The 220777-nt window shown below is 38.1% G+C and overlaps 8 protein-coding genes and 3 long non-coding RNA genes across 20 annotated transcripts; 6 read left to right on the forward strand and 5 right to left on the reverse strand.

Annotated features, from left to right (window-relative positions):
• The first annotated feature begins 11820 nt into the window (after window positions 1-11820).
• Pkg21D (Protein kinase, cGMP-dependent at 21D) lies at window positions 11821-130920 on the forward strand. Of its 2 annotated transcripts, XM_087358752.1 has the most exons (14): window positions 11822-11934; window positions 42038-42083; window positions 77318-78589; window positions 109257-109462; window positions 110629-110771; window positions 113462-113599; window positions 113813-113982; window positions 116542-116902; window positions 117261-117477; window positions 119386-119617; window positions 120026-120189; window positions 124098-124283; window positions 124404-124470; window positions 126413-130920. In XM_087358752.1, exons 3-14 carry the CDS (start codon window positions 77339-77341, stop codon window positions 126506-126508), a joined length of 3231 nt encoding a protein of 1076 aa, XP_087214878.1. In that variant the 5' UTR covers window positions 11822-11934; window positions 42038-42083; window positions 77318-77338; the 3' UTR covers window positions 126509-130920. The 2 variants fall into 2 exon arrangements, with proteins under 2 accessions (XP_087214879.1, XP_087214878.1); XM_087358753.1 differs by lacking the exons at window positions 124098-124283; window positions 124404-124470; window positions 126413-130920 and adding an exon at window positions 122974-123096 and having other exon boundaries at window positions 11821-11934.
• LOC110837260 (uncharacterized) lies at window positions 113977-132689 on the reverse strand. Of its 3 annotated transcripts, XM_022079181.2 has the most exons (4): window positions 132329-132535; window positions 125037-125231; window positions 123456-123523; window positions 113977-114107 (listed from the first exon to the last, which is right to left on the reverse strand). In XM_022079181.2, exons 1-4 carry the CDS (start codon window positions 132478-132480, stop codon window positions 114082-114084), a joined length of 441 nt encoding a protein of 146 aa, XP_021934873.2. In that variant the 5' UTR covers window positions 132481-132535; the 3' UTR covers window positions 113977-114081. The 3 variants fall into 3 exon arrangements, with proteins under 3 accessions (XP_021934873.2, XP_087214882.1, XP_087214881.1); XM_087358756.1 differs by lacking the exon at window positions 125037-125231 and having other exon boundaries at window positions 132329-132689; XM_087358755.1 differs by lacking the exon at window positions 113977-114107 and having other exon boundaries at window positions 120516-123523.
• A 165-nt stretch (window positions 132690-132854) lies between these two features.
• On the forward strand, window positions 132855-140240 carry LOC147872189 (HIG1 domain family member 1A, mitochondrial-like). Of its 3 annotated transcripts, none has more exons than XM_087358757.1 (3): window positions 132855-133000; window positions 134746-134867; window positions 136930-140240. In XM_087358757.1, the coding sequence occupies exons 2-3, from the start codon at window positions 134771-134773 to the stop codon at window positions 137124-137126; spliced, it is 294 nt and encodes a 97-aa protein (XP_087214883.1). In that variant the 5' UTR covers window positions 132855-133000; window positions 134746-134770; the 3' UTR covers window positions 137127-140240. The 3 variants fall into 3 exon arrangements, with proteins under 3 accessions (XP_087214883.1, XP_087214885.1, XP_087214884.1); XM_087358759.1 differs by lacking the exon at window positions 132855-133000 and adding an exon at window positions 133062-133193; XM_087358758.1 differs by lacking the exon at window positions 132855-133000 and adding an exon at window positions 133148-133287.
• Window positions 139315-141539, reverse strand: LOC110837262 (uncharacterized). Its single transcript, XR_002545631.2, has 2 exons — window positions 141244-141539; window positions 139315-140765 (listed from the first exon to the last, which is right to left on the reverse strand). It is a non-coding gene; the product is annotated as an uncharacterized LOC110837262 (long non-coding RNA).
• A 64-nt stretch (window positions 141540-141603) lies between these two features.
• On the forward strand, window positions 141604-142649 carry Chchd3 (Coiled-coil-helix-coiled-coil-helix domain containing 3). Its single transcript, XM_022079178.2, has 2 exons — window positions 141604-141822; window positions 141922-142649. Exons 1-2 carry the CDS (start codon window positions 141679-141681, stop codon window positions 142228-142230), a joined length of 453 nt encoding a protein of 150 aa, XP_021934870.1. The 5' UTR covers window positions 141604-141678; the 3' UTR covers window positions 142231-142649.
• An 8814-nt stretch (window positions 142650-151463) lies between these two features.
• On the forward strand, window positions 151464-180099 carry LManII (Lysosomal alpha-mannosidase II). Of its 2 annotated transcripts, none has more exons than XM_022079177.2 (16): window positions 151464-151730; window positions 160550-160652; window positions 161135-161216; window positions 163406-163591; window positions 163925-164130; window positions 164612-164748; window positions 164918-165051; window positions 167645-167864; window positions 169446-169645; window positions 172492-172915; window positions 174180-174396; window positions 174648-174768; window positions 175590-175860; window positions 177087-177329; window positions 179087-179236; window positions 179456-180099. In XM_022079177.2, exons 1-16 carry the CDS (start codon window positions 151575-151577, stop codon window positions 179678-179680), a joined length of 3075 nt encoding a protein of 1024 aa, XP_021934869.2. In that variant the 5' UTR covers window positions 151464-151574; the 3' UTR covers window positions 179681-180099. The 2 variants fall into 2 exon arrangements, with proteins under 2 accessions (XP_021934869.2, XP_021934868.2); XM_022079176.2 differs by lacking the exon at window positions 164918-165051 and adding an exon at window positions 166067-166200.
• Window positions 161631-162639, reverse strand: LOC147872190 (uncharacterized). 2 transcript variants are annotated; one of them, XR_015537851.1, is made up of 3 exons: window positions 162403-162620; window positions 161995-162298; window positions 161631-161847 (listed from the first exon to the last, which is right to left on the reverse strand). It is a non-coding gene; the product is annotated as an uncharacterized LOC147872190 (long non-coding RNA). The 2 variants fall into 2 exon arrangements; XR_015537850.1 differs by lacking the exon at window positions 161631-161847 and having other exon boundaries at window positions 161900-162298; window positions 162403-162639.
• Window positions 169681-175304, reverse strand: LOC110837261 (uncharacterized). The gene is made up of 2 exons (XR_002545630.2): window positions 174983-175304; window positions 169681-172985 (listed from the first exon to the last, which is right to left on the reverse strand). It is a non-coding gene; the product is annotated as an uncharacterized LOC110837261 (long non-coding RNA).
• Window positions 180100-182610: 2511 nt separating the features above from the next.
• On the reverse strand, window positions 182611-183969 carry Alg14 (ALG14, UDP-N-acetylglucosaminyltransferase subunit). Its single transcript, XM_022079168.2, has one exon. The coding sequence runs from the start codon at window positions 183349-183351 to the stop codon at window positions 182701-182703; it is 651 nt and encodes a 216-aa protein (XP_021934860.1). The 5' UTR covers window positions 183352-183969; the 3' UTR covers window positions 182611-182700.
• A 385-nt stretch (window positions 183970-184354) lies between these two features.
• LOC110837253 (uncharacterized) lies at window positions 184355-199177 on the forward strand. Of its 3 annotated transcripts, XM_022079165.2 has the most exons (9): window positions 184355-184397; window positions 185348-185406; window positions 185602-185698; window positions 186531-186672; window positions 189050-189298; window positions 191884-192027; window positions 192806-193042; window positions 193886-194033; window positions 195917-199177. In XM_022079165.2, exons 3-9 carry the CDS (start codon window positions 185618-185620, stop codon window positions 196143-196145), a joined length of 1230 nt encoding a protein of 409 aa, XP_021934857.1. In that variant the 5' UTR covers window positions 184355-184397; window positions 185348-185406; window positions 185602-185617; the 3' UTR covers window positions 196146-199177. The 3 variants fall into 3 exon arrangements, with proteins under 3 accessions (XP_021934857.1, XP_087214880.1, XP_021934856.1); XM_087358754.1 differs by lacking the exons at window positions 184355-184397; window positions 185348-185406 and adding an exon at window positions 184420-184583; XM_022079164.2 differs by lacking the exon at window positions 184355-184397 and having other exon boundaries at window positions 185245-185406.
• A 1289-nt stretch (window positions 199178-200466) lies between these two features.
• On the forward strand, window positions 200467-213737 carry Ercc1 (DNA excision repair protein Ercc1). The gene is made up of 6 exons (XM_022079163.2): window positions 200467-200768; window positions 201017-201159; window positions 202343-202537; window positions 203408-203593; window positions 204559-204757; window positions 212050-213737. The coding sequence occupies exons 1-6, from the start codon at window positions 200684-200686 to the stop codon at window positions 212178-212180; spliced, it is 939 nt and encodes a 312-aa protein (XP_021934855.2). The 5' UTR covers window positions 200467-200683; the 3' UTR covers window positions 212181-213737.
• The last annotated feature ends 7040 nt before the right edge of the window (window positions 213738-220777 follow it).

Consider the following 220777-nt stretch of genomic DNA (forward strand, 5'->3'; position numbering starts at 1 on the left):
TATCGGAGCGCAAATATTCACGTCAACTCTAATCCCGCGATTTCTTCTACACCTCTCCCCGCGTCTTTCAACCACCTTCGTCACATCACATGTTGCATCTGACCCGTGGTCTGTGTCTCGCTTCCGCTGTTAGCGAGAGGGAGTTCTTTGATGATTAAATGTCGCTGGACGTTTGTAACTCGACTCAACGCGACTCTGTACTAACCTTTGCATTCCTCTCTTTGTAAATGAGCGCACTTTTATATTGTTCCAAATTTTACGTGACAGAATCAATAACACATTTAGTTTTTTTATGTTCTTTTTCATAAACGTACTCCATATTATATCTTTGAGTAGTTGTCTGGGGATAAGTCATAATATGGCGCTGTTGGAAATTTTCCGGCTGTGGACTATTTTGATGGCAGAACAGGTGTAGGGAACAGGCCAGACTATCCATCAACGTCGCCAAGTTCAGAACTTCTGAACTGCAAGATTCAAGTTTTTAAGTGTTTATAGCAAAGTCAATAGAAGAAACAAATATGTTTTTCTCTCCAAAGGACTGACAATTGTTTTCTCTGCCTTCATTCGTATTTTCAGCTTGTTTTCCTTCTGTCTCTCTTAGTTCTATTCCTGTAGTTAACTTTCCCTTTCGATTTATTTATTAACTTCACGATTTGTACGTGTCACAGAGCATTATCAATGCCACGAAATCAAAAAAGTTTAGAAGTTATGAGCAGGTAGTTCAGATTAGGTAGTAATTTTGGGGGAGAAGCTTCCAGAAAAGAAAATGATGGAGTTATATATGGAGAAGTTATATAAAAATGAGACCGGCACTGAATCTGAAGGCATCCCATCAGGCAGGCATTAGATTTTAGAAGTTTTTTGATGCACTGCATATCACCACACCGACATCAAACTTTCTAGAATAACCAATACACTACCGTTCTTGATAGACACTCCCCACTTCGACGCCCACCTCTGCGACTTTCCTAAAGCATCCTCACATCCAGGTACCTTCCGGAGGTTCTGTACAGACATGATCACACACATTATGCAGATCACGACAAGCTGTGCACTTATTTTAAATGGAAATACTATGGTTCAGCTTTTAAGGTTAGGGTCCTTGCACGCTTGAATGCCCTTGAGACTGTGGAAAACCTTTCTCCAGGAAAGTTGTTACTATGCACAGACACTCTGAGCGCAGTCCAAAGCCTACAGTTCCCAGACCTAACTCAGAACATTTTTTTTTTTTAGATTCTCCGTTGCCCACAAGTTGACGTCTTGTAAATACTGTCTCTTCAGAATATCACATAAATTTAAGGATGTCCACAATATAAATTAGCACCTAATAAGATTATACCGTAAAGGGAGACGTTTGCCCCTTGTCTGCAATCCTTGTTCTGGTTGTAAATGAAAAGGACACAACTGATAATTACGCAGAGTACGTCATACTGCACTATGATAAGGTCATCCAGTTGAAGAATAAATGTGCAGAGTGTTATCGTGAAACATATCCAGATCATCCTCTACATACCACCCACTGCGTCTTGCAACATGGACAGCGTCTGTTTCTTTGAGATTACGATGCACCGTTTGAAATAGACGTCGGTAAGGTTGTCTGTGTTCCCAGTATAGACGCTCTAATCCCTCAATGTAGAGAGAGAATTTCCTTCTCACATAACAAACACGAAATGCACATCTGCATAATTCTGGTAAATCTTGCCTCTCTTTTGTTTCCTCTGAACTTGTGACGGATACCACCGCCCGAGTCTGATACCTGCGCTTCAACTATCCGTTCTTCCCACATATTCTTTGCGCTGATCCGCTGTTAGACGATCACAATAATTCAAAGCGACGTCAAAGTGAAATCGCCATCAAACGAGAACGGTGGCTAAAAATTATCTCCTCAGCAACCTCCTTAAGCCTTGCACCAGAACTTTGAATCATTCTGTATTTATTTTATTTAGTGTTCTGTCAGACGACAGGTCCATATGAACAGGATCCTTCCATCCTTTTCTCGGACTGGGACCTGTTCATATACGTTCTTGGCAGATGATCCAGAAGTGGTTTGCCATTGCCTTCTTCTGTGTGTGAATGGAGTAATTGTTAGGATATCACGGAGAAACCGGGGAAGCCCCCGGAGGAAAACTCCGTGTTGCCTAGACCACGGCCTTACCCAACACAAGTTATAAATTCGGGCACCGCCGGGAATCGAACCCGAGACCCCAGGATTACAAGGCCAGATTTCTAACCACTAGACCACCGTGGCGGGCACATCCTGTATACGAATACATAAAATTATATTGTTAATATATTCCTTTAATTATGACTGATTAGTCCTTGTTATAGCGGTTTGTAAATAGACTATTTCGTAACTAAGTACTAATCATACAAAGTAACAAACTGTCTTACCATTTAACTGACGTACCAAGTAACTTATTAACAAACTCACTGTCAGCCTGACTGAAGAACAGATGTAACTCAGTGAACGCATCAGAAGCATTCAGAAATTAGCCATCTGAACGTCGCGTCTACGTCATAGAATCACAGCCTTGTACAGCAATATGATGTTACATTGAACGTTTCTGCGCTGACCAGACACTTCACTGGAGGACCGCCTGACCTCGAAGAACTGTCCTAGGTATATTTGTACGACATGGTCACCTTACTGATTGCAATATTATGCAACTTCGAGGATGAGTAAACTGAAGAGCATCGAAGAAGCGACCGTGGCATGTTTACCTAACGGAAGGACGTCGAAACAAGCACTTCATTTGTTTCCGATAAAAATTTTCGCGCAGTTTTCCGTCTCTTATTGTATTGGGCGAAATATCTAGCGATGGTTGAAGTTCATGAAGATGGCTGTCGTCTGAGATGGAACACCGTGTAGTCCAGTAGACGTTTACCGACTTCTGAAACGTAAACTTTTACCAGACAGCACGGTGTCACAACCCAGAATCCCGGAAGACAGCCACCACCGTGAGAATATCAAATTCTGTGTATTTTACCTGTGGAATTTCGGCTGAACTGTGTGATAAAGCTCTCAAGAATCGCGTATCAAAATCCTTATAAAATAACAGGTAATTTTAAACTGTTCTGCATTTTCTTGGTTTCTTAACAAGTTAGAGAGAACGTGTTGAAAAGAAAGGTCATTGATTTGTTCCAGCTATCTTATGCGAAACTCCAAATAACTTTTTTGGCTTGAGGTAGCGCGAGTAGTGGGCACCTAAATGCGCGATGTGTAAGCCGAGAGAGGGGAGTAAAGTAGTAGTTGATGTCGCACAGCCTCAGATTCTGTGACGCACCGATCTAAACACAGCTAGAGCTACAAACCAACTGAAGCTGACACCCCTCTACCGCGTGTTTCGGACGGGTCCATCGCATACGACCAAAATTAGTCCTTTGCGCAGGTGCCAGCACTTCTCGCCCGGCCTCTAACATCCAGAGGGTTAAACATGTTAAAAATTTATTCCAAATTTCAACTGATCGTTTTCATTGCTTATTGGTAACATTTGTTTCAGCAACTGTACCTGAAATCACAATGATACTAACATTACGCACTTATTGTTCATAAAAATTAAGTTCACTAAAATTACCTCGTTAAATCAAATGACATCACAAGGGTGTATCACGCAAGAAACGGGGATCTGGGGCTACTGCCCCCCATCCACAACGTCTCGAGTGTATTCTTTACTTCGCTTACTATGTATTCGACAGGTAACAGTCAGTTTTCTATTGTAGTTTACAAAGCGTCAACTATAAACTTAGAAAGAGACAAATATGTGTCGTGACCTAGGAACATTTAGCGTTAAAGAAACCGAGTACTACTTGAATATTGCGGCAAGGTAAATGTTCGATTTGTTTCCGTTCTAAAGAAAGCAACAAGTGGACGAATCAATTGTTTTCTGGCCTTGACCTTCTTAGAAAACGCACAGCAAACGTTATGTGAATAATTGAATATTTAGCTGTGAATTGTTGGCACGCTTAAAAATAACGCAACAAATAATAGCATTAAGATCTATTTAAGATTTGAGGTTTCCACAGCGGTGAGTATGAAGATTTCTGTCTTCTGGGTTGTTGCGCTGTGTAGTCTGGTCGATGTTAACCAACGTTTCAGAGGTCATACTGCCTCCGTCATCAGGGCGGTGAGTATGAAGATTTCTGTCTTCTGGGTTGTTGCGCTGTGTAGTCTGGTCGATGTTTACCAACGTTTCAGAGGTCATACTGCCTCCATCATCAGGGCGATGAGTATGAAGATTTCTGTCTTCGACCATCCTACACAGCACAACAACCCAGAGGACAGAAATCTTGTAGCTCTATTCTTTGTTTCTCACATTTCTTACACATCAATAAATACCTTACCGACTTTGCTTCTGCGATGTTAGTACGACGTCACTATTTGTTTATGTTTCGGTAGACTTGAAATTGCCCTAAACATTTGACACGTTTACCGTAATTATTTGTAAATTGCCAGTTTTCAATGAAAAATTTCATGCTCGATCTTGTAAGTAATGTTAAACTTATACCATAACCACAAACTTTATTCGTATTGATCAAGCCCCGTGAAGTTTAATAACCTTATCTGGAAAAATTTCCCACTGAAAATAACCAAAAATAGTTCTCGAAGCATGTAACGGATTTTAAGTAGGAACAATACCTGCTCCAGTACCCCTCCCCCAAGCGCCTCGATGGCGTTATCGGAACAGCTTTAGACGAGCCTACCGCTGTCTGACAGTGAGAAGACCCATCCTCCTGAGTGCAATATGTTACACAATTATCGACAACATTAGAATAATTGTTGGCCTGCTTATAAACTAACCAATATGTTCGAAGTTTGAAGGTTTCTGACGATACTTCGTTTTTCTTTCTTTTTGTACATCGTCTGAATTATAAAATTATAAAACTACAACGTCTCGGAAGTTCGATTTTCCATCCGTCTTCACACTTGGAATAGGTCTGGGGTCAGCTGATCCAGAGGGCCCTACAAAATAGGATTTCTGTCCTCTTTTATTCTGCCTGAAGACGGAATCAAAATCAAGCTTCCGAAATGTACGCGTATTATCATTTAGATAATGGACAAAGTCCAAAGAACATTTTTACAAATTACAGTTAATATGTCAGTCATTAAATTAAAGAATAAATAATTTACGGCTCCGATAATCGAACGACCATACAGAGTAGTAAAAATGTAATGGAAATACTGTACTATTATGCAAAAAGGGATAGAATAGGTAACAGTGCCGCATATCAGTAAAATAAATTGCAATCTGATCTGTCTATAGCGCATTATCGATCCCATATTAGATTCAATATTTTAACTGGTTTCATAATACGTCTTACCGGACTATAATTTAAAACTCTTAACTGCACATTTTTGTGATCTAAGGTTTATGAAGACTGTTGCAAACTGAAATGATAAGTATTAATTTGAGTCTATTAGTGAGTTTAGCGGCCACATATATAATTATTTTTTTGTCATTTGCATAAAAACATTTATTTATGCAGATGACCAAGTACTTATAACTAAATCAGAAGATGAATTTAAAATTGCAGCGTATCGATTAAATAACATCGACAAGAAATGTAATTTGAGAATATACGCCTCAAAAACAAAATCTATATAAATGTGTGGCAATTAAAATTCGAAAACTGAAAATAATAATAGAAGGAAAAATTATTGAACAAGTCACAGAATTTAACTATTTAGGGAATAAGATCTGAGATTATAAGAAAGACATGGAATAGAATTAAAAAACATATAACAGAATCAATGGATTATAAAAAGAAATGTTGTAAACAAATGACTGTCAAAACTAATAATACAGATAGCATTCAAATACGGAAATGAGACATGGATATTAAATAAAAGAGATAAACAACGTTTGGAAGCGGCGCAGAAGAGATTATTGAGGCCATTACTAGGATGTACGAATTAGACCGCCAAAGAGGTGTTGATATAAGGGAAAGATTGGAAGTAGAAACCATAGTAGAAGAAATTTAAATATGCCAGAAGAATTGGAACGAACACGTCGAAAGGATGCAGGATGAGTGGCTACCAAAATTGGCACTTAATTAGCAACCAGTGGAAGAACGGAATTGAAGTCGTCCAATGAAAAGATGGAAAGACCATGAAGTTTCTGTCTTCTGGGTTGTTGCGCTGTGTAGTCTCGTCGATGTTTGTTCGATAAATCAGGGCGACTGGCACATTCATCGCCCTGATGACGGAGGCAGTATGACCTCTAAACCGTTGGTAAACATCTACCAGACTAAACAGCGCAACATCCCAGAAGACAGAAATCTTCATACTCTGATGACGGAGGCAGTATGACCTCTGAAACGTTGGTTAACATCGACCAGACTACACAGCGCAACAACCCAGAAGACAGAAATCTTTATACTCTGATGACGGAGGCAGTATGACCTCTGAAACGTTGGTTAACATCGACCAGACTACACAGCACAACAACCCAGAAGGCAGAAATCTTCATACTCTGATGACGGAGGCAGTATGTCCTCTGAAATGTTGGTTAACATTTACCAGACTACACAGCGGAACAATCCAGAAGGCAGAAATCTTCATACTCTGATGACGGAGGCAGTATGACTTCTGAAACGCTGGTTAACATCTACCATACTACACGGCGTAACAACCCAGAAGACAGAAACCTTCATACTCATCGCCCTGATGACGGAGGCAGTATGACCTCTGAACCGTTGGTTAACATCGACCAGACTACACAGCGGAACAATCCAGAAGACAGAAATCTTCATACTCATCGCCCTGATGACGGAGGCAGTATGACCTCTGAAACGCTGGTTAACATCTACCATACTACACGGCGTAACAACCCAGAAGACAGAAATCTTCATACTCATCGCCCTGATGACGGAGGCAGTATGACCTCTGAACCGTTGGTTAACATCGACCATACTACACAGCGGAACAATCCAGAAGACAGAAATCTTCATACTCATCGCCCTGATGACGGAGGCAGTATGGCCTCTGAAACGCTGGTTAACATCGACCAGACTACACAGCGCAACAACCCAGAAGACAGAAGTCTTCATACTCATCGCCCTGATGACGGAGGCAGTATGGCCTCTGAAACGCTGGTTAACATCGACCAGACTACACAGCGGAACAATCCAGAAGACAGAAATCTTCATACTCATCGCCCTGATGACGGAGGCAGTATGACCTCTGAAACGCTGGTTAACATCTACCATACTACACGGCGTAACAACCCAGAAGACAGAAATCTTCATACTCATCGCCCTGATGACGGAGGCAGTATGACCTCTGAACCGTTGGTTAACATCGACCATACTACACAGCGGAATAATCCAGAAGACAGAAATCTTCATACTCATCGCCCTGATGACGGAGGCAGTATGGCCTCTGAAACGCTGGTTAACATCGACCAGACTACACAGCGCAACAACCCAGAAGACAGAAGTCTTCATACTCACCGCTGTGAAAACCTCAAATCATTCATGGAAAGACCAGTTCTTGTTGAAGAATCTCAGGCTTAATAAGCCTGATTAATATCAGTTCAAGAAGAATAAAAATATTATAGCCTTCGAATAACAATGCCCCTTGTTGTGTTATGAAACTTTTAATGAGTGTCAGCACAACGTTAATTTGGAAATAAATTTATAAGTTGGGGAAATCAGGGAACACGTTCTTGTTTACGATAAAACTGTTACGTCATGTAAGAGAGTTTGGTTCGGGGTGTTTGATGGACGTGTTGTGCTTCAAAGCCTCACTGTTACTTTTATATCGCTTTTACATTCACGTCATGCTCGTAGGTTTGACAAACACATATCTGGGGACAAAGACATGGCCTCGTGAAAAGCAGATTTCAAGTATCCATGGTTTTCTCTTTACTATAGCAGAATTTGGTTTCACGTATCCGTGGATGTTAACTTGCGTACACACGGATCAAATCAGCGTCTTCCATACCAAGAGACAAACGTCTTCAGAGTTCGGGCTGTGATGACAAAGACTAATTTTCTGCCTTCGACATTATCACTGCTACACGTCTTCACAACACAATTTCTTGCTTTATATCTAACCTGCATGGTTTGGTCAGGATTGGAGCATTCTCGTTAGCCATGTTAATTCGGCTAACACTTTAAAAAACGACTAATAAGTAGTCTTATTTTCGCGGTTTAATGGCATTCCATACACTGAAACAAAACAAAATCAAGTAGGATTTGAGGTTTTCAAGGCGGTGGGTCATCAGGGCGATGATGTTGGAGGCAGCAAGGGCCTCTGAAACGTTCGTAAACGTCTACCAGACTGCACGGCGCTACGACCCAGAAGACAGCCATCTTTAAAGCACAATCAATTAGAAAAAAATGCATAATTAACCAGCTCAACAAGCCTATGTTAACCGCCTTGTTCAGGTTAACGTTCCCCGTCTGTTTACGCAGGCGCTGTTGGAAGAGACACGATTTAGTGTAGACTTGAGGTGAGGGGGAATGCATGACATTCCAAGTTAAGATGTCAGGAAACATCGACTGCAAACACGCTAGAGGCCAAGCGAGAAGTGCTGACACTTGCGCAAAGGACTGATTTTGGTAGTATGAGATGGACCCGTCCGAATCACGCGCTACAGGGGTGTCAGCTTCAGTTGGTTTGTACTGTCCACAGACCAGGAGAAAAGCCCTGCGGGGAGAAGTCATTTCTGGGGCGGTGCAAGGGGAATGTTTACTATCAAGTGGACTATAGGGCTGCTATTGGTGGGAAGTGTGACACGTCAGAGTTTTACACTACTGTACACAGACTGAAAACATCAAGCAGTTAAGAGTAGCGTGTAGTGAGTGCACCTCTAATGTGTTCTGCGGGTGTTGCGATAATATTTTAGATTAAATCACTGTGCCACTGTGAGGTAATCTTAAAGCTGTGCCCATTAGAACACATGAAAGCCTGTTATCTGTTGTTCGTTCAGTGGTTGTGGAACGTATGCTTTTAGGATGGGTCGTCACTCTCCGCGAAATCTTGCGCATGGTCGTATATCGAATTCCTAGCAGGGCTTTTCTCCTGGTCTGTGGACTGTAGCTCTAACTGTGTTTAGATCGGTGCGTCACCGCAGGTGAGGCTGTGCGACCCCCACTACTACTAAACTCCCCTCTCTCGGTTTACACGTCGCGCATTTAGGGGCCACCACTACTCGTGCTACCTCTACTTGCTTGTGTCCTGGTTTTTGACATAGCGCGCTGTAACACAGTTCTCACGATTTAAACTGCGTAATCCTACAGAGGTGTCGATTAAAGATATCTTACCTGAACAGCTGACTTAGGTCAGGGGCTCACTTCGACGTCACTGTGACGCGTGTGTTCAAGCGGATGGAGGGCAATTCGAGCATCTGTTGTGATCATGTTGAATCAGTCTGTATACTAATTGCAGTTTCCAAATGATGAACAGTGTAGTCATGGACAGTTGTTATCCGAACATCCCCTGTCTCATTTTGTGAGAGAAGTCAGTGTGTATGAACTTCCTACTTGCTAATGTAAACTGGAGATTTGTTGAAATATAACCTAGTAATTTATGATGATGACGTCACTATGCGTTTCTTCCAGGTTCCTGAATGCGGGGTTTATTCTAGCCATTACATTAGCAAATGTTGAGAGGTGAGAACTCGATCCTTTGATCTTCCGGATACGTAGCAGGAATTTTTCCACGTTCCATCACACATATGTTCTGTTTAGACGATCTAGGACCTATTTTCTCAGCCGACCAGTTTTCTGAACTCTGATCTTTCGTTGTTAAGTCTTTGTATTACAGAATTATTCGGTCTTCAGTGGTGACAAGATCGTCTGGAGGGCGCAAAACTATAATGAATTTAATATTTTAAGATGGTAAAGTGTGTTATTAAAAATGGAATAAAAATCTGAAAAAGAACATCGTTTGATATCTGGTAAAAATCTAATAAAAAATGCACGCTAGCATAATGTATGAAAATTGTATTTGAATTATTTATCGTTTTGAAGCTTTATATAATTATATACACCTGAGGATGGTTCTTTTAGGAACTGAAACATGTCGTGAAACATGAAAAATGATGGTCTAATGTAAATCGAATATTTCGATAAAGAACATCATTTAATATTTTAAATATTTTAAATATTTTAAATGTTAATTATTGTAATATTTTAATATTTAATAAGAATTTATTGTGATTAGACGGACAAGATTTAATATATACTTAATATTTTAAATAAAAATTTTAGTTTGTAAATATACATTCATAGATTTGTAGAACTTTAATTAATAAATAATAATCTCTCATTTCAATTATTACCCTATTTATCGAAATTACAATCGGTCTTACTGTGTTTCAGATGTAATTTTATACCGCGATGATTTGACCTTCAGGGCTACGTTTGTAAAATCTTAAGTATAAAGTCATGTCGGTATAAAAGAACTGGCGTGTCTGATGACCACCAAACATCCTCCTCGCTGTCACAATCCTTTGCAACAGAGATTTCCGCCGTGCAGAAATACAGGACTAAGAATTACGTGAAGTGATTCCTGGAAATGAGCGAGCCCGGGAAATCTAGGAAAACGCTCGAAGATGAAAGTATTTCTCATAGTCTAATGCTTCTAAACATAACAATAATACTGATATATTTATGTTAGACGGTTTCTGCATAACCTCCGCGGATGATGCAACGCCATTAAATAACTTACCAGTCAATTAATCATTAAGGTTGTAGAACATTTCACAATTTTGTTGGCCGTCTGGGTTGCAGCGCCGTGTAGTCTGGTAGAAGTTTACCGACGTTTCGGAGGTCTCTGCTGTCTCCATCATCAGGGCTATAAGTCATCGATGAGTAATCTTCTATCAGACTACACGGCGCTACAACCCAGAAGACAGCCATCTTTGGACGCACCACCGTCAAAACCTCAAATCCTGTTTCACAATTTTAATGGTGTAGTGGTCAAGGTAGCGATGTTTTTTCGTGGTCAAAACGACTTTGATGTGTTGCACATTGAGATTAAAACGACGAAATCAGTACTTCACTAGAGGCTGCACCATCGTGATTTATTTCTTTAAGGATAATCTAAGAGAGAACGCAGACTTGTGGGATAAGAAATCTCTTTCCACTGAAATGAAACGAGACATGTGAGATTCGAGGTTATCACGGCCTTGAAGACGTCCATTTTGGTCTTATGTGTTGTAACTCCATGTGGACTTATAGGCAGACATCAGCGTTTCCCAGGAACGTACGTCCTCCATCTTCGAAGCTGAAGTTGAATGCAATATGTTCTTCCGAAATGTTGGTACCTGCCCGAAACTCCACACAGCGTTAAAAACCCAGAAAACCAACATAAATAAGTATTTCTTGCTTTTTGCTTCGCTCAAATTTCGGGATGGAATAAAAAAATCATTCGTATTTTCAATAGAATTTGAATGTAAATATATGTTATGTGTTTCCCTGAGCAGTATTTGTCGGAGAAATTTTTTTACTAGTGCGGTTAATTTTCGTTACAGTGGCCGACCTGTAATTGTACCCACATCTGAGATATTTCAGTTCATTTCACATCATAATAAGTGACGTATTGTATTTTCGTGAGGTTTTGAAACAAAAACATTCTGTTGCATGCTTTTGTCATAAGTTAAATTAAGTCAAGGAGCTTGTTGTATCTCAGATCATAGACTCATTGTATCTTTGAAAATACGCGCTGCTGCGTTCACATGTTTTTGCGAGTGAAGTAGCAAGTCCCGTCCCGTCACATACTACGTGATTCATATCGGCCACAAAAACTGTTTGTATTGGCCTGCATTGAGTGCCTCCCCTCCCGACGATCTCGTGGTTTAGAGGAGCGGAGGAGGGGGGGCAGTGTTGTGGTTTCCACGCTGCCGTACTTCCAGTTTGCGCCAATGTAGCGTGCGGGACAGAAGTGGAGCTAGTTGTGGATCTGCAGTCGCCGTACCCAGCAAAAAGGTACGATCGAGTTCTTTGTTACAGTTGTCAGAGATTGTCAACACCGTTGTTACTCCAACAAATGTTTCCGTTGTCTATGACTATTAGTGAGATCATATCAGGTCTTACGCGTGTTGAGCCCGTGTTAAGGGGGGGTTTACGCGTAGCCTTTAGTTCCGAAATGTGTGATTCACTGTGAGTGTTTGACAAAATTTGATTAGAGAATCAGGATGCGTTACGAGAGCGCCGATATTTATGTGCGCGTCATAGCTTTTTTGTACGTCTTTCGTGATTACAATTGCAAAACATGTCCCCACGCTAGGAACATGACAGCGTCTGTGTTTTGACATATAATAATGACTCCTGTTCACTGATTAGTTCGAAATGGAAATCATTTTGTTCCTCGGTAAATTTGTTGGCTGGACTAAGTTGTAAAACTACCGCTTTTGAAGAATACCTAAACACTTTTTAACATGTTTTAATACGTGTTGGATGGGTCTGGCTAGTTCTTTGCCAGATCAGTGGAGTTGGAGTAACATGAAAGAAATGTTTTACTATATGACACAACAGTGGAATATTGTTGTTATTGTCATTGATGTTGCTATTACTGTTATTATTATTGTTGTTATTATTATTATACATTAGTGTGATTGTGCTCTTGTTGGAGAGATTTAATAGTACTGCATTTCTGCACGTCCAGACTTGTAGAACAGGATTCGACACTGACTGTGTTTGAAACCGTTTGTCATAGATTTTGTGGTTTGTAATGACACCATTTATATTGTGTAGGCCTACATAAATCGTCTTATATTCGATAATCGATTATTGACGTTGCTTACATCAATATACAGAGGCCTATACGAAACGTGTGTTTTCTGTACTCTGTCCACTCACCTACTTCTTGCCATATTTTATTTTTAATGGTATATGTGTAGAATATTTGTTTAAATGCTAAAATATAATTGATTTCTTGATCAGTCTAGATACGACTCTGAAATACTGTTTTTGCTAGTCATGTAACAAAAATGTTTAATATCTGCCCGTCACATAACCTATATTGCCTTTTCATCATTAGTCTTGTTAATTCCTTGTGTTGCCGTAGGTATGTTCTGAGTTTGTTTGTTTGTTCGTTCGTTTGCTTTTTGCACTGCGTTTAGTTTCGTAGGAGATTTTACTGTCACTGTGTCTGTGTTGTGTTACATGCGGAAGTTTCGATTAAATTTGGTGTCGGGGAATTTTTCTTTAAACTTGTTGAAATTTCTAGATCTGTACTGGTCAGTTAATTTGCAAAGATTGTGGAAAATGAATGAGATAAGCGTGTTAGGAGATTTATTAAAACAAAAAAATTATATAGAGAGGAACAATTGGTTAATAAAATATAACAAGAGTTATAAGGAATTTGTATGGGGTTGTTTGGAAAAAATCAGGCGAGAACAATAAAAATATATTTGAGGAAAGTAAGTAAATGGTGTGTTTTATAAGGAGAGACAGCATGTGGTAACAAGTGTGAGAGTGAAATTACCACAGGTGTTCTACACTGAATTGAATAGTAACTGGAAGAAGGAAGTATGTATTTGGAGACTAACAAGTGTTATATCTCAGTAAATTTTAAGATAAATTTAAAAGATTAGTTAAGAAATATTAGGTGGAAAGAGCCACAAATTAGGGGGTACCAAAGATGAGAGAATGGTCTGTAAGTGGAAATATAAATGGAAAAGAGAGTGTGAAAAGGCAAGGCTTAAAAATAGGCAGACGTAGGATGATGACACTAGGGAGTTATGTCCGATACTGAAAACTGTAAATACCAATAGACTAAAAAAAAGTCAATTTCATTATCATTGTCATTATACTGGCCAATTACGGATTTCTTATATTTTGTGTGTCGAATAGAATGCTTCGGACATCTCCAGACTAATAAAATTAATATTTTATGTCTGAGGATATGATTCACGTGCTATGAGTAGTTGGAGATCGTTTGAGACTCTTTGTTTCATCATCCTCCCCCCCCCCCTCGCTTTAAATCGTACAAAAATCTTACAATAGAAGAATCCACAAAACAAAAAACACATTTCATGGGGGTAATGGAAATGAAAATAAATGTTACATTGTAGATTAAATTATCTGTTTATTTGTTTTGACACATCCGTTCTCACACCCACTTCAGCAGTTCGCTCACTAACACGCGCCTTTTACCATTGTAAAACCCAGTGGTAACTACAGCAGCCGTCACCAAGTTGTATGCTTCAAGGCCACGGAATGACTTCCCACAGACACACACACGCTTACGGGGCGCTCCAAGTCATCAGTACAGCTGTACTAGCTTTGCTGTGACCTTGAGCAAGAACTTTGGTGACGGCTGTTGTATTTATGATCACCTGGTTTGGTAATTTTTGCCTGTAGTTGGCTCACAGAATGTACTCAAGTGTTAGGTATGAATTTTGGTAGTAGACAGCGTTTATTTTCTAAAAGGGGTTAATCAGTTGATCTTTGTAACGGAGACGTGTTGTTGTTTTATTTGCTTAAATTTGAAATACTTAGACGAGCTTTAAAGTTTAAATGTTTAGACGAACTTCGGTTTCGTAGAGTTAGCAATGACACGTTCAGTGCTTGAAGGAGTTTGAGCGCTTTTGATGTTATGAACGTCTGTCTCAGTGCTGTAACCCTACTGGAAGTGGAGGGGGAGTGAAAGTGACCTATTTAATTGTCCTGCAGTGGAGTGCTCGCAGGGAATGAGCTCTGCCAGTTCGAGGCTACCACCGGATGCAATATAGGCCTGGCCTGTGTTATTACAGGCTCTATATTTGTTCTCTTACACACCATCATACCGCTCTTATCAGTCTTGGAAAATTCCTGCCTTCACTTTCTGTTTCCCCTCCTATTCCTCTCTTGTCTTTCCAGTTTTATCGATATTATTATTAATTCTTTACTGCTTTATTCTTGCTTGTATAGTCTTTTTGTCGATTTTTATCTTTCGTGTTTCATATTTATATTTTATCCATCTTCCAGTTTGTAATTTTTTGATTCTACCTTTTCGCCTTCCGTATTTGTCAATATATGGTCGTGTCAACTGAAGTCTTATTCCGATATGGTAATAGTGAATGTTCCCGTCTTCGCAGGTTTACTTCAACACTTTTACCATAGTCTTCCATTTTAATTTCGTACCAGTAATGGACGTGGGACGTAATTAGGATCGCCACATTCGGTACCAGGCGGTAACGAAGTCAGTAAAATTATATCCGAGCAAATACGTACCGTTATCTTCCTGGAGCTACGTCTGTGAAGATTCTGGAGTAGCATGGAGTGTTGAGACGTGTAATAACATCGCCGTGGTATGTTCTGTAAGGACTTTGGAACTGTTTGTATGTCTTCTCGGAAAGGGAACCTACCATTACGTGGCTGAAACGAACAAACTCAGTTAACATAACACAGATCAGCCAACCTAACCCAAGAAAAGCATCCAGAAATAATATAATCTAACCCAGTGGTATTCAACTTTTTTTGTTCGCGTACCCCCAGATATAATTTCTCTTTAACTTTGTACCCCCAAAGTTGTTGGTGTATAATTCAAGTTATACATAGTATATAATCTACATCTAAAGTAAATTAAATAAATTACATTACTGATTATTAAGTGTTTATCATTTTTTTTTTAAATTTCACGCACCCCCTAAGATGTCTTCGCGTACCCCAGGTTGAATACCACTGATCTAACCCAATATCAAGAAGACTCGAACATTTGTTAGTGTTATGTAGGTAGTATGATACAAAACATTTCTACCTTACAATTATTTTAGTACCGTCTCCAAGAATACGCGCCCTAATATCCTACTCAGTTCAAATCCTCAAAGCCTAATTCCGTAGATCCTCTTTAATCCTATTTTCCTATCTTCGTTTCGTTGTTAAGTGATGTTTTCTCTTTAAAATTGCCTAGCCAGTGGGATACAATTCCAGAACTATATCAGTAATGAAATTCCTCGTGTACTCTCGTCTTCCACTTAATTCGTTTGTCTTTTGGCCATATATTTTCCTTTATACTTTTTTTGTATAGTATTTAATTGTGTAACTGCACAGAAGCCAATGTTTTATTCGTGAACAGAATTAATTGAACTAACGCCACGCGTCGTTTGCATTACCTTGAATATATAAATATAATTTCTGAAATATGTTCTTGTTACCTGCAGTTAGATACTGTATTTATTGTATCTCGTTAAATGTTTATCATATAAAAGCAACAAACAATATGTTATTTTACGTGCAGTCTTTCGTTCTAATTCTTTTCGCTAAGAGTACTGTTTGTGTTAAACAAAATTCAATTCACTTGACAACGTTTAGCGTCGATTCCCAGTCTCAACTAACTAACTAAATCAAGGATATTCCTTCTTGAGAAGCTGATAGTATGATTAACTAGTCAAGAAATTGCCGGCTTTTATGGAACGCGAAGGTTCATTGTCATGTTGATAAGAACCAGCCACAGGCCCCTCTCCTAGGCCAAATGAATCCAATCCATACACTCAAAACCTATTTCCTTAAGATGCACATTAATATTATCCTCTCATCTATGCCTAGTTCTTCCGAGTGGCGTCTTCACTTCAGGGTTTCCAACCAAAATTTTGGATGTCATATATTTTATTCAGCGATCTGTTTTCAAACAGCCCCGATCTGTGTTCTCGTAATTTAAGAGACCAGTTTTCATGACGATGCAAAACATCAGGTGAAATTGTACTTTTGTATATTTTAATCTTTACGTTTATTAAATAGACGAAAAAGAATTCTCTCCCCAGCAAAGGTACACGCTCAGTGTTTTTAGCAAAGAACACGCACAAATTGGAGATATTGTCCAAAGTTTGTGTGTTGTATCACTTTTGATGGCCTAGAGCAGAGTTGGGCAACCTTTCTACACTCGCGGCACACCAAATATTGTCGAAGAGTCATGGCGGCACACCAACCCCATTTTGTATATTGTGGGGGGTAAATGGTTTATGACATTTATTGGCCGCGACAACTTCTTACACATTGACCCCAACCGAAAAATGTTCTATTTCATGTTCATAATTATCCATCTTTATTATTATTATTATTATTATTATTATTGTAATCCTGGGGTCTCGGGTTCGATTCCCGGCGGTGCCCGAATTTATAACTTGTGTTGGGCAAGGCCATGGTCTAGGCAACACGGAGGTTTCCTCCGGGGGCTTCCCCGGTTTCTCCGTGACATCCTAACAATTACTCCATTCACACACAGAAGAAGGCAATGGCAAACCACTTCTGGATCATCTGCCAAGAACGTATATGAACAGGTCCCAGTCCGAGAAAAGGATGGAAGGATCCTGTTCATATGGACCTGTCGTCAGACAGAACACTAAATAATAATAAAATTATTATTATGTAATTTGCTTTTATTATATTTATTATTTGAAATAAATTAAAACATATTTATACATATCGTTTAATCCAAAATTTATTAACTATGTATAATTATTGAAACTTAAAGATGCTGATTAATATTTTATATGTAATTATTTCACAGTATCCAAATCAGTTTCCCGCGAGCCAAAGATTCTACTGCATATGGAATATGACCGTCATTCACAAACAGTGGATGTGAGCAGAGAAAATATTATATATTTAAAATAAAACTAGATATCAATATTATCTAATTATGAAAATGTATAATCCATTTAATAGCTATGTATTTCCCATTTACTGTCGGCTCTGTTTGCACAAAAATACATAGAGTAGCAATAAAAGTAAAAGTTGAGGTATTTTACGTTTTTTACAAAGAGGTTGTGTTATTTTCCAATTCCATTCTGTAGATCTTGTCTGCCCGACCCTAATGAAGAAAATAAACAGAGACAGAGTAGAAAACAAGTCAAAAATTATTTATATCATTATGGTTATAATTGAAATATGAGATTAAAATTTCGTGGCACACTGTTTGTGCATCACTGGCCTAGGGGAGTACACCCACCTGTTGTGGAGGAAGCCAGGTTTTTGCTCACGTTTATAGTGGCATTATCTCATTTCAGGTATTTTATGGCGCTGCTAGGAAAAACATAAAGTAATGAATCAAGATAAGGGTGATGGTGTCGAGGCTTTCGAAAATATGTATTTACGTCAGAATCGTGACGGTGTTTCGCAGGATCTTATTTGTTGAAGTCTTGAAACTCTTAAAACATTAAAAAAATGTTGCTTTTTTACTTTACATATTCTATTGGATCCGGTCGACCGAACTGCTCCCGATCTATGGACGGATCCGACATAATAAGCGTCTCCCCTTCTTAACTGAAGACGAAGGAAGATCCATTCTTCTATACGTAGTGCTTTTTAAGGCGTAAAAAACATACAATGGATAAGTCGAAAACAAAGAAAGGAAATATTTTCTCCAAATACCTCGTACATTACCGGGAACCTATTCTGTTACAGTCCATACAGCGGCCTTCAATTGCTTTCAGACTGTCGCTAACTGGAACAATTGATTTCTGAGACAGTCATTATGACCGGTAGCTCGCTGCAAGCCATTTGCCGTACATCCAGAGTATAAACGGAAACGAGCTTTCCCCATTTCATATCATGCCCGATGCATTTCTCTTGCTAGTTTTTACTCTGTGTATCCTGCTACGCCAACGGAGTGTGACGACCGTGTCATGGCGACATAACATTACGTTGTTTACAAGATGCGACACTACCAAGATTTAGATTAAGCTGAAGTTAAGATTTTAAATTGCGTTTAACTCTATTTAATTTTCTTATATTCACGATTGACTCCTAGCCACGGTGGTATAGCGGTTAGAACGCTGGCCTTGTAATCCTGGGGGTCTCGGGTTCGATTCCCGGCGGTGCCCGAATTTATAACTTGTGTTGGGCAAGACCGTGGTCTAGGCAACACGGAGTTTTCCTCCGGGGGCTTCCCCGGTTTCTCCGTGGCATCCCAACAATTACTCCATTCACACACAGAAGAAGGCAATGGCAAACCACTTCTGGATCATCTGCCAAGAACGTATATGAACAGGTCCCAGTCCGAGAAAAGCATGGAAGGATCCTGTTTATATGGACCTGTCGTCAGACAGAACACTAAATAATAATAATTCACGATTAATCTGTTTAGTTCTATGGACTTTGGTCTTTTCAACGAGTCATTTGTATTGAGTCAGTCTTCTGCATGAGTATGGAATGTTTTCTCACACTTAATCTTGTCTGAGATGTCTGTTTGTGCTTTACGCCAAACGAAACTACCAGTTTATAGTGCGACACTTTTTCCGAGAGTTTTGTATTAGATAAACCCCTAGGAAATTGACCCTACAAGAAATTATCCAACTTTCTGTGGCAATGACTGAAATTCACTTCTGTATTGAGTCGAAATTTAAAATAATTCCATGTAAGTTCTCAATATTAAAAATGGCGGAAAGTCAATTTCAAATCGTGCACCCCAGTACAGGATAATTTCTTCTGTGCGATAATAACAAGGAAACAAGAGGATTATTTACGAAAAGTATTACCTCAGGTGTGTTATTTCAATACAAACACGGTTTTTTACCACGCCTTAACGTTCCACTTGCTATCAACCTGTTGCGCCATGCTCTTCAGTAAAAATTTGCTCACTCGGGCTGTAGCTTCCTCTCATTCTTCGTAACAGCTGCAACGAAGTCGCTTTTTAACGGAATGTATCATTTGAAACGGAACCTAACAACAGTCTCGTTCTAAGATACAATAGTACAATCAGAAGTAGTTCTAATCCCTTGTAATAGACTCCTCGAAACACGAAACTCTCCTGTGATACTGGATTCAAGGTCACCCTTATTACTAGGCCGCTGCTCACGTCAACACGTGCAGATGAGAGCGTTGTATTGCCTGTTCACCAGCGGAACGTCTATTCATTCTCGAACATTACCAAAGTCGTCTGCTATTCGTGAATCATTTAGCAATGCTCGTCCCGACAAGAAGTATCGGTCACTGACTTGTAACAAATTTTCGGGACGTGGCATGTGTTTGTGACAAGTGCTTATCGATCAACAAAAGACAGCATCAGCTGCAGCAGCGCCATGCTCTTGTAAGAATTCATTATTGTCGTTAGTTTCATTGTTTTGTGAGTGAAAAGAGTTCATGTGTAGTAGTAACACTCTTTGAATTGTCCTGTATATTCCTCCCTGGCAAAATATTCAAAAGGACTGAGATGGAGTGAATGGGGAGCCAAGAATTAGGTCCCTTTTTATCCATCCAGTTATTCGGCAGCCGAGCGAAAATTTACTGATTGCCAAACAACTTCATCAGATGTCATCGTACTGGAAGTTATTAGCATGTCATTCAAGTGTTACAGAAATCTGATTTTTCCAGCATCTCCTAACACACATCACTGTTCATCGTTGGACTGACTAAATCAATTGTTTTTTATTATTATTATTATCATTATCATCGAAAAATTATACACTTTCAGGATGTAAACTGTCACGATTATACATGGTGTATAACCTTTATTTTTACAACTTCATTCGAAAGTAAAACCTTTATGAAAAGGCAAAGATATTCTGTTTGAGCGTCACCTGCGATAGAAACTCTCAAAAGTTTCACCGATTTCCCGGAAGATGGTAGCACCCGTTGTTTCCCTCTGCACTGCATCCGCCTTTGTGAATCAGGTCAGTCGCCATGAACCCACAGAAGTTACAGTGGGTGGAGTGGTTTGTAGAAACGAAATCAGACACACAGGTCCAAAGACGTTTCAGAACAACCTATCACAAGACTATCGATACGTACCTGGTACTAACAGTTGCAAAATGTATGCATCTGGGGTTCATAACAACCTAACGCTACACTGGAGCACATTAGAGACAGTCCTGAAGGTAATGTGTGGTGTGGTCTGTTGCACGATCATTTCTCTTTGTCGAAGCGACTGTGACAAACAGCAATTAGTCCTTGCTGTCTTGGAAAACCTTATCTATCCTCATTTACAAGAACCGCAGCCTGCCGTGTCCTTCCAGCCGGTAAGATCACCGGATATCACACCGTGATTTTCTTCCTATGCGAATACGCAAAAGGCTGACTGTAGCGAACTGCAGTGGCTGACATAAACGATTTGAAGGACAGAATTACAGCTGTTATTGCAACAGTTGGCGTTGACATGCGCAGTGGACTGACCTTCAACATCGTTTGGGCCTGTACGTGTGACAAGTAGGGCCCGTGTTGAATGCGTGCAATGTTCAGAACGAATTTTGAGAGTTATCTTGCAAATGATTCTATGTATTTTCATAAAGGTTTTATTCACGAGTAAGTTTATAAAGATAATTTATATACACCCGGAAATGACGACACTCAGTAAATAACACATGGTAAAACTAGATTTATGCACTCCTTGTAGACATATGCGGACTGGTAACTGGTAAATTTCTTCTCTACACATAAGACCGTTCCCTTAACAAAGAACAACTATTATTTGTACAGCTTTTCCTTATTATGCTTAATACTCATCAAGAATTTAACTTGATCAGTTGTAGGTCTGTCGAAGCAACAAGTTCAGAGCTTTCTCAAGGCGGTGAAGATGTCGAGTGTGAAATTTGGTTGTGACGCCGTGCAGTCTCGTAGTTACCAACAGGACTACCGTTTCGGAGAAGCGTATCTTTCCATCTTTATGGTTGAACAGTGAGGAGTTATGATCCTCAGAAAAAATAGAGTAACCGCCTTCAAGACTACATAGTGCCACAACCGAGAACACCACAATCGATTTCTCTGTACACGTTCGTTTCCACAGCTTCCGCCATTGGGGGCTTTAAGTTTTATTACTACCGTCTGTCCGCTTGACACATGCATACGTCCTCTTCTTACCAGATTTCTCTTCTTGGATTGGGCGTTAGCAAGCTAAAACTTTGTAGATCCCTAGTAGTTGGGTATTATTCTTGATGCTGATAATTTATGAGGCTTCATAAGTGAATGCTTAGCTAATTCCTTTGGTTTGGAATATGGTTGTGGTGTAATCTGAAATGCTGATGGTTAGTAATTTATCATTTTAACTCTTTGTAATTATTGGAAGGGGAATAATTTTGTTTCACCTCCCTCTTTCTCGTACTTGAAAAGTAAATGATTTTCCCTGTACATTTGCCTATCATTATTCGCTGTAGATTACAGGTAACTCTCGGTTTACGAAACAAGTTCTGTTCCAACACGTTCGTTATGTGTACCTTGCATTCCTGAGCTTTTACGATAGCAGCCATTTTAAAGCATTAAAATCATGTACTAAACATTGAATGGTCTATACCAGTGGTATTCAACCTGGGGTACGCGAAAACATCTTAGGGGGTACGTGAAATTTAAAAAATATATATAATATTTTATGATAAACACTGAATAATCAGTAATGTAATTTATTTTAGATGTAGATTATATACTATGTATAACTTGAATTATACACCAACAACTTTGGGAGTACAAAGTTGAAGAGAAATTATATCTGGGGGTACGCGAACAAAAAAATGTTGAATACAACTGGTCTATACAATACGTTTTATTATAATATGTCTATGCGTTATGGTTTATCGTATACGATACGTAACGTAAAATAAGAAAAAGAATAATAAAACAAGATTTCGTATTTATTAATTTTAATTATTATAATTAATTATGATACTTATTGTAATAAATACATTTTTCAAAAGTTTATTTATTTAAATCTTACAATTGTGTTCACTATACGTTTGGCATTTCGTCTAATAAGGAACTCTATCTATTGGCGACTTTAAGAAATTTTGAATGAATTGTGACTTTCGTAAACCGAGAGTTGCCTGCGTAATAAACCATGACAATTTCTCAATGACTTATTATGATCCCTGCAACACTTTTGTCCAATTGGAAAAACAGGTAATCCATATGTGTTCAGCTGCGTACCAATAGACTACATTATTCATCCATTCAGTAATTTACGTTATTTTAGAAAGCGATAAATTATCTGTGACATCCGTGTTAATATGTTACTGAAAACGTATAATTTAAAAATTATAATAATGTTGTGAGATTTTTGGTTCTCCCCTGATAATTGAGGCAGCAAGCACATCTGAAACGTCTGCGATCTTCTGCCAGACTACACGGCGCAACATCCCAGAAGACAGTTATCTTAATAGAATAGTTTCTGTACAGCGGAAGGTTTTATATGGTGTCAGACTGATGTCTGGGAAAAGAATGTCAAAAGAATTCTCGTCCAGTTTTACACTTGAGTGACTTTTAAGCTTACTGTCGCTGATTCCAGTATAACGGTTAACCATTGTTTAGTTAATCTTCGATCTCGGTGACTGGTCCATTGTTTCTCAGGACATTGAAAAGCTACTCTGCTATCTGTCCTGTGTGAAGGTCAATTTGGTATTTGCTTGCTTGTGCTCGCAGAGGAAATATTTAAATTGGCACGGACCCTGGAGCGAACTTTGAAATTAAGTAAATTGTTTTTATTCCTTGATAGAGTGGTTTAAGTGATACCTATAAAATTTTGGAAGTGTATACAGAGTTAAGTTTTTAATTTTGAGTGTACTGTCATGTCTGAACTGTAGCAGAAAATACAGAGATCCGGAGAAATGATGACAGGAGATGTACGAAAAAGCTAACGAAATTAAAGATGATAAGAAAGAAATCATTCCCCGTTGAACTTCAACAGACTTTTTACTGTTATTTGTTTTAAATTCTTCTGAAACTGGGAACTCAATGATCTCCAGGCGATAAGTATCTCCGAAACGTTGGTAATCGCCTACAATACTGCACGGAATCATAAATGAGATCACAGACCGAATAAGTTACGCCACGGTCCGTTGGTAGAACCAAGATTTTGTGAATTCAGAATGCTTCCTGAAAAAGCCGGACACCTGCAGCTTCGAAAGAAGTAATCTGCAAACATTTTGCTAAGCCGCCGACAGAACGAGGCATCCATAATATTCTGTTCGTTATTATACACAACTTCTATTATCGGGAATGATCATCGTCTAATTTCGAATATAATCCAATGTTCTGACAAACATTTAATTTCTTATCTTCAGTGCGAGTATGTAATGGTAACTTCCGAACGGTGGTCTAGCGGTTAGAACGCTGGCCTTGTAATCCTGGGGGTCTCGGGTTCAATTCCCGGCGGTGCCCGAATTTATAACTTGTGTTGGGCAAGGCCGTGGTCTAGGCAACACGGAGTTTTCCTCCGGGGGCTTCCCCGGTTTCTCCGTGGCATCCCAACAATTACTCCATTCACACACAGAAGAAGGCAATGGCAAACCACTTCTGGATCATCTGCCAAGAACGTATATGAACAGGTCCCAGTCCGAGAAAAGGATGGAAGGATCCTGTTCATATGGACCTGTCGTCAGACAGAACACTAAATAATAATAATAATTAACACCTGTTCTTTAAAAACTATTTTAGCTAGGATAATTGAGAATATATAATTTGCTTAGAATGGATGTGTATATTTCGGTACGTGTTACATATTCCCAGTCTTGTTATCAGTGGATTCCCTCGACTTCTGGCTTTGTCGTTGGTATGGGGCTGTATCTCCAGAAACTGCGCTTCACCAACCGAGTGCTGCAATTTGCAGTTTACACACAGTCAACACGCACGTTTAGCTGTTTGTAGTGATAACGCTGTAGTTGATAATCGGTTGTCCTGGAAACAAAGGCTGGACTACCTCCAACAGTTGCAGTGGATTTACGTATCTCACATTTGAATTGTACCTTCGTGCGATTTACGTTTTACCACGTTCGTTTTGATGTTCATTTATTGAAAACACCCCAAGAAAAGTAGTTCTCCAAATCTGATTAACATTGCATCGTAAATCCCTTTAAAAACAACAAACATTGTAGATATTGAAGATGACTGTCTTCTGGAAGCAGTTTACCGACCCATATATCAACAGGTTCTTCGCATGCATCTTACTCGTCGACCTGATGATGGATGAAACAAGCACCTCCGAAACGTTGGTGAACTGCTTCCAGATTACACAGCGCAACATCACAGAAGACATTCATCTTAGGACTTTCCGCTGTGAGAACCTAAAACTTTTATGTTGCATCGTCATTATTTATTAATTTATTCTCGTAAATATGCACCACATAAAAAAGTGTTTAACGTAAATGCCGTATGTCTTCAAGATGTCTATAGTTTATGTTAACGTTCGGTTTAAAAGCGATGATCCAAATATTCGTTATGTGTTCTGTAAAACAGTGCGTATGTCGGACCGGTACGAATCAAAACGAAATTCTTTAGACAATTTTGAATGTATGATCACAATATCAAATTACCCGTTGAGTACTTTCACTAGTGAAATTTTCGCACAAATACGATATACAACTTATTACGCATTTTATAAAAAATACCACGAAAATATAGAAGAAAAACATGGCATATCCTTTAGTTGATTTTTGGTTATTTTACGAAGTTTTATCAACTATTGAGACTCTTTAGCATGGAATTAAATGTGATAGGATGAATGTGAAGGACTATTAGACAGTGTCATCTTACAAAACGGTCATGTATTGTTTAAAGCATTCATACAGTACTATCGCGGAAGTAGCCTTGAGGGACTAAGGAAATTGCAGTTAACACCCTGTTATGACAGCGTGTCGCCGATTGGGATTCGAAGCAAGTACCTCTCAAATGGTAGTGAGACTCGTTAAACATTGTTTCATCTTGGTCGCTGAGACAGAGGGCCAAAGGAGACAGACAGAAAATTTTTGAAAAAGTTTCGTAACAGGAATTTACGTCCTACTAGAAGAATAGGATTCAATGACAGGCTCTTGGTATGAAGATGATGAATCTCAGGTTCCGTATAACAAAATTTCGTGGTCAAACTGTAAAGTGTACAGTGTATTTGTCTGTAGATTAAGACTTCAGTAGACCGGAGACAGGTTCACCAAAATGCGATATAAATCCTGCACTGCATACAGGGCCTTCCCGTGAAAAACGAAAAAGAAACTCTGTATGGTAGAAGGGGTGAGGTGAAGTTGGTATGTCGCGCTCGTTTGTTTTTCGATGTGTGTCATAACCTTGAAGCGTTCTGTAAAGTGGATATCCGGGCTGGGAAGTCGACAGTGCTGACAGTAAACTTTCTTGGTAGTGATGTATTTGTAGTCATAAGTTATCTTCCGAGATAAAAACAGTTTTTGTAGTTGTAATCTGCTAAACTGGTTGCTTCGATCCGATTTCCAGTAAAGTCGATGTAAGTCCAGTTAAAATGTTCCTGATACTAAATATTGTTTACATGGAATATTTTAGAGGCTATAGTTAGGCGAATGAAAATGTGTTTAAACGAAACCTTTAGTTAGGTCGACATAGGTAAACATTTGTTTTGACATGTATCCATTCAAAATGGTGTAAAACAAGGAGATGCTTTGTCGCCATCGCTTTTTAACGTTGCTTTACAATATGCAGTTAGGAAGGTCCACGAAAACCAGGCGGGACTGGAATTGAATGGGACGTATCAGCTTCTGGTCTATACTGATGATGTGAATCTAAAGAAAAATACAGTACATGTAAGATTTGAGGTTTTCACAGCGGTGAGTATTAAGATTTCTGTCTTCTGGGTTGTTGCGCTGTGTAGTCTGGTCGATGTTTACCAACGTTTCAGAGGTCATACTGTCTCCGTCATCAGGGCGATGAGTATGAAGATTTCTGTCTTCTGGGTTGTTGCGCTGTGTAGTCTGGTCGATGTTTACCAACGTTTCAAAGGTCATACTGCCTCCGTCATCAGGGCGATGAGTATGAAGATTTCTGTCTTCTGGGTTGTTGCGCTGTGTAGTCTGGTCGATGTTAACCAACGTTTCAGAGGTCATACTGCCTCCGTCATCAGGGCGATGAGTATGAAGATTTATGTCGTCTGGGTTGTTGCGCTGTGTAGTCTGGTAGATGTTTACCAACGATTCAGAAGACAGAAATCTCCAAAAATACAGAAGCTTTAATTGGTGCTAAAGGAGGTTGGTCTAGAAGTATCCACAGAGGAAACTAAATATGTATGTTGATGTCTCGTCACCAGAATGCAGGTCAAAATCGTATCATAAAGATAACTAATGGATTCTTCGAAAAAGTGACAAAGTTCAGATATTAGGGAGCTACAGTAACAAATCAAAACTTGGTTCATCAGGAAATTAAGGGCTGATTAAATTAGGGTAATGCTTGCTACAATTCAGTTCAGAACCGTTTGTCTTTTTATCTGCTGTCTAAAAACATAAAGATTAAAATAAACAAAACTGTAATTTTGCCTATAGTTTTGTATGGGTGTGAAACTTGGTCTCTGACACTAAAGAAGGAACGTAGATTCGGGGTATTTGAGAACAGGGTGTTGAGTAGAATATTTGGATCTAAGATGGATGAATTTTGTAGGAGGTTGAAGGAAGTTACATAATGAGGACCATCGTAATTTGTACTCATCACCAAATAAAATTATACAGATCAAGTCAAGGATGATGAGATGGGCAAGGCATCTAGCCCGCATGAGAGAGAAGTGGAAAGCATACAGGGTTCTCGTGTGCAATCTAGAAGGAAAGAGACCACTGGTAAGACCTGGACGTAGGTGGGAGGGTAATATTGAAATGGATCTTAGAGAAATGCGATGGGGTTGTATGGAATGGATTCATGTGGCTCAGGATTCGGACCAGTGGCGGACTCTTGTTAACACTGTGATGAACTTTCGGGTTGCATAAAATGTTGGGAATTTTTTGGGTGGCTGAGCGACACGGCTTTATGGTGTAAGTAAGTAAGAATTGAGTATTACCTACATAGAAAGGTTTATTCATCTGTATTTGCTGCCTCTTTTTGGTGTATATAAGCATAACCAGTTACAGGTGATAAGAAATAGTTTTATCCGAGTTGGTACTCTTTTATCTGAGGGAAGTCTTCAGACGGCAACCTGCTAAACCTTGTGTGCGTGTAGGCAATTTATGGGCTATAAAACGCCAATTGAAAATTGTACCATGATGATAACTCGATAAACGATTAGCAATTGTTTCTTACATTCAGGCCAACTGGGCCTGTTTCGAAGTGACCGTGGGTCCTTGAGCCTCATGATGAGAATTCTGTTACTGCAATTGTGTTAAGTAGGTGTATCAATTATTCACACCGACTGATTGATCACAGACGTTTAGTTTGGTGACGGCTGCTTTGGCGTACATAATAATTGTAATAATAATAATAATTAGGCCTAATTAGGGTACGATAAAGCTACTGAGTTCGGATAGCTGCACTCATGATGTTAAGGGAAGTATTAAACCGAGCTGTAGAAGGCGTTAGTAGACTTTCTAATACTCAGTTTTTGGAATAATGTTTGTTAAAATGAATGTCTCGCCATTTCTCAATATCAGGACACCGCACAGAGACGTTATGCTGTTATTCTGCTTAGAACCGTTTCTCCGTGAGAGGTAAGAATCTGTTTTCTGCCTCTGGAGTATAGACTATTTTTGTAGTCTTGCTATTAAATCTTTAAATGTTGAATAACACAGACTACCAAAGTTTATAATGAATTGAAGGTCAAATTATTTTGATAAGAACAGTGTATGATGTAACTTTTATCCAAGCAGTTCTGCGTTGGAGATATTGGTTTCCTGGTTTAATACCACAGCCCAAAAGCAGACGCAATGTTTATTACACCGATAGTTCTATCTGATTAGAAGAAAAACGAATTAAAGTATACAAATCAATAATTTTGCCTGTTGTTTTATATGGGTGCGAAACATGGTCTCTGACTCAGAGGGAGGAACACAGATTGCAGGTGTTTGAGAACAGGGTGTTGAGGAGGATATTTGGGCCTAAGAGGGAAGACGATGGGGCGTGGAGAAAACTGCATAATGATGAGCTTAAAAATCTGTAATCCTCCCCCAGTATTGTCAGGGTGATTAAGTCGAGAAGAATGAGATGGGCGGGGCATGTAGCGCGCATGGATGGGACAAGAGGTGTGCACCGGGTGTTGGTTGGGAAGCCTCAGGGGAAGAGACCGCTGGGGAGACCTAGACGTAGATGGGAGGATAATGTCAGGCGGGATCTATGGGAGATAGGAGTTGAAGGAGACTGGATTTTGTTGGCCCAGGACAGCATCCGGTGGAGGGCTTTGGTTAATTCGGTCATGAATCTTCGGGTTCGGTAGGCCATTTAGTTAGTTAGTTAGTTAGCCTTTTGTTTAGCTGTGGAAAGTTTAAGCAAGGAAGATTTCAGGAGGCTAAAGGAAACGTCAAGTTGCCTATTTACCATTGCAGTGGTCACAAATATATGCAGACATCGTAAAATACTGAAACTTGTCATAACCCACAGGAATTTTCTGTTTCCTTCACTTTATTTTATTGATAATTTTAGGTGCAACTGGTTGAATTTGATAACCTGTTTTCAGTTAGCTGATGATGCATTTATGTAGTTTAGCCTGCTCTAAGGAACAGTCTCAAATTTGGTTGGAAGATTAAAAATATAATTAGTGCTGAAATAGAATGGGAAGTGACTAATTCATTCCGAGAGTTAGACGTTCAATAGTTAAGAGGTGCTTGTAGGCAAAAATTGGGTTTTATGATTCTGTAACAGCCTTCAACTTCGAAATATAGAACTCTGCAGGTTAGCTTTCGCACCGGGGTTTAACAACGCCCAGTTTCAGATGTGGTTCCCAAATTTGAAAAACATTTCTACCTCATACGATCTCACAATTAACAAATTCGAAATGTATATTTTTTCAGACAAGGGCCCAAAGGTGGTTGTTGTTCTAGACAGAAAGAAGGTAATGTAAAAGTAACTCCTGCACACAGGGGAAAATAGTGACTGCAGTTTGTGCTGTTGGTTACTAGATTACACCCGCCTTAATATCTTCTCGTGAGCAAATGAAATAAATTATTCATGAATCCACCAGTAAGAACTCTGCCCCGTGTTTTAAGACCTGGCTACATAACTGCAGAAAACTCTTTCCTGGTTAAAGCATTTCGTTCAACACATGAAACCTGTGGGGCTCAACCCATCTCACTGCTCCCTTCCTCCTGTGCTCTTTTACGGGTAAAATTGCGTAGAATCCATCGTTCATTTCTAAAATGCAGGTGGCGGGATAGCTCAAAAGTCGTAGATTCTGCGTGCGTCATGATTTAGAAACGTCTGAAACAGAAGAGATGAAAATACAAAGAGCTTAGAAAAAGAAAGCGGGTGGGTAGACTGCAGCTTAACTCTTCTTAACCATCTGCATTGGAGGAAGATTCTTCCTCGTAGCCCTGATGATGGAGGCAGCAGAGATCTCTGATTGCCAGCTTTAGAAACGAAATTACAAAATGTTTTCAAACATTGTAGTAAATTTAGATGAATAATAAACGAAACGAAAGCAACTTTTGAATCAGTGTGTGTAAGTGGAGCACGATTTGCTCTTCGCTTGTTTTATGATAGGCGATTACCGATGTTATTCTTCCCAGAAAGTTTTCGCTTCGAATGGCACGACAGCTGTTGCTGCCACACGATCGTATTAGTGATTCACCATAATTCACGTGCTGATGTTTGTTTAGATATACGTAATTTTTGACGTAAATACGTCTATATTTTAGGGTCAGTGTCATTCGGCAAAAAGTGGAACGAAAAAGTGTAACTGCATTGTTATGTTACCTAGGAAACGTCATCTGTTTACTCGGCATTGTTGTTACCTATAAAACATTTCATTACTTTACCTTACATTACCTTACTTTACCTTACCTTACCTTACATTACTTTACATTACATTCATCTACCACAGACCCATCTTAAGCGTAACTAATTGAAGTTGAATAAGCAAAGTCTTAATCAAACTTTACTCAATTGTAAAGCATGTATAAAGGAAATATTTAGAATAAAGCCAATATATAAACTTCCTTTCCGTATAGACGTATTTACGTCAAATTCTCCGGAACCGTGGTTCCACTGACAACTTTTTCTCGGCCTATTGAGTGAGTCGGAAGTTTCACACTCTTTCAGGCCTGTAAGATGGTCTCTTAATTCTGAGCGTCTCCAAGAGCGATCTCTTGGAAGCAGTAAGTATAATCCTGTCCATATACTTAAAATGCCTGTCATTTTAAATTTTAACTAATACTTTAATACGGAGAGTGAAAACGCATGGAAGAGTGATGTACAGTAGGAACCAGATTACTTGCTAGTTGTACTCCCTAGTGCTGTGGATAGTTGCACTCGGCACGGCCTGGTCGGTACTCGGAACGGCCGGTTAGAAAAAGCGCGGAGGTGCGCGCGCAGTGCTTATCACCCCCCTCGAAGAACTCGCAAGTAATCTGATCCTTACTATAGGTTACAAGAGTCTTAAACCTCGGCACTCATAAAAGTGGTCAGCTTGACTCTTCGATCGATTTGAGCATGAGGAAGAACCTGGCGGCATGCTGAATACGAGTTGTCGAGGCCTTAGAGTTGTCTTGCTGTGGAAAACAATCTCTTTTACTATCGAGAATCGAAACCCGATCTTCCAGCCCGTACCGAATCACTATACCAGGCCTATATTATTCTGAAGGGTTGTACGGATGATGCGTTATATTTCAATATTGCTGTTTTCTGGATCCCATCTGTAGTTCAGTGTACCAAAACAAAACCACTGTCCCTGGATTGGGTTTATCCATTCTGTCGGACCCAAAATAACAGGTATTTTCACCTGAAGATGGGAACAGATCCAGCTTCCGAAACGTAGTGATCTCAAGATGGCTGTCTTCTGGATTGTTGCGCCGGTTAGTCTGGTGGGACTTAACAAACGTTTCAGAGGCCCTTGCTGATTCTATAACCAGGGCAATAAATGATGGAGGCAGCAAGGACCTCAGAAACGTCGGTAGACGTCTACCAGACAGAAGACAGCCATCTTCAGACGTACCGTCGTGAAAACCTCAAATCTTACGTAGTGATCTCGTTTTAGAATACTGAACGATGAACGAAGTCCAGAGCTATGCAGGCTCGTAAAGGAAAATTGTCGTTCGCTTTCTTGTCTCAGAATCAGCCTGTTGGTACTTGGAGGGGCTGCGTCAGGATTTGTGAAAACGTTCCAAATTGTCCCCTGCATGACATGTGTCATTTGTAAAATTGTGAGCTACATGACATAATGAGAACAACATAGCAACTTTGAGATGAAGGTGCTGTTTTTTTGTCCATGTTATGACATGCAACATCGGATGGGATTGTGGCAGGACACTGAGTATTGAATCCAGAGATTGTGAGAGGATGTGGCCATAGCGTGATACGTGTTCTTAGACATTTTCATTCGCCTGTTAATTTAATAATATTAAAGACACGGCATATCAAGCATACAACGTACTAAATTTGGTCAATATAAGAGAGATCTAAATAAAGTTAACCCATTTTATTTATTAGGACGGAAATAGAGTCACCTTCCGTAACGTCGTGTGTTTTTACATTTAAATTAATAAACAAAGGAAAATTTCCAAGAATTTGCATTAGTTTAATGACACACATCGTCAGAAATCTTTAGACAAAATTAATAGTATTTTATTGCTAGAAGGTTAGGAGTAAGAACGCTTATTTTCGGAAAGAATTTCACCGATTAGCCACCTTTTAGTATTTATCTTGAACACTTCGACAGGTATTTCTCAAATAAAACATCATCCATACCCAGCAGTTGTAGCATACTCAGTAACGTGTCTGTATTCAGGACGTAAGCCTTCATTCCTGTCCTCACGAAGTATTTTTTCTGGTGTTCCTCAGTTGCTGCTGTTGAATATCGATATGGCGCCTTGAAATACCTACGAGTTACCTATTCACCGCGGTCGGTCGTTCTGCTATATCAGACGATTGGATCAACCGAACGTCGCGTGCTGGGGCTGTCACTCCTGGTTCGTGTTAGAGGAGTCCCGCGTTCAAATCTTTATCCGGAGACTGGATATCCTGATTGAGTTTTTTAATAGTTATCCTCGGTTCCTTCTGGCTAGAAGGATTGTTCTGTAAATTACTAAACGATCGCTACCTTTCATATTACATCCCATTTATTATTAATTACATATCCTATCATTTTGAGCTCCTGAAAGTATAGTAAGATTTGAGGTTCTCTTAGTGGCTAGTGAATGGCTGTCTTCTGGATTCTAGGGCCCTGTAATCTGGTAGAAGTTTACCGACGTTGTAGAGGTATTTGTTGTCTTTTAGACGTAAATACGTCTATATTTTCGGGTCAGTGTCATTCGGCAAAAAGTGAAACTGCATTGTTATGTTACCTTGGAAACGTCAATTGTTTACTCGGCATTATTGTTACCTAGGAAACTTCATCTGTTTATCAACAAATCGACAATAATGGTTACCTAGGAAACGTTACATTACTCGGCAATTTTGTTACCTAGGAAACGTCATCTGTTTACTCGACATTATTGTTACCTATAAAACATTACATTACAGCGGTTAGAACGCTGGCCTTGTAATCCTGGGGTCTCGGGTTCGATTACCGGCGGTGCCCGAATTTATAACTTGTGTTGGGCAAGGCCGTGGTCTAGGCAACACGGAGGTTTCCTCCGGGGGGTTCCCCGGTTTGTCCGTGGCATCCCAACAATTACTCCACTCACACACAGAAGAAGGCAATGGCAAACCACTTCTGGATCATCTGCCAAGAACGTATATGAACAGGTCCCAGTCCGAGAAAAGGATGGAAGGATCCTGTTCATATGGACCTGTCGTCACACAGAACACTACAAATTAAAAAAACCTTACAATACATTACATTGTTGTTACCTAGGAAACGTCAATTGTTTACTCGGCATTATTGTTACCTATAAAACATTTCATTACATTACCTTACCTTACCTTACATTACAATACATTTCATTACATTACAATACATTACTTTACATTACATTCATCTACCACAGACCCATCTTAAGCGTAACTAATTCAAGTTGATTAAGCAAAGTCTTAATCAAACTTTACTCAATTGTAAAGCATGTATTAAATAAATATTTAGAATAAAGCCAATATATAAACTTCATTTCCGTATAGACGTATTTACGTCAAATTCTCCGGAACCGTGGTTCCACTGACAACTTTTTCTCAGGGTGATGTGTAAGACGCATGGTCGGTTTGGGTAAGAGAACAAGTCCTGTGAAGTTTCTGCTTAAACCACAAGTAATTCGATTCGACATAACTAAATAAACTGGGTATGAAACTCATAAAATTGGTACAAGCAAATAAATATTGGGTTGCCAACGAGATAAGCCATGTGGATGTACAGAGTGATCGAAAAGACGCGAAAAACGTGGTAAATATAGTGGCCTCGTTAAAGTGGTCTTATGTTAACTTTAAATTTACCATTTCAGCGCCATTTCATCGTGTCGTACACGTTTCCCGCATTAATTACGTGAATTATTGATTTTTTTTATGGAACCAAAATCTAACAAAATTCGAAAAGTGTGCTATTTGAAATATTCCAGAGGTGTTCTTCACGCCAAATTCTGTAGAAATTTTTTTGTAGTAATGTAATCCGAGTTCACTATTGCGTCATAGGTCACTTGGATAACAGTACAAGTGACCTAAGACACATTGCTGCAGTGCATATTTGCGTCTTAGTTTAGTTTTACACTGATTTTATACCAATCCACGATTTCGTAACAGTGGTTTCAATAATTGGACCTACGATCACATTGTTGCTAAAAACTCGACAGACCTACATGTAGAACCTCAAGAACTATCCTACATGCAACCTGGCGGTCTGCATGAGACATGCTTGAAACGTAATGTTGAACATTGAACACGGATCTTTGTTTCTGCAGTGTTTGGGACAGTTTGTAGACGAAACACACAACACAACACTTTCCGTGTTTAATGTACATCCAGTGCAGGTGACGGTCGTTATACAGGGGGTTTAAGCCAGAATTATTTGTTGCTAAGTTTATCATGTACATCACATTTCGTGATGAGTGTGGAGAAGGTTCTGTTCCGATAAGAGATTTAAAATTTGGCCGTTGATGTTGATACTGATACTGAAATAAAACCGCGGATAGCGAAAACGCGTACAGAGAGACCCATCTGTATTGCCTTTCGTATGCATTGTTTTCCTCTGAGAAAAGTAGATACATGATATGGTCTGTGTTAATACTGGATGTTTAAGAACGCACGTAGTTCAAGTCCTGATACATCACAACCGTCTTACAATAAAACCATAGGAGTTTAAAATTCTGTGGAAAAGTGTGTAGGAGGTTGAGGGATTGATTGACGTAGAAGTGCCAGATAGGAAATGTGGTTTGCTGCAAGAAATTGGCTTGCTCATGTGATCGATGCTTGTCGGAAAGTGGTTGGGAATTAATCAGCTGCGCTATTTACTGTCCCACGTAACGGGCTACCTGCAGCGACGTCTTGCGTCCTTGTAGCTGCTGCAAAACTGAGTAATAACAGCCATCTGGAAAACATTTTTTGTTCGCTGCAGCTTTTATATCAAACATTTCTTGAAGTACTTTCCACCAACTGCAATACAATATACCAATATACCAATGTTGAGTAATACGCCCAGTAACTCTTAATTTTTTGTTTATAAATTTCGTATGGATTCTCACTGTAAAGATGGATTGTTTCGTAGAACAGCATTAACAAGATCATGTTTGTAGTGGTAAATATTTGTTTTCTTTGCTTTTCGAACTGAATTCTTAAATATTATTTAAGCGAACTTCGGCTTAGAAGGATTAAAGGGTATATTTGAACAACATTCATATAAAATAAGAGTTCTCATTCATGCCTACACCTGGATCCACATTCACTCGTTCTTATCGACTTGCGCTCCGCTATTTATTGAGACGGTGTAATGAAAATTTAATAAAAATTTTACTAAATTATACCTACTATTACAAACAAGTTCACATTACTGTTTTACTTAACAAAATCATTTATTAGTCTAAGATTTGGCATCCCTGTTTCTTGGGTAATTTTTAGATGTCAGGTTTAATTTATCTGTTACTATTTGTATGATTCCGCCAAATCGTTCATGAGTAAGCTGATTTTTAATTATTAATTTGACGTTTTTTAATCTGAACAATTGTCAGCTATCGTTACTACGAATTAATTACGACATTAACAAAGCGCTTTTGTGACATCAGGTAATTATTTGTTATCATACAGAGTGACACAGTATTACCAAACAAAACATATCGGCCGACTACTGATTGAAGATCCCTAAATGTGAAGTGTCGATTTATATTTTCCAGTTCGTATCGAAATTATACAGAGTGTAACATTTAAAACGCAAATTAAATTACTGTTGTAATTCCTTTCACCTCAAAAGGTTACATGGCATCGTTTAAGTCTGAAAGGTCTGGCGTGAGTTGTCTCCTTGACATGGCCTTCTTACCAGGTTTCATGGAAATTAGAAACGATATTTCTTTGTCTATTTTTAAAGTGACAGTACATACAGACTATTTACTGCTATCTTAATCAGTGTTTCACTGTGTCATTTATGTCTGTGGTACGTCTGCGTCATGCACCTCGTTGCCACGTGTCTCTACGTAATATTAATTTTGCTGTCTTTTGGTTGTCCAGATGAGAAACGCCAACGAGATTCTATTTCCGGAGCAGTTGGCGAAGTGTGACGAAATGACTGCAGACCGTGACTTGTCCCAGTCACTCTCCTCTTTTATTTTCATCCCGTACGTTACTAGACCTAACACAGCCACGGGCATTACAACGTGAATACGCGCGGTTCGATCTGTAACAACGGCCAAAGTTTTGTTCCCACGATGAAAAACTGAACTGTACGGATTCTTCTTTGTTTCTAGTGGTCGTTAGCAGTCGACAGTCACTTAAGGTATTATTATAAACGTTTATCGATAATTATATCGATTCTCAAGCTTTATTCTGTTTGTCAAATCGTGAAACTCTGGTCGGAGTTCGATTATGTATAAGGAGAGCGAGAGATTTTTTTGAATAGTTTTGAGTATGCTAACATATTACTGCTCTCTTTGGTTTGAAAGTATCCATTGTCTACGTCTTAAACAATCTTAAAACTTTAAAAACATACAAGAGTTTTAAACAAGTTTGGTCCGCTGCATGTTTTATGTGCGTTTTGTAATAATCTGTTAGCTTCGTGTCCGTACGCTAGTAACAGCAACTAAATTACTGGATCGATTTTGTTCAAATTCTGCCTGGTTGACCTAAACAAAATTGTGATTTTTTTTATTTTTATTTAGTTTCTTCGACTCTGTAAGGGTCGTTGTACTTCGGGAAATTAAGAGAATTTTACATAGGGATTTACTTTTCTCACAAATTTTGATGAAATTGGTAAACAGAATTTCTGTAATGGAGCATTTTAGTGTAATTTTCATACACATGATTTTCTTATAAGGCCCAGTTTACTTGAGAGCCTTATTAAACTTTTGAATATGGACCTGTTATCGAATAATTTGACAGGTTTTTTGTGTGAAACTTTAAATACAGCTTTTTTTATTAAATATGTAATGTATGTACGTATTTTATTCACTTTAATTCATTTTAAGGACCATTTATTTTCGGGTCAAATTAACTTTTACTCTTATCTCCTGAGCACTTTTGATACATTTCGATAATACTCGATATACGCCTTGGTATACAGCTTCAGCAGGTTAAATTATACAATGCCCGTGTGTGAATTTTTGTAAAGAACGTTCATATCTGTACGTGCTACAAACGTGCGTTTTCATTCTTGTTATGTAATTTTTCATGTTTCATGTTCTTCACTTCTTCACTCACAAGTTCTGCTTCAAGGCCGGATACCGTGTAGAGAGAACAAACATTTCGCAGGTTGCTTATTAGTCTGTGTTATCTTTAGAACCCGTTCTTGACTTCCTTAACTTACGAACGCGCATTTCATGGCCAGGATTGAATTTCGTGGTCGAGTGTTTAGCACTCCTGCTTCGTATTCGGGAAGTCCCGGGTTGAATTCTCGCCCTGGAGACCGGCTATCCTGACTCTGTTCTCTAAGCAAATGCCGGGATCGTATCTTAGATTAGGTTACGACCGCTTCCTTCCACATCCTTCACAATTCATCATTTAACTATCGTCCTCTCATTCGATGCTAAAGTGTCTGAGCCACTGAAAAAGTTGTTGAATAAACAATAAATGAACAAATAAATAAATTCATGGTCAGGCTACTTCACTTGTAATTTGCTTTTTGTATTAATTTCCATTTCAGTTGAGAAGATTTGCTGTACACACATATTTTCCTCAAAGAAAATTAATGGTTTTGGCAAACAACCTCAGAATTCTAGGAAATTTATAGTGATTATATTAGTAATTCAAAACACATTTGACTTAAGGAACTGAACCATTTGAATAAAAAATATAACCTTTGTTAATAACGTGAAATCTTCAAATACAAACAGAGCTTTCATGTAACTGATACCACGGACTCAAGTTGTATTCATAACCTAAACCTCAGATAAATGTTTTCAGCATGGCGTGTACAAGACTTCTCCCGCGACTGTTGCATACTCGCCGCCATATTGTCTCCCTACAAATTGACTAGTCGACGCTTCTTATAAAACGTCAAGCAGGAAGATGTTGCTCTGGGTTTCGACGCCATGTCGTCTCAGTGATGCTCCGAAACCTTGGCATCCACCTATGAGTCGTCACGGCGTCAATACTCAGGTCTCACATGCATGCTTAATTGAAGGTTAGGGCGGTTTAATTCTGAAAGTATGTTGATGAGATAGAGCAGAGATTGGCAAAAACAAATGAGTTTTAGGATAGTGACTAGCTACGGGCTGGACGACCGGGGTTCGATCCCCGACGGGGGCAGAGGATTTTTCCTCTAGCCTCTGCGTCCAGACCGGCTCTGGGGCCCACCCAGCCTCCTCTACAATGGGTACCGGGGTCCTCTTCCGGGGGTATAGCCGGCTGGGGCGTGATGCTGACCACTCACCCCCATCTAGTGCCGAGGTAAAGGAAGAGAGGAGCTATACCTCCTCTCACCCCAAACGCCTACATGGCGTATAGTGGGACAAACTTTACTTTACTGTAGATGTTGATCGACGTTTCAAAGGAGTTTACTGCCAACATATATCAGTAGGTCAGGTTTATTATTTTATTTAGTGTTCTGTCTGACGACAGGTCCATATGAATAGGATCCTTCCATCCTTTTCTCGGACTGGGACCTGTTCATATACGTTCTTGGCAGATGATCCAGAAGTGGTTTGCCATTGCCTTCTTCTGTGTGTGAATGGAGTAATTGTTGGGATGCCACGGAGGAAAACTCCGTGTTGCCTAGACCACGGCCTTGCCCAGTATCACTAAATGAGTTTTGGTTGTAAAACCTAATTGGACATAAACTTTGGAGATACTAAAACATATGTTAGAGAAATAGTTTGTATTTAAGCTGAATTTGATTGTTTGTTTCTTAGATTGTTTAAAGATTCCATTTCTGATTTGTAAGCTATGTGACGTCGAATAAAATAATCATTGATGATGACGAGGTAAGGAGGTGAAAGGAAACGTTGAGGGCATCTTTCAGAGTAGTTATTATTATTTAGTGTTCTGTCTGACAACAGGTCCCTTGTTCTGCCCAAAAAGAGTTCTCAGCTTCTCGTTTTAACTCCTGAAACTTCATCTTCTTTCTTTCCTTGTTTAAGATCGTCAGTTAGCTTTCAGAGTAGTATCATAACATTTTACTGGACAGATCTTAGCCAGAATACTCTGTAGGCTTTTCAGAAATCGAACCGAATTCTTTTTGAAAACGTGTCCAGAAATTTACAGCTGTATCACCTCGTCAAGAACTGAGCTGGCTTACTGAAGATAGTGGCCAATGATCGGAATTTGTATTTAAGTTAGATATAAGCCATAGTTTAATGGAGTAGGGTTTTTAAGAAGTTGAGCTGGCCAAGAAATTCTGCGTCTTCGTGCAACCAGAATTTTTCTGAGGCTCTGTATGACATATATTGCAACATGCGATGGAATTTTTGGCCCCTGCCAATATCTAAGCCGTAGGACCACCCATTGTCATATTCTCAACTATCTTCCATATGTGGGACCTGCGATTACATAACCAGAAGGAATTAAGCAGTTCGATTTATATCGACTGTTATAAACAATATTTACAGTAACGCGTAATTGTGTTAACGAACTTGCTATAACAAATGGAACACAAACCACAGAAATAGATTAATCTGAATGCTGAGCTTGGGCGGCCACAGAACATATGCGCCTCGTGTAGGTGCAGAACACAAGTCTTACCACATCTTGTTCAAATATTGATTTAAAAAATGAAGCTTAAGGTTTGCATAACCTCACACTGGTAGAGTGAGACAAAGTGACTTAGACATGCAAGTTATAATTGTTGGTACGACTGCGTTAAAATTCAGTGCCAGGCGTGAGATTTTGATATTTTGTAATGTTTATCTGGGATTATTATAAAATTAGTTCGATATATCTGATCAGGATACAGACACGTGGATGTATTCATGTAAGAAATTATAATATTAAAAGGAATTTAAACAAATAAGTAGTTGGGATGTGAACTGAATTGAACTCTCGCTCTTATGATGAAGATGATAGAGATAATGGGTATCATAATGACAGATTTTCTCGAACAGATGAAAACTTTCAACGACTGAAACAAGATTCTGTTGTAGGGATGGCTGGTTTGTTGGTTGGTCGATCGGTTCATTGTTTGGTTGACTAGTCGGCAGTGGTACCGCATTTGGATTTTAATCGAAAAAACAATAATATTTTCTGTGATTTCTCTCTTACCTTAAAATTGGCCACGACGACAGCATTAGAAGGAATATATAAGGATCTGGAATTAGGAGCTGCTAAAGTAGGGTTACATGTTAATGAAAGGAAGATTAAATGGATGATACAAAGTAGAGATAGACAAAGAATAACGATCCAGCCTAACATACATTGGAGATATTCCAAGAAATACAAGAATTTAAATATCTTGGAACAATCCTGACAAGTAATAATGATGAGTTGACTGAAGTACAAAGTAGAATAACAGCAGCAAATAAAATATATTTTGCGTTAAAAGGGATTATGAAATCTAATTGTGTACATAAAAACAGTAAAATAAGGATATATAAGACCATCATCAGGAGCATCCTCTGCTATGCAAGTGAGCTCTGGACACTGACAAAGAAAACAGAAATGATGCTGGGCGCACTTGAAAGGAAGATTTTGAGAAGAATCTTTGGACCAGTACAGGAGAACTCAAAGTGGAGGATACGCTACAATCATGAGCTATATAGACTATATAAAAGTGATGGTATTGTAACTCACATTAAACTGAGAAGGTTGGAATGGGCTGGACATGTCTACAGGATGGAAGAGTATAGGGTACCCAAAAAATATTGGAAGGAACAATATATGGGAGAAGGCCAGTGGGAAGACCTAAAGGTAGATGGCTGGATGCAGTGACGACTGACTCCAGAAATCTCCTTGGAACAGCAGCTTGGAGAAGGATAGCGTTGGTTAGAGAGAATTGGAGGAAGAAGATAGAGGAGGCTAGGGCTCGATTTTGGGCTGTTACGCCCCATAGTAGTAGTAGTAGTAGTAGACTTATTATTTCTTGTCATTGAACCATCATTAAATTTCTAACATTTATTTCTCTGCTCAGCTAAGTAGATAATACACCGAAGTTAAATAATAATACACTAATGGAACGAGGAATTGGAGCCGTATTCAGAAGTCCTTGGTTCGAGAGGCACGCTATACTCAGGTTTATTGTCATTAGCTTCAGTTTTTCAGGGCTAGTTACAGATTGTTAATTATTTCACATTTATATCTTATATCTTAATTGCGTCATGCTTGTGTTCTTCAATACAATAATTTTATTCACCGTCTTTACACAAGCTTATAGATTGTTAAAATCACATAAAATTATAACATTTCAACATTTGATATTGTTACATTTTAAAATGACGACATGTTTCGATGTTCACTCCATCATCGTCAGGTCTATCAATCAAAATTAAAAACTGTTGCATCTGCTGCCCTGCGTATACTGATTTTGTTCTACCCGTTAGATTTTATTTGTTTAACCTCCAGGCTTCAAATCAAATGTTGAAATGTTATAATTTTATGTGATTTTAACAATCTATAAGCTTGTGTAAAGACGGTGAATAAAATTATTGTATTTCACATTTGTTTTTTTTTTGCGACGTAATTTATCAACTGTATTCTTTAGTTACCTACGAATTAATAAACGTTAATTTGCAGGGTTGGTAAAATGTAGTAACTCAAATTTTTGTTCCAGGGAATGACGGACAGAGTTCTGGAAACCCATCCTCACATCTAAACAAGTGAGTAATGATTTTATGAGTATGCAACCCCTAATACCTTAATGACACGAGACTTAAATCACAAATATCCCTTTATTCTTCATATTTCAGTTCCCACTACAATTATTCGTCCATGTGCGTGTTATAACTTTTAAAGCACGTGATTTTCATGAAACACGGTATTAATGTCATGTCATGGGAGGCCATTTTACTGTCTAACCTTTAAAATGGCTGTCTGCAGCATCGATTGTTTACCTTTCCGTTTCACAGTTTCAACAAATGAATCTTAGCGGCTAAGAATGCAAAATTAGCAACTGAAGCGAATCGTTTACATGGCTACAAATGTTAATAATTTTTGTATGTTAACTAGCAGAGTGCCCGCGTTGTTACTCGGGGAAATTCGACAAATACATTTCTTACGAGTTTTTATTTCTTTTAAGCTTGTCATAGGCCTGGCCATTTAATATTTATAGTTGAATATCATTAGAAATTATTATTCCCAAACCCAACATTTTCACCGAGACTCGAACCCAGGACAATTTTCGTGTTTATGACCTTACTTTTTGTAATGTACTTCCCAAAACAAACAGTTTTATTCTTTGCGCCTTCGTGCTTAGTTTCTGAGGTACAGAAAACATCTTCAACGGAATTCGAACCCAGGACAGTTTTCTTTATTTCTGTAGCCATTGTTCATGTAATCTCCTCGACGAAGGAATCAAGTTTGGACTTAGTGTCGTTTTTTATCGTATTTAGTTTCCAAGATACAGAAACCACTCTCACGGGGTTTCGAACTCAGGACCTGTTTTTCCGGAGTTTTGGCCTTTTTAAATTCTTTTGCTGATCTCAAGGAATAAGCATGTCAAGTTTGGTGTAAATTGGTTTTACCGTTGTCGAACTACAAAATAACACAGTTTTAATGTTATGTATAAGACAACAAATATGCGAAATTTTTAAATTATGTCAAAAAACCTTCAGATAATGAGATATTCTATGTTTATTAACGGAAATGATTCATAAAAATTAGTAAATGAGTTGTACTGTTATTCTTATTTGTTCTCTGCACTAGCCTCTGAGGGATAGCTCAGTCAGTATAGTGACTAGCTACGGGCTGGACGACCGGGGTTCGATCCCCGACGGGGGCAGAGGATTTTTCCTCTAGCCTCTGCGTCCAGACCGGCTCTGGGGCCCACCCAGCCTCCTCTACAATGGGTACCGGGGTCCTTTCCCGGGGGTAAAGCCGGCCGGGGCGTGATGCTGACCACTCACCCCCCAAATGCCTACATGGCGTATAGTGGGACAAACTTTACTTTTACTAGCCTCTGAGCAGATCAAAGAAGTATTAAGAAGTTGTCAGGGAAATTTTTCTTTTGGTGTGTTGAAAATGACCTGCGGAATTACTACACTAATCTGTTATATTACAGCTTTAAAGTGAACGCAAAGTGTGGCTGCACTGTCCCAATATACTTCGTAAAATGTCTGTGTTCGGAATATGTTTCGAACATAATGCGTAGACTTCAGACGAACTTACACTAAACTTGAAACTTCTGCCCACCGTTATCAAAGAAGTCCTCTCTAGCTGAAGCCATTTTATTAGTAAATAACACTCACACGGTTCAAAATCTTTCATTTATAATTAAACTATTTGCCCCCCCCCCCCCCCAAGTATAGATACAAAAATGGTCTTTTTATGTGTGAATGTGTGTTTTATCCATAATTCCACTTTTTTCGTAAACCTTTATCTTGTTTGTTTGTTTGTTTTTGTATTTTATTTAACTACGTTGTTAGTAACTCGAATTATACAGGATAAATGTTTAGCGCCCTCGATTCTTCCGCTGTTTAGTCATGCATAACAACCGGCATACACTTTTACATGAAAACATCGATCTTTATTTCTTATTACATCATATGTTCTTTCTTTCTTCATCCTATGAATTTTTCCATGCCTTCATTTCTGAACGTGACTGTATTCCATTACAGTGGGTTTACACAGGCAAAGTCACGCAACCCATATTACAATTTTATTGATGTCTGAAATTCGTAACAATTCGACTAGACTATACAAGAGCTCACACAGGGCACGTTATGTTGTAACCTGCTCGCGTCAGTACGTCAGATGTCTTCAAACAGTGAAGTGTCTTTCACAGGTGTAACAACTGTTCATTGTAGAGAACTGCCTGGCACCTCGTTTCTATTTAACTTGCCAGAAAGAGTTCTGGAATACATTTCCCGACTCCACTGTGCGAAACAAATCGACGGTATCTCGTCTGGTAAACCCTTTCCGTAACACGGGAAGCGGACAGGGGGAGTAAACGTTCTGGTCGACCGTCAATGTTAATGCACGCATCGCTGAACGCGGTGGACATTCCAACACTTGATACAACATTGTTTTATATTTGACGATTTCAGTTTAATCAATTTTTTGACAAATAGATTGTGTCAGGAATTGGTTGTGTGACTTTTCGATCACTCCGTACAATAAAATCAGCGAGTGGCTCTTTGTCGGTTAGTTCACAGTATACACTGTAGTGGCGCTGTATTTCCATACCAAGCTCTTGAAAGAAAACCAGTATAAGACCTAATATGTTATTCAATTCATTTATTTAAGTGTTTGCCAACATCAAGAAGCCAATAACAGGCAAACACTGATAATACATACGATAATAATGAAGTAATAATGAAAAATATTACACAAACAGATTAACTAAACATACAGAGTGATTCAAAAGGTTAGGGCCAAACTGAAGGAGCGTATTGAAGGACTCAGAGAGAACAACTTTTGGATAGGAACCCATGTCCTCCAAAGTTATCCTGAGTCAGTCGAGGCCATTGAAGGTAGGGAAGTCTGACAACATACCGCTGAAATAATCTTACTTTGCTATTCTCCTACTAGCTTAATTTTATTTTTTATTAATGTACAAGGATTGAATTAGCAAAGTACGATTATTTCAGCGGTATGTTATCAGACTTCCCTACCTTCAATGGCCTCGACTGACTCAGGATAACTTCGGAGGGCATGGATTCCTATTCGAAAGTTGTTCTCTCTGAGTCCTTCAATACGCTCCTTCGGTTTGGCCCTAACCTTTTGAATCACTCTGTACACAAGTACAGTATTAAATATAACAGCCAAATACAGGCAAACCCGAAATAGAAACAATATTATACACAAAGAAAAATAAATGAAGAAATATAAATAAAATCAACTGCATAATAAAAAATTCGAAAGTGCTGAACGTTCACACTGAAAACCGTTAGGATGATTAATTAATAGCTATTTGGAAAGGATATGGAAGGAAGCGGTCGTGTCCTAATTTGAGGCACTTGTCTGGAATGACTGAGGAAAAATTACCGGTCTCCAGAAGAAATTTGAACTCGGGACCTCCCATGAAACAGGCGTGCTAACCTCATAAAAGGCCTTATCATGGAACAGCATGTACTTCAGAAAAAGAACTTTATTGAACACTGACATGGTTTGTAACTCTAGAAGACTACAAAGGCTTTTCTGGATTTAGGTCGAGCTGATATAACTTGAATTTGCATTGAAGGGCAAACAGTTGCGTGTGTGGCAACACTGCTAATATGATGCAAGGCGTCTCATAGTCGCAGGTGACAGCTGTATTCATGATCTGTTTGTTCGTCACTTGTCTTTAAATAGATCTCATTTGTATATTCGCTAAACTGTTTAGAAAGCTAATGAAAATTATTATCTTCGTCGAATTGTGCTAATATAGCGATCTGTGAGACAGAGCAAGTCCATGGTGACGTACCAGTGTCTCTGTTCTGCATTAACGAATTCAATTTTAATTTGGACAGAATTAGCGTTAAGTTGACTAACCAATGAACTAACCAGCTCTATGCAACAGAATTGTCTTCTTCATTCGATAGTTAAGTAGCTAGACAAGACATGTCTTAGCTCCGTCGGGTAGAGTCCTAGTTAAGAGGCTGATGGTCGCTCGTCTAAAGTTCCCCAACTTTTATGGAACTGGGCAGTTCATTACTGTGAACACAAGAGCTCGCCATCCTGTGCCACATGAATTCAATCTACCAACGTGTTTTCGTAATATTCATTGTAATATTTTATAATGTCCTCCCGTCTGCGTCTTTCGAATATCATTCCAAGTCGGTAAAGAACTTGTAGATATATCAAGCTATTTTGTTCTAGTAGGATTTGTGGTTTTCACGGCGGTGAGTCTGAAGATTGCTGTCTGCTGGATTGTAGCGTCGTGAAGTCTGACAGAAGTTTTCCAACGTTTCAGAGGTCCTTGCTGCCTCCATCATCAGGGCGTTGAATCAAATCATGATTAATTTATCAGCAAGGACCTCTGGAAATTTGAAATTCTATCAGAAGAAGACATCCATATTCTGTTTTGTTTAGTTTAATTTGTTTATGGACTTTGTTTAAAGGCTTAAATTATATTTTATAAGTTTTTTTTGTAGTGTTCTGTCTGACGACAGGTCCATATGAACAGGATCCTTCCATCCTTTTCTCGGACTGGGACCTGTTCATATACGTTCTTGGCAGATGATCCAGAAGTGGTTTGCCATTGCCTTCTTCTGTGTGTGAATGGAGTAATTGTTGGGATGCCACGGAGAAACCGGGGAAGCTCCCGGAGGAAAACTCCGTGTTGCCTAGACCACGGCCTTGCCCAACACAACTTATAAATTCGGGCACCGCCGGGAATCGAACCCGAGACCCCAGGATTACAAGGCCAGTGTTCTAACCGCTAGACCACCCTGGCTCCTTTATAAGTATTACTAATTATAAATTCCATTCATTTGAATTAATGTTTATTATTCTGTTTTAGTTTCCCTCTCTTAAATTTAGTTAGAAACCACTTGACTTTAGGGCAAAATCCGTTTGAGAATTTTGTCATTGTGTTTATATTTATGGATCAGGGGAGTAAAATTGAATATTTTTGTTACTCGCCAAGGAATTCCGTTAAAGTTTTTTTATTATTTTGAACACACTGGCGAAAACAAATACGTTTGTGTCTTTCATTTTACGAAATGTACAAGTCTCAATGATTTAGATTTTTCCTAATATCCTGAGTTTCGGATATTATTAAAATTACATTCAAATACGTGACAGACAGGCGGACGGACTGTCATTTCTGGATGACACACAATTTTTATTTTCTTTATTGCAGACGCGTTTACTGCTATGGGAGTTCCTACCTCTAAATTAATGCAAAAAGTAGGATTGGAAACCTCTAACCCCCTGTATCATTTTTAATCATGGACCATATCGACAGTTACATTTTCATCATTCTATCTCTTTTACATTGCATTTATTTTATTTATTTTTTCCATCTTTCCTTTCTATATCATTTATTCTCTTTTCTGTCTTGTTTTTCTTTCTTCCTTTTCTCTCAAATTTCACATTCTTACCGGAAAATTACTATCCCTTCCGGGTGATTTAATGCATCATAGAAATTCTAGCACCAAAGTTACACATCGTTTACGTTAAACAAACAAAGACTTTTCTTGTCCGCTTAAATACTCGCCTGAGGTAAGTTTTTCTCCGTAGCGCGGCGCTGTGATGGTAATTTGCGAATAATTAACGTCGGCTGTTTTTATTTACACCTCGACAACGGGATCTCACTAGCCATTATCTCGGATTTTGGTGAGACTTTTATTTACTTCAGCACAATTTCGTGTCATTGGAGATGGAGTGTTCTTTACTGAAGGCAAATATCTGGCAAGCAGAATTTTTGAATTGTCGGTTCTTTAACTGCGCTCTCACAATTGCAGAGGTTACATGGCGACGATTTAAGAGCGGTGGAAGCCTAAGTTTGTCTCGGCATTCCTCTTAGGGCAAAAACTAAGGAACTTGAGCAAGAGAGCCAGTTCTCGACCCCAGATTAGAAATAGGTAAGCCTGCCTCTTTAATCCAGGGCATCTAGGACATCGCTTGTACTTACCTGGTCGGTAAGTAGAGTTAGAAGATGGCTGTCTTTTCAATTGTTTCGCCCTGTGTTCTGGTAGAAGTTTGTCGACGTTACAGTGATGCTTGCTGCCTCCATTATCGCATCGCCCTAATACAGACAGCAATAACCTCTGAAACGTCTGTAAACTTCTACCAGACTACACGGCGCAACGATCCTGAAGACAGAAATCTTTCTCGCTTCAGATGTCTAAACTTTAGTTGGTGGGTAATATTAAATTCTATTTTAGAAAAATACGTAGGTTGTGAATATCTTAACTGGAGTATACTAATTCATGCTAGGATCCCTTGGCGTACTATTATCATCACAGCTATGTTTCGTCATGTTCAATTACAATTTTGTATTTTGATAACAACCGAGATCTTGTATGTAAGATTTGAGGTTTACACAGCGGTGAGTCTGAAGATTTCTGTCTTCTGGGTTGTTGCGCCGTGTAGTCTGGTAGAAGTTAACCGACGTTTTAGAGGTCCTTGCTGTTTCTGATACGTCAGTAAACTTTTATCAGACTACATGTCGCAACAAACCAGAAGACATCAATTTTTAAGATCTTGTATACTGAAATTATTTAGACATTTCAGCAATATTTATCACTATTACAACAGATTGGATTGCCGGGGTTCGATCCCTAGTAGAGGCAAAGGTATTTTTATAATTTCTGCGTCCCTACCAGCTCTGGGGCCCACCCAGCCTCCTGGTGATGGTTACTCCTTGGAGTAAAGCGCGGCCGGGGCATGACGCTGATTACTCACCCTTATCTAGTGCCGCACCACCTCTCCCCCCAAGCGCCTCCATGGCTTGTAGTGGGACATCTTTACTTTACTTAGTTACACCTTAAGTAATAGCTGCTATACGGGATGACGCCGTTGGTAATGAGATTCTATTTTAAAAACTGATGCAAAATTACGTATAATAAACGGAAACTTCGTAGCAGAATCTGAAATTAAAATATAAAAATATTATAAATTTAGCTGGAAAGAGTCTGAACTTTTATTTCTGTTTTTCTGTTTCATCCCAACTGTATTAAACGAAATATACCCTAGAAGGAATCATTGTATCATAAATTTCAAAGATTTGAGTTGGAGAGTCGACATTATAATTGCACATACAACTTTTTAATAGACGGTCAGTAAAAGTAAAATGCAGAGAACAGCGGAAGAAAGCGAAAACCTGTACTCCACATAATACTGCAGTGTACATATATAATGTCAGTATCTGACTTTAGAATTAATTATAACTCCCCGGAATATGTACTGTGCCTCTTGGTATTGTGTGTGAACGCGTATGAATTGAAATATGTTCAGATGTATTTAAATTCCGTTATAATGGGATCTAGCTATGTTCCATTCCGTGGAAATTAGAGTATTACACGGATTTTCAGTAGCCATTACTTTGTCGTGCTCGTAGCACTAATTTACACAGAACATCCGAGATAAAGGATTTAATGCACTTTGTATATGAAATATGTTAAGAAGAATTTTATCGTATTCGGTACAGATAATAAAGGCAGATTGACAAACATGGATCAAACGTTCCATTATGCCTTAACTTCATGTACTGCGTGGAAATTACACATAATAATAATAATAATAATAATAATAATAATGTGAATAGATGGGATAATAATAATAATAAATCATCCGAAAGACGCTTTCATAAAATAAAATTAAATAATACATGTGGCACTTGCTAAAAACAATATGTATCCCGGAAATAGCTGCTGCCCTATGTACCTTAGGGACAAGGTCTGTCTCGGGTACATGGAAGTACATAGTGAATAGGTGGGATAACAATAATAATAATAATTCAATTCAATACATTTATTTAAGTGCCAGACAACAGCCAGGTAAGGCCAATAACAGTCAAGCACTGAACAACAGTACAGGATGAAATATAATAAATAATTAAATTAATTTTAATAATAATAAAAGTAAAACATTACAAATACGAAAACAAACAAACACATGAAACTAAATATATAAACGTACCATATTGAACAATATTTCACAAGTAAATGGGCTAAATACGAAACCTAAGTAATATAATTCAATTCAATAATTCTAAATAAAAACACTAAACAATAAAAAAACAGAATAATAATAATGATTCAATGCATTTATTGAATAATATTTCACAAGTAAATGGGCTAAATACGAAACCTAAGTAATATAATTCAATTCAATAATTCTAAATAAAAACACTAAACAATAAAAAACAGAATAATAATAATGATTCAATGCATTTATTGAATAATATTTCACAAGTAAATGGGCTAAATACGATACCTGAGTAATGTAATTCAATTAATGATACTAAATAAAAACATTGAACAATAAAAAACAGAAGAAACTTACAAAATTAAATACCACAAAATAAGATGCAGTCAGCACAGCAAGAAAATAAATAAACGAGGTCTAAATAATAATAATAATAATTTCATTTAGAATAATAATAATAATAATGTGTTTAATGCATGCAACACGTATTAAAAACAAAGTGTATTTCAGAAATAGCTGCTGCACTGTGTACCTCAGGGGCAAGGTTTGTCTCGGGTACATAGAAGTAAATGCCCTATAAAATGGTGAATAGATGGAATGATAATAATCCATGAAAGCAAAAGTTCCTTAGTCTGGTTGCCCTAAAGAACGAATCTTGTCCGGAAGAGTTAATGGATAAACGTCAGCGTTTATCTGCCCCCACCGCCTCCTTCAGCCTGACCTATTAATGCTTATAGTTGTTAGTCTCGTGGACAGTAATGTCTGCTTGGTCGTAGGTGTTTTATATTCCGTGAGCAATACTTTTCCACTTCTTTTGGCGTTACTTAATGTCATTGGTCGTCTTGTTAACCTCAGATTCTTTATACCCTCAATTTGTCGTCTGTCTCTGAATGATACTCCGTTCAAGCCACATAAAAGTCTCATTTGGATTCAAAGGCGTGTCATTGAGAGACAGACGACAAAGTGTAATGTCTCTTCAATATCCCATTAATTCTAGTAGGGTAATATTTTATTGTATTCTCTTGTGAATTATTACCTACTTGAAATGTGAAACCCCGAATATTTACAATAAAGTATTTAAGCTTTTGTACGATTTGCTGGTGATGAACTACAGCGTTGTTACGTTTGTCAGCCTGTATTTCGTCACCTATACCTTACCACACCTGTAATTTCATCCTTAAATTTATTTTTAATAGTGTAGTAATAATCTTTGTAGTATTTCATAAAATCGATTTTGATCTATCGTCTTTCCATAGAAAGAGATGGGTGTGTTTCATAAATATAGAATCACTAGATAAAATTATGTTCTTTTATTGTCTTTTTGACAGAATATGATACTGTGTATTTACTACTCTTATAAAACACAATTTTTAATTCGTTCTATCCACATTATTAAAAGTAGCATTTTTGTTCGAAATTTGTTACACATTTCTTGGGTTGGCGTAGTTTTTGCACCGATGTCTTTGTATTTATGGTAGCTTGCCTGTTTTTGTTTTGGTGTTGGTCTGACCTTGAATACCGGTAGGCGAAGATTCTACCTTGATGTTTTCGTCATCAGAGTCCGTGTTGATTGACGGAGACCTAAAGAAAAGTATTAGTTGTGACCATACCCAGTCGGAGATTCAAACCGGGTACCTCAGAGTACAAACTAGTCACGCTTCCGCCGTTCAGCCATTAATGTTGGGGATCCCACTCTGGCAGCCTGAGAATACAAATTGGTCGCCGCTTCAGTCCTCTGTCGGGTGGTGGGGGCAAAGTGCCACTGTATTGAGCGCATCCCGTAAAGTATCAATTACCAGACTCATAAAAACTGGGCTGCCACAACGCCCACGGCTGTCTTTTATAACATCTTGCGTCATTGCTGCCCTTTGTTCCATCACCGTCAACTGATGGACCAGCAGGGAATTATTATAACATCATGGCAGGCGGCCTTGTTGGAAGTGACTTAAAATTCTTCAGTTGGCACCATTTCTCCTGGACCTCAAGTTCCATCTCCGTTATCACAAACGTCTGTGCTGACCAAACCCATACTTTATTCTTGTAAGATTTGAGGTTTTCACGGCGGTGAGTCTGAAGACGGCGATGATGGAGGCACCAAGGACCTCTGGAACGTCGGTAATCTTCTACCAGACTACACGGCGCAACAACCCAGGAGACAGCCATCTTGTTCTCCCAGAATCTATTTAATATGATGCTACCATTTTCGTGTTGGTTTCCATAATGATTTATTTCCATTACGTTTCCCAGTAAAATTTTTGAATGTATTTCTTAAGTCCGTGTTAAATTTCGGGCTAAGTTTATCTTTATTTCGTAACGATAGCGACATTAACTGGACGTCACGGTCGACTGGTTAGCACTCACGTCTCGACTCGGCGCTTCGTGTTTTTCCTCAGTCCTTCTATGAAAATTTCGAGATTGTATCTTAAAGTAGGCCATGACCGCTTCCTTCTACATCCTTTCCGATTTATTGTCCATTAATAATTTTATCATTCAGTTATATTTTATATTCTGAGCTCCTGATAGCGTCCTTAAATCACAAATTAAATAAACAGATAGGACACCAACTCTTTGTCCAGTGCCTTACATGAGTAGTTGTTGGCTGTTCAGATGTTCAAGATATGTCATTTTAGTGATATTACATACCGTCAAATACAACTGAATATTTTTATTGATCAGACTTCTTGATAAGCTGATAATCGCTCATCTGGACAAGACATTTCTCCACTTTTATGGAACCTCAAGTTTTATTAAAAATCCATTTATGATTATTTCAGTTACCCCATAAGGCTTTCAAGTTGTCTCTTTCCTCCAGGTTTACCTTTTGAAAGGTTCGTGCATTTCTAATCTCTATGAACGCCACACGACCTAAATATCACCCCAATCATGTATCGTGAAGTCGTTACTTGTGTTGCTGAATCGACTGCTTCTGTTATTTGGAAGTCATCATTTTACATATCCTATTTTCTAAATAACAGGTGTGCGACAGGCTGGACCAGCCAGCACGACGGTATAACCTCGGTTCCCTTTGGATTAGGGTCACAATGCCTTAGTCCCACTTGTCCGTGCTATGAGTGAGGAACGCGAGTGTAAAAATGACGAGTTTGTTGGTCACGCGACACAATCGATAAGAAGTGCGAGAGTTTGACTTCCGTTGTATGATCGTCGTTTGTTTCGTGAATAATTGAAACCATTAGATCAGTGGCGGACGAATTCGGGTCAACGTCCTTAGAGTTACGCAATTCTCTTTGTCTGTGTGTGGTATGTGGGTGACTGTTACGCAGTTCGGTTGGGGGAGGTAAGTCGTTTGAAAGGTCTCGTGTTTACTCGCAAAGATGAATTGTTCAAAAGTTCACGCTTCGCAGCTTTCGTGATTAACCAAAGATAAGCAATAATTTTAATATTATATGATTCTTTCTTACTCTTTTCAATAAAATGCTATTTAAAGTGTTTGAATACTGCTACTGTTCTTGACGGACAGTTTTATACTTCACAAATATTATCAAATAAGACCCAAAATGGTTACCTGTAAGATATTAACCTCGGGAATTTGTGATGCAACAATTTTAGAATTCTTTTCAAAGAGTAACTTCAAGAAAAGGCTGTTTCTGTTGGGGGTTAGGAATTTTTTAATTTGTTGACGTAAATACGTCTATATTTTAGGGTCAGTGTCATTCGGCAAAAAGTGAAACAAAAATGTGGAACGAGAAAGTATAACTGCATTGTTATGTTCCCTAGGAAACTTCAATTGTTTACTAGGCATTATTGTTAAAAAGCAAACGTCAATTGTTTACTCAGCATTATTGTTACCTAGGAAACGTCATCTGTTTACTCGGCATTGTTGTTACCTATAAAACATTTCATTACATTACATTACATTACCTTACCTTACCTTACCTTACCTTACCTTACCTTACCTTACCTTACCTTACCTTACCTTACCTTACCTTACCTTACCTTACCTTACCTTACCTTACCTTACCTTACCTTACCTTACCTTACCTTACCTTACCTTACCTTACCTTACCTTACCTTACCTTACCTTACCTTACCTTACCTTACCTTACCTTACCTTACCTTACCTTACCTTACCTTACCTTACCTTACCTTACCTTACCTTACCATACCTTACCTTACATTACATTACCTTACCTTATCTTACATTTCATTACATTACATTTATCTACCACAGACCCATCTTAAGCGTAACTAATTCAAGTTGATTAAGCAATGTCTTAATCAAACTTATCTCAATTGTAAAGCATGTAATATATAAACTTTCTTTCCGTATAGACGTATTTACGTCAAATTCTCCGGAACCGTGGTTCCACTGTCAACTTTTTATTAGTAGAAAGGCCGTGCGGGACATTTTGTCGTAAACACATTGTGAATTCAGATATTTATTGCATCCGTAAACGATGCTGAAACTCCAGTTCACATAAATACATGAACTTTTATCTCTCCTCCTTAGAAGTATGCAACAACGAAACTTCAACATTTTGCATCAATTTTTTTAAAAAGTTATGAAGGATTGTATGAGTTAGCTGTTTATCTTGAAGCAATGAGTAAAACATTCGCTTTTACTGGTAAAATGTGCTCTCTAACCAACGTATTTCCGCACTTAAGAGCCACGTTGTTGACCGTCCGCCAAGTGATACAGTAGCGTAATTGTCCTATTCTTTGTTATTGTAAGCCCCATACACTAAAAATAGGTCTACGTCTCAAAACGCTGCCAAGAATCACAGCTTAACACATGTGAATCTATGGAATGATTTGTCTGGGAGAGACACGGGGCTAATTTCAAGCCCAGTGCAAACAACGTAAAAAATAGTGACAAAGTTACGTACCTGTAACGATAGTAAGGCAGTATCTGGACGTAAATCATTTTGTTGAACGGCTGAGAACGCTAACGAAACGATGTAAGTAAAGATATGCTACACATTTTATGGTTAATACTAGAGCAGAACGCTCCATTCGGAGCTCCTTTCTTATATCAGTTTCTGTTGATATTTAATACTTCGTTTTTCAGCGTGTTATAATTTTATCCCTTAGAGCGGCCATCTGTTTACTCGGCATACAATGAAAGGAAGGGGGTTAAAACACTTGACCAACCCCCCTTCAGGGGGGTTGGTCAAGTTTTTAAAATCTTGAGTAAGAAACTAAATTAACCCCCAGAAGGGGGGGTTAAAACACTTGACCAACGACCCCTTCGGGGGGTTGTTTGCGTTTTAAAATCTTGAGTAAGACACTATACTAACTCCCCTTTGAGGGGGTCGGTTAAAACACTTGACCAACGACCCCTTCGGGGGGTTGTTTGCGTTTTAAAATCTTGAGTAAGAAACTAAACTAACCCCCCGAAGGGGGGGTTAAAACACTTGACCAACGACCCCTCCGGGGGGTTGTTTGCGTTTTAAAATCTTGAGTAAGACACTATACTAACCCCCCTTTGAGGGGGTCGGTTAAATCACTTGACCAACCACTTGGTCTTGATAACGTCTTCCTTCACTTTTCATTTCGTAAATAGTTCTGATGTTTTAGTTCTTTACGTCGCTGTTCGGAGGCCAACTGTTAGTCAAATCTTCATTTTCAAGAATGCGATGTGCTGCTTCTGGAGCAGTGATATTGCGACTTCTTGGTACTTGTTGTTCTCGTCGTAGTGAAGCGTCATTTGTTTACTCGGAATTGTTATTTTGGTATACCAACACAACAATGCCGAGTAAACAAATGACGTAATATTGTTTGATGACGTCATTTTGATAGAAGACAAATCACAAATTTTTATAGTAGATTAGTGTTTTTAGGTGTTCTTCACGCTCTAGCGTCAGTTTTGTACATGAATAACTAAGATGAGACAAGGACCTTTACAAGAGTGACGCAGCAGTGACGTGGGATGACATTAGTTCAAAAATGTCCTACTACGCAACAGTGGCCTCCCATCACATCAGTGCAACAGCGATCTACGTTATGTGGCGTGATGAACGCCTTTGGAATGTCGCTCTAATCCGAATATCAAATGATTATTTGCGGTAGTTCTGTGAGCATTCGCTAGCTTGTCAAGAAATGTAGTACGCAGAATTGTAGTTTTATATTTCGTTCACGTTTGGTTTGACATTATTTTCGAAACACGACCGTCAAATAATAAAATAGTCTTTAAGGCACTTCATAGTAAAATTTAACCGTTACATTTTTATTATCTATATTACCACCTGTGAAGTGCGTGGTTGGACATTGCTCTGTGAAGTGCTCATAAATTTAATGGCGAATGTAATTGTTCCCATACTGGAAACAGGAGAATCTTGAAGTTAACCACTCGCCACCCACCAGTGTCGAGTTTAGGAATGCGTGAAGTCCATCTCCGGTGACCCAGATTTTTCGTAGCGCAGTGTTTAATCATAGGTTTGTCATGCATTAAATAACAAATTAGAATGTGATTTTTATACGTGGGCCTGAAATGTTACTTTTCTGCCATATTTTTCCCTCCGCAACTTATTGTTTTTATTATTTCACATTGTGCATTTAAAATTTTGTCTCTATCCAAAACCTTTCAAAATTTCACTGTACATAAATCTTTCCTTGCTACGTTAATTCATCTTTATTAAATTATAATGATATTTTTGGTATTGTTGATGGGAGTTTTTTAAATTGTTAATATTTCTGGAAAGAGAATTATTGTAGTTCATTTTTATCAAGGAATTTTATAGGATAAAACTTTATTTACAAGGACAGAAATGAAGCCAATACTAAAATAAAGTTACATAACAAAACTTGTTTGATGTAAAAAAATGTTATTTATCTTATTTTAATAAAATTATTAAACATTTTTGTAACTGTGTTTCTGGCTATTGTAAACTATAGACCAACATTTTTGGATTTTGTAGGATTTGAGGTTCTCACGGCGGTGAGTACGAAGATAGCTGTCTTCTGGGTTGTAGACAGGGCCTATGAAACACTGACAAACTTCTGCTAGACTGCACGTCGTTTTCACAAACATTCTTTTTCTTTTGATAGTCTCGATTCTGTAGTTGGAAACCAACATCTGGAGAATGTGGAGCATTTCAAGTACTTGGGAAGCTTAATCACGACGGACGCTCTATGCACCAAGGAGGTAAAAGCAAGGATAGCCATGGCCAAGGCAGCTTTCGTCAAGAAGACGATACTTCTCACTAGCAAGTTGGGCTTGGAGATGAAGAAGAAACTAGTGAAGTCTCACGTATGGAGTGTCGCGCTGTATGGAGCAGAGACTTGGACACTCAGGAAGAAGGAACAGAAATACCTGGAGAGTTTTGAAATGTGGTGTTGGAGAAGAATAGAGAAGATCAGGTGGACGGATCGAGTGATCAACGAAGAAGTATTGAGGAGAGTCAACGAGCAAAGAAGCATTCTGCAGGCGATTACACGAAGGAAAGCTAACTGGCTGGGACATATTATGAGAAGGAATGGATTAATGAGTGATATCACCGAAGGCCAGGTTGAAGGAAAGAGAGGACTAGGAAGAAGATTGATACAGCTAACCGACGACCTTAAACAAGGAAAGAAGATGACGTTCCAGGAATTAAAGCGAGAAGCCGAGAATAGGGAAAACTGGAGAGCTCTTTTTGGGCAGAATAATGGACCTGTCGTCATATAGAACACTAAATAAAATAATAGTCTCGATTCCTACAGGAAAAAATACTGGTATGCCCCTTTTGACCGAACAAGTTTTAGTAAAATGGTAATGATCATTATGACTTTCTGGCCTGTACGAAATAAATGATGGTCATTTGAGTTAAATCCATCTCCCATTTTAAGTTCTTGTAGATGTTCGAAGCCGTCCTAACTCTCGCGTAGTGTCTCATTCCACGGTCTGTGTACGAACACGTGAGGGACAGAGCCCACTCTCGGGCGTTCATCGTCCTGAACGTTTGTCTTTTCAGATAAATAGACTGTAGCTCGGTGTTAGCTGATTGAAGGTTTTCATGGCAGGTTCGAACCAAACTAATTCTGATTTTTTTCTGGAATAACGTCGCCATTTTGATTTTTTGGAACCTCAGGACACAACAAGTTTTCTGCCACTTATTAACATCTTTCTGCACCTGGACCTAAAATGGGTCTGGTCTAGAGCTGGGGGGGGGGGTTTCCTAATGCATCGAATACTCCCATTGATTTGTAAATACATTTACAAGCACATTGCATGTGTATAAATGTATGAATCGTGTATGCATGTGTGGGATGTGTGTGTTTTATGGGTGGAGACAGATGGTTGAAAATAGTGTGGAATTATTGTATCATTATGGCCCAGGGTAACGGAAAGATCAGAATGTAGCAAAAGACGATTTTGAGGCCGATAAAGCCACTAAAATGTCTGATTATAGAACAAAGAAAAGTTACTGAGTACGTGTGTTCATTTGGCAGAAAACGTTTTATTGACATGTTTAAACGGCGCTGTGTCCACTGCATATGTGGTGAATGGTTGTATACGGTTGGTTGAGAGATACCTTAAAATAAATTAATTTCGGGATCTCCGTAACTTGCTTTCTGCAATAATTTTACAGAACTGGAAAAAGTGGAGAGGCGTATGTATGACACCCGCTCCATAAGAAATCGCGTTTGTGTCTGTCATTCGGGAGGAAATGTTCGCACTTGTTCACAGGCGTCGTCTGCTGGCCTGAATTGAACTTATACTGAACACGGGGACAAGCTGCGAAGTTAAGTGTTTCTGCTTCTTGTGGCTGAAGGCTGTGGGGCTGGGAGCAGGGTCAACGGTGGCGACGTCTGTGGTTTTAACGAGAACTAATTCAATGCTGTTACAATTGATAAAGTGCAAAGTTCCAAGGGCTGGCGCTGTCATCAGGGGGAGATCATGTCTGAAGAGAAGTTTGCCCCTCATCGTCTCTGCCCATATTTTGTTTGATGGTATCCGTTTATGTATTTCTGGCCACTTGAAGGTATTCTTTACTTTTTAAGCTCTTAATCCGATTCTGTCTTAAACCTGTCCAGTCCACATTGACATTGTTACACTTATTTTTCTGAGATAAATTTCATTATATCATCCCCCCAAGTACGGCCAGGTTTGTGCCTTGTCCGAGCAACAATTTGTTCCAGCAATTACATCTATTTCCTTCCTTCGAATTCTAAGAATGGGGCCACTGTTTCCATTGTCCACTGGTCATGCGCAGTATTTTTTGGCCGGTGGAATTTTCAAGGGGAAGGCTAGGAGCGAGTCTCTTTCGCGATAGTATAATGCTGACTGCACCGAGGAGCTTGTGTGACTGAACGCCCAAACAAAAGAACTACACTGACCGTGCCACCTCAGGTACACAGACTAGGCCCGTCCGCCAGCTTCTCCACCCGCCAAAAACTAGTGCGCCGACTATAGTAAAATTCCATCGATAGACAGACATGAATGTGTCCATAAGATGTTATATACTCACGCTAGTCTGAAAAGCAGCTTTAGCGAAAAGACTATAATCTACAAATTTATAAATGTACCTTTTGCTCTCAGTAGGTATGAATATTTGTTTCCCACACTGAGGGAAGACAACGTATTAAGAATGTTTGCGAACAGCATGAGGAAGAAGGAGCTTAGAAAGATTAAGAAACAGGAGGATGGACAAATATTGCAAAATAAGTACAACCATAACTGTTTAAATTTAAGCTTCCTGGTGTGAGTTTTGTTTCAACAATTTGTCAATAAATCCTTTCAAAACAACAAATGTTTAGTAATATTATTGTAGACGGATTTTTTCTTCAGATTGTTGATTATTCTTTGCGTGTTTCACCAAGTATTATTAGAATTATTAAATTATGTAATGAAGTGGACGGAGCATATAGCATGCATGGGTTAGATGAATGTTTCAGAACTTTATCAGGAAAGCCTGAAGTGAGCAGATCACGTGGAAAGCAAAGGTGTAGATGGATCTGAAGATAAATAGGACATGACAGTGTGGGATGGATTGAACCGGCTCAAGATAATGTCAGATGGTAGGCTTTTGTGTGCACGGTGATAAAACTTTTGTTTCCACGAAAGATGGGGGATTTCTCGATCAACTAAACGGCTGTTAGAATCGTGATTGTTAGTAATTGGTCATCCGCCATTAAAGTAATTATCGATATAACTCTTGTATCATGACGCAGATCTCGTGGTTCCACGGAACAAGGATTAACGCCTATTCGTTGTACCAACAGCTAGTATAGTAGCACCATCTCTCGGCTGTTTCTGTAAACATTGCTGCCTGTAGCCGTTGCGTAGCGCTGTTACGTAATGACTAGCAATTACTTTTCGGCTTACATTTATGCCTACCGCTGTACTACAGTGTATGACAAGTTGCTGCATTATCACGGCGAATGAGAGCCAAAAAGAGGTGGGATTTTTAATTCAAAGAAAATGTGCCAGTTTGTGCAATTACCGATTTTTTTCAGTTTAATATTCCACGCAAATATGAATTGATTTTATCTACTTTAAATCTTAGAACACTTTATTCCAGACGACGACATCTCGATGCGTTATTTCTTGTTAATGTCTTTAAGGGCAAAATAAATTGCCATTCCATTATGGACGCTGTTGGTTTACGTGTGCCGGCGAGGCAAATAAGAGAATTTTCTACTTTTAGTGTGAGCAGTGTGCTAAGACATAGTCCTTCAGTCAGGTGCGTCATCGCTGCAAATGACGTATGTAAATCTTTGGGCGTATTTAGCATAAACTTTGTCTCCCTTGAGGGCACGTTCTCAATAAGGGAAATGTTCTAGATAGGTTATCTGTTTTCTGTATTTCTTTAACGTTTTACAATTATATTAGTGTTTCCTAGGTGGATTATTTGTTTTTATTTATATTTCTTCATTTTTTGCTCTGTGTTAATATTGTTTCTATTTTAGGTTTGCCTGTACTTGGCAGTTATATTTAATACTGTACATGTATAAGTTTAGTTAATCTGTTTGTGTAATATTTTTCATTTTTATTTCATTATTATTATATGTATTATCAGTGTTTGCCTGTTATTGGCTTCTTGCTGTTGGCAAACACTTAAATAAATTAATTGAATTGAATTGAATTTCTGAAATACAGAACTGCGGCTTAGGGTTTGTGAGTTCCGCTTCATATTATTTGCAGCCACTCAGTTTAGGATCGGAAACAAGATTTTTTTAAAGCTACTTCTAGATGTCAAGAATTTGCATCGTTTGGGGGGGGGGGGGCAGTTGATCTCGTGACGTCATTGACGTCAACATTATTGTAACTTTATTTTGCGATGGTCGTTATCTCTAAAGCAGCACTTTGTGTGAAGAAAATGTATGTCGTAAAGATGTACGTGGGTTTTTAAATAAAGTAGTGTTTGGTGTTATTTAGTTTTTATCAAAATTGAATGTATTTGATGAGATTTAGTGAGTAATTAAATAGCAAATTTAATCAAAATCAGAATATATATGCCTCCTTCCTTCATCGTCAAGTATCTCTGAAACGTCGATAAACTTCTACCGGACTGCACGGCGAAACATCCAAGAAGACAGACATTTTCATACTCACTGCCGTGAGAACAAAAATGGGTTCACTCAGATCGAAACTGTTTCATACAGACCGACTGACATGTGTAATAAAATGAACTTAGCTCTTATATTTGTTTTATTTAACGCACCAAGACGTCCCATGACAATTCTGTATATTCTTGTTGAATATTCGTGTTTATTTGCGTGAACACGCAATACAGAACAACCTTTTGAGTACCCCGATTGAATTTCTTTCTGTTTTTTTGGGTTCTTATGGCTGGAATTAAAGCGGATCTTTAGCTTATGTGGCTACTACTCTTTACCATTTGGAATGTTATGCCATGATTATCCATCGCTGTTAAAGTGATTACATTGAACGTTCATGAAGCAGTTTGTGTCTCTTACAGTTCTTTATGGCTCCATTAGGAATTGAACTGTTGCAGAAATCGAGGCCTCTCAAGAGTTACAGAAATATCGTAGTTGCAGTTTGAATTCGAGGAGTGAATTCGATAGTTAGCAAATCGAGTTACATTTGATTTGTGAGATTTGGGATTATCACAGTGAAGAGTGTAAAGAAGGTTGAGCTCTTCTGAGTTGTTTCACTGTGCACTTTGGTAGACGTTTGCAGACGTTTCAGAAATGCTTGCTGCCTCCATCATCAGGTCGATGACCGTGATTGAGGAAGATGCAGCCATCTATATTTTAATTGTTGGAGACAAAATAATAATGCTGTTGACGTAAATGTGAAATGTTTTATGGTTATGTATTACGTCTTCATTTGTTTTAAAATATTGCAAGATATATTAAGATGCCAAATAAAATACGAGGCGCGTCCACAAAGTAAGTTTCCCACTCGTCCCACAGCTAGCAAACCTTATATTGCGCGAAGCGACTGTGCGTACGTGATAGAGCAATGACGTAGCATGGCGCATGCACTAACGGTACTTCCCGCGTTCTCACAGTAGCATCGTTGCAGCCGTTGAAGATGGAGGTTCTTATTCCAGCTCCCGCCGACTGTGAAGTGCGATCAGTGATAACGCTAGGCCGCACACGGCTCGACGGACAGCAAGTCTCCTGCAGGAGTTCAGCTGGGAGGTGTTTAATCATTCACCCTACAGCCCGGACCTCGCTCCCAGTGATTTCCGTCTTTTCCTACACCTCAAGAAATTCCTGTCCGGTCAGCGTCAGCGTTTTGAGAATGACAGAGAGGCGGAGATGGTTGTTACACAGTGGTTCCAATCCCAGGCGGCAGACTTCTACGACACAGGTATTCAAAAGTTGGTCCCACGGTATGACAAATGTCTCAATTCCGGTGGCGAATATGTTGAAAAATAGCTGGACACTTGCTGTATCTGTTGCAATAAATATTTCCATGAAATTGTGTTTTGTTTCTGTAAACGGCCCCAGGGAAACTTACTTTATGGACGAGCCTCGTAGTTACAGCACTTGGAACAATTGCCTCCATGGCAAACAAATATTTATGAGCTTGTAGGAAGACGTATCGTGGGCCGACCAAAGAAAAGATGTAGAAAGCGATTTTAAGTGTATTCTGAACAGGATTTTATAACGAGTCCTTGCTGAAGGACAGGGTCCGGTGGTGGGCTTTGGTTAGTTCGGTGATGAACCTTTGGGTTCCGTAAGCCATCTAGTTATTTAGTTAGTCCTAGCTGGGGATGACTTTGTAGAGTTAGAAGAAGCGTCCGACTGTGGAATCATCTTCCACGAGGTGAGGTGAAACGTGTAAGTGTTGAGCTAACGTAGCTTTGGCCTGATCATAAATGAAGCCTTTGAAGCCTGGCATTTGTGTTGTTTTAGGACGCACAACACTTCGCGGGTCATCTTCCCATTTGTCAGTAGGGGTGCTTGTTTCATACGTTTGCCGTCAGATGTAGCACGTGCTGGGTGCCGAGTAGCATTACAGTTACGTACAAACGACCGCCACTTTCCATCTGCGATCGAAAGTGCGTGCTGCCCTATTTCAGGAAATTCCGAGTGTAGATCGATCAGAATTAGATGAGCTGTCACAAGCGTTTCCCAGACGTCGTTTCCTACTTGATACCAGAAAATGGAGCTGACCTTTCCAATGTAGTGGATAGAACATTACATATTCACAGCGTTTAATTAGATTATAGGACTTTCATTTTATAGCGTTTGCAACTTTATGAGTACCTGACGATTTTCAGCCAAATAAACTCCACGTAAGGAGAGTTGGTGTTGTAGAACTCATTGAACCCGAAGTCCGTCTAAATAATATTTAATAATTCCGTCCGTACCGCAAAGAAAACACGAAGCGTCAGTATTACAAAGATAAACTGGTCAGTACTGTTTAAGGGAATAACCGCTGTTTATCGTGAGAATATTATGAAATATATAAATACAAAATGAATTATTTATTGCTGAAGGAGGTGGGGCACTGGGCTTGAAAGGGTTGATCGATAACAGAAAAAACGCAATAATAATAATAATAATAACTCTAAGAAAATATTTGGCCAACATCCCGGGCGAACACGACATCAGGGAACTGCAGAAGACCGCCATTTTGGGAACATCATACATCATTCGAAAGACGCTTTCATAAAATAAAATTATGTAATACATGTAGCACTTGCTAAAAAGAATATGTATCCCGGAAATAGCTGCTGCCCTATGTACCTTAGAGACAAGGTCTGTTTCGGGTACATGGAAGTACATTCTCCATAAAGTGGTGAATAGATGGGATAAAAATAATAATAATAATAATAATAACAGCAACAACAATAATATGCTGTGTTATAGCAATAACTCCCTTTTTGCAGAACCCGCAGGTCTAACACCGACAACACCAAAGCCCGCCACCGTCTACGATCCTGAGCCAACTGACCCATTTTCCATCATTATAGCCCACCTCCCTAAGATCCATCTCGATGTCATCCTGCGATCTCTTTCTTGGTCTGACAAATGGTCGTTTTCCAGAAGGATTTCCCACCAAAATTCGGTATTCCCAATGCGTGTTAAAATGTCCATCGGAGCCTCGTGTAGTTCGCTATCCTCACTGAGTTATGTGACCCGTACAGTTCACGCAGCTCCTCGTTGTGCAATATTCTGATTTTCCTGCTTATTTCATTTTTCTTAGGTCCAAATATCTTCCTGAGCACCGTGTTTTCAAACACTTGTAATCTACGTTTTTCCTTCAAAGTAAGAGACCATGTTTCACGACCATGCAAAACAACAGGCAAAATTATTGTTTTATATATCCTGATTATTAGTGTTTTGGATAGTAAATGAGATGATAACAATTTTTGAATTGAATAAAAGCAAGAGATTCCCCGAGTGTCTTCTACTCTTTAATTTCACCATGGACCTCATTTCCATTTGTTATAGCTGTTCCTAGGTTATGACAGTTAGAATTTAAATTTTTTATTTGACAGTATGATTGGATCTACTTTTTTGTAAATTGGCATTCATGTTAGTGAGCTTGTTTAGATCATTTAAGGAGTCGTGGTCCGTCAAGCGAGAATTGTGAGGTTTCTTTTTGCGTAGGATATAAAATAATTTTTTCTTACCTTCAAGACAAATCCTCTCATTCTCCGACAGTTCTAAGAGTATAAAAAATCTGAATGAATAGTGGTTTATGGCAATATACCGTGCAAAAAAAAAATAAACACGTTACAATTCAAACCCATGATTGTTTTGCTTACTTATACACAAGCTTATTGGTGGTTTTCATAATTTCTCAGTTGATTTAAAGAATTTGTGAAAGTTTATTGTGAGTCGGGGCAGTTATTCTCACGTGACGAGCAAACACGCAGAGAGATACATAATTTTCTTCTTTCATAGATTAATCTTATTCTACCTCAGAATTAATTCTGAGATGATGCATATACGAGGTGTGATCGGAAAGTTTCAAGACTGCGCCTATAAAAACCCGTACACTTATCTCAGGTATTAAATTCATCCATCACCCTCGAAGTAGTTCCCCTGGGAGTGAACACAACGATCCCAGCGCCGCTGCCAAGCCTGGAAGCATCCCTGGAAATCTTTCTTTGTCAGCCTGTCAAGCACCATCTGCGATTCTGCTTGAATCTCTTCTATCGTCTCAAATCTCCTTCCCTTTAGCTGAATTTTCATCTTCGGGAAGAGGAAGAAGTCACACGGAGATTAGAAAGGAAGTTGGGGTCGGTTCTTGCAAGATCTTTGAGCTCCTGACAAACGAGAAGTCGATTCTGCTTCTGGTCCTCAGACAGGATGCGTCGCATGTGGAGTTCTTCCTTTAGAATCAGCTGACAGGTCCCATAGCCTATCCCAACAATGTCGCACAAGTCGTTGATGGTACGACGTCGATCTTCGTGAATGGCCTGCCGAATCTTCGTAACATTTTCGGGCGTTGTGCTCGAAGATGGTCGTCCAGAACGCTCGTCATCATCGACAGAGGTTCGGCCATTTTTAAAACGTGAATGCCACACAAAAGTTTGTGCACGACCCATTGCGGACTCCCCAAATGTTTGCTTTAGCATTTCATAGGTTTCCGTAGCCGTTTTGGCGAGTCTCTGGCAAAATTTGATGCACACGCCATTCCGAAATCGCAGGAGGGTCGGTATAATGCACTACCAAAACGCCCGTAACTAAGAAACAAATGCTAATTCGATGATGCCGGCTGGCACACTGATTCACTATGAATGTAGGCCGCACCCCCTAGCGGCAGAAGCTCGTACTACATCCGGTTCGCCCTCTATTGACACAGTCTTGAAACTTTCCGATCGCACCTCGTATTGGCGAAGCCATCCCAGTAAAAACACAGCAGGCGAGATTCGATCGCGTGGTGGCAGTCTGAAGGAAGCCTCAGACCCCACTGCCACCGCGATTTTCTGTGTTGTTGCAGCGTGCTGGCTCCTTTTTGGCATGTCTCTGAAATGTAACGTAGCGGATTCCACAGTTCAAAAAGTTCTGGAAGAAGGTGGCATATGGACTCGTACACTATCGTCGCCATTCGTGGTGGATAGAAGCGAAAGTCTCAGCTTCATAACTCAGTGTTAGTTCCTTATTTAATTCAAGTTTTGTCTGCGTCTTCTTATACATCTCACATAGATTCTGGACCGATTTTGAACAATGAACATTGACACCGTTGTAGATAATGTGCGTAGTTACTAACATCCCTTGGATACCAGTCCGGATGTATTATCATATTCTTCGTATCTCTGGTTGGGTATGCCTCAAGGGAAAAAGGTTTAGCGGTGCCATCTGTTAAGTGTTGACCACACTAGGTTCCCCCCCGTAAACACAAAGCACGCAGATAGATAACAAATTTTTATATTACGTATTATAATGTTTTTGGGACGTCTTGTACATGGACAAACGGATGCGACTTGTCCATCGTGCTGTTATTTTAGTTACTTCATGGAAATTGTGATGGCTGTCCTCTGGGAAGTGTCTTGTAGTCTGATATATATTGACCGACGCCCTAATTATGGAGACAGTTGTTAGTCCTGGAACGTACACGGCTCAGTATCTCATAAGCCAGTCATATTCGTCGCCGTGAGAACCTGAAATCTCATCGTTCGATCTAAACTTCTCCTCACCATCTGTTATCGAGTCTCCTGCTGATGGATCTACTCGACGTTTCTGTCTGTAGCCTTGGTCAGAGTTGAGACGATTACCGGAAAACTGCAGTTAAAATGTGAGGATAGTTAAAAAGATAAGCAAATGACCACATTCTTATGTAACTTCATTTAACGTGAAAAGAATTCCAAATAAATCACTCTGCGACTCTTTGGAACATTTCCACTCCAATCACGTATTACGGTTGCTGCAGTAAGGACAGGCTGGAGTACACGGCGTAGCCCCGTACGCACATTCCTTTTGTGTCCTTAATAAAGTAGCATTTTCATTCGTCTGCTACGGTTATCCTCTGTGTAGAGCAGCAGTGGCATTAGTGACGAGCACAGTTAACACAGTGAACTCATCTGTCAGCGCCTTTTTGCTCGAAACGCGTCATCTGCTTCCATACTGTCTTATGTCAGCCATTTAATTGCTCTCGAGCTCCAGTCACAAAAATACTCTTGTATTGTATCTCCTCCTCGTCGATCTCTTTAAGTTTACTTTCATTTGTTCTGCTTTAAGATTAATTGAATCCCTAAAAGTAAAAAAGGGTATAACCATTTTTTTTCGAATCTAACTTTTTTCTTTTTGCTGTTTTAGTATCTTGAAGCCTAAATACACCTCCCGAAGGTATCACGACCTCGTCGAAGGCAATCTGCCGGGTGAGGAGGCTTGCGTGCTCAAATGACCCTTAGGGCTATGCCGGCCGGAGCTTCGGCTTATGGTAGGGTCACCCAAGCCGGACAGTTCTAAGGCGAAGAGTGATACCCTGGTCCTCCAGGTTGGGGGTTGGGCGTAAGGTTAACAACCTTTCACCGTAAAAAAGCATCGTTACGAAAAAATTAACTAAGCCTCGGACCAGAACGTACTCCACGACCATGGCAATTGAAAAAGGATATGGTACTTGGAACATTAGGAGTCTCTATAATGAAATTGTGCCTTGGCCCATCTGTGAGAAAACCAAAGATGATGATGATGATTAATATTGAAATTATTATTACTAACAAAATTAATTTAATTTAATTAAAGAAAAATCAACACAAAAACGTCATTTCTTCTACAATTTGTATTTCTATGTTTTGAAGTATTCTGTGTTTGTATTTATATTTAAAATGTAAATTCGCATGATGTAACAGTGAGTCTTCCTTTGTTTTTCGCCCATTTACCCTGTTAAAACACCGTTAATTGCAGAAAGGGTATAACTCCAACAAATATTGACCCACGTGGAGATTAAACTATGGGATCAAAAATCTGAAATTTGGCATAAAGATGTAAATTGATTGCAACTAACTCAATTGCAAAGTTAAAGTCTCTATCTTGAGTTGTACCGATCATAGACAGTGTTTTATATTTCCTGAAAAGTTTTTAATTTTGGAGTTATACCCTTTCTGCATTTAGGGATTCAATTTTTCCTCGTTGTTTTCCTCCTAACATCTTGCTATCCTTTTCTGTTTTCCTAGTAATCTATTTTCCCCTTTTTATTATCTTGTTACCAAAATTTAATTATCTGGGAACAACAATAACAAATATAAATGAGGTCCATGATGAAATTAAGAGTAGAAGACATTCGGGGAACGCTTGTTTTTATTCAATTCAGAAACTGTTATCATCTCGTTTGTCAACCAAAACACTGAAGTTCAGGATATATAAAACAATAAATTTGCCTGTTGTCCTGTATGGCTGTTAAACATGAAAGAAGAACGTAGATTATAAGTGTTTGAAAACAAGGCGCTCAGGAAGATATTTGGACCAAGGAGGTTTAGAATGTTGCATAACGAGGAGCTGTGTGAATTGTACGGGTCACCTAGCGTAGTGAGGATAGTGAAATCAAACGATCTCCGGTGGGCTGAACATGTAGCGCACACGGGGGGAAGGAAATGGGTGCATACAGGATTTTGGTATGGGATCCTTCTGGAAAACGACCACTGGGCGGTCCAAGAAGGAGATGGGAGGATAACATCAAGATTGATCTTAGGGAGGTGGGCTGTGAGGATGGCAAATGGATGGAGTTGGCTCAGGATCGTGGCCAGTGGCGGGCTTTGGTGTTGTCGGTGTTGAACCTACGGGTTCTGCTACCAGGGAGTTAGTTATTTATTTGCATATTCTTTGCTCTTTCCCGTGTTTCTGTCTTCATATTCTTACGTCCTTAACTTTATTTTCTTCCATCTTGTTATCTCATATTCATAATTGTCCTGTTTAATTTATTATATCTCACACGCTTTCATTAATTTTCTCACAGGAACCCGTTTCTACGTTTTCGACATTTTCTATTCGGGTTTCCATATTTTATGTTACCGAAAATCGCTGCCGAGTGGTTAATACTCTTGTTCGTGCTCGGGAGGTCGCAGTTCTTCGCCCTTACACGAACTATACTGACTGAGTCTTCATGATTTTTCTCAGCCCCTCCAAACAAATTCCAATATTTTTTTTAAAATTTGGCCGCGACCAGCTGCTGACAGATAGGTTAAATAAACCAGAAGTTAATTAATGATCCTTTTTTATCATTCTGTTTCTTATCTTTATTTAATTATTCCTACTTCTCTTCCGTATTTTTGTTTCTTTTCTTTTGTTCTTTTTCCCTTTCTGCTTCTTTCTTTCGTTTTTATTCACACGTTGGAACAGAGAAGATTGTCAGAACGATTTAGATGTACTATCGATATTCTAGCGATTCAGTGTACTATCGATATTCTAGCGATTTAGTGTACTATCGATATTATAGCGATTCAGTGTACTATCGATATTCTAGCGATTTAGTGTACTATCGATATTCTAGCGATTCAGTGTACTATCGATATTCTAGCGATTTAGTGTACTATCGATATTCTAGCGATTCAGTGTACTATCGATATTCTAGCGATTCAGTGTACTATCGATATTCTAGCGATTCAGTGTACTATCGATATTCTAGCGATTTAGTGTACTATCGATATTCTAGCGATTCAGTGTACTATATTTATTCTAGCGATTTAGTGTACTATCGATATTCTTGGTCCACTGTCGGCCTTCCGGAGTCGCAAATTATTGGCTGTTCGCAGCTCTTGGAGTGGATAAATAAGACTGCTTCTATATCTGCTGATGTAAACACCTCGCGATCGATGTGTGTTGCCGACAAAATAAACACATGCTCTCTCACTGAGGGATTTTACTCCCAGCATTTAGGTTAATTTATGTTCTCAGCAGACATGTTGACTCTCCAAACATTGACAGAGGGCTGTCTCCCTACATCTATCTTACTTACCGCCTTATTACCTGATGTATTTTTTGTTACTGAAGTTTCTTATTCGGCAGACGGTCTGATCAGATCTAGATGCGAGACGCAATATCTGTTTCCTCTCACAAATGAAGCATCATTACCTTCAAATAGTCGACAACTTTTAAATGTTTCCGATCTCTGTATGTAAAATCACAGTATCATTTTCTCTCACTCTATGCAAAGTTTTCAAATTTATAAATGATAAATTATGGTTAACTGAACAAATGGGCAACTTTAAAAATATTTGTCCAATAGGTGCCACGGTGGTCTAGCGGTTAGAACGCTGGCCTTGTAATCCTGGGGTCTCGGGTTCGATTCCCGGCGGTGCCCGAATTTAAAACTTGTGTTGGGCAAGGCCGTGGTCTAGGCAACACGGGGGCTTCCTCGGTTTCTCCGTGGCATCCCAACAATTACTCCATTCACACACAGAAGAAGGCAATGGCAAACCACTTCTTGATCATCTGCCAAGAACGTATATGAACAGGTCCCAGTCCGAGAAAAGGATGGAAGGATCCTGATCATATGGACCTGTCGTCAGACAGAACACTAAATAATAAATAATAATAATAATAATAGGTAGCATAACATTTAGTTGCATATCAGAGTAATGCCTGACATTCCAATGGCTTAGCCGTGTACGTCCGTGTAGAATAACTTCGTTGTGGAAAGATGAAATTTGATATTTAAAGACCTTAAGAAAATATATCGAATTTTATTCAGTTTTGGATCGCTCGCAATATTTTAAGTTTGGCGGTATTTGATGAACCATTGGCACTGTACATCTACTTTTATCCGATAATTATTCTTTAATAATCTGAACATGTCGCAGTTAGTATAATTTAGTCACGTGAAGACTGTTGTTTAACCCTTTCAAAGCTCGTCTAAATTATATTTAAGAATTTATTCAGTACCGCAAAGAAACCACAACAGTTAACCATTACAAATGTCAATTTGTTAACGCTGTTTTATGGAAATAATCGCTCTTTACACTTAAAATTATTCTGAACGCATAAATACAGAGTTGAAGCAGATGGTACGTATAGTTCCTACTTGGCTTTAAAGTGTTTAAAGTAGCCCACGACCTGTTTGATATGAAGCTTACACGGTTGGTAGCCCGAGAGGAATTCATTATAGACCACGACCACTTCCCTCTGTATTCCTACAGACTAATCATCTGTAAAGCTGTGTTTGGACTAATGCAGCACCGCATATTCTAACCTAAACTGAGGGTTTCGAATGCCAGTGTCCTCTCTTCAATTCACTTGCATTCTTCATCCTCCATTTTCAGTCTCTCGCCATGTTCCATCTTCCTTCTGTGTGGCGTCTGTCGTAATCAGTTCCCATCATCGTTTACTCTTATGTTCAGGATCTCCTTTTGGGATTCTATATTCGTCCATTCTTAAAACTTGTTTATACCACCCTGTTTTGTTATTTCTTAAATCACCTTATAAAATGTTTACGCTTATATTCTTTCTGTTGTTTTAATCTCTTATTCTCTTCCTTTTACTTCATTCTTCCAGCTTTACTGCTGTTAGTGTGCCTTGGCCTATGTCCAAATTCCTAGTCCATACGTTAATATATTCATTAGCTTTTAAATAAACACATTTTCGCCTTCATAAGGCTTACATTCTTCTTGATGTAAATTAGCCATGTATTTATTTATAGTCGAATGAGTGGATGATAGTGAATAATGAGTTGGAAAGGATGTAGAAGGAAGTGGTCGTGACCTAATTTAAAGGAATATCCCGGCATTTTCTGGAGGGACTGAGGAAAACCACAGAACCCCGAGTCAAGATAGCCGCTGTCCGGGCCGATATTTGAACCCGGGACCTCCCGAATACGAAGCAGGGGTGCTAACCACTCGATCAAAACGTTTGTCGTTGTGCCATGTGTTCTGGTAGAAATTCACAGGGCTTCGCCCTGATCGTGGAATCAGAAGAAGCCTCTGAAACGTCGGTAAACTTCTACCAGACTGCAAGGCAACAACCCAGAACGTAGTCATCTTTTTACTCGTAGCCATGAGAACCGTGATATATCCGATGTCGCTTAGGTCGTTCTAACAAAAACGAACAGATTTGCGTCCCACGAGATATGAACCAGGTTCCGTGACCTTAGAGCCACGCGTTGCTAGCCGATATAACAGGTCATGAACACTTAATCAGGGTCAGCTTGCTACCCACGTGGCGTCTTAATTATTACCGCAGCTAGTGCCACGCCCTCTGCACACATCCGCAATTAGCAGCAGCGGATGACACAGAAATGCCATTTTGGGAACCAGAGCAGAAGCAGAAGGCTTTATTTCAATTCGCGTTCTTTGCTGTGTTTTATCTCTCAGTGGTCTGATGTTCATTTATTGCACGTTCTACTAGTCGGTCCATTACAATACTAATTAAGAGCACAGATATTACATTTTATAGAAGCGTAAATTGTATTTTACGTTTTCGTCTATTCTGTACGCCCACATCGCAGTGACATGCTTCAAATACAAGTTACATAATAACGTTAATAACTTTTATACTTTTGATCATGAATGAATTGGCTTTTACGACGATGTAACTCGTTCAGTGTAGTGACTATACTACGAACTTCGCGTCTGGGGTTCGATACCCAGCAGGGCAGTATCGTGGCGCCGTCGTATCCACGCTGACTCTAAGTCCCACACAATTTTCAATGGACGTTACTCCTGTTTAGCATTGAGGAAGTCCCGGGTTTAAGTTCGGAGAACGACGAAGTTTTCGTGTTTTCCTCAGTCACTCAAAGAAAACGCCGGGATGGTATCTCCAATTACGCGACGACCGCTTCCTTCCATATACTTTCCGTTTTATTATTCATTAACTCTTTAAAGCTCGGTGGTAACTATGTATACCTCCTGTTATTAGGCTTTATAATGGAGATGTGTTTTAAGAAAATGCCTGTCCTCTGGGATGTAGCGCCGTGTAGTGTGGTAGAAGTCCATTATCAGGGTATCGCCCTGATGTCAGAGGCAGAACCTAGACGACAGCCATCTTTGTATTCGGCTCCCTGGACACCTCAGATCCTACTGAGACACGTTTTCTTTGAGGTAACTTTGATTTTAAGTATTATTCATGCGATCTTCGGTTTTAAAGGGTTGATGGTCGTATCATTCGACACTACGTAGTCTGGGACACTGACAGCGTCGTTAAATAATCACAAATAAATAGTATATGTCTGTTTAAGACACTTATAACGTATTATTTGAAAAGGTGATATTCATTCAGTTGTTGTTGAAAGTGATAGGATCAAACCTGAAGACTCATAGTCATAAAAAACCTACTATAGAATCCTGACAATGAGCCAGTTCTATCCTGTTCGTATCTACGCAGAATATTTCTCTAATACCCTTTTAGCATTATACCCCAATTTACGCCTGTAGCCTCATAAGAACATAAACGTTTAAGTGTATCGTCATTTGGCAGCGTCGTCTTCCGTTGATGACCTTCCATATTTTCCAGTTAAATTACAGGCCCTATATACAGCCTCAGGTTCAGAATGTCTCAGCGGGCCGTGACCGGATATAATATCGTTTTATTAAACCGGCTGTAAACATTAAACCATTAGGGATACGCGGATGTTTTGTGTCGTGGGCAGTATAACAGATAACCGTACTTAAAACAATTGAATTTTATCAACGGCTGAAGCTAAACCACAAACAGATGGCCTGCTAACATTTACCGGCCCACATCAGAACTGCTGGTCCGTCGAAAATTCTCGTCTCCTGTCTGCAGTTGCGATGTTCGTTTGTTTAAGAAATTTAGACTTTGTTCGCGAGTTTATGTAGTGGACGCATGGACCGAGATGTTGTAAAAAGAGTTTTAGAGTTGGGGCAACTGTCAGTTGAATGACTCTTCGGGCTGTAGTACCTGCGTTCGATTCCCGTCTCCTATCCAGTGAGATCAGGCTCGTTGAAGCGATATTTAAAAAATTTCAGTCCCTGCCTTAAATAACGCAACATTTCTCCATTACTAAAATCAGGTAGTCGATGCTGTTGAAGGGAATAATCGCTGTTTGCTGTAAGAATCATACGAAATCCATAAATATATTACGCGGACATAATGCAGGTTTACTAAATGTTAACAGCAAGCAGTCCGTCTAGTTACCACCGAGCTCTTAATTAAATTATTAAATAAGGATTTTAAAATTAACAGGCCACCGATTTGTTGACTTGTTTTAATGCTATCGATTGTGATCAGTGTTATATAAGTAACAGAAAGTGGGTCTTTTTTCTGTTCGATAACAGCATTTCTCTTTTATAATAATTAAATGTTTCAACACTTTTTAGATTTTACATACTGGGTTTAGATTGGGAAGGATCGGGCCTAGTTTTAAAGGAGGAAATTTAAACACATTTCTAATAAGGGAATTTGAACATCGAAAAGGTCTGCTCGTCAAATTATAATTGGTTCTTAAATCAAGACGCAATTAAACATTTGTATCTATTATATTAAATGATCGAAAAGTATTTTATTTCGAATGTTATATTAGGTATGGTAAATATTTTAGTTGCTTTAAAAATTTTAATTTGTTTCTTACGATGAAACGCGTTCATATGCTAACTTCTTGACAAGCTAATAGTCGCTCAGATAGTCAAGAAATCTCGTGCCTTTTATACAAGAAGAATATTCATCCTGAGCCCAAATTGATAACCATTATAAAATTAGATGTCTACTAACCTTATATTCGTTTCTGATATATTGAAAACATTTCCGACAAAACGTAAGAGATAAAAACGATATGAATGTTTCATTGTGTGTATATTTTTTCGGGCAGTGAATCATCTCTAAAAATTGCATCTGAAGTTCTGACTGCCCTTCTCTTTTTACGTCAATACAGGATATGAATAGCTCCGTTTCTCCTTAAGAAGTCCATGTCAAAGTGGTTCCTTAAAATTAAAATCTCCTTTCAAATCCTTTTTGATTTGATATACGTTATTTTACGTATAACCATAAGTTATTTTGCCTTTTGTCACGACCCACGCAGTCTAATGCGGCCAAAGTGTGAAGCTCATCACTGCCTTCTATTAAGTTCCGTTCTCTGCGCGCCTTCATGGCGTTCTTGTGTTCATTGGTCCCTGCGGCCTGGCGTCTCCCCCTGAACACTGTTTCATGGAAACAGACGCACGATATTGTTCTTGTAATTCCGCCCTATTAGCAGTAATTGCGTTGAAATTTTGTTGTTCCCCATCCGATTTGTACCTCAGCTACAAACACGGCTCCCGAAGCTCCAGAAACTACATATGTACAGGATGATTCACAAGTATGTTTACAAACTTCGTGTTCGTGTTCCAGGATTAAAAATAAGAAAAAATGTTCCTATGAACATGCGGTCGCAAATGCTTATGTTTCAAAATAATAGCCAAAAATAATTTTCAACGTATGCCTTTATTGCCAAGTATAAGGACATGGATATTTCTTTGTAACAGATGCTCGAAGGTTGTTCCTCCATTCTCAACACATGCCCGAGCACGACGTACTCAAGACTGACGAATTCGATCGTTCACACCAGGGTTTCCTCGAATTATCTGGCATGCATTCTGCACACGTTCCCATAGGTCGTCTTCATTGTTTATGGGTGTTGCATGAACGACGGACTACAAGTTACCCCACAGATAAAAGTCCAATGGAGTCAGGTCCGGTGACCTCGGTGGCCATGCTACTGGGCCTCCATGCCCAATCCATCGCTGAGGGTACTGTTCATTGAGATGATATCTGACGCGATGGGAGAAGTCAGCTGGGACTCTGTCGTGCATAAACCACAGTTGTCTTCTTGTATTCAGTGGTACATCTTCAAGGAGACGTGGCAAGTGTTTTCTTAAGAATCGCCGATATGAAGGTCCTCTTACCCGGTGTCCTACGTGAGCGATTAAATGCGAGCGGTGCGAGTTGCGTGGGTGAAGTGGAAATATCAAACTGGCTGTTTGTGTGGCGCTGTCCTAGGTTCCAGCGAAGCGGTCAGCGGCCAAAGTCCGAGATCAAATATTTTGATATTTTCGCGCGAATCGCAGTGCTGGCCGGGAAGGCGCATGCGCAGATAATCTCTGACTGTGCAGTACAGGGAAGGTGCATGCGCAGGAAGGCCGTGTGTTTCTCTCACCTAGGACACAACAAGCGATTCCCTTATGTCATATGACACCCCATGCTGCTTATGCAGCTCGCACTGCTCGCTTCTTATCGCTTACGTAGGACACTGCCTTAGACGTGATGGAAGCATGTGTGGACCAATAAGTATGTCGCCAACAATTCCTGCGCAAACGTTAATTGAAAATCTTTGCTGGAAGCTATAGATTCACTTTGGTATGAAGTCAATTCATTGAAATTTATTTTTGGATATTATTTCGAAAATGAAACATTTGCGACCCCATGTTCACAGGAACATTTTATCTTATTTTTGATTATGGAAAACGCACACGAATTTTGTAAACATACTTCTGACTCACTCTGTATAATTCATATTCCAACTACTGCAGCGTGTAAAGGAAACGTATCAGGGATTTGTTAAGCGGGTTAGCTTAGTCGGTAATGCAACTGTCTGCGGATTGGACGACCGTGGCTCTATTCCCGGGATTCTAACAGCCACTTAATTAACTTTAACACATTTATGTCGAAAGACTTCACCGAAAAGTCCAAATATAATTATTTAGTATTAACAGCCAGCTTCTTGTGTAAATGGTTATAACAATAATATAATACAGTAAAATATTTTAACATATTTGGTTTATTTAACGACGCTTTGTCAACTACATACGACGTCGTACGGCAAGATAAAGATGGCCAAGGAAAGTATTGAAGGATTTAGAAGGAAACGGTCAAGGCCTTTTTTATCATGAAATCCAATGATTTTTTTCAGTCTGATAAGATCATGAAAAAATCTCTGGGTAACCGGTTTTCAGACCGATATTTTAAATCGGGGCTAAGAGAGTTATCGATTATTAACTCATACCTCACCTCCCCATCACGATAGAATTTAAATGTAATATGGGGGTTAATGTTAACTAAGGAAAACTTCGTTTTGTCGTTTCAGGTCTGAAGAAGAGATAGAAAAATGGGCGATGAAGTACAGACCATCCAACAAGAGACGCAAAGAAATTGTTTTTCCAAACAGTTTAGCTACCCTGTGGCAATTGTTTCAGTGTCAGCCAACCCGGTCACTGCAAGCGACCACAGGGTTGGTCCAAATGACACCGTCCTTCAAAATAATCATTTGATCGGTTCTTGTGACAGCTTCTTTGCCACAGAAGGAATCAATCACGTGAATGATTTAAGTAGCTCCATTCCAAGTCCGATAGTTGCTTCTGATGGCAGCATTATCGTAAATCAACACGATGATGATTCGATTGGAAAAACAAGCAATCATAACATTGATACAAACGTTGTCCAGTTAGAATATAAAAGAGAGACAGTGAACAATGAAGCAGAGACGGCGATCGAGGGTGAACATAATGACATAAAACACCGAATCCTTCTAGAATCTACGGAAGATGAAATTGTGGAGATAAAAGAAGTTGGAAGGAGGTTAAGTGGAGGTCAGCTGGAATCGTTGGTCACAGCGGTGATTGTCGATAACGGTGTGGTGAAGACCGCAGTTGCCCAAGATACCGCAGAAGCGAGCGCTCCGCCGTTGAATGACACTACCGCTCCAGTTAGCAAGGCCTTCTACCCAGAAAGCGTCCGCGAAGTGTCTGCCCTGCTCCAACAAGCGCTAGGTTCGTCCCCACCACGGACATCCCCTCCACAGTCGGCGCCCCAGCTCGCCGCCGTAGCAGCGTCGAGTAGTCACTCGTGTGGCAGTCTGTATGCCCACTGTGGCGCTCACAGCCATGAACCCGTCAGCCTCAACGAGATTCTAACAGAACGCGAGCACCTCCCGTCCTGCTACCGCTACCACCTCGATGCCATAGACTACGAATCACAGGACCCTCTAGAGGAGGACGAAGAAGAACTTCTCAGGGAATACCATAAGCAGCAACAGAGGTACCTGATGGGTAACGGTGTATCCACAGGGCCTTGTGCAACATCTTCATCGAATACAGCTGTTACAGCAAGTAATGTGCGGTCAGCAGGAGACGGACAGACAAAGAAGAACTTCCACGTCGGATCTTCCAACGTATTCAGGGTCTCGCAGCCTGAGGAGTATGGCTACCTCAAGGGCTTGGTCCCGCAGCTCAAAAGAGAAGCCAAGGACTGGGAGGCGAAGTCGGACTCCCTAGAAGCAGAAGTGTTTGGACTCAGGAGGGAACTCAGAATGAGAGAACAGGAAGTTATACGGTTACAGCGGGAAGTTCACAAACTCAAGGTAAGTACCATATAATGTTTGTAGTATTTTCTTTTGTAAAAATCTGCGACGGTCTAAGAGCAAAGATTGTAGAAAGTGATGTATGACCCGCAATAATACTTTTTATAATATTTCTTCATATAGGAACGTCTTCAAGATGTGGCTTCAGTTCGTATAGTGTAAATGAGACATTGCATTTTTCATTGGGCGCGATGTAGGTTTCTGCAGTATTTAAAGGGCCTCTGTTAAATTCTGAAAACTGCAATTATATTTCCGATTACGTCTGTTAATTTGCAGTTTTTGCGTGTTTTAAGGCAGTCTGTGACTGTGTTACGCATACAAGATTTTGATTTTATTTTAAGAAACGGGTTAATGAATATTTCCTTTATGTATTTTTAGTTCTGCTATACTTGTCGTTTAGAATACCTGGTACGGAGGAAAACTTTAAAATAACTTCTTTTGGATTCGAAAACATACCATTTTTCGTGATTTTCGTCCTTCCCAGTGCACGGTATGTTTTGCATGAATTGGCTTTAGGAAAGATGCCTCGTGCTGTCTGAATAACTTGTCTTCGGCACCCAGCTGTTTTGAGTTGTAGGTACTGAGCTGTCATTTAAACGATACCGTTTAATTAACTAATTAATTAATCTACTCATTTAAGGCGACTGTCTTGTGGGTTTTTGGGGCCTTGTTGTCTAGCGCTCAACTCATAAAACTGGGTTTGTGTGTTTTACGAATTCTTTTTATGAACCAGGTATTGCCTTTTTTGTAACTGTTACGTGGAAATAAAAATTCACGACACACCTGAAATATTGTGTGAGGTTTTGGAAATTCTTGTGATTGTAGAACTTTGAAATACTCTGTGATTCTGAAATGCCCAGTCAAGTTTATGGACGTGTTCTATGCTCAAAACAACGAAAAAAAAGTAAATTGTAAATCCGTCCACTGGAGAGTATTTACAGATCTCTTATTCAAACGTTACAGAATTATTGTTTTGACTACAACAAATTACAAATTGCACGCCCTCAGAAATTCAAGTGTGTTAACGAATTATGTCCCATCCATCTACTACCGTCTGTGTAGTTCCGCTGTATTAATAACTGCTGTAGCATACAGAATACAGACTGCGACTTAAGTGGCTTTACCGAAAGGAAATGAACACGATGTCTCAAGAAAACATCTTTATTAAGAAATTCAGAGGTTAAAACGCATCGCTGATGAAAGGAGATTAGTGCAAGAACTGTTTAAAGTGTCCATCGTGCCGAAAACAAAATTACTTTTTCAGCGTTTGGTTGTTTATTTATTTATTTCCTTCAATTTTTTAGCCATATTTTGATGGGTATTTTTGATCTTGTATCGTATTTTGTATATATCCAAAATTAAAAGAAGTGTTGTAAGATAAAATCAATTTCGAAGCCGACCTACACAGAATTTCTAAATGCGATTTCCTTTATGGATTTTATATCTTTGGACGCACAATCTTTATATGTGTTTAATGCACATTTCGTTATACGTCGTTGCTCACATGTCGATTCGGGTATAGAAAGATGCATGTTTTTCCTTATGTTTCGGTAACAGCTTCCCGTTCGAGTAATAATTTTGCCATAAGTTTCGTCTTTCTGAAGTGTGTGTTTCTGATTTAAATATGTCGTAAAAGTGTTGTTGCTTCTCCTTGTTTTTTTTCTTCTTCAGTTTTTCTTGAAATCTTAACGTACAGATGATAACCTACACTTGCTAATACAAATCCAAATACAAGAGTATTGTTTATAATGCTAATCAGGATAAGAGATTTGTTAACAACAATATCTTTTATTTTTCACTGAATGCGTTTCGGCTTTAACAGACACCAATCGGTGGTTCTGCTGTTTCTTACTTCCATTTATTGCTGTATTATTTATCCTAAACCTAAAACTTCTTGACGATGGTGAAGAGTCAATTGAATAAAAATTTACTTGGATATTATCCATCGTCTAGTAAATATAAAACGTAAAACGACGTTTCGGAGATGGGACTATCTCCGTCTTCAGGTTCCTACACAGTTGGGCCCACTAGATAGAGCTAATCCCTATCTCCGGACAAATTAAAAAGTGAAAGTCCCGGAATAAAAAGGCATTACCACACCATCCATCACTTTTTAATTTGTCCGGAGATAGGGATTAGCTCTATCTAGTGGGCCCAACTGTGTAGGAACCTGAAGACGGAGATAGTCCCATCTCCGAAACGTCGTTTTACGTTTTATATTTACTAGACGATGGATAATATCCAAGTAAATTTTTATTCAATTATTTATCCTAAGTCTATTTAACGACACTGTCAGTAGTACGAGTATATTTAATGAAAATATTTTGGTACATGTGGAATGAGGCTTTCGAGGGCAAATTGAAAGTATTGTCTCAGCATGTTCCTGGAGTGACTGACGAATACCACGAAAAATACGAGTCAGAATAAACTGTCTCCAGGCCGAGATTTGAACCGAAGGCCTCCAGATCTTTGACAGTTGTACGTATACGTATTATTGAGTACATTCTGTTCATTCAGTGACCATTAGCCACAATACAGGCGTACCATTTCACTTGGTGTACCAGAATTTATCAAATGTTAAGTTAAGACGGAAATAACTTAAATTATAAACATAGGAGACAATACAATATAATAGCCTATTCTACAAACAGGAAATTCGACTGCTCGGAAATTATTAGAGAAATTACGCTTTTATATGATAACAGTATTTCTGAGATTTAAGTAGGAGGCTCTTTCAAAAATTAAGATCTAAGTAAGTGTATGAATATTAATACAGATTAAACTGATGCGTGTTCTTAGACGTTTTCTTTCATTTATCTGTGTAAATGCGCAAGTCCTTTTAGAAAGTGGTTCTACTTCCGTCATGAGGTGAAATATGACAACCTAATCAATTGGGTTCATTGGATAAAACTAGAAATTGAGGTTAGTTTTTCTTTTCTTACAATGCATCCAACTGATTACGTAATAATGTTTCACCTGATTGTGGAAACAAAGGCAGCTTCCGAAACGTCATATTCTTTAAACTGGTAGACGAATAAAAATGTTCAAGGATATGCATCAACTTAATGACGTACATTAACCAAAATTTTTAGACAAATTAATAAAGATGTTTAAAATAAGTGGTCATCACACAGTTGAGTTTGCTACTTTACAGATACAACTTTGCGATAATGTCCAAGAAATCCCTTCGTTTTAATTTTTTAGGATACGAACATAGCTATTACAGTCGAAATGCATATTACTTCCGAAACAGTATAACGTATCGTGTGTAATGTGTGATGGGATATTGTTACCAGTATTTTAAATAATAAATCATGGAGTAACGTCTAAAGAAGATAAAGGAATAAAGGAATAATATAGAGGTACATTTTTAGAGGATGAATGCGTAATCTGGTATATAAATTAAACAAGTACTAACATGTCTTCGTATTTTTGTCGTATGTGCCATTTTCCTGCTCCCTTGTGCCGAAGTAAGCGCTAGTTAATGTCTGTTTTGATGTTATTTATTTTTGAATCGTATTCCATTAAAATGTGAATATCGAAACATTTTTAATTGAAAGTTTTTCGTAGAACTGAAGCACGTTTAAATTCTGTTCCATATGCAAATTTGTATACGACGGCCCTTTTTATGAGCGTTCCGAACTCAGAGGAGATCACATTAAAATACTGGAGAATGGTTCAACAGATTTTGGTGGCATTTTATATTGGATAATTTTACAAAACAAATAATCGAACTATGTCAATTTTCACTTCGGTCGGACATTACTATTGGCCGCTTTATACAAGAACATAAATACGAGTCTTGTTTCTGCATTTTACAAAAAGAAATTCTTCAGTTGTTTCAGCAGAAAAACATATAACAAAACAAAGTCTTCCTTACTTTTAAACTGCCTTAAGGCCGGTTTTGTATTTTATATTAATTAGATGTCTGTTATAATACGCTTTTATTATTATACAGATTGTGTATAAAGATGGTTATCTTCTTAAATGTTTTACCGTGTAATCTAGTAGATACTTATTGCCGTCTTCATCATTCTAAGCTCCTCTGAAACGTCGGTCAACATCTAGAGGCCGAGCGAGAAGTGCTGACACTTGCGCAAAGGACTGATTTTGGTCGTACGAGATGGACCCGTCCGATGCACGCGCTCGAGGGGTGTCAGCTTCAGTTGGTTTGTACTGTCCACAGACCAGGAGAAAAGCCCTGCGGGGAGAAGTCGTTTCTGGGGCGGTGCAGGGGGAATGTTTATTATCAAGTGGACTATAGGGCTGCTATTGGTGGGAAGTGTGACACGTCAGAGTTTTACGCTACTGTACACAGACTGAAAACATCAAGCAGTTAAGAGTAGCGTGCAGTGTTCTGTGGGTATTGTGATAATATTTTAGATTAAATCGCTGTGCCACTGTGGGGTTAGAACACATGAAAGCCTGTTGTTCGTTCAATGGTTGTAAAACGAATGCTTTTAGGATGGGTCGTCACTCTCCGCGAAATCTTGCGCATGCTCGTATATCGAATTCCTAGCAGGGCTTTTCTCCTGGTCTGTGGACTGTAGCTCTAGCTGTGTTTAGATCGGTTCGTCACAGCATCTGAGGCTGTGCGACCCCCACTACTACTGAACTCCCCTCTCTCGGCTTACACGTCGCGCACTTAGGTGTCACCACCACTCGCGCGGCCTATACTAAATCATAAGTTGTAAACATTCCAGAATTAGTCATTTTTGATAAACTAAAATCTCACCATGTTGTGTAATTGCATAATTATTATGAATGTTATTAAAACCGACGTGATTAAATCCTTCGGAACCCTTGTGCTTTTAATGCCTTTCGCTGAGTAATAACCCGATTGCATGTTCGAAGCAAAAATGTTCTGAATTTGGGCCATGCGATTATTTATCGTTATTTCAAAACTTCTGCTAGTTTGACCTGTTTAGATACAGGCAGCTTTACAAAATTGGCATTTTATTCTGTTTTTGTCACGTAGTTGGGAATTATCTTTCTCATTAGCAATTTACCTTCCGATACGGTCTGCAGGTAGGACTGGTTTAAAGCTTATCACTGAACCTGACAGGTAGCCAAAGCATTTTTCTTCAGGTGTTACCGATAATCTGAATACTGAGTACTGCATTTACCACACAACCTTCGTGTGATATAGTTGATTTTATTCGTATTATGAGACCATTTAAGGTTTCCCACGGTGTCTATGCGACTTTCTAAAATGTGACGTGCGTTTTACAGCCTACTTCCTTTAACTAACATCATGATACACGTTCTTCCTTCAGTAGTTGGTAGCCCTGGATCAGCCCAAGAAATGTTCCTCTGATTTTATGGAACCAGAAGCTCATTGCCATCACTGCAGAGACCTTCAATTTGACCCTTTCCTGACCCACATCTTCAATGTTCTTTCTTCCATATTCATTTTAAATGTATTTATTTACGTTTACCCTGAAGATGGTTGTCTTCTCGTATAGTCTGGTAGACCACTCGGCGCTACAGCCCAGAAGACCGCGATCTTCATACTCGCCGCCGTGAGAACATCAAATCCTTCGTTTCCTCTGTTCATTGACGTTGTCCCTTGGGGTCATCTGTGGTAGGGCTAAGGCAGCCAGGGTGTCAGATATTTGACCACGGATATACGCCTATTACACGGGTTATCAAACTAGGGCCCGCGGGTGCGTTTTGTGCGGACTGTTGATATATTATTGTAATATTGTATCGCGCCGTATGACGGAAATTGATATCAGAAAACATTGTGACTAACTGTCACTGTGAGTAACTGTTTGCTCAGTTTAATGAGGAATCTCTTACTGGTGACGCTTGGAGAAATGCATGCGAATCGTAACAACAGAAAATACACCTGATATTCGAAGATTAATTAATGCAAAGCAGTTTCAGATATCACACGAATTACTGATTTCGTTAAAGGGGAGTATTGAGTAATATGTGAACTCGTTAATAATGTTTCTATAAATTTATAACATTGCATCTTTTTCTTAGATACAGTTAATTCGACACCACGTCTGGAAAAGTTACCTTTGCCGTTTACGTGGTCTGACAAAAATAACGAGACTGATGCTGTAACTAGGCAACCAATTATAATGAGGGCGCAATAAACAGAGCATATTTGACTTTGGTCTATCGTCTACCAGTGATGCAAGTTTCAACTTGATCGCTTCACTCAGTAGCAACTAACGTTTGTTTCTGTACAGACGTGTTTTTACGCTCGGTCAAAAAATGTCAGATCTTAAATTGGAACAACGGGTTAACATCATGTTTCTCGTTAAACTTTAGAAAACCGTGACGGAAACTTTCCACTTATTGAACTGAGGCTTACAGTGAAGATTGTATGTCTCGTACACGTGTGTTCGAATGCTGGGTTATCGTGGAAGATGACGAGCGACCAGGTCGTCCACGCACATCAATTTTCTTTGATATCAAAGATGTTACGATGACAGAGTGGGTTCCTAGCGGCCAGACGGTAAATCAACAATATTACATCGAATTTTTGACAAAATTTCGCTAACGACTGGGAATAAAACGGCCGGAGTTGTGGAAAAAAACGGGTGGATTTCAAATCAGGATAACGCGCCAGCCCACACAGGTTTTTCTGTGAAGTAGTTTTTAACCAATAAGAACATAATTGTTGTTGAACACCCGTCCTATTCCCTGCGATTTCCTTCTCCTCCCCAAGATTAATCCGTGCTCAAAGGGACCCATTTTGAGACTGCTTAACAATCTCACAGAAAATGATCTCCAGCACTGATTCAGTGGCAACATCGTATGCAGTTGTGTATCAGCTCCGAAGGAAACTCTTTCGAGGGCTGTCACAGTTAATTTCTGTTATTATGTATATAAAAAGAGTTACAGCATCAGTCTCGTTATTGTTGTGTCAGACCTCGTATGCTTAGATTTCATAAGCTCGAGCAGAAAACAGAGCAGTCCTCAACCTCCTGCGAACCGTAAAAGGTCGAAGGTAATATCGGACCGTACATTGGCCCTCAGACCTCAGCAGCTCTGTTGGGCTTCAGGCTTCATTACTGCGGCAACAAAAGACAGATTTTTAAAACATCATTCACATAATCTTCACGATAATAAATACTTTGTGACACATGTCGAGTTTATAACATCTTTGTCACAGCGGCCCCGACTGCCTGATTCTACCATCAAAGCACGGTAAGGACAGTCAAATTTTAAACGTGTTTGACACACACCATGATGTCTGGCGGGCTTGTATAGCTGTTCTGCAGATACCCTGCAGTGTTCATAACATTCCCTCTAGTTTCAGGTCTATTTTTCTGTTACGAATATTAGGCCAAATTTAGTTATTTAATTTTTTTAGACAAAATTAGAGATATTGTGATGAGATAAATGATGTTTGCGTATTTGATAGTAATTATTCTGAAATGATCAGTGTTCATTAAAACAAACGTACATTACGTAGTGGGGGAATTGAGTTTATCCTATATTATGACAAAATCATAATACGGATGTAGTTAGTAAATCCTTCTAAAATGTTGATAAATATTTGAGAATGGCAATAAATGAAAATTGCAGGATTTTAGATTCTCGGGCGGGAAGTGCGAAGATGGCTTGTCTTCTGGGTTGTAGCGCCGTGTAGTCTGGTAAAAAGTAAATAAATAAAGTAAAGCTATCCCGTTACACGCCATGTAGGCGCTTGGCGGAGAGATGTATAGCTCTGACTCATTCTTAACCTCGGCACTAGATACGGATGAGTGGTCAGCGTCAGGCCCCGGAGCGCTTTACTCCTGGGAAAGGTCCCCGGTACCCATTGGATAGGAAGCTGAGTGGGCCCCAGAGCCGAAATGGACGCGGAGGCTAGAAAAAAATTCTCTGCCCCTGTCGCGAATCGAACCCCGATCGTCCAGCCCATAGTCAGCCACTACGGGTCGTTCTGTCGTCTGGTGAAGATGAAAATATATACAGAACCGTGATTATGTCTGTTTTGTGTGGGTGTGAAGTTGGCCTCTCGCGTTAAGGGAGAAATCTAGGTGCAGCTGGAAGATAATATTAAAATTGATCTGTAATAAATAGTATGTGAGCTTGTTGACTGGGATAATCTGACATGGAGTATAGACCAGTAGCGGGTGTTTGTGAACATGGTAATGAATCTTCTGGTTCCAGAATAGAGAGGGGATTTCTTGACCGCTTGAGGACTCTGCTCCTTGGGGGTTAATTGTTATAAAGGGGGGATGATCAGAAGTGATTGTCTTTGTTGTAGCGAAAATCCACTACCCATTACATAAAATCGAGTATTAATTTTAAAACTTATGAACAAGAAAAGTGGACAGTTCAACGTTTCCAAGACTAGGATTTAATTGTTTAGTTCTAAAACTGTAAAAAAAAAAGGTTTCAATTTAAAAAAAACTCACTTTTTCCCTCGATCGAGAAAATCGATACTGAATTTTGTAATTCAGTTTCATTCGCCTTAATTTGTAAGTTATTTGGCCCGAGAAGGAGATAATATAATGTATGTAAGGATATTGAATGAGGACATATAAGTGTTTCTAATACCAAATGGTTAGTAGCTAGTTAGATTCATGGCTACGTAGGTAGTTAGATGCTTCACAATATGGCGCTCAGGTAGCCCTAAAATATATCGATTGTCGAAGTTAATATGGCCATAGACCAGACAATAGTAGATCCTTTACTAAGCCTGAGTTTATAAAATAGTGGAGCAGACATTTACAATGTGGAAAAATGTGGACGGGTCAACAAATGTGGCAAGATCTTTACAAAATCCTATTCCTGAAGAAAAGTGGCGAACATTTTTAAAATATAACAAACATAATAGTGCAAGTATGGGGAAACATCATCAGGATTGTGTTGTAAACCTTTTAAGACTTATACTGCAAATAAATTAAAGTTTTCCCTGAAGATAGCCTTTGAGGGTCGAAACATGTCGAACCTACAGTTACCATAATGAATTTTTGTTGTAATTTGACGGTTATGTATGTATGAATAAGCTCAGTTGTTGCTGGTAGTTTAAATGAACATTTTATGAGACAATTATCTGCATTTTTCTGTAGATTTTTCTGTGACCATCTGAATTACGGATATTATAATGACACGACAGATTCTACATTATAAAACAAGAGAACCCCGAGACCGACGTAGACTTAGAAAAGACGCGTGAGTTTGTGAGGTCGGAACATGCTTGAAGTGAAGAACCTAATGAGAGAAACAATGCGTATCATTACAATATATTTTATTGTATGGTCACTGCTATCATCAAGGACAAAATCTGGCGCGTATCGAGTGGATTGTACTGCATGCATTTCTTGCCGAAATTTTCGATAACTTTCAAAAATCAATGCGGCTCGTCCCGAAAAACTAAAGTCGGCTATCAACTTTCTTGCAAAACTTGTTCTTCATTGCTAACTAACGCATCGGCCTTGTTTTTTCTCTGATCAGATAACCCTTTGAAGTTCGAAGTTCGTCTAATAATATCTAAAGATCCTGTTCCTTCGTCAAACAAGAGACTCCGGTTTACATTACAAAGACCAGTTGCTTAATTATGTTCAGAATCATGCGTCTTACTCTGAGTACCAAATAGAACGCTTCTAAGGGTAAAATACGAAGTTATTGAGTGTCAAAGGAGATATTAGATATATTTATTGCTGCTTTATAAAGATATCTTAGCTCACCTCGCTTTCTAGTTAGTTAATTTTACTGGTGAGGGAAATATAAACAGTTTTCCTACTGATAACAGAATTAGTTTAATGTTCAAATGGTTGTGCTGTTGTAGGATTCGCAAAGGTAACTCAAAATTGGGTCTCGTTAACATTCATTGAAACCTCATAACCTCGCCAGTCGTAAGGTATGTGCTTACGGTTTGAATCCCAACCGGGGACAGGATATTGTATTTAATTTAATGTTTTGTAATTGATAGATCCAAATTCGAGTCTTGATTGTCGTATCTGAGGGTCTTAGTGTTTTGTTGGCAGTTTCTTAAAGCCTATGCTGGGATGGATAACTGTGTGGCAGTAGAACATGAAATTTTAATTCCACCTGGCATTTCTGAGCTAGTCCCTTCCATCGTCGGAATTATTATCTCTGTGATCAATTTTCCTCTCAGTCTCCCATGTGACACCATCCAACACGTTTCCCGGCCAAAATCCTGTTTAAATTTCTTATCCATCATCCGGAAAACTTATAAATTGTGTTATTTCCTCATAGTGGGCTTAAGTGGCAGAGTTTTAAAAGCAAACGAAACATTTCTCCTTCTTTTGGAAAACAAATGGTTGGCTGTATAGTATCATGTCAGTGTGTCTAGTAAATTTTGAATTGACAGATTTTCGTTAAACTTGGTATGTTTGTCATGATAAGTAGTGGTCTTACGCTTTTATTAAACTTTTTTTGTTTCGTGTGGAAAGACAAAGACGGTAACATGTCCGTGTATTTGCCCTCATAAGTTTTGAACAGCGTGACGTTCCCAAGAATCTTAGTATCAACATAATCCAACTAGAGACCATCTCACTGCTGTACTTTAAAATTACCTACTAACAAAAACACCAAAATGTCTGCCATGCTAACCATGATTCTAATCTAACTTTTATTATATTGGTTCAGCCCTTCGTCCTTAATTTATGTAATCCTGGGACTTTTGGTTTTTCTCTCAAAGCTATGATTTAAAACAGTTTACTTCTCGAGTAGCTGGCTAATGATGATTTTATCTGGTCGGTTCTGTTGTTGCAGTGTGTGTGGAGTACCACTGAACCACGAAAGTAAAGAAAAGGACTTTTTATTTTTCGTTATTCGTATTGTTAGCCGGTTAACAGGATTAACATGAACGTTCTACTCCTGGCCGCATATTTACTCGGAAGTGCTAAATGAATCACGCTATGGATACCATAACCCAACATCATGTACTATTTATCCTTATACATGGTTATGTACGTATATGCAATATGGAAAAATACTTCAGATGAAACTTTTAGATTTTAATAGGATATCTAGGCGTGTATTTTATGTTATGCACCAATCTTTTGTATGGCGGATAATTGTCGATAACAAATTATGAATTAAATTTTCCGAATCATTATAAAATATTTGTTATTCTGAGTTCTGAAACATGGCGACTGATTGACATACATAATAGGTTTAAATTTTACCTGGAATTTTCAGCGTTTCTGGTAAATAATGATGTAATTTTCTAACAGTCCACAACATTTAGTCTATAGACTATAGTTTTGTTTCTTACCTTGAGAAGGCTGTCTAAAATGAATCATCCAAGACGAATTATTAACATTCTACGAATATCTTATGAATTTCTGCAAAGAATGCATTGTCCTGTCACATTGAGAATCACTAACATCTTATTTGTCATTCGCGTTTACAAGTTGTGTAACTACACGGCTAAACTCTTATTACTTTAACAAACCCGAAGGTTAAATCAACGCCTTAACGTCTCCTGACTTGTGTAATTCATTAACCCTCCAGTGCTTAGTGGTGTTTATATGCAGCACCTGCTTTAACAGTTAGTAACTCTCGCGGTTTGTATTTATGGGTTTCTCAGTGTAAACTGTTAACGTTTACTCAAACAGTATTAACCAATTGATGTTCTAAATTGTGAAATGCTGTGTTATATTTAGGTACGGGTTGAATGCTTAAATGTTATTTAGGCCAGCTTCGGGTTATCTTATGACGCTTCGTGATCCCTGTACACAAAATTTGTATCCTTTCCCTCGCCATGTTTACGGTTGCCATGGCTGAAGAGATGAGTAGAATAACGAAAAGCGACGGGGAAAAGATACCAAACATGATACCCCGCAATTCTTATGCAAATTTGCTGGTGTCTTGATGTTTTACAGATAAACCCAGGTTTATCTCGCATATCTGGGGGGTGTTATCCCTACTCCCCCACCCCCAACAGATTGCCTGTTTGTGTGTGTGTTCCCGGATGCTCGGTCTCCATACGTAGTGTTTTCTGTCAGCGACGCCATAATTTCGCGTTCGACGTCGAAAACAGGAAGTGGATTGGGCCTATCATGCAAATTCCGCTTTCCACGGAGTCATTAAATTTCATAGCATAAGACTTTAAGATTCTGTGACGTAACCTGTCAGCTGGTCATTTCGGTGTTTTACCTCGCAAACAACGTAACGGGTTTGTGTAAAATGTTATATGCTTATAAGTACTACCCATGTTCAGTGGTCCCCTTTTCACCGTGTTATTGCTGGTTCCTACAATACATATGGACAAGAAGACCTCCAAATATCTTGAATAAATAGTAGACAGTCGACATGGAGTGGTCCTCCAGTATAGAGATCGGGTAGGAAGCTAAGACCCCCCCCCCTCCAGTAAAAAATGATGTTACGACATGTTATACAGGACCTCGGGCCTGGATGGATTATTTGGGATGAAATAAGGAATGGAAAATGAAGATTTGAAACTTGGAACTCTCTTTAGGTTAGATTCTTTGAAAACTTTAACAAGAGAATTAGGAAAAGGAAAATGGATCTTAGGGAAACAGGATCAAAGGATGTGGATTTGATTCATCTGGATCAGGATAGGTACCGATGGCTGGCTTTTTTGAAAATAGTAATGGTCCTTCGAGTTCCATAAAAAAATATAATTTTGGCTACTGATAAAGCTGCTATTAGTTTATGGACAATTTTGCACTTTGAGTTATAGGCACTGCTCAGACTGATGAAGTTTTATACGTGTATTACTCTCTTATTGCTAGTTGAATTGTATTACAGTTTCCCCACAAAGTCTGAGAGAATACGTAAACTGCTTAAAGATGGCGGCATGTTGGAAATATCTGCATATACCCCTAAGAATAAAACAATGTACATACTTATCTCAGCTTAAAACTGTTTATAAAAGTGACAGTCAAATAGAACAAATGTTTGTGTTTATTGTTAATAAATTCAAGGTAAGTTTGTTCATACATTAATGTAAATATTTTTTACATGCTGAAATTGTTGATTTTAGTCGCCATTTTAACCGTGGACTACTGTTATTTATAATTTCCAAATTAATTACTTAAAATATTAATATAAAAATACCACACATCCCTAAATTAAGATTGCCAAACGAAGGTTTCCCTCTCCAAACTTCTGACACATTTCCACTGTCCGGACGTTAAAACGTTTAATCTACACCATAAATGGCGGCGAAATTAGGACAGTTAATCTTATCATTATTCACCAGACTCTGAAAATTGCTGTTACAGGTTTATTAACAACGACCACTGTTACTTTCGTTGTTGGTGAAACCCTCTTCACTTTCGGGAAGTCAGCTGCTAAAGCACTGTAGAAATATTAAATTACCAGTAGCAGTTTCAGTATTACAAAGCCACTGAACCAGCTCTATCTAATTAGGGCAGTGGAGGGGTAACAACTGCACTCACATGTCGCAAATGCACGTCGCTTTTGCCAGCTGATAAAGACACAGGCCCTAGCGTGTGATTGCGCACTACTGTGGGACAATTGCAGTAGGAGATTACAGCGCATGCGCAGACATCAACAGATGTCTCTGCTGCCGGCCCGCTGACATTGTATCACACACAGTGTGTAAGACTGTTAGGAAAATTACTAGTGTACATCTTTCGATATTCGCCTTTAGTTTTAGTTTACTTTCTAAACAGTTTGTTTTATGCAATGAAATTCCCCTGTTGCTTTGCAGTGTTAAAAAAAATTCACGCATTCGCATGAAGGTCCCCCCCCCCCCCTCCGGAGGACACCTCCCGTGCTTCATTTGTTTCCGTGGGAAAAATTAAGGTCCGATACATTTTGAACAGACATCGTAAATGCGAATATGATCATGTCACCCCGTTTTTCATAAAAACCGATACTGAAATAATTATTTGTTATAGGATTATATAATCTATATAACGTGAGACGTGAAGCTAGTAGAACCTTTACAAATAAGAAAAGGGAATATCTGAAAATTATTTAGCTTGAAAGAAATAATAAGGAAGAAATTATCAAGAGATCTGTGCAGAGGTATAAATGGTTTTAAATAACGGTTTGAACCTCAGAAAATTTTTGTAAAGGGTGATAATGACTACTTACTGGCAGATCCATTGAAAATTGTTAATAGGTGGAAAAAATTATTTAGCCAGCTCTTAAATATTCGTGGGAATGGTGATGTTAGACAGATTAAAATACATACAGCTGAACTGTTAGTGCCAGAACCTAGTTTAGATGAAGTTTAACTAGCCATTGGAAAATTGAAAAGTTAAAAATCTCCAGATATTGATTAGATTCAAGCAGGTGGCAAAGGGTTGCATATGAGGATCCATAAGCTTATTCAGTTAATTTGGGATAAGGAAGAGATGCCACAACAATGGAAGGAATCCATAATTATTCCTATTCATAAGAAGGGGGACAAGACAGTGTGGTAATTACCGAGGAATTTCTCTGCTATCAACCTCATACAAAATTCTATCAAACATTCTTCTGGCGAAATTAACCCCATATGCGAATGAAATTATTGGGGATCATCAGTGTGGGTTCAGACGAAACAGATCAACGATTGATCAGATCTTCTGCGTTCGTCGGATAATAGGAAATAATGAGAGTACAGTGGGACCGTACACAAATTATTCATAGATTTTAAAAATCGTACGACTCAGTGAAGAGAGAAGTGCTATATAATATTCTTATTGAATTTGGTATACCAAAGAAGCTAGTGAGTCTAATAAAAATGTGCTCAAATGAAACCTGTAGCAAAATTCGTATAGGTAATTATTTATCTGACTCACTCTCCATTAAGAACAGTCTAAAACAAGGAGATGCTTTGTCTCCCTTACTCTTTAACTTTGCGCTAGAATACGCCCTCAGGAAAGTCCAAGATAGACAGAAGGATTTGCAATTGAACGGGACACATCAGCTATTGGCATATGCTGATGATGTTAATTTATTGGGGGACGATATAAATACAATAAAGAGAAACACTGAAGTTTTACTAGAGGCTAGTAGACAGGTGGGGCTAGAAGTAAATTCAGAAAAAACTAAGTACATGTTAGTATCTCGTCATCAGAAGACAGGCGGGCAAAATTACCTTAGGGTAGCTAATAAGTCCTTTGAAAGGGTTACAAAGTTCAAATATTTGGGAACAACAATAACAAATCAAAATGACACTCATGAGGAAGTTAGGAGGAGACTAAATTCCGGAAATGCTTGCTACTTGTCAGTTCAAAACATTTTGTCTTCCCGTCCTATTACTAAGAACCTAAAGATTAAATATACAAAACAACAATTTTGCCTGTTGTTTTGTATGGGTGCGAAACATGGTCTCTCACTCTGAGGAAGGAACACAGATTGCAGGTGTTTGAGAATAGGGTGTTGAGGAGGATATTTGGGCCTAGGAGAGAAGACGATGGGGCATAGAGAAAACTGCATAATGATGAGCTTAAAAATCTGTACTCCTCCCCCAGTATTGTCAGGGTGATTAAGTCGAGAAGAATGAGATGGGCGGGGTATGTAGCGCGCATGGATGGGACAAGAGGTGTGCACCGGGTACTGGTTGGAAAGCCTGAGGGGAAGAGATCGCTGGGGAGACCTAGACGTAGATGAAAGGATATTATCAAGCGGGATCTATGGGAGATAGGAGTTGAAGATGACTTAGTTCTGTTGGCCCAGGATAGGGACCGGTGGAGGGCTTTGGTTAACTCGGTCATGAACCTTCGAGTTCTCTAGGGCATCTAGTTAGTTGTAGCATTTGTATATATATATATATATATATATATATAATCGATAATTATTGGTTGATTTGTTGGTAGTCATTTTTTAATCTCTGTTTTACTTATTTAGTGTTCTGTCTGACGACAGGTCCATATGAACAGGATCCTTCCATCCTTTTCTCTTCTCGGACTGGGACCTGTTCATATACGTTCTTGGCAGATGATCCAGAAGTGGTTTGCCATTGCCTTCTTCTGTGTGTGAATGGAGTAATTGTTGGGATGCCGCAGAGAAACCAGGGAAGCCCCCGGAGGAAAACTCCGTGTTGCCTAGACCACGGCCTTGCCCAACACAAGTTATAAATTCGGGCACCGCCGGGAATCGAACCCGAGACCCCAGGATTACAAGGCCAGCGTTCTAACCGCTAGACCACCGTGGCTATAATCTTTGTTTACATTAAATTAAATCATAGTCTTTAATTAAGCAAGGATAAGTAATTATTAATTTTTAGAATTTCCTTATGTTTTCTTTGAATCCTGATTACTCTTGCTGACATAAGGAAGTACAGGCTGATCGAAAAGTTATTCAACCCATTCTGACACTTTGTCTGTTTGTAAAAAAGGAAAATACATAACACTGAAATCTCAACAAAAGCAATATTGTCTTCAGTGTTGGAAGTGTCCATCGCTTTCCTCATATTTGATGTAACCCGTTAAAGAATTTCTGCGTTGGCGATTGAAATGCACTGCTCAGTGTTTTGTTTAATTTCTTCTAATATATGTGGGTTGTTTTTGTACACGTTCTCCTTCAGAAATCCTAAAGGATAGCATTCTGATGGCTTCTAAATCAGAAGCTTCCTCAGCCCCGTGTAATAAACTCTCCCACATTCCCGCCTGATACCCTAGTCAAGGTCACCTTCGTTGCTAGGCCGCTGCTCTAGCTAGTCCCATAAATTCTGTGCATATTCGAACATGGCGTATTCACACGCAGAACTTAGGTTCATTACTTACAATCTAAATCGTTTTCTGACTTTAGTGAATCATTGAGTAATACGAATTCCGACAAGAGAATACAGACTAAGTCATCAACACACCGACCGGTAACAAAGTTTTTGGGACACAGGAAGTGTTGTGTGTTTGTTCGAGAATGTGGTGGACATTTTTAAAGCTATCCTGAAAGTTTTTTCAACAAATAAAAACTTAAAGAAAGCTCGTTTGTAATGTTACATTGATGTCACCGAAGCTTACACATAACCTCCTCTTGCACGAGCCGTAGTCAGGGATGCGGTTAAAATGGAACGTTCTGTATGCTGTGTCACGTGCATAATGAAGCCAGTGGGCGGTTGCCTCCTCGCGCTGTTACGCGGGATGTATTTTTGGGTCTTCCTGCACTATCCCAATATCTATTTTAAGTGGCTGAAAAAATGGCGTTTGGATGAAAGGAAATTTAAGTGTGCGTGGCGTCAGTGCGTCATCTGTTCGTGATTGCGGTGTAGACATGAAAGACCTCATCTCTCAAATCACTCAGTGGATTTCGATTGAATTTGGTTTGGGGACTGCACACTAAAATTGGTTGCACGGATTTCATATTTGTCCTTATGGATCCAAAGAGCTTTAAACAGTACAAGATATTGAAGCGTTACACAGAATATAGATGTTGTTACAATCTGTAACTGTAACCTAAAACTTGCATAACTTTGGTTTTCGGGTGAGAGCCGAGTCGGATATTTGTGTTAACCAACGTTTCGACAAACGTTGCAGTTGCCATTTTCAGGGTGAGTGAAGTGGGACCAAACAACCAAAATACTATTCCTGCGCACCCGCCAGACATCCTCCCTTGTTAGGTTACACCGTTCCCGCGTTCGAAACTCGCTGTTGGAAATGATAGACATTTCCTTCAAAGTTCAAAAGGGGTGTACATACGCAAACAGGAATTTTGTCGTGGCAGAAGGCTTTGACTTTTCAAACTATGGGCTATTTTTACTGGTGGGAATTAATCCCGTCAAGCAATTTGTCCATTGTGAAAACGAATTTGGTTGGATGGGTCGCTGGGATTTTAACCCAGAAGTGTTTGCTGATGGTCTCTGCGACTTCGGTGGGGGGGGGGGGGGGTCACTTCACCTGAAGGCCTCCATGATTGGGGAAGGCTGGCCGTGTCCGTTTTGAATTATACCCTAGCATTTGTCTTACAACTGAGGAAAGGCACGGTAAACCTCAGTCAGGATGGCTGAGTGGTTAGACCACTCTTTGCTCCGACGTTGCTGTCTTTTCAGAAAGAGCCTCTACTGGCCTGCTGAACATCAGCCCCCCTCGGTTGTCCGTGGTCGACCTCAGTCACCTCTTGTTCGGTACAAGTGCCTTCGAAGTTGCCGAAATAAGGAGTTTCGCCTGTCAGCTAAGTTTGAGTCGAAGCTCTCAGTCAGTGCTCTGATCTGGTAGGCGAAGAATGAAATCCACAAATCCTCGAGAATATGCCTGTTACTAACGTACCAAGATGAGTTCGTCGCAATGCAAAGACACTTACCCCCAAGGCTGCAGCACACTAATAATAAAAAATTGAATTTATTCATAGGCTTTAAAGATTGGCTACACCACGGCCTCGCGCCACCTACAAAATGAAGTGTGGTGTCAGGGGACGACGCTTATCTGTGCCCTTATCCCGTCGCTTGCGACGCTCAGCGTCCCGAACACGTTACCTCGCCCCTGAGGCTGTATCCATCGCAGCAGCGGGTACCAATGCGGTGCCGGAACACGTGACTGTGGGCTTGAGCGTCCCACTTGGCTTGGTACAAGTGTCCGCCAGCAGTGGAGGCTTCGATGCAGGGTAGTTCTGCGGGACGTCTTGTCGTACCGCCCTCCTTTATCCTCGTGAGAAAATCTTTTATTGGGGAGCCGTGTCGAGGAATCCACTCCTGTCCCGCCACTATCTCGGTGTACGCTCCCCACTAATCTCAGCGTAGTTGATTTGCCGGCCGCTAGACGCGGCTTGTTCTCCTGTGGAGGCGGTGGCTTTAAACGCCGGGCCTTTGGCGCTGGCGAGAACCCGTCTCCGGACAGTGGCCGGGAGCCTGGAGCCAGGTTTCATTTGACCGTCCGAGTCGAACGAATCCAACTGGTTGACCTTTTGCTTGCCGGCTGTACCTCGATGGGCCTTCTGGGAGACCGGACGCTCCCCCCGGGGGAGACGGTTTGGTTCCCGCTGGTTGTTCCAGTGGGTCGTTCGCCCGAGTCTTTGGCCTTGGCGGACATCTCGGCTTCTCACCTCGCTTCTTCTTCTCGGCGATTTCGTTCCGCTTCAACTGTCGCAAGACAGCCAGAGACAGTTCGCCTAGTAAGGTCTTGAGAAAGTCCAGTTCCTCCCTTCACTTGTTACGCAGCAGCTGCCAAGCAATTCTTCCGAACTAGTCTCTATCGATGACTTGCTGGAACCGTAGAATCGGATCGAGCAAAGTCGGATCTAATTGGATCGAATGAGATGGGGACAAACCAACTAACCAAAAGCTAACTAAGGGCAGAGTCCTGCTCAAGACATCGTACCTTTTTAGGTTACACCATTCTCGCGTATGAAACTCATTCTTGGAAATGGTAAACAGTGCCTTAAAACTACAACGGGTAATGCTTACGCTGACCGGAATTTTATCTTGGTTGATAGCCTTCACTTTTCAAACTAGGGGCTGTTGCAACTGGTGGGATATAATTCCATCAGGCAACTTGTCCTCTGTGAAAAGGATTTTTTGTTGGATGGATGAGGGTGTTGTCATTACAGATAGGGCAGGCAGTGGATGCGAGATGAATTCGTTGGTGCTGATTGGTGGAGCTGGCTGCTATCTAGTGGGAGCGAAGCACGTGATTGTGGAAAAGAGGTGACAGGAAAATTGAGAGGAGGTGACAAGGAGGTTCTGGTTAATATGTTGGAAAGGTTTTGCAGTGATTAAGTGAAGGGAGTGGCAGCTGTTCGTCTACCACGTTGTAGGGAGTGGTGAAGGTGGGTTTCCTTTTTGAGTGCCCAGTGGGTCGGTCGTTATGGGGCAAACAGGTGCAACAGGCTTTGCTTCAAATGTGGCCCTCTTCACAATTGAAGTTGTCTCGAACTTTGGTTACTTCTATAAGTTCCTGATTGTGGTTACTTTTACATTGTGGTTCTTCTCGTACTCGGTCTGGTTTTGGACGTTCTGTAGAGTTGGCTCAGGGGTTGGACCCGATGTTTTGTAATTCTGAGTCCCGGCTGCATTCGTCGAAGATAGCGTTCGTTCTGTTTTTCAGGGTGGTGATGACGGATCTGTTGTCTGTCGGTGGGTGGTGCGATGCTGCCTGCAGGTATCTGTCTTTGTGGGTGACATTTCTGTAGACTGCGTACGCCCGTAAGTTGTCCTGGCTTCATTTGACCATGATGTCCAGAATGTGGCGTGGCGTGGGATGGTTGCGAGGAGTATTTTGTGTACGTGTCTGGTGAGTTTGTGGGCATTTAGCACTGACTTTGGGTCATAAGGGAGCATCGGGTTTCCGAATTTTCGGTAGGTCTTAGAAGGTAGGATATCTGATATTTTTGGTTTCAGGAGTTTTTGTCTTTCGACTGGGATGGAGGATTGCTGGATCCCACTACTTTTATAGTCTTGCGGGTGTTAGTTTCGTTAGTGGGGTCGAATAGGATGGTGTGAATTGTTTGGAGTAGTCGAAGGAATCCAGAATAACAGTCGTTTCTCTTGTCCGTCGGCACAGTTTAGGTGCCCTTCTTCTCACGGAGTTCCCTCAAACCTGCTCTTTCTTGCTGTGTGGTTGGGTTTGAGTGGGCTTGCCCCCTTCAGATTACGCGCCGTCTCGTATCTGATTTCTTCTACAATGCAGGATGGGAGATTATTCAACTTCGTGGGCAATATCTTCTGTGGGTAAACGTTTTGGTATGACAGAAAATCAGCACAAGCGATTTCATCTCGCACCCACTACCTGCAATATAAAACCTTTTGTAAAGACCCCAACTCAACCACTTTGAAAGTGGTAACTACAATGTTTTACCAAACGTTGGTTAACAGCAAACATCCAACGCGGCACTTATCCGAAAGCCGACGTTATACATTGAACGCCAACCGCGAAAACCTATGGACAAGAATGTGAAAAATGTTTAGATGATAATGCGGTGTAATCCTATAGCCATGTTTTATGCGATGTAGCTTGGAGTTTGCTATTGTGCCGAAGTATGTCAACATGACAATATGAAATATCTGGGTAGATAGGATACGCGTTTGGTGTTTATTAAGAAGGACTCAATTCAATAGGAATTTTCCCAAGTTCTCAGTGTATTCTTCGTTGAAAACCCTTGCTATATATTTCTGCAGTCTGGAGAACTCCATTTGTCGTTTCCTGTTTAACTTCCCTTCTTCATACAATAACCAATAACTTGGTTATGACTTTTCATATGGTTCCCTTCCACAGATCGCCATAATGGACTAGTGTTTTATTACTGCTTCTGTATTATAGCTATACCTTAGTTATTCCCTCTTGATTGGAACAGAACTTTTAGACGTATCATTCGTGATCCGAAATCGCTAGGTGTCGTTCTTGGTACGTTGATAATCCATTTCCTTTATATTGAAGGGATGATCAACTAGCTAGTATATCGGCAAACACTGCTTCTTTAAATCAGAGCTTGAAGGGGCTAGAATGGCGATATGTACCGATTGGTTTCGTTTTTATAACAGCGACGTGTGATGTTTCTGGGGATGACGATAATAAACCACAATTGCATTTGCGAGGAAATTAAAGTTAGGTGAAATATGGAGATTGATTGAAGTTCAAAATCTGTCTTCTCGTCTGTTATATAATAGAGTATAGATTAAAATATAAAATTTAAAAAGTAAAGTAAAGCTGCCCCACTATATGCCATGTAGGCTCTTGGGGGGGGGGGGGGGAGAGATTAAAATATACAAAATTATAATTTTGCCTCTTGGGTGTGAAATTTGGTCTGTTATCCGGAATTACGTGCCGAGTAGTTTGCGCTCCTGCTTCGTATTTGGGAGGCCACGGTTTCGAATCTCGGCCCGAAGACCGGATTTCCTGAGAATTCTCGTGGCATTTCGTAGTTTCTTCGGGAAAATTCCGAAATATGCACCTTAAATTAGGCTACAATCGCTTACTTTCATATTTAATATTTATTATCATCAATTGTCTTATCATTCCATTATAAAGTGCAGCTCCTGGTAGCGTCGTTAAATAAATCATAAATAATTTTTCTTTTAAAAAACTAGGTATATCATGTTAGGGAAGAACACAGATACACTGTATTTCAGAATAGGATTCTTAGGAGAATATTTGGGCCTAAAGAAATTAAGTGACAGGAGGTTGGACAATTCTGTACAACGATGAGCTCCATAACTTGTGGGCCTACTCTTCATCATATAATGTTGAGATGATCAAATCGAGGAGGAAGCTGTGTAGGGCATGTAGCGCGCATGCGGCAGTGTAGAAATGCATTCAGAATTTTGGTTTAAAAACCTGTCAGGAAGAAACCACTCGAAGAACATTTTTTTTAATCCTGCCTTTATTCAGAAGTCGCCAGGAATTTATGTTTCGTAATACAGGCAACTCTCTGTTTACAAACATTCGCTATAACGAACGTCACAATTCATTCAAAATTGCTTAAAGTCGCCAATAGATGGAGTTCCTTATAAAACGAAATTCCAAAAGTATAGTGAACACAATTGTAAGATTTAAATAAATACACTTTTAAAAAATGTATTTATTACAATAATTATCAGAAAATTATTATATGATAATTAGTGCATGGTTTTAATGCTTTAAAATGGCTGCTATCGTAAAATCTCAGGAATGCAAGATACACATAACGAACAAAAACGTATAACGAACAACGTCTTGGAACGGAACTCGTTCGTAAACCGAGAGTTGCCTGTATTTAATTCGCTTCTTCTTACTTTGTTTGGAAGATGAGTACTGAAAGTGAAAGTGTTATGAGCTGTGCTTAGAACTTCGCTTCAAGAAGAAGAAGAAGAAGAAACAGATCGTGTGGAGCTACGTTCTGTAAATTGCTCGGAATTGAACTGATGGTAGTCAGCTTCAGCTAGTTTGGACAACACGGAACTGTGACTCGTCACGTCATAACCCCCGTTTGCGTGTGTAGGAAGGTATTTCTGACCTACTCATGCCAAGATCGTACAGCGACCTCATTTTCGTTTCTGTGATATAATAAAGATGGAAATGGCGTGACCAAGGGGGTGTTGGCGCCGCTTGGGACGTGCAGTTAGAGGTCCCCACGGACGAATTAATAACCAGAGACATGATAGTCTATATAAGTGCGATGCAGCATCGGCTTCTGATGTGACAATTCGGTAACTTCGCGACACTAAAAATCAGCCTTAAAAGTTCCCAAACAAATATTTGTCTTGTCTGAAGTTTTGTGTGATCTTTCGCGAACAAAAGTAGACCTATATCAGCGCTTTGTGTGCACTTCATACCTGACTTTCGCATGTTCAAAATGTCGCCGGTTTGAACAGTACCGATATGGAGTCCGTGAAACTTCTTACGTGGGAATAAATTAACGTTATAAAATGCAGAGCAACGAAATGTATCTTCAAAATCTTTAGTAAGTCTTGCTGAAGTTTATGATGTAAAAGAAAAATTGACAGCGTGAAGTGAATTTACTTACAACTTAGATTTGGTGGCCATTACTGCGTCACATCCAAAAATTTGAGACGTAGCTGTTTTAAATCTACGTCCGAGCGGATATTGATTCAAGTGTTTGTGATATTTCTAATCCCCTGTGGACAAATACCGAAAAAAATTATGTATCACCGTTTCTTCCTTCCTGTTTAATGAATTACAGTCGCTGCAGTTCATTCATCGTCGTTAAAGAACTCAAAACACAAACAGTAATTCTGCACTTCAAATTGTTAGATGGATATTTGAGGCAACGGTGAAAATTCTTCGGCCGATGGCTTTAGCACCGCGCTGGAGTTGTGTTTCGGTCAGCTTCACATGGCGACTTACGCCCTTGGTACCCTGATATAACTCATCCTGTAGATCGATCTTTTCAAATTTGTAATATGGACAGCTGGTGTTGCTGGGAGTGGGTCACAACCTTACAGCAGCTCTGCTGGTAATTGGATTACCTTGTACTGTTTACTTCCATTCGACAACTGAAGGCCTGGTCCAACTGCAACGAGCCCAACTTCTTTAATGGCACGAAACAACCGGAAGAATGAGCGAGGAGATCGGAGCGGGGAAGATAAAGAGAGAGTCCTTTCTGCGCATGTCAGTTCTTGACCATTGAGGCGGTCTCAATGAGAATCTATATATTTCAGTTATTTATTCGCAAATTCGAAACCTGCTCTGAACATAGGTGTTTGTCCCGTTCTTAAGACAAATTTCCACCTCTCTTTGTAGCCTTACATTATGTCTCATGATTCGTGCTCAGTCAGTACCATAGATAACTGGTCATTATAGTATCTGCCTACTGATTGGGTGACTGAGGTTCGATCCCCGGCAGGGGTAAAGGATTTTTCTTCTAGCCGCTGTGTCCATCCCGGTTCTGGGGTTAGTAAGCCTCCTATCAATTGGATACATGGTTCCTTTTTCCAGGGTAAATAAAACGCGGTTGGGGAGTGGCGCTGACCTAGTGCCTAGGTGAAGATTGAACAGGGGCTATATCTACTTTTCTCTCAAACCAGTGTCTGTCTTCTTAGAAACATTTGAAACAATGGCAAATTCTTATTAAATTTTGTACGAACATCATGCATGGCTCTTTGTATTTTGTAATTTAGCACCATCGAGTATATCAACATGGCTGTAGCGTAAATTTGTGAGGTTAGAGTGGCATTAGCGTCACTTACTGTAGATTCCTGAAATGCAAAATAATCAACTTTTGTAAAGCAGTTCTTTTAAATAAATGATAAACACAAAAGAACTTTGTTCTTTAAGAATGATAAGGAAAACAAATTCGGCGTACTTGAAACTTAACATCTACACCAGTCGATAGATGAACTCTCAGAGGTTTGTACACACCTCACAAGAGACTAGATATGTGCTTCACGAGAGACACTGCAGATGTCAGAACGATACTCCAACTCGTCCCAAACTTTGTTTATTGTCCCTGGTGATGGAAGCTGTGTCATCTGTAATTAGCTACCTCATCTCTGGCGTGAATGGATACTCGGCTGGGTGGTTCCGTGTGAAATTCTGCGTAAAATGTACGCTGCACAGCTGTTACAGACTCTTTCTTCGCTAACTGCAGAACACACCAACTCCTCTGTTGTGCGGGTAGCCATTTTCAAACCTAGTGGCATCTAGCGGAGGCGCGCAACAACAATAACAATCACTCCGGTCATTTGAGACAAAACTTTGAGTTTTTTTCTCTCGAATGACGTGGGTGTGAAGTACGAGGTGCGATCGGAAAGTTTACAGACTGTGTCAATAGAGGGCGAACCGGATGTAGTACGAGCTTCTGCCGCTAGGGGGTGCGGCCTACATTCATAAATTGTTTCTTAATTACGGGCGTTTTGGTAGTGCATTACACCGACCCTCCTGCGATTTCGGAATGGCGTGTGCATCAAATTTTGCCAAAGACTCGCCAAAACGGCTACGGAAACCTATGAAATGCTAAAGCAAGCATTTGGGGAGTCCGCAATGGGTCGTGCACAAACTTTTGTGTGGCATTCACGTTTTAAAAATGGCCGAACCTCTGTCGATGATGACGAGCGTTCTGGACGACAATATTCGAGCACAACGCCCGAAAATGTTACGAAGATTCGGCAGGCCATTCACGAAGATCGATGTCGTACCATCAACGACTTGTGCGACATTGTTGGGACCTGTCAGCTGATTCTAAAGGAAGAACTCCACATGCGACGCATCCTTTCTGAGGACCAGAAGCAGAATCGACTTCTCGTTTGTCAGGAGCTCAAAGATCTTGCAAGAACCGACCCCAACTTCCTTTCTAAGCTCCGTGTGACTTCTTCCTCTTCCCAAAGATGAAAATTCAGCTAAAGGGAAGGAGATTTGAGACGATAGAAGAGATTCAGGCAGAATCGCAGATGGTGCTTGACAGGCTGACAAAGAAAGATTTCCAGGAATGCTTCCAGGCTTGGCAGCGGCGCTGGGATCGTTGTGTTCACTCCCAGGGGAACTACTTCGAGGGTGATGGATGAATTTAATACCTGAGATAAGTGTACGGGTTTTTATAGGCGCAGTCTTGAAACTTTCCGATCGCACCTCGTATCGACAAAAGTGAAACGAGTTCATTCATTTCTTCCATGTCCAACGCTTCTGTCATGAAGAAGCTATGCAATATAACCAGCAAACCTTTGAGATGCCCCCCCCCCCACACACACACACACACAATTACATACAGGTTGTTTAGTCACGTTAACCGCCGCCTTGGTTTTCAGAAATTTGTATGGAAATAAATATTTGAGAAACAGTATCCTACACATTTAAAATTATTGTTTATTGCGGGGGGTCCTGTGTGTCCGTCTTCATATTTCGTTTACAGAATTAACATGTGAAATTTGCCATGCAAATTTACATTTATTCCATTTCTATTCACTATAACACATACTGTACACGAAGTTCAAATTGAATTTTATCAAATTTTTCAAAACAAAACATATGATGACAACATAAAATATAGATGTTATTAAGATCTGTACCTCTCATTCATAAATATTTTCTATGTAATTTATACTTAACGAAGGGCAAAGAAGAAGAATTTATGGCTGTTCATTGTTTATTAGCTTTGTCATTAATGGGCTGTATGAAGAATAATAATTTTCAGTGCTGATAGCTTTGTGTATACAGTAAATGAACACCAAGACCACTGAGGGATCAAATGTCGCATAGAACGCACTTGGAAATTGTCTTCTCTCTCGTTATTTAAAATAAAAAAATGCCTGCAGTTGGATACAGAGATTTGCTTCACGATTTCATGGCTGTCATTGGTTAAATATCACGCGACTACCGGATTTATTTTAACTGGACAGATTTAGGGATAACTGAGCGCCGGAATAAAGTTCAGTAAAGTAAGGCATAATGACCATGTGACGAAAGTGAAGCTACTACTTTCAATTTCGTAAGGGCTGTGGTGCCACGAAGTAGTAGCTTTCGTCACATTGCCATTATGCCTTATTTTATTGAAGTCGCATAGGTGTTTGAAAAGTTACTGGGATGACTCCAAAAGCATTTATTCCTTGGAAAACCAGGCTAAAGACAAAACGAGATCGGATTTCTACTTAGAGTTGGCGGAGGCTGACAGAACGGTTACGATCTAATAACTGTTGCGAAAGGCCGACACTTTATATAACTTCTTCACACCCTCTCAGGAGCTTCACACAGTATTACAGTACCCAATGTTCGATTCAAAAGTTCAGTCAGGCAGTAACTCAATCCAGAAAGTAACTGGCCACGAACTGGAGAACCCGGGTTCATTTACCGGCATCAGTATTCCGTTCCCGGGGGGGGGGGGGGGGTTAAAGTAGCCTGAACGTGACGCTGGCAGTTAGTGATCAGACTGCGTTGACGCCTTCTTTGAACGGAGTTACGTAGCTTTCTTCTATCGGCAGCATATTTCATAAACGGATTTCGGCCAAATTACGTAGTAGGAAGTCGGACTCTGCCTGACAGAATGGTTTACTTTCTCCAAGTTATTTTCTTTTTTCTTTTTTTAGTGTTCTGTCTGACGACAGGTCCATATGAACAGGATCCTTCCATCCTTTTCTCGGACTGGGACCTGTTCATATACGTTCTTGGCAGATGATCCAGAAGTGGTTTGCCATTGCCTTCTTCTGTGTGTGTGTGAATGGAGTAATTGTTGGGATGCCACGGAGAAACCGGAGAAGCCCCCGGAGGAAAACTCCGTGTTGCCTAGACCACGGCCTAGCCCAACACAAGTTATAAATTCGGGCACCGCCGGGAATCGAACCCGGGACCCCAGGATTACAAGGCCAGCGTTCTAACCGCTAGACCACCTCATATTATTATTATTTAGTGTTCTGTCTGACGACAGGTCCATATGAACAGGATCCTTCGATCCTTTTCTCGGACTGGGACCTGTTCATATACGTTCTTGGCAGATGATCCAGAAGTGGTTTGCCATTGCCTTCTTCTGTGTGTGAATGGAGTAATTGTTGGGATGCCGCGGAGAAACCGGGGAAGCCCCCGGAGGAAAACTCCGTGTTGCCTAGACCACGGCCTTGCCCAACACAAGTTATAAATTCGGGCACCGCCGGGAATCGAACCCGAGACCCCAGCATTACAAGGCCAGTGTTCTAACCGCTAGACCACCGTGGCTTTTCTCCAAGTACCAGCACAAAAAACATTCACGCGTTAAATCCTTGCCTAGTATTGTTGCACTATTTATAATTACAAAGCAGAAATAGGATGTATATTTACGACATGGGAATGAAAATAAGAAGATAATCATAATTTTGGTATGGAAAGTACGGTGTGAAAGGTACTGGTAAGGTATCATGAAGGCGACAACAGCAACTGTTAAGTAGCGGTTGAGTTTTTCACGGCGGTGAGTCCGAAGATGGGTGTCTTCTAGGTTGTAGAGCCGTGTGGCATAGTAGTTTACCAACGTTTCAGAGGTACTTGCTGCCCCCATCATCAGGGCGATGAGTAACATGAAGGCGATCTTCAGAAGTAACAACTTACCAACACATTACAACTTCGTCTTAAATTTGAACCTCGCCTGTGCCTTTCGTGGGAATAGAGACGTTTCGTTTTATGACCTGTGAGAGACAAAGTAGAACTGGGGCAGGTTTTTCTCCTAGAACGTTTCTTATTGGTCATAATTCGTCTGATGCAGCATATGAAGTTGTCATCACCTGACCGATGAGATATTCAATCTGGATGCATCGGCACGTTATCACAATCTCGGTTCTCAATATTGTAACTTCATTTCTGATCACGAACCTGGCTGGACTCAAAGTAAGAACGTTTGGTCTGAGTATGGCTGTCTTCAATCTCGTCACACTGTTCAGTAACAACCTTAGATCTCACAAAGTCTGGATTGCTTATTATTTTAACGGCCACGATCATTGGGATCTTGGGTTCGGATTCCTTCGACTTATGGATAATCTGTATGCATTTCTTGTGTATCTTCCTGTGAAGCCTTCATCTCCAATCCAAGAAGTGCGGCCGTTTGTCTTGATAAGAATTCCCTTTAAGCTCGTCTAAATATTATTTAAATATAATATATAAAATAAGTACCGCAAATAAAACGCAGTACTTCACCGTTGCAAAGATCAGTTCATTAATGCTATTTAAGAAAATAGCCGCTGTTTACAGTGAGAATCATGCGAAACTCACAAATAAAAAATGGAGAGTAACTGATCACAGAAGTAAGTGGGAAAAAAGGTTACATTGGACTTCAAAGAACTCTGTAATAGAGAAGGCCAGCGCTTGAGTCTGCTTTCAGGGCGAAGAAAAGCATAGGTTAACTTATCACCAGTTTGACACAGTGAGTGTGGTCTCCGAGACTGCAGTTATTCGTGTTTGAATGAACAGCGAACATGGCGTTTATACCGACCATTACCATTACCGCCCATTATCGTAAACTGTGAGACCGTACACATTAATACTACGCTCTGTGTCTGGTTAGATGGCCTACAGTTTATCGTTCCGACCCTCCCTGGAGACAGACGAAGCCAGTGAATAACGTAGGATTTGTACAGTTCGTAGAGATATGCAAGACTGGAGTTAGTACAATTCAGTTAGTCCGGAAGTCTGTTATTTCCAGTGCTAATTGACACATGAGATGTAATATCGCACACAGACGAACATAAACTGATTGATTTCACAGGATTTAGCCATACAGTAATGATGACGTAAGGTATTTGATGTGAAATCATTCTGCAGATAATTGTATGTCAGTGATGGAAAGTAAGTCCTATGTTAATTTTTAATAACGTGTGCTTTAAAAACAGTAAACCAAACGGCATTCTTGAGATCATAATATTGTATGGAATATGTTTGTATTTTTTTAATGCCATGACTTCATACATTTGAAAGATTGGTGTTTTCCAACAGGAAAATGGATGTAACGTATTAAAAAGGTATAAATACAATATATGGCTACTTTTAATGTGGATTTGAAATGTCATTGCCAATATGTTGATCATGAGAGTTGTGGGATACTTTTTAGTAATATGGCCACTAAAGCTACAGGGAACAGAATAACATGAAACTTTGTCATTAACAAGTAAATACTAAAAAAAGAAAACAGAAATAAAAAAATACATAAGTGGTAAGACAAAATGCTTTAGGTATGTAAGTAATGTTAACAGGTCTGTGTATCATATACTAGACTCTTTCTAGCACTCTTATACAAAGAAAATAACTCAGGAAGTCAAAGAAATGTAATAACCATAGTAAGTCTTGAGGTTTTGACAGCGGTGAGTCTGAAGATTGCTGTCTTCTGGGTTGTTGCACCATGTAGTCTGGTAGATGTCAACCAGCGTTTCAGAGGTCATTGCCCTGATGATGGAGGCAGCATGACCTTTGAAACGTTGGTGGACATCTACCAGACTACATGGCGCAACAACCCAGAAGACAGCAATCTTAATATCTGAAGCTTTATAAGATTGCACATGTTTGATCAAAGGATGATGGTATATTAGAAGATTTTATTGAGGTATGTCGCTGTGAAAGCTTCAAATCATAAATTGTATTCTACTTATAGGTACATATTAATTTATTCAGTGTCCAAATAGACTCAGTTACTCTTATGTTGCTGTTATTTTCTCAACAAAGCAATGGACTCGTTGCTTCCGCAGTCCAGGCATTCTCATATACATCCTGTGCAACATAAAGATAAGTCTGTAAGAGCCTGCTCCAATTTAATGCTAGTGTTATTTCCACCTCAGAAGTTTGCAATACATTGTGGTATTGCTGTTCCCACCTCAGTCTTTTGCAGGACAGCATGTTGGTAAAACTGAAATTTCATGTTCAAAGTTAATAAACTGCTTTACTAGTTTAATGATTCATTTTTATCTTTCTAAAATGTTGAATTTTTGTTGCAGAGTGTGCTACAGCAAGCAACAAGCTTTTCACAAGATGGGGACCTGTTGGCAAGCCTGCATGATCAACATGGGATGGCTGGTCAGATGCACCAACAGTTGGTCAGTGTGTCCAACACAAACAAGAAGCAGGGCGTGTCGGGCGAGAGCTCTGATTTGGGACAGACTGCCGAGAACATCCAGATCGTGAGATTTGAGAAGGACTTCCGGTATGTCTCTGTCTGGAACAAAATAATCTTTGAGAACCTGGTAGTTGCTTATTTAGTTAAGAAATTACCTGTTGTTGAACTGTCAGTTTGCCTTGGGCTAGTTTATTTCTGTTCACATTTTCACACCTTTTTCTCTGACAGCCAGTTTAACAAATTCCCTGAGAAGAAGCACTGAACTCAAGATGGTATGTTACTATGGAACCAGAAATATCATGTCTTGGAATTATTTTATTTTAAATTTTGCCCTCAGAATCTGTTTCTCTGAGGTTCATCTTGGTGTTACTTTCCCTAACAATCTACAGTTATTTCACTGTTCTTTCATTCCCTGTTGTTATGGGAAAACATATTTGATTCTGTGATGTACCACTTGAGTACATCCTCAGTGTCTCTGTCCATATGGTTTATTTTAACATTGCGTTACCAGTGTCTTTGACTACCGTGAACATTCTGTGAGATTTTTGAGTCAACTTTTATCAAGAATCCTTAAAAATCCGTGGCGTAACAGCTCCAGAGAGCCAAAGCCGACTAACTTGACTGCTGGCCTCACATGCCTAAGTAGAGGTGAACGATCATCCAACCAGATATAGGGTGACGTGTGGTCAGCACGACGAACCCCCAGCCATTGCTAACTTTCCTGACCAGATTACGCTATACATTGTAGCTCCCCAATTTCCTCACGATGCTGGGTTGACACCGGTCCATATACTGGTCGAAAGCTCATGAGAAAATTTCTTATCCCCCGAGACTCGAACCAGCACGTATTTCGTATCGCCGGTCTGAAGCATGATGCCTCAGACCGCGTGGCTATGGCGCGGGACTATGAAGAAGCCTTGCCCACACTAATTAAACCTTCTTATTTGTTCATTCTAACAATTTTAGGTGAATGGTACAAACTATGAAGCGCCTTCATGTCTGATTGTTTTCATTCCTTGCTCGGTTCACTTCTTTTAAGACCAAATTTATCTTTAAACATTTTTGGTCTCCACTGTCTTACACTGTAGAAATAAGATACTACTTCAGTTCTCATATAATTTGTGAATTCATGAAAATTAGTAAGTTCAGAAATTTACAAATTGGAACCAGAAGTGTGTTCCACATATATTTCATTGTGTGTTGTTTGTTTTCGCACTTTGATTCTTTAGAGTCATAATCTGTATTTTTTTCAGATCAAAGCAACTGATAAAAGATGCCATTATGGATAATGATTTCTTGAAGAATCTCGATTCCAGCCAAGTGCGGGAGCTGGTGGATTCGATGTATCCGTTAGAGTATGCCAAGGGCAGTTACGTAATCCGGGAAGGGGAGGCAGGTATGGTATCGGATATCATATGAGTCCTTACTTTCCTTGGTTTTCATATATAATTTACTTGTAAAATTTCTCTACAGAATTTAGTTGATTTAGTTGGAACACTACATTGAAAGTTGTAAAAATAACTAATTTTGATTCTAAAAATTGTGCATTGTTAACCGTTCCTTACACGATGTGAAAATCTTACTTTAGTAAACATTTCAAAAAGTCTCATACTGCAGAAATGAGTAAATAATATGAAATATCAACATCTTTAAGGTCTGTGATATTTATTTAATTTTATATATTTATTTATAGTTTATTTTATGACACTGTCAGTAGCTCAAATGAGGAGATGTTAGTGAGTAATGAATTAGAAATGACGTCGGAGGAAATGGTGTTCACCTATCCTGACATTTGACTGGAGGGACTGAGGAAAACCATGACTTTAGTCAGGCTATCTGGTCTCCAAGCAAAGATTTGAAACAGGAAACTCCAAAATATGAAACGGAAGTGCTTACCATTTGACCACAATGTTTGGTAATATTTATTTAAAACATTTTTGATAGACCGTGTAATTAACAAAAATATTCGTACAATAATTTATTTACCGTCTTTACACAAACTTAAAAATGTTGTTAAAATTACTTAAAATTATAACATTTTTTCATTAGATACTAGATCTTGTTACATTTTACATTTGACGACATGTTTCGATGTTATCTCATCATCATCAGGTCTATCAATTAAAATCTGTTGCACTTCTTGCTCTGCGTATATTGATTTGTTTTATTTGTTTGATTTTTTAAGTTCCTTCCATTAAATTTGAAGGCTGTGCCCGGATGCTTTAAATCGGGTTGTATGTGATGTGTTGTGTCCGATATTACAGGCCAGTAGATTGCAACTCACACAACACATCACATACAACCCGATTTAAAGCATCCGGGCACAGCCTTCAAATTTAATGGAAGGAACTTAAAAAATCAAACAAATAAAACAAATCAATATACGCAGAGCAAGAAGTGCAACAGATTTTAATTGATAGACCTGATGATGATGAGATAACATCGAAACATGTCGTCAAATGTAAAATGTAACAAGATCTAGTATCTAATGAAAAAATGTTATAATTTTAAGTAATTTTAACAACATTTTTAAGTTTGTGTAAAGACGGTAAATAAATTATTGTATTAATAAACACAAACATGACGCAATTAAGATATAAAAAAAAAATATTCGTATGAAATTATTTAAGCTTCATGCTGTGCAATGTCATTGTTTATCAGCTGTCTCAGTGGTGTGGATGTGTCTGCAGAATATTAATATAAAGGTTATTGAAGGACACAAAATTACAATATAAAATGTGTTTTCCAGATTGTAATACAATTTTCCAATGTTGTCCTGAATAGCTGAAGACGAACATCTCATGCTACTACCAAATATACGGAATGTTTTGTTATTGAATATTGACTTTTTCTGATGGGGCAATATCAAGGTAGTTCATCACTTAGCTTGTCTTTTGTTAAATTGAAATTGCCATGTCATATGGCCACTCAACCATTTATGACAGTTTTCAGTACAAAGGTGTTTTATCTATCCTATCGTATCTACTAAATAAATAATCAAAAAATAATTCAGTATAAAACATGTAGCAGTATGTTTAGGAATTCATATTGAGGAGGAGTGTTCCATACAATGGATCAATAAAAATTATATTATCTTACTTACATTTCTTTCATAACTGCATATTTATGCATTCTTTGCATGAAGTGCATAGCAAGAACATAATAATGGGCTGGTCGTGTCTGTCCGTCCTTCCATCTGTGTGTCCGGTCAATTCAAATTGAGAACCACTGGTCAGATTTTAGATGAAATTTGATGTGGAAGTTGTGCTATTCTGCACGACCTCAAAATTTTGCTATTGAACATCCTACGAGCTGTGATAACCAAATGACAGATGGGAAAAATCATGAGGTACACATTGAGGTGCTGTGATTTGGTGGCCAAAGTGAGAACAATCAAACAAGGCTAATGTCATGCCTCTAAATGTATGTTGCATGGAATGCATGATGATATGGATTAATATTAAGATAATAAATAATCCTAGTCCTAATGAATGACGATATTATGTGTATTCTGGTATCCATCCAATGGCACTACAGACCAAGTTTGGGCCTTGGCCTCCTCCCATGTGGGAGGTTTCTTGGTCTGTGAAATGTGCATTTGTGAGTAGTAAGTGACAAGGCCAGTGCCTCTGCACAATTTCTACTCAATTATGACTTGTCTGCTAGAGCCATCTAGTAGAGAATCAGGAGAGACTTGGGTGAGAAATGGCCACTGAATTTTGCTTGCAAAACATCTCGTTCATGCTCGTAAGGTTCTTTTACATGCCACAAATCTACGATATGGAACCATCGGCTTTACTTCCCCTCCGAAGGAAGTTGCGCTATGGATTTTTATCACCTTTAAAAATCCATCTACCTCAACCAAGTTTTAACCCACAAACCTTGGGTCCAGTGGCGAGCACGATAACCACCAAGGGTGGCGTATTTTGGTATAGAATACGCTTTTCGAGCTTGTTTCATCTGTTCTACTCTGACAAATGCAAAACAGGTTTTAAGATTACATTCTATTAATTCCTTTAACAAGCAATATTGTATTTGTGCACCTGAAAGCTCTTAACCCAGAAGTGTTTGCACTTTTTGTTGCAGGTTCTCATTTGTATGTTTCTTCTGAGGGGGAGTTTGAGGTTATAAAGGAAGAAAAGGTGTTGGGAAGGATGGGACCTGGCAAGGCATTCGGTGAACTTGCCATACTGTACAACTGCACCCGGACAGCTTCCATCAGAGGTGAGGTACCAACCAGTGATCATGTGCAAATGTGGCTGAAACATGTAATATATCAGCCTTATGAACAAAGTACCTGTTACGGGCTATCTAGACCTAATGCTAAAAACAGTGATGAAGATGATAAATACCAGTATGCCAGCTGAAGTACAATGACTCATCAAAGCAAAGTCCATAAAGCAGTAGGTCATGATTATGCCTGTTTCTCTTAAATAGTGATATCAGACTCGAAAGTGTGGGTGCTTGACCGACGAGTATTCCAGCAGATAATGATGCGAACAGGACTCCAGCGGCTGGAGGATAATGTCAACTTTCTGCATAGTGTTCCACTACTACAAAACCTTAGTAGTGATGTGTTGGCCAAGATTGCTGATGTACTAGAAGTGGTAAGTTTCTGCTGTATTCAGTAATAATTTTTGTAAGTGTACCTGGTGGTCTCAAAATATGACTCCAGTTTGTTGCTCAGACAGTCCTTGGTTTAGTCCTCAATAGGATGTGGATGAGAATTTATCTGTGGATAGATTGAAAAGAATTATTCTTTACCAAAGCTTGGTCTTTAGGAACGCTGAGAATACCAAGTGTGGTTTAAAACCCACCTTCACTGTCGGCCACCATTGTTGCTGTTATCCTATTCCTATTTTCATTCATGTTTCTATACTTCATTGGTTGGGTAGCCATGAAGAATGTTTGCATGTGAAAAATGGTTGCGTTTACCAGAAACAAGCGCAGATAAACATCATCACCCGTCAATTATTCTGAAATTTTTTCAGGCATTAATTTAGCTTTCTTTCAAATAAGCAGGCACATAATATGAAGGCCGATGTCACCGCCTACTTCACTAAAGATATGTGTCCCATACTAAAAATCTTTAGAATATTTGGAAGATAGAAAATGGGGTTTAAGACAGGCCAGTATCAGTCCTGGCCAATTTAAATATAGACCTAGTACATATGCATCATTAGTGTTCCCACAAGCCACTGTCACAAAATGTCTGTCAACAACATATTTCACCGACATGCAGTGATTGAGTTCCGTATGAAGAACAGTTCAGCCACAGACATACAAATTTGCTGTGTGTACACAGAAGCCTACACAGTAAACTTTTCAAAAAAGTAAATACTTTTGTAGATAAGGATCTACAAACACAGGGAAACTATGTTCCTTAGTTTATTACTACCTCTGCAAACAGCAACAATATCAGGAGAAAAAGATAGAAGCTCTTTTCATTTAGATCAGTGGTCCCCAACGCGGTGCCCGCGGGCGCCATGGCGCCCGCCAAGGCTTTTTTTGGGTGCCTGCGTTGTTACGGAAAGAGGTTATACTGAATAATAATAATAATAAAAAGGAAGATGTTTCGAAACCTCGATCAAAGCCTCGGACAGACAGACCTAACAGAGGACCGAATGGAAGAGGAGAATTGAGGAGGCCATGGACTGAATACAGACCGGAGAGCCATAGAAGAAGAAGAAGATATGAATATGGTCTCTGTTCAATAGCAGTGAATGTTGGTTGGTTTAATCTTCTGATTGAGGTTTGTTGTGATGTCCGGTTAGCATTGGAGATGTGGGACATGCGAATTATGAAGGTGTGATAACTGGGTCTCATACATGTGTTAGTTGTGTTATTGCTTTCGTCATTCATGGTGGATTGGTTCCTTGTATTTCTAGGTGTGTAAGATCTTGTAAGTTCAGGAGTATTGATTGTAAAGTTTCCATCCCTAATGGATTGTAAGCTTTGTGAGGAGTTGTTGAAGTTTGCTCTTGTATGAATAATTGGTACATGTGGTATTGACAAAGACATGTTTTTATTTGACTGAATATGTGTGGTCTTGTCTGATGACTTCTTGAAAAATCAAAGCATGTTTGACGCTGTATTTGCTTTTATCAACTGACAATAAATTTTTAGCGTTGCTAATGATTTTGGAGCATAATGGAGATTGTCTGTGCTGTTTATAATTAAGTGTATATTGTTTGTTTGTTTGTTTGGTTGTTGGTCTGTTAACATAATTTGATCTTTTTGTTTTACTAGGTGTAGTATGTATCATTTCAGAGGAAGACGAAATTCTTTTCTTGAAGGTTTTGCCACTTTTGGCCACAATTCCCTGTTGTTTGTTTGACCGTTCCATGTCCATGGCATCGATGATATTTTTTCTTACGGTTGTATGTTGACTAGATTCTGAAGATGTGTCTGCAGTATTTGTTTCTGCTCAATATCCGCCAGCTTCTTCAATGGTATTTTGCTGATAGTTGTTGTCTTATATAATTAGTGTGTCGTTGTATGCACTCATCTTCATGATCACATAGTTGTAAGGCCAACAAGAATAAGCAAAACTTGGCTTGTTATGCAGTTTATAAATCAAGTGCATAATTGAAAATTACCGTGTTGTATTTTTTCTTTTGGTATTTATACCGAGTGACATGTTAGAGAAGATGAATTATTACTGTGAGTAATAGACATGTGTTTTCTGAGAAGGTTATTTAATGAACAAAAATAACATCCACATCTACAATTGTTGTTTAAATAATCCGCATTGTATTTTAGTTGTTTTCTTGTTCATAATCCTCATCAAATAAAATATAATCCTCCTGGCAATCATCATAAGGAAAACAAAACCACAAAATATTTCATGTAATTGCATTGCAGTTAATTACAGTGCAGTTACAAACGATGTTTGTAAGCACACATTATTTTGTGGATTTTTTCTTTCTTTGTCTAATGTGGTTTGCCAGAGAGGATTACAGGGTCATGTCATTTATGCCATGAAGTATTCAAGGAAATATGGTTACTGGTTTGTTTATACTGGAGTTGGCATTAACATATCAAATGTCAAATCAGAAGTGCCAGACACATCTGAAAAGAAAGAAAATTATTAAAGTGAGTGTAATGTTCCTTCAGGAAATGTTATGTCATTGCTGTGAGTGTGTTCTGGTTTATGTATCTGGCAGGAATTTTATCCCGCTGGTGCTCACATAATACGCCAAGGAGCCAGTGGCGACACCTTCTTCATCATCAGTAGTGGCAGTGTTAAAGTCACACAACGAGTCCCAGGCCGAAGGGAAGAAGAAGAGATCAGGACACTGGAACGTGGGGACTACTTTGGAGAGCAGGCCCTACTCAAAGAAGACTGTCGTACTGCCAGTATCATCGCGCTTCCACCTGGTGTTGAGTGTCTCACTCTTGACCGAGAGTCCTTCATTCAGCTGATAGGAGATCTTAGTGAACTACATGAGAAGGACTATGGAGATGAGAGCAGAGGTCTGTCCAGGCCAGCCAGTTTATTCAGCATCTACTCTGATAGTGAACAAGGTCAGTACAAGAGATTGTAAGAGGTAGCCATAGATGGAAGAATAATAATACTTGCATATTAGAAAGACATAGAATAGGATCCCTTAACAAGATTTCTGCAGATGATATTGAACCATAAGACACAGCAGCAGAGTTTTTCTTGATCACTTAAATAAATGCCAGCTGCTCAAGGAAAGCCATCTGTCATTAAATTAGTTAGATACGTAGCTTGTTTCGGTTTGATTAGGTTAGTTAGTCAGAATGTCACATAATCTGTAAATAATTAGGATCAGGGTGAGTAAGGCCTGTCTGAATAATGCTGCCATACTGCTGTCTGTTTAACAGAGATCACTAATTCTGTTGTTTTTTTGTCTCTCAGAGTATGACTACATGAATCTGGATGATCTGGATGTGATAGCAACCCTGGGTGTTGGGGGGTTTGGCAGGGTGGAGCTGGTACAGTACATGTACGACAAGACCAAAACATTTGCACTCAAGTGCCTCAAGAAGCAGCATATTGTTGACACACAGCAACAAGAACACGTGTACAGCGAGAAGAGCATCATGTTGAGTTGCCGTAGCCCCTTCATCTGCAGGTGCATTTGCCCTCCTACATCTCATCAGTGCCTACTAGTCAGAATAAAAGCATATGCCATTCATGAGCATAAAACATCAACTTCTACACTGTAATGCAAATATTTCCTTCACCAGAAAATGCCTAGAACTCTACGTAATTTCCCTTGAGATAATCTTACACTGTGCTTCACCAGGTTTGTGTTTTCTTGACAGATGTATTTGATGGATATGGTGCTCTTTTGTCATTATAATTGTTCATAGGTGGTCAAGATTGTGTATTGCATATTTTCTTGTCTATTTCATATCTTTATTATATAGCTATTCTTATTTCAGACTATCCTGCATATTGAGATTAACACACTTGTGACTCATGTACCTCACAAATCTGCATCATACAAATCAGTATGCAGTAGTAAAATTGTGAAGTCAAATGAAGCATTCACCTGAAAGGAAACTTTTCCAGGAATGTTTTGTCTAAATTTTAAAGAAGAATAGTATTTTTATAACTATTCTATACATCACTTAGGTCGTAATAACATCACACTGAAAGGAAGTTCCAGATTTTAAATTAATAATTAACTGTATATTGTGTATATCCACATGAAGATGCTAATGTCAAATGATGAATCATAAATGATGATGATGATGAAGGATTCCTGGGTTACAAGTCACATCAGGTAGCTGAACGGTGAATAAACCATTTCTTCTGCCAACGTTTTGAGAACAATCTCTGCTTTTATCCTCAGGGCTGCTGGGTAACAAATCTGATCCTTTGTAGCATGCTCACTGAAGGGAAACTGGTGGTGGATGGCTGGTAGTATGATGTTGCTGGTAGCCCGTCCATTGCTTTGTTTCGCGCTGGCCAAAGGGAACTGGCACTTGTGGTCACATGAATCATATAATTGATCAAATTAGGTTAATATACAATAGGATCCTATGAGTTGGGTAGTTCCGTCACTATAGTGACTGACTATGGACTGGATGATTGGGGATCAATCCCCTACAGGGATAGAGGATTTTTTCTCCAGCATCTGCAACCAGTCTGGCTGTGGAGCCCACCCAGCCTTCTATGCAATGGGTATCAGGGTCTTTTCATGGGGGTAAAGCATAGCTAAGGCATGATGCTGACCATTCACCCCTATCTAGTGTTGACGTTAAGAATGAGTAGGAGCTATACCTCGTCCTCCCCCCTCCAAGCACCTACGTGACATATAGTGAGACAGCTTTTCTCACAATAGAATCTTGATATACTGCAGGTGTTGGCAGACAGTTTCAACATCTCCATTATTATACGCTACATACATTACAAGTGAAACCAATTTTTATCTAATTTTGGAGTCTGTTTTTTTTATGGGTACAGTACACATTAACAAAGACATAACCATTTTAAGATAAATATTATATTTCATACATCTCACTGAAGTAGTTGTGTTCTTCTGTTTGTAGGAACTGATGACAGTGTTTTCTTTTTAATACATGATGCTTGAAGCAGGTCACATGCAATAAATGAAGGTTTTCATTATCAGTGTGATGTTACAAGCATATTATCACTTTATTAATATTTTCAAGCACCTTGTTCAGTGTTTGTACCACTACTTTACAGGAATCATTACCAGTTACTTCTTGTGTCACTGGCTTCATGGTTGTCATTTGTCTTCCCATTTTTCACAAATACATGATTTCTTCACTAACATGCTGCATGACAAGCTTTCATCTCCTTCATTCTGGGTTCCCAGATCATTTTCTGATATTATGTATAACTGATGAAAGATTCTCGGGTTACAAGCCACGTCAGGTGGCTGAATGGTGAATAAACCATATCTTCTGCCACCTGACGCGGCTTGTAACCCGAGAGTCTTTCGTCAACTCTAGTCACCGCGAAAGCTTCACTTTATACAACAGTATGTGTAATGTTTAACTTCCTGCAGGTTATATCGCACTTTTCGAGATTCTAAGTATGTGTACATGCTTCTGGAAGCGTGTTTGGGTGGAGAGCTGTGGACAATACTGAGGGACAGAGGGTGTTTTGATGATCACACAACCCGCTTTGTAACAGCGTGTGTGGTCGAGGCATTTGAATACCTTCATGTACGAGGCATTATCTACAGAGACCTGAAACCAGAAAATTTACTTCTGGACATGCAAGGCTATGTCAAACTGGTAAGTGAAATTCCTCTCAGCTTCCATCAAACATTAATGTGACTAATTGAATAAAATATCTATGATAAGAATATGATTCTGTAAACACCGAGTGAGATGCCGTTCTTTCTTTAGAAAAGAGAATAAGCATCATTTGTAACAGGTGGTATAAATCCAGTTCATTCGTCCAGTGTCCCATGTTTCTAGAGAGGATATGCATGTATGGAGGATCCCATGCTGGATCTTGTGGAAATAATAATGAAACTTCAGATTCCATAAAAACATGCAATTTCTTGACCAACAGAGCAACCATCAGTTTCTCAAGGAGTACTCTGTTATAGTGGGACTGTATATGGAAATATTCCTAAACGTTTTATTTTCATGGGATACCACTGGTATAGTTTAAGACTCAAACTTCACTTTGTGCAGGTTGACTTCGGCTTTTCCAAAAGACTTGGCTCAATCTCTAAAACATGGACATTCTGTGGAACGCCAGAGTATGTAGCACCGGAAATAATCCTGAACAAGGGTCATGACAGAGCTGTGGACTACTGGTCTCTTGGAGTTCTCATGCATGAATTGCTAACTGGAACGTAAGTTCTGATTTACTAATTTATTTTTGTTCCATGCAGGGTTAATTAATTGGAATAGTGTTGATTTGTCTTCATCACGACTGTTATGAACAGAACATCATCCTCCCTAGCATTAACCATAGTTGGCCTGTTACAGGCTATACAAACAAAAACATTTTCATTTTTTCTGGTCTTTCTAAGTGCCTTCTTCTTCCAGACTATTATTTTATAGTTCTGTGAGTGGAGGAAGGATCCTCTCCAAGATTTCTTATCTCTTAATGTTCTTTCTAGTTCCTTATATGGTCTTTTATAAAATTTGTTTTTTTTTTAAGTCTCTAAATCTGTCATTACTTACATACATCTTTATTACATTCCATGGATCCATAAGACAGTCAGATGACAATAGGATGTGGAAAAAGTTAATAATGATACAATACCTATTATAAAGTACTATTATATAAATTTCACAAAATACAAACAGGGTTCACATAAAGTAGAGATAAGTTACAAATAAATCCACCCATTATATACAATAGATAAATTATGACTTACTTGTAAACATTAGAAATTCATCGACAGAGTAAAAGGAGTGTGTAATTAAGTATATTTTCAATGCTACCTTAAATTGCTCCTTCTTATTTACAAGACTTGTGAGATTTGATGGTAGACTGTTGAAAATTTTGATTCCTGCATAATATGCACTCTTCTGAAAGCATGAGAGGTTGGCAGTTGGTCTATGAAGCTGATTTTTATTCTTTGTGTTGACACTGTGTACAGCAGAATTAGTTTGAAAGAGTTCTTGGTTATTTACAATAAAGCTCATTAACGAGAATATTTATTCACAAGGTAAAGCTAAGATCTTTAATCTCTTAAATAGACTTCTACATGAATTTCTAGGTTTTACACCAGCCAATAATCAAACAATTTTCTTTTGAAAAGTGAATATCTTTTTGCTGTTTGATGAATTACCCCATTACTTATCAGTCTATGGTTTATACTTCATTGCCATAGTGTAATGTTGGCCCAGCTGTTCTGGCTTTGCCTGTATTGAAATAAATGATGGCTTATAAATTAAGTGTATGATATGAAAGAATTTGATTTAACTGATTTCAAATCCAGAGCTTTTATTCTGCATGAGAGAGATTGCACCGTTGTTGGTTAGTTGTGGGGTAACATTATATCCAACAGAATTCAGAATAGATTAGGACTAGATTCCATAGAAATGGAGTAGGGGATCCAGTAGAAATTTTGTATAGGACAGGATAATTTCTCTTTGAAATTGGGGGAAAAAAGGAAAATTTTATGCTGTAGAAACAGTAGTACTGTATCCAGTAGAATTTGAAGTATTATCCCTTACGCACCTAGGCAACTGCCTGGAATTTAAATACCAATGGCTTCAGAGCATTTGAATAATTTTAAGCATGTTATTAAAAAATCTGCAACCAATGAAATTTGTATGATAAATGTATGCAATAGGCTTTGTCCTTATGAAATAATATCATAGTATCACATAATGTCATGTCTGAAAAATGACCAAACAAAAGTGATATATAAGTTCTTTTTCTTTTAATTTTTGGCATTCAGTTTGAAAAAAGAACTGTCTCTTTTTCACATTGCGGTTCTGCATTATAAAATAATACACTGCTCAGATTTGTGCCTCTGCAGTGACTGCTGTTATTGTTTATGTGAGAAAGAATCCAAACAATGCTGCACCCAAAGTGTCTGTGAACACATCTTACACCTTACATACAAAGCTAACATGCAGCCTTCCAGGCCAGTATTTCTCAGTGACATTTCCTTTTGTATGGTCACATCATCATAGCTGTAAAAGGAATCTTTGAAGCCTCACTCACTGGTAGTAGGCTTGTAACAGAGAGGAGTTATGTACAGTTTCATTTCATCTCATCATGGCCATTAGGCGTTGACTGGAAGTTGATGAATTTGAAGCTCAGCTAATATGTGATTCTAAATCTGACTGCAATGCAGAAAGGAAGAAGGTACTTCATATGACAAGGGCTGTGAAGATGTGGAGGACAAGAAAATTGTGCAACCATCATCATTGGGAATGCCACAACAGCATGACAGAAGGGGTGTCATCATTTTTGTGGTGAAACAGTGGAGAAAAAACTCAACGAAGCTCTACATGTGAATAAGGATTCCATCCAATTCAGCGTTTTGTGCTATATTTTTTGGCTGTTATCCATCTGCTGCCAGAAGAGACAAACCAGTACTATCAACTGTACCTAGACAGACTTGATGATAGGCCTTCTCCAGTCCCTGACATCACCAATTCTGAGATGTTTTTGTTTCTAGGGATCATTGTTCAAATAGGACATGTCATTAGAGACAGATTAAGGAACAACTGAACTGTTTTTCACACCACTTTATAGCATCACATTGAAATGCGAACAATTCTTGCACTTCACAGGAAACAATAAAGGCAGTGACAAGCAAGGTGATGACTTTGACCATCTGTGGTATTGACAGACTATTTTTGACACTCATTGACATGTACAAAAATATTGTAATCCTCGTGAACATCTAGTTGTGGACGAAGTCATTGTAATATTCAGAGGGTGATTTTTAAGCAATACATCCCTAAGAAACACAAATGTTTTGGATTCAAAATCTACACGCTTTGCAATGCAACAGACTCTACTTATGACATGAAGGTTTGTTTAGGGAAAGACAAGAAATGTGCCGACAAAGACTTGACAGACACACATGCTATGGGTAGAGACCTCTGCAGAAGTGTTCAGGGGGTTGGCCATAAACTGTACATGGATAATTTCTTTTCATCCCCAGACTTATTTGATGATTTGACAAGAAAGAAAATAAGTAGCTGCAGGACAGTCAGACCAAATCACAAACGCCTGCCTCAAGACTTTCACAGCATGAGACTCAGACCAAAAATGGGAGACATTCAGGCTAAGGTAAGAGGTGACATTTCATCATTAGTTTTGAATGACAAATGAGACATACATATGCTGACAAACAAAGTCCTCCAGTAGAAGGTAATTTTTATGATGAGCATGAAATTGCAAGAGATAAAAAGACAAGAGTGACAGGATGTCAAACAGTTATTCCATCAGCAGTCAAACCTGGGGAGAGGGGAGGAAGTTTTCCATTTATTGGATCTCAACGTTATGAACAATTTCATCTTGTGGTACAAAATTGTCACACAGAGACTTTAGACTTGCACTTGTTAAAAACATGCTGTAAGGGGTCCTCCTTACCCTAAAAGCCCTGTACATTGACCACCTACTCTGTCTACTAGAGTGTCTCACCTAGAGGAGGCCAATCGACAACACTGGCAACCTCCTCAGCCAAAATTATGAACTGTCGCGTGTTCTGCCTGTGGAGAAAGAAGAAGGAAAATTACTAAGTGCAAGAAGTGTGACATCAGTTTGTGTATTTTGGGGTGCTTTGAGGAGTACACACCAAGTAAAAACTCAATTAGATGGTGCAGGGGTGAATATTAAGTTTACATAAAGCAGGTAACAAAAAAAATGTGCATTGTATTTTTAATCATTTTATTATTTGTTATTTGTGACTGCACACACCTCTGCTGGCAGATTTTAGAAGCACAATTTCGTGCAGCAAGGAAGATAAAAGTTATGGGACTGCATCCAGTAAAAATTAGAGTGTGATGGGGCATTGTGTATTAGAAATTGAAGTATTATTGGGATGTGTGTGTAAGAAGCTAGAAAGGTCCTGTAGTAGTAGGAGTATGACGGAGTTGTCCCAGTATAAATTAAAGTATATCCAATAAAACTACATAGGAATATAACACACATATCTTGGAAGAGCCATTTAACATTACATTCTGATGTAATGAACTTAAATAATTTCAGATTTCTTGGGGGTGGGGAGAAAAACAGTAATTCATCAAAATATTTTTTTAAATAATGCTTCATGTCATGCCACAGGCCTCCATTCACTGCAGCAGACCCAATGAAGACATATAACATAATTCTAAAGGGTATTGACATGGTGGACTTCCCTCGGCATATTACGCGTGCTGCCCAGAGTCTCATCAAACGGCTGTGTCGTGATGCTCCTACTGAACGCCTTGGTTATCAGCGTGGTGGAATCCAAGACATTAAAAAGCACAAGTGAGTCTGCACAATGCAAGATGGTACTCCTTGAGAACTCCTATGGTTCTTGTAGCATACCATATCAAGTTCTTGTTTTGAACACTAAGGAGATTGATGATGCTGCTGTCTGTGTTACAGGTGGTTCCAGGGTTTTGATTGGGATGGATTACGACAAAGAACACTAGTGGCTCCAATAGTACAACAAGTAAGTATCACTAACAGTCATGCCATAGTTGGGGTAGTTTGACACTGGTTTCACAATGCAGGAACCCAGGATTATCCGCAGGGCAGTCAATGTGGGATTTGTTGTGATAGAATTGAACTGGGTCAGATTCTTCTCTTGATACTTAAACTTTTTTCCTGCCAGTCATCATTCCATAATATTTTCACATGCATCATTCTCATCGTAAGGGCCTGACATAATAATCCCATTTGAGGCTGCATTCCTATCACTTAAGTATCGTTCTAGTGTCTTAAGAACAGTGAAACCTATATCATACAGACCACTGTATAACATAGTTCTCCGTATAACAGAATTTTCAATAATGAAGTTCTGTTGTGCATATTTTCTCTAACTGAAGTTTTAGTATCCTTTACTGGTTATGGCAGGGAACCGCTCACATCACAGGACCAGGATCAGTGCAGATCTTGACAGTACAATGAACCGTGAGCATAGAGCCAGGGCAGAGAACAGCGACTGAGGTGCATTTTGCAGTGACTGAAATGATTGAACCCAGGTAGTTCCAGGGAAATTGTTTCTGGAAATGTTACCTTTCTGTCCTTTGTGGTGAACGTCTCCTTTTCTCTTCCTCCTCCTCCGAGCACTGTCTAAATGTTATATGAGTCTGACCCAGTATAAATAGGAAAGATAATTTGAGATGAGGAAATGGCTGTGGCAAACAGAGCTCCTGTTCATCATTTCCTGATACATTTGTTGCTGTCAGATGCCACGTACTTTCCCTATAACTTGAAATACAGAATATTTCATGAACTGGCTCATTCACTTAAGCAGCACACTGTCATTCAGTATAATGTTGCTGCACTGTAATTATGTTGGCAAAACTTTTCTTCCTTCCATTAAACCTCATCATTTTTATCATTAGACCAAGGTGCAGACATTCCATTAATTTGTATAAGTAGTCATTGTCATTAGCATGAACCACAATTCTTAAATATCGTATACATAAGCATTCTGCATCAATTGATCACCCTCACACATTTCAGCCAGGAATACTGACATCATCCCACTAAACAACAACAATAAATTTTTCATGTTTATGAATCATTAAAACATATTAAGTATTGACTTTCATGTGTCTTTAGTTCTCCTAACCCCATTTCCCTATAAGGTCTTAACTTTGCCATCAGAGTTTTACCATTCATAGGAGTTTTGAAGAACATAACCCCTATGAATGGTGAGGGTATGTTGTATATGGCAAATGAGATAAAAACAATCTACAGTCATCAGTAGCAGCAATGTTTGGGCCTTTTGACCTGTTTCTTTCTCTGGGTTAGTTGAATTGGTCCTTCCATCTCTTTGATGCTCATTCTCTTCTTTCTTTTGGGTGGTAGTCAAACAACTTCCAAGGAATTCAGTAAGTTGATGTTCTTAAGTAATTTTTAAGTAGCTCCATTGATATTCTTTGCTTTACCTCCTGGGATGAATATATTTAGTTCTTGTCTAATATAGTATATGTTTCTCTTTTATCTATTATTTTTTAACCTGCCACTGATCTTAGAAGTCTTATTTCGGAAGATTCAGTTTGTTTGCATTGTTGTTTAGTGAAGTCCAATAGTAGATTCGAATTTTATTAAATGTTCCCAACTGGCATGTAACCTTTTTAACTTTTCTTGTGTAGGATTTGAGATTTTCACTGCTGTGGGTCTGAAGATTGCTGTCTTCTGGGTTGTTGCACCAAGTAGTCTGGTAGATGTCCACCAACGCTTTCAGAGGTCCATGCTGCCTCCATCATCAGGGCGATGATTCACGGACCTCTGAAATGTTGGTTGACATCTAGCAGACTACACGGCGCAACAACCCAGAAGACAGCAATCTTCAGGCATTCTCTTGTAGCCGAAAGACCTGATTTTACAATTTTCCAGCCAGATGGAGAATGTTGCAATGAGTTTTGGTGTTTGGATTTCAGATTAACAGTCCAACAGACACTTCAAACTTTGATTTCTACCCAAAAGATGATGACATCCCTCCTGATGAACTCTCAAATTGGGATGTGGACTTCTGAGATTTCAGATATATGGAATGAACAGTAGCAGTACTTCCGGCAGCTATAACGTTGAGGTGACTGGCAGGCTGCAGTAGCAGCAGGAATTCATATTCACATGCATTTGGTGGAAATGAACTTTTTTTAATAAGGAATATGTCATATTTCTGTTATATATATCTCAATTCTCACTTCAACGATGCTGGCAGAAACGGTGCTTCACACTTTAATAAGTAAGATAAGCCAATGTTACAAGTTGCAAGGTTTAAGGGTAGTCTCTACTGTGTGATTTGAGTTCGGTTGCATGCAACCTTGATTTTCATATTGATGTGTAGAACCAGTGTCAAGTTATAAGACTTATTTGTACCCTTTTTAAAGGTTTAAAATTTTGTCTCTAAATCTGAGGGGAAAACAGAGATTCAATATAAAATTAAGTCTGTGCCTAAGATGTAGTAATGAGAGAATGAAAGTTAGATGCCATTACACCATTTGAACTTTTTACGAAATCAATTCCGGCAGTTAACTCAAAAAGGATGAATGATTTGGACATGTAATATGCATGGGGAAACAAGAAATACATAGAAAATGTTTTAGATCTTGAAGGGAAGAGAAGACCAATTAGGAAACTTAGCTATATATGGAAAGATAATATTAAAATGTATCTTGGAGAAATAGGTTATGAAGCTGTGAATTGCATTGAAAGGGCTCTGTGTAGGACCCATTTGCAGGCATTTGTCAACATGCTGAGGAACCTTCAAGTTTCATAAAAATTGGGAATATTTTATGAGCTGTGTAACCATCAGTTATTCTAAGAAAAAACAGTACCATGGACTTTCCATCTACGATTTAAATGCATATAATTATACTCAGGGTGAACTTTTTATTGGATGTTTATGTCTCGCAGTAAATGTGCAGTGGTGAGATTTAATTCAGGGCAGTTTGTAATGTTAATCTTTCCTTTGGACACTAAAATTATCAATAAGCCTGAAAAAAAATTTAATGATCATTATAGATAAGGCAATTATCAAAACCTCTCCTTTGTCAGGCAAGTCACATATTTTAAGTACAAGTTCTGCATTTGTATTAATTTGTCCTCCATTAGATACAGTGAGAGACCAAGTTCCAAATAATTTTTGTTAAATGATGGATAGAAGCCAGTCTCAGTGTATATATAAATAAGACAGAAATGTGATCTGAAATTTAATCTTATTGAAGACACATTCAAAGGTAAATTTGTTATTTCTGTGATTGTTAAAAGAAGTAGATTCTGAATTCCAACAAATGTAGGCACCATTGAGAGGGGTTAGTGGTTCTCAAAATACAGCCTGTAGATTACTATGGTCACATTATACTGAACTTCTGTAACCACAACAGAAGCGGTTCCCCCTTTATCTTAAACTAATTTGCAACAAAAAGTTGTAAAAATGTGCCTATTATGTGAGTGGTTCAAGGTTGATCTAGGTTGTCTTTTACACAAAACACATACATATCAGAATCACCAAACAATCATTCTTTTTCAAGACACTGTCCTTCTACCCTGATACATTTTTGCCATCATGGTAAGGCCAATTCAGGACACTGCTTGAGTGTATAATCTGTCTTAAATTTCTTCTACCCATCCAGGTACTCCTTCATTGGCCCAAACAAGTGCTAATCTCTTGGGGCTAAATCCATTCATCACTGAGAAGCAAGTTATTGTAATACTGAACATTAACTGTTGCTCAGGGTCGCAGAAAACAAACATGAATCACCCCTTGCACACTTTTGATGCAATATCATGCACTTCAATTTGCCTGTTTTCCAAAATCAGCCCCTCAGCAGCTGTCAACTGTATGTGAGCATGTGGTTGGTTAGCGACCACAAACAGCTTTCATCAACTTCAGTCACAGCAAAAGCTTCACTTTATACAGCTTTCAGAAAATTTGTTGCACCAGTCTTACACACGTGTACATAATAAGGTCTCTTCCCATATTGTGCACTTGACCTATTGAGAATTTTAACTGATTTCACTTTCTCTTTAGCACTGTTCTACGTTCAGACTGACAGGGTCTGACAGAATTTTTTTATTACTTCTAATGTGAAGATGCAGAGGGTACATTTGTGTGTGAGGGAGTAAGAGCAATGTTCTCACCATCTGCCACGAAGAGTATTTCATCATTCTGGTGCAGACATATTTTGTACAAAAAGAATCATTTGACCTTGAACCACCCTTATTGTTTCGCCATGTCTGTTTTGTTTTTGTTTTTTTCTTTCCCCATGTCTGCATGTGACAGTTTGAATCACTAAACAGATTTTTATGACATTTGATCCGGTCATGATGCTGACCACTCACCCCCATCTGGTGCCGAGGTCAAGAAAGAGTAGCTTAAACACAAAGTAAAGAGTAACTCAGGTCTAAAATAAAATGATGCTTCTGTTGAACAGGAAACGTCACAATAGATTCTTCATGTTCGTACCACATGAAACACTGCTGTTGTAGCACACTTCTCAATATTTTTCAAAAGAGGACTTTTGGTTTAAGTTAAGCAATTAAGTTGCCTGATTTACATGATGAAAGTCTCCTCATGCAGTCAGCCATATCAGTGTAGAGTGAATTTCCAACATTTTGAAGCCTGCCTTAACCTCCTGATGATGCTAGTCCCTGATTGCCAATAAAACTTCATTGCATTTAGACACACGAAAACTTAAAGAAGAAGATTTTATGGTGTTGGTTTGAGTTGTGGGATGTCACAAACCAAATATTTGTGTTAAGTTTCATGTGTTATCTCATATAAACTGTCATTAAGTGGAGAGTACCTATATGCATTCACATGATCGAATATGATACCCAAAGAGGTCATAATTTTGTAGCTTCTTTCAGTAACACCAAGGCAGCAAGATTTCAGTGTGCAAGCCCAAAATAATGCAGATGACAGGAATCTTTTCATTAAATATGTACAACGATTGCAGAAAGCTGTTTATAACGCAAATATTATATGTTTTATCAAGAATGGGATACATGTTGAAGAGGCTTAAAATATGATGACTGATAAAACTGATGTAATAAATACAAGGGGCTTTGAAATCAAACTGGGATAAAGTTCCCTACACAAAGACTTCATGAGTACTAACACAGCTCCAAGAACAAAACAGGGCATGTTTTGTGGAAAAACGTTTTAAGTGACTGCAGACTTCCTGCAGTCACTTGAGACACTTACGTCAGAACAGTAAAATATGACACAGGAATTAACATTTTCCTTGTTTTTCAAGGGACGTGATTTGTGATATTATACATCTAAAAACATGTAACAATGAGTTATGTTATTCTGGATTTGCACTATCTTTACTCGGAAGAAATTTAGAACTCCATTCTACTTAATTATATTATTTTTCTCCAACTGATAAATGTGTGAGCTCTGGCAGGATTTGAAGCTGTTCCGTACAGACTGCAAGTACATAACCCGTGTAAGATGGCATCTTGAAACAAAATAATAAGATTCCTAAAAGACACTTCCGTGTGTTCTGAAACACCGCAATGGCTCTTGGGTTCAGTGAGCTATAGCTAAGATGTGTTGTTATCTTGGGACACTAAAGTATACTGAAGTGGGGGATCCCCCACAGTAAAACACATGAAAATCAGATCCTAGAAAGGATGATAAAAACATTTACTCAGTATGAAATAAATCAGTATGTATAACCCATTAAAAGTGATTATATCATAAATACTACTTCATGAACAAGCCTAGCTGAATGTTTCTAACATAAATGTACCGTCCAAAACTATCCATCTTATAAGGGAGTGTTTGTGGTGCAGCTCCCTTAGCACTGATGAAGTCGGCAACAATGTCAGAATTAACTTCTATCAAACTACTCCGTTGCCTACCAATTTAATAGAATAGCGTGTAGGCAAATTACAGAACCAAAAAGGTGGAGATATTTTATGTAGTAAAAATTGTATATTTCTTAAGCTATATTGTAAAATGTTTTTAAGCTGTAACTTTAAGAAAAATGGACAGAAAAGAATAAAGGACAGCATAATGTTGCAGGGTTTTAATACTGGTGTGATTATAAATACATATATATTTACAATATATAGTTTGTGGTCATAAATTGCAAATTCTGATAATATTATAAAAAGCAAGAACTTCGTCCTTCTGTTAATGACATAAGATAAAACCACCTAGTAGCACAGACTGTTTTGTGCTGTCTGCTATGCAGATTGCAGTGTGCTTAGTGTTATCAGAATCAATGATATGGTAGAATTTACCTGTACAATAAGACTACAAAATGTTATAAACACCAGGACACAATCTTGGACTGGAACATACATACACTTACATAAGCAAGACTTCTTAATTAAGACTTGTAAACAAAGTGCCCTTCGCATAACATTGTACAAGATAAGAAATGCTATGTTTTTATTCGAATGTATTAAATACACAGTTGTTCTGTTACTTTATGTACTTTAATTTCAAAGTGAGATTCCATGTTCGTCATTTCCTGCACCTTGAACATTGAGTATCTTCCCTTCCCTACAAATATTTGATAATCATCATCGTCACAGGTTCTACAGCCTATTACAGGCCTTGACTGCCCCAACAATGCGTTTCCATTGGTCCCCATGTATGGCTTTCCTTTTTCCATCCCTGGACTCCGAGAGCTAAAGATGAATATGCCATAATTTCCCACCCCTCAAGCAGTAATTATTTATTTATTTATTCCATTCATTACACAAATAACCTCCAGCCACAACCAGAACCTGAAACGATCTGTAATGCATTTATTATGTTTACAGAATGCAAACATCACTAGGCATCCAAAATGAAGAAGTTGTCTAATAATTTGTGATCCATGTCAAACCAGAAACTTTTATAGTGAGATTTCAGGTTTTAACGGTGGGTTATTACACACAATAGTGTGGTAGAATTTACTGATGTTTCATATTTGCTTGCTGCCTCCATTACCAGGTGACTGCTCAGAAACAATGGTAAATTTGTGCCAGACTCCACATACAACAACCCAGAAGAAGCTATCTTCAGAAACTTTCAGATTAAAACCCACATTTTGTATTGGTTCAGGCTGGAAATCTTCAACTATCTAATCCCTAGACACTGCTAATATGGACATTTTGATCAGAGGGATTCATCTCTCAGTTGCAGTGGAGTATAGCACTTTGGGTTTTAGCCCCATGTAGTCTGGCATATGTTTACCAACATTTAAAAGGTCCTTGCTGCCTCTGTCATCGGGGTGATGAGTTGATATGACTTCCTCATCACCCTGATGATGGAGGCAGCAAGGACCTCTGAAACTTAGCAAAACATTTCCAGACTACAGTGAGCACAACCCAGAGGACAGAAGACAGCTGACAGCCATCTTCATACTCATCACCATAAGAACCTCAAGTACTACATTTTGACATGTTTCAGAAGGCATTTCATCATCAAATTTGTTGATAAAATTATGAAGGATTGCATGAACATTAGTTGCATTTCCATTGGACTTGGTAACCACTATAATTCTGCTTGCTTCCTGATACCTAATAAATCTGAACATTCTTTGAACCATGGTTTAAGCTACTTTATCTTGTAATGTCCTAGACTATCTTTGAAACTGTTATATTCTCTCAAATATTTTCCCATCTTACATGTCTACATTATCATCCAAATTTTCATAAACAGCAATGAGTTAAAATGTTGAACTGATACTGTTCTTTCAGAGCCCTTGCACAATATCCTGAAGGAGGTTGTGGGTTACTTCTGTGCTCCAACTTTTGCGTTAATGGAAGTGAGGTCAGCTAAAAGTTTTGGCCATATTTTTTTAAATGTGAGAATAAAATCATTTGATAGCAGGGTGTGTGGTTACCTGGGCAGTTCTAGATGTGAGAGTAAAAAAACCTGTTGGAAATAGTACTTCGCTGTCCAGTTGTAGTGTGGGGCAAAATGTTCCACCGAGGCGGAGAATTTACTTTCATATTTACGTCTATCCCATCTTTTGTGATATTTTATAAACGTCATTTGGTTCACATCCAGATCCTCTTGATGCCAACTCTAATTTTAACGGACTGTACCTTCATCATTGATCGTTACAACGAAACTGTCATTTTCTGTAATTATATACTTGTCCTGAGGGCTTATGTCAGTGACGTGACCAAGTTCGCGTACATTGAATCGGGGTTAGCGTCGACGTGCTGGTCATCACAAAGTTCAGTATTTACATTAAACGTTCAAAATTACAGCTCCTCTTCAGCAGCAATATGCTGAATATTTGTGCCATAATCATCCAGCTTGTATATTTATAACCAATTTATTTAAACATGTACATAATCAGTTGTTCCCTCTGGTAAAATATGACGTAACTGGTGGGACACGCACGTTTTCTGAACCTATATAAGTATCGCGAAGAGAAATGTTTGGCTCATCTGTGCTTAGTATCTCTGTGTGCTGTTTGTATGTTGTGCAAGTTTGACTTCTTACTGATTCTGATACTGGAAGAGAATAAAGCTGTACGAAAAGGGAAGATTGAGGAAAAATTCCGGTAATAGTTTCTCATCAAATATTTATTACTGTCGCATGGTTGTGACGTCACCTTATACATAGCATACCTGGGCCAGTATTACGTCATTCTTCCTTCTTTTGGTTGAATTAGAGAAGGGCGGCAGAAAATTTAAGGTTTATTTATTCGAATTCATCACACTGATTTTCCATTTTATGTGTCACATCTTTGTCCTGTAAGTTACCTGTTCACAGCATGTTACACATGTAAATGATACATCGTATTTTATCTCGAGGACGTTACGTAACTGTTGCATCCTTGACCAAATAGTAAGTCCAGCTGTAGATATTTTAAAAGAGTAGAATTTATTGACATTCCACAGAACCTTCAAATGCTTAAGCGAAGGATGTAGAACATAATAGCACACATACAATACTTTTTCTAATACAAATTTATGTCGTTATTCAGACATATAGGGGAGGGGAGGAGAAGATAATTGAATAGCTTGATTCAGTGTAGTAAACTCCTTTTTAATATTTACTAAGGTTAGTGTTTGGCAATTGAAGGTTATATCAGTATCTTGTACATATATTGTGGATATGAGTTTGTTTGAAATTTTTCTGTGCTGTCTACTACAAATGATGATAATGAAAGCAAGAATTCGCTGGCTAGTAGAAGAATATTAAATTTCTTAAACAGTTCCCTACATGGCTCTCTCTTTTTAGTGCCTACCATTATTATAACTATTTTATTTTTAATTTTAAATACTTTTTTGGTGTCTGTTTAGTTTCCCAGAAAATAATTCTGTGTGGCATTGAATGGAAGTAAGCAAAGTGAACTAATTTTAAAGCTTTTTTTTATTTTGCGGCAAGAGAACTCTAACTGCATTTTATTTGACAATTCTAAATGAAGTTATGTATCGTACATTATATTGTTGTGCCCGAAGGGAATTCGAATACAAGAAAAGAAATCAGGCTATTGCTTAATGTATGAACCAATTCATAAATTATTTTGCAATATAAAAATTTCTGCTTTCAATTCATTATGGGAATAAAAGACAGTGGATTGCGTGGTGAACAATCAAATCTTTATGTGATTACTTTAAGTACTAAAATATGTATCATGAATCAATTCTGAAGAAAATATAGGAATTTGTTTAGAGGGTCAGGAATATGATTTAGAATCTGTTTACTTTAATTTGTTTGGAAGTAGGCATGCAGGTAGAAGGTGAAATTGCCAAACCATCATGCCATGAAAACATATAGGAGACATGAAGCGCCATGCATTCCAATCCCTACAGTTGATGGATATGAGTGGTTAGCTGGGGTACCCATTTCATATGAAGCTTAATTGGTCCCACAGCAAATGTGGATGTGGCAGCAGACAGAATCCCAGCTCATTGACACTAATTATGTTTGGGATGCTTCTAGCTTGTGACTGGCTGTCAAGACTAAAGTTGTATGGTTTTGCTTAGTTTATTCAGATATTTATTATATTGATATTCATAGAATTTGGATTTGAATTTTACAGTGAAATGTGAAAAATGGTTGTTCCTTTGTGCCCCATTTTGGATTTGTTTAATACAAAACTGTTCTTCTGGAAATGCTATTTAGGAACCTTACTTGTCGGTATAATGGTACCACAAAAGTTGCTAATTCTTATGATTATTCTCTTTAGATTTTTCAAAGAAATAATTAAAAATGCATAAAGAGGTAAATAATATGTGATTTGTAATAGAATTGCAGTTTAGCTTGGTTTAGCTCTTTTGATGGTTGTTTTTATTTCAGCTCTTAGTTTGAAGACTTGAGCAAGATGGTTACAGAATCAGCAGCACTTCCAACTTTTTCAGATGAAACTCAGTCTTCACGGTTAGCGAGAAAGGCAAAGGAAGCCCCATTTATGCCAATTGGTATGTATATGTGAATGACTTCAAACTGTACTTTGTAATAAATAGGTTGTTGCATATTGTAAATGTTAGAACAGTGGATTTGTTTAAGGATTTCTGATGAAGGTGTGACACAACATATATATTCTTTTGGACTTTATCCGTCATTCAATTTTTTTTTTAAACTACAGTATTTTGGAAGTTGGTTCTACTTCCTTCTTCAGGTTGAAGGATAAAACCCTACTGAGTTCAGCCCCTGGTCAAGTTAGTCTTTGACCAAGGTCTAAGGTTGAGACTCTTGATCAGGAGACCCAACAGAGTAGGGTTTTGTGTTCCCACCTGAAGATAAAAGTAGAACCAACTTTCAAAATGTAGTTTAATTAAAGAACACTTTGATGATGGATAAAATCCAACAGTAATAAAACACAGTAGATTTATTAATTGTTGTTTCTCTACATAATGTAAAAATTTAAAAATAACCAGTCTAAAAAATTATTCTGCCTTGTTAAATATTTCCACCATCACAATCATCAGGAGAACATTACCTAGCCAGCATTTATGATTTCTTTGCTCATAACCTTGCTATGTTGCAAGTTCAGGCTCCTGTCTTGGCTCTGGCATTTAATCAAACATTTGCAGCCAGTAAGTACAGCATACCGAACCAATGTAGCAACAGCATCATTCCTGTTCTCAGTCCAGAAAAGTTTCTGATGCAGGGATTTCATATCCATTGTTAATGTTATCTTGTACGCATTGAGCACTGATAATATTTAACCATGATACTGGTATAAGAATAATGACCCATTTAAAGCTGAAATGTTTTGGGAAGATGGAAAACGAGAGTGAAATCATCCCCACACAACATGGTGTTATAATTGGAGACTTAGCATTAGTGTATTATGTAGAGGAATTGGGAAGGGAACTGTCAGTATTATAAATGCAGTAAGCTATAATCTGTCAAGGTAAATGGTGCAGAAAGGAAGGGCATTGAAGAAGGGTGTGCATTTATGTCAAGGGGTAGATAAAATTCCCAAGTATTACCAATTCCCCCCTGAAAATGGCTACTGCAATGTTTGCCAAAACATTGGTTAATTTACAAGATTTTATGTGGCTCAAACCCTAAAGTCAAAATTACAGTTTGAACTCCATTCATAAAACCTAAGGACAAGGGTTGGATAATGTAATCAGTATGTCATTCTGGTTGTTTCTTTAGGTTTCCAGAACATAAACTGCAAATTTGCTTGAGCAATAATGTGGCTGACTTTTATTTTGGAGGTACCAACTTTGAATGTTGGTCATTGTATTAACTCATTATAAATTTGGATTTTTTATTATTTTAAGACTTTTGTTGATTGTTGCTTTTATTCTACTAACATTACTCATGCAGTTGCTTCATATTTTGTAACACAGATCCAAATGGAACTCATGTTTAGGCTTGATCAGCTAATGGTCTGTTATGTTGTGATAAATACTGACTCTTGCCAGTGTTGTTCTTCTGGCTCGTAATCCTGTGTAGACTTGTAGGCAGATATCAGTGATTTAGAGAAACATTCTTCATGGCTGAGTCCACATGGCATCACAGTGCATAACAACATTGTCACGTTCACTGCAATTAGAACATCATATCTCTCCTAGTGATCTTGTTTTATTATTTGTGATGATTTCTTTTGTATCACATTGTACTTGATGGTCCTCGTTAACAAATGTGTTAACGAGGTGACCTGAAGACAGGAATAAAGCACTTCCAAAATTCATGTGCAGTAAAACCTCAATTTTATTGGCGGCATCCAAATCCACCCCCACCCCAACAAACACGCACACCAGTCTGTAACTGTGCAAGCCACACTGCTCTCAATTAGCTCACAGTTACCTGTTTCTGATATAACGGTTGTAACTTTGTTCATGTAAACTGATTTCTACACCAAAGCTGTTTTTATTTGTTAATTAATAGAGCTTTTTGTGTGTTCACAATGACCTTGAGGAAAAATTTTGAGAAAAGAAGTTGCTGGATTTTTATGCAAGTTATATACTTTCCCCCCCAAAAAACTGACAAAGGACATGCATAGCTGTTTTTGTTCTCCCACAGGACTTGCAGGCCTTACACTGGCGTGTTTGTATGGTGCATATAAGTTTAAACATCGAGGCACCATGTCGACATCCGTGTTTCTCATGCAGCTCCGAGTTGCAGCACAGGGAACTGTTGTGGCCTGTCTATCAGCTGGTATTGGCTATAGTCTCTTTAGAGATTATGTCTTAAAGTCAGATGAAGTCAAGAAGGATTAACAATGTATCATCTGTTAGGATATAGATTAACCAAAGTATCACTTAAATAGTATGAATGCTACGTTCTTGATTGAGAATTGAGTGAATGGTTGGTAAGCCTGAAGCTGAGTAATGTCTATTGTGGTCAACTATTATTTCCTCCTTCAGACTGCTGCATGATTAAATTTCTTCACAAATAAGTTTTCATTTATGTTGTATAGATATTGAAGGTAAAGTAGGAATGTCACGTGTCAGGAGCAATAATATTTTGATCTTCATATAATCTATGTTCAGCTTGTGGTACATATAAATACTCTTGTAATGAAAGAAAGAGAAGACAGTACTCCAAAAGTAAGGTTCATACATTCTTTCTACAAAGTTATGTGGACTTCAGCATTTTTCTGGATTTTGTGCACTGTATGTCATGGGTATATTTCACATATGATGATCATTGGCTTAAAAATGACACATTGTCTGAAGAAACAACCTAGGAGCTGGTATTATGCATCCAAAATATCCACATAATATGGACGTAAGAGTGGAAAGATTGAAATACTACAATTTTTTACCTAAAATATTTTTTTAAATCATTACTTTCTCTTGGTGAATTCTCAAGTTCTCAGTGTTGGAAGTCATCCATTTGTCCATAACAGACATGTGGTTGAAAACTCACAGCCATAGGTGAGCAACATTTTTACATTAACATGTCTAAGATGTTAGCAACATACAATTGTATGTATCTTAAACATTTTTAGGTGAACATTTGATATATTGGAATACAGTTTACAATTTTATGAAACATTCAGTTTCTTTTAAGTATAAATTGCTGTCTTCTGCGTCATAGTGCCATTTAGTCTTCTAGAAGTTTACAAACATTTCAGAGGTCCTTGTTGCCTCCATTGCCCTGATGGTGGAGGCAGCAAGGACCTCTGAAATGTTGGTAAACTTCTTCAAGACAGCACAGTGCTACAGCCCAGAAGACAAGTCATGTTCGGACTCACCGCCCTGTAAACCTCAAATCCTACTTTTGAAATTAAGAATGTGTATTGTATCACACTTTTTACAGCACAATGCAGACTGTATGTCATGCTTTAAAATTCTAGGACTCTCCATTTCTCCCCACATTGTTTGAGTTTTGTAAGGACCTGTGTATAAATAGTGTTTGTTTTGCATAAACATCTTTAACTGAGTGATCTTTATAATGGAGATGCAGTGTGGCTTCTTCGATGTAGGAATCAAAATTATGCGTATTATTTAGATGAGTTTGACCCTTTAAAGAGTTCAGTTGTGAATATAAGTTTATTGCAGAATATAAAATTGATGAACCATAGGAAGTTTATGAATATTTCTTTTCATACAAAAAGGAATAATATTTTTTGGAACTTGTACTTGGTTGAAAATTGGCTTGAGAACCATTTTGTCTGAAATGAAGTCGTGCTTGTCTTCCAGCACAGCCCTAATTTATTTTCTGTAAAGATGATAAGACCATTTCTGTAATTTTGTTGACTATTGCATGTTACAATACTCGAGTTACAATATTGAAGTTTGTACTCAAATCACAAATTAGAGATATTTAAGGGTATTTAATTTAATTTATGTATGTAATTCCACCATAAATAAAAGACCCCTCTTTTATGTCAATTGTAGTCTATTTTAATTAAATTGAGGATGAATGTAGAAACTTTGTTTTGTAGATGAAATTTCATTCTCATTTTTCATACATTGCAATGTATTTTAACAGCGAATTATTTTAATTTCTTAACAAAAGATATTACCAAAGGTGTGAGCATGTGTGTGTGTAACCTAAGAGATTAATGCAAAATCACTTGCTCTGTACTCAGTATTAAAGCCAGCCAGTTCAGATTTAGAACTGATTTGGCTGTTCTATAACTACAGTATACTTTGGAGCAGTGTTTCAAATAACTTCTTCACAAGTGTTTTTATAATGAAGTAAAATCTATCTAATCTTAACCTATTGGTGATATATCGATAAGGCACAAACCTGTCTTTCCAAACACCTGAATTTTCATACTGCCTGGACCCAGTATTGAACACCAAACCTTTGTTATAGTTTGGAGTTCACACTGAATTGGGCCATTCCTCCATGATCCTACTGATAGGAGTAGAATGTGCCTCATTGGCACTTTCATTTTAGGATTGGATTCCTTTACATCATAGGCCAAAATGCAACAAGATGGATAGATCTTAATTGGATGCATTTATGGAATTTATTTAGACCACATTATCAAAAATTCAGGTATCACTTCACACAGGATTTTAATGTTAATAGATGCAACTGTTGATGTTCACTGAGAAATGAATGTGAAATTTTGTTGAACAGTTTTATGCTACTGCTGATATAAAAACCATAAACTCAGCATTATTTTTATAAAGCAGTATAAATTATTTTGTTACTCTCTCAACAATATGTTCAGTTATTGCAAACACGCATGTTGGTACTGCAGAATAGATGTAAAATACATGACAGGACATATTTTGAAATGCAGGTCATTTCAGATCAGTCTTCATAAATGAAGATTGTCAACTGCTGTTATGTATACTTCATGTGTACAGAGTGAACATTCTGTAATGGCTTAACCCTATAATTTGTAAGATATCTTGACATTAGGCATACCCTTGGCAAAAAGTTTTTCTTTATTAGTTTTTGTGAATATAATCAAATTTTATCAGTAATAACAATTTAGTGTGTCCTTCATACCTGCATGGTTTCAGCAGATATTTATGGTCTTCAGTTGTTTTATTTATTTAATAACTGGAAAATGAAATACTATACAATCTCTGATTTAACCATATAGTCAATGATAGTACCTGAATAGGTGCACATATTTCGTCATGCAGACTGAAGGAAAGTAGATGTTTGTATTTATTTCAAAAAGATAAAGTAAGTTGTATATTATTGCTTAGATTGTGGATGGGAAGTAAGTAGGCATTAAATAATATATTTGCATTGGAAATATAGAGGTTATAACCATTTCTCAATGCCTACTTACTTCCTACCCACCCTGTAGTATCATTATCATGATATGTATGTATATGTATGAGCATGGTGTTCAAAACTAGTTATATCAAATTGACAATGTTACAAACAATAAAATAGAGTTTAACACATGACAACTAGTGTTTTCAAATAAATGTGCCATATTTCCTGGACATTTAATGCTGTTCTTGAAGTGCAACATAACCAGAAATATTCTTTTATTTCTTTACTTGTTCGTATGGCAGCATGAGTCTTTGAAGATTCTTGTCTTTAGGTTCATATATACAGTAAACCCTCAGTAGACCATTATACATCAATTTGACAAATAAACAAAGGATAGCACCAACAGATTCTGAATTCTGAATCTGTCCCATATATATCATTTGTTAATCTGTCAATTTTTTAATCACCTGGTATTCTTAAATATTGAGAATGTATTTATACAGTAGCTCCATGCAAGAGCTGCTCAAAAGCATATCTACCAGGTTAATTTTCAATAAGGACATAAAAATCTGTGTTTGAATATTGTAATAACATTACATTCTTTTTAAATATATTTTTGGTTCATGTTATTCTCATAGAATGATAGGGCAACAGCTCACATCCATCATATAGCATTTGCCTCATATTTTTATAAATACAGGGCATTTTCCCGCAACAACCTGTGTGAGAAATAAGTATGTTAAACTTCTGTCTATATGTAACATCTTGGCTCCTGCTGTATGAATTTTCAGAGTTTTATATTGGAAACTTTTACATAAACCTATGTAGCCACTTCAGTTTTCATGAAAATTTGTGGTCCAGAAATTGTGGTTTTCCATACTACTTTCTCATTTTTTAATAACCTACTATCTTTACTTCTCTGATCCAGATGTTGGTGAAATTTCACAGCTAGCTCTCTAACAGCAATCTAAAATAGAAATTGGAACTGACAGTTTTTGAATAAATTTTATGCAATTATTTATGTAATTTTTCTTTTCTCATAATTTGCTTATTATTGCCATATGTAATATTTTTTCTTGTTTATTTTGCGTGTTGTATGTTCAATTGATGGAGCATCCGAAAAAATGAGTTGAATTATGCAGCTGTTTCGACAAGTGATCACGAGTTTTGTTAGAGTACGGCCCTGATTGTAACAACCTTAAAAAACTTCAGATTCCATAACAGAAGACGGGACGTTTCTAATTTGACTGAGCGATTATTAGTCGATGACTACTTCCGTTGCTGAGTTCTGCCTTTAAGCTGATCACTTCACAATGTGTCCAGTATTTTGTCTTCGCAATGCACGCAACGTTGCCCAACTCCACCCGTTTCGTCATGAAACATCCCATTGTAGTGATGCTACGCCATCTAGTTTGAAATTTTATGCGGCTGTACAACGCAGAAGAGATCTTTAGATTATCATTGATTACCTATAGTGCAGAAGTGCGCTGTTCTTCTTCATTACATGTTGAGTATTATCAACGGCCATTTACGTCATTTCTGAAAATATCGGTAGGTGACACAATCATCGTTAATGGTGGAGATAGGTGTAGGTTGTGTGTGACTGAATTTACGTGTCCTGGTGAAAGAAGTATGGGAAGTTCGCAGAGTACTAATACGAGAAGAATATCAATTCCGAATGACGACCCATCTAGCGTTATTAAAGTTTCAGATTCTGTTGTACAACGACTAAAAGGCGGAACAGAAGTTCCGAGGAGTCAGTCAGAATCTCGCCCAGTAAGCCAAACCCAGTCTGATGCCCAAAAGGTAACCTCTTCATATCCACATTCATATTATAGAAGGGGTGTCCCTAAAACTTCTCTTGAAATTCGACAGGATAAAGAAGCGGCACTACAAGAAAACGACCAGTACTGGGAGAGAAGGTTGAAGACGTTGGAGGACAACCATATGTTGATCAGTAGGAAAATGGAAGAAGAATACAGGAAAGCTGTAGATGAGGTTGAGGAATTGTTCTCGCGTTTGCCAGCTAAGCGTGAGCAACCACCTTGTACGATTGCTGGACAGTATGTAAAAGAATGTTATCAGAAAAATCCTAGGGAAGTGTTAAAATGTTCCAAGGAAGTAGAAGCTTTTGCAGCTTGTGTAGATATGAAACGAGTAAACCTTCTCGATAGCAGACAGTAGTACATCATCACTAGCAGATTTGCAGTTGCAGCATATTTTGAAACACCTTTGCTGTATAACAACATTATTTCTTTGGGTTTGTAGTCATATTGTGTTAAATTACTTATATTTTATATCAAGATTTATTTATTGTTTCATTATAAATTAAAATGAGTTGTGTAATTTGATTGAATGTTTTGATTTCTTATCAGATATTATGTATTCTTTTAAGAGACATCCTGCATTTTGATTTAGTTCTCATATTTATTTCTTATAAATAATAGTTACTGAATTTATTTCAAATTGTCATAAAGCTTCAGAACTGTTCTTTGCTGTAGTAAGGTGTTTTAATAGGTTACATACACTCAATTAAAATTTGAAGTGAATAAATTGCAGTGTAATTTGTGAAAGGACAGTATTAAAGTGGCTTATGCAAATTATTATATGTTAGCTTGATGTTTACTTTAAGTCTAGTTTATGTGCTGAACTCTGTTCTTGGAATGCTTCCAGAGTTAATTATTTACCATAGGACATACAATATTTTTCTTTTATGCAGAAGCCAGCTCAAAAATTTAGAAGGTATATAATTTTTTGATACCAGGGTTTTATATTTTAATAACTAAGGAAAGTAATATATTATGCCACCAATGAATGGAATAAATTACCTTTTAATGTCCCTATAAGCAATAAGAAGAAACTCTTGCACATTTGCCACATAAAATAACACTGGGATGTGAAACAACAACTGAGTTGCCTGTACTTGCTTTTACTATTTCTAATTTAGCTTCTTCATCTCGTGCACATCTTGTAGTTTTGAAACCAAAGTACCAACTGTCTACAGCCTTTGAAAATTCTATCACTGATGGTCCATTAAATGTTACAACAAAATATACTATCTTAGAATTTTTATCACAACTTGTTATATCCATGTTGTAATTAAATGTAAGCAAAAAGTTCCTTTGACCAATCTTCCTTAAAGTTCTTCCTGCCTGCTGTTTGAAGCTGCCGTGTTGAAGATACTTCTGTCAACATTGCAGTTTTATTTTACATTTGTTTTCTGATGTCACAAAAAAATAATATTGTTATTCTAAGACCAGCCATTTGAATTGAATTGAATTATTAATATTTTTGTGTTGAGTACATTTTACTGACAATTTCTCATTTCATGTTCTGTACAGTTTGAAAGTATGCCATATCATTTCATGAATGAACGGTTAATCAAATTGGAGCTCCTTTTCTTTAAGGTTTGTGTTAGTTGGAAGTGAATGGTTATTTAAAGACTCTCACCCCAGGGAATGAGCTCCAATAATTATTTAGTGTTATAACTTGTACCTTATTTGTGAATTTTTTGTCTAACTCTGGAAGTAGGCCTTATTTATAAATATTGTCTAGTGTTCCCAATTTCCTGTCTCGACTCCAATCATAATCTCGCTATTTTTCATGCAGCAAAAAAGAAGAGGATGATACTCCTATATGTTACGGGAATATAGAATGTATATGGTGAGACATGTTAAACAGAGAACATGAAGTTCTTGAGGAGATGATTCTATAGCACACACATTACATTATCCAAACACAAGACCGTGGTGTATGACAAGGTAGGAGGTACCTACTAGAGTCTGTTATTCTTTGGTGACAGCAATACACTGCTCCAACAATTTAGTGACGTACATCACTGTGACCACTTGATGAGGCTCTGAGTGTTTTGGGTTATCATTGTGTAGTCTTGTTGGTCGTTCCTAACTTCATCTGAAAAGATAACTAGGGCTTTGGAGTCGGAAGCAATTTTAGGTGGAGTTGGAGTCGGTAAAAATGTACCGACTCTGACGTCGATATAAAATCTTAAGAACATTTTTGCTAACATGAGCAGCCAAGGAGATTCAATGGTGCGTTGAGCCTCATGGTGTGGGAATAATGCTTTGTAACTTTGGCTCTGGTACCTTAAGAATACAAACTGTCTACAAATCAACCGATTTCCGCAATAACCATTGTTCTTATATACTTAAATATAAGGTTATAAGTCCAAAAAGTAGCCTGATGATTCACGTGGTGTTGATGAAATCTCTTATGGTACCATTTACTATTTTAGTAGCTTTACCAATATTAATACATATTGAGCGTATATGAAGGAGTCGGAGGTTTTAGTACCGACAACACAGCCCTGATGATAATCACTGACAAGAGTACATAACAATACAGTCTAGAAGACCACAGTCCACATTGTCGCCACTTTGAAAGCCTTAAATCTTAGAAGTGACAGTGTTTATTTATGACAGGGATGTAAATTGTTAAGCCCTTTCTTGTTAATAATGAAACAGTTTTGTGGCAAAAAAACACTGTGTATTCGCGAGATTTCAGGTTCTCATGGTAATGATTATGAAGATGACTGTCTTCTGTAATGTTGTGCCTATTAGTCTGGTAGAAATTTATGAACATTTTAGAGGTGCAACATCACAGAAGACTCATCATGCTGATGGTGTTGGCAGCAAGTACCTCGGAAAAATTGGTAAACTTCTGCCAGACTACGTGGCACAACATCCCAGGAGACAGTCATCTTCACACACTGTATGTTATACGGAAGGAGGAATATTACTAACTACGCCAAATGCTGTCGTAACAGTTATTCATGTTTAAAGAAATTTACAGGAAGAAAGCTAAGTTAGTGTTGCAGTATTAAAGGGGAATTTTACAAATTCAAAACCCCTCTGAAATGTTTGGGACAACATGAATTGTATTATGTTGTCCCAAACATATTCTATTCTAAAGTGATATTTGGTGATGAAGAGATCAGTATGATTGATCTGCAAATCCATATAAAAAACTGTTGTGTATGTTATCATAATCTTCGAAATAGTACTACAACTCTCTTCTTCTTCTACGGACACTATAGTCCATGGTAAACCTTGGTCTCTTTCATGATTGCCCTCCATTGGTCCCAATCCTGTGACTTTTAGTCTCCAATTTCCAACACCCATTGCCTTCAGATCTTGAACTGAATCCAGACACCTGATAAACAGGACTGCCCACTCATCAAATACCCTCTGGTTTATGTACTTTTCGCGACTGTAATCTTGAGACTTGTGGGGTGAAGGAGGAAAGATATCATCTGCTATGCAGTATAGTAGTATGCTTCAGACTTCCTGCATTCCTTCCTTGCAAGTCTCAAGATTACAGTTGCAAACAGTAGAGTTAACTTCCTGCAAGGGTTCTGCTCCTGCACTCTAAAAAGTTGTCCCAGTCACCTCAACCTTTCTACTTTAATCACTTTCATTATATCTGATTCACTGTGTAATTTATGAAGTTTGTGGTTAAACCTTGATCTTCATTTACCATTTTTCCTTAATTGGGCCATAAATTTTTCTTAATATCCTTCTTTCAAAGATTTGGAGCAATTTTTCATTTTTCCTTGTGAGGTAAGTACAGGCCTTACAGATGTTTTATATAGGGTACATTTTGTCTGTCTCCCTAAATATTGTTAGCTTCATTGTTTCTTTAGGCCGTAACTAGCTCTATTTGCCATTACAGTTCTCTCTTTTATTTCATTAGTAATGATTTTATCTTCTGTTACAGCAGATCCAAGATATTTGAATTCTCTCACCGTTTCAAATTCCTGGTCATCCACTTTAAGCATTCTTGAATTTGTTGGTACCTTTTTGATATTTCCGTCTATCTAGTTTCTTGCATGTTGATTGTAAGTCCCATTTCCTTCGCTGCTATACTGAGGTTTATAATTGCTTCTTTTGGCACACCTTTGATTATCCTCACTAAAACAATATTGTCTGCATATTCAAGTGTCTGAATTGTTTTATTATATATAGTTTCTTCAGTTTCTATCCCTGAATCTCTGACCACCTTCTCTAACCCTAAGTTAAATAGAATACATGACAAGGCATCTCCCAGCTTTAAACCCAGTGATACTCCAAATGGTTCTGATAAATTATTTTGCATCTTAACTCTACATTTTACATTTTTCAAAGTTGCTCTTACCAGTCCAATTAACTTCTGGGGTATTTTAAACTCCTTCATAGCCTCAAGTAATTTCTCCCTATTTATGGTGTCATAAGTGGCTTTGAAATCTATGAAAATGTTGAATGTGCTGATTCCACATTCCAGTGGGGTTTTTTTTCAATAATCTGCCTGACTGTATCTGAAAATATCTATAGTCTTAAAATAAATAATCCATGTTCTTAGATGTTTACTAACAATGAAGCCCATTCCAAAACGTAATTTATCATGACAACTGTAATACGTCATACAATTCTTTTCCAGTATGCTTTTCCCTAGCCATCTGACTTCTTGTATAGTTAACAGATCAATCTTATATTCTTGAGTAGCTTCAGTTAAACTCCTAAGTGCACCACTTCTATATGAAGACAACACATTCCAGGTTCCCACTCGTAAATCCTTAATTTTGCTAGGTTGTCTTCAGTGTTTCCAACTGGCTGCAATCATTAAAATCTTTTAATTTTTTATGGGGGGGGGGGGGGTTGCTAGCCTGGAGGACAAGGGTGTTCCCTTTTGTCTGAGTCACCACCTTTGACCTCACCAGCATGGGAGGCGCTACCAGTAGCTACACTGCCACTGGCATAGTTCTCAGGATCATATGACCACACAAGCCCCATCACTATGCCAAAGTAGGGATACCTGTGGGGGGGCTGCCACCCTCCCACAACTTCATAATTTAAATCACAGACCTGCTACTGGTCTTGAACATTGCTATTACAAAATGCATATATATATATATATATATATATATATATATATATATATATATATATATATATGTAAAAAGATGTCCTAATGGTGAAAGTATAGGGAATATTGGTTGTGTGCAACCGTCTGTCTGTATAGTAAGTAAATGTATTTATCTTGGTGATTGGTAATCATTTGCTGTTAAGGGGTTTTGGACTGGGATAATGTTAATGAATGTATGTGTTGTAACTTTCCATTGTAATACTTTTATGGGATTTTAAGCCTTAAGTCTTCTATTTGTATGTTTGTTGGTTGCTGATCATTTGCTTTTAAGGGGTTTTCGGCCTTACTGGATAATATTTATAACTGTATGTGTATTTACTATAGGTTTTACTGTCTTTTTCACAGGCAGTTTATTAATATAACATATTTTTCATCACCAACAAAGAAAGTGACATTGAGAATGGTAGAAGTGTGTTGTCTACTCCGTCCTGCAGTGGCTTGCAATGCCCCGTGGTCAGCTTACTGAAGATTTAATTTTTTTATATTTTGGCCATTGTAACTTTCCACCGAATTTCCACTGTTTATATAGATATTTGTTTTATTTCATTGAAATTAACAAATTTCTCTTATATCCTTCATTTTGAGATGTTATGTAATATTTGATGGTATGAAGTTACACTGTTCAGAAAGAGAGAGATAGCAAGGCAGTTTTACTCACCCACCTGCCACAACTACTCATTCAAAACAATTGTGACCAAGTGTTGGTATGTCAAAATGACCGTCTCTGCTGTAGAACTCAAGCTAAAGTTGATTTTACATTGTTACTATTGAATACTCAAGGTCACCCATTACAACTACCTTGCCAGCTCCCAAACTGGACAGTAGTAAAGATGAAGTTAGTACTGATACAGATTTTGAAATATTAGTAATGAGCTTATCCCAGCTTTAACTTTACATTGCATTTCCATTAATCATGTATACATTTTTAATTTGTGGTGGTCTTTGCTAATGCCATTGAATTATATCAGACTTTTTGTAACAATCTTAGCTGTCATCTCTGTTAACCCTTACAGCTTAAATTCATTTTGTATTGTGCCTCTAAAAAAGAAAATATTTTATTAATACTAACATGTGAAGCAAACAGGAAAGTCATCATGTTTGAGCTCTTGATTGTCATACGGTATTTAAATACAACTACAGGGGGCACTTAGGAATTATGATGATAATAAGGACATGTGAAGCATAACATTTATAAGTGTTTTGGAAAGGATGCACCAGCACTTCTTGGCAAGAGTTCTGTGTTTATAATGTGGAAAGTATTTTACTTTGCCCATATGTTAAGATTAGCACAGTGAGTGGGAATATTTTCAGGGATGTTGTTGTTTCTTGGCTCTACAACCCGGTTGTGGGTTTTCGCCGCCTCCCTTTCGGAGGTTTCTTGGTCTTGAAGCGTGCATTTATGAGTAGTGAGTGACCAGCCCACTGATTACACAATTTCTACTCAATCCTGATTTGACTGCCAGAGCCATGTAGCAGATTTTCAGGAATGTAGGGAGGAAAGTAATCAAGTATTAAACATATGCTGGCCCTTGTGTTTCCATTTTAGTGGTCTTTGAAGTTTGGAGATATTTTATTCAGGGATTATATAGACTGGAAATTTTATAACCAACAGCTTTCTTACCTCTAAATTGACTGTTGATAAAAATATTAATATAAGTTACATTGTTTACAGACACAAGCCAAAAAATAAAAATATAAATACAAATGACTTGGTATTAAAAGAAGAAAGCTGTGCAATAAATACAATACTAACAGTTTATCATTATTTAAAACTTATTAAAATTATATGTCATGTTACTTGTTGCAGTCTTCATAGGAAGGCTGTTATGTCACAGAAACACAAGAGAATCAGTGCATTGTAATGACTGACCTACTTATATTTGTGATCTAAAACCAATAATATGAGCAGGGCAGGCTGAATGGGGCAGCCACTCAGGGCCCTGCATGGTCATCACAAAATATGCAATTCTTTTTGTACACTCTTCTAGCTTTGAGGATATCAGAATTGTTTAATAATCTTTTAAAACCCAGTGGTAACTATATGTACCTCCTACTTTAATATTAAGTAACTTTACATTTTACCACCAGAGTGTAAGTATGGGTTATGTATGTATGATTCTCAGGGTAAATAAATTGGTCTTTGTTAATGAAGACATTTTGTTCTCTTTGTGGCTTAGGCTGAATTTGTAAATATTTAGACCAACTTAAGCTTCAAAGGGGTAATAATTTCAATTCCAGTTCCTGATCTAGTCTATGCTGAATTGAAGTTTATGTTAATTCAGCTATTTTTGCTTCCGTTCGTTAGTAATGTCTTTCAGTTGTCTCAAGGCTTTAACAGCTATGTTAATGGCTTTACATTGATTTGCCAGCAAAGTAACCAAATGATAGGGTCCAGCATCCCCTTAGGGACACCCAACATGTGGAGATACAGTGACTTTATAATTCTGATTAAAGTCTTGAGACAAAATTGTTTTTGCATATGCTAATTGAATGCTGCAAGGTGACATCTGTAGCTGTGACAAGACTACTCTGCAGGATGAATCATCAAGATTGTATAGCCTTGCTCTCATGCCATAAAGAGACACCATCTATAATTCTGACCCCTTAGCTCTGATATACATGCTATTTCTGTGCAAAGAATTGGGTTATGTGTTCCAAACTAATTTTGCATGCAAAGATTTAATTAGGAAACATGTCACAGATAAAAGATACAGAACAAGCCAGTAAGTATCTAGATGAAGAATAAGAATCATATTTAATTATATACTGCAAAAAAAATTGTAGTCTTTTAGATCATGTACATTTACTATGCCATCTGTGGAGGAAATTTTGAAATGAAGCAAGGTGAGTGGTCAGTAGCCTATCTTCATCCTGGAAGTCTCACTTCACATGCTCCTCCTTGCACATTTTGAGGTATCTAGGGAGTTAATTTTATGAACAGGTGATCTATGTTTATTGGGATTCATTGGATTTAGGAGACGTAGGATATATGTATGCTTTTTTTCTTTTAATTATGAAGGTGTTTATATATATTTGTAGCTATCAAAGTAGCACATTTTATAAATCTGAATTCTCATGTGGGAATATTAACTTTAATTTGGGATGAACACTCCCATTAAGTTGCTAGTAAATGGGAGAGCAGTTGATGCAAATTATTAAATTGGTTTAACAAGTATGTGTTTATGGACGTTACTAAAAGTTGCTTAGGAAACTGGAAAATTTTATAAAAGATAATATTTTTTACTAATATGTTTTCAAGTCAGGATATGACAAATTTGTTTGCATACTTGAACCATGACATACTTATATGTTAAATATTGTGCTCAAGTACTTTGTACTGTCAAAAATATTCAAAGTGAGGATACTTTGTTTCCACGGGCTGTACACCACTGATATATTTAAAATAATGAACAATGCTTTCTTCACATTGTCAGTGAAAAGATTCATCTTTCTAGCTCCTGAGAGATGGGGACTTTCCACTGAGCATAGCCATGGAAAACAACAGAAGAGTAACTAAGAACATGGGAAGGATACTGATACAGCATGAAGAAAAGAAAATTTTGTTACAGACTTCCAGGAAACAAGTCAAAGGCCAAGGTTCATGGCGTATCTAATCTTTGTTTATATTTATTCTTTGCTCTTTAAGATGTGTAATACGATGAACTGTACAAGAGTGGCCACTGTCACCAAGATGGGAAAGTTTTTGCTTTAAAAATGAAGAGTGCAAACATCAGTCTTTTACATTTTTTGTTCAAAAATTTCTGACTGAGGAACTGATATGACTCCATACGTTTTTCCTTTGCAGATCGAAGTTTATTCTTACTAATGGCGGCTAGACGAAAGCTTTCATCTTGCTATATTTCAAAGTAGTGTTTGAGGTTCTCATGGTGGTGGGTTGTAGTGCCGTGTAATCTGGTAGAAATTTGCCAACGTTTCAGAGGTCGTTACTGCCTCCATCATTAGGACGATGATTGGGGACAGCGAAGACCCCGTAAACTTCTACCATACTATATGGCTCTACAACCCAGAAGGTACCCATCTTCCAGCCATGCCTCTCCATTTTCTGAGCAATCACCTACAGAGAGTTTTCTCTGCTGAAATTATTAGTTCCTTTTCGTGTTTTCGATGTGGGCTACATGTGCTTACTGTAACTTCCTGTAGTGATGTGCAGTACATAACACTATAGGAAATGAGTGTAACTCAGAAGTTCTCCCTGATATTCTTTGATCGATATTGAAACATCTCGACCAATAAGCTTATGTAGGTAGTTCAATTTGTTTACAGCGTGTGAATTTGAATTTTCTCCTCGTAGGTGGTAATTGTGGGTTAACAAATTACGAAAATCGCTATTTAAACGAAATCTGTACGAAATATATGACCACAAATTACATTTGTACTAACGTCTTGCCTGTCAGTAATGATGCGAGAGGGATGTTTGACATCGTGTACTTCGACCTTATGATGATGCTGCTGCATGTGCGCAGGGTTGCCAATTCTTGCTAACAGAGACTAGTTGGCTTGGCTGTCCAGGGATGGGCTAAGCGAGACTACTGTTCAGTACGTGTTAGTCGGTCATTTGTGTTGGCGAATGGTTGCGGTCACTGTTAAATATGGGATGGTTGTGTCAGACGCTTATTTTCATGGCAGTATGGTGCTTCGTGGTGCATAATGGCTTCACCACCCCAGTCACAGATAACATACTTATTACAACACCGCCCACCGCAAAACCGCCATCAAAACATGAAGACTCAAACTGTGGATATGAGGTTAGTTAGAATAAGTTTTTTACAGGAGCGTGATCAGATTCTGGACATGAAAGTCTGGGAAATTATACATAACGCACAGTGGGTGCTGTTTTACATCGCATTGGCTTATGCTTGAGATAGTATAAATAAAGGATGAATATGAAGATGATTATGAACAGCGAAATGTCGGGATTGGTCACCCCCTATCACATGCTGTACAAGTGTTTGCATGCATAATTACAGATTGAGGGAATAACGTCAATTTTATATACAGTGGATTCCGGTTTATCGGGACTAGAACACTTTGGCCTAATTAAGCGGCTGCCCCAATTATGCGAAGTTACACAGACAAACTCCCATTTATTGAACAACAAAAATACTGTAAATGAATTCTGGAACAAATGGTACAGATCAGAGAAAAATATTTACGCTAAAAACAAGTTACATTTAATGTATGTATGTAGTTTCTAACAGTTAATGATGTTGGAGGAATTTATCGAGTGTACCCTGCCGTGTTCTCTTGATTGACTGCAACTGAACAAAATCAGCGCATTTATCTAGTGTAGAGATAGGACTACCTTCATTGCCTTCTTGCATGAAGTAGCGTCGTAATCCAGCAACAAATTTCTGGTTAGTTATTCGCTCAAGCTCAGGTGTGTCGTCCTCATCACTTTCCTGGTCTTCTGATGTCTTTTGGTGCAATTTGTTCAACAATTGCGTCCTCATAATCTTTTAATTGTAACAATGAAGACTATTGTCGATGCATGCAAACTCTTTGTGTTGTACTTCCTAAATGTCATTTTCACTGTCGGTCGTATCTGGTATCTCCAAGCCTGAAAGCTTAAAACCACAGTGAGCAAAGCAGTTTGGAGTGGTCTTGCTGCTTATTGCTCGTCAACTATTGGCGACAAACTATTGCTTGTAAATCTTTTACAAGCAATAGTTCCTGACTTCCTTGGCTGTTGAAGATGGTGTCAGTACATTTTCTTCAATTGCTTCAAGGATGTGGTTTACCAACTTTCCACGATATATGGTCTTCCATTTTTTTATAATTCCCATGTCCATTGGCTGCAACAAGGATGTGCTGTTGAGAGGCAGAAATTCCAGATGGATGTTTTTCAAACAGTCTAAATGAGGGTGTGTCGCACAGTTGTCAAGAAGCAGCAAAACTTTTCTTGACTTCCGTTGTAATTCCACGTCCCAACTCATTAGCCATTTATTAAAAATTTCAGAAGTCATCCACGCATTTTTGTTAGCGTGGTAAACTTTCCATTCAAATCCACTTAAAACATCGTTCGTTACTGAGTGAGTCAGCCCACATAGTGATCACAATTGCTGCAAGCAAAATCTCTTACGTAGTCTGAATTAGTGATGAGCGATAAACAATGACCTGTGATTTTGTCACTGTGATCAGAAAATCACGATCACTGCAGTGGTTAAAGTGCTCACTAAACAGTGATCACAGTGATTCTTAATTTCTTAAGGTGGCGACTGACTTGTAACATTTACTCGTAATGTAACATTCGCGGCGAGCATGTTACATTACACCACAACTGGTGAGGCGCATCGAATGCTCGTTTTGAACGCTCGGCTTGACTGTGCTCGTGTGTGCTCGATTCATTTCGTTCAATATGTCGGACGTGGAGGTTGTGTTATCTTTGTTTCATTTAATACGCTACTCTTATCTAAAGAACTCGTGAATGCTCGTTACGACGCCTTTCGACTGACTGACTTGTAATGTAACACTCAAAGGGATTCGCGAAAAAACCGACAACACGATGGAGCGCCCGCGAGCGTGAGCGGCTCGCATCGAGCGGCTCCGTTCGCTGTCTTCACTTGTGTAATGCTCGATTTGTAACACGTTACATTACAGGCAAATGTTACAAGTCAGTCGCCACCTTTATGCATCCTAGCGAGAACACGGTAATCTATTTTGACTGCTCAGAGCAGTTTAGAGTCAGATCACAGTGATTCTCAGTAATTTCTTATACATCCTAGCGCATCCTAGTGAGAAAACGGGACACTACAGTATTTTGACAGCTCAGTTCTACTGTCTGTTAATATTAAATAAACGATTTCTATACATTTTGTTTCATTTAAAACTTGATTCTGTTTTATAATGTATATTAAATAAATTATATTGTCCATATCATCATACATGGAGCATAATAATAATGCATTTGACTATACAAATTGCTATAGGCCTACTGGTACTGCTATCTTTAAATAATATTATTATACAGTGCTAATGTATTTACCTTGTGTTCAGTTTTCAAAATGGCTGATTGCTTGCAACATACAATATTGTATAGGAAATGTTATATTTTGAAAAGAATATTAGTTTAAAATACAATATTCTTGTAATAAAATAATTTTATTTTACTTTTTAAATAACCATTATTTCAAATACAACTTACACATTCTGAATTTTCGACATGTTAATTTCTGTAATTTTAGTACTCATAACATCAGCTGTACTGTAATCACACGTAAACAGAGCAGCAACAGACAGCCAGTCATATTCGCAGTAGCATTACTGTGTACCACCACAGTCAATGTTAAATCACAGCCGTGACAGAATGCTAAATGCATGCTCGCATCTCGATCACTGTTTCACTGCGTAAGATCACTGTGATTGAGCAATAACAGTCAAACCTGTTTTCACAGAAGAGCAGTTTAACTCATCACTAGTCTGAATACGCAAGTGAGTGAAACAACGACTCCTCCACGCCACGCGCGCGCCATCTAGCAGTCACTGTCCCGATTAAACGGCATGGTGTCACAAATAAGCGAAGCAAATTCCGGTTATTTTCTCGATTTTTTATTGTTTTTTTTTTTTAGATTCGTCCCAAATAAACGGCTGGCCCTATTAACCGGAATCCGCTGTATATGGTTGGAAAATAATTATAATTTAGTAATCAGCTCCTGTATCTAAGACTTGAGGTTCTCACAGCGGTGAATATGAAGATTTCTGTCTTCTGGGTTATTGCGCTGTGTAGTCTGGTCGATGTTAACCAACGTTTCAGAGGTCATACTGCCTCCGTCATCAGGGCGATGACGGAGGCAGTATGACCTCTGAAACGTTGGTTAACATCGACCAGACTACACAGCGCAATAACCCAGAAGACAGAAATCTTCAGCTCCTGTATCATTCGTATGGAGGGAAACAAATATGAAAGCGCCCGATCAAGGTAGCCTCCTAATGCGAAACTGTCACGGTTTCCAGTCTCCGACGTCGATAAGCAATTGCAAGAACCGTTTTAAATACGAACTTGCAGCGTTAATCAGAACGTAAAAGTAAACGCCGTGTGACGGATGAGAGATGTTGCCATGTTGTTCTATGACTAGAAGAATTAAATAAACTAACATTATAATAGCGATTCAATGCATGTGCTGTTCCTTCGATCTATCCGAACTTCAGTTATGTAGTTTTCACCTTTCTGGTCTTGGCTGTCGATTGTTTCCTCTTTTGATGTTCCGTGGGGCTAATCACGCATCACAAAACTCGACACTGTTGTATGTGCAAACTGTCATCACATGAAATAAATCGTCTAACAGTCTCTGAGCGTCGCGTTAAGAAATTGGTTTTATGTACAGTGTCTATGAAGTGTCCCACTTTTCGCCATGTAGGCGCTTGTGAGGAAGATATCTCCGACTTATTCTTAACCTCGGAACTAGATGGGGGTGAGTGGGGAGCGTACCATTGGATATCTGGACGCAGAGGCTAGAGGAAAAATTCTCTGCCCCCGTCGGGATCGATACCCGTTCGTCTAGTCCGTAGCCAGTCACTTTATTGACTGAGCTACCCCGGCACGATACTTATATGAAAGACGGAGATTCAACAGCTCAGCTTCTGTTAATTTCTCAGAAAGTACTTGCTCTGTGCAGTTTTTTAAATTTATTTTTAATACTTGGATTATGGACCACTGAACAAAGCGGTCGGGAACTTCGACCCTGTTTGAAAAGTAGAAATTAAGGGAGGGCATTACCGTATTGGCCAGTTGCTCGATCTGCATGACGTTCACATGAAAGGGATGGGTGTGCACATCATGAACTCCGATGCTTTGAACCTGTGATCGTAAGCAAGGTTTTGCGTTATTGAAATAAAACACGTGTTTTGTATTTGTTGCACGCAACTACTTCACGTGTAAAAAAGTCACCTGGGGTTAATGTAGGCATGAAAATTTGTAGGTACACTTAGTGTCGATGATTTACATGTATGTAGGTGCAACGACCGCAGTCCACAAGACAGCGGAAAAGGTTGACATTCGATCGAGGAAAGATGCGGTAGGAATAGTCGATGCAATTATTGCAAGAACAGCGCAGCCGTCTGACCTGCTAGGCTGGGCCGTTTCCTGGTCGAGTTATGCAGACACATACCTGGCAACAAGATAGGCTTCTAAAGAAATGACAGCTGACATTGCTTTTGTCCCAGCAAGTGGAATGCGATCTTTACGCGGCCGTCTGCGCAACGATGTCGATTAGAATGAATAGAATTAAATTTATTTACATTCCATAGATCCTTCATAGGCGTAACTAAACCAAGGATATAGAATATGTCATAATACAAATATACAATACAATAGATTAAATACAAAGCTTTAACAGCTATTTACAGACATATCTGATATGTATTACAGTAAAGTATTTACATCAAGGAATTATCACCATAAAAACGTATTTATAAAACTGAGAATTATCCAAAAGTAAATACTTTTACTGTGTAGGAATAAAATAAGAGATGCTTTTTTCATGCTGGCTTAAACACAATTATGTCATGATTTAAACTGTTTGTGGTAGGAGGAAGATGATTGAATAAATTATTTCCAGCATAGAAAATTCTTTTTGATATTTGCAGAGGTTAGCGTTTGACACATGAAGGTTATGTCTGCCCACAGCAAATGATAATACTGAAAATACGAAGTCACAGGCTAGTTGGAGAATATTAATCTTCTTAAATAATTCCCTACAAGAGACTCTTTGTAATTCCTACAATTATTCTAATGACTTTGTTTTGAATATAAAATACTTTTTCGGTGTCTGTTTAGCTTCCCAAAAAATAATTCCATATGACATAATGGAATGGATGTAAGTAAAGTAAACTAATTTTAAACTGTGTATTTTCATTACTGACACTTATGTTCGCATAGCAAAACATTATGAATTTATTTTAAGGGCAATTCATTCAATATGTTTTCCAGTTTATGGTATTGTCAGTTTGTATGCCAAGAAATGATTTGTTTCAACTTCTTCAGTTGTTTTATTTTATACCCTATGTTCAGATTAACACAAGTTTTGTTGTTACTACAAAATTTCGTGGAGTTTGTTTTGTCAAAATTTAATGTGAGGTTATTGGCTTTAAACCATTTGATCAAGCTAGCAAAGATATCATTCATGTAATTTCAAAATTTGTTAATTTCTAGATGTGAAATAATACTAGTATCATCAGCAAATAGGTTTAGACTGAGAGTTGATGGTTGCAGACAGATCATTGACATATATGAGGAAAAGTAGAGGGCCAAGTATTGAACCTTGAAGAACCCCATGTTTTATAACACCCTAGTTTGAGTAGGTGCTATGGTATGAATCTGATTATTTTATTTGAACCAACCTGTCAGCCCTGGAGTGCTGAGAAGTAATGGGAGCGACCTTGGGCCTGGGTGAGGGCTGGCTGAACTAGGAGGGTAGTGCAGTATCTGTCTTTGTGTTGTGCTGGCACAGGTTGGAGGGAGGGAATATCTAGTACTATTCTCGCTAGTACAGTGGTCCCTCTAGCTCAAACCGCGGTGGAAGAGGAGTTGGGCTGGTTGTATACTGGAGTGTTCTTCCAAGATTTAGAGGTAGCTACTTCTTTGTTGAATTGTATTTTGCTGAGTTTTGTGTACTGGAGGAGTGGTTGGCTTCACCAGGAGTAATTAACTATCCTATCTCTCAGCTTTATTTATTTTTTATTGTAAGATTGTGTGGTAAATTATGTTCATTGTCCATGAGGGGGGATCACTGTGGGAAGCAATGACAGATAGAAGTAGAACCTCCCCTGTTTGGTTGTTTTCTGAAGAGGCACTTCGGTTCATATTTCTACTTACTATTTCCTGTCGTAAAGGCATGATTTAAACCACTGTCATCCTATATCTTGAATTCCATTCATTACACAATCATGTTCTTTGGTAAGAACACAAGATATTCTGCCAACATGCAATTTGTTATAAGATGTCATTTGTATAATTGAATGTTGAGAGATTTTTTTATAAATTCATCTAAAAAGATGTTTCAGTTCAAGAAATCACTTTCTCTCTTATACATGACTTTCTCAAATATTTTAGAGAATGCTGTTAGTAACAAAATTGATCCCTACCTGGATATTCAAGTTTTTCCCTTTTTTTATACAGAGGCCTCACTTTTTAATGTTGAAGTCATTCTGGGAAAGCTCCTGTTGCCATTGACTGATTGTACAGAAAACTTAAAGGAGCACTTGTAGTTATTGCAGCTTTAGGGTAACTTTGTTTGTATTCCATCATAACTACATGAATGTTTTGACTTGAGAGAATTTATTTTATTTTTAATTTAAATTGGGTAAAAGATTTATATTTGAGAAGGCTTTCAGAGTAGCTTCAGCTGGATACTTTGTTGCATTTTGTCAAGTTTCTGGTGATTGTTTGTTGTTCTATGATTTTTAAGAAGTTCGTAATAAGAGTTTGCTATGAGTTTAGGACTTTATTACATTATCATTAATCCTTATTGATGAGGTCTCGTCTTCTGTAAATATTTACCTCTTTCCTTTTTTCACAATTTTGAAGACTGTTTTTACTTTATTGTCAGACTCCAATATCTGTTTGTTGTAATACACACATTTGATCTCTTTAATGGCCCGAGTTAATATTTTGCAATATTTCATGTAGTGAATTTTCATTGTTATGTTGCTGCTAGATCAGATATTTTGTAAAGGTTTTGTTTATGTTTACAAGATGTTTTGATGTCCTTGGTTATCTATTCATTATTATCGAACACCCTTCTTTCTGTTTTGGTTGGAATATTTGTTTCTTAAGTTCTTAAGAAGATTTTAGGAATGCATTAAATTTTGTATCGACAACTTGGTTACTTAATACTGATTCCCAGTTTTCATTACTTTTGTGTGTTGTAAAATATTTAATAGTGTCATTATTTATAAATATAGTTTGTTTCCTATAATTATGACTGCTGGAAGTTTATTTTATATTTTTTATGTAGAAGTAGAGCATCATGATCAGATAGCCCATTAACCACTGATTCAATAAAAATATTATCTTTCTTGGAACTGTTTATAAAAACATCAGAGTCATTAGTGGAGTAAATTTGAATTTTTGTGGGGAAATTTACTATTGATATGAGATTAAATGTTGTAAATAGAGAGTTTAGACATTGTTTGTGGTAACTTTCAATAAGATAATTAATATTTGCCACCGCAGACAACAAATTCTGCTTTAGATTTGTTGAGATAATTTATGATACTTTTAAAATAAATGTTTAAAGTAGTTCAGAATCACCTTTGGGTGCTAGGACATACATGTTGGAGAAATTATAGTTGCATGACACAACATTCTATGCACTGTTCATTGTAATGATGCATTATATGTACCTGATTGAATTTTGAGTCCTTTTTGACAAAGATAGTTTTCCTTTTGAAAGTTTTGGTCTGCTCTAACTAGCTCCTAGAGTATAATTGTTTAGATTAACCTGTAAGATCTCTGGTGCTTTCATATGATGTTCAGTTAGACACAGAATATGGGGTGAACATGCATTATTAACTGACACTGATAATTTATCATTGTTGTTGGACAGACTTCTAACAGTTTGTGTTGTACTACAAAAATGTTATTTTGATTGTATTCTAAATTTAGGATTGGCTTATTCACAGTGATTTGGATAGCTTTTAATTATTTAATTTTAGATCTGGGCTTTAACCTGAGAAAGGCATACTTCTTAGACCAATGATTACAGGAATCTTACCAAAATCTGGTTTGCATCTAATCTCACTAAGAATAAGTTTCACTAGCTTCTCCTTACCGCTTGAATTAAGGCGCAGTCCATTTATGGTTTGGTCAAATCTCTCTATAGATGATACATCAGTTAATCCAATATGGGATCTGTTTGCATTCCAGAGCACACACTCAAGTCTTAAATTTTCTCTCCTTACCCACTTGCTCATATGAGGCGTGTCGTGTTGCTTGAGAAGACCACCAAAACTGACATTATGTACGATGTTCTTGGCAATGCTGTCCAAATCTTTTTCAATTTGATAATTAAAGTCCCTGTCAAGGCTGTTTCCTGGCCCTTGTACAATGCTCACATGATCCTCCTTAGTAAAGATTAATGGGTTCACGGTAAATAAATTAAAAGGCAAACTTAAACCCAGTTTGATAAGAATTTGGTAATTCCATTTTGTCCACATCGTATGTAATGAGTTTCTTTGTTGGAGTATTGTTTCTGAGAACTTGAAGGCTTATGGTACTGGCATTGGCTGAGGTGAATGGACTTCCCTTGCTAGTGTCTGCTTGTAGACAGCTTGTTATAGCAGGAGTTTTATGGTTTTTCCCAGTTTTTTTATGAAGTTTCCAGGATAGTTCTTAGAAATAGGCCATGACTGCTGTGTCCTTCAGCTTTTCCACATTTGAGATTTGAAGTTCTCCTGGCTGTTGGCAGTTTTGGTCTTCTGCACTGTGACACAATGCAACTTCCATACATAATATATGATCATTCTACCTTAGCAAATTCATTGCTAAATAACCAGAACAATTATGCTATTTAAACTTTGCTGTAATATAATCAGTTGAATCAATAATGAGTTTATTGGTTTGTTGCAGTCTTGCACCAAGGCAAAACCTGGTAAGCTGAATGTACATTTGGTGCCCCATACTCATAATGATGTTGGCTGGCTCAAGACTGTGGATCAGTATTATTATGGCAGTAAGTTGTAGTATTTATAAATTCAGGGATGTTTTTTGGGGACCAAGGGTCATGGCATAACTTAAGAGTTTACTGACAAAATATGTTTAACCAGAATCTCACATCAGAATTGATACAGTATTCATATTATTTATAATGAGTGCATTTGAATCAGTTAATGTTCTTTTATGAACTTCTGTAACAATAATTCTGAAGTGCAGCAACCAGATGTTAACATGAATAATAAAAATTGTTGCAAATAATTTGAATTAAAGTGTTAATTTTTGTTCCAATCTTGGGATTTCCTTTAGCCGAATATCCTTATTTTATAAAGAAAAGGAAGATTTTGTATATTCACTTATTGTTATGTGTCAGGGTACTCGTTATAGCCTCGTAGCCATAGAACCTTGCAATTGAGAATTTTATTACTTATTTAATGAAGTGAAATGTGTTTATAATTAATCATGTGTGAAAATGTAGTAATATGGATATGTTTCTTGTAGGTAAATCCAGCATTCAGAAGGCTGGAGTGCAGTACATAATAGATTCAGTGCTGACAGAACTTCATCATGACCCAGAGAAAAGGTAGGGGCATGTTTCTTTAGCAAAGTTATAGTATTTAAATAAATTATGGTTGGTGTAGTCAGTGTACTGGATTTTTTAACTCCACATGTGCTAAACCAAAGACATTTACAGGTGTTCCTTGATTAAATTCAATGTGATGAAAGAGAATATAATGACATTTTGTATTACTATTGGCTTCACAAAGACAAAGTTGCCTGAGTTTTGTTTTATCATTATTAAAAGAGATCAAAGTTTTCCCTATTCAAAAAGGACAACCAGTCAGTTGCATTGAACATTCAAATTGGGTGTGTTGATGTTATCTGATCTTCATGGCAGAAATTTCTGACAAAAACATTAATTCATTAGTCTGATGATTAAAATCATACAATTCATGAAATGATTGTTTGTTATAAAGCACTGTAAAATGTCGTGCTTTATAAAACTACATTTCATGTAATACCACACTGAACGTTTAATTGTAAATGAACTGGTGTATTATCTAAATTAAGTTACTCAGCTTAATGTCCACTGGCCCAGGTTTTACTTGAGGTTTCATTTGTTGGTCTGCCATGAGCCGAGGTTGCGTAGCCTGTGCCTGGATTGTGAACTTCAATGCTGCATGGGAAATAATGTTTTTGCCACTGATGATGACCTGTTGAGGTCGAAACACGTTTGACACAAAGTATTATTTAATGTGTAAACAGTTTTGTTTGTATGCATGATTTTATATATCAATACACTGCACAGTATGCAAGGTTTCAAGTTATACCAGTTTGTTTTAATGTGATACATTTCTTACAAGTAGGATTTGAGGTACTCATTGTGGTGAGTATGAAGGTAGCTGTCTCCTGGGTTGTAGCACCATGTAGTCGGGTAGAAGTTTACTGACGTTTCAGAGGTCCTTGCTGATTCTATCACTAGGGCAATGAGTGAGTGACTCACAACTCCTGCAGATCAACCTTGCCAGGGTCTCCCACCCTCCTCTTCATATCCTTCCCTCTTTTAACGTTGAATAACGTTTATAAAATCATGGTATACTCGACGGAAACTGTAAGATGTAAGGTAACGCTGGTGTGTAACTTCTTCAAACGCCAACTCGAGACCTATGTAAGATAGAGAATATAAACCTATATGTAAATTAAAGAGTAAATAAAGGGCTTTTTCTACATGATGTTTACTTTATTCTATAAATTGTTGAAATAATTACCAAAAACATGTAATAACTATACCCTCGTTCCTTAACTCAACTGCTTGCCACGTCTAAAGCGTAAGAGTTAGATCGGGACATATTGCGAGTGAAATACGTAAATAAACAGGAGCTTTTCAAATTTGCAAACAGATTTCATCTAACTCTTACGGTTTAAGAATTTTGGCTATTTATTTGGTAACAAAGAATGGTTCTAGAGTGAGTGTGTCGAGTACAACACATAGATAAGCTGTCGGCGGATGATGCCACGTATAGATAAGATGTAAAGGTATACATTAATGTGTAAATAAAATTTTATTTCAGTACAAATATACTTCCACAGTTAAACGTTATTCAACGTTAACTAGGGAACCGTGGTTCCACTGTCAATTTTTTTCCCCCTCTGTTTCCTTTTCCTTGTACCTTTCCCCTTATTTTGGGGGTTTAGAGATGAAAAATCAAGGGAAATTAACAGTAAATGTGAACAGTTCAGACTTTTACAGCTTTAAATGCTAATGCACCCCAGTGTTCACATGGTACATCTATTAATGAAGTGTCAGTTAAATCAGACACATTTTATCAGCGTATTCAGTAAATTGTGCCCATTGCTTAGTAGCTAATCAGCACAGCATTCTATCTGAGCTGCATTCATATAGCTACATGTTAAGAAGCCTGTATCCATTCTAAGAGAGTTACATTTGTGTTTGCTACATAACACAGTTTTGTTCACAGTAACATCCTTAATTTTACTTATAATTTTGTCACTTTCCATCTGCTGTAATATAATTGATGCACGCTCACTCATACCACAATTTATTAATTTTTATTATACTATTTCCAGTGCCATCTTCCCCATCAGAATTATGTAATACTGTTATTGTTCACAGAGTTACATACCAGCAGATTCTTTGTGTTATCACAGTCTCATGCAGCTTTTATTATCCATTGAGAGATTATAGTTGGGTCTGAAAGGGATAAACATGGAAAATTCTCTTGTTAGAGAGCAATAACTTTTTGATGTCAGGTTCATTTATGTGGAGACAGCATTCTGGTGGAAATGGTGGATGAATCAGCATGACACTATCCGCCACCAAGTCAAGAAATTGGTCAACAATGGTCAGCTTGAGTTCATTAGTGGGGGCTGGAGCATGAATGATGAAGCTGTCACTAATTACCAATCCATAATTGATCAACTCACTTGGGGTTTCAGGTGAGTACTGCCAGCCACACTTTTTCCTGTTGCTGAACAGGATAAATAACAGCATCTTTAGGTTAATGCTGTCACGTATAATTTCTGAAAGACACTCCACAAAGATGTGTTTCATGGAAAGTGGACATATCTACTTCCTGAAGCTTCTTGTTCAAACTATTTACCTTGGCAGACATAATGTGCGGATGTTACAAAACATTGCAAGACAAATAAATGTGATGTTTTAGTCTGACAGTAGTAATCATATGTTATTTACATGCAGAAAAAAGGTTAAATTTATTTGAGTCATTTGAATGCATCTGTGTTTAAGAAATGCTTTTATTTGTGTTACAGGAAACTGAATGATACTTTTGGGAAATGTGGACAGCCACACATTGGTTGGCAGATTGATCCATTTGGTCATTCCCGTGAAATGGCTTCCATCTTTGCCAGAATGGGTTTTGATGGCCTATTTCTTGGTCGCTTGGATTATCAAGACAAAATGGCCCGCTTTCTAACAAAGACTGCGGAAATGGTCTGGCAAGGGAGCAAAAATTTGGGTAAGGCCTTCCACTGTTTAATTCCATGCTATGTGTATTTAAATAAATGAAGATTTTAAAGTCATTTACTCTATTTAAGATATAAATTGATGTAATTAAATAAATAAATTATACATGTACACTATTGAGTGGGGCCTTATTAGGACCCTTATAATTTAATGGTTCACTGTAGTGGTATGCACTCGTGCACTCCTTCTTATTTTGGAAGTCCTGGGTTTAGATCTTGGCTCTGACATCGGCTATCATGACAGACTTTTTTGTTTTCCTTCTTTTCCTCCACATAAATATTGAGACAATCTTAAGCTAGGCCATGACCACTTCCGTGTTCTTCCCAGTTCATCATTTATTATCATCCTGTCTTTTGATGCTTGTGCAATTGTAGAAATGTTAAGTAAACTTTAAACAATCACACAGAAATCTAGTATTAGTTTTAGATTTCATATCTTCTAGTAACACAAAAGTTGTTTTCACTTACTTTCAGGTAAAGCTGCACAGTTGTTTACAAGTGTCCTGTACAACAATTACGCTCCACCTCCTGGATTTTGTTTTGATGTCCTGTGTGATGATGAGCCATTCATTGATGATAAACACAGTCCAGACTACAATGTGGACACACTGGTAAGTCTTACTTTTATCATCCAGCAGAAAATTGTCAAACAAATAAAGTATTTGCAAATACAGAATTTCACATATATCATATATTACACACATTATACACATGTACACATATATATTTTATTGTGTGAGTGAAATGCAGTTGTTGAACCAGTGCACTATAATGCTTCAGGTATCGAGATTTGTAGACTATGTCGAGACACAGGCAATATTCTACTCAACAAACAATATCTTGCTGACAATGGGTGGAGATTTCACTTACCAGGAAGCACACATGTGGTATAAGAATTTGGATAAACTTATCAGGTAAACACTTGTGACATTTTACTGGTTCATTGCTACAATACTGCTGCTCGGAGTAATGTATGTTGGGGAATACTTCTACCTGAAATGTTTCTTTGGGGTTAGACTGATGTAATTTGATTTTTCTATAGAAATAAAATGGCTAATATCAAAGCCTGGTACTGGATATAAACCTGAGACAGTTTAATCAACTTAATATTCTTAAAACGTCAGTTTTAATTTGATTTTGTCGTTTCCTTCTTCATATTCCATTGAGTTCTGTGGAAACTTCTGCATGCATTTCTTGTTTCTTCAGACTAAGCTATATGTCCAGTCACACATAATGTCCCTAATATGTGGGGACAATTTTTGAAAGTGAAAAGAATTTGTGACAGAAACTTCTTATGCCTACTTTCCTTGAAATACTTTATGCCCTTTATAGATAGTGAAGAGCTTGGGCAGTTATACTGGATACTGGGAACGACCCGTTAAAGTGCCTGAGCACTGCAGGTTCCAACTTTTTTTTATCGTTGGCTTGATCTATAGACATTTTGGTAGAACTCCTTGTACAAGGGATCGGCCTGTCGCAAGGCCTCTACCTGTACACAGGACAGCACAACACAGAAAAACGCGGACAAACATCCATGGCTTGAGTGGGATTCGAACCCACGGTCCCAGCGACCAAGCAGCACAAGGCCCACGCCTCAGACCCCTTGGGCAGTTATACCTTATAGTTTGAGCAAAAATTTTGGACGTTATCCATCGTCTGTTGTTTCAAATAACAGAACGTTTCAGGGGCTGGATATCTTTGTTATCACGTAAAATAAGAGGAATAAGGAGTTTCTACTATGTGAAAATCCTTAGAAGGAGCTAGTGTCCATCATTGGACATTTTTCATAAGCCGTACTCATTCTGTTGAGGTTACGCTGTGTAAGTTAGGTGATGAACAGGGAAGCACTTACTTTACTCTTGAGTACCAGTAGTGTAAGCATGACCTCTTGCATGTTTATGTCCTATACCTGTTACTTGCCATCTGCAGGTGCAGAAATTCATAGCTTATGCAGAAAAGCAGGCTGGAAATTACTCGACAAACAACATCATTATGACCATGGGTGAAGATTTCTTTTACCAGGATGCCAATATGTGGTTCAAAAACTTGGACAAACTCATTCGGTAAGAAGGTATCCTCGTCTGTAACCCTAATACTGTAGATTTATGACTATTGAAGTACAAAGTTTGTGCTTCGGAGTTGGTGTCTCTGCATCCTCTTCAGCTCATTTGTGGGGCTATTACCAGGGAATGAGAAGTGTTGCACTTTCAGTAAAGAGATGCAACAGTGCATATAATTTCATGTAAGTTTTCATTGAATATGCAGAGTATTAAATGAGGATAAGATGCTCAATAAGAATTTGTGACCACCGTGCTTCTTGTGGATTGAATTCAGCTAGCGCAGAATTGAATAATGTGGTAACATTTTGTTTTAGTGAAGCTGCTGGTTCTGACAGTGCAGAGTTAGTTTGTGGAAAGTGGAGTTCATCATTAGAGAGAGTAACTGAACAAAAATGTTGGTTTAGTTGCTACAGTTTTTGGTTCTTGAACTTCTGGGTTGTAACCCAAGAACATTAGGATTTGAGGTTTTCATGGCGGTGAGTCCAAAGATGGCTGTCTTCTGGGTTGTTGTCTGGTAGAAGTTTACCAAAATTTCAGTTATCACAGTAAAGTCGCTTTGTATACTAGGACCATGTAAATGTTCAGGACTGCTTTTACGGTCAGTGATCTGTGTAACCAGTCATAAAAGTTGATTGGTACTGCAGCAGAATGTAGTAAATTGTATTGCCTAATTTTCTAAAGTGAATTTAAAATAATTATTTTAGGGAAATAGTGTTGGAGGATCTTGTTTCTACGATTCATCAGGCTTAAGATAGGGACTGGTGGCAGGCTCTTGTGAACATGATAATGAGCCTTCGGGTTCCATAAACAACAGGATACGTCTTGAATAGCTGAGTTTCCAATTAGCTTCTCAGGAAGGACTCTAATCCATGTTGTTAATTAGAATTGGAACAATTTACTTGCTGTATAAGGGAACATTTTGTCATTGATTCTGGTGACATCTCCAGGTTTGCCATGTATAAACCTTTTTATTCACATCATGAACCACATAGAAATGTGTTTTGAATAAAATGTATAGCCTACAGTCAGTTGTATAATTTATGCCATGTACCCATGATTAGTAATTTTTGAGAAATTTTGACATTCAGTTTCAGTGTGCAGATTACTCTGGTCTTGAAATTCACTACATGGATTTCAGCTTCATGTAAAATAGGAGTGGATCAGCATGAGAAGAATAATAGTTTGCTAGTAATTCTCATTGTAAATCTTTCAAGTCAGACAACTATTCCAGTCATATTGTGGACAGAAAATATGTTTTAAAATGTCATATTTTATCAAATGTGTGATAATACAGATTGAAATTATGTGTTATTAAATGTGTGCAGAAGCTCTGTATTATCCATGTAGAACAGATTGTTTTGCTCTTTAAAAATTTAGGCACTATGATAACTGTGTTTAACTGGGTAATATAATTTATAGTATTGAATAGATTTATTTATGTTGGCAGGTATGTAAATGCTCAGCAGTCAAATAACAGCACTGTGAATGTGTTTTACTCAACACCATCATGCTATGTCAAGGCAGTTCATGACGTTGGCCAAACCTGGACAACCAAGCAAGATGATTTTTTCCCTTATGCAAGTGATCCTCACACATACTGGACAGGGTTCTACACATCACGGCCAACACTTAAACGCTTCGAAAGAGTGGGCAACAACTTCCTACAGGTACGCCACGTTTACTTGGAGGACATATCATAATGTAATTTCCTGACGGTGTTAAGACAAGTTTCTTTGGCTGTAGAGCCATCTCTCCGGAGTGCAACCTATAGAATTTGGAGGAGAGAACAGTGTCTAACGAGTGTAACAACGATGAACGAGAGAATAAATATGTGCACTTAAATATGTGATACAAATATATTTTTCAGTTTTGCAAGTTTTACCCCTTCTTTCTTTGGTCTTGATGTTAATTAATTGCTGATACAGATATATTGCTAACAAAGCTAATCAACATTTTAGATATTACACTGAATACAGCCATTAATTTTGTTGCTAGCAAAGGCTAGTAACAGTAATGATCTGCATAGATGCTTTCATAACTTTTCCATTTATTTTATTCAGTGCATTGAAAATGGTGGGTCTTAATGAGGTCTTGTTGTTTCTCTCATGCTGTCAATTTTTGTATGGTTAGCCATTTAATTTGAGCTCTGTATAAAATAGTGGTTATGGTGAAGCAATAGACACCAAAATGAAATTTGGTATTGTTTTGATGTAATGTAATGATGTATCTTTCTTAAAAGGCTTTGCTTTTGTTCCTAGTATATATTTATATAAATATATGTGCTTATTTCAGACTTTTTTGCTCTATGATTATATATGTAGTGGTCATGAGTGAAGAAAGTTTACCAGCTCTACTCTGCATCTGTTGTTTATAGCATTTTTTTAGAGACAGTGTTGTAGTCAAAACAAAGCATTACTGCTCGGTGTATGAATGGAGCTCTGTGCCTGACAGTAAATCTAATTTTTTGGGTCTAAAAGAGCTACATTTCACCTCATCAAGCAACAGCTTATTATTAGTCTTGTGCTGCCATCTCAGGGCTTCCTGTAATATTATGAGGTATGAAATTCTGCTACCTGCAGAGCCATGTTGGACAGTCATATTTTCTGTTTGATTTTAAACAGTTTTTCCAAAGTATTATATTTATGGAGCCTAAATATTTAAATATTCTCTGGCTTCACAGTGAGGTTCATTTTAACTGTCCTGTGTCATCAAAGGGTTAAGTCACATAGAGGTGTGTACTTGAAGGGATGTGGCTGACAACCCTTTGAAGTAAATATAGTATATATGACACCTGCTTCAACATTCAGTAATTCTTAATTTTGTATTTATGGGTTTCATGTGACTCTGAGTGTAAACAGGGATTAATTTCTGTAACAGCATTAACAAGCTGATTTTTGTAATGGTGAAAGTTGTGTTTTCTTTGCAGTATGGGCTGAATTATTAAATATTTAGATGAACTTCGACTTTAAAGGGTTAATGGGTCGAAAGGCTGTAATGATTATTCTTGACTGTCAGCACATTAAACACATCTTAAACTAGGTAGATTTTATTAATAGTCCTTCCTTTGCATTAATTGTAGTTATATTGCCATGACTCAGTTTCTTAAGCATGTGAAGTGAAAAGTGGGTGTATCGCCAGATTAAGTTGACATTAATATAGAAGACACTTCATATTGCGCATTCAATCCCATTCACCCTTGTGTAGTGTACACGTTCATTGTAACAAGTCTTATTTGATCTGATTGGCAGATTTGCAAGCAGCTGTACTCGTTGACAGATCTAGGACCTGAAGATTCGGTGGACCTCAACAAAATGCGAGAGGCAATGGGCATCATGCAACATCATGATGCTGTCACAGGCACTGAGCGTCAGAAAGTGGCATCTGATTATGCTCGTGTCTTGTTTGAAGGTTTTGAGGAATGTGGCATCATTGCACAGGCAGCCATCAAGTAAGGAATTTTGACATTAAGAAAGATGGCACTCATAATGTAATTTCATGCTTATTTCTTTAAATGTTCTCTGTCAAGATAAACATTTTTCAGTGAAAGGATCATCTACTCCTTTAACAGACAGTAGCCCTGCAGTATTTCTGTTTTGTATGATTCTCACTGCAGACAGTAATTATTTCATTAAACAGCATAAACCATTTGATCTCTGTAATGGTGAAGTGTTGTTTTCTTTGTGGTGTGGACTGGATTCTTAAATAGTATTTATATGAGCAAAGCTTCAAAAGGCTAAACTCACATGTAAGTACTACTAAAACATCAGGAAGAGAAATGCAAATGATCAAAGAATTTTAACATACAAAAATGAGATAATATTACTTCAAACACAAATGTGTATATCTAGAAGGTTTCTGTCTTCTGGGTTGTTGCGCTGTGTAGTCTACTCGATGTTAACCAACGTTTCAGAGGTCATACTGCCTCCGTCATCAGGGCGATGAATATATCTAGTTTATCTCTTTATGGAATGGAGGTTGGCTCCTGCTGGCATTTTAAATTACTTTCTAGTTCAGAAAATTGTAATAATTGTAGATAGTATAACTTAACCACTTAAGGCAATATACAGGGTAAGTCTAAATGATGTTGCAGATTTGAAACACATGTTACTGACGTTTAATGAAATTCAGATGCACAAAATTGGTACCGATGGAAAGAGAAAATCTCCAAGTTTATGTTGGTTTACTTCGCGGCCGCGTAGTAACACTGTTCGCCGCCAGGGGCTATATGAGAGAAAATGGCTGCCATCGAAGACAGGGGAGCCTTTTGTGTCCTGGATTTCCACGTTCACCGGACCCGACACCCTGTGATTTTTTCTGTGGGGGTTCATCAAAGATAGAGTATTCGTGCCACCCTTACCACAGACTTTGCTTGATCTGCGAGCGCATATCACAGCAGCCATTGCAGCAATCGATCATGATATGCTGCAACGTGTCTGGGAGGAACTCGGCTACAGGCTGGATGTGTGCCGAGTTACCAAGGGGGTTCACATTGAACACCTGTGATGTAATGAAACAAAACTTGGAGAGTTTCTCTTTCCATCGGTACCAATTTTGTGCATCTGAATTTCATTAAACGTGAGTAGCATGGCTTTCCAATCGGGAACATCATTTAGACTTGCCCTGTACTGGTACATTTTCATTGTTTTCATCACTAAAGGGCTACAGTGAACTCTTCTTTTAACATGTCACTGAACATTTTCCTGACAAGAGGGTATTATTTATAATCATATATCTGTACTTCTCTTTGGTATAAACAAATATTTGCAGTGTCGAGGGACAAAGTATTTGTGTCAGTGATGATGTTAAAAGTACTAATGACTTCCTAATTAATTGTCTAGATTTTAGTGTTTGTATTAAGGTCATTATGAAGATCCTCTGCTGGAGAGAGTGAAGGAGAGCAACCAGATATTTTTATATTATTGCAAAGTTAGAAACAAAGTACTCTGGATATATGTTTACTCAAAGTATGAAAATACTGAGCACAGGTTTACATTTCACAAAACCACTGGCATGCAGTAGAGCAGTGTTTATCAACCTGTGATATGGGAACTAAGTAAGAAAATCAAAATATAATATTAACATAAATAAGTTTTCCCTGAACGCATTTGGTTAGTGGTACATTTAATGTGTTAAATTAGAATTAGTGGTATGCCAGCGGAAAAAGGTTGAGAACCCCTGCAGTAGAGTATAAGATGAATGAAGTATTGAAATTACAGCTATAGGAAATGGGACAATCCAGCTGAAGTATTGCTGTTACAAAACGAAAACTTTCTGCTTCATAGACAGGAGAAAGGAATTACTCTACTCCTTAGAGTATGATTATGTTTCTCCCAGATGGTGGGATGATGATGGCCTGAAGAGAATATCTGTAGCATGATGTGGCTGTACTCCACAGTACAGACATGTTATTTCCAGCATTCAGAACGTAATTTAAAAAAAAATATTGGAAGTATTTCAGTGCCATATAATGTACAGAGTGTTAGAATTCTTAACTGTGTGTGAATTGAATGTTCGTTCAGTTTAAATTTAAAGTTAGAAGGAAATGCCTGTTGTTACTGCCCATGATGCATGCAAAAAAGATGTATTTTTAAATTGTATTTGTTTTAATACATTAGAAGCCCAATTTAACTAGTTTTTTTAAACCATCAGTTTAATTACATTAAGCATAGTAGTTTAAACAGTAGAACTTTTCATAATTTCTGCTGTAATGAGTGTTTTATGTCATTTTTGGATTTGCATAAACATGTTTAGTTGCTGTTTCTGTTTTCTGCATGTCACATGAGTACTACTGGCAATGCACTATTATCATGTCTTGACTTACAGAAGCATGGATGCAGAGACTGAGAGAAGATAATAAAAGCCTTTGTCCCCTCTGAGTACATTTGGGACCATCCTTTCTCATTAAGCTTACTGCACTCAAGGCTCACTGAGCAACTGCGGTTGATTTAAAGTTGTGCTACTACACGGTCTGTATCAGGGACATGGATTGAATAGGGTAGCGCAGTCACCTAATGCAACACAATAAATGAGACAGAGCTCATTTTATAATAAAAATTATAGTACTGAATTAAATACAATACAATAAATAATAATTCCAGGGAGCCAAAACAGTGAACACAATTAAACTTGTCCATAGGTTACTGGTATGATGTTAATTTATCACTGTTCTTTCTCAGTAAGCTTATTGTGCAGAAAGCTCCCTGAGGAATTGCTGTTTCTTAAAATTTTGCCTGTCGTTTGTTCAGTACTGTCTTACTGGTATGATGTCAGTTAATATGTACTCTTCTTTTCCAGCAAACTTATTGCAAATAAGAAGCAGTCTGAGGTTTCCAGAGTGGATGCTGTCCCCATAAAATCATGCTTGTTATTGAACATCAGTCAGTGTGACATTTTGGACTACTCCAATCAGTTTGTAGTGACTGTGTACAATCCACTAAGTCACCGCGTCTCACATTATGTGCGTGTTCCTGTGTCGGGTGCCTCATACACAGTCCAGGATCCAACAGGGAAGCAACTCAAGATTCAGCTGGTGCCCATTCCACAGCCTGTCATAGAAATACCAGGCCGAGTGAGTCCTGCAACCATGGAGCTGGTGTTCTATGCCAAAGATCTCCCTCCACTTGGGTTCCGGTCTTATTATATCAGCGGAAGCAATCACATCCATCATACCAGCAAGTATAAGATTCATCCTGGGAGGGATGTCATTCTTGGTAACACGGTGAGTCAAACTGCTGCAGTGTTATGTTAAAAAACTTGTGAGATGTGGTCTAAATTATACTTTTACAATTCTGTAATAAGAAACAAGGCATTATGGAAGAATTAAAGACAGACAGAATCAGAATTTTAAAATATAAAGAAGCTGTAATTAATCTTGCTAGCAGAATACAGAAAGACAAACTTTCCAAAATAATTATAACAGTGATAGTGTATATAGTGATAGTGGTAGTGAAAAAGATGTCTGTAGGTCTTCTTAATAAGAATTACAGTCATACATACAAAAATAAGATGCATTTAAAATACAGTAATACAAAGAACCTAAAGTAACAAAAAATACACAATAGAGGCCATTAGAGTCACCCTCAGTGGACTAGTGGTTAGCGTGCTCGCCACTGGACCCAAACCCGGTGAAGGTCAATGGATTTTTAGGGGTGATAAAAATCCGTAGCACAACTTCCTTTGGAGGGGAAGTAAAACCAGCGGTCCCATGTCATAGATTTACGGCATGTAAAACAACCTTACGAGCATAAAGGAGATGTTTTGTAAGCAAAATTCAGAGGCCATTTCTCACACAAGTCTCCTGATTAACTGCTAGATGGCTCTGGCAGTCAAATCAGGATTGAGTAGAAACTGTGCAGTCTCAGTGGGCTGGTCACTTCAAAGGCCAAGAAACCTTCGAAAAGGAGGCGGCAAAAACCCACAACTGGGTTGCAGAGCCAAGAAACAACAATAGGCCATTAGAGAAGCCTATAAAAACATAGCGTGAGAAGGGTTATCAGGCCCAAATATTAAATTTCATAAGAATCCATAAAAATTTAATACAAAAAACTTTTTTTTTAAAGTATGGATATGATCACATGTGGACAAAATTTAGATATATTTCACCAAGGATCACTCAAATTGTCATGAAAATCTGGCCAGATTGAAATATTTTCTTGTGCATGGCAGGATCTTTTGAACATGGTAATGATCCTTCAGGTCACATAAAAGGCAGAGACTGTCTTTACTAACTTCTCAAGAAGGAATCTGCATCAGAGTCATTTAGTTAGTTATGGATTTATAGTATCAGTAATGTTTCTCTTTGAATTGTATAAATTACGAAGCATTACGTCTGGGTAAGCTTCATTTATCAAGACATTTCTTTTTTATCAGGATATTTTTCTTGTGATCTAACCTGTTATCTATCTGCCTCTTGAGATAATGAATAAAAGGACATTTTCCAAGATGAACATTTGTTGTCATTCAGTTCATTGTTGTGTCAACAGAAATTCAATGCTGTGCTGGATTGGGAGACTGGCTCATTGAAGTCTATGGTCCTGGATCGCACTAAGTTTTCTGTCTCTCAGGATTTCTACTACTACAAAGGCTACATTGGGGACAATAAAGAGTTTGTAAACAGGTCATCTGGAGCTTACATCTTTAGGCCAAATGGATCTGAGGCACTGTCAGTGAGCTCAACAAAGAAATCAAGTACTTACAAAGGTAAGTCATTATTTACTGTACAATCAGACAAGATTACTAGTATATGCAAAATGTCAGAAAAATCCATTTAAATATATTCATGACATTCAGTTTAATATTTTTGTTATCTGAAATTACTACACCATGTACATAATTTAATTTTTTATCTAAACTAGTAATTAGACAGTCATGTAAGCCATACAGGAAAAGTGCACTAAAAGTTATTATCTATCAAGGATTCTATTTGTCACATTGCACGTTGTTCATTGCAGGTGATCTTGTGGATGAGACACACATAAAGTGGTCAGACTGGTTGAGTCAAGTAGTCCGTTATTACAAGGAAGATACATATCATGTGGAGATGGAATGGCTGGCTGGACCAATCCCTGTTGAGTTAGTAGAGTTGTATCCCCTTTTTTAAAAACATTAATTTTTTCTCTCACATGTGTACAGTGCTCTAGTTGGAAGTGACTACCAGCATGCATTAGTAGCTGATGTACTGCAGTCTCTTCAGAGTCTCTTAGAGTTTTCAAATTCCATATTAACTGTAACACTTCACTTGGTGCGACTCCTTAGATATAACTGATTGGACTGACAGTGACCCTACCTTAAACTCCCTCTTATTGGCTGTTTGTTATCTTTCCTATGGACTCTTGACTGGTTGCTATCCTCCCTTATGCTGTATCTGATGGGCTGTGACCCTCTCCTAAAACAGAACATTTCTTGGAGACTGTTTTACCTCTTTTAGAGACTAGTTGACTAAGAATAACCCATAGATCATATATGTCTGATTAAAAGCCTCTATTCCAGTTTTATTAACTCTTCTGTAGACCTGTCAGTCTGGCCGAGTCTTGGAGTGAAGATTTCTGTCTTCTGGGTTGTTGCGCTGTGTAGTCTGATCGATGTTAACCTCTGAAACGTTGGTTAACATCGACCAGACTACACAGCGCAACAACCCAGAAGACAGAAATCTTCATACTCACCGCTGTGAAAACCTCAAATCTTACGAGTCTTGGAGAATTTAAGCAAGTGAGTGTCAGTTGCATGTAGTCAGTGAATGGACATTTGATGTTTGGATGAGATGGATGGCATTTACTCAGTATCCCTCTCTACTCAGGAAATCAAACTTTATTCCCATAACTTAAGAGAGAAGCTTGCAGCTATGGAAACAAAAGGAAACCTGTCATCTAATGTGATTTCATATGTTATTTCAGTGATAATGTGGGAAAGGAAATAATAAGTCGTTTTAAATCAGACTTGCTGTCTGATGGTCTTTTCTACACCGATTCTAATGGACGTGAGATGCTGGAACGAAAACGCAACTTCCGTCCGACATGGTCTGTGAATATTAAGGAACCTGTATCAGCAAATTATTACCCTGTAACATCTAGAATCACACTGAGAGATGGAGATAAGGAATTTTCCATTCTGACAGACAGAGCCCAGGGAGGCACCAGTCTTAATAATGGGGAGGTGGAACTCATGGTAAATGTCACGATATTTGAAGAGGAATGAATGTCTTACAATTTGTAATTAGTCTTTAATATTGAACAATCTGTGTTTAAACTTCCAAAGGAACAAATATCCTTCTATAAGCTGCTTGTGTGTATCTGTTTAACCTTCCACCTGCCCAGTACTGTTACCAAAATATTGTACACATTCACAGACTTTTGTGAAAATTGGTGTGAATGTCATGCCATTTGGTAGCTCCTCATATTATTATATTCTGACGCCCTGTCATCGACAGTATCAGTATGAACTTGTGAGGCCTTGAAGTTTTGTAATGGGTTCTGTTGCAAAGTTCCATAAAACAAATACTAGTTGACAAATTCTTTCAGAATTTGGTATTAGAATCATGCCACTGAAGGCCTCTGATTCTCGGTACAATGCAGCTCTCCATCATTAACATTACCAACATGACAGCTATGTGAACATGCAACATTAATACCGTTCAATATAGGATCTTTGAAGATGCAGCTTCCACAAGGGTAATTTGTTTGCAAAATTGAAAATAACACCATAGTAACCACACAAAATATTTTAATTTGGTGATGATTATTACTCTAGGAATTATTTTAATTCAACATATGAAATTTATGTAGTGGCATGTTAAAAACACATCTAATAGTATCTACTATAAAATTTGTGATTTCGTCGTCGTCAAAAAATGACGTCATCAAACAATGTTACGTTATATTTGTTTACTCGGCATTGTTGTACCAACACAACAATGCCGAGTAAACAAATGACTTGAGTAAGACACTAAACTAACCCCCCCCCCCCCCCAAAGGGGGTTAGTCAAGTTTTTTAACCCCCTATTCGGGGGGTTGGTTTAGTTTCTTACTCAAGATTTTAAAACGTAACCAACACCCCCGAAGGGGAGGTTGGTCAAGTGTTTTAAGTTGGTTTAGTTTCTTACTCAAGATTTTAAAACGCAACCAACCCCCCCGAGGAGTTCCGAAAGGAGCGCTCTGCTCTATAAGTTAAAAATAGCTAATACTGAAAGATCATAACTGGATGACATGTGTAGTAATCAGATATGAAACTTTTTATTGGGGCAGTGATCTCCCAGTGCATACATGCACAATGTGAAATGGGAGTATTTATGAACAATATAGAACTCTAACCTTTTGAAACTGTGAAATACACTACACCACTGGTGAGTACTTTCAATACCTGTATAGGAATAACTAATATGCGACATGTTCCAGGTCCACCGCCGACTGTTGCATGATGATGCATTTGGTGTAAGTGAGGCCCTCAATGAGACTGCGTTTGGTCATGGTCTCGTTGCAATAGGAAAGCACTGGCTTACTGGTGGAAATATTTCCTCTGGCACTGCAGCCCAAAGAACACGCAGTCTGCAACAGCAAGTGTTGCTATCTCCATGGCTTTTCTTCACTCCAGCTGACAATATCAGCTTCACAGAATGGGTCAGTCACTATAAGATGGAGGTAAGATGATGATTACATTCTTCAAAGCCATTGATGAATTTTATCACTCCATGTAACCCTTCTTTGCTAATTGTATTGTCTGGTCTCCCACCTGACATGCTTTCATTTAAAGTTTTCCCTTCTTGTGCATTCCTTATACAAAATTCATAAAAGGAACATGTTATGTGGAGTTTTCAAGTTTCAGTTCTGAAACTACTGAGTGGTTTGATTTTTATTCCTACTTTCAAACATAACCACACTTCACATGAAGTTCAATTCTGACTTCATTAGTTTTCTCCAAAATGGCTCATTTTATAAAATAATTATTTCATAATATATGTACATACTCAGTTAAAATATACTTTTGAAGCATTTTTCATTGTTTTGTATACTTAACAAACTTCATGTAGAATAATTCATTCCATTATTCTGATTAGCTGTGAACAATGGACATTGCTTTACATTCCTTTTCATTGTGATTTTCTGCCACCAGAGTTAAGAACAAGATGAATGAAATTAAGAAATTGATTTGTATGTGCAAGAAATTACATTAATACTCATAGCACAGACAAATTCAAATTTGCAAATCATTATTATTCTTTCAACTGCTCACTTGACCTTCATACATCCTGTTTCATGGTATTTCACAAATCATTTTTCCTCTGACATGAAAGAGAACTTAACTGTGGAAATCAAGTGCTATGAAAATAACATTTCTTTTTCCATTGCTCTGCTGATATGAACAATTGTGATGTGTGAAGAACACCTTTGGAATTTATAGTGTACGCCTTGGCAATCTTGTTTTATAACAGCATACATTTACATTGTATAATATATGAAAATTTGTTAATATTACTTATTTAACTTGGGGTTTTGGTTCCCAAATTGTTTGTGAGCTGCTGGTGGTATGGGAAGTACGTGAATCATTTCAGCAGTTTACCAGAAGAAACAATGTTGAATGGTGAATTTTTGTGTCTGCCAGAAAAGCTCTAAGGCAAACTGTTAAAAAAGTATGTGGGTAGTGGTGCTCTATTTGTTAGAGGGAATAAATGCAACAATGGTATCAGGATCTTTGTAATAATTTTATCCAAGATAATTGTTGCAACAATTATCCAGTGACTTACCCATGTTTTGCATTGTTGTAACTGTGTGTTCAAATTATTATTATTGTTCACAAAGTTGAGTTCCAACAATTACCTTGCTTCACACTGTTGCAGCAATGTTTCAACAAAAATCTCACTTTACATTGTTGCAACATTGTGCTTCAGAAATGGTCAAAGCTCATGGGGGTTGCCTAGTTTCTAGAAAAAGGTGACAGACAGGTGGATGAGCCAATAAGGTGTTCTGCACTAATGTCAGAGCAAGAAAACCACCAGAAGCTATAAACACGAACATAAATTGGAAGTGAATTGACAGTTAAAACAAAAGAAGTAAATGATGTAAATTTGTCTAACCCCTTTCCTGCCACTGAACTGAATAAGCTAAGGCAGATTGTGCTTGGGATGTAAGAATTCTGTAAGGCCCGCTACATAAAGAATGGTTTCCTGGAACGTAATTCTTAAGAGATTTCATAATGCAAAATATTTATTATTGAACATTCTACTTCTTGTCCTGGGCACGTAAGTCTTCCTTGTAAGTATATTCAGTTACAAAACAGCTCATGCATAATCCATACATATTCCAAGAATTGCCAGTAGGAGGGTTAATTTGGAACAGAAAGGTTTCAAGTTGCCATTTGTAGGAAACAAGCATGAGTAACTTCTTTTGTCTATTTGCAGTTCTCTGGTCTGAACCAAGAGCTGCCAGAGAATGTTCACATCCTAACACTAGAACCATGGAAGGCTCATTCTTTCCTCCTTCGCCTTGAGCACATTTATGAGAGGAATGAGCACCCTGTGTTCTCTAAGCCAGCCACTGTCAACCTTAAGGTACTGTATCAGATCTAACGACAAAACATCTACAGATGTAACTGTATGTATGAAAGAGAAAAGTGAATTTTGGAACTCACGGTAACAAACATTTAAAGTGCTTGAAAGGAAAGTGATAAGAAAAATAATTTGTCCTAAAAAAGGGTAAGTAAGTGAGATAATATTACATAAACTTAAGGAACTGTATGATTTAGAATGATAAATTCTTGTCTGTTTCAGAATTTATTCAAGCCATTCTCCATTGTGATGGCTCGGGAGACTACATTGGGAGGTAACCAGTGGTTATCTGAATCACATAGGTTTAAGTGGCAGTCAGAAAATGATATCAATTTTACTCTTGAAGATGATGAAGATTCATCAAAAGAGGATAAGGATGCCTTGACCATCACACTGGGCCCCATGCAGATACGCACCTTCATCATTGAAGTTAATTTCTTGCAGTAGTAGCTTGTCAGCCGTTATTACATATTGTTTTATATGCTCATGGAAATGTGCAATACATTTCAAACCAATTTTATTTAGCAAACTTGTAGTATGCTGTATTATATTCTTATTTCATATGATACAGCTTTCGGTCCATTCTGAAGGGTCACTACTTTCTACAAAGCTACATCCATGTATCATTCCTTGATAACTAGAGACCTCTCGTATATAAGATTCTTCTCAGTATGTACCAATTTAACTATGGCTGTTCTTGGCAGCGTGTAATCAACACTTGTGTTCAGTTTTATAAACCATATTCAGTAACAGGTCAGTGGAAATAATTGGTGGTTACCTTTTTTTTTTTTTTTTACATTGTTTGATTTGTTATAACATGAACTGTTATGCACAATATGTTAAATAAAGTAAAATTATTTTCATAGCGTACAGCTTTTCTTCTGCCTACAGTGTAGTCAAAGTTTGAAAGTTCTGATATGTTATAATATGTAAAATTGTTCTTTTGGACTTTGTTTATTGTCTAAATTAGAAAAGGGCAATGTTTCAGAAGCTGGATTCTGCCTATCTGTTTGACCCTCTAGTTAAGTCAGTCTTAGACCTAGTCCAGTCTGAGACTAGCAATGATCATACACAAAATTCGGTGCTGAGATCATGTGGCTTAAAGCATACTCTCTACAACTACATGGGTCTCTGCAGAAGACCTGCATGAACTGTGGACATGTACCAAGTGAGTACATATTTAACACTAAGAATGATCTAGTCGCAGGATCCAAACAAAATGAATACGGATAAGCTACGTAACATGAGACATGAATATAGTGGAACCTTTAGGAATAAGAAAAGGGAATATCTGAAGGGCAAAATTATTGAGCTTGAGACAAATAGTAAGGACAAAAATATCAAAGACCTGAACAGAGGCATAAATATAATCATTTTAAGAAAGGGTATATCAACCTCAGTTCTCATGAGATTTTTGACCGGTGTATGGGACCGGTGCCAACCCAGCATCATGAGGAAACTGGGGAGCTACAATGGGTAGCGTAATCCAGTCATGGAAACTAGCAATGGCTGGGGGTTCGTCATGCTGACCACACGTCACCCTATATCTGGTTGGATGATCGTTCACCTCTGCTTAGGCATGTGATCGTGAGGCCAGCAGCCAGCTAGTCGGCTTTGGCTCTCATAGGGCTGTTACGCCATGGATTATTATTATTATCAACCTCAGACTAATTTGGTAAAGGATGATAATGGCAATTTACTAGCAGATCCAATCAAAATTTTGAATAGGTGGAAAAATTTCTTTAACCAGCTCGTCTTAAATGTTCATGGGACTGATGATGTTAGACATTAGAATACATACAGCTGAATTGTTTGTGCCAGAACCTAGTTTAGATGAGGTTGAACTAGCCATTGGAAAGTTGAAAATTAAATAATTAATTAAAGCAGGTGGCATAAGGTTGCACATTAAGATCCATAAGCTTATTCAGTTAATTTTGGATAAGGAAGAGATGCCACAACAATGGAAGGAATCCATAATTATTCCTATTCATAAAAAAGACAAGACAGAGGCAATTACCGAGGAATTCCTCTATTATCAACCTTGTACAAATTTCTATCACATATTCTTTTGGTGAGATTAACTCCATATGTGAATGAAATTATTGGGGATTATCAGTGTGGGTTCAGACGTAACAGATCGACAACTGATCAGATCTTTTGCATCAGTCAGATACTTGAGAAAAAAATGGGAGTACAGTAGAACCGTACATCAATTATTTATAGATTTTAAAAAAGCCTATGATTCTGTGAAGAGAGAAGTGCCATATAATAATCTTATTGAATTTAGTATACCAAAGAAGCTAGTGAGTCTAATAAAAACGAGGCTTAAATGAAACCTGTAGCAAAATTCGTATAGGTAATTATTTATCTGACTCACTCTCCATTAAGAACAGTATAAAACAAGGAGATGCTTTGTCTCCCTTGCTCTTTAACTTTGCGCTAGAATATGCCATCAGGAAAGTCCAAGATAGGCAGGAGGGTTTGCAATTGAACGGGACACATCAGCTATTGGCATATGCTGATGATGTTAATTTATTGGGGGACGATATAAATACAATAAAGAGGAACACTGAAGTTTTACTAGAGGCTAGTAGACAGGTGGGGCTAGAAGTAAATTCAGAAAAAACTAAGTACATGTTAGTATCTCGTCGTCAGCAGACAGGCGGGCAAAATTATCTTAGGGTGGCTAATAAGTCCTTTGAAAGGGTTACAAATTTCAAATATTTGGGAACAACAATAACAAATCAAAACAAAATTTACGACGAAATTAGGAGGAGACTAAATTCCGGTAATGCTTACTACTTGTCAGTTCAAATTATTTTGTCTTCCCGTCTGATTTCTAATAACCTGAAGATTAAAATATACAAAACTATACTTTTGCCAGTTGTTTTGTATGGATGCAAAACAAGGTCTCTCACTCTGAGAGAGGAACATAGATTGCAGATGTTTGAGAATGGGGTGTTGAGGATATTTTGGCCTAGGAGAGAGGGTGGTGGGATCTGGAGAGGGCTGCATAATAATGAGCTTAAAATTTGTACTCCTCCCCCAATATTGTCAGGGTGATTAAATCAAAAAGAATGAGATGGGCGGGGCATGTAACGCGCATGGATGGGACAAGAGGTGTGCACCTGTTTTTGGTCGGGAAGCCTGAGGGGAAGAGACCGCTGGGGAGACATAGACGTAGATGGCAGGATAATGTCAGGCGGGATCTATGGGAGGTAGGAGAATGGATTTTGTTGGCCCAGAACAGGCTCTGGTGGAGGGCTTTGGTTAATTTGGTGATGAACCTTTGGGTTCTGTAAGTCATCTAGTTATTTAGTTAGTTGTGATCTTGTGAAACAATGCCTGAATTGATCGGAAATGACTGAACACAACTATCCATTTGAAATATGAAAATGTTTTATATGCAAATGACTAAGCCTTCAGCTCATTACAGTTTACAGAAAATACATACACCACTGTTACAGTTATGTTAATCTTCCAATGTATGTAGTTCTTCTGTAAACTTCATGCAACTTGGGCCACTGCACAAGAACTTTGTCTGCAAACAACAGCAGTATTTTGCCAGACAGAGACAGAGTCTTCACCCGGCAGATACTCTCAACAAACACTATTTTTGAATTCGTTATGCATAGGACCCTCATCAGAAATGCTACAACACAAATTGGTATGCATGTTCCTGGCCCATTGCAGATAATAAGTTCTGGTCGTTTCTTGAGCATGACTGGCAACGATGCAAAAGAGGCAAAAAAGGTTGTGAACACAGACGTAATGTATGCCTGGCCCACACTTCGGCTCCTCGGTATTGTGACAATTTCATAGCAGGGTGACCCATTACGTGAGAAAGAATTGTTTTCTGTTTGGTGAATTTTAACTTCACTAGATGTATCTGTAGAAGCCATTATATAAATTCGTGGTGAATAGTTTCTTGGGTTGAGATTCTGAAGTAATTTTAACATCTCAGTCGTGTGACCTCCAGAACCAATAATAATTGCTGTCCTCAAAGGACGGAAACATTTCGCAACTGACTTCCTTGTTATTTTGTGTACACTATAAATAACATATATTGTTCTTGACCCGGCGAAAAGAATAAACAAGAGTAACAGAAAATATATCATTTTAAATCTATACTTTTTATAACCTTCTCATGCCATGTGTCACTCGTACAACTTTCACGCGTGGGAATTCCTCTAATGTTGACAATGTTGGCATCCCTGAAATGTAACATTGACCGCTTTCCTTTTCGGTAAAGACACACTCCAAACAATTATCTTTCAGAAAGATGGCTGTATTCTTAGTTGTAGTGCCCCGTAGTCTGGTTTCAGCTTGCTGACGTTGCAGAGGGTACCTTCTTATTCCCGCCGTGAGAATCTAAGACCCTTCTAATTATCTCTCACGTTTTGGTTTTGACTTAATACGTGATCCAGTTTGTACAGTGTGGAAGTATGTTGTGTTGCCATATTTTCAGTGAAACACGTTTCTGCCATTGATGTGAAGTGTCTTTTGAGATGTAAAGAGCAGCATGAAATCGAGAGTTTAGTTTAAAATACGGAGATAACTTGTATGTTTCTCTTCAGGTTTCTTGAAGATGGCTGTCTTCTGGGTTCTTGCGCTATGTAGTCTGGCAGAAGTTTACCTTTGTTTCAGAGGTTCTCGGGGCCTCCAACATCATGCAGCAACGACCTCTGAACCGTCGGTAAACACTAAGACTGCACGGCGCAACCCAGAAGACAGTCATCTTTAGACTCAGAGCCGTGGAAACCTCAAATCTTACTTCAGGTTTTTGACGTAAATACGTCTATACGGAAGGCTCATTGGGCTAAAAAGCGTAATGAAGATGTGTAAGATCCATATCAATAATGTGTAAATATGGACCGACAACAATGGTTATGTTACCTAAGAAACTAATTGTTACGTCATCTGTTTACTCTGCATTATTGTGTTACATTACTGCCGTCAACAATCCGCTTTCGTTATTGCGGAAAGAGCTGAGCTGTGAATCGCTTGTAGAAGAAGTGCGTTGGAGACTAGATAATTTTGTGCTGGTAAAAACGTTTTAGAATCTTATCTTATCTTATCTTATATAAGAATTATTACATTACAGAGACGTATTTACGTCAGATTCTCCGGAACCGTGGTTCTACTGTCAACTTTTTTATCAGTGGTGAGTGTGGAATTATTGTAGGAAGTCATCGCTGACAGACTAGCTCTGGGTTACACGCAATAGTTTTAGAAACTTTCTGAATTTAATGTTAACATTTTGTAAACTCTAGGGATGTCTTAATGCCTCTGTAAACTGTAACGCAGTGTAAAACCTACAATTGAGTGGCCAAGCCTCACGAATTGAGAAGTACGGATAATACCTCATTCTGTATTGTTACTGTCACGCCTACTATGAATCATGTATTTGTAATCTACGGTCTATCTCTTTCTTGGTCTCTCATACTAAGAGAGGGTGTTTGAGAACAGTGCTTATGATAATCTTTGGTCCTGAGAGGGATGAATCTACAGGATGCTGAAGGAAGTACGGAAATGTGTGCCTACATAATTTGTACTCTTCACCATGCTCAGCATCATTAGGAGTATCAAATCAAGGAATATAAGTTAGGTAGGGCATGTAGCAAAGGGACGCAAGAAATTGGCAAACATTTTTATTGAAACGGCTGAAGGCGGAAGACGTAAGCGTAGATGGGGGGATAATATTAAAATGGGTTAAAAGGGACCGGAATGGGAGGGTGTAGCTCACAACAGGGACTGGTTGCGAGCTGTTGTGCACACTGTAATAAACCTTTGGGTTCTGCTTGCGAAGGATTCTGCCGCGTTAAATTCCTTATGTTCGTGTTCTGTAACCTGTTTCTGTATGTATCGCACATAATTACTGTGCCGAGTTTCATATTGTGTGTTGAGCATTTCTTATTGTCACAGAATCTAATTAGTTTTAACGTGGCACTTTCATTCGTGTCTCGTTTGTGATCTGTGACTCCAATGAACATATTCGTCTTATGTTATCAATGTTCGGCATCCATGATTTTCGCCGGTATTATGATCTTCATGGTGTCATTTTGATAGATGTGTTTATGTAGTTAGTAAGTTTAGTAATTTGTTTTATTTCAGTTTTGCCAAACACCATTAAGGCGTAATTATCACGTTCTTGTGATATAATTGCTTAAACGGTAAGATAATCAATCAGTATTGAAATGTACAATTCCCCCAATGTATTTGCAACTCATGTGGGTGTGCTCTTTCTTTTCAATTAAAAACATTAATGAACGTTTATCTTTATCTTTACGATTTAAATGGTGATGAACAAACAAAGTTAATCGAAATGATAGTTCAGAATGTTGTGTAATGAATATTTATTTCTACAGATTCGTTCTTGCTACAATGAATGCCACTTTTTCAAAGGGTAGTGGAGAGGAACAGTCGTATCCACAACTGGATTTAAGTGGAAAACTAATAATTAAGGTACGGTATGTTCGTTTTTCTTTGCCAGGAGTGTTGCCAACCTTTCATATCAGTGATTGCAAGGCAACGATTTTGGTAGATGTAAATATATAGTCTTCACCACTTCTGTTTTGTGTATGAAGTATCCAATTAATGGTCATTATGTAATGGCTGTTGATGGTTTTAGACCATAGAAGCAACTTATTTGCATGCTTTAGTAGCTGTGTTCTGTGTGCATGTGTCCTGTTTACACCCATGTGACAATCCCAGTACATGAACCACATTTATCTTCAGGATCACTTCAACCTAGAAAAATATGGGTAAGCACTTATAAGAGTACACAGCATTGTAATGAAGGACACAAACATTCATTAAAACTGCAAACAATACCAAGACTCTTTTTTTAACATTGTAACTGGTACATTAAAGTTGGTACACTGCAAGAGACAAAACACTAAATTATTCTTACTGTTATTGAATTCAAGTTCTGAAATTGAAAGAATGTAATATGCATTTTTTCTATTATTTATCACATGGGCGATAAATCTATAAATAAACAGTTCACTTTATAATTTAAAACCACACTTGGTTGCTAATCACAAAACAGCAGTGGACTTAACTGCTTTATGCATATACTGTAGGTGGTTTCCTACTAACCACCAAGCAGACAGGTCAGAAGGAAGTGGGAAGAGGCAGAAAGATTTTACCAGTATATTACAGTCTACATGTATTAGAAAACCAGATTCAGCACAGCTGCTAGATAAAGGCAAGCGTAGTAGAACATGTCTCATTGATTCGGTTGGTTCACTCACAGTGAAAGGATGAAGTGTTTGTGTATTTACATGTTTCACAGGCCCAGCTTGGTGATGATGTTCGGCGTATTCCAATACATAATGAAGCAATAACATATGATGAGCTGGTTCTTATGATGCAACGGGTATTCAGGGGAAAGCTCAGCAGCTCTGATGATATTACCATCAAATATAAAGATGAAGGTAACTGATGCATTTAACCTTTATAATGCAGATTCGTGTGATATGTGGTTGAACATTAAGGTGACCTTGCTGCATAGAGATAAGGTGATGGGCTGTGATGTCAAAGGTTTCAAATTTGAGACTGCATTCTTCATCTTTCATCTCTTGGCAGTGTCAAAATGTTGCATATTTAATGACGATAGGTTTTTTGAGTGGTTGGTCTTGGTTCTCTAGTGTTAGCTTGGTTGTATACCTTGTCGAAGGCAATCTGCCAGGTGAGGAGGCTTGCATGCTCAAATGACCCTTAGGGCTATGCCGGCCGGAGCTTTGGCTCATGGTAGGGTCACCCAAGCCGGACAGGTCTAAGGTGATGCGCCAGACTAAGAGTGATACCCTGGTCCTCCAGGTTGGGGGTTGGGCATAAGGCTAACAACCTTTCACCTTAAAAAAAACATTGTTACGAACACATTAACCAGGCCTTGGACCAGGACGGACTCTTTGGCACGACCATGGCAATTGAAAAAGGATATGAGAAACTGCATAATGATGAGCTTAAAAATCTGTACTCCTCCCCCAATATTGTCAGGGTGATTAAGTCGAGAAGAATGAGATGGGCGGGGCATGTAGCGTGCATGGATGGGACAAGAGGTGTGCACCAGGTATTGGTTGGGAAGCCTGATGGGAAGAGACCTCTGGGGAGACCTAGATGTAGATGGGAGGATATTGTCAGGCGGGATCTATGGGAGATAGGAGTTGAAGGAAACTGGATTTTGTTGGTCCAGGACGGTCTGGTGGAGGGCTTTGGTTAATTCGATGATGAACCTTCAGGTTCGGTAAGCCATCTAGTTAGTTAGTTTGGTTGTATCCATTTTGGCAGAAAACATTATAGTTGCCATATGCAGAGTGTGAAGCGTGGGAACCAGTACTGTATGCTGTAAGTGTTGGGAATGTCAGGGTCATAATTTGGGCCAGAGTTCTTAGTTCAGGTTACGCTAGTCTTCTCTGGTGGAATTGGTGATCCAACCTTAGATGTGGATTCCCTCATCCTTATTAAGCAGCGAATGCTGTGATGGATAAAACCATATCTAAGGGTATTGTAAAGAATATTGTGCTACAATTGGATGAGTTTAGATGGTTAAAAAGTATACCTGTGCATTAAAATGAGATCTCTCATCAATGGGAATTTTTAATTTTGCCACATAATAACTGCTGCCTAACTTAGAGTCACGGTGGCCTTTATTAGTCACAAGTAGGGTTCGGATGTTCATGACATGTCATATTTTTATTGGGGCTTCTATTTTCATTCTAAACTAAAGTTAAACACTAACTGGGTTATCCTAATCACAATTATGCTGTTTTTATATTGCATATAAATGCATATTTAGGTCATTTATATGTGTTTGGTCATATTTGTAGTTAAATGCATATTTCGGTTATATTTTGAGGATAAGATTCATATTTTGGTTATATTTTAAACTTTTACTTGCATCCACATTTCTCAGACACTTACAGTGAATCCCTGTGTGAAATGATGGTGTCTGCGAACTGAACAAAGTGAACAATGAGCAGTTCAAATTTTTCTTGGAGAAAAACTTGACTCAGTTAATTCCAGACGAATCAATACTACGAAAAAGCTATGTACCTGCCTGTTATGAAGATGTTCTGAAAAGAATTACATTTACTGTGGGCGACAGTAAGATTTGGATTTATGTTTATGAAACAATGGATGACTGCGGCAAATATGTAGCGAATGTCGTTATTGACACACACTTTGCCAAACGCCCTGGTGACTTATTCCTTCTTGATACAGTAAACCACTCCTATATCGATATAATTTTTGATAACGTCATGAAACGTTTGTGATGTCTCAAGTTACAAGACCATATTGTGCGACAATCTAATAAGATTTTCATTTGAGACCTTAAAAATGCAAATCGTTACATATTGTAATGCTGCCAAGAAAGGAGAATGAAGAAAGGTACTTAATATTTTGAATTTTGTTTATTTATTTATTTGTAATTAATGAATTTGAAATGCATGAAAGACTCTTCTTAAAATTTATCTTATTTTTGTAGGAGCACGTATACTCAACATCTGATGCTGATCCAAAACGAGGCATTTACAGCTTAAAGCGACTGAGGTTTTTGATTAAAGTTGATAGGAAATCAAGTAATGTAATAGTTGTACATGCATATGTAAATAATTAACATGATTGAAATACAAAATGATTTTTTAAATTTTAGCAAATATTTTTTCATAACAAATTAGGTCATATTTCGCTATTTTTGGGGCATATTTCCATGCATATTTCTCAGGTTTTTAGGTCGTGAACATCCGAACTGTAGTTATGACATTCACGAATATAACAAGGTGTAATTTGAGTGTTGTGTTGTGATAGATGGGGATCTGATCACCATTTTTGACAGCTCGGACCTGGCATTTGCTGTTCAGTACAGTCGCATCCTGAAGCTTCAGATTCTGGTTGGAGGAGAGGACAAAGCGAATCAGCGCAACCAGAGCTTGCAGCCTGTGCAAGTGAATCACATCCGACGTGAACTCCAACACATCCGAGATCAAGTAAACCATCTTTTAGACTCAATAGAGCCTCGAGCTGTGGAAGTGACCAGCTCCACAGCAGAGAATCGTAGTGAGTAGAGAGATTTATTCTTGAAGACAAGAATTTGTTAGATGTAAATATAGTAATATCTTAGGTGCAAGTTTCTCTTGTAAAAAAGATTTCCCTAAAAATATTATTATGGTTCAATAAAGAAAAGAAAAGAAATTAAAAACATTTTATAATAAATATTTACAAATGAGTTGTTTAACATGAATATTGATTCTTTGTCACTGAACATTTCTTGTCTAAATCAGTTTTATTTATTTACATAAAATACCAGACATTTAAGAAGGGCTTTTAACCAACCCGTCCTCTCTGAATGTAGCCCTCAGTTGGTCCATTGAAGTTCAGTGTATGTTGAAACACACGTGTCATTGGAAATCACCCTCTGGAAAAAAGTTAAAAATGGCAAAAGTTGTTGAGTGCCTTTAGTAATGAGAGTTTTGTTGGAAGAAATTTCATTTCGTATTAATGTGCTGCCATGAAGTAGAAGTAAAGAGAGCCTGGATGAAGGGTTGTATGTTTTGTATGAGTATGTGTTTGTGTGCACGTGCATGTGTGCCCATGTAGGAAGATACTATTCAGTGATGTGCTTAGGATTAGTCTTAAGATCACATCTATAGTGAGAAAGTAGTGTGAAAGAATAAATGCTGGAATGTGACTGTAGAAGGAACAGTGCCTGTTGATGTCTGTAGGGATACCTAAACCTGCCTGTTCTCTTGATATTAATGAAATTATTATTAGACAAACCTAATTTTGTGCTCAAGTTTAAGGTTAAGAGTTATATTTTCAAGTGTTCACTATAATTAACTAATGAACTTTCTGGCAGCAGAACTTGCTAGTCCAACACTGACAGCACCAAAGCCCGCCTTTGGACTCAATCCTGAGCTAACTCAATCCATTTACCATCCTCACAGCCTATATTCCTAAGATCCATCTTAATAGTATTCTCCCATCTCCTTCTTGGTCTTCCCAGTAGTCGTTTTCCATAAGGGTTTCCCACAAAAATTCTGTATGCACCCCCTTCGTGCTACATGTTCAGCCCATCAGAGCCTCCACGTTTTCAATGCCCTCACTATGCTAGGTTACCCATACAATTCATACAGCTCCTCATTATGTAATATTCTGAATTCCCCACTTATTTAAATTTTCTTCGGCCCAAATATCTTCCTGAGCGCCTTATTTCCATACACTTGTAATCTATGTTCTTCCTTCAAGGTAGCAGACCATGTTTCACAACCATGCAAAACAACAGGCAAAATTATTGTTTTATATATCTTTAGTGTTTTGGATAGCAGACGGGATAACCAGATTCATTCATTCTCATGAACTATTTGTTTCCAGTTTAAATTAATAGTTATCAGGTATAGGTCTTGAACCTGCACATGCGATCTTCACATTAATGGCATTCCCTTACCCTATTAATTTGTCTTTGAAGGAACATAAGCAAGTGCTTGAAGTATAACCCTCACCTCTGTATAACCATTAGACTTGGGCACAGGACTCGGAAAAGTCTTTAACATTAATTCATGTTTCTTCAAATTAGGCAGGCATATAGTCATCATTTCTTAATAGACGTCTAGCGTAAATAATTTAAATTACTGGAAAGTAGAGTAAAGCACATATGAGCAAATACAAGAGTACAAATGACTGGAATTATGATTCTAGTTTTACATCTATGTAACTTCCAATTTGGGACTTGTTTCAAGTGCTTCATTTTTGTTGCACAAATTGTATCTATAGGCAGGGCTGTGGAGTCTTAAGAACACTTTCGCTACTGTGTGGGCCGCCGGCGGCCTCACGCTTAGGGAGATTCAATGACGCGTTGAGCCACATGGTGTGGGTGCCTTGTAACTTTGGCTCCAGTACCTTAAGAATACAAACTGTCTACAAACCAACAGATTTCTGCAATAACCATTAGACGTATATTTAAATACTGGGATACTGGGAACAACCCGTTCTTCAAGTGCCTGAGCACTGCGGGTCCCAACTTTTCGTTGGCTTGATCTATAGACATTCGGTAGGACTCCTTGGATGAGGGATTTGCCCTTTGTAAGGCATATACCTGTACACAGGACAGCACAACACAGAAAAACACGATCCATGGCTTGAGTGGGATTCGAACCCATGGCCCCACACCTGAGACCGCGCGGCCATTGCGGATCCCGTATATTTAAATATAGATTATAAATCTAATAAAATAGCCTGATGATTAACATGGAGGTGATGAAATCGCTTGTGGTACCATTTACCATTTTAGTAGGTTTACCATTATTAATACATATTGAGCTTTCATGAAAAAGTAGGAATCGGAGCCGGAGTTGAAGTCGGAGATTTTAGTACCGACTCCACAGCCCTGTCTACAGGAACATTTTTCTGAAGATTCCATCTATCTTTTCCACTCAGATTTGGTTGAAATTTACTACTGTATGTTGTAACAAGAATTACTCCTCTAAAAGTATTTCAGAATTTTGACTTGGAAGTTAGAAATGTGTTTAACAACAAGCTGGTACTATGCATATGAAATGTTAATGTATGAGTGAAAGGAGGTAAGAAGTTTTTATGTTATTTCTTGCACCTTGAGTATTATTTACTTCTGCCTCCCTGTTTTACAGATGGAGTTCCTGAGAGGAATAGTGCTGCATCAAAACTGAGTTCTAGAGAGTTTGACCCCCTACAAGAACAGGCATGGCTGAAGAAAAACCATAGTGCAGAGACGATTGGGACCGGAAATATAACGGAAGAGGCTCAACCTGAAGGTAACATTATATAGAGCTATTATTTTTTTAAGTTTATTTACATACAGTTGGTTCTGTTACATGGGTGATAAATATGTGTTCTTTTGTGGTCTGTGCTTAACATTCTGCTCTCCTTTTAAATGAACTTTTATAAACAGGTTTTCATTCATTCTTTTGGTGAAAAATTGGAACAGGTAAAATTATTTTATTCAACAAAAGTATTATAAACCTATACTTTTGTCAAACTAACATATTTTTCACAGCTATTATTTGTTTCCATAGTACAAGAAATTGCTTTTTTAATAGGAAAAACACTTCCTGAATGTCTTACAAACTAATGAAATAGCTACTTAATTAAAACACTCTTCTTGATACATATTCTTCTCTTACCACTGATTCATTATTTAGTTTTCCAAAAAGTCTCATTGTGATTTGGAATCTTGAAAGTTCATCACTTCAATGTGAAAGTGCATCTTTGGACCATGTCCTTAATCAATTCAGTCCAGTTCATATCCCCACAATCAAATTTTTAAGGTCTGTTTAAATTAATATCCTTCACTTGTTGCATTGGTTTTGTAAGTAGTCTTTTTCCTTGAGGTTTTCCAGTTCACATTTTGTATGCTTTTCTTGTTTCATCATACATCATGCATGCCCAGTCTGTTTCATCCTCTTGCAAAGGAAATAGTGAGTTTGGCCCAGAATTCATATTATGTAAGTCTATTAAAAACTGATTTAAACATCATGAATATTTTTTCATAAAAATCAGTTACCTCATATGTTGTGTGTTTATGTAATCAAGCTGCTGTTTCTGAAACTGGGCGAGGGAGTACACCTGACAGTATTGGCAGTTCGAGCTCTCGGCAAGTCACTTCAGGGTTTGAGTCTGGTGGACAGCAGCAGCAGCAGTCGTCAGGCTTCCAGCCACCGCCATTGTCTCAGCCACTGCCACAGCAGCAGCAGCAGCTTCCTACTTCACAGGGCTACCAACCTCCTGAACAACCCCCACCCCAGTCTGTTCAACCTTACCAACAGCAAGGTAGTGTAGCATGAGCTGAGAATTTAATGTAGCAGTTTTTCAAACTTTTCTGTTACTTCTGCTGGAGAAAACTTACTGTGGAGATAAAATATTGTGTACCAAACCTAACTACAGTTATTTTTTAGAAAGAAGTCTTAATGTGAATACTTGTATTTTCTCTCATTATATAAGAGATTAAAAAAATAGCAAATGGAGAAAATTACACAGTGAGGAACTTCATAATTTGTACTCTGTCTAAAGGGTTTGACAGAATATGTAGTAGCATTCATGGGGAAACAAATACTGAATTGTGGTTGGTAAACCTCATGGAAAGAGATAATTTTGAGAGTTGGGCCTCGAGGAAAGGATAATATTGATTAAAGAGGTGGGCTGTAAACATGTGGTCTAGATGTAACTGGCTCAAGATAGGGTCCTGAGGCAGGTTTTCTAATGATGGTGTTTAACCTTCAGATCCCATAAAATAAAATTTCCTGATCATCTGAATAACTTATTTGCTGAAGACTCTGTGTGATTAAGTTAAAATTATTTAGGTAGGAAGTTAGTCAGTCAAAGCTTGACTTACGTGCAGTAAGCTACTGCATTTTAAGCTTTCAGAATGATTTTTCAGTGATGTTTGTGTTAAGTTCAATATTACTCGCTTTTTTAGATATTAAAGTAAGGAAAAGATCATTGTATTAAACTTTTGTTATACAGAATGGTTTTCATTTAGCAAATCATTAAAAAAAGTTTGTATTTATATTTCTGTGTAGAAACATAGTAGAGTGATCGTAGATCCACGTGCAGAATCATGTATTTATGAAGGGCATGTTGCAAAGATGATTGTAGATAGCATTTTTTTTCCAGGATTTCCTGGATATCAAGTCCAGCCAATGTTTATGGGTGGGCAAGTTATGAGTCAACAAAATCCTGGCATGCTGGTGCATGGACAACAATCATTAGGTCAACCTAGCTTTTCTTCACCATACCAAACATACCCACCAGTACAACCCGGGTGAGTTGGTTGCCATAAACTGTCAGATTCCTTGTGTCTTAACTGTGTATATATGTTTTGCTTCCAGCCAGACCTAGGCTTCACTCCCTTGTAATAAAATTATAATTTCATAAAATTTCAAGCATTGCAGACATGTTACAGACATAATTTTTAAATAGCATATGTGAGGGGCTTTTGTGTCAGTCATCGTAGTGCTTAAATTTCTGAATCCTGAACTTCATTGAAAACTAAAACCTGACAACAAATTTTATTACATTCTTTAAAGTTTCCAATTTTTAACTAAATAATTAGTGATAAAATTATATTATATTATATTAAATATTTAAAAAAATTTCATTTAAGAAATCTTTTAAAATTATTTTGTTGTATTAAGGAATATGAAATTTGGTGTTCATTGTTTTATAAATGTTTAATATATGAGATAAAGAGATGGATTGTATGAAAACTGTATAGCTTTCAGAGGATGTGTAACAAACTCTTTAAATTTTATAATGGTAATACAGAATGTGTCGTATGGCTCAGAATGATGGACTTACCAGAAATAAAAGCCAAATAGAAGTAGCAGTGATGATTCCTGAAAGCTCTGACTGTGCATAGAGTACTTGTACTTGGTTTTAAGTATGGTTCAGATACAGGAAACAAGCTGTAACTGTAATACAAAGGTAAGAGAATATCAAATAAGATGACTTAAACATTTGGAAACTGAAAGAAAACACCAAGTACATCCATAGATTTGATTGTGGTGTCAGTTTTAACACTTTCATATTTAAATTTTTAATGCAATTTCAGTGGAATTTTCATTAAATTTGAACTCTAAACAGGCTAAATTACCTTCTTCATGAAGGTGATTGTTATTTAAAATCTGAAGAATATGTCTGCTCTGAAAATTGAGGCAGTACATTCCTCAGTAGTAGCAGTAACCACTTATGAGCCTGCATGGTGTCACAACCCAGAAGACTACAATCTACATGGTTGTTATCATTTATTTTTAGTCAGACTTTTGTTTCATTTATACATTCGTTTTATAGTTTCTATAGATAACTTTAAAAACATAATTACATAGCTACATCTAATTGTTTGATGTGTTCCAATTGTTCATTTGCAGATCCTTGCATTTTTAACCTTTATTCCCAACAGATTTAACAAATAACTAACTAGATAGCTTACAGAACCTAAAGTTTCATCACCGAACTAACCAAAGCCCTCCGTCGGACCCTGTCCCGGGTCAACAAAATCCGTTCTCCTTCAACTCCTATCTCCCATAGATCCTGCCTGAGATTATCCTCCCATCTACGTTTAGGTCTCCCCAGCGAACACCTCTTGCCCCATCCATGCACACCACATGCCCCGCCCATCTCATTCTTCTTGACTTAATGACCCTGACAATACCTGGGAAGGAGTATACATTTTTAAGTTCATCATTACAACAGATTTAACAATGTTTTCAAATCTGAAGAGAAAAACCTTTCATGGATTCTCTGAATTTCTGGTGAGGGAAATTAGAATTGAGTTTCCTACGCAGTCCATAAATGTGACAGGAATTCCCCCTTCGAGTATAGTTTTGTGACAGAACACCTACATGTTACTAGGAACTTGGCAAATAAATTACATGAGTTATTTAAGGTTATGAAACAATTCTTTCTAAAATGTGTTTCATGAGATGGCATTTTCTATGTAGTCAAAAAGACTACATAGAAAATAGTGATGTTATGGGCAATTTCCATAGAAGACTACAGTCAACAAGTTTGATTAGGCTCATCACGAAAGTCGTAGACATGCGTATATTGCTAAAACTTGTGAGAATTGATTTTCTAGGATATCTATGTACATCCATTGCACCATTTAATATCAGGTATCAGCTATCAATGTTTGATTCCTTTCAGGTATCCTGGACCTCAGAAGGGTGGAACATCAACTGCAGGTTACCGACCAAGCAACCCATCTCAACCAACACAACCACAGAGCTATCCTCAGGACTATAACCCTCAACAAAGTGTTTTTGCACCCCCACGATTCACTACTGCACCACAACCACAACCCCCTACAACTGGTAACCCCTACAGCAAAGGTGCTTCATATAGTCGCCCTCCATCACAACCTGGCTACCAGTGAGGGGTGTTGAGCTGCATGAATGGAAAATGGAAGGAGATCCCTGAGTTATGACAGTTTATATTTGAATATGCTGTCAAAATGCTTAGTAGTACGAGGGGTGTATACAAATGATTTAGACTGTAACCTGAATTATGTGATCCTTGATGGTGGTGGCTCCCAGTTTACACTTTGGCCCATTCCACATATTCTCCTTGGAGTTCGATGCACCATTGCCATCTCTCTGGCAATTTCCGTATTGCCTCATGAAACCATTGTTTGGGGGTGTCTCGTTCCCACTCCCTTGGTTGGAGCACGGTGAACCCCAGTGACTGCACGTGCAACTGTGTTCAATTCCCCGATAATGACGCCTTACATGATGCTGTCAGGGAGTGGGTATGAGACACTCCCAAACAATGGTTTCGTGAGGCAATACAGAAATTGCCAGAGAGATGGCAACGGTGAATCGACCTCCAGGGAGAATATGTGGAACGGGCCGAAGTGTAAACTGGGAGCCACCACCATAAAGGATCGCATAATTCAGGTTAGTCTAAATCATTTGTATATGCCCCTCGTATGTTTGTATTTCAACCAAGTATCTCTTGTATGATGGAATTCTTTTGAATTCAAGTTTTATTGCTTCAGTTTATTATGTTTTAGGAAATTTAAGATTGTCACTTGTTGCCTGTAGTTGTGGACACCAATCATACAACTTACCAGTTTCATGTGTCTAAGACGCATCTTATCTTGTAAAATGCTTAAAATCACAAAAACTACCAACCTGGAACTTGTATTTGAAAGAAAATTGAATCCAATTCCTTCGATTAATTTGTGTCCACGTTTTATTTTCACTGCCATTCATATATAATTGTGGCATTTAATTGTTGAATGATTATCAGCGTTAACACTCTTGCTGCCAAACATTTAAATACAATCTGTAATTATATGCCAGAGCTTAAAACCATGTGTGAGGTTTGGCATTGTCTGAAAATGAATTGTCTCACTCTCTTTGTACTTGAAAAATGATATCAGATTCTCTTTCAATGAAAATTTGTCATAAATCATTGTTCATTAACATTTTGTTAATTCAAAGTGCTTGGGTCAAATAATTCTAGCTTTAAATTGTGTAATTTTGAATATCTTTTTTTTGCTGTGGACTTTACCTGTGGTATCGAGTTGAAATATTAATTTAATAGTGTGATATTAACATTGACACAGCCTCCTGTCTAACAGGTACTGGTGTCCTTTCCTAGGAGGAAAGTGCAGCTGGGTTGTAATGCTGACCACTCACCCCTATCTAGTGCTGAGGTTAAGAATGAGTAGAATCTATACTTCCTCTTCCCCCCCCCCCACTAGCACCTACATGGTGTATAGCCGGACAGCTTTACTTTACTTACCAAGTAAAATAGGTCAAAAGAGATTTTATTACAACCACTGCTAAAATTTAACAGACTTAAAAACATAAAAGCAAGTCTGTGAACAACTTGTCAAAACTTAATATTGGGTTATTGTTTGTTAAAATGTTATTGTTGATCTTTGCTTCGAAGATGGCTTGTAAGTCTTCCATCTTCACAATCAGCATCACTTGTACTAATTTCTTTGTCAAATGCTGATAGTGTCACAGAAGCATCTTTCTGAGTTGGGCGCACTGGAAGCAGCAGGGACATCCAAACTTGTTGCTGTATTTTCTTCAGTGGTTGGGATAAACTGTTCTACATTTAAAAACTAATCAAAGTCCCTGGCAACCTACATGACCTTACATTTCCACCTAGTCACTGTTATCTCGGTCATCTTCAGTGACAGCAGCATCTTTGTTGCCAAAGCAGCATTTATAAAAACTGTTCTTAATAACTGAAGATGTGGCAGATTTGCAAACTACAGCAATACCTCGCATGGCTTCCATGACATGCCATTTCCTAATGTATGTTGCCCTCACCAAGAATCAGACATCACTTTTCTGGAGTTTTACCCTCCTGTGTTCTCTTCCTAGTCTCAAGGAATAAGCATGCCAGTTTTGATGCAGATTGGTTTGTCCTTTCTCGAGCTATAAGTGAACATACATACCCATTATTTCAGCTATATACGATACGTTTTGAACATAAATTATTTAAAGACAATGTCAGTAGTTCAGACTATGTAGTATTAGATTATAGGTTGGTTAATGAATTGGGATATGGAAGAAAGTGGTCATGGCCTGACCTGCTAACCTCGCATTTGCCTAGATTTGAACCCAGGACCTCTTGAATACATTAGCAAGAATACTAACCAATTGTCTGCAGCATTTGGTAGGTATGTCATGATCAACTAACTCACTGTGAAAAATGTAAAGACAACATGTAATTGGTGGGCCAGCTGCAGTATAATATCAAGGAAAGAAGAAAAGAGCACAGCATTAATGGTATCTTCTTCAATTGCATTGTAGGTTTTAGAACTACAGAAGTAGTTTTTGTCAAGTGGAGAATATCTTGCCTAGAGAGCAAAATGAGGTTTGAAAGGAGCAATGCATGCAAGGCCTTGGGCACTAAGAGGGGGTGGTGTAATTTACCTTTAATATAAAATGCTTGTGTTTTTGTGGGCCTCTTACTGCAGCACTGCATTTTCAAGTGATAACATACAGCAACCAGTCTGACCATCTAAGTTATTCTAAAAGTGTACAGTAGCTGACAAGTGAACAGTCTTATTTTATTACATTGTTCCTTTGGTGAGTGTTGATAATGTATGTAAAGTGTAATTTGTATCTATAATGGAATGTGAATCACTTATAAATTTGGATGACTTTCTTCAAATAATTCACCTATGTCAGTATACACCACTTCAATTAAATTTTATGAAAGTGCTGTATTCAGATCCCATAATTCTGCCATTTGTTATATGTTCCAGAAACCACTGAATCAGTACATCCTATGTTCAAGTATCTGCAGATTTTGTACACTCAAGGTAATGCAGTTGGTCAGTGGATATGTACTTACTGTATTATGATGGCAGTGGTTTGATATATTACAGGTGCTTGATATCATAACAATGAATATCATGAAGTATATTTCAGTGAACTCTTATCTGTATGTATCCATTTAATTTGGAATGTGTTGTGCAGCAAATTATTTATGATTTGTGTATCTGCTTGAAACAGTGTTGGTTCATCTTGTTTGCAATTAGAAATAAACAGAAATCGATTAGTAGAAAAAAAATTTCCGTTTAGTTGGGTACATAATCTGAAAATAGGACAAGCTTAAGAAGACAAATGTAAGTTTCAAAGGTTCTACATATACATATTAATACTGGATTGGGAACTTGGACATGGATGAAGGCAGGTAGTAGACTTAAGGCAGTAAAGGTGTTTTAAGAAGTATAGAAGGATAAAACAAAATAAATGAAAACCTAGAATCTGGAAGGTAAATTAATAAAAAAAAAAAGATTTTATGGACACATTTTAAGAATGGAGACTCCCAAATAAGGTTTTGAACATAAAGATAGAATGAAAGTAAAAGGAAAATGCCCAAGAGGAAGTCAAAGATGGGGAAAGGTATGCAGCCCTTGCAGTGGCTGCTGTGAGATGGAGTAAAGTACATCATCTCAAGGGGCTGATCTCCAGTGAACGTACTTTGGAGATTCTGGCAAGGAGATGTCTGCCTCAGAATGAAATGCTGCAAAGAAGTGCTAGCATCAGTCATATATACATGTTACTCCAGGTACCCCTGGACTGTGACTTTCTCTCTGAGAGCATTCTCCATTTATAGCATCCAGGCTGTGTATTCGGGAGAGCAACCCTCGTTAGAGGGTCAACCATGCTGTCATATGGTACCCAGTGGTCCACTAGGGTGTGCGCCCTGTGTACTTTATTGTTATACCATGTGACGTACCCTTGCCCATTTGTAATGTGTAATATCCCAACGCAGAAGCAGTGACCAGTTTGATGTGAGCCTGATGAAACCGAGACAAGTTCGACCCATAGGCGGTTGTAGTGAGCGTGGAAATGTCTTAGAAAGAAATTCTTTCGAATATCTTTTGCAACCTAGTCTTAAATGTTTTAACCTCACAATTAAGACAATAAGTTTATGTATATGGTCATGGCAGAACAACAGTTTGCTTACGTTGTTGTGTCATTGAGTTGTTGATTTCATGATTAATATTCAGAGGAAATTACTAGTAACTCATGAACATTCATTACGTTACTTTTGAAATAACATTTTTCTGGCATTGCATCCGTTGGTGGTCACTAGTTTCCTCTATAGTATCGGTCATGTTTCCAAATATAATTTCCTAGCATGGAATCGTCAAGACTGACTGCAATATAACGGATTTCGAGATTTTGCTGTTATTTACCTTCGCTATCTTGTAGCTGTGCTTACGGCAGTTAGATGCGGTCGATTGTACGGCGTTTGACTGAAATGTGATATTTAAAGGGGGTTTCGAAGCAATTGCCTGTGTTGTTGTGCATGTTATTTACCATCACAAAGATAGCGACTACTTGAAAGGCTCGCTTGGCTTTTGAATTGCTTGAATAATCTCTGGTAGTGAGAAAAAAAGCATACTGTACATTTCCGCAAAGTGCGTGTTGGAACATGTTGGGTTATGAAGATGATCCTGTTATTGAAAAATGTGATGAAAATGTTGATGATCGTATAACGAAGCCGACGTCATTTACTGGTATGTTGTCAAGGTGTTGTAAGATATTCAGTCGTATCTAATCTAGGACGAATAACATACATTTTCTTTTTTGTGTGTGTGCACTTTATAGAATGTAGGGGAAGTATGAAGTTAGGTTTTCCATGACAGTAGTTTAATTTAAAGGAATTGCAGATTGGGTAAGTAATCATGTTGTAATTTTCCAAGAACAGTATTTAGTCTTAATTACATATAATGGATCGATGTTTGTTTTAACATTTTTCTTCTAGATGCATTTGGCAGCCTAAAAAATTCGGAATTTTACAAGGAACCTGTTGAAAATTGCAATAGTAAAGCGAGTACCAGCGGGTCATCTAAGGCAGTTAGACCTAGTGTCAGTAAATCCAACCCAATACTAGTCAGTCCACGACAGGTGAATTTTCAATTGTAATGACTGGTGCATGTGTGGTTCAGGTTTGTGCGAAGGGCAGTTCATTTGGGATTTGTGATGGACAAAGTGGCACTGGAATAGGTATTTTTCTGTATCCTTTGATTTTCCTCTTTTAACATCATTCCACCACTGCGTGATATTTGCTTGTGTATTTTCTGTTGGGAAAGCCTGCCATTACACCCTGCTGTGAGCCAGTTCAGTCCAGCCCAGTTTCACATCCCCAGAGTTTAGTTCTTCAAGATTAATCTTAATATTTTCTTGCCATATTGAGGATTTCCTCCAGTCATCCTAATTCTTTAATGGCCTGATGCATGGGCTCAGAGATAACTTAAGGTTGCTGCTTATTTCTTTATTGCTTTAGGTTGAGGTCTGCCAACCAATAGTTTTATGCATTTCTTTGCAGGATTAATCCCCCTGAAATCCAGTCACCTCTTACCTTCTTTTAGTGCTATATATTTTTTTTTATTTGTCTTATCACATTTGAAGCTTATACATTTCTCATTCTGCAGACAAAAGGCATGGAAGTAAGAAATGTGATTAAATTATCTCTTATAAACAGAACCTACTCCTTGTAGTTGGAACACAATGCTCTATGCCTGTATATAAATAATTAAACTTACATTATTTCATTTTTTTCCCTTTGGGCAGTGTGATGAGACGTTTCATATTTCTATAACTATCTGAACACTCATATTTTCAACTCTGAACTCCCGTAACTTAGAGATGTTTTGTAAGAGACTATTCTGGTTAACTGCTACATTTTACAAGAAAAGTCTAAAAGTAGTCTGATAATTCACGTGGTGGTGATGAAATTTCTTATGGTACCATTTACCATTTTAGTAGGTTTACCATTATTAATACATATTGAGCTTTTATGAAGGAGTCGGATGTTTTAGTACCGACTCCACACTCCATGCGAGTCCATGATCTTATTTGCAGTTATCTCACAAACTCATGACTACATTTGCATGCCTCTGTGTGTTGTGTTGCAAAGTATAAAGAGTATGAATGGAAATCTGTGAAGTAGTGTAAGGAAATGGACAGATTTCATACCTACATAAATAGGCACAAAATCCATAATTGAATTTATATAAATACAAAGATGTTTGTACATAAGAGATCTTCTCTTCCTGACTTGCCTAATTTAAGTCACATTTATGTTCAGAGAGGCAATCCACTTCTGAAGTCAATCCTCAATGTGCCTTGGGAATATGAAGAGATTACTCCAGATTATGTTATGGGAAGAACAACGTGCGCCTTATTTCTCAGCCTGCGATATCATAACCTCAATCCTGATTATATAAATGAACGATTGAAGCAGCTTGGGAAGCAGTATGAACTGCGGGTGCTCTTAGTACAGGTACCACTTGCTAGCTCTAACGTATCTTCTTTTTCCTACCTCCCCACTTCAAGTTATGAGCATATTAAATGGAATGACTGTCTCATTTCCAAATTGAACCTGTCATCCTTTTGATGTCATACAGAGTCTGACAGAGAACATTGTTCAATTCTGAAAGTTTGTCACGATGGTATGTTGTTGATGCAAACTATTTTCTGGACATTATCCATCATTCAAGACTAAACAAAACCAATAAAACATGACGTTTTTGAGTTTGGAGTCTATCTCCAGAACGTTATGTTTTATTTTCTATAGATTTGTGAATAAGTAGTAATTAGGTTACTGTTGATTGCCTGAGATAATACATGTATGTATTTGTATCTTTTCTAAAGGGAGGTATACCTACATCACTTGATATATATATTTATTTATTATGATAGAAGAAGTATTTGTATATAATGAACATTAGAAAGCATCATATTTTGATATAAAATTCACACCATACTAATTGTAACCAGCAGTTTAAATGTCTGAGCAGACACTGTCAGGCCTGTATATAATAATTCTGCGTAAAAAATGTGTTACAAGGAGTTGGTGTTTTAAGTACTAACATATAATAAGAAAAGCGTACAGAATTTTGTTTGAATAACCTCTTAGAAAGTGGCCAGTTATAATATAAAAAGGAAATATGTACTTGTAGTAAATTGGTTCTTGGGTAAAGTTGAGTAGGTTGTGAGGATGTGAAGTAGCTCAGAACCATGTCTCCACTGAGAAGCTTTGTCATTAACAATATTAAACCAAGTCAAATTCTACTATCACAGTATTAGTTGCCTGAATGATTAATTATGGTTGTCTCTATAGTATTTTATGGTAGTTTGCATTTCTTTGTAGGTAGACACAAAGGATCCACACCATGCGCTAAAGAACCTAACAAGAATCAGCATTCTGACGGATGTAACACTGATGTTGGCTTGGAGTGCTGAGGAGGCAGGGCGCATAATAGAAACATACAAAATTTTTGAAAATAAGCCACCAGACATGATAATGGAGAAGCAAGAAAGTAGTCCATATCAAAAGGTATTAACTACACAGAAGAGAGTGCATGAGAATCTAATAGTCTGCCCATCATGAAATTCCCAGCTATCCATGAAACTTGAACATGTTTAAAAGATCCTACCATCAGACCTCATCCTGATCCATTCAAATACATTCTCTCTCATTCCCAAATATTTTAAGTTTGCTTTAGTTTCTTAAGATTTATTACCTGTTTTGTTTTATAGTTTTGTTTGGCGTTCTGGTGATGAGACTTGAATGTGTGTGTTATTAGTTTTCCTACACTTACTTTTAAACTTAGCTCCTTAGTTGCATACAGTAGACTTCTTGTATTTTGCGTTATTGTCTTCTTGTTTCTTCCCCATTGAATTAGTTGGGACAAGTGTAGACTTGCGGCTGATGTATCCCATTTAGTTCCAGTCCCTCTTTTTTCCTTGAACCTTTTTAGTGGCATATTCTAAAGTAAAGCATAAAGGCAATGGGGTTAAAACATTTTGTTCAGATTACTATGGATACAAAATGCATCAGTTTTCGTCTGTGTGGACTTTGTTGTAATTATTGTTTAAACACATTTTAGTTTAATAGAAATATCAAAATCAATGAAAATGTCGTACATTACGTCTCTCATAATTGATTCATATGCGTTCTTTAATTCTGCGAACAGCTAATTATTATCTTGAAAGACTTCTGTTTGATACTTGTACCGTTCCATTCAGAATAATATTTTATTCAGCCCAGAAGATAGAAAACAGCAATTTTTTTCCCTCATAGAACATTTACTAAAGTTGCTTTATACAGTGAAAAGGTCAAAACTCACTTATGCTGCATAAAGTGAAGCTTTTGCGACGACTGAAGTTGATTAAGGATTCTCAGGTTACAAGCCGTGTCAGGTGGCTCAATGGTGAATATACTTATGCTGTTTGTGTATCTGATTGTGAAAGTTTCTTGGCTCCAAGCGGATACATTTGGCAGATAACTATTTGTTGCAGCTGATGAGTGCATTGACAACTATTCGTTCCATCAACCGTACAGATGCAACAACTCTTCTTACGACGTTTGGTTCACTTGAGAAAATCCTGCGAGCAACTCCTGAGACCCTAGGACTCTGCCCTGGTCTGGGCCCCCAGAAGGCTAATAGACTGCACAAGGTTCTGCATCAGCCATTCCTTAGAGAAGCAGCTGTGAAAGGCAAGTCAAAGTCCTCATCTAGTCTTTGAAGAGGCTCCGTTGTCCTTCAGACGGTGTTCACAACTAAGCAGAAGTTGTACCATGGCTGATACAAGAGACTGCAGTATTTATGGTTTTGAATAGAGGTGAGCCAGTTGTTCATTTGATTTGTTTAAAAAGAGAAACTGAAGTATAGTAATCACTCCAAGTATCATAATTCTGAGGACCATAATTTTTTTATTTTAGTCTGTTGGAGATGTTTTTAAATATATCTTGCAAAAAGCCAAGAGTTTGACTTACTGCCCATATTCCATAAAAAGTGGCTTGTTATAGCCAGGCTAAAGGTGTGATTAGCTAAACATGAGACTGAAATGTGCAAAACGAGAAGTTTGTGCCAAATTTTGGTGTCAGAATCACTGAAAATATAAAAATGTAATAATAAGAATTACGGTGGATCTAATGGAAGTGGATTGTAAATGTACAGTTTGTATTAATCTGGCTAAGAATCATATCCATTGTTGGGTTTGATGTTACCAGAGTTGGGCTTTGTGTTTTCTTATGCATTTTTTTTACAAAATATGTAAAATGAACATATAATGGGGATGTTGCATGTCTTTTGAATTTCAGTCAGTTTTGGCATTGGTTGTCCACACTAAGGGTATGGCCGCACTGCATGCGTTTTCCTTGGAGGTTGGAGGGTAATGAGCCGCTTGGCAGGAACGCGATTGTAACCAACAACAGAAACCTTACGTAGGTGGCCGCACTGACCCGCCTACCTCGAAGCTAACCTCTACCCTCCCCGCTAGCAGAACGAACATGTCGGTTAAAATCGCCCACTACCTAGCGGGATACAATCATAATCAGCAGTGTGTAGCCTTGAGTAACTTATCTTGAGTGCAACTACGACAATGGAAGACGTTTTGATCAGCACTGTCCCCCGTAGAAGGCCACTGTGGGATCCAAACCATGATTTACATAAACATACTGCGGTGTTGAGGAGAGAGTGGGAAGAAGTTGCTGAAGAAACAGGAAAGGATGTTGAGTTGAAATGCTATTAAATAGCGTCCATATTATCAAGTTCGTTTGCATAAAATTTACATACATTCCGAATTAGTTACATTTATACTTTATTATGGAGTTACAGAACATTTTGCCATGGCGCAGATCCCACACTGTTAGTAACTTGTAAGTAACTTGAGTCAAGTCCTTCATGTTCCAGAACAAAATTATGAACAATACATATAGCTTTCACAATTGAAGTTGCATTGTATTCATCTGTCTCATTACATTTAAGCAAAATTCTCCATTTAGTACACATTATTCCAAAAGCACATTCTACACTTCTTCGAGCCCTAGACAACCGGTAATTTAAGACACGTTTCTTGTCCTCCAGGTTTCTTGCTGAGTATGGTCTCATTAAATACCCTTCCTGCTTGCATGCACTGCAAATAGCACGCTGCCCACTATGTGCGGTGCGGACAGTCACCCGCATCCCGCAACTCGCTATGTATTCCGCTACCCACGAACCTCCAAGCAAAATGCGTGCAGTGCGGCCTTACCCTAAGATTTGCCTGTAAACTTTAATTTTGAGCATATCATTTAGTTATAACCTCTATTTTACATGACTGAACTTCTCAGATTTTGAAAAACTGCTCATTCCAGAAAATGTAAATCTCAGAACATCTACAGCTGTATGTGTGGACTTTTTTTATATCTTAAATATTTAAGGAATTGCAGGGAAAATAATTTCTGACTTAGTGCAGAGTGAGTTTCTTGGTGAAATTAGGCAAGTATTCTCAGTAACTTGGGTATTGAAAACAGTGAAAAATGCATTTGGAAAATAAGTGTGTCCCTTTTACTCATGTTACTAGATTGTTGACACAATATGATGTATGCATATCTCCAGTAACTTTTTAACTAGTTGGTATTCAGGAAAACTGATCTAATGATTAAGATATTGGAGCTGTTGCAATATTTACCTTCCCATCACAAATGATACAAACATGGTGACCATGGTTATTTTTGAGGTAGGACCATATCACTATTTGGTGTAGTGTCAAAATGTTGTAAGATTTCTTGTTTTATATGGGAGTCGGATTATTACCCCTTTTAGTGGGTTAAGTTATGAAAGAATTAAGTGCTGAGGAGGATTTTACAGCTAAGAGAGTTGGTTTAATGGGAGAATGGAGAGAATTGTTGGACACTGTTAGGCTCATTATTAGTTTAACTCTGTTTGCTGCATTATGTTTGTTAGCATAAAATATTTTTTAAATTTTATTTTTCTTTCATCTTCTTCTGTCTGTCTGTGGATGTGATATTAAGCACTATGACCACACAGACAAATTTTTCACATCTATGTGCAGTTCATTGCCATACAAATGTAAGTAATAGAGGTATTCTGTGTAGATGGTGATGGTTTCAAAGATGATGATGTTTGTTTCTTGAGTTATATTGAATGTTCATCAGTTCATTCAATGACCTTTGAAAGAGCAGGCTTGATTGATGAAGCAGGGAAACAATGTGTGTTTGTCAGTTAGCTCAGAAGAAAAATGTGCAGTGACATTGAGGTAAAGGTACATTTTATTCACGTTTTTTTGTACAAAAATTATTGACTGTAGTCTTTTACACACATAAGATGCAACATACAGGAGTAGAAATAGCTTCTTCTTCTTCTTCTTCTTCTTGTAGCGTTATAACCCTATGTGGGTCTTAGCTTGTTTGACGAGTATTTTCCATTCTGTCCTATCATTCAAAATTCTTCTCCATCCCCTCCCTATCGGCCTCACATCCACGTCGTCTATCCATCGTTTCTGTGGTCTCCCTCTCATCCTTCTTCCCATCAGTCTCCATTCCATCACTCTTCTAGTTACCCTGTTTCCTTCCATTCTTGCAACATGGCCAAGCCAGGCTAACCTTTTGCTCTTGATCAGCCTCACGATATCTGCTCCCTTTATGATACAATATAGTTCATGATTCATCCTAATTTTCCAGGAGCTATCATTATTCTGTATTGGACTGCAGATATTCCGTAATATTTTACGTTCAAATATTCTAAGTTGTTGCTCGTCAAAGCTAGTTAATGTCCAGGCCTCACATCCATATGTGACTACTGGTCTTATCAGAACTGTATAGATTCTCAGTTTAAGTTGCCTCCCCATAATTCTAGACTTCATTAAATTGTGATAGGCATAGTAACATCTATTACCATTCACAATACGTGCTTTAATTTCATTAGTTACTGAGTTTATAATATTAATCTGTGAACCCGGTTAATTAAAATTCTGCACTTGTTCAAAATTATAATATCCTATTCTCAGCTTATTTGTGAATTTTTTTTTGTGCTGTTCTTGTAACCTTCATATATTTTGTAAGATTTGAGGTTTTCACAGCAGTGAGTATGAAGATTTCTGTCTTCTGGGTTGTTCAGCTGTGTAGACTGGTCGATGTTAACCAGCGTCTCAGAGGTCATACTGCCTCTGTCATCAGGGCGATGAAACGTTGGTTAACATCGACCAGACTACACAGCGCAACAACCCAGAAGACAGAAGTCTTCATACTCACTGCTGTGAAAACCTCAAATCTTACAGGCAAATGTGGTTCTTGCCCCTCCCCCTCAAAAAAAAGAGAGAAGAAGAAGAAGAAGAGAGAGGTTAAAGAAGGTGTAATGTGTGATGACTGTGATTGTGCCTATGCCACTGATAGTTACGTAGTTGCTGACAGGCCATGGTATTTTATGTTATGCAAGCAGATTAGGAAATGTAAGGAACCCATTTTCAATCTATAGAGGGAACTGGCTTTGACTCCTAATGAGATTATTTTATTGAAAGCTGTAAATACAGTCCATGACTGTAATCTTGAGACTTGCAAGGAATGCAGGAAGTCCGTACCGTTAAAGGCAGATGCTCTTTTTCCTCCCTCACCCTGCAAGTCTCAAGATTACAGTCATGGACTGTAGCTCCCGTTGTGTTTGTGACTCCGACTGTTCATCCTTTCCTTGGGCTGATGTTAAAGCCAAAACATGAACCAGAGTCAAAAGTCTTTGCTCCATTAAGGATCAAAATGTTTTTGTAAAACTGATCAACAAATTTGAGCCTCTAACTGTGTTGGAGTAAAAAATTGTTGCTTGGTTAAAGAAATGCAAGGATCCTAAACCTAGCAATACGAAATGTAAGTAGATTTTGCTTCTAGTCAGTAGCCATTGTAGAGGGTTGAGTGACCAGCTTCACTCAGTCGTAGGGTCCGAGTGTGCTATCAGTAGTATATTCAAACCCGATTCTGCACTTCACAATGTTGGAGTAGATCTAAAAGCATTAAGTAAAGAAATGATTAAGGATGACAATGTAAAATAGTAGGGAGAGACCGGGTAATAAATATTTATTAAACCAGTGATAAGTGGTCATGACGCTCAGCTATTATAAAATACGTAAACTCTAACATTCACATTTATAAGATAATTATAGCAAATGATGTCACTATAAATGAATTTATAAAATATCTCAGTAGTGAAGATTGAGAATTATTATTTATTCGGGTGATGTGGATTCAAAGTTCAGTTCTTTTCTGAACATTTTTTCAAGTATATTTGGAAAAAGTTTCTTTATTAAAATAGAGAAAGAGTTTTTTGAAATCAATGTGTGGTTAACTAAAGGCCACAAAACATTATAGAATCATAAGCGAGTACATCACCTAATTAGCAGAACCAGCAACAACCAACTACTGAAAAAACTCTATAGAAAATATTGCAAAATCTTAACTCAAATCATTAGAGAAGCTAAATGCATTCATTTTAATAAGCTGATAGCAGAACCTGATAATAAAGTTAAAACTTTATGGAAAGTTGCAAGAGGAAACTGATAAACAATCTACGGACATTGAAAGTCTGTCAATAACATTAAATGATCCTAAACATATAGCTAACTTTTAATACCTAGTTTTTAACGATTTTATAAAGAATGTACAACCATGGTACTATAAACCCCAGCAGCCAAAAATGCAATGAATTTCTTTATGAAAGCAATTCCAAACTTATTTCCAAGTATAAATCTTAAGCCTGCTACATCAGATGAAATTAAAAATATAATTATTTCTCTCAAGTCAAAAAATTCTAATGGTTATAATGAAATTTCATCTAAATTACTTAAATCTTGCATAGATTACATAAGTGGTCTGTTAATTACATTTGTAATCATTCAATCGCTGTATGAATTTTTCCAGAAAGATGTAAATTTTCAAAATTAAAACCACTATTTGAAAGGGGTGAAAAGTCCTGCATCTCTAAGTACAGACCATTTTCATTGCTGACAACTTTTTATAAAATTTTTTTGTAAGGTTATGTGCAAGATAGTAAATGATATCTTACACTCAGACGACGTCCTTACAGAGGATCAATTTGGATTTAGAAAAAATCTCTCGACAGAAAAAGCTCTATTTATTTTCACTAATGAAATCTTATGTGCCCTTAGTAATAGAACACATGAGGGTGGAATATCTTGTGGTCTTCCCAAAGCATTTGATTGTGTGAACCATGAATTATCACTGATGAAACTAAAATTTTATGGAACTTGAGGTATAGCAAGACATTGGTGTAAATCTTACCTAAATAATAGAAGGCAGAAAAATTAAATCCCCCTCATACCAATCATAATATCTATTCAGAGTGGGGCATTGTAAATCATGAAGTGCCACAAGGTTTGGTACTTGGCCCCTTTTCTACAAATATATCAACAATAAATGCTCAGTCCAAATGAATTCTCTTTGCTGATAATAGAAGTATCATCATTACACATCCAAAACAGGACTATCATCAAAGTATCATGAATGATGTCTTTGCCAACCTAAACAAATGGTTTAAAGCTAACAAAATAGCACTAAATTTTGATAGAACAAACTACATAAAATACATGTCCCAGTTTAAATATAGGTTTTGGTGATAAATGAATTGAGGAAGTAAAGGAAATAAATTCCTTGGCTTACAAATTGACAATAACCTAAATTGGAAGAAACACATCATCACCACCATCATCACTTGATGGATTGGACCTCCAGTATTCTCCTAAAACTGATCTTTCCATCTCTTCCTCGGCTGTCCCACATTTCTTGTGCCTGTGGGCCTGTGATGATATAATTGAAAGCGTGTGCTGTATGATTCCATATGCAATAAGTGGTCATGCCAATTTTTTCTATAAGTATGTAATATTTCCATAACGTTTGGAGAGAGTATCGTCATGTTTTTGGTCCTTTAATATATAGTCGGTTAATGGTCTTAATAACTTCATTTCAGCACCTTCGATCTTTTTCCTTTGAGGTGCTGTCAGTCACCAATTTTCTGCACCATACAGCAAAACGGGTACAGCGAGTGATTTATAAAACTTTAGAACTATTTCTTTTTATTATGCGTAGTAGCTGTAGGAATTTGGCCAACTTAATTTCCGGGTCTTTATTTGTAACGTAAGAAATACTACATCCTAAGTAGTTAAAACAGGTTACATGTTCTACTATTCGGTTACTGATTTCTATTTTAGCGCCGAGATGTTTTACTCCTTTGAACCTGAGGACTTTAATTTTCATTGTAGATAATCATAAATTATATTCTTTCTCAATTATTTAAGCTGAAGACTGTTCTTTGTAAATTTTCTTCTGAATCTGCTAGGACAATTTTATCGTCTGTAAATAAATTAATTATTTAGGGGTGTCTCTCCAGTAAAATATTTTTTCAGTTGCAATTGTCATTTTCTTACAGCTTCATCAAAATATAAACAAAACAAGGTGTGTGACATAGGACATTACATTTAATTACTCTGGACAGTTCTTATTAAATGTCTTGGTATAACTTTGTTTTGCGTGATTTCGCAGTTTTACTCTGTTTACTATATCGAACACATTCTCTAAATTGATAAAAGCTATAAATGTTGGTATATTCTCTGTGTTTTAAAATGATTTGGGATACAGAAAATATGCAATCCATGCACGATCTATGCTTTCTGAAGCCATTTTGTTCTTCGAGTAGTAGCACCACAGATGTCATCAAACGTCTGATAATTTTACCATATATTTTGTGTCCTGTATTTAAGAAACTTGTGTCCCTGTAATTGTTCCAGCTCTACCTGTAACCTTTTTTGTATATGGAGACTATAACTGCAGTTCTCCACTCATATCCAACATATGTTTAGGAAATTAAGAATTTTACAAGAAAGCTCTTTGGCGCATACTTGAAAAGTTCGTTAATGCCATCTGACCCCACTGATTTTTCGCTTTTGATTTTTATAATTCCATTAGTTTTTCTATAGTTATCAAGTCGACTTTGTCAGTTTCAGGTGCTATTTGGGAAGCTTCTTCTTTGTTAATCTGCTGTCCACAGACTGGTAATATGAACATACACGCTCAATTCGTGAGATCCGAGATCCTCACAGCAGTAAAAATGTCGTTCTGGGTTGTGACCTTGTAAGTTTCTAAAAAATTTTGTTATCTACTAGTCTCGCAGTGTCTCAAATCAGAGAAAATAATGACACAAATTTCTTTGCCTGTTAGAGGAAATCCTGAATATGTCAACGGAATATTTCTCTGTGCAAAGTGATGTATTGGTCTCGGTCTCTAGAAAGAATATTCTTGCAACCTATTTTGCATTTCATGGAACTTTCCAATGACAGATGAAAGTTTTATGTTACATGGAGTATGGTTTATCCAAAATATAACATGAAAGTCTACACAGAAGATGGCTGTCTTCTGGGTTGTTGCGCCGTGTAGTATCATAGAAGTTTACATACGTTTCAGAAGTCCTTGCTGCCTCCTGATGATGGATCCAGCAGCAAGGACCTCTGAGACGTCAGTAAACTCCTCTCAGACTACACAGCGCAACAACCCAGAAGACAGCCATCTTCAGACTCGCTGCCGTGAAAACCTCAAATCCTACAAGTCTACTGACCTTTTTTGAAAATGTGTTGGACGTGATTGTATCTTTCTGCATTCATCAGTGAATTGAAGAAAGGATGAAGAGGTAAAGTGCCTAGAAACTACCACTTCCATTTGTTTTATGCAGTAGCCATGCAACGTATCTTCTCCCTTCCATTTTATACCCAAGAGCAGTGTTTCTGTTCTAGGTCAAACTCCGTATGCTTCCAGGTACGCACGTGTTACGAACACTCGTAAAGCAATTGCATGGATCCTTGAGCATTCATTTCTATTAGTTTCTAACACCTAAAGAGAACCAACTGAAGATGATCTGTTGAGGTCAAAACCTGTAGTGGATTTTAATAAACATCGAGATTAATCATAAAACTTGTTGTGTGGGTGGACTGTCAACCTAAAAATTAAATAAGATTAGATTATCATATGTAGATAAAATTTGTGTGTTATTTATTTCTGTGGTGTCCTTGTGCATTGAATGCATCCTGTTACTTATGTCCCCAGTGGATGGTCGATTGGATTTTTCTGGCCCAGGACAGGGACCGGTTGAGGGCTTTTGTTAATTCGGTGATGAACCTTCAGGTTCCCTAAGCCATCTAATTAACTAATTTTATAGGATTTGAGGTTTTCATGGCAGTGAATCTCAAGATTGCTGTCTTCTGGGTTGTTGTGCTGTGTAGTCTGATAGAAGTATGCCGACGTTTCAGAGGTCCTTACTGCCTCCATCTTCAGGGTGATTGTTGGTAAACTTCTACCAGACTACGCAGCATGACAACCCAGAAGACAGCAATCTTTAGTTACTTATTGGTTTTAGGCTATCTGTAATTATATATGTTGGAAGTTACTATGGGGTTGTATTTGCAATGTTGGTATGTAAAGAAATGTTTAAAAATAATGGATTTTGAATGTCTTTTAAAAGTATGGCTACCCCCATTAAAATCAGTTTAAAGTAGAAGTTTGTATTACATGTTTTTGATATGCGTACACCAGTATTTACAAGTTTAAAAGTTGTTAAGATTTCAATCTTTCACGTGAATATGATAATATCCCCTTGGGTAATCATCTGTGTCAGTGATGAATTAAATTTCAATGTTTTGGAGTCGTGAATTTTTTATTTGTCATCAGGGTCAATGAGAGAAATGCATAAAAGTCACGTGTGTGCGTGTGTTCTGGGTTCTTTGTGTCTAACCTCAGGGTTCAATTGACACGGACAGATATCTGTATTTCAGTTGCTATTTAATCCGCTTTTCGTTTTAGGGCTGTTGCGTTGGTAATATATGTAACAAAAAGAGGTCAAGCTTTTTTTTTCATCACGTGGGTTAACAATGGTCGAGGGCGTGGTCACAGTACAAAGGAAATACACGAGTAAACTGCATTATGCTGACAACGGAATGGATTATGTCCTCCTGCAGTGGCCCTGAAGTGTATGTTGCAAATAATTTGGGCTAAACGTCGTAATGCGATGAAACTGAAAACCGCGTTCGTATTTTTAAGCAGAGTTCAGCTTGGCACGGTTCCATGTATTTGATTAAATCGTCTCTTCGTGTGGTTCCAGGAAATCTGCTGGTTGCCACAGCATTAATAAAACTGTATTTTAATTCGAGAGTTGCCCCGTTCGAACCTCGGCTGTTGGTCGACTGTCCTAGGATGTTTTTAATATTTACTTCGCCCCGCGGTAAAATGACGGTAAGAAAATGTCACAGCTGGTTCTTTGCTCCTACAGAACAGTCCCCTCATTTAACGACGCTGTCAGCAACTCGGCCGATATACGTAGTGTGTAATTATATGGTGATTAGTGAGTAATGATTTGGAAAGGGTGGAAGGAAGCTGTGGTGACCTGATTCAAGATGTTATCCTGATATTTGTCTCTAGGGACTGAGGAAAACCACCAAAAATACTCAAATCGGTATAACCGGTTTCTGGGCCGACATTGAACCCGGGATCTCCCGAATACGAAGCAGCAGGTTAACCATTTTGGTGTAATGTTCGGTTTCTGCGCCGATACGGCGTCGTTAAATAACCCACGAACAAGTAAATTAACCAGTCTGATTGTAACATCTCGTCTTCGATCTGCCATTGTCTGCTCCTCGTGTATTATAATTCGGGATAAGTTTAGGGACTTTTAGCTTTTCGTCCGTTGCAGATTTTCGTGCAGTATTATCCGTTATTTTATCGTGCAAATGAATTGTTTCGTAGTTATTTTTGAATATCATTTTCTGTCAATGCCGCGGCGAACTTGGCAACAGAACAATATTACGTGCCTGTGTTCTTAACCCTGTTGCTTTGACTTCCACGAGTGTAAATATTCTCATTTTTTTTATTTTTAAACATCCTTAACCGAAATTCAGGATTCCCTCTAGTGGCAGTATTACGAAACGCACATGGTTTTCTCTTGATAGTCGATTATTTTGTAGTTATTGGATTTATTTTATGCATACAAAAGGAATCGCATGTAACAGATGATATCGAGATGTTGTGGGTACACGAACATGCTATTTAATTTTATTACCTTGGAGTCCTATTCATGTTTCCGAATGCAATTATTCTGTATTTCCCATTCCCATGAAATACAAAGGTCTGACCGGTATCTGTAATTGACATCATCCTGTTTTCTGGCCATACAAATCAATGCACACAGAAAGTGTTCATGGTTGGTTATAAATACTGTTTTATTTTTATTTTCGAATCGTATTATTTATTCCCATTCTGTATTTCGCAACCCCCTTCGGAGTACGCGGATAATTTTTAAGATGTTGGTAGCCACAGATGTGCCCCATTGAGTCCAACATTCCATTTCATAACATGTCGAGTATCGATAGCTATTTGGGACATATCGACCGTGAAAGAATGTCATGACAATATGGGACATGAATAACGCACTAGTTCGCCTCGGGATGAATGTCAGGGATCTGACAGACAACTTACGTGTCTCAGAAAAATTGCTAACTGTTAGGAAGAATGAATCCAAGCAAATCGGTTCTGAACTGAGCAGTATTAATCGTGATTCGGAAAGAATTCTGACACAATCGAATCGTTTTAGTTGTTCGTTAACTCTTCTAAATGCAGATGATTGAGATAATATGTCCGTGTTTTTGATTATTCAACGACGATTTATCAAATGTATCGATTATATAGGTATCTAATGACGTGATAATGATACGTTCAGAAAGAATCGATCCGGTTATAAGGGATTTTCGAGAAACATAATCGATATAATTATCAGCCTGTCGCATATGAGGTTTATGTGACAGGACTAGGTGATAAACTAATTGCAGACTTAACAGAAAAAACTATGTTCCAAGCCCAGTGGTAACCGTATGTACCATTTCCTTTAATAACCATTTTACCCACAGACTGTGTTTATGGGTTTTATACGATTGTTAGAATAAATTATTGTTCCCGTAAACTTTATCAACAAATTGATTTTTGTAATGGAGACGGTGTAATGTTTTCTGAATTTAAATGAACTTCGGCTTCAGAGGTTTGACCTGAAGGGTTGTTCACGTCGGCATTAACTGCCAAATATTGACGATATTAACAAAAGCGTGGTTTTTCGTACCACCCAACTACTTCAAATCAGGTGACAACATAACAGAAAATGCACTGTCCGTGAGAGTTAAGTACCCCTGACGTATAAGGCCTGGGAAGTCACGTGCTGGACTGCTAGCAGACCTAAAAACATCGTGCTTCTACTGATTTTATGTAAGCTTTACGGGTTTACAACAAACATAATTCTTAAAATAGATTAATCACCTTACTACAAACAGCGGAAAGGAATGTAAAGAGGTCATGGCCTTTTTAAGGCACTATTCCAACTGTTGGTTGGAGTACTGGAGAAAACCTTGTCAGGACAGCCGTTTGCCGACCGTAATTAAAGTCGGAAACCTCAAGAGTAGAATTAGGAGTGCTAAATGCTTTATCACAGCGCTTGATTATTGAGATAAATTTATTTCGCCCATTGTTTTGTATGGTGGAATTTTCCCCCAACAGGTGGTAACAATACAAATTGAAAATGACAATTTTCGACATGTTTACAAATGCAAACAGTAACATCAATCTGATTTGATTTTCTGACCTCTTGTACACCAGCACATCACGTTAAACCAGGAAACTAAATGGTAGTTTCCATACACGATTTTAGGATTGAAATATTACGATTTCCGATTTCTGCCTAAAAACTCCTTGTGCAAAACAGCTGTGGGCCATATTCATTCTCCTCTGTAATAGGTCGATGAATGAGTGGAGATTTATCTTCACGCCACTAGACGTCCTCAGTCCTTTTGCTGTTTCCTATTGTACCGAAACTAGCGCGCGTCCAGACACCCCTTAAATACGTGGGGCGATATATAATAGAAATGTTTTGCTGATAAAATTCGGCTACAAACGCAAGTTTGCGTGATGTAGGGGCTAGCGTCTGTATGAGAAGCATAATCGGCTTCTAACTGTAAATAGATCTAGTAATACCTAATTTTTCTTAAATTATTTTAAAAGACCCGCCGAAGAAAACTATAGGCTCTCTACTGCGTGTTACTAGATTACAGACAGTTCCTGGTGATGGCGAACTCCATAGAAAATAGTCCATCTTGAGAACGTCATTGTCGCTTAGTTGGGCAAGAAATTTCCCTCTTACTGAATCCGGAGATAGAATACGTTTCCAAGAGCCCGTTACCTCTGTATGAAGATAAGGGTGACCAGATAAATACGCACATGAAGAAAACCCACACGAAAATTCCGCACAGAAAAAACCCACTCCCATAAATGCTCACATGAAAAATACCCACACGGAAAATTGCTCACATGAAAAAATTCACACACGGAAAAATGCTCACACAGAAAATTACGCACATAGAATAATTCTCACATTATTTTTTAGTTTACAAAAAAAAATTGGCCAAGGGTAGGTTAGGTTAGTATGTATAGTATGTTTGAACTTCACTTCATAGCATGCACATAACGCTTTATTAAGAGTGTATTACTTGATAGTATTGTGAATGTGAGCATTTTTCATATGAGCATTTATGACTGGGTTTTTTCTGTGCGGAATTTTCATGTGGGCTTTTGTCATGGAACCGAAGATACGACAGTTATATAAGAAGCAGACAAAACGTTTCACAATGATTTCACGTACAACGGGAACCCGCGCTAATTTAGTTGTAAGTCTCGCGGTTCATGATCCACGCCATGTGAAGTGTTTTTGGAGGGAAAGTGGTCGCCTACTGGAACGTGAATTTCAACCACAGGCAAGACAGCACGTTGCTTGTTCCAGCACAGGCCACCTGGTCGTTGCGCCGGGGTTTATGCGAGTTCTTTTTTTATTCTTTTTTTGTGAGTGTGTTGCCTTTTAATAAATAAGTGGCCCGTGTCAGCCTGTCTACAGACTGGCTGTTAGAGATGTGACCTCACGAATGACCAGCTTCAGAAAGCTTTGTTCTCGGTGCTTTATACACACTGCCTTGTAAAAATCGTCCTCGTGACTAAACTGTTACGTTATTAATTTATAATCTTTAAATGTTCGCATGACATTTCGCAAGATATTATTAGGGCTTTCAAATCAAGGAAAATCAAATGGACAGGCATGTGGTCTGATTAATTTGGCTCAAGACAAAGTTCTGAGCCGGGCTGTTGTGAACACATAGCGTGATTGCCTTCACCACTTGCAAATTGCAAGCATGCAGACACAGACGTTTTCGTTAACGCCTGATGCATTCTCGAATTTGCGACTCACGTGCTCCAGCTCGTGTCGACTAACATAAACTGTGGATAAAAATCCTGCGTATCCTTTCGACATTTTCATCAGACACACGTCTGTCATTCATCGCCCTGATGAAGGAGGCAGTATGACCTCTGAAACGTTGTTAAACATCTACTATACTTCTAAAACTTCTTGACGATGGTGAAGAGTCAGTTGAATAAAAATTTACTTGGATATTATCCATCGTCTAGTAAATATAAAACGTAAAACGACGTTTCGGATATGGGACTCTATCTCCGTCTTCAGGTTCCTACACAGTTGGGCCCACTAGATAGAGCTAATCGTCCGGAGATAGGGATTAGCTCTATCTAGTGGGCCCAACTGTGTAGGAACCTGAAGACGGAGATTGAGTCCCATCTCCGAAACGTCGTTTTACGTTTTATATTTACTAGACGATGGATAATATCCAAGTAAATTTTTATTCAATCTACTATACTTGTTAAATGAAGTATTGTACAGGAATAGGTAACTAATTTATATAATTGTTTGCGTTATTTGTATAATATGAGCTTATAAAGGGGTCCAGTGTCAGACTGAACCATTTCACATCTTCACTAGCCAAGATCCACATGGAAATTTGAGTGGGGGTTGAGGGTTTATCAAATATTGCTGTAGACGTTTCGTCAACAGTATACCATAAAGAAATTTTGCGTTACCAGTATTCACCCGCAGGTTTAACTTCTGAAAGTACTCGACATATTTCAATTAAATTTGGTTTTTAGTGCGTATTGGTCACTTACATGAAGGCCAAACAAATTTATGGGATTCATAAAAAAATTGTTCGTCGAAGAAAAATTATTACATTGCCTACATTTCATTAAGATTTCCAGCTTGGCTCTTTTCGAAGTATTTCTTGATATGATGACTATTTAACTAAGTACAGAGAAGCTGTCGTGGCTGTGCGGTGTGACATCATCAGTGCGTTGTTTGTAATAAAAGTTTTATCTGCAACAGTGAACTACAAGGCAGTTATTTGATGCTGAACTGTGTTAAGAATACATAAAAATCTTAACATTTCTGTGTTTCACATATATGGCCAGTTAGCCATTTTAAGAAATATGTGCCGCTGACTTCAGATATCTGGTAACATTAGCTTCTTGAAGTTTGTCAAGACTTCACTTCTTCTATTGATCGTTCGAACTCTTAAAGTTTGATTTTAAAGGCAATGATTCAGACACTTTCGTAGATTGTACTTCTCGGAACACATTAAGTATGTCAAGCCTTGTTCTTTACTCGGAATACTTAGAAACAAAGGAACATGCTTGTGACTTTGTACAACACTTTCCTTGTCCTGAGACTCGGCATATTTGTGCCTGTTTTCTCCGTCATTTTTTCACTCCATCGCCATCTTGTATTTGTTCCTTACAGAATGTTTAACATGGCTTCTGCGCGAATGTATAAGATAGGCACTTCCGTAAAATTATAACCCTGAAATTTTGTGCGCTGAGAGATATTTGGAATTACAGAGCTGGGTTAAAAAGAGAATGGCAAAGTTGTTTCCAAGAAACCCCTTGTAGTGGTTTTACCCTACTTTGTTTATCAGCTCGGAGTCTGCCTAATGAGACCGAGGCTCTTCGTGATTTGGTACGATGACAAGACAGTTTCGTTAGAAAATTCTGAAATAATGATTTACAGTCATCATGTTATTAAAGGTATAGAGTTCTGTGAAGTAAGAAATGGGCATCAAAATTTGTCACCACGTGAAAGACAGACAGACACACGAGCTACAGTTTTGGGAGATGGTGGTCTGTTGTTGTCGGGATCTGAGGGCCGAGTCTGGGCGGACTAAAGACCGGTTCATCTTCTCCAGGACCCTAGCTTCTCGCCAGTCAGGGGTTCCCAAACGTGCCTTAGACGTAGAAGCTTCGAGTCTGTCCTGTTCTGTTTCTTTACCCTGCTCTGTAGGACAAATTCTAGAGGTTCATTTTAAGGCATTCTTCCCATTTCCTTCTTAATCTTCCAATTGGCCACTTTCCAGCAAGTTTCTCAATCAAAATTAAATTCTAATTTTGTTTTGTTTGTGTTGATTTAGTATTTTGTCATTCTTCTACTGCATTAGGTCTTTGTTATACGTAGTTTCCAAGTTTAAAGATAAATTTCGTTAGTGTGAAAGGGAAATTTCGATTTGCCCTTGTTCTTTAGTGAGTTTGTTCAACAATGCAGCGTTTGTTATGTGAACATTATTTTCGAACGCAGTCTTATGAAACAGTTTAACAGGCACTAATAGTCAGACTGGAAAATTTACTGCTGTCAAATGCAATCTTTGATGCTGTCAAGTAAGTCAACCATTTTCTGACTTATTATCAATGGCGCCACTGTTCGCAGAGTTTGTACGAATGTTTTGAAACGGGTTTGGTTGTGTGTAAAACAGGGCGTGGGGACGGACC

This window comes from Zootermopsis nevadensis, unplaced genomic scaffold, assembly GCF_977971745.1.
Source record: "Zootermopsis nevadensis isolate Lab colony 2312 unplaced genomic scaffold, Znev_1.0 Znev_ptg000030l, whole genome shotgun sequence".
Lineage (NCBI taxonomy): Eukaryota > Metazoa > Arthropoda > Insecta > Blattodea > Termopsidae > Zootermopsis > Zootermopsis nevadensis.

Coding starts and splice junctions, on each gene's coding strand:
- Pkg21D (XM_087358752.1), top strand. CDS start 77,339: ATGGGCGATGAAGTACAGACCATCCAACAAGAGACGCAAAGAAATTGT. Junction 78,590..109,256: donor GGGAAGTTCACAAACTCAAG/GTAAGTACCATA, acceptor TTTTTGTTGCAG/AGTGTGCTACAGCAAGCAAC. Junction 117,478..119,385: donor CGTAGCCCCTTCATCTGCAG/GTGCATTTGCCC, acceptor AACTTCCTGCAG/GTTATATCGCACTTTTCGAG.
- LOC110837260 (XM_022079181.2), bottom strand. CDS start 132,480: ATGACGTTTATAAAATATCACAAAAGATGGGATAGACGTAAATATGAA. Junction 123,524..125,036: donor TCACCACAAAGGACAGAAAG/GTAACATTTCCA, acceptor CTTTCTCCACAG/GCAGAACACGCGACAGTTCA. Junction 114,108..123,455: donor TGTCGATTGGCCTCCTCTAG/GTGAGACACTCT, acceptor ATCTATCCACAG/ATAAATTCTCATCCACATCC.
- LOC147872189 (XM_087358757.1), top strand. CDS start 134,771: ATGGTTACAGAATCAGCAGCACTTCCAACTTTTTCAGATGAAACTCAG. Junction 134,868..136,929: donor AGCCCCATTTATGCCAATTG/GTATGTATATGT, acceptor GTTCTCCCACAG/GACTTGCAGGCCTTACACTG.
- Chchd3 (XM_022079178.2), top strand. CDS start 141,679: ATGGGAAGTTCGCAGAGTACTAATACGAGAAGAATATCAATTCCGAAT. Junction 141,823..141,921: donor GTCAGTCAGAATCTCGCCCA/GTAAGCCAAACC, acceptor GAAATTCGACAG/GATAAAGAAGCGGCACTACA.
- LManII (XM_022079177.2), top strand. CDS start 151,575: ATGGGATGGTTGTGTCAGACGCTTATTTTCATGGCAGTATGGTGCTTC. Junction 160,653..161,134: donor GGATCAGTATTATTATGGCA/GTAAGTTGTAGT, acceptor TGTTTCTTGTAG/GTAAATCCAGCATTCAGAAG. Junction 172,916..174,179: donor ATGTCATTCTTGGTAACACG/GTGAGTCAAACT, acceptor TTGTGTCAACAG/AAATTCAATGCTGTGCTGGA.
- Alg14 (XM_022079168.2), bottom strand. CDS start 183,351: ATGATATATTTTCTGTTACTCTTGTTTATTCTTTTCGCCGGGTCAAGA.
- LOC110837253 (XM_022079165.2), top strand. CDS start 185,618: ATGAATGCCACTTTTTCAAAGGGTAGTGGAGAGGAACAGTCGTATCCA. Junction 185,699..186,530: donor GTGGAAAACTAATAATTAAG/GTACGGTATGTT, acceptor CATGTTTCACAG/GCCCAGCTTGGTGATGATGT. Junction 192,028..192,805: donor GGAAGAGGCTCAACCTGAAG/GTAACATTATAT, acceptor TATGTAATCAAG/CTGCTGTTTCTGAAACTGGG.
- Ercc1 (XM_022079163.2), top strand. CDS start 200,684: ATGTTGGGTTATGAAGATGATCCTGTTATTGAAAAATGTGATGAAAAT. Junction 201,160..202,342: donor TACTAGTCAGTCCACGACAG/GTGAATTTTCAA, acceptor ATTTATGTTCAG/AGAGGCAATCCACTTCTGAA. Junction 204,758..212,049: donor TAGAGAAGCAGCTGTGAAAG/GCAAGTCAAAGT, acceptor TGTCAGTTTCAG/GTGCTATTTGGGAAGCTTCT.